The sequence below is a fragment of the Peromyscus leucopus genome, chromosome 3, assembly GCF_004664715.2.
Source record: "Peromyscus leucopus breed LL Stock chromosome 3, UCI_PerLeu_2.1, whole genome shotgun sequence".
Classification (NCBI taxonomy): Eukaryota; Metazoa; Chordata; class Mammalia; order Rodentia; family Cricetidae; genus Peromyscus; species Peromyscus leucopus.
This window is the reverse complement of record NC_051065.1, coordinates 139,345,013-139,633,370: the sequence shown is the minus strand read 5'-3', so window position 1 is coordinate 139,633,370 and position 288,358 is coordinate 139,345,013. Positions and strand designations below refer to the sequence as shown.

The following is a 288,358-nucleotide window of genomic DNA, read 5'->3' as shown; positions in this document are numbered from 1 at the left end:
CCACCTAGTGTTTGGCTGTGGGTCTCTGCATCTGCTCCAATCAGTGGCTGGATGCAGTGGTTATTCTTGCAGCACAATCATGAGGACCCATGGTAACAGGCCAGGCATCCCACAGTTATCTTTACCTGTATCTCAGAGTAAGACAGAGACAGGACGATTACTGGGACTTCAGTGTTCCAGCCTAGCTTAGAAAATGCAAACCCCTGGTTCAGGGAGAGACCCTGATTCAAAGGAGTAGGTGAAGAGCGATGCAGAACACAGGATTCCCTCCTCTGGTCTATGTGTGCATGTGTGCCCCTCACACACACAAAACCACAAATACATAAATAAATAATGAATTTTCTTCTTCTTTTATAGAAGGTCTAGAGAAATGGCTCGGAGATTAAGGGCACTTGCAGCTCTCCCAGACAACCTGAGTTCACTTCCTAGCACCCACAGGGTGCTCACAATTGCCTGTAATTCTAGCTACATGAGATCTGGCCCCCTCTTCAGGCCTCTCAGGGCATCTGCACAGGCACACACATACATACACATAAGTAAAAATAAAATAAATCTTTTTTAAAAAAAAATGAAGAGGAGAGGGGGTTTCTCAGGGCTGCCTGAGAAGTTACTAATAAAAGGAAATTAAAATGCTCGCTGAAAGAATAAACCTCCAGAAAGTAAAGGGAAAAAGAGATTCAAGATGAAACGGAAGCAAATCTACTACAATTTGGATATAAAGTGTCCCCCAAAACGGCTGAATGGTGCTGAATGGTCCCCAGCTGGTGATGTTATTGGGAAATTCTGGAAACCTCAGGAGGTAGAACCTCCTCACTGGAAGAAGTAGGTCACTAGGAACATGTCATGTCCTTGGGGTCTGTATCTTGTCCTGGGTCCCTTCCTGCCTCTCTTCTGACCACAATGAGACAACCAACTCCTATTCTTTTTTTAAAAATTCTCTCTCTCTCTCTCTCTCTCTCTCTCTCTCTCTCTCTCTCTCTCTGTATGTGTATGTGTGTCTGTGTGTGTGTGTGTCTGTGTGTGTGTGCGTGTGTGTGACACAGTGTGTGTTAGGTTATAAGACCTCCACGAGTCAATTCTCTCCTTCCACCCTGGGTTCTGGAGATTGCACTCAGGTCATCAGGCATGTATGACAAGCACTTTTACATACTCAGCCACCTCAGTCACACTAGCTTTTCTTCTTCCTCCCCCCTTTTCTTATTTTAAAGGATTTACTTTTAAACCATATGTGTGTGTGTTTGGGGGTAGGGGTCATGTGCACTTGAGTACAGGTGCCCTAGAAAGCCAGAGGCGTTGGATCCCCTGGGAGCTGGAGCTACAGGCTGCTGTAAACCACCCAGTGTAGGTTCTGGGAAGGAAATTCAGGTCATCTGAAAGAGCATTGTGCTCTTAACCAACAAGCCATCTCTCCAGCCTTCAGCCTTGCTTCTTCCTGCCTCCTTTCCAGGATGCTCAGTCTCACCATAGCTCAGCAACAATGGAGCCCCTCAGCCATAGACCAAAACCTCTGAAACCATGCACCAAAATAAATCTATCAGGTACATGATCACAGAGGGGACAGGTCTAACACAATATTCTCAAGTCTACCTGAAAATGCACGTCGTTGGTACATGGATCATTTTGAATTAATGACAAATAACAACCAGCAGAGACAGTAAAAGGTAATTGGAAGGAATGTCCTTACTGCCTAGAAATGGAGAAAATGGAGTATTAATCTCTCCTTTTAAAAGGAGATGCATACACAAGACAATGCTCCTGCAGATAACTCCTTTGGCCTTGGAGGTCCTGTGTGTAAGGTCAACCTCACTGGCCCAGGTCCTCTTCCATCTCCATCCCAGTACTGGCCTCCTTCACCCAGAGCCCTGAAGCCACTTTCCCCTTGTTTAGCTTGAGATGATGTAGAAGCCTTCATTCTCAGTGCCTCCTTCCTTCCCATGGAAGGAAACTTTGGGAAACTCTTGTAAGCACAAGGTCCATAATGAAACCATTATTCTCTCAGACTGTCTTTTGTTAGTTTAGTTTCCAGAGTCCACATTGGAGCACCTAGGAAGGAAGAGGGGGAACTGCTAGGGGACAGCTGGGACACCTTATTGCTGCAGAGGCTGAAGTTGAGCTCCAGGTCTGCAGGCCAAGGCAGCAGAAGGTACACATTCTTACTGAAGCCAGAGTCCTGGATTTCTGTCTAGAGCATCCAGGTAGGTAGGCATGCTATGTCTTTTCCCTTCCAAATATTACTCGGAGAAAAACATTTGTAAGACGTGGTTGTTTATGACTCCTAGATGTGGTGGTGAGTATTCACTGCACACTGATCCTTGGACTCCCACAAGGCCCTTGGTTTTCTTTGCTACTGTTTTCTCTGTCATACTTTAAAAAATAATAATAATAATTATCAGAATAATCATGGGATAGAGTGCAAGCATAGTCCAAAGCCTGTTCAAGCCAGCCTCACAAACTGGGGATTTCATACATAGGACCATGGCTTGTCTGTTTAGACTGTCTTTGCTGTGGGACACCAATTAAAACACACACACACACACACACACACACACACACACACACACACACACCAAGCCTAAATGAGATTTTCCTTTTATCTCTTTTGTTGTGACAGCTTGGCTCTGTGACCATCACAGTCTCTTGTAACCAGTCTAGTTTCTACTGGCTGAGAGGGCATGGGTTGTCACGCATCAGGTGGTGAGCGGGCAAGAGAGGCACCCACAGATACAGAGTGCTCAGGTAGCATTTTCTTTGTCTGACTGTGTCAGCTGTCACTGGCGTTTGCCTTAACAAGGAGCTGCAGCCCATAAGGGGCCTTTGTTGCCTTGTTTATGCTGGAAACAGTCCCATCCCAATACCAGCTACCCTGTCGTCAGTCGCTCAGATCAGTGGATCTGAAACTGAAGGCATCTCCCTCCTGAGAGAGACTGGAGTTTTCTTACTTCTGGTGGTCATAAAGGTTTTTGTTTTCAATTTTACTTTATCTTAATTAATTAATTAATTTTAAATATTTATTGATGATTTCACAGATGTATACTTCGCATACTGATCACTCTCACCTCTCACTCCCCCCCCCCCCCGACCCTGCCCACTCTCTCCCTTCCCTATAAATCTCTTGCACTCTCAAGTTTATGTTGTTTCATTTTGCTTTGTGACCCACCAAGATTAACCGGGGACATGTGTGCGACTGTGGGTTAGAGCTATGCATTGGAGCCTGGTGGGCTCCGCAGAGGGTACAAACTGAAGACAGTGATTCCCACTCTCTCAGAATCTCTCAATAGCCAATAGTTCAGAGCCCCCGCCCCTTCCTTGGCTGTTGATAGAGCTGGTCTTGTGGACCCAGTGCACGTAACCACAGTTGATAAGGGCTAATGGTTACAATAGCTGTGTTGAGTCTACAACACAAAGAATTACAATCTGTAGCCCTTCACCCTTTTGTCTAGCTTGTAAACACTTCCCACCCTCTGCTAAGATGTTCCCGGAGCCTTCTAGAGGATATAACTGACTTGCTTAAGGCTAGGCCTACAACTGCATCTTGGGAAGCCATAATCCTCTGCATTTGCCACTGTTCCTTGTAAGGGAAGGTTCTGTGGTTAAGACTGGGAACGACTTTTGTGGACGGGTACAAGCATAGCTACTTAGAAGGCTATGTGCTGCCATGTCAGTTTAGTTAGCCATGCAAACTCAGCCTCCCCAGGCCTGCCTAAGCTTCCCCACCCACAATATTCCTTTCTTTTTATCTAAGTTCTGCTATCTCACCTCCCTTAAGGGAGCCCCTCCCCCCATTCACTTCTGCCTTTCCTGGCTTGCATGGGTACTCCATGTTAAACTCAGCACCTTAAAGAGTTGAAACTAGTATCCTCACATGAGAGAGCACATGAGGCTTTTGACCTTTGGGGCCTAGGTGACGTCAATTAGAATGATTTTTTTCCAATTCTATCCACTTGTTGTTTTTGTTTGTTTTGTGACAGGGCCTGATATAGCCCAGGTTGGCCTTAAACTCTCTATGTAGCTGAGGATGACTCTGAATTCTGGTCTTCCTGCCTCCACCTCCCCAGTGCTGGAATCACAGATGTGCATCACCACATCCAACCATGGGTATTGGTTTCGCAGGCCGTCCTTGGCATTAGCTCTGGGTCTCAGGCAAAGGGAAGTTTCTTTTGTGTTCTTTTTGGGGCCATCTCTTACATCCAGGGCTGACAACAGAAAGGCTTGTCATCTTAGACTACCCTAGAAGAGGTTAAACTTCAGAAACTTGGATTTCTAAATCCCCAAGCATCTGTTTTAAACACTCTCATTTTAAAAAAAGCATTCTGTTGGTGTCTGTAACAAAATACATTTAAAGAAAAAATTAACGCTCTTTGTAAACACACTTAACAAAGGGGCTGGAGAGATGGCTCAGCAGTTAGGAGCATGGGCTGCTCTCACAGAGGACCTGGGTTCAATTCCCAGCCCCTGCAAGGTGGCTCACATTCCCAGGGGACTCACTGTTCTCTTCTGGCCTCCCCCAGGATTGCATGCATGTGATGCACATGCAGGGAAAACACACACATATATATAATTTAGACGCTGTTAAAACTAAGTGAAAATCATAAAATTCTTTTTGACAAATATTGGTAAAACATTCCAGGCATTATTGAGGGGATGACCATGTTTCATCCACCAAAAACACAATTTGGATCCAACTACTTCATATAAACCAGGGAATTTTCTGTTGTACATGATTTATATGATAATTTCTTTAATGCAGGCTATGGATTTTTACTTCAATGTGTTTACATATTTATGCATATCTATGTTTATATGACTTACGTTTTGATTTTCTTTTGTCTCTAGATGATATTTCCAAAATTCCTAAAAAGAGTTCTAGAAGCTGATTCAGACAGAAAAAAATATGTTTATGTAAATTAAGTATTCCTAAAACTCACTAAAAGAGTGGTTAACTTCCTACCCACAATATTTTGTTATGTTCATATGTTCTTTGACAATTTTTAGTAAATAAACACAATTTAGTATTGTTCTTTAAATAAACATATATACTTCAAATATAAAATTCTCTTTCACCTGAATTTACTAGTAAAATGAGCTTTTATTATGTCTGCTAGATTCTTAAAACTATAAAATGATAGTCCAATCTAAGATCAAAATGTATAATGCGAGTGAATTACTTGATGTGTGCAACAGTTTAAAAAAGAAAACACCTCAGCTTGTAGGTTCCTTGTTTCTGTCATGTTTAAAACTAATTTCCTATGCTACATGTTATCTTTAACACTGTTTAAAAAAGGTTTACTTTATTTTTACGTGTGTGTGTGTGTGTGTGTGTGTGTGTGTGTGTGTGTGTAGTTGTGAGCAATTGCCCACAGAGGCCAGAAGAGGGCATCAGAACCCCTGGAGCTAAAGCTGCAGGCAGCTGTGAGCATCCTGGTGTGGGTGCTAGGAACCAAAGTCAGTTCCTATGGAAGAGCAGTATAAAAAGAAATAAGGCCATGGTTTAGATCCCAAACACTCTGCAAAGGACCTTATGCTGTAGGCAGGCCTGTGGTGCTACCGAGGAAGTAGGAGAACCCTAGTGCAGAGCCTAGTGAGGAATACCCTAGGACTGATGTTCAGACCCCGCCCCTCTGCTTCCTGGCTACCATAGGTGAATGGCCTTCTTCTACCACACATTCCTTCCACTTGCTACCACAAGCCCAAAGAAAGAGGACCATATGACCAAGGTCTGAAACCTGAAGCCAAAAGCCAAAATGAATCTCTCCTTCCTGTAATTTAATTTGAGTATTTTGTCATTGTATCAGAAATCTTACACTTTCTTTGTTCATTATTTAATTTTGCATTACAACATATGACCTTAAAAACTGTTACTGTCATTTTGGCCAATAGATAACTAAGTATCACTATATAATGATCCATTATCTTTTCAAATCAAGCATCCAAACATTATGACATTTCTGGCAAGCTTCCTCAAATCAAATTTGAAAACTTTTAAAAAATGTAACTTATTTTTTTAGAGACAGTGTCTTATATATCCTAGGCTTGCTTCTAACTCATTGTGTACTCAAGAATGGCACTGAATTTCTAATCCTCTTGACTCTATTTCCAAGTTCTGGAATCACAAGCATGAATTTCTGTGCCCAGTTTTTGTGATGTTCAGTGCCTAACTCAGAGATTCATGAATGTTAGGCAAGCATATCTCTCTCATTTTTATTTACTAACTTATTTAACATCCCAATGACAGTTTCCCCTCCCTCCTCTCCTCCCATCCACCTTTTGTCTGCCTCCCCCCACCCCATCTACTCCTCCATTTCTGTTCAGAAAAGGACAGATCTCTCATGGATATCAACATTAGACATGGCATATCAAGTTGTAGTAAGACTAAGCTCATCTTTTACTAAGGCTGGGCAAGGCAACCCAATATGAGGAGTAGGGTCCATCCCAAAAGCCAGTAAAATAGTCAGAGACAGTCCCTGCTCCTATTGTTAGGAGTCCCACAAAAAGACCAAGCTACACAACTGTCACATATAGCAGAGGTCCTAGGTCAGTCCTATGCAAGCTCCCTGGTTGTCACTTTAGTCTCTGAGCTCCTGTGAGCCCCAGATTAGTTGATTCTGTGCATTTGCTTGTGATGTCCTTGACCCCTCTGCCTCCTACAATCCTTCCTCCTTCTTTTCCACCAGATATCCCGAGCTTGGCCTAATATTTGACCGTGGGTCTCTGCATCTCTTTCCACCAGTTTTCGGATGAAGCCTCTCTGATGACGATTGAGCTAGGCACCGATGATGAGCATAGCAAAATATTGGTAGGTATCATTACATTGACAATTTTTTTCCCCTCCAGTTGTGTTTGGTCCTATCCTAGGTCCTAGGCCATCCAGCCTCTGGGTCCTGGTGCCCCAGGCAGTGTCAGGGGTGGGCTCATCTCTTTTTTAAACTTTGAACTAATTTTGGGAGTCCCTAGAAAACAACTGAAAAATCTTAATGGGCTTGCTCTTTCACCTTGGAAAACAAATATTAAACCCATCAGGCATTTGATACACTAAATTACGAGGGATGAACTGTCAACTCAAAAGTGATGCTTACCAGGTATAGGGACACACTTCTATAATCCAAGCACCAATAAGACTGGGGCAGGAGGATAATGGATGATTTTAAGGCTGTACTAAAAGCCCTGTCTCAAGAACACCACCAGCACAACAAAAAGTGATGCTTAACTTTTCCGTTACATCTGAACAAATATACTCCATTAATACAGGTGAGCTTGAAATTAATGTCTCAATCTTTCCTACCAATGATCTGCCCTGCTGTAACATTATCACTAGTGAGTAGAGATACTATTTTAAGATGGCTTATGTCACAGAAATAACCAATTTTCCTTGTTAATTGTGCTGTAATGAACTCTCTTTGGATCTTAATTGTGGCTATTTTTAAGTCCTCCATCACTCACTGACAGATATTGTCTTACTCTGATTCCTCTCAGAAAGCTTTAGCAAGCAGCTGCAGTGAGCACTTTTTATCTTCAGTCTAATTCACAAGAAAGACTCTCACAAGTATCTCAATGTTCGTGCATCCAATGCATCATGCCACTGGAAGAAGCTTTCTAAAATCCTAATGTAGAAATGGATGGATTAATAAATCTGCCCCTGAATAAACAGATGAGGATTGTGGGGGTTTATATCAATTGACAGGCTCTAAAATCACCTGAGAGACAAATCTAGATTTGATTAATTGACAGGGGAAGATCTATCCCAAATAGGCAGTACAATTCTGAATTTGAGACAGAATGAAAAGTTGAATGTGAGCCGAGTACAGGCATTCATCACTCTCTGCTTCTGGACAGCAGGTGCAATGTGACCAGCCACCTCACACTCCAGACATCATGTCTTTGCTGCTATGGTGGATGTACCTCAAACTGTGAGCAAAATGAACACTTCCTCAAGTTGCTTTTGTGAAGCATTTAATCATAGCGATGAGAAAAGTAATTCCAAGAACAGTCCAAACTCTTAGGGCCTTTCTATTTGAACATTGCTGCCTCTTCAATCCTTCTTTCCACATCTGAGAAACCTATTTCCTCTTTTCTCTTTAGCTATCTATCATTTACAGGAAGTTGATAAACTATTCCTCCTCTTCCACCGCTGCCGCTGCTGCCTTATTAAAAGTCCCAAAGGGGCTGACTGAATGAGGAAGCTCTGTAGATAAAAGTGCTTGCTGCAATCCAACATCAGAACTCATCTCTAAGACCCACATGGTGAAAGAACAACTCCCCAAAGTTGGTTTCTTGTGGAATATCTTTACACTGTGTGATGATGTGTCACTGTGGCTGGTCTGATAAAAAGCTAAAAGGCCAATAGCTAGGCAGGAGGTATAAGCAGGAAGAAGGAAGGAGTCACCAGCCAGATGGAGAGGAAGCAGGATGAGCAATATTGAGTAAAGGTAACCAAGCCACATAAAAGAATGTAGATTAATATAAATGGCTAAATTTAAGTTGTAAGGGCTAGTTAGAAACAAGCCTAAGCTAAGGCCATGCTTTCATAATAACTCTCCATGTCAATATTTGTGAGCTGGTGGTCCTGAAGAGAAAGTTCATCTACATTGGTTTGTTTTCTAAAGTTTTTCTTTGACCTCCATATGCATATTTTGGCACATGCACTTACACATATACACATATATGCAAGTGCACTTTTTCTCTCACACACATAGATAGATAGATAGATAGATAGATAGATAGATAGATAGATAAACATTTTTAAAATCCCAAGAAACTTAAAAAGAACTTAAGTTGATGTCTCACCCCTGTAATAACAACACTTGGAAGACCGAGATAAGTGTATTGCCATGAGCTCAAGGTCAGTCAGCATGACATAGCAAGACTCTGTTTTGGAAATTAGAAACAAACCTCACCAATTTGTCAATCTTGTTTTATATTTATGTGTCAATAATCAAACCAGGCAAATACATGTAGCTAGAGTTTTTCTGGTTCTGCCTGGCCCACAGTCAGGACAAATCTCTCTCACCTGCCAGTCCCACAGCCGCTCAGACCCAACCAAGTAAACACAGAGACTTATATTGCTTACAAACTGTATGGCCATGGCAGGATTCTTGCTAACTGTTCTTTTATTTTAAATTAACCCATTTCTATTAATCTATAAATTGCCATGTGACTTGTGGCTTACCAGTATCTTAACATCTTCTCATGGTGGCAGCTGGCAGCATCTCTCTGCCTCAGCCTTCCACTTCCCAGAATTCTCCTCTCTCCTTGACCTGCTTATACTTCCTGCCTGGCTACTGACCAATCAGCATTTTATTTATACAGAGCAATATCCACAGCAAATACAGGTTTCTTGTATCTCTATTTTTCCTATTCTATATTGCTGTTTTAGTGAGGATTCCTATTGCTGTGCTAAAATACCATGACCAAAATCAACTTGTAGAGGAAAGGGTTTATTTCACCTTACAGCTTTCAGGTCACATTCTCTCATCAAAGGAAGTCAAGGCAGGAACCTGGAGGCAGGAACTGAAGCAGAGGCCATGGAGCATGCCACTTACTGACTTACTCATCATGGCTTGCTCAGCCTGCTTTCTTATAGCTTCCAGGACCACCAGCCTGGAGGTGGCACTGCCAACAATGTGCTGGGGCCTCCTACATCAGTCATCAATAAAGAAAACGCCCTACAGGCTTGCCCATGGGTCAATCTAATGGCAACGTTTTCTCAAATGAGGTTCCTTCTTCCAAATTGACTCTAGCTTGTGTCGAGTTGATGTAAAACTAGTCAGTACAGTTACCATGCAAATCAATAGCATACCTGTGTATTTGTCAAATTCAAGACGTATTTGCTTTTTATATTTATTTATTTATTTATTTATTTATTTATTTATTTATTGGTAATGGATATTTGTAATTTTTCTCTTGTCTTCCTGATTTGGCATGTCTGAGAACAAAAACCTGATTGCCTGGGTCTGCATTGGTACAATAAAAAAAAACCTGGCAAGAAGAACTGGACCCTTCTGTGCTCTGCCTGAGAAATAACCATGACAGTGACACTATCCACCATTGCCAAAGATGCTTGAGTTACAAACCAAGAAATTTGTTGGCTTGCCGCTCCCTGTCCTGGGTCCCACTTCTGAAGATCCTTTGTTCCAATGTCTAGAAATCCTCTGACTCATGCCCTCTGGACTCAAAAAACCAGATTTATAATCTGCTCTAGCCACTAACCTTGGTGTATGTGTGTGTGTGTGTGTGTGTGTGTGTGTGTGTGTGTGTGTCCATCCATGGAAATGTCTCTCATATCTTGACTGCTAGCACCATGAAGCACCCAGCAGAGGTGCCCTGCACCCACTTGGGAAACCATCTGCTGAATGAGACACTGCTGTTTAGGTGTCCAGCTGCCAGGGACTGATTCAATAAGAGGACAAGGTGCTTATATTTGACCTTTTCTACCTACTCATCTTTATTCTAACCTTTGTTCCTGCCCCTTTGATGATCTCATATCATATAACAATGAACCTAATGCTTTCTTCTTTTCTCTTTGTAAATACCAGCTCAGCTCTTTTTGTTTGTTAGTTTTGATGTTTTACTGCATTCCTTCATTTATTTGTGTACATGTGAGTGGATGCATGAATGTCACAGAGTACCACGTGGAGGAAAGGACAACTTTCAGGAACTGGTTCTCTTCTTCTACCAAGTAGGTCCAAGGATCCAACTCAAGTCATCAGTCTTGGCAGCAAACACTTTACCTAATGAGTCAACTTGCTGCCTGTTTTTGTTGTTATTGTTTCTTTTGTTTTGTCTTAAGATAAGGTCCTGTGTAGATATGTAGTGGAGGATGACCTTGAACTCCTGATCCTCCCATCTATCTTCACATCCATGTTTCTGGGACTGCATGCTTGGCTGCCATCCCAGCTCCAACTTAGCTCTTGGCATATGAAACTTTTGGAAGGGAGAGAGAAAGCATCAAGGAAAGGGATGTTAGGTAGCAGTGAAGGGTCCCAGAATATGTTATCCCAAAACATGCGTCCTTTGTATATGGATTCATTTGTGCTAAAACTAATTAAGAACTCTTAAGTGATCAGAGAACATGTCACTCTATAGCTGAACCCTGCACATGATCACCCACTCGGCCTCTCTGCCATGTTGTAGAACAGCTAGGAGAACCCATCAGGGCATCAACACTGTGCTGTCTGAACACTTTGGGCACCAGAATCACAAGGCAAATGAACCACATTACTTTATGAAGAAACCTTGAATATCTGTTATATCAATAGAAAATGGACCAAGAGGTGGGTATGAGGCATATGCCTGCAACTCCAGCACTTAGGAAGTAGAGGCAGGGATACCATGAGTTCAAGGCTATCCTGAGCTACATGACAAAGAAGAAAATGGACCAAGACAATATATAATTCTCAATCACTCTTAATAATCTGGCCACTGCCTCTTTGAATCTCTTTTTTTCATAAAGCCTTGTAAGCACATAATTAAAATATCTTTTCTTTTGTTGTCCTGATTTTTGGCAGTTTAATTTTCAGAGTTCTAAGAAAAGAACCTACGAGAGTACCCTGGCTAGTTTTATGTCTACTTGACACAAGCTAGAGTCATTTGAGGGAAGAAATTCATTTAAGAAACATGCCTCCATAAGATTGGGCTATAGGCAGACAAGCCTGTAGAGTATTTTATTAATTGGTAAATAATAATGGAGAGCCTAGATCATTGTGAATGAGGATGTCCCTGGTTTAGTGGTCCTGGGTTCTATGAGAAAGCTGGCTGAGCAAGCCATGAGGATCAAGACAGTAAGCAGCTCCCCTCCACGGCCTCTGCACCAGCTTCTGCCTCCAGGGTCCTTCTCTGCTGGAGTTCCTATCCTGACTTCCTAATAAATTATAATATGGAAGTGTAAACCAAATAAACCTTTTCCTCCCCAAATTGCTTTTGGTCATGGTGTTTATCACAGCAATAGAAACCCTAACTAAGAGAGTAAAAGGGAATTTTTTTTTTTATCATCCTTTCTACCAAACCCAAATGTAAACTGAGGAATGTCTTGAACATGTGGCTGTCTACAGCCTAAACAAGCACCTTTCTGGAAATAAAATATAGGCAGACTGTGGCCAAGCCTCTTTTTCCTGAGAAGATCTTGGGCCTGGAAGTCCAACATAACAATAAGACTGTACCCCGAGTTACTGTGTAAGTCTGCTGTCCAGATGCACCGGGGAAGAAGCAGAATGATATTTGAGATTCAGCACGGTGCCAAAAAGAACACAGAGAGAGTCCTGTAGACAGCGGGAAACTTTAAGAAAAATAATAGGACAGGTGTGCAGCTAGCACGTGAAGGTCAGAAGATGGGGTGCTTGTCTTGGCACTGGGTTGGGTTACTTTGGAACAAACACTTTGGTCCTATAAGCCTTAATTTCCTCAACAGACCTGGACTAATTCCCACAGCGTTGTCCTCAGACCCCAACCAGCAGCGTCACTGGGGAACTGATTGGCAGTGCAAACTCTGAACCCGTCCCAGACTTCTTTACTCACACATATGAGGTGGGATCTTCCATTTCTTTTTTTTTTTTCATTCTTTATTTACTTGGGTCGGGAAAGGAAAGGAAGCAGGTGCGCATGCCATCATGCCGATATGGACATCAGAGGGCAACTTGCAGGACTTGGTTCTCTCCTTCCACCAACTGGATTCTGGAGACTAAACTCAGGTGGCCAGGTTTGGCAGCAAGTACTGGTCCACCTGCCAGCCCCATCTGTGGTTTTTAACACATTTTGCTTTAGTGCCCAGATCCTCATTTACTGGGGACCAGGAAACCCTGGGAACATTGAGCAAGCCAGTAGGTGGTCTCCAAACAGTTTAATTCTGAGCTAAAGAGGAAAAGGAAGATGATTGGCCCTAGTCTTTGGCACTGAAAAAAAAAAAAGTCTGGAGAGATATTGAACAGAACAAAACATCATCTATTTGTTTTGAATGGAACCAGTGTTCAGTAGCTGCCATTCACTTTGAGGAGCTATGAGAACCTCATGAACACATTCAAGGAAGTGGCTTGAGGCAGTTAAAGCCTGAATAGTCTTGGGTCTTAAATGGCCCCAAAAGGCCCAGAAGCTAAAGGCTTGGTCACCTGCCTGTGGTGCTATTGGGAAGGTGGAGGTGAGGTTAGAAGGTGAGGTTTATAAGGAAGCCAGGTGGGCTCTTGAAGGGAATGGTGGGACTCTGACCCCTGCCTTATGCCCTCTGTTTTTGCTTCTGGACCATCAGAAAGTGAATGATCTCCTTTTCCATGTTTCCCCACTGTGAAGTTCTGCCTCTCCACGGGTAACAGTGCCATGGGCCATGGACTGAAACCCTAGACAGTGTGAGCCAGAATAAATCTCTCCTCCCTATAAGCTGCTTTTATCAGCTGTTTAATCCCAGTGTTAGACAGTTGACTAATACCAGTGGCCTCATATGTGATGGTGGTGAACCCCATTAAAGAGTGCATATGCCTTCGGGCTGCTTCAAGGTGCAGACACCAATGGAAGGAAAAATACCAAAAGAAGCTGAGGCAGGAGGATTGCCTTGAGTCCAAGGTCAGCCTGGGTTACATAGTGAGTTCCAGGCTAGGTTGGACAAAGGACTAGGAAGGAAGGGAAGAAAGATAGTTCCTTAGCCGGGCGTGGTGGCGCACGCCTTTAATCCCAGCACTCGGGAGGCAGAGCCAGGCGGATCTCTGTGAGTTTGAGGCCAGCCTGGGCTACCAAGTGAGCTCCAGGAAAGGCGCAAAGCTACACAGAGAAACCCTGTCTCGAAAAACCAAAAAAAAAAAAAGAAAGATAGTTCCTTGTCTTTCAGTGTGCCACTAGCAGCTTAGTTAATGAACCACTTTGTAATTAGCAGTTCATGTTACTATTGTTTATTTTTCTAAAAACTCTTCAAGGCTCATTGCAAATCGCAATGGCATCATAGAGCTCAAAGGATAAGTTTTGATACCAAAAAGCAAAGAAAACATACAATCCAAGAAACAATAAATAAGAATGCCAACTTGAACATCCAACTCTCTTTCCCAGGCATAGCTGATGATAAAGAAGATTGCCGCACAGGAGATTTCGCTGGCTTTGCAGAGCCTTCCCCCTGGACCTTCCCCTTTCACTTGCAGGTACCTGCTCTTGTCTTGTTCACCAGCCAGGAGTGTTTGCTAATGCATTAACCCTTTGCATATGAGAATGCAAAACAAAAAACAAAAGCCCACAATATACTGTAATCATAACAAACTTTTGACAAAGGGTTTTGGTATCTGTTTAAGTGTCATCGAATAAGTAGGGACATTTTTGAAAGAGGCAGCAGAAAACTTTGAATGAAGGTTTGACTTGGTGAGAAAAAACAGCCCATGAGCAGCCAGCGAAATGGACAGTGACTACATTGGCCTCTTTGCTAAAGAATGCTCTCCCTCAGAAAGGCAAGGCACTCTGCATCAGTTTTCAAGAACTCTGGACACATGAAAATTTGGAAATAGGAAGTTCCTCCACTACAACAGGTCAACTCTTGCTTCCTTCCTGCTTCTCAGCTCTGTCTTTCCATGTCTCAATAGAGACAGCTTCCTCTTCCTTCCCCTAGTGTAATCCATCTCTGTCCAGGGGCCAGAGCTGCCCCTGTGAGTCATGCAAGCTAGCCAGGTGGCAACCTCTCAGAGGAGTAAGTAGAGTCAGAATCCAGCCACCATCTGCCTCTAAGACCCTGCACTGGAGGAATGCCTTGTCCTCACTCAGTGAGACTCCTGGTGATATGAGCGAGCTGCAATCCTCTCATGGGCTCTGCTGCTATTTGGGAGCACCTCTGATTCTACAGTGGCTCCTTGGAAAGTCCTTCTCACAGTCTCCACATGGGTGCCTGCCTCTTCCTCCCCTCCTAGACTGGTGCATGTTTCTTCTTTCCTTCTGAAATATGCTCACAAGTGTAGAGTTGTACAGTGATTTCCCCAGAACCAAACACTCCTCCCGGAGGAAGGAGGAGAGTCCATAAGACTCAGGAAGGAAACCAACCCAGAAGGCCCAGAAATCCCCCAAAGTCCCAAGGTTTTACGAGGCCTTTCGCCAAGGTAGTAGAAGCCAAAAAGCCGAGACTCTCTGGTTGGCAGAGCTGCCTTCACTTCCCACAGAGAGCCTTAGGGACACAGCTCTCATGAGCTGTCACCAGGGCTGATGTGGGGGTTTGGTGGTGGCCGCTTTCAAGTTGTTCATGTTCCTGTAAGTAATCCAGGTACACTCGCTGGTTCACCAACCCAGCCTTGGGAGGAATCTCTTTGGACTCTTCAGTACCTTATCTGTCCACATGCCTAGGAAAAGTCACATGACAGGAGCATACTCACAAGCACAGAGGTGTGTCTACAAGCATTGTGGGTGTACACACAGTGTATGGCTCACACCCACTCATGGAAGCAGCTGGCCGGCAGCTCTCCAGCAAGCAAGACCAAAGCATCCCCACCCTGCTAGTGTGTTCTAGGTTGTTTTAATTATTAAAATTAACTCAGTGTTGAATAAAGTGAGGAATAGGATAGAAAGAGAGAAGGTTGTGGTTTCATGGAAAACTAAGGTTGATACCCTACCAAAGTGATGAGGCTGAGGGAGTCTGGAGGGAGTTGCTGATTTAGTTGTTGGAGGCTGACAAACACCTAGCATATGCAAGACCCCAGGTGTGATTTGTCAACACTAAGGAAAAGGGAGGGTGGTGAGGGGCAAAACATGTATACAAAGTCTAAAATTCTGTACTAAAATTGTGGTTTGCTCTTAAGTCATTGATTTGGTTTAAGGAAACTGAAGTTAGAAGTCATAGAGCATAGGAATTATGGGCCTAGTTTGTAAAAAGATCTATCAACTATAATCTGTAGACACACGATGGAAAGTATATATTCATTTATTTATTTATTTTGAGACAGGGTCTTATGCAACCCAGACTGGCCTCAAGCTCGCTATGTAGCTGAGCATGAACTGAACTCCTGATCCTCCTGCCTCCACTTCCCAAGTACTGGGTCTACAGGCATGTACCACCAGGTATAGTTTAAGATACTTATATTTAAAAGCTTTTACCCTACATAAAAACTTTATGTAGATGTTTCAGCAAAAATATATTTAAGATACCTGTATACTATTTTGATGTTTTGTTTGTTTGAGGCGGGTTCTCACTACACAGCATTGGATGGCCTCAAACTCCCAGCAAACTGCCAGTCTTGCCTTCTGACTGCTGAGGTTACAAGCGGCAGCACCAAGCCTGGCTAGTACTAATTTTTTTCTACTTAACTGTCAACCAATAGCCACTGCAAATCATACCCTGGGAGAGACTGTCCACAGGACATTAGTTCTTGATGGGATGGAGGGGGCAGGTTCTTCCTCTCTGTGATGCTTTCCCAGCACTTCACATACCCTGTGTTTGGCTTTGGTGACAGTACTTCTGTTCCCAAACAATGTAATGATGTATTACTCAAAAAGAGTCTTTTCCAATAATGGCCATATGATCAGATCTAAGCCAATTCAAAATATTTTGGATAACTCTTTTAAATCCAATTTGACTTTATGAAATGCACTCAGTGAAGATTAGCACAATGCACACATTCTGTCTGGCAGCCACCAAATCAATATTTGGCACTCCTGCTTGGAATTTTGAAAAAATTGATTTTTAAGCCCAAACTGAATGTCTTAGTGACTTTGTTGTTATTGTTGCTTTGATAAAATACCTACCCCAATAAAAGCAACTTAAGGGAGAAAAGACTTCTTTTGACTTACAGTTTCAGCCTACCAGGGCAGAGAAGACACAGCAACTGAAGCAGGAAGCTAGCTGGTCACATTGCACCCACACCCAGGAAGCAGAGAATGAATGGGAAGTGAGGCTAGGCTATAAGGGGTCAAGACCCATCCTCAGTGACCCACTTCATTGGGGAGGTTCCACTTTTAAAGGTTCCACCTTCCCAGACAGCTTAGAGATGGAGTATTCAATTGTCTCTAGCGGAGAGGCAATGGAGAACAGTTTACACACAAACCACAACACTGAGGAAGAAACAGGTGTTCACTTCCTTATTGATGTCTCTTCTGGAGGACCCGAGTTCAATGCCTAGTGTAACTCCAGCTTCAGAGGATCCAACATCATCTCCTGCACAAATGTGGCATATACTCATGCAGACACACATAAATAAATATTTTTAAATTAAGAATATTTAAATAATAACTGTAGGGGAAATAGCTCAGTGGATAAAGTGCTTTCTGTACAAGCATGAGTTTGTATCTCCAATACCCACACCAAAGTGAAGTGTGGGAGCATACACCTGTATCCCCACCAGGGAGGGGCAGAGACAGGCTAATCACAGAAGTTCACTGGTCAGCCAGTGTAGTCCAAACAGTGAGCTCCAGATTCAGTAAGAGAGTCTGTCTTTAAAAACCCTTTTAAATAAAACCTAAAGTGAAGTATGATAGAAGGAGAAACCCAAGATCAATTCCTGGCCTCTATGCATCCATGAATGGGCACACACATACGCACCACCCTCAACACACATACACGAAGCAACTGCAGATAAGAAACTGCAACATTAAGAAGAATTATTTGGTGTCAGATTGTTTGCTAAAGGGAGAAGAAGGAATTTTGTAAAATCATTGCTCAACTATCTGAAATACAAGAATCACATAATTTGGAAACTAAGGAAAAACTTACAAGTCAGCATCCTGTACTTTTATCCCCAAAGCAGAAATTCATATTAAATGTTCCCACTCTGCATATTACCACCCAAAATGAAGGGCTTCCCACCGTAGGAAGGCAAGAGCATTTGTTTTCTAAGGCCTTCTACCTGCTGAGTAAGCACTCTGCCAGCCACTGAGCCACAGCCTTAGCCCTTGATTTGTTCAGACAAGTCTTGATATGTAGCCCAAATTCACTTAAAAAGTGCGATCCTCCTGCCTCTGACTCTTCAATGCTGAGATTATAGGAATGAGCTACTACACCCATTCTGACTACACACCCAGTTCATTAACTTTTTGTTTCCAAGTAATTTGACTTTTAAAAGATTACAAAACTAAGACAGTGTTACAACCCCACTTCCCCAAACAGTGTCTTACTTGGTAGTAGCATAGAGTCAAACCAGAAAGCCATCTCTGAAGCCCTATTGGTAACTAACCTGCAGATCCTCACTAACTGGTAACATCACAACGGCTCTCCTTGGACCAGGCCCCCAAGGGGATGGTGTCCTCATGTCTCCTTGTCCTCTCAGGCATGTGATAGTTGCTGTGTTTAGCTCTCATGATCTTGGTGGTTTTTTTTTTTTTTTTTAATGAATACTGGCAAGTATTTTTAGAGTGTCCCTTGGGTTGGTAGGTCTGATGTTCCTCATAATTAGTTTCAGGTTACATTTTGGACAAGAAAATCCAAGAAGCAAAGCTGGGGAGCCAGCTCAGTGGATAATGCGCCTGCTGCACAGACATGAGGAACTGAATTCAAACTCCAGCTTCCACGAAAAAAGCCGGGCATGTGCAGGTCAGGCTAGGCAGACTGGTGCACTTCAGTTTAAGCAGGAGATTCTGTTTGGAAGATGTATGGTAGAGAGTAATAGAGGAAGACACTGCCATCTCCTTCCATCCTCTGCATACACCCATACACACGAGCACAACACACACACACACACACACACACACACACACACACACACACACACACACACTAAGCAAACTCCAGAATGAGGGGGAGTCCTTAGCATATGCCGAGGGCACTGGGCACTGTTGCTCCTGGCAATGATCTGATGCCATGTCACTGTGACCCCATTGTAATCACCGAGCATCCCGAGGAGAGGTTTCTTAACCAGTAAATATCCCCTTTCAGATCACATTTTACCCACTAATTTTTTTGTTCCCTGATGGTTTTTGTCTGCAACCATCACCACTGTGGCATTTGTCAAACAGCCATGCTCTGTTCTCATCTTTTCTTCTGCATTAACCACAATTAATAACAAAGAACTGCCCTTTCCCTTGCTGCCGTATTTATTCAACTTTTTTTCTCAACATGGACTTGTGAATCTTAATTGATGCTAAGAGCCATCTCCTGTCAAAATCATTATGTATTTTCATACTCAAATTGGCCTAGTGCTTCATGATTGAAAAATTCTTTTTTTTTAACAGTGTAGCAAAACTGTTCATCTAATTAAGTATACAGCAATAATTATGAAATGGGAAGGCAGAAATTTTAATTTAAATGCAGTTTGGGAGAACAAAAACAGTATGCTTATTTTGGTAACAAAAGTTCCTCTGCCTACAAGCCCCCTTGCCACCACACAGCACACTGTCCTCAAAGTGGTCGACATCCCCTCACCACATTCCACACAACACACTGTCCTCAATGTGGTCGGCACTCACCTCACCACACTCCACACAACACACTGTCCTCAACGTGGTCGGCATCACCTCACCACGCTCTCTAATTGTCTTGGTCTGACTGTTTAGTGATCTTAAACATTGCCTAGCGATGTCACCTTCAACAGTAAACTGAGACATCACTTCTAGAAGCTGCCCCAGCCTTCCCCACCAGGCTCCCTAGCTTATCATCCCAAGCTGCAAGAGCCTGTGTGCTTTCCCTTTGTCCCAAGGAGACTGTGCGGGTCTTCTCAACAGCGATCTTACCCACTTTTCAAACCGCTTTGTCCCAGAGCCTTGTGAACCGCCTGGCACATGGAGAGGCTGGGGATATGCATTGGATGGATAAATGCATGAAAGTGTGCTTGATGGGTGACTGGACGAAACCCTCTGAGGACACATCCTTGTGACTGCCCTTCCTCTCCACTGTCAGTGAGTGACAGTGCCTCAACACTTCCCCACGATGCAAATGACCAGAGACCTCGAGAGAAGAGGAGCAGGACAGCCTGTGCCATGAAGGTTGTTCATATGTGTTCTAAACACTGTGGGGAGTTTGAAGCATAAAGAAGGGGCGTGACAGCTTTATGCAGAGAATGTACCTACCCCAAAGTTCACCCATTTAAAGTGTAAAGAACAATGGCCTTCCTTTTATTCAGAGTTGAGAAATGGCCACCATGTACAATTCCTGAACATTTTAATTGCCACAAAAAGATACTCCACATTCTTTTGTTATTGTCCCCAGAAATCTCCCCAAATCTGTCCCTATGAAGTAACAGCTGATTTGTTTTATGACTCTATATGATTATTCTGGACCTTTTTATACAGGAATTCATCTAACATGATCATTTGTGTCTCACGTTTATTCAGCATGATCTCAAGATTCACCCATATTGTAACCTGCACCAGTACTTCATTCTTATTTATGTCTAAATAATATTCTAGTGAGCAGATTATCATATTTTGCTTATCCATGTGTGGTAGTTTGAACATAGTTGGCCCCCATAAGCTCATAGGGAGTAGCACTATTAGGAGGTGTGACTTTGTTGGAATAGGTATGGCCTTGTTGGAGAAAGTGTGTCATTGTGGGGGGAGGGCTTTGAGGTTTCCTTTGCTCAAGATACCACCCAGTGTCACATTCAATTTCCTGTTACCTTCTGATGGAGCCAGCACCATGACTGCCTGCATGCCACCATGATCCCCACCATGATGATAATAGACTGGATGTCTGAAACTGTAAGGGAGACACCCCACTTAAATGTTTTCAGTTATAAGAGTTGCTATGATTATCATGTCTCTTCACAGCAATAGAAACTCTAACTACAACCCCATGTATCACAAACAATAGTGTTTTAAATATTCACATATGAAGTTTTGTGTAGCCATATGTATTTACTTCTCCTGTATAAGCCCAGGAGTGGAACTCCTGGGATATACAGTAACTCTGTTTAACTCTCTGCAGAAGTATAAATCTGTGCATTTCCTCCAACACCATGTGAGCATGTCATATCTCTGCATACTTGCTAGCACCATTGTCCTGGCCCTTTAATTATTACAGTATACAATAGTAGTATGGTTTCAGTTTGCACTTCCTGGTGACTAATGGCATTGAACATCCTCTAATAAAGTGAATGTATGTGCTGGCAATGGATATTTGACATTGGTGGGTTTTTGGGGAGGGCGATTTCCCCTCTTTTATTGAAAATAGATGATTTTTATGTGCCAAGGGGATGTTCTTTTCTGGTGTTCTTGCATACTTTTTGTATTTTGATAGGTTAGGGAAATATTCTTCTTTGATTTTGTAAAAACATTTTCTATGCCTTTGACCTGAGTTTCTTTTTCCTTTATTCCTGTTTTCTTAGATTTGGTCTTTTCATAGTGTCCCAGGTTTCCTGGATATTTTGTGCCAGGAGTTTTTTTTTATAATTAACATCTTCTTGCCCTGAGGTATCTATTTCTTCTATTGTGTCTTCAATGCCTGAGATTGTCTTTTCTATCTCTTATATTTTGCTGATGTGACTTGCCTCCTGTTTGAGTTCCTAAATTTTTCATTTCCAGATTTTTTTCAGTTTGGGCTTTCTTCATTGATTCTATTTCTACTTTTAGGTCTTGAACAGTTTTATTAATTTCCTTCCATTGTTTGTTTATGTTTTCATAGAGTTCTTTAAGGGATTTATTCATTTCCTCATTTATTTATTTCCTCTTTAAGGATCTCTATCATATTCCTAAAGTCTAATTTAAGGTCTTTTTCTTGAGCTTCAACTATGTTGGAATACACAGGGCTTGTTGTGGTAGGGTTGCTGGCCTTTAATGTAGACATATTGTCCCATCTATTATTGAATGTGTTATTGTGCTAGCATCTAGGCATCTGGGATTATGAAAATTGTAAATATAGGTGCTGATTCCTGGTCTTGTCCTTGTTTGATGGGTGTTTTGATCTTTCATTTCTGTTGTCCTCTCTGGTTCTTATGAGAGTCTGGTTCTTAAGAGAGTATGGTCTTATGAGAGTTTGTATTCCCAGGGTAGGAAATTCTTCTGGGATCCTGATATGTGTGGCTGCTGTAAGTTCTGGGTAAAATGTGTTTCTAGGGAATTGAGACTTAGGAATAAGGATGGGTTCCTGGAATACTGTAATCAGGGCCTAGGATAAAGGAATGAGTTGGGGAAGAATGTTAGGAGGGGAAGATCTATGTGATCAACTGGAGACGGGGCAGGGGTTGGGGAAGAATGCAGCAGGTGTCCTGCTGCAGAGCGAGTAATAAGATTGAGGAATTGGATTTGGAGAAGCAGAGGGAGAGGTGAAGATCTGCAGTTAGCCTATTGCTTCCCTGGCTGGAGTGGCCTGTGGGTTCCCAGGGAATCATGGTAGAAAATTTCAATTTAGTGAATTCTAGTCCATTGCTTTATTATCTCCACTTTTTGATTATGGCATTTGTATATCTAGAATTCTCTCTGTGTACATGTATATGCTTTTTTATCAAACTTGCTATACAGCCAAAAATGGCCTTAAACTTCTGATCCTCTTGCTTGTACTTCTAAAATACCAGGGTTACAAGCATGTGGCACCATACCAAGTTTATGTACTTCTGTGGCTCAAACCCAAGGACTCAGGGGTGCCAGCTAATTGAGCTATATCCCCAGCCCCCATCCTTATATATTTGGAAGGAACTCAGTATATGTAACCTGGAGGGAAAAGGTGTGTGTGTGTGTCCCATCTAATGGATTGATAATTAAATCACTAAGCCACCCAGTATCATAGAAAATTACTTTAACTATTAGTTCATCATGTAAAAATTACAGAGGCTTATCCTAAATAGTAGTGAGATCAAGTGTTCCAAAAGACAATGGTGATCACACACAGGGAGGTCTTAACATGGTGTTCTTACAAGGATGTAGACTATGAGACCTCTGAAGTTCCTTCTAGAATCGTGAAAGTTGATAATGTGCTTTGGCATTTCTCATGATTATCTACTCTTTAATTCATTCTCTTCAAATACTCTTCATACACTGTACCTTTCAGATCCTTAAATTACCTAATTTAATTCAAAATTAAGTTTTAGAAACAGTAAGTGGAACACTGAAATGGAGTCCATTGGTGTTCTCCATCAGGGACTTTGACATTGCCAACAAAAACTGATATGAAGTGAATTGTTATTGAAGAGCATGAAAAACATGAATTTCCACTAAGTGACCAGAATTTATACATAGGACTAGAATGGAATTTATGAATGATACTAAAATCAATAAAAATTTATTTAAAGAAATGCAGTCAGTTGTGTCTGCACCTTTAATTTTGTCATCACTAATTTGGCAACAGGATCTACTATGATGGTAGAGGATACTTAATCATCAGTATGCATCCTCCTTTAGGATACCCACACTCTTAGCTGCTGGATTCTTTCAATATCATACACTCCCTAAGTTCGAAATAAGAAGGAAGAAATGTATTTGTCTGCTATAAATGACAAGAAAGAAGTAGGGACATCTGCATAAGAGCAAGGGATTCTGTGTCCAGCCAGTGATGTAGGAGCTTGTAAGGACCTGGTCATACAAATAAAAACAATCAGATCTAGAAAAAGACATATTTTATGCCATATTGTGCTTACAAGAAGCCATGGAAATCTCTAGGCTACCTCCTCCCAACTCTATCCTTGCTCCAGTAATAGAGTAAATAGAAATAAAAACAAACACACACTATACCAAGGGGAAAACAAAGGTGATTTTAGAAATGCAACCCTATTAAAAAAAATCAGACCAAGATGTTCCTTAGAATAGTCTACTGTATGCTGTAAAGATAAAATAGCACAAAACATTTATCTCTCACTCTTGCTGCACCATGAAACAGGGTGGATGGGAGACTGCTCCTAATCATCCATAGGACTGACAGATGGGGCCAAAGAGATGGTTCATAGAGTAAAGGCATCTGCTGCCAAGCCTGAGGACCTACCTGAGTGTGATAGTCCATGTGGTACAGGGAGAGAACCTACTCCTGAAAGTTGTTCTCTGGCCTCCACACGTGATGTACCCATACGTATCATACACAAATGCAGAAATATAATGAAATTTAAAACCAAAACAATGACAATAACAAAAAAGACTCAAAGGAGGTAAATTTTCCCATCTGACATATTGTAAGCTGTTGCATAAGGACTCCACCCCACCCTTCTCAGCTTTGAACCAGTGGTGACATATGCCACTCTCCTATCCATTGCTCAAGATTACCCACATTGCTTCACCAAAATGTAAGTGTTCTTGAAAGGCAGGGTGAGGAATATTTGTTGATCATTACCATCTGTCATAAAAGAAAAACAAAAACCAGGAAAATGTAGGACAAACGGAAACTCAAAAGTGACTTGGTAACTAAGTCCAGATAAGTGTACCGTTACATACACAAGTTATGACACTCATTAATCAAAACACAAGCCATGTCAAGATAAAGTTTTAAAAATCAGGTTATAGCATGTTCAGAAAAGACTCACCTGAAATGTTAGAACAAACAAAATTTGAATATTAAGAGACAAAAAGGGGGCTGCAATAGACAAATAAACCCAGAAGAAAGTTGATTTGTGTCTACATTTTAACAAAAATTATTGACGTTAAAATTAAAACATTAACCAGGCGGTGATGGCACACGCCTTTAATCCCAGCACTCGGGAGGCAGAGGCAGGTGGATCTCTGTGAGTTCAAGGCCAGCCTGGGCTACCAAGTGAGTTTCAGGAAAGGTGCAAAGTTACACAGCGAAACCCTGTCTTGAAAAAAAAAAACTGTAAAAATTAAACCATTAGTAGGCATAAACAGAGACTGTGCTATTCAGTACTTCATTGCTGTGACCAAATACCTGAGATATGAAACTTAAGGAGGAAACATTTGTCTTGCTTCTAGTTTCAAAGACTTCAGTCTAGGCTCGGCTGGCTCCATTGCTGTGGCACAGTAGAGAGCAGAACATCTAGGACACATGAGGGGTGGCAGAGGGGGTGACAGGCAGCAGAGAAAGACGGAAGAAGACTTATGTCCCCAAATGCCCTCCAAGGACATTCCTCCTCCACCAAGTGACTGCTTCCCCCAGCATTGCTCCACCTCCTAACAGCCCACTCAGGAATGAACTCACAGGATCCATCCTAAATGGAGTTGATGGAGTCAGCCCTCAATGGTCCAATCACCTCTCAGGAGCCCCACAAGAGGCCACACAACAACAGTGACATTTGTAATACTTTAAAAAAAAAAAAAAAAAGCTTAAATCACTGTAGCACGAATCTTAACAGGTTTCATTAATAAAAACAAACCTGGAGCCAGGTATTGGGGTGAACACTGAAAGATCAGAGAAATAGAACCAGCCACAGCTAACCTTACCTTGCCAACTTCTCAGCCGATCCTGTTTCCTTAGACTAGGAGCCTCTGAGTCCTCATCCAAATGGCTCTCAGCTGAACTGCTGCTCAAAAGCCTAAAAGCTTAACCAGGCAAAGCTTCCAGTTCCTGGTCCTCACACCTTATATACCTTTCTGCTTCTGGCCATCACTTCCTGGGATTAAAGGCTTATGTCACCATGCCTGGCTGTTTCCAGTGTGGCTTTGAACTCACAGAGATCCAGACAGATCTCTGCCTTCAGAATGCTGGGATTAAAGGTATGTGTGCCACCATTTTCTGGCCTCTATATCTAGTGGCTGTTCTGTTCTTTGACCCCAGATAAGTTTATTAGGGTGCACAAATATTTTGGGGAACACAATATCACCACAAATCACCATGAAGATAGACAAGTTTTAAGCATATAAAAATAATGTGTAGGACCAAGTTATACAAAGTAAAAATTGATACAATGTAAAGAAGATGTGGGTCGCAAAGGTTATCACACTTACTTAGTAGAATTATTAAGGCAATTCCACATAGTTAAAAGGGAGGTTGCCCCACGTTGAGCACTAGATATTGGTAGAATTATTAAGGCAACTCCACGTGTTTAAAAGGGAGGTTTATTTTGTGGAGTAACTTACAAGTGAAGGGATAGGTAACAGGGTCTGGGAAAGGTGAAGTGCAATCCAGCGGTGTTCTCTGGAGAACTCTGCTGGGTCTACCTCCAGTGTCCAGAATCCAGGAACCAAGAGAGCCAGGCCATCTGGATCTTGGGTCTTCAGGGGTCCTGTCTCGGCTTCACACCTGTAGGTGTGACAGTTACTTAAGCCTCAATGGGGATGGTACTTCCAGGTCAAAGCTGGAATGGCTACCCACTATACTTACTTCCTGGCTATTTACAAAAGGTTGTTGATCTCTGCACATAAAGATAAAATATTCTAGAAAATTTCAAAATATAGGTACCAAGCAACAGTTTCAGAAGCATAATGCAATTAAATAAGAGGCTGTCAAAATATAAATAATCCCGCATTCTTGGAAATTCAAAAGAAAACTATACTTTAAATAATTAAGGAACAAAAGAATATATAATAATAAACATTTAAAATATTGCATAATAAATGAAAGCAAAGGTATTATATATTAGAATTTGAGAGACTGTCAAAGATGGCAACAAAGGAAATATATTGAGTTTAGACATTTGGTGGGGAAAGACAGTTTGTCACCATGGAAAAATGATACATCCCTGTCTCAGTCAACATTCTATTGCTGTGAAGAGATAAGTGGCCACTCTTATAAAGGAAAACATTGTAGCTTTGTGTCTTTCCTGGAACTCACTCTGTAACCCAGGCTGGCCTCGAACTCACAGAGATCCACCTGGCTCTGCCTCCCAAGTGCTGGGATTAAAGGCGTGCACCACCACCAGGCAGGAAAACATTTAATTGGGGCTGGCTTACAGGTTTGGAGGTTTAGCCCATTATCATCATGGCAGGAAGCATAGTGGCATGCAGGCAGACAGGTTCTGGAGAGGCTGAGTTCTACATCTGGATCTGCAGGCAGCAGGAAAAGGAAGACACAATGGTCCTGGCTGAAGGATTTGAAGCTCCAAAGCCCACCACCAGTGACACACTTAATCCAACAAGGCCACACCTTCTAATAGTGCCACTCCCTGGTGACCAAGCATTCAAATCTAGGAACCTATGGGGGCCATTCCTATTCAGACCACCACAATCCCTATCAAAAGAATATAACTCCATTAAGTGTCACCAAGTAGTCAACAAAAAATCCAATAGAAATACTGTCAATAGAAATACTGGATAAGTTGAAAATTGTGAGGAAATTAAACTGTCCATTCATATCCCGTTGCCCAGGTGAGACCCCTAAAGAGGGAGTCTTGGGAAAGGCTTATGGGAGGTTGCCCCTGTGGGCTGAGTGAGGATGTGAAACTAGAACATCACAGATTGAACAGGGGCTTCTGTGTTTATCCATCACAGTAACTGACATGACAGACATCGCTAACCCAGTGCTTCACTGCTGTCTTGGAAATTCCACACATGTTCTTCCTCCCGACATCTGAAACTCAGAACCATGAGGGAAAGAACATTCTTCACGGTAGCAGAACATTGGCATAGACTTAATAAACCAACAATCCACGTGCTCTTTTAACCACTTTCAGACAACGATAGCAGCAATAATAACCATGCTTCAAACTGCAACTCAGTCTCATAGAACTGAAAAGACAACGTGTGTATCTTCCCTCCTCAAAGGATGAACAAGTGAGATCTACATTTGGATGAGATCCTTTTGACTTTTACCTGACTCTCACTTCCCCTTTGACAATGTGTGACATAAACACTAATGTGCAAAGTTAACACCTGAAAGCAAAAGATTGAGATGGAAAAACCGATGCCCATATATTTATCTGTACTTGAACATGGTCCTAGCAAATAAAACAATGTAATCATAACCTCTACCATCCTTGTGTCTGCTTGGGATCACATGAGCATAGTTGATGACTCTGATTCCCTTTCCCACCATTTACCCAGGGTCCCCTGCTGTCAGGCCGCAAACACCTCAGCTTTCCTGAAGGTTAGTCCAAACCTGTGTACTTGCAGGACCTCTACCTCTTGGAATCATGCTACATTGGGGTGGTAGTTTGAAAGAAAATGGCCCCCAAAAGGAGTGGCACTATTAGGAGGTGTGGCCTTGTTGAAGTAGGTGTGGTCTTATTGGAGGAAGTGTGTCACTGTGGCGGCAGGCTTTGAGGTCTTATATATGCTCAAGCCACACTCAATGAGACAGACCACATCCTGTTGCCTGTAAGTCAAGATGTATTAACTCTCAGCTCCTGCTCCAGCAACATGTCTGCCTACACGTTGCCATGTCCCACCATGATGATAATGGACTGGACCTCTCTCACTGAAATACATCCTCATTGCTTGTTTTTTTTGAGACAGGCCCAAATATTGAGCATTTAGCTTAGGCTGATTTGAACTTGCTATGGAACTCAGACTAGCCTCAAATTCATAATCCTCCTTTTTCCTATTAACTAAGGAGGTATATACTAACACATTTAGTCAACTCCTTTTTTTCCCTTCCAATATTAGGGATTGAACCCAGAACCTTATGTTTACCCTGCAAGCAAGCACTTTTTCATGGATATATGACTTCTCTTTTTTCTTTTTCTTCTCATGGGCACATGAAGAGGTATCTCCAGAGGCTCTGCTCAAGTCCAGAAACCCCACCTCCTATTCTTACAGTGCAGTAGAAAACTAATTTCAATCCAAGGATTAAAATCAGCAAAACTAGCTAGTGTTGTAAGCCACCTGTTTGTTTTGTTTTGTTCCCCCCCCCCCACCTCCCCCAAACCCAGAGGTTCAGGGACATGAGAAATTCAAAGTGGTCAGGTTGTAGTCTCAATTTGATGGCACTGTGGTTGTTTTGTCATTAGAGATGTCACCTGTTCTGTGGGAAGTGAGACCTCTAAATCAGCAAAGCACAAGTTGAGGGGACCATACGCCTAGGCTTTGCTAAGAGACTCTTAGTAATGAGAAGAAACAACACCATTTCCTTTTCGTTCTTCAACCCAAGATGGAAAACCATCATAGGTAGCTGCTTGGTCATAGCACAGTTCATGTCCTGGAAGACATTCTCTGTCCCTGAAAGTTGTCATCCACCTGACCACACAACTCCCCAAACTGCTGGTCCTTCAGGACAACCTCAAAGGAATGGAGCATTACAACTGCAGTTAACTCCGAGGTTATGAGCTCATTCCTACTCTTTATTTAGTGTGAATTTAGTGTCTGGCCAGAGGCAACACATTCAGGAATATTAAAAAGTGCATAAGGTACTCTCTGTGTAGAAAGGTTTTTTTGTATTTGTTCGTTTTCTCCGCATGTCATTACAGTCAGTATCTATATCCAGGTCAGTTCCTTGGCAGAATTCCCCATAGACACTGTCACTGACACCACTCCTGGGTCTGGGTGTGCTTTTAGATGGTGCTGGCATGTACTGAAAACCAACTGTAACTAGCCTTCAACTCCTCCTTCCTTAGTGAAGGACTTCTCATGAAGACAAAGATATAGTCAGAGAACAGGGAGTGGCTTCTTAGGAATCAGATCCACAGGAGCTGAGTATATCTAATACCTGTCATGTTAGCACGTGGATAGTGGAGGCAACAGGAGCAGGAGTTCAAGGTCAACCTTGGCTACAAGGCTCTAGCCCAGAGCATATGAGACTTTAAAAAATAAAAACCATAGGAATCTGAGTCAATTGCTGTAAACAGAGGCTTTTCTATGTCCCTGCCCTGTCCCAAAGCTGCTTCCAAATAATCACTGAGAGGCTTATATTAATTATAAATGCTCAGCAGTAGCTCAAGCTTATTAGTAACTAGCTCTTACATTTAAATTAACCCATTCCTATTAATGTGTTTATTGCCATGTGGTCCATGGCTTACCGGTCTTCCAGCATCCTGCTTCTTGGGCAGTCTGAGGCATCTCTCTAGACCTTGCCCCTCTTCCTCTGAGTCCTAGTTTGATTCTTCTGCCTAACCTCATCCTGTCTTTCCATAGGCCAAAACAACTTTATTATCAACCATATTTGTGCCTTTGGGGCCTGCTTAAATCCAATCTGGCATCCACAACTTCAACTCATGATGGAATACAACCATGCATGCCTACTATATGGCTTTGTGGGTCAAACTTCGTATTTACAGTGGGCAGCTTGCATAGTAACTTGGTAGTTCAAGTCAAACATTCAGTCTTTCTTTGTTGTTTGGTTTGGTTTCTTCCTTCCTTTCTTTCTTTCTTTCTTTCTTTCTTTCTTTCTTTCTTTCTCTCTTTCTTTTTTTTTTCTTTGGAGACAAAGTTTCCTGTGTAGCCCTGGCTGTTCAGAAACTCACCCTGTAGACCAGGCTGGCCTCAACTGCAAAGATTTGCCTGCTTCTGCCTCTTAAGTGCAAGGGATTAAAGGTGTGTGCCATCTCACCTGGTTTTCAGTCTTTCCTGAATCTAACAAACTAGGAACTATTTCTAAACAGGAAAATAGTTATCTTCAAAAGACGTCATAGTTTTGCTCTAAAATCCTACAGGTCAAACTTATGACTCAGCTCCAAATCCCTTGAAAAGCCTCTAGACAGCAACCCTGTCATACAGACTTAGAATGTCCCCTTGAAGCCAGGTGTGGTGGGGCACACCTTTAATCACTTGGAAGGAAGAGGGAGGCAGATCTCTGTGAGTTCATGGCCAGGCTGGTCTACACAGGGAGTTCCAGGAAAGCCAGGGCTACATAAAGGGACCCTGACTCAAAACACCAAAAATAAATAAATAAATAAATATAATGTTATCAAGAGAGGCCATGGAACAAGTCTATTTTGGGGTGTGTTACAGAACTTTCTCTGATACTAGCTCAAATTAAAAATTGGGAGCTCAGTAAATTCTGTGACTCCTTCTTTAGGTAGTAGGAGGGGCTGGATGATGCAACTTATTCTTCACCTCCAGATGTGTGTCTTCTGATTTATTTCTCTTAGTTTTTTGAGACAAGGTCTTTCTGTCTAGCCTAGGCAGCCCCCAGACTCCCAATCGTCCTGTCTTGGGCCCCTTAGTGTTAGAGTTATAGGCATGTACCACCACTATACATGGCTCAAAAGGGTTATCCTAACCATGCCCAAGAACATAGGGGGAAGCCACTGAGATGAAAGGCCCCTAGGCTTCTGTGAAATTCATTTCTCATCCTCTAGCTGTTTGCTGCTGTTTTTGTGTTCTTTCTCATCCACCTTATGAATTCTGTAGTGGCACTGGTCTCATAAATGCCCCCCACCCCTCAAGAATTCTGTATCACCTTTGATTTACCATTTGGACCAAATAAAAGACAATTCTAGAAACTTTTTTTCTGGTTCTTACTTTGTCATTTAGAAAATCAGTTTGGGAAGCCCATTGACTGAATATCCCAAATCTGCACTTCGCAGTTGGGAAAATTATGTGATGGGCTCAGATATCCACCAGGCCACTGTAAGCTGAGCTCAAGCCAAAGGCCTTGTATTCCCTGGCTTCTTAAGTCTCTGTCCCAACAGGTGCAAACCTAGCATTTGGGGGCAGAATTAACGTCACTGTAGAAGTAGTCTGCAGCAATCCCAGTATTCCAGCGATTTCCCTTCCCACTGTGCACAGTCACTCTGGGCGTGGGCAGCAGGAAGCTTTCTCATTTCCATCGATCGATGACAGTGTAGCTTTCTTCTTCAAGAAACCCAGCATCCCCTCCATGAGAAATAAGTTGAGGGTTCACAGCTGTCTGCTGGGAACTTAAGTCAGTCTTTTGTACTTTGGACTTCGGGCTGTGTGTGTGTGTGTGTGTGTGTGTGTGTGTGTGTGTGTGATATGTTTGTGTGTCACAAAACAAATCAGAATTTGGACAGCTATCAGGGTGTCTGGCCATTCCATCACCAGAGTAGGTCAGTTCCTGCCGTCTCTCGACCATTGCCAGCAGTCTTTTGCGGGGTTATCTTTGTGGATCTCCGTGGGCCTCCCTAGCTCTCTGCTTCCTCCCCTTCTCATGTGGTCTTCATTTACCATGGTCTCCTATTCCTTGTTCTCCCTCTCTTTTCTTGATCCAGCTAGGATCTCCCACTCTCTTTCCCTTGACCGTTGCCCTTCATTGCTCCCACTCATGTCCAGGCTGTTCATGTTGATCTCATCCATTTCTCCGTGTCTTTTTGGGGGTCCCGTTTTCCAGGTAGCCTCACTGGTGATGTGAGTAGCAGTCCAGTCATCCTTGTTCCACATCTAGCATCTTCCTATGAGTGAGTACATACCATATTTGTCTTTCTGAGTCTGGGTTGCCTCACTCAGGATGATTTTTTCTAGATCCATCCATTTGCCTGCAAACCGCATGATGTCATTGTTTTAAACCCCATCCAAGGACTGAGGAATCTGGATGCAGACATCCACGGCTGGGCCCCTGGTGGAGCACTGGGAGTCTAATTAGTGAGAAAGAGGAGGGTTTATATGAGCGAGAACTGTTGAAGCCAAGGTTGGATAAAGCACAGGGACAAATAACCAAATGAATGGAAGCACATGAACTATGAACCAAAGGCTGAGGGGCCCCCAACTGGATCAGGCCCTCTGAATGGGTGAGACAGTCATTTGGCTTGATCTGTTTGGGAGGCAGCTGTGCGTTGGTGCCAGGTCCTGGGCTCATTGCATGAGTCGGCTGTTTGAATCCTGGGACTTATGCAGGGACACTTGGCTCGGTCTGGGAGGGGGGAATAGACCTGCCTGGACTGAGTCTACCAGGTCGATCCCGGTCCTCGGGGGAGACCTTGATCTGGAGGAGGTGGGAATGGGGGGTGGGGTGGGGGAGGGAGAGGGGGGCGAGAGGGGGAGAACAGGGGAATCTGTGGCTATTATGTGGAACTGAATGGTGTTGTAAAATAAAAAAAAAAAAGAATTTGTAGACTGCCCATTTGTTTCAATCTCATGAAAGTATGTAAGAATCTACTAGTCAATACAAAACATTACACCATTCTGATGGTCGCTTTGTCTGTTACCCACTATGGCAACCTGTTGTCTCTGGGAGTTAAGATGGCTGAGCAATGTCACTCCAGTTTGCCACCTTCCCCAGGGAATTAGAGAAGCCTAGTTTAATGGCAGCATTAGTGGCTACTATAGAAGAGATGCTAGTTTAGATAACACATTTCTTAAAGCATTGATGAAGGGAGTGTCTTCCCTGTTCTCCCAGGTTATAATTAGTGGGTGGCTGAGCAGGTCTTGCATAATGAAGTCACTCCAGCATTCTAATACCTTATCTTTTGGATGTCTTCTATTTATAGTAATATAAGATGCATTTGCGAAAGAGGTGATTTTCAGGTTTTACTTGATAGAAAACAGTTTCATGTTTCAAGTGTTTATGTGGATCCTTGAGTAACAAAGGACAAAACTTAAAGATAGAAATGTGAGTGATAAAGAGGTTTGTGATGATTAATTTTACATGTCAACCTGCATAACCTAGGGGCGCTCAGAAGGCTGATAAAACCATTATTTCTGTACGGACCCATGAGGTTATTTCAACAAAACCTTAGTGGATTGAGTAAAGAGGCCCTAATTGCCACCAGTGAGGGCACCTCACAATCCCATGGGAGCCTGCATAGACTGACAAAATGGAGGAAGGACACATTAAATCTCTTCTTGAGCTCAGACATCCTTTGCTCTCAGGCCTTGGAACTCCAGGTTCTCAGGCATTAGATTCTGAAACTTACAAAAACAGTTTCTCTAGTTTCCACACATGCAGCCACGGGCTGAATCATATTTTAGAAGCTTGGTGGAAGAGGGACATAGCAGTAATCTACACTGGAAAGGTCTTGCTTCTAGAGATGCTTGCAGAGATCCAGAGGAACCAGAGCAGAGCTGACAGATTGGGAGACAGGCCATCTACACAGCACGCATGAAAACAGTATGTCAAAATTCATATTGAAGTTCATTCACTTGGAGGTTGGCAACATGGTGGCATGGTAAGGAACTGAGGTAGTTGTGGAAAAGCAGATGGAAGACAATGACGAATAGGTGGAAAAAGATGTGACAGAAATCCTGAAAAGTTCTAAAATTATACCTGCCAGAAAGGGGGTTGACAGAACGCTGATTAATATGTGAAATGACTGTGTAATATGACAACCTGGTGGAGGTGAACTACATTCCCAGAATTCTCTTCCATAAGCTTTGCGCTGAGGGTGAGCTTGTGTGGTCTGGAAGGTAAGAATGGGGTAGCTGTCTCACTCTCCTCATGAGAGGTATGAGGCGTGAGGCACGTGCAGCAGGATTGTCCCTCAGTACCTGCATTTCCAACATCAGGTGTGTGTGTTTACTTCCATCATAGAAGGGTTCAGCTTCTTTGGGACACCCAGGCTATCAAGATGGACATGGACCATGTTGATACTCCTGTGCTCTATTTTACCCTTTTGAATTCTAGCTTGTTCCATTTCATGCACTTTCCATCCATCGTCTCTTTTTTTGTTTGTTTGTTTGTTTTTTTTATTTTTGGGGGTTTTTTTTGTTTTGTTTTTCAAGACAGGGTTTCTCTGTAGCTTTGGAGCCTGTCCTGGACTAGCTCTGTAGACCAGGCTGGCCTTGAGTTCACAGAGATCTGCCTGCCTCTGCCTCCCAAGTGCTGGGATTAAAGGTGTGCACCACCACTGCCCGGCCCATCTTCTCTTCTTAACTGATGGCCCCTACATACCATGCATTCCCTTTACAAGAGCAATCAAAGCTTGAAGTTATCCTGGAGACACACACACACACACACACACACACACACACTTCTGCCTCCCTGATTTCAACTGTACACTAACTGTATAATAGAGCAAAGAATCTCACACACACATTTAGGGCACTGATTGTCAATAGTTTAAAATCCACGTTGAAACTGACATCTTCCTTTCTTAAAGAAGCATGCCTAGGAGAGTGTGGTGTCTCGTGTCTGTGATCCCAGTTCAGGATGATTACCACAAGTTTGAGGGCCGCTTGGACTACAGGGTGAGGGCTTGCCTCAAAAAGGAAAGACAGAGCAGGGAGAGAGAGGCAAATAAAAAAATTGAGGAATTTCTGGTTTGGCATAGGAATGTGGATCGTGTTTGTTGTTGTAGTTTATTTTGTTTGAAGTATTACTATCTTCATCTTTCAAGTACAACATTACATTACAATACAGAGTTAAAGTGTTAAACACATTCTTTAAATTTTTCCACATGTATTCATGGTGTCTCCGTAAGAGCACTTTCACACACAGACACTGTGTGTTGAACTCATTCACCCCCACACCTGTCTTCTCTCCCATTTTTCCTTTCTCCCTCCTCTTATGAGTCCTCTCTGTTCCAACAGATAGCTTCGCTTCTATCTTCATGTCATCCATACATACCTGGTTTTACATTTCCACATAGCTGCAATTTGTCCTCCTTACTGTCTGTCCTTTCCCATCTCTGTCTTGGTGGATGAAGATTGAGCAGGCTAGGTTCTTCTGGTTTGTGTGTGGAAAGTCAAAAGAGACCGTGATTTACTTCCTAACACACAGAACAAACAAGATAATCTACATAATTGTAGCCTTTAAAAAGTAACCCAAAGAGAAACAAATGCACAGTGAAACACGGTGAATTGAACTACAGAGAGCATGAGTCCTTTTGCCGGAGAGAAGATCTGCACTGGGCCTGTTCTGTGTGACTCAGACTGGGGAGAAGGAATCTCCACATGGGACGAAGGGAAACCAGCCTCATCTGAACACATTTTGACAGCAGTGTGTGCACTGACCTCACATGCTCGACTCCAGCAGTGTGGTGGTTTCAGTGAGAAACATCCCCATATTTGAACACTTGGTCCCCAGCTGGTGGCACTGCTGGGAAAGGCTATGGAACCTTTAGGAAGAAGAATCTTGATAGAGGAAGTATGTCACTAGGGGTGGGCTTTGATTTAAAAAGAAAAATAATAGTTGTACTAATTCTTTGAGGATTTTAGACATGTGTCTTGGGGTTACTATTGCCGTGATGAAATATCGCGACAGAACTAACGTGGGGAGGAAAGGTTTCTTTCACTTATGCTTTGACATCACTGTTCATAGTTGAAGGAAGTCAGAACAGAGACTCAAACAGAGCAGGAACCTGGAGGCAGAAGCGGATGCAGAGGCCATGGAGTGGTGCTGCTTATTGGCGGCTTATTGTGAGCTTTCTCACAGAACCCAGGACCACCAGCCCAGGCATGGCACCACCCACAATAGGCTGGGCCCTCACACACCAATCACTAATTAAGAAAATGTCCTACAGCAGTGGTTCTCAACCTTTCTAATGCTGCACCCCTTTAATTCAGCTCCTCATGTTGTGGTGACCCCAACTATACAATTATTTTCATTGCTACTTCATAATTGTAATTTTGCTACTGTTATGAATTGGAATGTAATATCTGGTATGCAGAATATCTGATATACAACCCCTGTGGAGGGGTTGTTTGACCCCCAGAGCAGTTGCAACCCATGGGTTTAGAACCACTGCCCTACAGATTTGCCCACAGCTCAATGTTATGGAGGCATTTTCTCAGCTGAGGCTCCCTCCTCTCCAATGACTCTAACTGTGTCAAGTTGACACAACACTAACCAGCACAACATGCACACAATGTATTTTGATCATATTCACCCCTGCTTCTCCCCCTAACTCTTTTCAGAACCATGCTTTTATCCCCTGCCAACTTCATGTCTTCTTCCTTTTCCCCTTCTTCTCCCTCCTCCTCTTCTTTTTCTTATTCTTCTCTATCCCACTGAGCCAAATTTGTGCTACCTATATATTCATAGGTGTGGGGCTATATCCACTGTAGCATGGCCAACTTATCAGGAGCCACACCCTAAAAGAAAACTGAGTCTCACCTGGAAGTTACCAACTGTCATAAATAGCTCCTCAGGTAGGGGTAGAGGCACATGAGGCCCTCCCCACTTACTGCTAGAATGTTAAATGGCTTGATCTTGCGTAGACAAGTACAGTTGCTATGAGTTCATAAGTGTATCTGTCCTGTCATTTCCAGAAGACACTGTTTCAGTCTAGTCCTCTCCAACCTCTGCCTCTTAACAGTTTTTCTACCCTTTCTTCTGAGATGATCCCTGAGCCTTGGGGAGAGCAGTGTTGTGTTCAGGGTCTGTGCTGTTGGTGTTTTATTAGGAAATGATCTCCGGTGCCAATGCGTTCAAGAGTGCTTCCTACTTTCTTTTCTATTAAGTTTAGAGTAACTGGATTTATGTTCAGGTCTTTGATCCACTTGGACTTGAGTTTTGTGCATGGTGACAGATATGGATCTATTTGTAATTTTTTTTTTACATATTGACATCCAGTTATGCCAGCACCATTTGTTGAAGATACTTTCTTTTTTCCATTGTATAGTTTTCGCTCCTTTGTCAAAAACGAGGTGTTCATATGTGCATGGATTAAAGTCAGGGTCTTCAATTCGATTCCATTGGTCTGTATGTCGGTTTTTATACCAGTACCAAGCTGTTTTTATTTATATAGCTCTATAGTAGAGTTTGAGGTCAGGGATGGTGATGCCTCCAAGGGTTGCCTTTTCATATAGGATTCTTTTAGCTATCCTGGGTCTTTTGTTTTTCCATATGAAGTTGAGTATTTTTCTTTCCAAGTGAGTGAAGAATTGTGTTGGGATTTTGATGGGGATTGCACTGAATCTGTAGATTGCTTTTGGTTAGATTGCCATTTTTACTATGTTAATCCTACCTATCCATGAGCATGGGAGATCCTTCCATTTTCTGATATCTTCTTAAATTTCTTTCCTTAGAGATTTAAAGTTCTTATCAAAAAGGTCCTTCACTTGTTTAGTTAGTGTTATCCCAAGGTATTTTATATTATTTGTGGCTATTGTAAAGGGTGATGTTTCTCTGACTTCTTTCTCAGCCCTTTTATCATTTGTATATAGGAGGGCTACTGATTTTTTTGAGTTGATCTTGTATCCTGCCACTTTACTGAAGGAGTTTATCAGCTGTAGGAGTTCGATGGTAGAGTTTTTGGGGTCACTTATGTATACTATCATATCATCTGCAAATAGTGAAAGTTTGACTTCTTCCTTGCCAATTTGTTTCCCTTTGATCTCCTTTTGTTGTCTTATTGCTCTAGCTAGAACTTCTAGTACTATATTGAATAAATATGGGGAGAGTGGACAGCCTTGTCTTGTTCCTGAATTTAGTGGTATCGCTTTGAGTTTTTCTCCATTTAATTTGATGTTTGCTGTTGACTTGCTATAAATTGCTTTTATTATGTTTAGAAATGTTCCTTGTATTCCTGATCTTTCTAAGACCTTTATCATGAAGGGGTGTTGGATTTTGTCAAAGGCTTTTTCAGCATCTAATGAGATAATCATGTGTTTTTTTTTCTTTCAGTTTGTTTATATGGTGTATTACATTGACTGATTTTCATATGTTGAACCATCCTTGCATCCCTGGGATGAATCCTACTTGGTCATGATGGATAATTGTTTTGATGTATTCTTGGATTCGGTTTGCCAATATTTTGTTGAGTATTTTTGCATCAATGTTCATGAGGGAGATTGGTCTGTAGTTCTCTTTCTTTGTTGCATCTTTGTGTGGTTTGGGTATCAGGGTAATTGTAGCCTCATAAAAAGAGTTTGGTAGTGTTCCTTCTGTTTCTATTGTGTGGAACACTTTGAAGAGTATTGGTATTAGTTCTTCTTTGAAAGTCTGGTAGAATTCTGTACTGAAACCATCTGGTCCTGGGCTTTTTTTGGTTGGGAGAGTTTTGATGACTGTTTCTATTTCTTTAGGGGTTATTGGTCTATTTAAATGGTTTATCTGGTCTTGATTTAATTTTGGTATGTGGTATTTATCCAGAAAATTGTCCATTTCTTTCTGGTTTTCCATTTTTGTGGAGTACAGGTTTTTGAAGTATGATCTGATGATTCTCTGGATTTCCTCGTTGTTTGTTGTTATGTCTCCCTTTTCATTTCTGATTTTGTGAATTTGGGTGCTCTCTCTTTGCCTTTTGGTTAATTTGGCTAGGGGTTTGTCTATCTTGTTGATTTTTTCAAAGAACCAACTCTTTGTTTCATTGATTTTTTGTATTGTTCTCTTGTTTTCTATTTCGTTGATTTCAGCCCTCAATTTGATTATTTCCTGGCGTCTATTTCTCCTGGGTGAGTTTGTTTCTTTTTGTTCTAGAGCTTTCAGTTGTGCTGTTAATTTATTGGTATGTGATTGCTCCATCTTCTTTATGTGTGCATTTAGAGCTATGAATTTTCCTCTTAGCACTGCTTTCATAGTGTCCCATAAGTTTGGGTATGTTGTACTTTCATTTTCATTGAATTCTAGGAAATCTTTAATTTATTTCTTTATTTCTTCCTTGACCCATTGATGTTTCAGGTGGGCTTATTCAGTTTCCATGAGTTTGTGGGTTTTCTATAATTTTTGTTGTTGTTGAGGTCTAACTCTAAGGCTTGGTGGTCTGATAAGATACAGGAGCTTATTCCAATTTTTTTGTATTTGTTGAGATTTGTTTTGTGTCCAAGCATGTGGTCAATTTTTGAGAAGGTTCCATGGGGTGCTGAGAAGAAGGTATATTCTTTTGTGTTAGGATGGAATGTTTTGTAGATATCTATTAAGTCCATTTGAGTCATAACATCTGTTAGGTCCTTTATTTCTTTGTTAAGTTTCAGTCTGGTAGATCTGTCTTTTGGTAAGAGTGGTGTGTTAAAATCTCCCACTACTAATGTGTGGGGTTTGATGTACATTTTAGACTTTAGTAGTGTTTCTTTTATGAATGTGGGTACTTTTGTATTTGGAGCATAAATGTTTATAATCGAGACTTCATCTTGGTGGATTTTTCCTGTGATAAATATGTATGTAATGTCCATCCTGATCTCTTTTGATTGATTTTAGTTTGAAGTCTATTTTATTAGATATTAGGATAGCTACACCAGCTTGTTTCTTAGGTCCATTTGCTTGGAAAGCCTTTTCCCAGCCCTTTACTCGGAGGTAGTGTCTGTCTTTGAAGTTAAGGTGTGTTTCTTGTATGCAGCAGATGGATGGGTCCTGTTTTCTTATCCATTTTGTTAGCCTGTGTCTTTTTATAGGTGAGTTGAGACAATTGATATTGATGGATATTAATGACCAGTGATTGTTAATTCCTGTTATTTTTTTGTGGTTGTGTTGTGTTGGCCTTCTTTGGCGTATGTTGGTGTGAGATTATCTATTGCTTGATTTTTCATAGATGTGTTTAGCTTCTTTGGGTTGGATTTTCCCTTCTAGTGCTTTCTGTAGAGCTGGGTTTGTGGACAGGTATTGATTAAATCTGGTTTTATCCTGGAATATTTTGTTTACTGCACCTATGGTGATTGAGAGTTTTGCTGGGTATAATAGTCTGGGTTGGCATCCATGGTCTCTTAGTGTCTGCATAAGATTTGTCCATGATCTTCTAGCTTTCATAGTCTTTATTGAGAAGTCTGGTGTTATTCTGATGGGTTTACCTTTATATGTTACTTGGTCTTTTTCCTTTGCGGCTCTTAATATTTTTTCTTTGTTCTGTGTGTTTAGTGTTTTGATTATTATGTGGCGAGGGGACTTTTTTTTTTTTTTTTTTTTTTTTTGGATCCAGCCTATTTGGTGTTCTGTAAGCTTCTTGTATCTTCATAGGTATTTCTTTCTTTAGGTTAGGAAAGTTTTCTTCTATGATTTTGTTGAATATATTTCCTGTGCCTTTGAGTTGGTATTCTTCTTCTTCTATCCCTATTATTCTTAGGTTTGGTCTTTTCATGGTGTCCCAAATTTCTTGGACATTTTGTGTTACAACTTTTTTTGTCTTGAGTATTTTCTTTGACTGACGAATCTATTTTCTCTATTGTGTCTTCAGTGTCAGAGATTCTCTGTTCCATCTCTTGCAATCGGTTGGTTATGCTTGTTTCTGTAGTTCCTGTTCATTTAGTCAGGATTTCTATTTCTAGCATTCCCTCGGCATGTGTTTTCTTTATTGTCTCAAATTCATTTTTCAGATCTTGGAATGTTTCTTTCATCTGTTTAATTGCTTTTTCTTGGCTTTATTTGATTTCTTCTCATTTTTTGTTCTTTTTTTCTTCCATTTCTTTAAGGGAATTTTTTATTTCCTCTTTAATGGAGTTTTTCATTTCCTCTTTAATGGAGTTTTTCATTTCCTCTTTAATGGAGTTTTTCATTTCCTCTTTAAGGGAAGTTTTTATTTCCTCTTTAATGGAGTTTTTCATTTCCTCTTTAAGGGATTTTTTTATTTCCTCTTTAAGGGAATTTTTTATTTCTTCTTTAATGGCCTCTATCATCTTCTTAAAGTCATTTTTAGGATTGATTTCTTCTGTTTCTTCTGTCTTGGTATGTTCAGGTCTTGCAGGTGTAGAATCACTAGGTTCTGATGTTGCCATATAGGTCTTTATGTTGTTGCCTGTATTTTTGCACTGGCATCTACTCATCTCTTCCTCTGTGCAGTGCAGGTGGTGTCTGTGTCTGAGAGTGCCTCTCTTGTTCTAATTTTTAGTCTTGGTTCACTAGGAGTTCTTGGTTAAATTGGTGCTATTGGGCTGTTTCTTCGGGAGCAGTTGATCTCAGTCGGTGAAGTATATACTTATGATTCTGGTGATCTGGTTTGGTGGCTGGGCAGTGCCTTCTTCTGTGTTCCCAGGTCATGTTTTGTTCATTTGTCAACTTTTCAGCTGATCTTGTTTCTTCAGACTTCAAACTGTAGGGATCTGAATCCTCTCCCGGATGGATTTCAGCTGAGCGGGGTAGTTTCTCCAACACCTCCAAGTTGTTGGGTTTTGCAGGATCAGCAGCTGGGCTCTGGGTTGTCCTCAGAGGGAGTGTTCAGATTCATTTTGGTTCCATCCCATGGGGATAGCTTCTTCCCCAGGTGTTGGGGTTAGAGGCGTCCCTGTTCCAAGCTCTTGATTAAGAGCTTGTTTTCACTAGTTCTTCAGTGGGTAATAGCTTTGTTTCTGGTCTTTATTGTGACTGTGTTTCGGCTGTTGCCTACTGGGCCTGCCTGCCTCTGTCGTGCCGGTCTACCTCTGCGCACTGCAGCCGGGCCTGTCTGTCTCTGCCGGCCGCCGCCGGGCCTGTCTCGCCTGTATGTTTTTAAGTGCATCGTGTGCATGTGAAATGCTCATGGATGTCAGAGGACAGTGTTGAACCCCCTGTAACTAGAGTTACTGATAGTTATGAGTTTGCCATGTGGGTGGTGGGAATTGAACCTATGTCCCTTTTGAGGGTAGTGAGTACTCTGTGTAGCTTTGGTGTCCGTCCTGGATCTCACCTTGTAGACCAGGTTGGCCTCGAACTCACAGAGATCCTCCTGGCTTTGCCTCCAGAGTGCTGGGATTAAAGGCGTGCGCCACCACTGCCCAGTGGTAGTGAGTACTCTTAACCTTCAAGCCATCTTTCCAGCCCCTATACAGTGGAATTTATTCAAAAAGAATGAAAAATTTTAAATAATAAAATTTCAGGTGAACTGATAGGTCTGAAAAGCACAAATATTGAAATGAGGTGACCCAAATTCAGAAAGACAAAAACTGCATGTTCTCATGTGGATCCTAGAAGTATATAAATTGATGTAAATATGTAAAACCTAAAAAAACACAGAAAGGAGACCAAGAGAGGGTTGAAAAATAGGTGGTGTGGAAGAATTGGGGGAAGACACATGCACCATGAAGGGAAAAACTAGGGTAGTATTCAAGGAAGGATCAGTGTAGTTGGGCCTGGAACAGTGAGGAAAGAGAAACACTGAAATATACTTGCTTGGGGAAAAAATTGGAGACAGGAGAAGAGCTGCGTGTTTAAATTGCCAAGAGGGGGCCTGCAGAAGTTACTCAGCAGTTGTTAGTGCTGACTGCTTTTCCAGAAGACCTAGGTTCAATTCCCAGGACCCACATGGTGACTCACAAAGGTCTCTAACTCCAGGGGATCCAATGCCCTCTTCTAGCCTCAATATGCACCACATGTACCTGGTGTACAGACTTACATACAGGCAAAACACTCACGCAGGGGCTGGAGAGATGGCTCAGCGGTTAAGAGCACTGACTGCTCTTCCAGAGGACTCGGGTTCAATTCCCAGCACCCAACTGTCTATAACTCCAAGATCTGACACTCCTCACACAGACTTACATACAGGCAAAACACCCATACACACAAAAAAGAACAGATTAAAAAACTGTAAAAAATAATTGCCAAAAGGGAAACAGATCAACCAATTTCACGTTTTTATACAGTGAAAGTATCCTTCATAAATGAATATGAAGTAAATACACCCTCGAATAGACCAAAGCTGATCTAGTTCATCACCAACAGACGCTGAAAGAAATGCTTGAGGCCAAAGGGAAGTGATATTAGGTGGACAGTCAGACAGATCTGCATGAAATAATAATGAGAAAAGCAGAAAAGAAAAATAGCTTCACAAATTAGAGACATATTTTCACAGTCATCATATACAATAGTTACACATTTCTACACATCAAAACATTACAGTGTTCAGCACATTTTGTAATAGGAGAAGCAAAATGTAAGGCTATAGTATCACAGAGAATAGGAGAGGGAAAGATGGAATTATGCGATTATTAATTTCTTGTATGTATATTATTAACAGAGTAACATTATTTTTGTTTGTTTGCTCTCTTTTGTGTTTTGAGACTGTGTCTCATGTTATTGCCCTGACTTGAAACTTTCTATGTAGATCAGGCTGGCATTGAACTCACAGAGATTGGCCTTCCTCTGTCTCCCACGTACTGGGATTAAAGCAGTGGATCTCAGCCTCCCTAACGCTGCGACCCTTTAATACAGTTCCTCATGCTGTGATGACCTCCAACCATGAAATTATTTTTGTTGCTACTTAGTAACTATAACTTTGTTATTGCTATGAATCATAATGTAAATATCTGATAGGCAGGATATCTCATATGTGACCCCCATGAAATGGTCATTTGACCCCAAAGGGGTTTTGAAGCCACAGGTTGAGAACCACTGGATTAAAGGCTGCACTGCCACACCAGGCCACGGTTATTTTGAAGGTAGGTGACGATAATTAAAGATTTAAATTGAGGGCTGGTGAGATGGCTCAGCAGGTAAAGGCACTTCCCACGAACATCTGGAGACCTGAGTTTGATGCTGGGACCTAAACAAAGTAGAAAGAGAGGACTGATTCTACACAGTTGTCTTCTGACCTCCACATGTGCACTGTATCCCGTGTGTGGCCACATTCACACACACGCACAATGATAATAAATCAAAATTTTAAAATGATGCATTGAGATTTCTAGAGCCACTATTTCGTCTAACATAAGAAAAATGTAGGAAGATAATCTAGAGGGTGAGTGGAAATATGAAAATGTCCAATGTAGACAAAAGAAGCCAAGAAACAGGGACTAGAGACATGCAGCCCATGACGTGTGGAATGGATGGATGAAGTGAGTTTCTCACATGTGCTATTCCTGGTCAATGATTGTCTTTGGAAATTTGCTTCTGGTACAGACATTATCAAATGTTTTGTCATTGAATTCAACCTAAAACTGCAAGGAAAACAGAGCTGGTAAGTAAAATGCATACTGTAGTAAAATCATTTTGATACAACTAACATTGATTACACCACAAATAATAATGAGCTGCTTCTCATGCTCCCCATACTATCAACAGTTAAAACAGGAAGCAAGGTCTCCATTCCAGTACCAGTGTGTTCTTCTGAGCTCAAACTACAGTTCCAAGAGGGATTTTTGAAAAATGTCATTGGAAGTGCAAAGGCTATTTCCACATTTAAGATCCATTTGACTGCCACTGAGGAGTATCCACTAATTTCAACTGTACTTAGCTAATTTGCAGGCTCCGGGTGAGCTGTTGTGAGAATCTATAGAGTTCTAATAGAACTTTTAAAATGTCTTTAGAGAACTGAAAGTCAAATAAAATCACACACTCATGGATTCCCATGAACATGTGGTGCCACCTATGTGGATGAAGAGGCGCTTCAAAATCAAACCTGTATATTCCCATCAAAGGGCAGCATTAAATAAGGCAGGCATGAGGTTAACCCATCACTCAGGAGATGAAGGCCATCCTCTGGCATAGATTAGAGGCCAGCCTGAGCTACAAGAATAATACTTGCTTTGAACCTCAGGTCAGTAAAAGTTATTCCCTGCAAAGAGAATTTCATTCCTTTCATTAACAGACTTGCATTGAAAATACTGTTCAAAAATATGTGGACTTTCCAGCCCTCTTATTATATAGGTATTTACACAAAGTCTTCAGTTTTGCCTCTTGGCCCACAAAGCTTAAAGTATTTACTAAAAGGCCATTTGCAGAGCCTGTCAACCGTGGGCTAAATGCAGCTTTTGCTATAGCTGCTACTGTGTTCTTTGTTTTGGAACCACAGACATTCTACCTCAGACTGCCACCTCTATGAATCACCAGGAGAAGGCCAAGACATGTCAGGAATGGAAGTTGGAAGTTAGTTCAGTTGCGAGGTTAGGCAATCATCATAGCTAACACCAATTAGCACATGTAATATAGAGTGTTTTGCTAAAGAAACTCTTTATAGAGAAGTCCCCATACCTACAGGCTGGCTTTCCCCAGCTCCAGTTACCCACAGTCAGCCACAGACATGGAAATTTTCAGACACAGTAGTATGTTTTATTAGCTTTTATTATAGTAGGATATAATTGCTCTGTTTTATTATTAATTATGGTTAGTTTCTTACTGTGTCCAATTTATAAGTGAAACTTTATTGTATATATGTATGAGTGTATATATATACATATATATGTATATGTACATATATGTGTGTAGTGTCTGGCTTTAAGTATATCCTGGGCCTCTTGGTATACATCCTCCATGGATAAGGAAAGACTACTGCTCATATCCTCTTATATTTATGAAAATCTTATTAATTAGGTTACTACTCCTTCTCATCTCATAGAAGCTGAGAAGTTATCATCGATCCCATTGATAGGTAAGTGATATAAGGGTGCACAAGACTTAACTCAGTAAAAGCCCATCAGACCTGGTGTCTGCAAACATCAGTGAGAAGAAGCAAAGGAAAAACAAGAACTGCTTAGCTGGGGATGAAGGTCAACGGTGGAGCACTATCTTAGAACGCATGAGGCCTGAGTTCAACCTCCAGGACATGAACAAATCAACCAATAAGTGGATGTTTAAGCCCTCCTTTCCCTGCAGAAAGAACAAAGGTGAGTCATGCATAGTGACCCAGGCTTGTCGTTCCAGCACCTGGAAGGCGGAGGCATTATCAAAGTCGGGAATATTCTCTGCTTCAAATCAAGGCCAACCTGGACTACAGGCTCAAGAAAATTTAAAAACTGGCTGGGTGTGGTGGTGCACGCCTTTAATCCCAGTACTTGGGAGGCAGATGGATCTGATTTCAAGGCCAGTCTGAGCTATATTGTAAGACCCTGTCTCACAACAAACAAACTCAACAGAGAAAAGCCTATTAAAATCTACAACAAAAAGCTCCAAGAGCCCAGGAGTAAAGGTAGGTATTTGTGAGGGGTAAGAATGGGTAAATGCTTGTGGATGTGTTGGGAGCTAGTGTCCATAAGGATAAGTTCTCTTGGGGAACATGACTACTAGATGACAGAACTGGTTGTGGTGCCTGGAGATTCCAAAGGGGGGGGGGATTTCCATTTTATCAGTAATGGGGTGCCTTCCCACCCCAACCCTTTTAACAATGTCATTTAGAGCATTCTGATGAATGCATGAACGGAAGTACTGTTTGTGAAAGGCTGGGAATATTTTATGATGCTGAAAAGTGTGCAAGAAAAAAAATACCAGAGGCAGAAGAGCTTACTAGTTCTAGGCCAGCCTTAGTGAGCTCCAGGCCAGTCAGGGCTACATTGGGAGACTTTGCTTCAAAATAACCCTGCCCCCCTTACCCCCCACCGCCCGCGCGCGCGCAAAGAAACCAGTGGGAATAGAGGGGTGAGTCTGGACAATCAGAGTGGTCCTCAGCAGGGGACATGAATATAATGCGTTTTTACACACATGTGTTTATGTTTAATTTACCGTCAAAAGACAAAATGGTAGTGCACTTAGTCCTACATCATATGCCCACACATTAAACCCTGTATGTACTAGCGGGGTTAGAATTTAAGCACGATCTTCTGCAGTGGGCATTTTAAGAGATTATAAATAGCAATAAAAACAGCGATCAGAACGCTGGTGCTCTAGGCGAGCGCCTCAGCCCCAGGATTCTGGCTGCTCCTCCTCTGCAGGACCCCGGGCCGTCCCCTCCGCCAATGACCGAGCCGGAGCAGCGGCCCAGGGGAGGGCTAAGATCTGCAGGAAAGCGCCCTGTCAACTTTGTAGTCCAGTCACCTACGTCGGTTGGTAGCAGCCGCTGTGGCTTTAAATGGCCGGGGGATTTCGAATTGGGGAAGGCGGGAGGTCAGGCCGAGGGGCGCCCCCCGTCGCGGGGAGCCCCCGCCCGCCGCGTCCCCGGGCCCGAGCGCGGCCGCGCGGCTTTGTCTCCGGCGTCGCGCCCCGCACTTCCCCGTGCGCAGCCTGTAACCCGAGCTCCCATTTCCTGGTGGATTCTCTTAAAGCGGCCGCGGTCGCCGCGCAGAACAAAGGCCATTGTCTCGCTTCCTCCTGCGGCGCCGCGTCCTTCCCGGAAAGTCCCTTCCTAGACCGCAGTCCCTGGGTTGCATCGGCGCCCCGGGGAGCGCACAGAAAAGCCCCTCTGTGCATGGCCCAGGTTCCCCGGAGGTGCAGCCTAGGGAGGCGGGAGCGAGATGAACCAGGCTTGAGAGTCCTAGGGCCACGCTGCGAGGTTCCCCAAAGGCATCCTCCTCGGGGCGGCCCCGTGGGCACCCCGCGCCCCTCCCCCGCACGTCTTTTGATTTCCCCGCGGCCCGCGGTAACCCGAGCTTTTATTTCCTGGTGGCTCCTTTAAGAGGCAGAGCCCGGTGCTGGGAATTCACGTCAGTTTCTGCCCTGAAACTCTCAAGATCAATGAGCAGAGAGCTTTCTCAGTTCTGCCTTTCAGTTTCTCTCTTCCAGGAAGGAAAACATTCGAGAGAGAGAGAGGAGAGACAGAGAGGGAGGGAGCGAGCTAGCGCCGCGGGGAGGGCGGGGGCGGGCGCGCCGGCCGCGGGTGGGAGGAGACACGCGAGGCCGGCCGGCTGCGCCCCGGTCGCCGCGCCGCGACCCGCACACCCCACGCCGTGCTCGCCGGCTCCCACGCCCCCGCGCCGCGCGCCCGATCCGTGCGCTCCGAAGACCCCCCCGGGGCGGCCGCCGCTGGCGATGCTGCAAGAAACTTCTTAAATGACCGCGTCCCGCTGCCCCGCCGAGCGTTTCTGGGTTGGGGAGAGGAAAGGAAAGTGGAAAAAAACTGAGAACTTCCTGATCCCTCTCGCTGTGAGACATGTCTGAGACTCCTGCTCAGTGTAGCATTAAGGTAATGATTCGGTTCCCCTCCTTCCCCTTGGGCGATCGGAACCCCCTCGCCCCGGGGCTGCTGGTGCAGTTGCTAGGCTTGCGGGGAATTATTTGGGGCGCGAGGGGAAAAGATGCAGCTCGTGGCAGTGGCTGTACCCTTTAGCATAACCTTGCTACACCCCTCTCCCGCCGAGCCCCGTCTCCGCTCCTGGGCCCCCCACCCACCCCCTTTCTTTTTGACAATGTAATGCCGGTCTCAGTTGGTAGGAGGAACCCAGTTTGTCTTCAGATCTGTAGAACACCTCCGTAATTAGTGCGCTTAAAAATAAGAAAGGAAAAAGAAAAACCCCTTCTCCTTATTCCTACGCCCAACATGTGACTGAACTGTAACTTTTGTTCCCGAGGGGTGGTCTCCCTGGGGAAAAAGTTCTAGGGGCCCCACTAGGATGGTCTCTTTCTTTCAGGACTCTGGGTTGTATCACACAAGATTTTTTTCTTTTACCCCCGCCTCACTTCTGATTGTGATTGCAAGCCCTAAGACAGCCTTGGTGTCAGCTTTTCCTGGGCATTGCATAAGGAAAAAAAAAATTAAACCAAGGTGAATAAAGTTGCTGAATAGTTATTTTACTCTAGTGCCTATAAAAGTTGAGCAATCTGAAAGTAGAAAACTCCTGTGATGCAGGGTGGAAGACAAGTGACCAGGCAAAATGACCTTCTCTGACAGTGCAGACAGGGTGTTGAAAAACTGCGGTCTCCCGGCTCCCTGGCCTGTCCTAAGTTCAGGAGGAATATTTGCAAACAGCCCTTGTCTCCCAGGTAGTCGCGTGTGCACGAATATGTACAGTCTGTCCGTATGGGCTGCGGTGCTGTAGTTGGTTGCTTTAAAAAAGTTGTTGTGAAGTTTGCCACCATTGGGAGGCAGGATGATTTGTCTGTCTCCCCCAGTTATTTCTCCCATGCTGCATTTATTGGGTGCTTTATTTCAAGGTTCCACCAGTCACCAGGAGGCATGCCTTTTCTGTTCCCTGTGCAAGGCCTGAAGTTTCTGAAGTTTGCTTCTGGCCTGCCCTATTGACTGTGTGCTCCTTAGATGAATGTTGCAGAAACAAGGAACATCTAAGCTGTTTTCTCCTGTGGGGAGTTAGGAGAATCTTTGCTGTTTTAAGAGTGTTTCACCTAGGGTCTGTGTGAGGGAAAGGAATTTTGTCCCACTGGCTTACTAGGCTTTCACAATTAGAATCAGACCTTAGTGTTTCTTCTCAGGAACGATGGCCATGGGTTTGAAGTGAGGCCAGTGGGGACTCAAAAGGTGCATTGGGTGTCTTTGTTTCTGCCTCGCAGAAGAGCCCAGAGGAACTTTTGGGCTTTTGTGTTTGTGCACATCTTGGGGAGGCTTTGGAGCAGGGCCTCACTAAAGAGTTTAGGATGCTGTGATAGTTCAAAACCAGTTCCTTTTGCAATATAAATTTTTTGTCGAAATCAGGAAAATCTTGCTGTATGGATAATGTAATTTATTTCACACTTCATAACAAAAACAGAGCTAACTAAATGATAGGGCATTATCAGTAAATTGTATCTGGCTCAATGGCAATAAACCTGACAAGAGAAAAACCTGGACCAACTAGAGCACAATGGCTTTCGATTGGAAAAAAAAAAAAAAAAAAAAAAGAAAACCACAATGCAATCTATCCTGTGACTTCTGATACCACGTCTAAAGTGACTGCATTCCTGCTGTTCTGACGGGCTGTATGCTGGATTCAGGAATGAATGCCTCTACTGAACAGCAGGCTTGTTTCTTTGCACCCCAGTAGAAAGAAGAGCTAACACACACAGGGAGCCAAGCCCCAACAAAACACGTTCTCAGATGTGATACGGAAGTTGGATGCGATTTGTGTTATCGTTATTTTTTTTCCTTATTGTCTTAGGTTGTTTATTTTCCATTTTTTTAACTTTGGTCCTGGGAGTGGAGCCCAGAACCTTGTATTATACAGGATAACTGAACTCTGCTCTTATACCGTAACCCAGCCCATCCATCCTTTCTGGGTGCCTCTTTTATTTTATTTATCAGTGTGTAATGTGCCACTCAAATATATTCTTCTTCACCACCTATGTAAGTGACATTTTTGTTTTGGATTGGGGTCGGTGGAGCTAGTCTGTGAATATTTGCCTAGGCTGTGGTGTTTTTAGGTCTGTGTGCATGAAGACGATCTCTCCATGGAGTTGCTTGAGTTTTATCATGTTCCGTAATAAAGCACGGAGATCAAGGACCAGGATTAGTTCAGGGCATCTGAAAATGTTCCAGTGATGTGTGCTTCATTTAGTCCTTGGGATGTGGTACAGTGATTGCATGAGGGAAAAAAAAATGTTTACAAGCAAGCACAGGCAAGTTGCTTGCTTCTAGGGGGCATTCCTTGAGCCCAGAAAACAACAAACTTTTCCTTGGTGTGGAGAGTGCATGTGAGTCTTGGAAGGATGAGCTGATGCTAAAGGCAGGAGGAGAAGACTCTTTGAGTGGCAAGATTTCTCTCCTCTCCTGAAACCTTCCCTATCTGCTCTCCTGCGGCACAAACAGCTGGTCAGCGGGGCAGTAAATTCCTCAGCAGCTGGTGTGATGGAGGCCACAGGAGCCTGGCCAGAGGCAGCCACAGCGGGGAAGTACTTTGTTTACTTTTGAGCCCTTGTCTCTTCTGCTAGGAAAGACCAGAGTCAGATCTGGGTGGAGTTTCCAAGGTGAAAGTTTCTGAATTGGTCAATCAGTGACACCATGTAAAGATGACTTGAGTGCAAGGTGGCTGTCGCTAGAGCTGAGAAGGCCTGTGTGTCTTCGCACTTGGGCACATCTTTCCTTTACCTAGGAAAAGAGAAGCTTCCCCTGCCAGGCCCGAGGTCATCCAGAACAGCACCAAGCCTTGTCAGTTTCCTGTAACAGCCCCTCTGTGAGGAAGGCACTCTGCTCCCTTCCTCACCAGTTGGGGTTGGTTGATCATCTCTCTAAGAAGTCACCCTCCTCCCCTAGAAGACTGAGTTAGTCACAGGACAGAGGAAGACAGGTTGGCTTTTCCACCATATGCCTTCACCTTCACGTCACCTGTTCAATTTTAAATTCAGCTAAGTTACGGCAGAAAGTGGTTGTGGCCCAGCCGACACAGGCCTTTTGCAAGGCTTGGCACAGCACTTACATTGGCTGAGGTGACCCGGGACACCAAAGACTGGTGGCCCAATGCCCTGGCCCTTCTTTTCCTGTTCTTTATCAGTTCCCATTTACGATGGGATGACATTCTCATTTAAAATAAGTGTTTTGGAGAGACATCAGGCAGAGCTGGTGTCTAGATGTCTCATACTTCTTCGGGTTAGCAAGGGTAATCTTGATGCCTTAGTTTCTCACCTGGCAGCTGGCACAGAGTCATTTCTGTCATGTTTGCCAACACCAAGTGAGGTATGGAGGAGGTGAGTGCCCCTTCCTCTCTGTCCATGTGTCACCTCAGTTAATAAGGTTACCCAAGGACCAGAACTCTGCCTGGTGTCTCTCCAAAAAAATAAAAGGATTTTGATAAACTAATAGTGTTTGATTATTTTGATAATCTCAGAAACTGCTTTGGTGTCTAAGCAAAGAACAAAAAAGGAATTGAGGTGAGACTGTTGTCCACCCCTGTAATCACTTCACTTGGGAGACTGGAAGGAGGATCAGGAGTTCAAGGTCACCCTTAAAATAAAAATTAAAAAAGGAAGAATTTAGAAAGAGAACGAAAGTCTTGAGGGATCCTTAGAGAGGCCCAGGTGGATAAGCAGGTTTGTTAGGCCCCTATCCTCTGACAGTGTCATCAGGGAATGGTGAGACATTGATCGTTAAGTTGGAGTTGAGACATCTTAGCCAGACCCTGAGCTACACATTTCTGTTTTCACAGTTGGGTTCTGAGAGCTAAGTGGTCGCTTTAGCATATGGATGACTGAACGCGGTTAGAACACAGGCCTGCAGGGTCTCAGGCCACTACATCAGATTCTCCAGGTTCATGGTGTGTCTATAAAAGGCCAAGGAAATCTGATACAATAGGCTCTGGGCTCTGGCACTTCCTAGTGTGGTCCATTTTAATCACAAGCCAGCTGGTCTGAGGGCACGGAGCTATGTGCCGTGGAAGATGATGTGTGTGGGAACACTGGGCTGCGAGGCTCTAGTCAGGTGTGAGAAGAGGAAGTGGTAGGAGGTAGGGATGAGGGAAGAAAGGCCTGCTGGATTTGGGTTTGCCCCACAGTTTGCCGAGATGTGTATGTGCTCCGACGGTGGCGTGTGAGCGTTAGGCAGTTCCACTGTTGGCTCCAGGCCGGGCTGCCTGCTCTCACATCACCCCTTGATGAATCCATGGGTGAGCCCCAGTCTTCTTCACCCAGAGTCAGCCGGACCTACTTATACCTTCACTTACGTGTAGTAAGCACTGTCTTTAAGAACAGACCTGGCAGCCGAGACAAGGTTCCTATGGAAAGGGTAGGTAAAGCAGGGGAAGTTACCCCAGCTTGAAGCAGAGGACACGGAACTAAGATGTGGTCTCAAACACACGCCACAGGGGCAGGGAGTATCTGGGAGTTACTTGTCAAGCAATTTCATTTTATTACTGGTTTTGAAAGGTTGGCCTTTGGTGCGGTTCCCCCAGCTGCGGGAGTCTATATCATAGGGAGCCCCCTTAGGGTGTGCGGCATAAGGTGGGACCCATTTTCTCTGTGAATACCAATTTAGTAAAACAGCACCAAGACTTGGTCTCAGGCAGAGTCCGTCTTTGCTGCATTATTCCAATAGACTCAAGGAAGCAGTATCTGTGTAGTTATTGAGTAGAGTGTGACTTTTCTTCAATGTTCCCACGCCAACAGGAGCCCGGCTTCAAGACTATCCGTTGCTAAACCCAGTATTTGGGGGAGAGAAAGGCTAGACTAAATTAGGGAGAAGTTAGAATTACAGCCTATTAAAAAGCAAACACATTTTATTGATTTTTCTGTACATACAGAAACCAGACTCATAAAATTTACTGGGACATCTCAGAATGAGCCCCTATGAATAGGCAACAGTGACTTGTTGTCTTCCATACCATCCATTGCGTAGGAACGGGTACAACCATGTGCTTGAAACTGGTCCTTTGGTGTTGAAATATTACCACAAATCTATCATTTGCCCTGTTAATTCTCTGGGTAACCCTTTCATCTTTGACAGTGAAAATACACAGTGTAGCCGCGTCTGGTCCCAGGGATTTGCAATCCTTCTGGCAGCCTTACCGTGTTAAGTATGGACTCCCCCATGTTGATTGAACTGACTGCATGGAGTCCTATGGGCCGTGCTTATGGAAACTGCAGAACCCTTGTGTTTTGAGAACTTTAGAAATTCTCTGTAATTAGAAGTGCTTCATTGCTCTTTCAGTGGTCATCTCTCCAGCTCAGCTTTACAGCTCTGTAGGGATTTCTCCCGCTCCTTCCTCCTCCTCTTTTGCCTGGAGGCCCCCCCCCCATCACCGGTTGCTTACTAATGCGCCTTGTCCTGCCCGGTGTGTTAAGATTAGTGACCTCATTCTCTCTTCACAGTCTCTCCTGGAGGCAGTTTCCCTCCCCATTTTACAAACATGGAAACCGAAGCCAGGAAGGAGGTTAAGGGATGGTCCGCCTCAGATCTCTCAGCCTTGTATGCCTATTGGCAGTACAAGGCTGAGACACTAATCACCGGTCTCTAGTTCCCAGTGACTATTGTCAGGTACGTCCATCTTCAGGAAGCAAATTAGGAAACCCAGAGTGGAGCCGGTGGGTCCTACCATAGCTCAGGTGACAGGCAGGAGGTGACAGGCAGGAGGTGACAGGCAGGGGTGGAGCCAGCAGAAGTCCCGTGTTCCCTCTTGGTCAATGTCAAAGGTGGGTTGTTCCTCATTACCCGTTAGGGGTAGCCAGATGGTCACTCCTAGCCAATGACCTCTGGATGAATGTCCAGATGATCCTTTTTTTTGTTGTTGTTTTTGTTTGTTTTTTTTTTTTTGTTCAAATTTTAAATACTGCTTCTGCAATCTCTGGTGATATGTTATCTTCCGTGGCTCCGTTTTTGCCCCCATGCTTCTCACTCAGAAACCTGTTCTTCCATTCTACTTTCTCTTATTTCCCCCACTGCCTAATACTTTCTTCATTAAGTGGTTGGATGTCTGAGGTGGTGTCCTCAGCCTGTCCAGTCTCTGGGGCCAGATACCCTCTTTACTGGCGTTACTCCATCCTTTCCCTTGTATAACTTTATTATTATTATTTTTAAAAGCTTTTTACTTAATCCATGAATGCCCTTTTCCCCCCATAAAGTATCCCCTGTGTAAATCATTAAAACTATGTGATTTCTGGAAATGTATTTGAAATATTTGTGGATAGTCTATGATTTTCCATGACTATCCAAGGAATATTTTTTTCTTCTTTTCTCTTTTCTGAGCCTGCCCATTCTGGCCTTGTTCTTTTTAATTTACTTGAATGATGAGAGACATTTGGCCATCTGACTTCATAAATTTCTCTATTTTTTTTTTCTTTTTTAAGATAACCCTCTCCACCCCCAACCTGGCATTAGGGATTGAATGCAGGCTTTCATAGATGCTAAGTAAGATCTCGACTTGAGACCTCTTTCTGTATTCAGACTTTTATATCCAAACAGCTTTAGTCAATAGAAGAGGAAGATTCATAGGTCCATCAGCTGAAACTTAGCAGAACTAAAGAGCCTTGCAGGAGCGTCAGGGAAGGGTGCAGAGGCAGTAGGAAGTGACGTGATGCCAGTGATACAGGGACATTATGGAGGTGTGACCCAGACTTCTCACGAGGCAGGTGAGGAAACTGAGTCTCCTCTTGCCCCAGATCCCATGGCTAATTGTAGCCAAGCCACACTCAGAATCATGTATTCTGTCCCAGCCCCTTGTCTCTCCAACGCCTTGGTGGAGTAGGAGCCATGAAAATCAAACAAGGATTCTGACAGCATTGTGTCCCTACTATGTCATTATATAGAGCTGATCTCCACCCCCACCCCAGCCCCCTGGGTGGCACCACAGGAGGCAGGTGATAGTGTGGGTCCTGGCTTCCAAGTTAAGTCCCTCAACTTAAGAAGTGAAGAGAGGATGAAATATATTTTGGAAAGATATCCAAGGAAAAAGGTTGGCATAGAAATAATGTTGATTTTTAAAAGGCCAAGCTTCCTGTATCTAGACAGATGATTTATGAGACTATTCCCAAAGGAAGATGCAAAAGAACAGGCTCCTGAGGATTTATGAACTCTGTCGGGGGATTTTCTCTTCGTATGTGGGAGTCGGACATAGGGAAACGACCTCATTTCCTGAATGACCCAAAAAGGACTCGTTGCCCTGCTGGGCTGCTGTCGGCTCTGTTGGCTAACGTGTGGAGGGAGATGTCACTGAGTCCTCCCCGTCGCCTCGGACTTGAGCTTTAGTTTTGAGTTCTGTTCTGTCCCTGTCACGATGGCTTCCCTTAGGGGCATGGCCTTGTTGGAGAGAGGGTTCTCTTGACTGTGGAGTGCTCCCAAGGAGAAGAGCAGACGCTGCAGCCCACAGACCTGTGAAACCCGGTCTTGACCCGAGCTTGTTCATGTTACTTAATCATGAACTTATTAACTCCCCTAAGGGGTGATATAACTGCGTGTTCTTACAGCTGTTGGCCAGTGTAATACGTTGCTGGTTGCAATTCCTTATGCTGTTAAGACAAGTGAGCTTCCCCTTACATCTTCCACAACATGTGACTCTAGAAAGGGCTCAAAGTGTCAATACCACCCTTTTGACCGTTGGTGCCGGAGATGTTCAGGGCGCTGTGAGATTTGTGGTGTGCTGCCTGACTTAGGGTCCAGGCCACCCTGGCTGGCTGACTCGCAGCACAGAGCTTTGGTCCCAAACCCATTGAGTTTCTCACTGGACTGAGGGGTCACTCAGCCATGGCTCAGAAAAGCTCTTTTTTTTTTTTTTTTTAATTGAGCACAAGCCTTGGCAACAGAAGAGATGAGCCAACTGCAATGACGTGACAATCCAAATGCCTTTTGTATCTTACAGCAGAGTTGTGAGGGAAATAGCTGGTGTAGTTTGGAATAAGTTTGCAGAGATGAAAGAAAACGTTAAAAAAAAAAAGCAAACGCAAACCCTCTGGAAGTCTCGTGCAGTGTCTTGAGTAGAGTTACTACCCAGCGCTTCACTGTTGGAATGGGTCTGTGGATCTGCTTGTTCATGCAGTTGCTTGGTACTTGCGACTGGGGCAAGACTTGAAAGACATCGATTCCTTCGTAGGCTTTTGCTTCCCAGGCAGTTCCTTGTCTGTGACCACAGAGCAGACACAGTGTGCTGTGGGTTCCAGCTTCATGAGTTGGGAGTAGACGACCCTCAGCAGAAGCTTAATTATACAGAGGAGTTTGAAAAAGCCACATTTATTACATTGGGGCAGGAGGGAATTTTTAGGCTTTTTAGAAAATTTGTTCCCTTTTTTTTTTTTTTTAATGGTGGTGGCCTTGCGCAAGCTTTACCCCTGAGCTACGTACCCAGACAAAACTGACCTTTAAAAAAAAAATAGATTGCATAGATTATATATTGTTTGTTTGCTTTTGTTAGCACACATTAATTATGCCTAATGGGCTTCATTATGACATTTTCATACATGTACATAATGTACTTTGGACATACCTCTCCGTACCCCTCTGCTTCTGCACATCATCAGTCCCTTCTCAACCAGTCCACTTTCTGCTTTCATTGTCTTTTTTTTTTTAATAGCCTAGTGAGTTTCATTAGGGTTGCTTACAGGAACGTGGATGAGGGTTTATTTACAGGAGCAGCAGGCACCTTACCAATGACTATGCCACTGAAGAGAATGCTGTCTTTGAGGAGTTTACCTCCCACCCTAAGAAACAATGAATGCACTGTCAAACTTGTGGAAGAAAGAGGGTTGAAGGGAAGCGCTCTCTCTGGTCCCCCCAGGAGCTACTAGTAGAAGAAGTTGGTGATTTTTCTTGTCAGCTGCCCTGTGCCGTCTGCAGTGGGCTATGGCAGACAGTGCAGTTATCAGTCATAAGAATTGTCTGTGTAGCTGGGTCAGTGACCCTTGCTTCACACATGTCTCCTGTGTATGAGGAAACTGACTCTTGAGTATTTCCTGGAAGAGATGAACTACAGATTAAAATCAGTATTGTAACTAAAAAACCAAACCAAAAAAAAAAAAAAAAAAGCCAACAACCAAACCCCAGAAAACAGCCTGTGTGTCTCTAAAGTTACCAGGTTCCCCAGAGAGTTCTCCTTGTTCCATAGTGAAAGTGTAAGTCTAGATGCAGCCCCTGAGGGTCCGACACTGTGAACAAGTGAAAAGGAGGGTCTGGGGCTGCCCACCTCACTGCCGGTGTGGCCTGAAGGTAGGTCTTGGGCCCCTGGTGACAAGGTTAAGGTCCAGAGACACCGTAGGTATAACATTTGCTCAGAGTGTGTGTGTGTGTCCGTCCGTCCGTCTGTCCGTCCGTGGCCGTCCTTGGGTTTTGATCTCCAGCACAGAAAATAATAAGTAAATAAAATAAAAGGAAGAAAACAACAACTTCACTAATATCATTGCCCACAAGCCTAATGGTTAATACAGGAAAGATCTCCAAAGGGTAGGACAAGATGAAATGCGAGTTTCATAAAATGGGATGCTAGGGTTTGATAAGCTGTTTCCTTGACTGTGTTGAGGAACTCAGATTAGGGAGAGACATTTCTACGTACTACTTATTGTACCCTTTGTCTTCCCCAATCAAATCAGATACTGCAGTATGTATGCTGGCTCACTGTGGGGTCCGGCTGATTGTTCTCATGCCTTGATTTTTTTTACCACAGATTGGGCACCCAAAGGAACAAAGGGAGGTTTCCTTGGGCCTCATCATCTATTCCTGCCTTGGGGCTGTTCTGGCTGGTTTTCAAAACAAGGGAAACCGGAAGGAATAGACTTCTGGTGCATTTGGTTGCTTCGGTCACCTTTTGATGAAGTCTGAGAGATTTAGAGATAGTCGAATTGTTTGGTACTTTGACAAACTTTTGAGATCTGAGGCTCTCCTGACTTAATAGGTCCCATTTAACCGTTGATGTAATGGCCAGTGATGCAGAGACATCAGGTCAGGGGTCACATGACACCTTTTGCTCTGTCTCGCAGCTCCATTCAGCAAAGAACTATGGTGGAGTGTGCTTTTAATCCCAGGATTTAGGAAGCAGAGGCAGGTGGTCTCCGAGTTTGCGGCTAGTGCCTATATAATTAGACCCCACCACTTGGGGGTTAAAATCTGAGAAAGTTGGGCAAATTCCCCAGTTTGGGTAAGTCTCCACTTCTCTCCAGCTTTTAAGACCCGAATGACCTGACCTGGCTGATCCACCTCCAATGCTGAGAACGGCCAACTCCTCTTGCCTTTGTGCTGTCAGGGCCTTTCCGGAGTCTCATGACTCTCATCCTTCAGCGTCAGGTGAGAGTAGATCCGGAATTGCCTGGAAAGGTCAGGTGTTCCCTCCAAGAATGGAGTTTCCCTTCTGAACTTCATATGCTGCTTTCCTGAGTTCCTGGTGCTCTGTGGTTGGGCAGGACTGTGAGATAGGAGGTGAAAGTGCACCTGTCTGCCGGCAGAAGTTGGCTGTAGGTCAGACGGCTCTGGAACTCCACGGGCTTCAGCAGGAGTCGTGGTGGGTGTTGGGAGGCTAGCAGCCTCTAATTGTCACCATTCTCTTACCCAGCCTGGCAGGGCGATGGGCAAAGGTGTTCGTTGGTAGGGCATCTCCAGTAGGGCACGTGCTAATATAGCCTTCCCATGCACCCTCATCTTTCCTGGTAAGTGTGTTTCCCTAAGCTCCTGTGTTAGTTATTTTCTCAGTGCGGTGGCAAATGCTGACAAGAAACAAAGTAAGGAAGGAAGGGTTTGCTCTGGCTCACACTGAGGGTTGAGTCCATCGCGGCAGGCAGGAATGCAGGGCAGCTGATGTCATTGTCTCAGCAGTCAGGAAGCGGAGAGTTGAATGCTGGTGGTCAGCTTTCTCTGCTTTCTCCTTTGTGTTTAGTCTGAGCCTCAGCCCTTGGGCTGGCTTCACCCACACCCAGGGTTCCCTCTTCACTTAAACCTCTCGGAAACCCACATATGTGGACACCCCCAGAGGTGTGTCTCCCAGGCGATTCTAAATCTAGTCAAGTTGATGGTGGAGATTGACCATCACAGTGACCTACCCTTAGAAAAAGAGCATGGAGAGCATGGTGCACATGCCTTTAATCCCAGGACTTGGGAGGCTGAGGCAGGTGGATCTCAGTGAGTACGAAGCGAGTGTCTACATAATGAATCCCAGGCCAACCAGGGCTATATAGTGAGACCTTTTCTCAAAAAAAACAAAAACTAAAACAAAAACAAAAAACAAAAAAACAACAACAACAAAAAACAATCAAAGACCCACTAGCATCAATAATAGCACACTTACCATCTTTGGTGTACAAGACAGTATGTTCTGTGGGGAAGATATATGAGACAAGACAAGGCCTGAGAAGGGGAGAAAAACTCCTTAAAACTACAAGGAGGCAAGGTGAAGAGCCTGGCAGTCAAGGGAAGGGCCTTGTTTCTGCAGAGGCTCCAGAGAGGTGAGTCCATTAGTGTGAGTCCCTGCGAACATTCACCAGCTCTTCTGAGAACTTGTCTGTCTTGAGAAACTTGGTAAAATGGTCAGGCAGCATTTCTCTGAGGGGAATGCCTGTGTGTGCTTTTGTGTCGCCAGTGTGTTAGGCCGTCTGATTTAAGGGAAAGATGGTCTCTGTGTTTTCCTCTCAGCTGTGGTCTTAAAAGGCTTACCATGGAGGAGGTGTGGGTGGATGAGAACATAGTCTTCTTGCCTCTTATTGGCTTAGATATAGGTTATAGGTTAATGTGAGTTCATGCATAGCCGATTTCTTTTTTAAAAATATTTAAAATTGCATTTTAAAATTCTTTATTGTGTGTGTAAACACACACTACGACATTACATTGTGGAGGTCGGAGGACAACTTTCAGGAGTTGGTTCTTTCTTTCTACCATGTAGATCCCAGGGATCAAACTCATGTCATCAGGCTTGGCATCAAGTGCCTTTACCCACTGATCCATCTTACCAGCCCCAGCCAGTTCATTGGGTGCATTTTAGGATTGTCTGCAGAACACCTTGTCTTGACGCACACATACATGGATTGCTAGGCATTGCCAGATTGTCAGAAAGAATTCATTCCGTAGCTTCTTGTCCCCAAATGGATATCTGTGATTCTTAGCATTTCATAGTAGTAGGTTTCCCACCTCATTCCTGGTTATTTTTTCTCAACTTGACACAAATTAGAGTTGTTTTGGAAGAAGGAACCTTGATTAAAGAATTACCTCCCCTAGACTGGCCTGTGGGCATGTCTATAGGGCATTTTCTTGATTCTTGATTGTGGCAGGTATCACCCCTGAGCAGGTGGTCCTGGGTTGTATAAGAAAGCCAACTGAACAAACCCTGGGGAGCAAGACAGTAAGCAGTGTTCCTCCATGGCTTCTGCTTCAGTTGCTGCTGCCAGGTTCCTGTTTTAAGTTTCTGCCCTGACTTCCCATTGTGGTAGACTGTGACCTGCAAGTAGGGACCCCCCCCACACACACCAGTTAGTTTTGATCAGTGTTTTATCACACCAACAGAGGAGCAAACTAGGAGAACCCTTTAATCTATCTTTTTGGGATGTCAAGTGTTGACAGGATGTTGGGAAAGTTCTGACTACCCACTGGGCAAGGGTGAGTCCTGGCATTTCATGTGCTTCTCTTTTACCCCTTGTGTGAAGGAGCATCTCTCAGCTGGTCCTGGGGGACAAATGCTAGCCTATGGGAGAAATGTACCATTTCAGGCTCACTCCTTGTCTGCCGCTGTGTAAGCGCTGATAGCCTCATAAAGTGCCCAGGAAGATTTCTCCACTCTCCCACATCTATAAAGCAGATCTTTCAGGTCAGGGAGAGGTCCCCAAGTGGAGCCCCGGAAAGCTCAAGCTTAAGAACCAACATTGGAGGTTAGAATTAGCATGCCCGAGGGAGAACAATGTGAAGCTAGCCGTCACAATGCCTTGGTGGGCTGTTTTTAGCTTTAATCAGGACTATATGGTATGTGTGGTTTGTGATTTCTTGGGCATCATTTTGCTTCCCCTCCCCACAAGAGTCTATTCTTGTGACTCGGTTTGCATATATGCACATGTATTGAATGTTCATAGGATCGTAAGTTATAGAAATTACAGTGTAGTCTGCTTTTTAGCAGAGAGGAAAAGATTGCACAAAATCCAGCCTTGTTGTAGCAAGGAAACCTTACGTATAGATGTAAAATATATCTCCTTGGAGGGTTGGCTTTGTGATGGGCTATAAACGGATTGTTAAACAGCAAGCTGAGGGGCTGTTAGCAAGCTGTCTCTAAGAGCATCTCCCTGGTCTAGTCTGAAAAGGTAATGTGTACATATTGCAGCTATGAAATAGTTTGCTTGTGGTGTTTGTATGTTGATAGATTTCGTGTGTGTGTGTGTGTGTGTGTGTGTGTGTGTGTGTGTGTGTGTGTTCAGTGGTGAACAGCCTGAGAAGATAATTTTAAAATATTATTTGCTCCAGTGTTACTGCTTGCATTCTAAACTGGACAGTGTTTAAATCCTATCTTGCCTTTTAAGAAGCTGGCTTAAACGAACAGGTGTTTGGTCAGCTACAGCGAATGAATCCACTCAACTTCCAAAAGCTTCGGTGTGTTTTATAACACCTTCGCATATAATAACTGCTTTAAAGATTCGTGCCGTACAATACCCGGATAACAGACAAATTGCCTCCTCGACAGGAGACAAGCATTTGAATTCCCAAGTGCAGCAAGGCAGGGTTCCCATTATGCGTCTGACCTCGAGCCTCTCCTCACACTCAGGTGACAGGGCTGAGAGGGGGACTGCGCAGGTGCCTGCTGCCGTTGGGTCTGGAGTGCAAGCGAGTTCTTGTTACTAGGATGCTTCTAGTACGATGGTAACAGCTGCTGGGTTAGGAAACAGGTGTCTCTTCTAATCCTCCGACTGGATCAGCTTGCTACCCGGGCAATGCCTTATTATTACTGTTTTTATTTATTTATTTATTTCTCCCACGTAAGCCAGCCCCTGCCAGGAGGTGCTGGTGAACAGGATGAATGCCAGAGGACATGGCAGCTTTTCTTGGGAGAGGTTTCTGTTAGAAGAATCTGCTTACCAGTCATGTCATAAAGAGATGGCTGAAAAAAAAAAATGGTTTGGACTATGAATCACAGGGGAGAAGGACAGTAAATGGGCGGTCCTGCCAGGTCACCTCTCCCTTGTTCCTCAAAGGCCAGTGTCAAAGCCAGCACTGCCTTGGAAGAATGGAGGGCATAGGCTTGTCCACTGTTGCTGTTGTTGTTGTTGTTGTTATTGTTGCTGTTTTGAGACAGGGTCTCCTTTAGTGCATTGGCTTTGAACTTGCTATGTGTATAGTCCCAGGTTGGTGTCAGGCTCATAATCCTCCTGCTTCAGCCTTCGGTGTGCTGAGATTACAGGTGTCCATGTAATTGCTGAACTGTTGCTTTGTAAGGTTTCTGGATCCGAAGCTTCAGGATGGCTGATATGCTGTGTTTTCCAGTCTGCAAGGCAATCTGGTTCTGTGTGGTATACTGTGTGTGTGGTGTACTGTGTGTGTGGTGTACTGTGTGTGTGGTGTACTGTGTGTGTGGTACACTGTGTGTGTGGTGTACTGTGTGTGTGGTGTACTGTGTGTGTGGTGTACTGTGTGTGTGGTGTACTGTGTGTGTGGTGTACTGTGTGTGTGGTGTACTGTGTGTGTGGTATACTGTGTGTGTGGTATACTGTGTGTGTGGTACACTGTGTGTGTGGTATACTGTGTGTGTGGTATACTGTGTGGTATACTGTGTGTGTGGTATACTGTCTGGTGTACTGTGGGGTATACTGTGTGTGTGGTATACTGTGTGGTGTACTGTGTGGTATACTGTGTGTGTGGTATACTGTGTGTGTGGTACACTGTGTGTGTGGTACACTGTGTGTGTGGTATACTGTGTGTGTGGTATACTGTGTGGTATACTGTGTGTGTGGTATACTGTCTGGTGTACTGTGGGGTATACTGTGTGTGTGGTATACTGTGTGGTGTACTGTGTGGTATACTGTGTGTGTGGTATACTGTGTGTGTGGTACACTGTGTGTGTGGTACACTGTGTGTGTGGTATACTGTGTGTGTGGTATACTGTGTGGTATACTGTGTGTGTGGTATACTGTCTGGTGTACTGTGGGGTATACTGTGTGTGTGGTATACTGTGGTGTACTGTGTGGTATACTGTGTGTGTGGTACACTGTGTGTGTGGTGTACTGTGTGTGTGGTGTACTGTGTGTGTGGTGTACTGTGTGATATACTGTGTGTGTGGTGTACTGTGTGGTATACTGTGTGGTGTACTGTGTGGTATACTGTGTGTGTGGTGTACTGTGTGGTATACTGTGTGTGTGGTATACTGTGTGGTGTACTGTGTGGTATACTGTGTGGTGTACTGTGTGATATACTGTGTGTGTGGTGTACTGTGTGGTATACTGTGTGGTGTACTGTGTGATATACTGTGTGTGTGGTGTACTGTGTGGTATACTGTGTGTGTGGTATACTGTGTGGTGTACTGTGTGGTATACTGTGTGGTGTACTGTGTGGTATACTGGTTCCCATCAGTCTTTGCTACCCCGCTGTTGCTGGCTTCTTTTTTCTGGTCCTGGTCCTCAGTCTCCTTTCCTCCTTTCTCCACTCTTGGGCCCCGTCATAGTTTTGGTCACTATTGTTGTGATGACACAGCATGACCAGGTAAACTTGGGGAGGAAAGGGTTTATTTGGCGTACACTTCTGCATCACTGTTCATCATGGAAGGAAATCAGGACAGGAACTCAGACAGGGCAGGAACCTGGAGGCGGGAGCTGATGATGCAGAGGCCATGAGGGGATGCTGCTTACTGGATTGCTTTTCATAGAACTCGGGACCACCAGTTTCAGGGATGGTACCACCCATGATGGACTGGACTTTTTCCCAGGAATCACTAATTAAGAAAATGCCCTACAGGCTTGCCTACAGCCCAGTCTTCTGTAGGCATTTTCTTAATTGAGGTTCCTTTCTCTCAGATGACTTTAGCTTGTGTCAAGTTGACATAAAACTATCCAGCTCAGGCCCCCTTCAGTCCAGCCTGGAGTAATTATTATTATTTTTTTTAATTAGAGGGTCTTATAGCCCCATTTGGCCTTATTTGGCCTCAAACTCACAATGTAGCCAAAGCTGGCCCCAGACTCCTGATTTTTCTGCACCCACCTCCCAGGTACTGGGATCTCAGATGGGTGTCACCGTTCCCGGCTCTGTGAGGCCCTTGACACTCTACCTTCTGTATCACCGTAACTTCCCCTTTCACCCGTACAGCCCACTCAGGCGGCAGTGCCCTGGTCCCAGACCATATGCTGAACTTTCATGTCTGCAGTTTTTCCCCCACCGTCTTTCTCCCTGGCAGCCCTTTTGCTATTCAAAGCCTGTTTTTTAAAGCCTCCTCTGTGGTTGCCAGGCACGGCATTCCCACAACTCATTGAACTTGCCTTTGTGATTGGCAATGATCCGGTTATAGATGACTGGCTTATTCTTGCTGGTCTGAAAGCCCACCCAGGACATGATTCTAATGGATTTGTTTTTAGATTTTCATTTTCCAGTATAACGCCTAAAAGAGAGACAGGGTAAGGTCTATTGAATCAAAAAAAATTTTTTTTGAGAGATAGGGTCTCATGTAGCCCAGGCTGGCCTCAAATTAGCCATATACTAAAGATGACCTTGAACTTAATGGTCCTCTTATTTCCATATGCCGAGTTCTGGGATTATAGGTGTGTGCCTCCTCACCCAGTTTGTGCCGGCTGAGGGATGAACCCAGGGCTTTGTGCATGCTAGGCAGGCCGTCTGTCAACTAAGCCGTATATCCCAGGTCTTGAGTTAGATTTTTAAAACTAGCTAGTATTTATGTAGCTTCTGTTACGTGGATGCTAGGCTCTGTGATGTGGAGCATGAAGCCTTTGTACTGTTGAAATCCCGAGGAAATTCTCCTTGAGGACAGAGGACTTGTGTTTGGAAGCCCTGTGGAAGACCACAGTGGAAGCCTAACACACATGCAGCCCCAGGGTACACAACAAACGTGTGTATCCACTCATACTTTCTCTCATGGAGCCCTGCCTTTTGGAGAGTAGCCTGAGAATCAAAAGCTTGAGAGCACCGAGGCTGCCTGCCCCAGAAGTAGCCCCAGTACCTCAGACAAATGGGTGGGTGCTGTGCTCATTCTCTGATGTGGCTTAGGCGGGCTGGGCCTGGGACCAAGAGCTAAGGGCTGCTCTTCACAGTCCTCTGCCGTCCGGCTCTCGTGGCTGAGAGGCTCTCCCCGGTGAGCTGCCACGTGTTCCCCCGGCTTCATTCACCCACTGGGGGGTCAGCAGCGATAACTTGGTAGCAGCAGGTCAGCTTCTGGACCCTTCCGTGAAGCGTGTGATTGCCTTTTGAAGTAGAGGTATGGCGGTGTCCCTGTCCCCCAGGTGGGCTCTTCTCAGCTTTCTCCAGAGTCTGTATTTCCTTCAGTGCTGACATCAGTATGGCGAGGAAAGAGTTTTGGCACTGCCTCAGGGACAAACCAGTGAGAATGACTCAGGTAGCACAGCGCTGGGAAAATGTCTCCGTCTTCTCTGTGCTGCGGCGGGCGACCTCAACATTTCTGTCTGCAAAGCGGGTATTTGCTTATAGAGCAGATTCGCTAGTGTCTTAGGGTTACTTGTCTGTGCGGCAGGATTTCATACAAGTGAAGTTGACCAAGCGGAAGCAGATCCAAGAGACTCGTTCGCTTTCCGCACAAGCCCGGAAAGACTCATCCTTTCTTTTTTCTTGTTGCCATTGATTGACTGATAGCTGGGAAACAGACCATTAAGCTGTGGGAGAAGTTCCAACTTCCTGAACCCAATCAGACCCCAGCACGGATCCGTGTATAGTTCCCGCCGCAAACAGTGCCAAGTTTTCCTGATCACATGCCAGGGACTTCTCTCCCAGACTCACTCTGCAGCTGCCTGCTGCCCTGCTGCCCTTGACCTCACCTTGGCTGCAGGTGAGTGAGTCCCCACGCTGCTTTCCTTTGTCTTTCAGGCTGCTCAGGGAGTCTGGATTCCCTTGTCTCTCTCACATGGACTCCAATGAGGGTCATGTACCCCGTCAGTGCCGAGTTTGGCTACTCTGAGAGAAGAAAATTCTGAACCCACGTGCAGATGTGAAAACGCTGCCACAGTAGAGGGTGCGTTCCTTACACCCCTCATCCTTAGCGCGGTGCCGTCAAGTTTCTTGGCACAGGTATTACTGAAAGCCTAGCCCAGTGCCTTTGCTGCCAAGGCTGTTCTCCTCTTCTGCGTCTACCCTTACCAGACACAGTGGTCAGGCAGTGCGGGGACCCAGGGCTCAGCACACGGGACCTGGCATTGGTCCCCACTGGTAAGGACGTCACACTCCCATCTTGAGACCACCTCCTTCTTAATTCTCTGACTGTTTCCCATCTTAGTTCCGGCAACACACTTTTGAACCTCTGTGATTAAGAGGAATTGGTACTGATTCACTTGAAGTTGCTTTAAAATTGATCTGCCATAGGGAAAAGTTCAGGATCCCCCTTTGTTTTAGTTAATAGGGGTTTTTTGTTTGTTTGTTTTTGTTTTTGGCTTTTTGAGACAGGGTTTCTTTGTGTAACTTTGGCACCTTTCCTGGATCTCACTCTGTAGCCCAGGCTGGCCTCAAACTCACAGAGATCCGCCTGCCTCTGCCTCCCGAGTGCTGGGATTAAAGGCATGCGCCACCACCGCCCCCGCTAGTTAATAGGTTTTATTGTGAGAATTTTTACTCATATATATCATTATACTTTGCTCTTGCTTGCATTCCCTCCCCCCGCATCCCTATGAGTTCTCCTCTCCTTTCCTTCCCAAATAGCCTCTATTCTGTTTTCGCGTATATGTAATATATATATATATATATATATATGAATGATATATGTATATATGCATTATATTTAGATTCTGCAGGTGACATCTGTTTGGTAGGACCCCTTTCTTTGGCTTGGTTGGACCCTGTTTATAATTAGCCGGTGAATATGAAGAGAATACCCAGTGTCCTGTGCCGCTATGGGAGGACTACCCACCTGTCTCCTCATTCCAGCAAGAGTTAAATCTGTATTTATGATGTGTGAAGGGCTTCTTGATTGCTTTTCTTCTTTCTCCTCCCTTCCTTCGGCCTCAGTGCCAGTAGTAACCGCGAGGCAGCCATTACCAAATTGCCACCCATGCCAAAGGGTCTTTCATGGATTTCCTCCTTTATGCTCTCTGGCTGGTGTTGAGAAGGTAGTGAGTGTGTTTGTCTTTCTTTTGCAGCAAGTTTCAGGACACTTAAGCCTCCTGCTTCAGGGCAGAATCAGATCAGAAAGTAATCGCCCCCCCCCCCCCCATCCTATCATTGCATAATAGCCCAGCCAGGTGTGCTTCCTCTGGTAGACACACACACACACACACACACACACACACACACACACACAAACACACCATGACTAGACTAACCATTTTTGCCTCAAGTGTTGGACCCTTAGACCAGTAAGTTCATTTGGCAAGTTCCCACACTGTAAAATGGCAGAAAGTCCCCTCTTGCTTCTAGGCATTGTCGTCAGATGCCTCCAGCTCCTTGCCCTCTATGGTAGATTTAAAATTGGGTATGAGTGTGCACAGACACACACACACACACACACACACACACACACACACACACACACACGATACATATCTTTTAAGATGTTTCCATACTTGCCCACCCTGCCTGGCCTTTGCGTTAGCTCCTATACCATACCAAGCTCATGCATGTCTAGAGCATCGGTGTATTTTTCACAGATACCGGGGTGATCCTCTCACCTTATGCCCTGCATTTGCCAGCCTCAGATTTGTCTTTAGAAGTGGCTGGGAAGTCTGGTCTAAAAGGAGCTGAGGGAGAAGGCAGGGACTTTTCTGTTTTGTATCAGGCCCTGGTTAAGGAGCCTCTGGTGCAGTGGGATAATTACCAGTGATTCCCAGGCCACCACAGCCTTCCTTCGCATCTATCTCCCGGGGTGCAGTACTTCCTTCTGGCTCTATTATTAGCTTTTACCATGCAGTTCCCCAACTCTCCTTGTTCCCTTCCTCCTCCCCCTTCAGACCTTGGACTTCCTACACCTCTCAGGAGCCACCTCTCATGTAGCGTGCCTGCTGCAAGCCTTTCTTTTCTTTGTTAGTACAGAGTAACTTTGTTTCTCCTTCATTGCATCATGCATTCATCCATCCTCCCCAAAGAGACACCATCAGTCTCTGTCACATCATATCTGGCCAGTCACTTTTCAAAGCATAAGGTGCCATCGTGGGTTTTTCCAACATGGGCGTCTGCAGCACTCTGGGGCCTCCAGTCTCAGCGGCCATTCACTTACTGTCCTACCATCTTCATGTCCCTCTGCACTTGGAGGGCTCTGCCTCAGTTGTACTCCTTTGGAAATGACCTCACCCCTCCTTCTGTGTTCATTTCATGCCTTCTGTTTTCTCTTTCCTGATGAACTGATGTACTCCCATAGAAGAAGGGGTACATCAGTCTTCCTGCTCATTAGAGTTTATCTTTGATTGCTAGACTTTGATAAGTGGACATAATTGGGAGCATTGTGTATCAAGTGTGCCTTTCAGAAATAGTGTAGGTTTTAGGGGCAACTTTTAATACCATAGTAACTCTAAATTTATCATAATTTAGAAAAGCTCATGTCATTTTTTTAAAATTTATTTTTGTTTTTTAGAGTTGACAGTTTGCAAGTTGCTTTTTCTTTGCAGTTGACTCTGTCACGTGACTCTTACTTGGTTTCGATGAGAAACCCAGTTTAGCTACTGTACCTGTCTTCCAAAGAATAGCCCTAGGAACTCATTGTAATGGCCAGAACTAGTCATTTCTAAGTGTTCAGATGTTGTTTTGATTTTGTCTTAAGACAAGGTGTTACCTTGTGTCCCTGGCTAGTCTGGGACTTGGCGCGGAGCTCAGCTGCATTCTTCCTGCCTCTGCCTCCCAACGGCTTTAGGATTCCAGGCACGCACCACAAATCCCTGCTCTGTATGGTTCTTTTACCTCCGGTGCTTGGGATCAAATTTTGGACCTTGAACTTGGTAGGCAGGTGTTAACCACTGAGCTTTACCACCATATTAATTAATTGAGTTAATTAGGAATTGAATGTTTATGATGCTTTACTGTATGGCATTAGGCTAATAGGAACTGTACTTTCCTCGTTTTATAACAAACGTGTGCTGGCTGGACTTTTAAGTAGTAAAACTGCATTTCTGGCAAGGGGCTTCTCTAGTCACACTTTTCCTGAGGTAGCCACGTTCTTTGACTCTTCATTACTCATTGTGAGGTTGCAGTCTGCCCTGTTCTCAGTAGATGGAAGGAGATGGAGTAAAGGTACCCCAAGTCGTCTTCTGCTGCAGCAATTCTGTCATTCCAGGAATGGAAACAGAACGGGAGAGTTAGGGAGATGGCCTTTAGGATCAGTTTTAAGACCAGGACAGATACATATGAGATCCCTGTGGTGAATGAGAAATAATCCTTGACAGACACTTTAATGAGTCGGTGAATTATCCCGTGTAGCAGGCGGCAGTTCTGTGAGCTTTACACTTTGCAATTTGCCATGTAGGGTTTTTACAACATTCCTTTCTGGACTGTACTCATTTATTACAAAGAACCACTGCTGTTTTGTTAAAACCATGAGTAGCTGTTTTTATGTATTTATTTGCTTACTTTATTTATTTATCTATGTATTTGTTTGTTTATTTATTTATGGAGGCAGGGTATCTCTATGTAGTTTTGGCTGTCCTAGAAGTCAAGATGTAAACCAGGCTGGCCTTGAACTCGCAGAGAGCCTTCTGACTGCCTCCTGAGTGCTGGGATTAAAGGCATGCACTACCAAGCCCTGCTGTATCTATTTCTTTAAATAGATATACAGATGGGCAGGGATAGAGAGGTTTTGTTGTTTTTCCTTGTCTGTCTTGCTCCTAAGAAGTGATGGAACTAACCAAAACGATAATTACATTGGAGCTTTCTCTTTCATTGGAGAGAGACATATTAAAAGGAGGTCGGGAGGGGACTGCACAGAGCAGTTTTAGCTAGCCTCTGCAGCAGCTCTGGAGCAGGGAGGACTTATCAGCCTAGACTTGGGAGACCAGAGGTAGGAAACTGGGGTTCCAGGTCAGGCCCCATCACTCAGAAGGCAGGAGTAGGCGGATGATTGTAAGCTAGAGGCCAAATCTACTCAGGTAGTTTCAGAGCAGCCAGGCATAGTGAGACCCTGTTTTGAAAGAAACTGGGGTTCCATCTTAACTGTTTCTGAAGGGCATTGCCTAGGAGTTTTTATAAGGGGACCAGTGTGGCAGCCCCCTCACTTCATCTCTGATGAGCCCCTAGGGTTTGCTGTGGAGTGCTTTGGGTTTCCTGGTGGTGAAGGATGGTCCACAAGTAGCTTCGTGACATCTGTCTAATCAGTTCTGACTGCTAAGTGTTTGTAATTGCTGGAGTAACAGGATTTAGGCATTTGCAGCTGAGTTTTGAGGAATTTCAAACCAATGCCCAAACAGCTCAGTAAATTGATGTGTGTAGGATTCCATGGCACAGTTCCCTTGTCAGAACCAGAACCCATGTTTTCTGATGTGGCCAGTTCATTGATTTGTGGTTCAGTAGTCTTTCATTGGAATTGTGATTTCAGAATTACAGATCATTTTAGACCATATCACCTTTCTTCTCCTCCTTCCTCCTTTTTTTTTTCTTTTTCTTTTTTGAGGCCCAGGCTTGCTTCAAACATTCCTGCTTCAGCTTCCCAGGTATGGAGATTATAGGTCTACAGATCATATGACTCTTCTTGGTGAACTGAATGAACATACCTGCATTTCAACTAGTGTTTATTGGTCATATAAAGGAAGTCACAGGTTTCAGTCTTTTTTTTTTAACTTAAACGATGGCAAAATAGGGACTATAGTGTTATAGTGTTTATACAGCATTCACTCCTTTACCCCGCCACTGCCCACACTGCTGTGGGCTATTCAAGGCTCATTTTAGGGTGACATCAAAGTTCTGACCTTATGACTATCCTGTTCCTTCCTCTGATAAATGTGATCATGAGGCTTTTTAGTAGTGTATTCTGACTATGGGAAGAAACCAACTTCCAACTAAACTGAATCATCTCCTCAATCCTATTAAGCAGAAAATGCCCTGAACACCAGTATATGAAAATGCTTTTCTAGGATGAGCCCAAACCATTTCATCCTCCAAATAAAATCTATCTGCTCGCATTTAGATGGTTCAAAGGCAGATGGTAAGCAATTGAAACAGAGAGGCAAGCTGGCAGAAGGAAAAATAAAGCCACAAATATCTGTACATGAAGGTGATCTACGCTCTTGCCAACCCCCCCTTCCAAGTTCGTTAGCACAACAGCGTAGCAATTAAGTAGCATGGGAACTCAGACTCATATGGCTAATACAATTGTCCTCTGTTAATGAGGTGAGACAAAGCCTGCGTATATTATACAGTGCCGTTCACCAAAATGCAGAGCTAAAGAGAGTTTAAGAGATTATTAGCAGTGGAGCCCATAAACTACGGACTCTGTCGCAGACAGATACCTTATTGAAATCTCACTGCTCCCCACTGCATGTGAATAACAGTGGGGCCACTGGTGTGAAATGCTTGCTGTTGTCCAGGTACCAAGTCTTCAAAAAAAAAAAAGAACCACACAACCGTGTGTCGCTTCTGATTTGCAGCACAGTGTCCCCAGGTTGAGAAAAGCAGTAAATAGTAAGGCAGTAAATAGTACACTGGAAAAGTCCAGAGCTATTGCGGTGTGGGAAACCCTGCACTGAATACCAGGAGCGAGAGTGATTGCCATCTGACTTTTGTGGGAAGGACGCATGATGCACAAAACCCTCAGCTTTCCCTCAGCCTTGTCACTGGATGACTCTCTAGACTCTGAAAATCTGTCACATCTCGTCTTCTTAACCTTGAACTTGAGCATTCAGTGACAGAAGGAAGAGAGAGAGAGAGAGCGGTTCAGTAGGCCTGGGTGTTTAGTTGCCATTGCTGCGGCAGGCCATCTGTGGCCCGCTGGTGCCAAACTGTGGTGTTCTGAGGGTGTGTGAATGAGGGTGTCATCCAGACTGCGGAAGGGGCAGCTCAGAGAGCAGGTGGGTGTGCTGGAGGAGGAGGGGATTTGGTGGCAGGATGTGAGATGAGTTTTTTCGGCTGGGAAACAGTCTGGGGATGTCCATGAGGAAGAAAATGAGGAGACTGCGGTGAGTGGGCTGCTGCGGGGTAGAAGTGACTGCGAGCTGGAATAGAAGAAAGGTGGGGCTTCAAAAGGCAGTCACTTTTGGGAGAGCAAACTGCTACTCCAGTGGCCGAGTGGGGGTCCTAGAAGAGAGGGGTGAGGGGCTAACTGTCCACTTGATGCAGCCTGGAGTCGCCTCTTTCAGTGAGGTATTACCGAGGTCAGGCTGAGAATGTCTCTGTCTTGATCATCATCTTACTTGATTTTTGGAAGACCCACCCTGAAAGTGGGTGGCACCCTTCCTGGGTTTTAGGCCCAGGACTGTGTAAGGGCAGAGGGAAAGCTTGCTGAGCTCTGTTCTCGACGGTGGTTGTGATGTACCAATGATCCCAAGCTCCTGTTGCCATGACTTCCGAGCATCCTGGAATTGTGAGCTAAAATAAACCCCTTCTCTCCTAAGTTGCTTTCTAACAGGGTGTTTTGTCACAGCAACGAAAAGGAAACCAAAACAAAGGGAGACTGTGGGAGAGAGAGGTTTTATATTAAAAAAGGCAATAGAATCAGGCCTACACCTTGAACTTCAAAAAGTCATTCAGAGTTCATATTTGAAGTATTCTTGGAGTAGTGACTAAAGAAAACTATGCTGTCTGGGTTGATGAATTCCTTCAGGAAACTCATCCTTCCAAATGGTATAGTTGTAAGTTCATAAACACTATTTTTTTTTTTTTTCTGTTTAAGGGGCCTTGTCTCATTGGTAACATTTTCTTGGGGGTTGGGGAGCCAGTGGCCTGTGTTTGATTTTGGCTGATGATGCTGGTGACTCATGTTAGAGTCGATGTTTTCTTTGCTTCAGTCCAGCTAAGCTCAGTCCCAGTTTGGAAACGATGTTCTAAGTGGAGTTGAAGGGACAGACTAAGACTGACAAGCCTCAGATGGGTTTGTGGAGTTGGCTCCAAGCAGGTGTCTTCTGCTAGTGTGGGTCTTAGAAGGAATGGCCTTCTCACTGCCTTTCTCTGAGGTACATAGAGTGATGCACACTTGACCTATCAGTCAGCCTATACCTTGGGGACAGGCAGACCACCCCAGCAAACACAATGCACGGAACTCAACTAACAATAAAGAGCAGCCTGTGCGCGTGGCCAGATCGCTTGCTTCCTTCCTGTTCTGCCTGGGTTGTTGAGAAGTCCTTGCTTGTGAATTCCACAAGCTGAGGGGCCCAGCAGTATAACCTGCCAGAGGATGTTCAGATGCATGTGTGGAGCAAGGGGGAAAGAGAGATCCTGAGCCGGGGAGCCTGTGGCCAGCCTGTGACCTAGGAAGGGAAGGTCTGTCTTTTAAAGTTAAAATGCAACTGCATTTCTTTTACGTACAGTTTTCATCTGGAATTCATCACCACCAAGGTGGAGAATTCTAGAAGGGATATTGAGTGTCTTCCCTCAATGGCCTACCATCCAAAGAGAACATAATGTGTTCTTGCTGTGAGGCTATGCAAAAAGACACTGAGAATAGCCTCTGCTCAGCCCAGTCATGACCCTTCCTAACTGCAGTGTGGTCAGAGCCTGGGGGATTTTGTAGGTTTGTGTTTGGTGTTTTCCCCATCGTGACCCAATTGTGCAGCCTTGCGTTTGAGAAACAGCTGTTTTCTGCCCTTCTTTTCAAGGAAAGCGTGTTCTGTGGATGAGGTGGAAGGGACCTCGAGGAGAAGAGGTGCCTGATGCTTATGAGGTTTTAGCTGTTCCTGAATCCACCAGATCCTTGCTTTCCTAATGATGGTTACACCCTCCAGTCACCATTTATTGAAGATACTTCATGTGTCGTGGTTTGGATAGGCTCCGCTGGTCCTCCATCAGCTCATGGCATCAGCTAAGCCTTTTGTGGGTACATATTTGTAAGCAGCTGTATATGCAGCAGAAACAAAGGGACTGGGCCTCATTCTTCAGCCTGTGAAAGTTTATTATCACAAGCGGCGTGAACAATAAGGCAGAGGGAGAGGTTGATTATGTAGCTTATAGGTAGGTGTGTGTGTGTGTGTGTGTGTGTGTGTGTGTGTGTGTGTCTCGGAGAGTTTCAGAGGAACACTCAGTATACTCAGTATATATACATGTGGGGACTGGGGTAAATGTGAAGTCTCTTTTTCTTTCGCTCTGCCTTTTTTTTTTTTTTTTTCCGAGACAGGGTTTCTCTGTGTAGCTTTGCGCCTTTCCTGGAACTCACTTTTTAGTCCAGGCTGGCCTTGAACTCACAGAGATCCGCCTGGCTCTGCCTCCCGAGTGCTGGGATTAAAGGTGTGCACCACCACCACCACCCGGCTTTTTTTTTTTTTTTTAAAAAAAAAAAAAAAAAACAAGGTCTCTCACTGAACTGGAGCTAGACTGTCTGGCTAGTGAGTCCATACTATCTGCCTGGCTCCCCGTCCCAGCGCTGGCTTACAGATGTGCACTACCACGCCCAGCTTTTCTTTGGGTGCTGGGGATCTGAACTCAGGTCCTCTTGCTCATGCAGTGGTCAGTTTACCCATGGGACTATTTCCCCAGTCCCGGGATTTTTTTTTTCTAAATAAGGTATTCATATGGCTCTTGAACATCTGGATCTCCCAAGTGTTTATACACTGATTTCAGAATTGCCCAGAAAGTGTTTGAAGACTTGTGGAGACACCCTTTGTCGTCCATTATAAAGTATAGGAGTAAAGGAAAGAAAAGGGGGTCCTGACAGTCCTTTAGTTGTGGTAATACACATGTGAAGAGTTGTGTGCCACTGAATGTGGGCTATCTACACATGCCAGTCCTTTTAAACTCCACGATGTATCTCTAGTTAGCTACTAGGTAGTGTCTATGTAGTATATGGCTAACAGAAGTGTTAATTTACAGAGGACCTGTAGGCACCTGGAAATAATTAAATGAAACACTACAGATAAGCACACACCACTGAAGGCAAGTTGCAGGTTCCTATCCCTCGCCTCACGTTTTCTCAGCAGTCTGTAGCCGCTGTTCACGTCACTTTCCTTGTTAGTTTGGAATGGTCTCAGCCTGGGTGACGCCTTTGGAGGTGGCAGCATACAGTTCTTGGATAGTAATGAGATGGCACATGAACCTTAGGTCTTTTTCTCAGTCTAGTCTCAACAGAGAAACACACCCTCCCTAACCCAGGGCATCCCTGCATCCCAGACTGCTTGCTGGCTGTCCTCACTCCCTTGTGCCCTCAGGTAAACGCCTGGACAAGGCTGCCAGCCTCATACACTTCTCCTCACCTCTCTGGCCCTGTTTCTCATCTCTTTCCCTTGACTGCCTTTGCCCATGCCGGCTCCATAGCATTCCAAGACGACCATGCTCTCCTGGGATGTGCCCGTGCTGCTCTGTGAAGCAGTTCTGTCCTTCCTTCTCTCAAGCTACTGTCCGTCTCTAGGTTTGATCTCCTGAGGGTCTACTCTAGAGTTCCTGCGTGAGAGGTGCCTGTCCTTCCCTCCCCCTTTTTTATGGTACTGAGAATTGAACCCAGGGCTTTGCATATGCTGAGCAAACACTCTACCACTGAGCGATATCTCTAGTCCCCTTCCGCTGTCCCTTATCACTTTTTATTTTGAGACATTATCTTGCTATGTTGCCTAATCTGGTTTCAGACTAATGCTATATCCCAGGCATGTCTTGAGCTTTTGGAGAAGCTGGGTTCATAGGTAGGGTGTCCCTGTATAGTCCAGGCTAGACATGAACTCACCATCCTTCTGACTTAGCTTCCCGAGTTCCTACTGGAATTACGAACATGCATCACTACGCCTGGCTAAGATGCCCTTCTTACATGCACCCAGTTTGAAACTTCTAGCACATTCTCTTGTTGGTACCTTACATACACTCCTTCATGTAAGCCCACCAGGACAAGATCCCTTTTGCTTTGGGGCTTATCACCACAAAATCGGACATAAAACGGATGTTTCATAAGTATTTGTTGAAAGAAGGGGTCTGTCTAAGGCAAATTATGGGGACTGGTATGATGGCTGATTGGGTAAAGGTGCAGTGATCCTCATGACCTGAGTTCAGTTCCCAGAGCCCATGTAAAGGAGGAAGGAAAAAGCCAACTCCACAGAGTTGTCCTCTGACCTCCAGATGTATGCAGTGGCACACAGCCCCACTCCTGCGCGCACGCACGCACGCACGCACGCACGCACGCACGCACGCGCACACGTGTGCACACACACATGTATACCACCCCACCCACTCAAGTAAAGTAACAGAGGATATGGACAAAAATTCTAGCTGTGTGTGGCTCTGAGGCTGAGGCTGCCTCAGGCCCTCTTCCCGGCCCACAGGCCCAGCTGTTCGTGAGGGTAAAGCCTGTCTGCAGCACAGTGCAGCTGTGTGACGCTGCAGTGACGCTGTTAGAAGTGTGCGTCTGCAGAGAAAGCAACGTGTAGCTTTACATTGTTGCTTGTGAATCCAGAATCTTGAGTTGCACATGAGAGGTAGTGATGTGGTTCTTAAACCGAGTTTCTGCTTAGTGTTACCTCCTGAGCAGGTCAGCTAGAGGAGGGTCTGTCTTACCGTTTGCTCCCCGCTGCAAGCACACTGTGGCTCCCGGCATGGTTTTGTAAGACGGAAACGGATCACAGATCAATTCTGGCTGCTGCCTCTGAAAAGGGGAGGAAGATAGATGGGTCTGGCTCCGGGCTGAACCTTTTCTCTTTTCTCTCCTCCTCTTTTGTCTTCCCTCCTCCTTGCTCCCTCTCTCTGCCTGTAATTGTAAATCTGAATAGAACCAGAACTAAAACTCTTCAGTTACTTCCTGGCTCTGAGTAGTTTGAACATATACATCTTTGGATACATACATCACTCCAAATGTACGTGTGGGCATTTATACATCCATGCTGCCTTTGGCCTATTGTGACAGCCCTACACAGAGACCTGACCTGTTTCTTAAGCAGATATATGGCTATTATTCCTAATCTTTCTTGCTTGGTGGACTAGAGTGTAGCTAAAAGAACATGGGCTGTGTAAAGTAGCCTAGTGATGCAGATGAATTGGCCAGACACTCAAGGAGTCCCTGTGATATGCTAGGTATTGAAATTACCAGCATGTGTTAGAGAGCTTCTCGTCACTGTGACAAATACTTGACATCAAGAGCTCGAGGGAAGAAGCATTTGCTTGGGCCGGGGGTTTCAGAGGTGTCAGTCTGTCATGGTAGGAATTGTATGACAGGGCAGAGCAGCATGGATTGCTGTAGCCAGGAAGCAGAGAGAGAGAAAGCTGGGCTAGCTGCTTCCATTTTCCCTTTTCATTCCATCAGGACCTGCAGCCTGTGGGATGTTGCTGCCTGTATCCAGGGTGGGTTTTCTCTTCAAGTTGATCCTTCCTAGATCACACACTCACAGATGCACCTGGAGGTGTACTTAGACCTCCTAGGTGTTTCTGATCACGGTCAGGATTAACCAGGGGAAGTGATGGGGCCTCTGATTTAAGAGGCTGGCTGTGTGACATGGTTGAGCTAGTGCCATTTGCTCTCAGATAAATCATTTAACTTCTCCAGAAGACTTCTCCTTTCTTGGAACTTCCTCTTTCTTAACTGCGAAATGAGGATGGTAGCACTAATGAGATTAGGCTAAGAACTTCCACCAAATTCTCCCTGACAGGTACCTCTGTCTACTTCAAGGCAGTTGCTTCAGCCCTACCTGACCTCCTCTGGTGAGGTAGGTGCCCCCTCCTGTGGTTTCTGCTGCAGTATTTCTCTGTTTTCTGCAGGCCTCTGTTACTTATGCCGATGTGCATTGTGTACTCGCTGTTCAGTTAACTAACAAGGATTTTGAATGGCCAAGTACTATACTTGTGACGTTACTACAAGGACTCTTACTCAAGAAAACAAACATAATAGGAAGGGTGTTTTGATGTCCTTGAGGTCAAAGGAGAGCCTGGCATACCCAATTCTAGTCTTAATATCATTGTGATGACTTTTGGTGATGGCTACTGATCAACTACCCCAGGTAATAAAATCTGTTGAGGGCAGGGAAGATGTACATGTGTTTAATCTGGAGCTCAGTACAGTAAGGGCCTGGTTTTAATAGCGACCAAAACTCCTGGGAGTTATTTTATGTCTGTTTCTGTAGTTCATATGGTGGTACCTTATTCCTGGTATTCTGTCCCCTTGTCGAGAGAATTGTTTCTCATTATCTTGGGATCGCTTTTTTTCTGTTATGACAATATCTTGTTGTTCATGTAAAAAGAATGGTATACATCATTGTTTTGGGGTTCTCCAGAGAAAGAACCAGTAGATTTTATGGATGTATTAATAAATTAATTATGGTGTATTGACTCACATGACTCTGGAGGATGATAGCAGGGAGTATGTCCTGTGATCTTCTGCTGTCTACAGGCAGAAACCCCAGGAAAACCAGTTGCATAATTCCATTATGGTCTGAAGGCCTGGTTACTAGAGTTCCTGGGGGCTGTAGCAGGTAAGATGAGGTATCCCAGCTCAAACTGGGGAGCAGGAGGGAAAAGGCCATAACTGATGAATTCTTCCTTTTTCTGCTTCATGTTTTCTAAGCCTCAAGGGACTGGTTGATGCCCATCCTCACTAGGAAGGGCATCCCTCCTGAGTCCACAGCTTCATATGCTAAGATTACCTGGAAACAGCCTCAGAGATGCATTCTAAAATAATAGGAATCTCATGATGGAGATAAGAGTATATGCAAAATTAACCATCATAGATAGATATTGTCATCTGAGTGAAAAATAATGGTCTGGCATTTGTGTATGTGTGCACATATGTGTAAGATCTTTAACACAGTCTGAGTGTGTTGGAAGGAAAGGGTCTTTTAGGAAGAGATTGAGCTTAAAGATCAATGGTTCCTTACCCAAGTCTTTGACTCTGTTGAAATAAAGGTAAGGTGGATAGTTGTGGGTAAAGATGCAGCTGTTCTGCGCAGCTGCCTAGTGTTCTCGTTAGAGTAGGTTCTTTGTACCTTATGAACGAGTAAAAGAAGGGCGAAATGAGGAGGAATGTGATTTCTTAGGCAAAGCTTGCTTTCTTCTTCCCATGGATTCTCTTTTCCTACCTAGATCCCCACACTAGGAGACAGTCATCTTTCTATCTTTCTTGACAGACTTGCTACCAAGTTCACATATAGCATGTCAAATGACCTCGATGCTTCTCCAGTCTATAAATAAGCGCTTTTTAAAATGGGGCCACCGAGGGACCTGACTGTATTTATTCTTGTCACTCTCTTTTTACTTCCCATAGGGAAATGGCACATTTAGAAAGAGTCTGTGACGTTTGATGCTTTGTGTCTTTCCCAGGCCACCCATCAGAGCAAGAGCAACAGATTGGTCTTACACCCGACCTGACTGTTGTATTGGGTGGTTTTTTTGTTTTTATTAGTTCGTTTGTGTTTTTTTGTCAACTTGACACAAGCCAGTGCCATTTGAGAAGAGAGAACCTCAACTGAGAAAATGTCCCCATTGATTGGCCTGTAGGCTGGTCTGTGGGGCATTTTCTTGGTTGATGATTGATGTAGAACAGTCCAGCTCACTGTGAGTGGTACCATTCCTAGGCACATGGTCCTGGGGTGTATAAAAAAGCCAGTAAGCGGTGCTTCTCCATGGCCTCTGTTTTAGTTTCTGCCTTTAGGTTCTTGCCCACTTGAGTCAAGTTCTGCTTTGAGTTCCTGCCTTGACTTCTCTGAATGATGGACTCAAATGATTGGACTGTAAACTTTGAGCCAAATAAACCCTTTGCTCCTCAAGTTGTTCAGTGCTTTATCACTGCAATAGAAAGCAAACTAAGGCACTTGTTCTGGGTTCCGGTGATCACACTTCTGCTAGCCTCCCTCATCCTGACATTGTTAGTGTTAATACACACCTCACTGTGACAGCCTTCTGAGCATATACATATCTTTGCATTTCTCTGGCATTATAGTGCACTGCTACTAGCATGGCTGGGAATCAAGCCTAGCTGTGCCCAAGGTTACGGTATTTCCCAGTGTCTTCTAGTTTATTGGTAAAGTTGAGAGATGAGCCGAGCTAGCTGTAAGGGCATTTGACCTCCTAAAGGATGTGGGTGAAGTTTCAATCTTTCATACCCTTCTTCCAAGGAACATTTGGGTCATCTCAATGATGATTCAAAATATCCTCTACTGCTATAGTTATTATAGAACTAAAGGACTTATGTTTTAAAAGGTAATCAATCCACTTATTCAAGCTTACCAATAATAAAACCAACTTACATACTATTTACTATTATTGGATTTTTTGTTTTTGTTTTGTTTTGAGATAGGGTCTCATGTAGCCCAAGCTGGCCTTGAACTCAGTATGTAGCTAAGGCTGACACTGAACTTCTGATTCTCTTGCCTCCACTGGCTCAGTGCTAGGATTAGGGGTGTTCACTTCCGTGCCCAGTTTATGTAGTACTATGGCTCAAGCCCAGAGCCGTACGCATTCTAGGCAAGTACTCTATGAATTAATCTACACCTTCAACCCATTTCCCTACTTTTTCTTTAGTCACATGTCTGTGTATTTGTGTGTGTACCACAACAGGTGCATATGGAATTCAGTAGCCCACTGGCCTCCATTTCATAGGAGTCTGCCTCAGCCTTCCAAATTCTGGGATTATAACCATGAACCACCACACCTGACAAGTGTTTTGTCTCCCCCTACCCGCCCTCCTTTTCTAAGCTTCTTCTGGAAGTTGAGGGGTTTTGCTTCTTTGATTGTTGGCCAAGAAGCTTTCCCTCCCTTGGTGCAGCCTCCAGCTTCATCCTCCAGGGTCCATATTACATGTTCAGTCAGGGCAGGGAGTACTCTGGGTTGATTTTCCTGCAGCCAGTGATTAATTCCCTCCATTGAGGACGTGTGTAAGGGAAGAGGCCACAGCAGCGTGCTTGTTAAAATGATAGCCCGTCTCCATCTCACCTTCCTGCAGCAAAGCGATCTGCTTGGAACCTGATTGGAGCACTTCCCCAGTGGCGTGGATTGGTCTGCTTCCCCTGTACTTTGATCACATCTGTACTCTCACACCTGTAGCAAACGGTTCTACCCGTGGATGGAACCGGCCGCAGAGGGGGCACTCGTTTCCCTTAAGGACTTAGATCTTGGCCTTGTCCCCACCAGTAGTCTCTGTTCCTTCTACTCCTTACTTGCTGTTCTTTAGCATCTTTGAGGCCTGGGGATGCAGCTGAACATTAGAACATCTGCAAGCGTTCTTGAGGCTGTGGGTTCGATCCCCAGCACTGCAGAAACACAAAGCAAACAACAGCCACCATTACTTTTGGACCCTGAGGTAGGATATATGGGAAACCAGGTGCTTTAAAGCCGCTGAGGTCTGGTCAGAGCTTCCTGGTAGTGCTGGCAAAGAGAGCCTAGCAGGATAGATACTTCCTGCATCCCGTGAAAATGAATTCCTTCCTATTAAAGATAGGGCCGGTGTCCCTACCATGTAGGTAGAGGTTGACTATGGCCGTTTATCACCATCCGGCTTCCATAGCAGCTGGAACACTCCCTAGCCTAGTGGGTGTGTTTGCTTTTTAGGGCAAGTTTTGTTGAGCTTTTTATATTGAATGGTGTACATGGTCCTACTTTCTTACTTTCTTTTTTCTCTCTTATACGAAAAAGATTTGTCTTCTGTAGCTGTTCAGCAAACATTGACAAAGTTAAAGGTAGCTATTTATACTTTCTAAAATGTCATGCTGTTTTCTTCTGGGGTTCTTGTTTTTGTGATTGTCGTTGTGTATCACAGAGTCCCGTGACCTCTGTGGGATGCTACAGAAAACCTGGAGGTAGGAATGGAACTTTCTGACCATTTTGTTCTTTTCTACCCACAGGCTAAGGACCTCAGGTCACAGGACAATGAGCAAATCTTTGCTGCATATTTTTTTGTTTACACATTCAGCGTATTGGCTAATTGTATTCTTCTAAAGTATAGTTCAACTAAGATTAAAAAGTGTGAACTCATTCTTTTTAGTAAGTGGATTTACCCAGTCTTTTTTGTGATCCCCCCCCCCAAAAAAAACCAAAACTGTGACCAGTTATAGGCAGTATGTCGATCCCACTGGATCCGTGACTTTCCCGTCAATTCGTGGCCCAAGGCTGGAAAGAGGGAGGGAACATGCCTACCTCGACTTCTTTTTAAATGTTACTCTTACTTTCTGTCCCTCTTGTATCTCAGGAAACTCAGAGCAGACTGTGGGCCCGAATTTAGAGTTTGTTTTCCTAGAAATGTCACTAGACTATAAACTCAGAAACAGTAAACTCAGAAACAGATTGCCCCAAGAAAAATTCCCTAACGAGTTGTTATCCGTTCTCTTCTGCCACCTTTTCTCTTGTAAGATTCTGTCTCAGACCGTAACTTCATAGTGTCCTCAAACTTCCTCTCTTTAAGCAGTATCTTTTGAAGTGAATTGATAATGAATTCATTGGATGCTCATTGCCACATGGATAGAGGAAAAGACAGACATCTGTCACAGACATTGCCGGCTGAGTCAGCAGCAGTTTATGGGTATCGGTATGCAGGGAGGCTTAGGAATGATGTGGCAAATTAATTTTACCTATGCTTCTGTTAATGCAAAATGACCTTGCTTATACAGCATCAGTGTAAACATCATATGTCCCTGGAGCTCTTTCAACAGCTAGAAAGTAACTACAGGTGACAACGTGGATCTTTTAGCAGCAAGATAGATTAGTTCTAACAGTCTATCTCATCTGTGGTGGTTTTTTACTTATTGCTATTTGATAGGTCAAATGAGAATCTAGTTTCATTTATTATTTCTTAATAAAAGGTTTAGGGTGTGTGTGTGTGTGTGTGTGTGTGTGTGTGTGTGTGTGTGTGTGTGTATTTTATGTGTGTGTGAGAGAGAGGGAGAGAATTAATTAATTAATTAGTGAATTTTTACCCTTGTGTGCTGTGGTTTGCTTTCGGAGGAGAGAACAAATTTCATGAACAGAACTTTCCCCTTCCACTTCAAAAGCAATTGTATTAGTAATCTCACACCCCTCCCTGCCCTCCCCACCCTCCCCTGTGCGTGCGTGCGTTCGTGCCCCCTCTCACTGTTTTTGAGGCAGGGTCTCTTACTGTTTCTGCTCCTCTGCTGCACACAAGAGCTTCCTGCTGCCTCTGCCTCTGTCTTCTCTCTCACAGTAGGGATGCTAGGACTGAGATTACACACACTCGCTACCGCATCCAGCCTTTTCTATGTGGGTACCAAGGATTAAATTCAGGTAGTCAGGATTGTATGGCATGTTGATTTTTACCACGGAGCCATCTTGCTGGCCCAAGCATGTAGTTTTAGTCCAATTTAAGATCCTTTTTTTTGGTCCCTCTGATATTTTGCTTATGAAGTTTTTCCATCTTGAGACAAATACTTTCATTTTACTATTTGGGTTTAAAATGTTTAATAGAAATTTCCACACAAATTCAAAAGCAGTAGGACTAATAGAACATTTTATCCACTCATCACTCAGCTTTGACAGTTACCAGAACATGACTAATCCTGCCCTGTGTCCTTCCACACTCCACATCCCTCCACCAACCTGTTATTTTATAGTACTATATAAGTCCCTTGTAATTTTACCTATAAACACTTAAATATGTCTTTAACATCCTTTAAAAACAAACAAAATGCCATTATTACACCTAACAAAGCTAACAGTAATTTCTTCATATTATCTAATTACTACCTAGAGTTCAAAGGTAGTATGTAGACAGCACAGAGGATTCAGCCAGTAAATATAGTCTGTGAGTTTCAACTCACACACAAAGATAAGTGAAATTAAAACAATTGGTTAACGATCAGGGCTCTCAGAGAAACACACTGGGTCGTATAAGGGGGACCCTGGACATGGATGCTGCTCTTCTACATAGTGCGGTCTGAGAGGTTCCAGGGAGGTGACCTAGGAGCAGAGGTCAGCCGAGGAGGTGGCCCTGGCCTGTACAGAGTTGGGACTGTCGTTTGTCTCAGCCAACTGTTCTCCGCATCCATGCAGAGAGGACTGCCACCCCCCGCATCGTATTCTTTGTGCTAATTTATGATTGACTTCTGTATCGATATATCAATATTTCAGAATAATAATAATAAACAACTGAAAATCCAGGAGACCCTTTGTAAGGTACCAACCCCTTAGGGCACAGCCCTCATCTGTCTGTGAGAAGAAAGCCTAGTTTCTCAAGGCAGCTTCCTTCTTGGGATTTGGGGCACTTCCTGATTCTTTCTGGGTAAAAGTGACATTTCCCCCCTTTCTCATGACTTTTAATACTTCTTCTCTGGGTGAGAACCAGGAAGTAGGAAGTGAATGTCTAAAACCAACACTGCATTTTCATACCCTTGTGAATTTATCTGTGGTAAGGAGGAAAGGAAGGGTACACAGGAAAGCTGGTCCTTATCAAATCTAATTTAAATGCAATAGCAAATCGCAGTAGATTCTTGTCTTAATCCTTTCTGAAATAAAGATGAAATGCGGTATTATGTTCATATTATTGAACGAAAGTGGATGATCCCAGCCTTTGTCTCCTCAGCACTGAAAGACGAATGTGAAAGAAAGAGCCCTTATATACACACGGAGCCTTCGCAGCCCTTCTCCAAACACAGCCAGCCACAGTCAGACTAAACATTTGCAGACTTTTCATGGAGTCCATAGTGGAACCTTTTGTTGATTGTCATAGTTTTCAATTTATAAGAAAGTCTTCAGATGTAGTGTTCATCGCTGAATTTAACCCGGAGTATAATTCGCTTGTGTTTGTTATCTGTCAGGACTCCGGGTCGTGTCATTGGTGCAGCTCTGGTTCTTCCTCATTTGTCTCTGTGCCCGGGCAGCCTCAGTGTTCTTGTGTCCATTTGCTGGGCACAGTGGGGTTTTCTTCCCGGCAGGTGGGACGGAACCTTCAAGAGGGTTCACTTTGTCTTTGTCGTCTGGGTTCCTCTGTGACCTAAGCTTGGAGGGCAGACCAGATCACTACTTCTGTCTGCCTGCCAGGAATTCACCCTGTGTCACTTGGGAACCTTTGCTACCGTCAGAGACCGTCAGAGATCGTTTTCACACCTCGATTTGTCAGAGGCAATGTGGGAATCCACAGATTGCTTATCAGCAGCTTAGTCTACCTCGATTCTCGGTGCCTCTGGTACTTATGAAAAAAATTGCATTGATTTAGTGTATGGAGGGAAGGGGGTTGGGGGATGTGTATATAGAGGTCAGAGGACGACTTGTGAGTTCTTCTTTCCAGCATGTGAGTCCTGGGGATTGAACTCAGTTTGTTAGGTGTGGCAGCAAATGCTTTTACCTGATGAGCCCAGCCACCTGGACACCCCATACTTCTTAAAATTTAAATTTGCTTGCCAATGACTTACTGAGTCATGGTCTAGTTCTGAAGTCAAGACTAGTCTAGAACTCACGTACCCCAGTCTGGCCTCCATCCTTCTGCTTTTTTACCTCTCAAATGCTAGGGTTGCAGGTGTGTGCCTGCAGACCCCGCACGACTTGAAAAATAAAAGAAAGGAAAAGAAAAGGCACACACATCCCTGAGTAATCAGAATCAGTAGCCAAGATTCTTAAGTAGAACTCATTAAATTAAGTGAATCTGAACGAGACACTTTTGGGCAAAGGAGGGCATCATTGCTATTGTGTGAGAGAGTGATCATATGTGTTCCTGCATTTAGACACTTTGAAATGTTGTAGACAAAGGAAAGCAGGCCAGTTGTAGTCCTCACCTCTAAGGAACTTGTAGCCTGGTTGAGATAAGACAGTATGTATAAGTAATAGTACAGAGCGGTGCGGGGATCAGTGTGGAAAACTGAAGCAATTTAAAAGAGGTAGAGGGTTCATCACAAGTTAGGATAGTAGTAATAGCAACAATGGCTTTTAAGAGTTTGCCAAATTCCAAGTAGTGATCACACATTCTGTGCATGCTCATTTGTTTTGTGTGGTAACATGTCAGCCATGCAAAATAGGCTTTTCCAGGACTCCTGTTTTATAGCTCTGAAACCAAACAAGGCCAATGAGCGCACCAAGGGGATGCTGGAGCCACTGTCAGGTTCTGGCTGCCTGACTCCAGAGCTCTCATCTTATCAATGCCAAAGAAGCCTAGGAAGGCTTGACGAAGGGGAGCTTTACCCAGAGAGAGCAACCACACCCTGAAGAGGCTGTTGTGTCCGGAGAGACATCAGAAGGGAAGGTTTACATCAGGGGTACATTTAAAGGGCCCCAGTGTGGCTGAGGACACCAAACTTGATCCAGTAAGTAGTTGAAGAACCAGTGAATGAACTTGGAAAGAAAATACCATGATTGCCCCAGGGGACAGATGTCACAGTGTGATGTGTGGCAGCCGCCAGGGTTAGAGCTTGAGCTTTCTAGTCATTTCCACTCTGTCCGTCCTGTTTGCTGGCCCTTTGACTTTATGTTAGCTCTTGCTCCCTTGACCCTGTAGGATCAGTTGCTCCCAGATCTCAGTGACCAAGGAAGTAGGGGCTCGTTGTCCCCCTGGTAACGGGGGCTGCCTGGTACCTAACCTTCTGGAGCTCCGGGTTCTGTTGCAGAAGCTGCCATGAGCAGCAGAGGGTGTAACAGCATAGTGTCCCTGTCGGGGGTCTCCAGATTTGATGTTTAAAAACAAAAATCCCATTTCAGGGCAACCTTAGGAATCTGGAAGGATGGTGACACATGGAGACCCTTCTAGGATAGTGGTGGCCTCAGTTGTCCTAACAGGTCCCTCTGTAGTCTCCAGGGGCTAATTAGAAGGACCTTTATCAACTAATGTTGGTAAGGACTGTGTTTAGAGAAAGGTTAGGTATGTAGCCGCCATTTTCTACTTCATGTGATTACTTCACAGTTTCACTACAAGCCTCAAATCAGTACTCCTGCAGGTATGAGAAAGACAAGGAACAAAGGTTGGTTGCTACATCGATTTCTCTTTTGAGACAAAGAAAATATGTGATGAAGAAATGTTTTGGCAAGATCTCATCAAGATTATCTGCTAGGACTCAGGCCCGGGACTCAGCCAGGCAGAGACAGTGCAAGGGTCACTGGGATTGTGAGGAGCGCCAAGTGTGCAAGTGGAGGGAAGCCTTTGTGTCCTCGAGGCAAACAGGGACAGTGTCTTGCTTCTCTAAAAGCTTTATGTTGTGAGGGAGAATCTCTATAGAAGCCAGAATCAGTAGAGGAAGGGGCTGCTTGGAGTTAGAGATCCAGGCTGAGGTGGGCAGCCATTGAATGCAAACTCCTCCTGAGGCATGTCTTGAATAGTTAAGGGAACCAGGTGGCTTTTATTGCTTTAAGAATCACTTTATTTGTTACTGTTCTGTGTCCGGTGTGTGTGTGTGTGTGTGTGTGTGTGTGTGTGTGTGTGTGTGTGTGTGTGTGTACAGTGTACATCAGAGGACATCCATCTTGAGTTGGTTTTCTCCTTCCCTGTTGTCTTTGAGGCAGGCTCTCTCTTGTTAGTGTTGTGTGTTGGGATTTCAGGTGAGCACCGCCACACTTCTGCCTCTCTTAGGTGGATCCAACTGATGTCATCAGGTTTTCATGGCAAGTGCTTTTACTGTTTTGCTGGTCCCATTTACTGCTTTTAAATTTTGTTGATAATAACGAACCAGTAGTTTCTTGACGTAAGGTCTCATTAAGTATGCCAGCCTGGCTTGCAGCTCTTGTCTTCTGGCCTCTTCCAGAGCGATAGATTGCAGCTATACACTATTGTATCTGGACTTATTTTAAGCCCTGGCTAGTTTATCTTGGGTCTCATCGGGAGAAAAACATGATTATTTGTTGCCATCCTAAGAGAAATGTTCACTGTATACTGACAAGCAAAATTACAGGCAAGGCTATAGTTTGCTTTCCTGGTTCTAACATTTCACCTTTTTCTAAGAGGAAAATGAAGTGTCATCCGCTGAACTTTCGTGTGAGGGGCTTGATTTGAAGACAGTGTTTGGAGGAACAGCAGCCTCTGGAAGGCACTGGATCCTTCTAGCACCGTCTTCCTCCTGTTCCCACCACATGGTGTGTTTTCTCCACATCATTTGCCCTCCCCCGGGACAATGGAATCTCTCCTTTCATCTCCCTGATTTTTTTTCTGACATCTGCTCACCCCTTCTCTCCAGGGCCCACTGTGTAAGCTCTGCTGTTGAATGTACCTCCCCGAGAAGGTAGAACTGATTGATTTCCACACAGGCACAAGTGCAGGGTGATGTTCTGACCAGGAGCCTCCAATATACGATGTCACAGGCTGGATTTATGATGCCATGTGGGAGGTATCAGCATATTCAGGAATGTGATTAAGGCTGGGGGCCCTGAGTGCTCTGAGATACAGAGGCAGCTGAGGTGTGTTTGGTGCCATCCTAAACTCAGGGTCCTCTGCAAGGAAGAGACAGCTCTGTGGACTGAGGGGGCTAAAGAGTTCATGGATTTAGTCCCCTTTCAACTGATCATCTTGGAACAGGCTAGTGAGTAAATTAGTTAATGATAGGATATATATATATATGGTAGGACATATTTATATAGAGAGACACCATGTTACAATATTCTTTAAATTTATTTTTAATATTGGGCTTTTCCACAAAGTATTGGATTAGTGGTAATTGTTACTTCATAGTTTTACTTGTGTAAAATATGCATTAAACACCTTTTCAGTCAGTTCCAGCTGCCCTAGCCATCATAAGTGAGGTGTCATATAGATAGCAGAATTCATTTCTCTACCTTCAGAAGGTTAGAAGTCTGGCATGATCTGTTGCCGGTCAGGGCCCTCCTCTGAGCCACAGACTGCTCCCTTAGTCCTGTGTCCTCACACTGCGAGTTGGGGAGGGCTCCCTCGTGTCTTGTTTTAGAAGAGTACGAATGCCTTCCATGAAGATTCCTCCCTCATGACTCACTCTCTAGAGGCTGTGCCTTCTAGTAACATCAAATTGGATGGCACGAACACTGTTTTGGTGGCACATAGGTCCCCCCAACCCCCAAAGCAAGTAGGCTTTTGATAATAACTTAGATCTGACCACAGGGTGCTCTTCCCACACCTTCCCTCGTCATCCTAAGGTGAACGTGTGACTCCCACACAATTCCTCTCCTCTCTTCCTACTTTCCCTCTTCTCCCCTCCCACTCATACTTTTTTCCCATTATCTATGGTCCCAAAATGGGCAATTTAAAAATATAGAATATATACATAAAAAGGCATGTATAATATATATTTAATTTTAGTTGTCCTCACATTTTATAAAAATTGCACCAGGCCATATATAATCTTCTAAACTTCACATGTTTTTTTTTTAAACTGTTAAGTTCATCTTGGTTGCTTCCCATCACTAGAGCTCCCTTTCTTATCTGTTTGCACCACTCTGTCTGTGGGCATGCTCAGTTGCTCAGTTTATTCATTCAGTTTCTTGTTAATGGGCGTTCAGCTTGGTAGTAGGTTCTCACTGCTGTAAACAGGTTTGCTATACATATATTCATATATACACGTGTGTTGATGTGTCCATGTAGGAGACCTTTTTGTTGGAAAGCAGCCATGATGCTGTACTGCAGGTGGCATTTGTGGGAAGCACAGCAAAGACAGATCTGTAGTGCCTGCTGCAGTTTGGTGTGAAGAAGCATGTGAACGTAGTGGACGAGACTCTGTCTCATGTAGTCCTGTTTCTTCTCTCCAATTCCCGACCTCTTCGGTGTTCAGAAAACAGCGGTGGGTATGCAGCCAGTGCTTATTTTAAACAGGATTTCGGTGCCGTCAACGCTCGATGTCACCTGATGTTAAAGTCCTTGAACCTAAAGCTATATTCCTTGTATGACAGATCCTTTTGGTTCCTCCTGTGAAATAGGTCAGTTCTTTGCATTATTTTACGTAGTATCTATGAAGTAGGCAGCCACCATCTTAATAAGACTAGCTTCCTGCCCTTATATGACCTAAGCTGTGCATGATGGTACATGTGTGTGATCCCAGAACTTGGCTGGCCAAGTTAGGGAGATCAGGAATTCAAAACCAGCCTGGGCTGCTTGAGACCCACACTCAACAAACAAACACTCCTTTCTTTAAAAAGATGCATGTTATTTTTAACTATGCATATATGTATGTCTCTGTGCAGGTAGTGTGCATATGGGTAGTGCAGATGCCTACAGAGTCCAGAAGAAGGTACTGGAGCCCCTAGAACTGGAGTTACAGGTGGCTCCCCTGACGTGGGTGCTGCTGAGAACCAAACTCTGGTTCTCTGGAAGAACAATGTGTATGCCTAACCATTGAGCCAGCTTTCTAGACCCAGCAAACACTCTTTGATCCGGTCAGAAGAGGGTCGGTTCCAGTGGAGAATCTGTCATGGTGTACGCTCTACCACTGGGTCATTGGGAGGGAAGACTTGCTGGGGAGAATAGGGTGTTAGTATGAGAGCTGATATTTGGAGGAGTGTGAGCTCACAGACAGATAAGGGAGGCAGTTGCGGTGGATCATTTTACAGACATAAGAGGCAGGGGAACATGGCATACCTAGGCTACAGCAGACGATTAGCTTTGAGTAGAATATACCACATGCAGTTAAGCTAATGTGATTCCGATGGCATGCTTGAGTCTGTGTCTCTTCAGTTTGGGAATAGACAGACCAAAGTCACTTTTACCCATTCCCGATGTCTATTTTATAACTTGATCTTTTAGGACTGTGCTGCTCAGGATCATCCTCACACACTTTCCTTCTGTGTCGTCCCTACTACAAGGGCAGGTCTGGTCCATGCCAGAGCAGGGGAAGATACCAGTGACTTCTGGTCCTTATCAGCCCGTTTGGACGCTGTAGGATTCAGGAATACTCGATGTTCATAGAAAAGCGTTTTTCTCCTCAGAGACTAGACTGAAATGACCCCAAGGCTAGGGTAGCAACAGTACGTGCTGGGGAGGTTCTGCTGCCCATTTCTGGAGTCTTTTAGACCCAGCACCCTTCCTTCCTTCTCTCTGTCCCCAGCTGCTTCTGTCTATTTGCTTTCTAGTGACGAAAACACTTGGGGGCCGAGGGATGGCTGCCTCACCCACATGCATCCCTGACCATCTGTTCTCGTATGTTCTCTATGGTTAGCAGAGGGAGCGATGATTTCAGGGACGAGGACTAGGGAGGCCTGATGGACAGCAGGAGTCTCTCTTTGCAGAGAAAGCAGCCAGTCCTCTGTGGCCAATTCTCCCTCTAACTAGAGAGCTTATACAGCCTCTGCAATGTGAGCGCACACTGGGGAAGATCGGATGGAGTTGTACCAAATAAAATTTTTATTGAAACGGATAATTGTAGAGAAATGCATTGTATTATGTCACAGTACACCATGGTGTTATTATTTTTTTTTTGGAGGTCTTTATTTTAGGTCTGTGTTATTTGATATCTGGTTTCTTTGTATTCTTTCACCTTCATAGACCGAGGTTAAGAACCCATGGCCCTAGAGTCTTGTAGCCCCGTACCTGGACCCCTTTCTCTGCGGTGTGTTAGCTTGTACAGTTTCCTCATTCTAAAGTGGGTCACTGATAAAACCTAGCTTTCACATTGGGTGATTAGGAAGGTCATGTGAGATGTAATGCATATTAAATATTTCAAAGTAGCTTTTTATGGAGTTGAGTTGGGGACCCAGATTTCCTATTTTAATGAAATGTTCACCCACTAAGATGTGCCACTCAGATCTGAAAACCAACAGACCGTCCTCAGTAGTGTTCTATGGATTTTTCTGCTCATGAGTTCAGAGGTTAAGTAGGAGGGGGACATGCAGCGATGGAGGGGACGCCTCTGCCTGAGCAAGGCTGTCCCTCACTCTCAGAACACCACGTGAAAGAACTCCGTCTCCACAGAACGTTCTTAGCTAACCCTCTTTGTCCACCTGGCTGCCGCCCGTGTTGGCCGCAGCCGCCCGTGTTGGCCGCATCCTGGTCTCCGCTTTTGTGTATTTAGCACTGTACATTTGTAATCGCTTATTCACACGCACAGTGTGTTTGTCCCCTCCCCCCCCAGACATGTTCCTGCTGGCACTTTGAGTGAGATGGTCTCTTCCCTCTCTGTGGAAATGCTGTTTTTCTCCCGTCTTTAAGGAGCTGGGAGATAATTGAACTCTGCACTCATTATATATCAGATTATCACTCTGCTCTGCTTTTCTTAGGTTGATGTGTGATTGAAGAAAAAAAAAAGGTTGGAACTGGTCACAGTGGTGACCTGTGTGTGTCACTTGGTGTGTGTAATCTCTGTAACTTTGGTATCAAGAGTTTTGTTCAAATCTGTGAAAAGATACTAAAGCATTTAATTTTCTGGCATTTTTGTGTATGTCAGACTTAGGATGGTGCTGGCCATCTTTTTGATGGTGTTATCAAATCCAGCTCCAACTGACAAAAAATGCTAAGAAAGTCAATTTGATTTGAACAGATTTTAAAGGAATTGAACTGGGGATGTCTCTGTCTAATGTAACTTAGCATTTTTAGAGTTCAGTAAGAAAGCAGGGGTAGGGATGGAGGTATGGGCAAGACTAGAGCCAGTGTGTAGGAAGATAGACAAGAATGAATAGGAGCAGGATCAGTGGAGGCTGTGGTGTTGGAGGAATTGGGGTTCTTCCTGCAGGCACTGGGGTTGGCCCGGGTTCTATCGAATGTCCCTGGGTCTTTTGTGTTCCAGTTGACGGAGGTTGTAAAACAGACTTACCCGACTGTGCACTTGTGGTAGGATGTGGGGTGGGGTAAACACAAGCTGGAGAAGGTGGTTCAGTTGGGGTGGCTTCTCTAGGAAAGGATGTCTTCTTAGTTTTGTCACATCTGACGGATTCTGTGACCCATGGAGGCAGATCCTCAGGCAGTTGGAGCGATCACCTTCATGACATCATCTGGCTGTCGGGTGGAATGTGTTTAAGTTCTCATGGCTCCTCTCTCTCCTCATCACTCTTCCTCCAGAGCTGGAGACCCAGGGACATCTTGAACAATTGCTTGGCGGTGGGGAGGGGGTCCCAGCCGTCCCCCTTGTGCCTCAGCACCCGACCTGTGGCTTCAGAGAGCTTTAGCGTCTCATGTTCATCAGCACCTAATGTGTTTGGCTGGCTTTTTCCGTCTTGAGGATGCCATCTTTCTTCTTCCTAGTCATCAGCTCTTGGGACGTCCAATTAGAAGACCCTTGATGTCATTGTAATCCATCATCCAACTCCTTCACTTCAGAGATGGTGACCCTGAAGGCCTGAGGGCATGAGAGTGACATGTGATAAAGTAGAAGAAAACACAATTGTTTTTTACGGCTCTTTACTGCTCATTTCAGGTTTTCCAACTAGGGGCCATGCAAGTTAGACCAACACAAGACAGATGAACCAGACAGAAAGACAGAAATTAGTTTTGTTTATTTCTTTGTTTTGAAATACAATCTCACATAGCCCAGGCTTGCTTAAAATTTACCATGTAGCTGAAGCCAACCTTGAACTTGTGATCCTCCTGTCTCCATCATATCTCCAAAGTTCTGGGATTGCATGGGCCAAGCTGAGTTTGAGAAATGGCAGACCACAGCGCGGGGAAATTCCCAGTGATGAGTGACTCAGAGGTGCAAAGGGGGTTTTTGTTTTGTTTTGGCTTTTAGTGTATATCACATGTCACCCTGACTTTGATTTAGATTTTGTTTTTTCTTAATACTCGTTTCCTATTAGTATAGAAAGTTAAAGACAAATAACCTGTGCTTTGGTTCTCTTGTGAGTAAGTAGGGACTCATAGTGCTACCTAATAAAGACTTCATCTGTCACTTGGTCTATAATCAGCCCAGCACATAGTAGATGCTCAGTAAAGATCCTCAGTCCTTGTAATTATTAAGTGTTTGGCCTCCTTACTAGACTGTAAACTTGAGAACAGTGACTATTTCTTGCATCATTGGTTCGCTTCTATTAGTAAGGTAGCTAGCACAGATTGATATTCAGTGTATGTTAGGTAGGTTGACATGAGTTAATACAGGAATTGTAGGCGCCACTGTTGCAAATGTTTGATACATTTAAGTGACCATGTTTCCATTGCTGTCTTTTCATCATCCCAGGCCTCTGCTGGTGAATGTGCAGTGAGTAATGTTGGACTCGAGGCAGAGGCAGTGGGGCCAGTGCTTTATTTTTATTACCGTGAGTCTACTGTAGGCATTGAGTACAATGGCAGAGTCTTGTTAGGGTCATGGATGTCATACCAGCAGCTAGACAGACACACAGGAGCTACTTGAGCACACTTCCATTCATAGCTGCTCCTTCTTAGAAATGCTCCCCTGGCTGAGCACCCTGAGTGCTGGCTGCAGGCAGCTGATCAGCGCAGGACAAGGTGAAAGAGAGGGACAGGGAGAGACATACTTCCTGTCAGGAAACTGCCGAAAGGCTCAGAGGCCCCACTGCGAACCTGAGCCTGTTGTTTGCCGTCAGTGAGCCTCTTAGTTTCTTCTCTGCTACGATTAGAGATAGGCTCAGAACTGCATTATCCTTTAAATTCCCAGGCTTGCTGGAACATGTTTAGAAGACCCCAGACCACTTAAGAAGAATCTCAGGGTAATGGTTTCAGTGGAGACACTCAGGTACCTGGGAAGATGTTCCCGGGAGTGCTTTGAGCAAATGGCTAAATGGTCTATTGGATCTTGTCTGTGAGAGGAGCGGGAAAATAAGACACTCAGAACATGAACTTAGAACCTACCTCTCTCTCTCTCTCTTTCTCTCTGTGTGTGTATGTGTGTGTGTGCGCGCACGCGCGCGTGCTATGCATGCTCACATGGAGGTCAGAGGTCAACTTTGTGAGTCTTCCTCTATCACTGTATACCTTATTTTTGGGCTAGACTGGCTGGCCAGTGAGCCCTGGGAATCTTCGGGGCTCCAGCCCTCAGTGCTGGGGTTACAGGTGTGTACCACTGACCTCAGTGCTGGGGTTACTAACCTCAGTGCTGGGGTTACAGGTGTGTACCACTGACCTCAGTGCTGGGGTTACAGGTGTGTACCACTAGGCCTGTCTGTCCTACCAGCCCCAGAGCCCACATGTTAACTGAAGGTGTTCCGGTCTCCTGATTTGGGTGCATGTATTTAATGTGCACCGGCTGTCCAAGCAAGGCATGAGATTTGTGAACCTTTCCCTAAGTCCCAAGTGAGTTCTTGTCATGCCTGCAAGGTAATGCAATTTGGCAAGAGAATTTGGACCTTGACCAAGTCTCTTGCCTGATTTGGCACTCAGAAAGTCCAACTTACCTAATTTGAAAAGAAGTTGAAAACAAAACAAAAACCAGAACACCTGGTTGTTGCTTGTTTGGTGACATACAGAACATCGATTATTTCTATATCCCATTAGTGAGGAAAGTATTTTTACTATCAAGTCCTGAATACCTGTCCTGAACTCCCTTTCCTGGCACACTGCTCCCGTGAGGCTAACTCTGTATCTGTCTGAATTCTGAACATCTGTACCACTGTGAGTTTTCTATTGCAGCAAAACAAGTTACCAGAAATTGGTCAAAGCAGTGTGTTTTTATTTTGGTTTCTGTGGTCCAGGAGACTGGGCATATAGTTTGCTTGGGTCATCTGTGTAGGATTTTACAAAGCTGTTAATGTGGCAGCTGGGGCTGTGGTCTCATCTGAGGCTGGACTGGCATTGGAGGAATCTAGTACCTTGTGATTTTAAGGACAGAAAATTTTATTTCTTTTTATTTCTCTGTCTGTCTGTCTCTGTCTCTCTCTCTGTGAGGTGTGTGTGTGTGTGTGTGTGTGTGTGTGTGTGTGTGTGTGTGTGTGTGAGAGAGAGAGAGAGAGAGAGAGAGAGAGAGAGAGAGAGAGAGTAAGCACATATATGTAGGAGCTCATGGAAGCCAGAGGCCATCCTCAAGTGTCGTTCCTCGTGAGCTGTCCGCTTTGTTTTTTGAGACAAGCCCCTGCTGATTAGGAACTCACCAAATAGACTAGATTGGCTGGCCAGTGAGCCCAGGTATCTTCTTGTCTCTTCCTTCCCAGCGATGGCTCACTGCCATGCCTAGCTTTTCATATTTGTGCTGGGGATCACAGTGCTGTCTTCATGCTTCTACAGGAAGTGCTTTCCTGACTGTCTCCCCTGCACTGGGCGTCATTTTTCCTTTAGCTGTTAACTGGAAGTTGCCTGAAGTTTCTTATCCATATGGACCTTCCAACATAGGCACCCTACAGTACAGGGCTGGTTCCTGCAGAATTCGGGGGAGGGGGGGAGTTGCGTCTTCTTATAGCTCAAACTTTCTTATAGACATGACCTCAACTTCCCCCCATTATCTAGTAGGGAAAGCCAAGATTCCAAACTACTAAATGAAATGTCTGATGTTGCAAAGGATCTAGTATCAGAAGAAGAATGTGAGTTGACGTCTGTAACTCAGCATCCAGAAGGCAAAGGCAGGTTTGTTCTTTGAGGCCAGCCTAAGTTATATAGAGCAAGGCTGTCTCAGAAAGCAAAACAACCACACACACACACACACACACACACACTCATACAGCTGATTGATAGCAAAAACAAACATTTTCTAAAGATTTCCAACACAAGCCAGTTGGTATTTACTCCTGTTCTCTGCATAGCCCCCGCATTAGGTATTATTACTAAGCAGATAGAGCCATTTGAGGGCTTTTCCATTATGGCCTGGTGCTTCCCAGCTTCCACATTATTCCTTTCTTTTCTCAAATACCTAAGCCACTGCAGCATTACCAATGGTTAATTCTAACAGGCTGCCCCTTTAAAAGTACGTTAGTAAAATGCAAGGCTAGCATCTGATGACATGTAAAACAAACTGGGGAAAAAAAAGTTAGACTGGGCTGGGTGTAGTGGGTATGGTTGCAATGCTAACACTTAGGAGGCTGAGACAGGGGGATGCTGGCAAGTGCCAGGCCAGCCAGGGCTACAAAGCAAGAGCCCATCTCAAAAACAATAAAGTGAAAGACCCTCCCTGAAGACGTTTGCAGCATCGACATGTGTGTTCCCCACAGTTAGTAGAATACAACTTTGGCCTCATTTAAAATATTCATTTCTTTTAATTAAGCAATAACCATCTTCTTATTTCATAAAACATGAATAATGTGGGAACGGCAGAATTTTTGTTTACTTCATTTTCCTAACCTGGAAAACCATCTGTATGTGGATCTTGAGAGACACATAAGATCTGAATGTGAGAATTTACATTTTAGAGAAAAAATGCCCCAGTTTTGTGTATATGTGTTTCTTCCGTATTTTCAGAAACCGAGAGGGCTGTGCTGCAGGATGCTTTAGAACCTGTAAGGACGGGGGACAAATAAACACAGACTAGGTTTGTTGATTGTTGAGCTCTTTCTTGAGTGGAAGGAAGGACAGCTGTAGTGTGTCAGTCCTGAGGATCAAAGATTACTCTTGTGGGTCATCTCCAGGCTAAAGTCAGGAGTACTGAGCCGAGGATAGCCTCTTTGTCATAAAATGGAGTGGACAGGGCTCTCCAGCTGGAAGGACCTCCGAGCATGAGAAGTCTACTCTCTTCATTTGCTAGTGAGGACTCAAAGGTACAGACAGGATGTTTGACTTCATCCATTTAATGATCATGAACTTGTCTTCTCAGAACTCACGCTGTTTGGTAAACCTTCTTGAACTCCATGTTATCTTTCTCCAAGTTTACACCTCTGTTTCTTTCTTTTCTATTCTTTTTTAAAATTTTTATCCTGGTGTGGTCGGACACCGGATGGCCTGGGAAGTGAACCCGGGTCCTCTGGAACATCAGTCAGTGCTCTTAACTGCTGAGCCATCTGTCTCTGTTTCTTTTTCTGAACCTCAGTCCATGCCACGTCGTCAGTGTGGTTGATTGGTATCCTTTCTGTGCCCGGTATGGGGTCTGGATCCTGAACACTCAGTACTAGTTGACTTGAGTGACTAGAAACACTTCAGTGTATTTCTCATACTCGTTTCCCTCGGTGGACAATGGACTTTCCAGTTCTTAGCTCCATAACTTCTATATCAAGGCTTCCCCATTCCCATCTAATATTTGGCGAACAAACTTAAATCCACTGTATTATTTTCTCCTGTAACCCCCTATTTCCACTTTTGTCGTTTGTTTTTGGCTGCCGACTGTTGTGTGCTTTTTTTCCTGTTCCACTAATTGTGGTAAAATGCACACAACATAAAATTGGCAACCACTTTTGAATATATAATCCAATGGCATTGGGTATAGTCACACTGTTGACAGCCATTACCACCATCTGTCTCCAGGACGTTTATGTCTTCTCCAGTGGAAGCTGTTCTCATTAGATACCAACACTCCCTCCTTCAGCTCCACGTACCTGCTTTCTGTCTTTGTGAATTGTGACTATTCCAGATACCGCCCTTAAGTGAAATCAAGAAGCATTTGACTGGCTTTTTTCACTTAATGTAATGTTGAAAGGGTTCTTCATGTTGTATCATGTGCCGGAAATCCGTTCCTCTTTAAGTCAGCCATTGTCTTAAAAAAAAGTCTGCGTACCACGTGTGTGCCTGGTGCCTGCAGAGCCAGAAGAGGGCACTGGATTGGGAGCTGCCATGTGGTACTGGAAAATGATCCCAGGTCCTCTGGAAGAGCAGCAAGTTTGCAGCCCCCAGCCATTGTCTTCTGAGATTCACGTGTTTTTCGTCTTTACAGCCAGAGTGAGTCTTTTCCTTTAGACCTGTCGGTGACCTTTTCCTTGAGTGACTCTTAAGGCATGGCCTATTTTCCTGAAGTGTGTTCTTTGTGCAGGGAGGGGACAAGTAGAGAAGCTGAGACATTGATAACACAACACAGAGCGTCCACTGTGTACCAGGGGCCCCCATGCATGACCAAGGAGTACACAATCTGAGGAAGAGATGGCCGTGAACTCTGCTAACTAGAGTACCAGGTGGTATGTGCTGAAGGAGAGCTGGAATTGGGTCCGCACGATCTCCTGAGGCTCATGGGGGTTTTTAGAGAAGTTCAAAGAAGAGGTCATATATCAAATGAGCCTGAAAGGAGAGGAGGTGTTCAGGGTGGAGAAAGATGTAAATGGCGTTCCGGGAATGGCCTGAGCTCAGACAACTGAACACACATGGTTGGCTGGAAGGGCCGCGGGGAGTGGTACTAAGTGAGCAGAAAGCAGAGATGGGCAGCAGTGGGAGGCTTCAGGTGCTTGGATTCCATGCTGAGGACCTGAGGGCATGGAGTAGATGCCGTGGCGCTGGGGTAGATGCCGTGGCGCTGCATTGATGCGCTTGGACCTCCGGGATGTAGATGGATTAGAATAGGAGGAAGTGGGACTTACCAGTGTACAAGGTGAAGGAAGGAAAGGAGCTGTGGTATTGCTTGCCACCGTTTAGACAAGAGATGCTAAGGGCCTGAACCAAGGAGTCACTGACAAGATTTCACTCACGATGCGGCTGCCGTTTTCTGTGCTGAAATTCTTACAGTTTTTATCTTCATGTAGAGTTCTGGTTTTGCAAAGCCTGTATCAGATCTTTCTGTATTATACCCCAACTGGTAAGAGCTAACTAACTTATAAAAGACAAGCTGGGCAGGTTCTTACCTTCAGGTTTACACCCAAGGATAGTTTGTAATAAGCCTCTGTGTACTGAGTGATATGGTCTCTACAGTTAGAAAGGTACAACTAAACTGTTAAGGTGTGTGTGATATAGAAGAGCTGAATATAATTAATTAGAATAAGTCAGCCGTGCTGTGTTAGAACTGCCCCCTATTTCCAGCCTTCTGTGATCTCTTGACAGCTACGGAACTTAAAACTTTCATTCGAGTATAGAAACTTTCCAATTCAAATTAGGGCAAGATGAACACCTGTAATCCTGGCACTTGGGGTAGGAGGATCAGGAATTCAAAATCAGCTTTAGCTACATAGTGAGCTCCAGGCCCACCTGGACTATGTAAGGGAACCAGTCTCAAAAAGGCAAAGGAAAATATCAGGAAAAAAAAAGCAAAAATAAAACCCCCCAGGCTTTCAAGAGTAAAGCTGAGTTAACTTCAAAAGTCACAGCTCCTAGGGCCTAGCTAATGGTCTGGAAAGAGTTTACTTGATTCCTCAAACAGTGCTGTGATAGTAAGCTAAGCAGGAACCACACACCGTTGCAGCAATTGCCCACATGCAGGGTACAGTCCCGACTGTTAAATGTCAGATTACCTCAGGACTTCAGAACAGAACAAATGGAGTGTCTCGAAAAGGTGGTACTCAGGGAAGAGCCTGTACACACCGAGAAAGGGAGAATACTACTGGGCACGGATGTCGGAAGAGTCATCACCTGACTAAGTGTTGGGTGAGGAAAGTGTTGAGACGTACAGAAAATAATGAGAAAAGTTTCAGGGAAAATAGTCTTCCCGCTCAGCCTTGCATTAGTCAGTTCCTCCTCAGAGTGATTCCACTTTAGTCACTGCTTTCAGAGATGGATACGCATAGGAGATCAAGAGATAAAAATAATTCAACGTTTGAAACGTGGGTTTTCAAAGAAAAGGTTAGAGAAATTGGGAGATTATGACTGAGTACGGCCAGCAGGGTGGCTCCGTGGCTCAGGGGCTTGCCACCAAGCCTGACAGCCTGAGTTCAAAACCCAAGACTCTCAAGGTGGAAGACAAGAACTGACTCCCACGAGTTGTCCCCCAACTTCCCACGTGCTCACCATGGCATGTGTGCCCTCCCGCACAAATAAATCAATGTAATAAAAGTGTGAATGGGCAGACTTTATATTCTTTGATACAAAATGAATCAAAAATACATATGGGCAAGCTAAATGAGAAGAGTAATACTGAGAATATGGAGCACGGCTTGACCCTGATCAGCTTCCATGTAGGGGCTAGGTTTTCACTTTGCAATTGGTTTCCCAGGAGCACTGAGGGAAAGAAAGTGCATGACTGGCTGTGGCAGATCTTTTGGATGACCCTTAGTGCCCACCAGGGCATGTCTGGAGGTGGAATTCTCAGAGGTTGACATGATAGTGCTGGACAGTTTCCTGGATGGGCCTTTGCACCGACTGACTGATGGGTTGCACAGTTATTTCAATTTAAGATTTGAGGTAGATTTTAGGAGGGATAGGTCTCTGTTTTGTGCATGTAATAATTAAATAAATGTTTCTGTGTAAACATTTGAAAAGGGAAAAGATGGAGAGAGGAGGAGGGCGGGCTAACAGGCAGGCAACTATCTTGCCAAGGCTTTTCAGGCTTTCCTTCTGAAGCTTGTGTGTCTTGGACTTTTGTTTCTTTATAGGTGTTGTTGTAGCTTGCATGTCCTTTGTCTGTGTCGCGGTTGTAAGACAAGCGCCGTGAAAGTGGAGACTGGGCCTTTTAAGGTCTTTGCTCTATTTCTTCCTCCCGTCACACATTGGGTGGACATGGTAGCATCTCAAGAAGTTATCGGCTGAATGAGTGACACCTTCTAAGAGGCCCACCAAGATCCTGTGGCTGAATGATGATCATCAGAGGGGATGGCAGCCTGGGGGAGGGAAGGAGGGAGGGAGGGAGGAGGGAGGAAGAAGGGAGGCCTTTTCCTCCTCTTTTGTTGTTCCTTCATTACACTATGAATACATCAAAAGCAGAAGATAAATGATGTCATATAAAAACAGGAAAAAGGACTCCTGTTCCAACACAGTAAATCTGGGAAGTAGCTCTTGAGGGCTTCTCATTGATTGAAGTTTGTTTGGAAGGCCAAAAGCACTCCAAAATTTGAGGTATTCCAGTTTTCTTAATCCAGGCTCTAGTTCCTTTCTTCTCTCTCTCTCTCTCTCTCTCTCTCTCTCTCTCTCTCTCTCTCTCTCTCTCTCTCTCTCTCTCTCTCTCTCTCGTATCTGGCTCCTTTACTTCTATTCTCTGCCTGCCTTAGCCTTCAGATTGTTTGGAGCAGCATTAGATTAGATTATCAGCATTGGGATGGTGGAACAGTTTTGCAGCCTGTTCTTTGGTCTGCTCACGTCTTCTCAGGCTGAGTAGCTAAAAACATGCCTTGACTTAGACCGGTTGGGCCTGCTGTCTTTGACTTAGAATACCTGAGTTTCAGAAGCCCAACTTGAAAGCCCAACTTGAAATTCTAGCATTAACAAAAGTATAAAACAGCACAGTGGAACAGCACCACTCCCCCAACCAACAAACGGTCCTCCTCAGACCCACAGGATGTCCCGTTCCAAAACTGTGAAAGGAACTCTGCAGGGAAAAACTTGCCTGGGACCACGGGGGTCCTCATAATGGGAGGGATATTTCACCAGACGATTAGAAGCCATCAGGACAGCCCACTGAGTTGCCCCACCTCTGCGCTCTCCTCATCGCCAAGGGCACCCGGACCGCGGATGAGTGTATCCGTCAGGGTTTGAAGTGCCATCGACGTCTGTGGAAGCTCAAACACGTATGAGCAGAAGCCTTGAACCTACAGGCTTATTCAGAAGATATTGTATGTCGCAGCCAGAGTCTGCCTTTGGAGTCGCCGTCTCTGCTTCAGTCATTTCGGAATGCAGAGGACCTTGGATATAAGTGGTTCACAAGTCCCCTGAACGGTTCTCTGCCAAGAGCCTCTTAGGAAGCCAGTGTCCCTCTGCTAGTGTGCATCAGTCAGCCTTGTGTCCTGGCTCTTGATGTCCCCAGGTCCAGCTTCCACCAAGTAATGAAAATAACAGAGCCTTTCATTTGGAAAGCAGCTTTTGAAAAATTTTTGAACTGTTTGCTGTGGTTATCTCATTCCTTACCGATGATAACTGTGAGAAAAACAGGGTGCCATTCCAACTGTCCTTGGATGCATGAGACTGGCTAATACCCACAGGCAGGTTAAGTTGCCCAGCTGGTGAAGGGCAGAATAGATGAGATGCCGTGTCTCTTGCCCAGCTGCACCTCATTGCAAGGCTATCTGTCACGGGGCTGTGCTGACAAGATTCCAAAAAGTAGCCTGGTATAGTGAACTTTAGCTTTCATGGCTCATTATTTGGCTCTTAGTAAAACAGCAACTTGATGTGCTCTGAGCTGCTGTGATGGGTAGGCCCCTTGACCTCCCGGATCACGCAGACCTCATCTAGATGGGACTGGGTAGGCTCCCTCCTCAACCCTCCCCTCCCCCTTTTCCCTTCCCTTTTGTGTGTGTGGGGTGGTAGTAGTGGTGGTATATATAAGTGAGCGTGCGTGTGAGTGTGTGTGTGTGTGTGTGTGTGTGTGTGTGTGTGTGTGTGTGTGTGAAGGGGTGTGTGCACACGCGCGCGCGCATTTATGTAGGGGTTCATGGCATCCTTGGGAAGGCCGGGAGAGCACACTGGGTATCCTGCTCTGTCACTCTGCCTTACTCCCTTTGAAACAGGGTCTCACTGAAGTTGGAGCTAGGCTGGCAACCCGCAGGCCCCAGAGACCCTGCTATCTCTGCTCCTCACAGCAGTGGGGTTACAGGCATGCGTGTGACAGTACCTTGCTTATTAGTGGGTGCTAAGGGTTTGAACTCTGGTCCTCATGCTTGAACAGAAAGTGCTCTGATCGATTGAACCATTGCTTAAGCTCCAGCACTGGATTTTTCTAGTGACCTCATAGGAGATACTAGAGAAGCAGTGGCGTCAGCTTGCTGCTCTTTGTGAACATGACAGATAGGTGAGGGAGCCTTCCAAGACCTGAATGCTTAAGTTTTCTCAAGTCATCGGGTGGGTTGGACAGGAGAGTCCCTGTGGGCTGCCACATTGCCCTTCCAGGCCAACGCCTGGTATTTCTAGGACAATTGCTTTCATGCCTTATCTGTGCTGTTTGGGCATCAAATTTATCTTTTCACATTCTATAAATGGAATTTGGGGCTAACATCTTGACTTTGTTGGCCATGTGACCTGCTGGTTGGTTTTTCCTGTTTGGGGAGCCCTCTGCTTCACAATGAACAGTCTGTACCCTCAGGTGGCCCTCTGTGCCAGAGCACCAGCTCCTTTGAGCTCGAAAAGGAAGACAAACCTGTATTTGGTAGAAAGGGCCTATTGTTCCCAGGCCGTGCTTGTGGCCAACTTCTTGGACTTCTTTGGCCGACTCTGAAGAAGGAATTGAAGTCAGAATGCTAATCACTGGCTTGCGTAGACATCAACAATCTAACCTCAGGGAACTCAGAAGAAAGTCAGCAGAAGTGCTGAAGTTCAGATTCTTGAAGAACAGAAGTGGACACGAGGCTAGAGAGGAAAACGATATGCTGAGAGAAAGAATTCTCATTCCCTGCTCCTCACATGGGCAGCCACAAAAATAAGTGTGTGAGTGTGAACCAGATGTGGTGCTACATTCCTGTAATCCAAGTTACTCAGGAAGCTGGGAGCAGAGGATCACACATTGGAGGCCAGTCTGGGCAACTCAGCGAGACCCTGTCTCCAAAAAAAAAGTAAAGGGATAAGAGACTGGGTATATAACTCAGTGGTAGGGTGGTTGTCTAGTATATGTGGCCCTGGGTTCCATCCCCAGTATCAGTGGGGGTGGGGAAGCCAGACCTGGTGGGATACTCCTGTAATACCAGTAACTCAGGATGCCGAAGCCAGGAGGATTTAAGTGTGAGGAATAGCAAGTTGACATCCAGTCTCTGCAGCTTAGAAATACCCCAAGAATAAGAAGTAGAAATGAAATGGGGAGCGGTTGGGAGTACAGGTCAGTGGTACTTGCCTCACTAAAAGGGAGGAAAGAGGGTGTGGGGAGAAGCAAGGAAAGAAATGAGTGAGCCGCTCTGGTGCAGGTGTGTAGTTCTAGCTTCACAGGATGCTGAGGCAGGAGGATTGCAAGTTTCTGGTCTGCCTGGGCTAGAGCTTGTTAAACACCGGCCTGGACACTTTCGTGAGACCTTGTCTCAAAGTTAAAGATTGAAAAAGAAGCTGAACGCACGCACGTGCGTGCCTACGAGTGTATTTGGTGTATGTTTAGAATTAACATTAACATTTTGATTGACATAACAAAGAAATGGGTTGCATTCTGACACATATTATTATATACTTTGTTGTTGTTTGTTTTTGAGACAAGGTCTCACCATGAAGGTCCACAAATTCACTGTGTAGATGAGGCTAGCCTTGAACTCACGTCCCAGAGACTGCCTGCCTGTGCCTGCTGAGTGCTGAGGTTAAAGGGATGTGCTGCCACACCTAGCTGCAGACTTTATTCTGCTCCCTCACCCCCAGGCTTTCATTTCCGTTCTTTCCCCTATATGACTGCCACTTGACATGAGTCCGTTCTTCTTCCCTTGGTCAGTTGTATTCGTGATTTTCTCAGCCCGACTCCAAAGTACACTGAGTAAAGAAATTGTTCCCACGAGCATTCTGTTCTTATCTCAGTTGTGAGCAGATACCAGAAACAACACTCTCCCCTTTCAGGGTAACCTTTGTTTCAAATAGGAGACAACTCCCCCCACTACACCAGCATCATGAAAGACATGGACAGCGTGAATGCCGTTAGCCAGCGTTGGCATAAGTCACAGCCAGGAGTCATGGGGCAGGTGGGGAAGCAGCTCAAGTTCAGGACCAGGGAGTCCTGATGAAGGGACTTGGCAGGCGTGTGGACTTGGGATGTGAAGATGGAGAGGCAGCCCAGCGTCACTGTGCTCTTGGGGGACTCCTTTTGTATTTCAGGATATTGACCAGACCCAGTGAGAGGCTCCCTGAAGGACCAAAAATTAGCTTGGGGTCATAGCTGGAGGAGTCTTGTTGCTATAATTTTTCCTAAGGAGACTTGGGGTCATGGTGCCCCATCCCTGGGAGATTATTGCCTTTGGCAGTTTGCAGTCTGAACATCAGAGATGGTCCAGGCTTTCCCCTGGTGTGTGTGTGTGTGTGTGTGTGTGTGTGTGTGTGTGTGTGTGTCCTCTTGTCTAACACAAGGCCCTTTGTAGTACACTGAGGAAGATGGATGTTGCTTTATTCTCGACATTTCTTTTTAAAAATGACTTGTGATCTTTCCTGGCTTCTGATCCCATGAGTCAGATTTTAGAGCTGTTTGTGTCTTTCACAAGGCTGAAATCCACTGCCACTTGAGCCTGCCCACTGGTTTATTTTCGTTATCCATGCCCGCACCCACCTTGTTTTTCAGCCATCAGCGAGCATTTGTTAAATTATGTATGCTCAGCCATACACTGAGAGAATAAAGAGATGTGTGAGGAACTACAGCAACATGAGACTTAAAGTCCATTTGAGAAGACAGGGCCCGAGCCCACAAAAAGTCACCCAGCATTGCCACCCCTTAGTAGAGTGGACAGTATGATCAAAGATTTCTCTTCAGGAATGGTCACAGAGGCTGGGCTGGCTTGGAGTTGGTAGGCTGTCTCACATGGCCTGAAAGCTCAATTTCTCTTTTACTCTTTTTTATATAGAATAGTTGACAGGAAAATGTGTGTGAGTAACAATGCAAGAGAGGAAATGAACGTTTACAAACTTAATAGCCAACTGAAGTACAGTGGTTCCTAGTTCCTGTATTTTCACTCCTGCCTGTCCACCCCAGATAGCCCTTGTCTTCATTTTATAGATTTTCTCCTTTCCCTCTTCTCGTGTGTGTGTGTGTGTGTGTGTGTGTGTGTGTGTGTGTGTGTGTGTGTGTGAGACGTGCATGTGCATGCATGGAGTCAGAGGGCAGTCTTGTGCCATCAGGAACCCTGCCCCCTCCATTTATTTGTTTGTCTATTCATTCATTCATTCATGATTTATATTGCTAAGATAGAGTTTCTCGTTGGTCTGGAGCTCACTGCTACGCCTCTGCCTCCCTAGTGCTGAGATTATAACTCCGCCATCGTGCCTGACATTTTAATGCTGGTTTGGGGGATTGAACTGCTTTCTCATGCTTGTGAGGCAAACGATTTGCCAACCAAGCTACCTCCCCAGCCTTGTTTTTCTTCTTTTTAAAAAGTTGTAAGGAGAATCCACATCGTTATTGAAGATTTCACAGTTTTCTGTAGTGTGAGATCTCAGAAGGTGAGACATCCCAGCATATGTGATGGTTGATTTCTGTCTACTTGGCTGGGCCGTGGTGCAAGCTAGATGATGAAACGTCACTGTGAGTGTTTCTGTGAAGGTATTTTTGAATGAGTCCTGTGGATTATGGTGTGGGCAGGCTTTGTTCATCAGTTGAAGGCCTGAAGAGAAGAAAACACTGAGCTCAAGTAACGAGGGTATTCTGTCACCTGATGGCCTTGGGACTTGAACTGCAGCAGCATTGGCTTTTGCTTGGGTCTCAGCCTGCTGGCCCTCACACAGGTACAGGGACCCACTCCCTGTGTTCTCAATCTCTTCCTCTCCCCATCCCCTTTCCTGTCCTCCTCCTCTCCTCCCTCCCTCCTCCACACCTACATCCCTTTGGTATGAACATGGTTACTGCATGCCCGTCCTCTGCATGCTGCATAGGTGATGCACGTCACATATTTGGTGGGCAGAATGTTCTTATGTTAGGAGGCCTGCAGTGTGTTAATTGGCTACCACAGCGGTATATGGGCAATTCTGACCTGGGCTATAGAAAAGAGATTTTGACTTTCAGTTATAACAGAAATTCTCTTTCAGGGTGCTTGTGCTTTCTTAACTGTTCTGTTCCTTCTGAAACTCCATGGGTCTTTAGGTCACTGAGATGCCTCCCCATCCCCTCTCAACACCCACGCCTGCTCTTATCTTCGTTATCTCTCACCTGTGTAAAGCCCTGGCTTTTGCTTGTCACTAAGAAAGACACAGAGCTTCCCTGAACTCCTGTCCCCTAAGGTTGAAGCAGCCATCAAGCTGTATTTATTATGTGTCAGCTTGTGACAGACACTGATCCAGGTGCTATACCTGTTTCATGTTAGTGTCACAACCACCGCAGGTGGGTGTCCCGTCATTAGTCTTGCTTTGTAGGGAGCAGAAGGCAAGAGAGTTATAGAGACATGTTTGAATTCATAGTCCCTGCTCCTGAAGCTTTAAAAGCCTGTTAGGAGCGGGAAAGGGCTCCAGATATCAGCTAATGCTGTTATTATTGTTTTATTATTAAATCTTTTCAATTATGTGTTTGTGTATCTGTGCACATGAGCACAGGTGCCTTTGGAGGCCGGAGGAAAGCATGAGATCTCCAGGAGCTGGAATTACAGGCAGTTATGAGTTGCCTGATATGGGCACTGGAAACCAAACTCAGGTTCTCTGCAACAGCAGTATATGCTCCTAATTGCTGAACCATTTTTCCAGACCAACTTTGGCTGTCCTTAAAAATGTGTCAGTTGCCTTGGGGCCCTGTGCTCTGAGGGCATTTTTAGAGGATCCAGGCTAGTGGAGGTTGCTGGTGGTCATCATAGCTCTTCTTAGAAAGTCTTAGTTATTTGAAAAATGCTTTCTGATTGGCTGGCACCCACAGTTCCTGAGCCTCAAGTAGAGGTTCTTACAGGGGGACCCCTGTAGAATGGTTGTGGGGTGGGGATATGGTCACTAGCCTCCCCTTAGGTCACAGCAAGAATCGCCCCCCAACACACACACACACACACACAGACAGACACACAGACACACACACAGACACACACAGAGACACACAGACACACACACACACACCACACACACACACACACAGACACACGACTCTTATAAGGGTCAGTGAGCTGAGAGGGTGGTAAATATTTAGCATATCCTCTTCTACCAGGACCACAGTAAATGTTAAATAGGTGTAACAGTCTTCAATGCAACCACTACTAATCAATAGTCTGGGCAAGGAGCATGAAAGGTCTTTGCCTATCCTTTGGATGATTTCGGTGTCCCCAGAGAACCAAGGCTGGCATTAAGTTTCCACTCGTCTGTCTCTTTTCATTCCCAGCCACGTTTTTCTATATTTTCAGCATAGATTTGGGCCAATATTTATTCTTGCTTCTTACGTGAACTCATTTGACTGATTCTCTGTCTGGGTAGAAGTAGATCACTACCGTGTATCTCATTCCCAGAACCACTCTGCAGGTTGCAAGATCCCTCTTCCTGCAGGCTCATCCGAGAGTCTGTTCTAGGCATGGGGCTTATTTTAGGATTGACGGACAGTCATGTAGGGTTTTCGGTGCTTCTCTGCCCATGAGGTTAGTTTTCTCTATCCCATTGCAGATGGAAAGTCACTCTGCCTCAGATACACGGGTTCCTTCATCCTGCGTCCTCACACAGTCGCTGTGTCTCTAACCCCCAACTCACTGTACCCTCATTTTCCATATACACAGCTCTGTACACTCGACTTCTGAACATTCCTCTTTAAAGCATTTTTAAATGTTAGTTAAGCAGGGGAACAATGTCCCTGGGTCCTGTGACTTAAACATGAATAATGTATGGAGAGGATTACTCCTTAGAAGTCCCAGTGCTATGCCATTTCCTTGCATCTGGATCAACACTTTTGAGGAAGACATGAATAGTGTCGCCCAACTGTTCCCCACAGCCTCTGTGGGTGGGATTGCAGTCTGATCACTTTTTGCTGTCTCCCCTCCCCCGTTTTCTGCTTATTCGTCAAGGCTCCAGCCATCTCCAGCACTCCCCCCATGTTTTGTGGCGTGACATCTGTGACTGTTAATTTCCCAGCATTATTTTCTAGCCCCACAACGAAGTCTCATGAAACAGGATTTTGTTTAGCCCTGAGGTGGAGGTTTGAGACCTGGTACTCAGATAAAGTGAAGAACATTCCTTGCTGTGCCCCAGGCCTTACTGCAGCCACCTAATCTGTTTTAAGGAATATAAGCACAGTAAGAAGCATTCCATATGTGCTCAGAATTAGTGTTTTAATCTAGTTGGAGACTTTTGATGAAATGTCAACTCCAGTGATTGGAGGTGGTCTCAGGTCATTCCACCCTACAGACATGGCCTTGACAAACCTCTCAGATTTATCATCAAATTATAGATTCTGTTTTGTTCCTCATTGTGCCCTGGAGTAGTTTGGCTTCTCCAGAGAAGCAGAACCAATAGGAGACTTATATTGAAATTGATTGATAGGTGAGTTTGTGCATTCATGCGTGTGTGCATACATGCATGTGTGTGTGTGTGTGTGCGCGCGCGCGCGCACGTGCGCGTGCTTGTGGGTATGTACATATACCTATACAGAAGGAGAAGTAGACTGACATAGAAGTTGGTTATTGAAGGATTGGTGCCATGGTAGCATTGGACACCTGGAGAGTAAGAAAAGCATGAATGTGTAACTTGAAGTTCAAAAGCAGCTAGAAGGTTGGACTTCCTGTCCCTTAGAAAACCTCAAGTCCTCACCTCTCAAGACCTTCTACTGACTGGGTTCAGCCCACCCCCATTACAGAGAGTAATGTTGCCAGTGAGGGTTGGAGTTGTATAGCTAAATTGTAGAGCACTTGCTTAGCATGTACAAGACTCTGGGTACTAGGTTTAATTCCTAGTACCACAAAACAAATCTGTTGATCCGTTGATTTTGATGTTCCTTGCACCTACAAAAGTATCTTTATAGAAGCATCTGGCTGGTGTTGGGTCAGCCAGCCATAAAGTATTTTGGCCTAACAGAGTTGACATTCCACCATCTCTTGGCTTATGCGGGCATCAGGAGCTGACCAACAATCTTCAACATGTCTACTTCTCCTCTAGCTTCCATGCCCCTCACCCCACCCCCTCCCCTTTCCTCTTGTCTTTAATGCCTGTTCTCTGCTCCTTACCACCTGATGTGGGGGCATGTGTGGAGTGTAAGGTAGAACAAGTTCATGGGTGGTTAAATGTCTTGGAGCAGATCTTGAAGTCAGTCAGATTGGACAGCATGTAGATCTGTGATCCTCGGAAGTGGTCCTGCCTTCCTGGGATCTGGTCACTCACTTTTGAAGTGGAATGGTGTTATTTATCTCTTACAATTCTTGTGACCTAACATATATGTACACATTTGATTTGATTCTATGTTTGGTAATTACCCATGTTAGGATTTTTTATTTCTTAAGTCATTGTGCTAAACTCCTTCAGGCTTGTTTAAATTTTTTTTTTTTTTATTGTTTGAGACAAGGTCTCACTCGGTAGCCCAGGCCTGGACTTGGATCTTCCTGTCTCTGGCTCTCCAATGTTCTTCAGATTTTGTGTCCCTAGATTTTCCGTTGAGACTAGATAACTTATTTTTACATAATTGTAAGCCTCTGTTTCCATGGACATCTACTAGTTGTACCTGCGTGTTAATCCCTTCTACTGTTTCATGCCAAGTACACTCTGGTCTCAGGGCCCCTGCAAGCTCTAGTTTGTAGAGCTAAAATAACTACCTGCCTGGTTGTTGAATTTTGTTTCAGGCATCTGTTCAAATGGTACCCCCTCAGAAGGGCATTCTTCAACCTCCTTATACAAAGTCATACATACTCTGGCTCTCTCCTGTGCTTTCCTTACCCCGTTTCTCTGCCGAGTACTTACTGGATGGAATATTTTTTATTTTTCTGTCTGCTCTCCTAGTAGGATAGTGGTTGTCAACCTCAGGTATTCATTGGATTGACTTGGAGAACTCTTAAATCTTGATGCCACACTACCCTGCAGAAATTAAACTAGAGACTCTGGGGGAAGAGGTCCAGGCATTAGCGTTTTCTAAAACTCTAGATGACCCTGTGTGCAGCCAACGTTTGGAGCCAGTGCTCTTGGCTGGAACCTTCTCGTGGTGAAGAGAATGTGGAGTGCCATGTTCTCAGCATCGGCATCAGTGGGGAGTGGATTTGAAAGGCAGTTTCTCAGTCCCTCCCCTGACCTACCAAAAGCTACTTCTGCTTTGGGCAAGATCCCCGGGTGATTCATTAGACAGAGGCTGAGATGCCCTGAACTAGAATGTAAGTCAGGGACTTCATTTGGCTTGCTGCTGTATTTTGAGTCAGAAAAGTACCTAACACACCATATTTGTTGAGCAAGTGAATGAATAAATAAGAGTTAGTGATGAGAGCAAGCAGGTGGTAAAGGAGAGAGGTCAGAGAAGACAGGGCAAGGAACCAGGTGGACCGGGGTTGCTTTCCCTGTTCTCGGCTCCGGTTTGCGCCCACCAGTCTTGGGCATCTCTTCAGCTTACCTTCAGCTTGCTGGGCTTTCCAGAGTGACAGCTGACTAATCAAAGATATTGTGATAATGAATTGCCTAATGACCCGGTCCTGCTTCTTCTCTCCAAGCATATATTTGATTAGAGGCCTGCTGAAACCAATTAACCAATTAAGTAAATAATTCAGTAAGACTTTCTGGACTGCCTACTGCATGTGTGGTTTAACTCAGGCCCAAGAGACAAGAGGCTAAGGACTTAAAGGCCGAGAGGATGCAACTCACAGCCCAGCTGTAGAGACAGCCATGTAGGCAAGTTGTTACAATTTGAAGGGAAACGAAAACACAGTGCTTTAACACACTTGTGGATGTGTAGTTAGATTGCCACACGAGGTCAAGAGTAAGTGATTGACTTACTGAGAGGGACCAGAGTAGACCTGTTGGTGGAATGGGAAGGGGACATTTGAACTGGGCATGTGAGAGGTTGGAACAATAGGCAGTAATACATGCCTATGAGTTGATTGTCACGAGTGCTGTTAGTTAGAAGGCAGTGAACATATTGAAGACAGTTCCGTGTATAAAGAAGTTGACTGTGACCTATGGGAGGTGGATTGTAGATGGGAGACTGGACCCATCTGACCCAGTTTGAAGATGATTAAATAGAGTATCCCAGATAGGTGATGAGGCCATGACCTTGTGCAATGCCAGTAGGAATTCTTGGAGGGACATGAAATTCTATTAGATGATTTTATAAGCATATGGACTGGAAATGGCAGTGTTGTGTGATTGTAGGTCATTTCTCTTTCCTTGGCTGTCTGGTCAGCAGGACTATGGAGTCGAGCCTTCTCATTTTCTTAGGGCTTTGAGTCCAGAGTGTGATTACTTTCAGAATGAAGAGAAGTCTAAGATACAAAATGATCACCACGAATGGATCAATTACTGATATAAAGTGGTTATCCTTTCCCTGGGGACTGTGTCCCAAGACCCCCAGTGGGTGCCTGTAGCCAGCAATTGTATCAGATATGTGCTTGGCAACAGAGTATGTTCTGAGAAAGGAGCTTTGGGCAATTAGATTGTTGTTATGTGAACATCATGAAATGTACTTAAACAAAGATTACTTTGATATCACTGGACCATATAATATTATAGAATCCCTTTCAGCTCTGCCATCTGTAGTTAGTTCACTGAAATGAAAATGACCATTTTTTTTCCTGTCAACATACCTGTATATATTTTTAATCTGTAAATGAGGTAAAAGATTAATGAATAATAAAATAATTGTAGCAACTTATGAAGGTTACTTAAAACTTGTGAATTGCTGAGTGCTGGGATTGTTCCATTTGACATTTTTGGGCAGCAGTTGTCCAAAACTGAGGAGAGGCACCCTGCGAATAAGTGTGGGGACTGCTGTTTGCTGTCAGGAGGTTTATAGACACAGTGTCACCTGTGGTCCTCACCGCAGTCCTGTGAGGTAGGAGATGAAGTAATTTGATTTTTTAAAGATGAGAAAAACCAAAACTCAGATCAGATAATTTACCCAAAGTCACTTAACTGACAAGTGGTCTTCCTGGGCCTGGAACCCAGCTCTTCCCTCCCTCCACTGTGCTCACTCCACTGTGCTCACTCCGCTGTGCTCCCTCCACTGTGCTCTGTGTGCCTGTGCTCCCTCAGCTGTGCTCCCTCGGCTGTGCTCCCTTGTGTGCCTGTGCTCCCTGGGCTGTCCTCCCTCGGCTGTCCTCCCTCGGCTGTCCTCCTTGGGCCGTGCTCCCTCGGCCGTGCTCCCTTGTGTGCCTGTGCTCCCTTGGCTGTGCTCCCTCGGCTGTGCTCCCTTGTGTGCCTGTGCTCCCTCAGCTGTCCTCCCTCGGCTGTCCTCCCTCGGCTGTGCTCCCTTGTGTGCCTGTGCTCCCTTGGCTGTGCTCCCTCGGCTGTGCTCCCTTGTGTGCCTGTGCTCCCTCAGCTGTCCTCCCTCGGCTGTCCTCCCTCGGCTGTGCTCCCTTGGCTGTCCTCCCTTGGCTGTCCTCCCTCGGCTGTGCTCCCTCGGCTGTGCTCCCTCGGCTGTCCTCCCTTGGCTGTCCTCCCTCGGCCGTGCTACCTCAACTGTCCTCCCTCGGCTGTGCTCCCTGGGCTGTGCTCCCGTGTGCCAGTGCTCTGCCTCTTTGATCCTGCCCTCACGCTCACTGCAGAAAGTGAGTCAGCCTAACAAGGCCAGGCATGATTTTTCTTATTTTGGGATGAAGTTGGGTTTTGTGGTCAGGAGTTGAAGGTTTCTGACAGCTGATTTCTTTCTATAGCTTTGATCACAGTTTCACAGCGTGATACTGATATTTGAAAGTAAAGACATTAGGTTCTTTGAAAAAATACCTATATTTGGAGATAGTCTGGAGAGAAACTAAACCAAATGGGAGAATTTCCTTTTTATAATTTTTTTTATTAAAAACTTTTAATATTCATGATCGACAGATATGTGGAGGTAAGAGGGTCGACTTTGTGGAGTTGGTTCTTTCCTTCCAAATCCTATGGGACCCAGAGATTGACCTCACAGGCAGTCAGGCTTGGCGGCAGATGTCCTAACCCGCTGAGCCGTCCCAAATGGAGCATTTCTATCAGACTACTGAATCGGGATTCTTAGAGTGATCACTAAGGACTCCTTAGTTCCTTGCCCTCACGAGCAGGAGAGAGCTGGAGAGAACTGCATCCTTCAGGGTGCTGAGCCTGGAGGTGAGAGGGGAGTAGCTAGGCTCTCTGGATCTGTTACTGACAAGCTGAAGAAGACTACATCTTCTTATTATCCTGTGTTTAAAGATGATTTGGAACCAAATATGTGGTGATCAGGGCTGTACTGTGATGAAGCAGGAGGGCATTTATTTATTTATTTATTTATTTATTTATGTATGTATGTATGTATATATGTATTTATTTATTTATTTATTTATTTATTTTTATTGGGCCTCAGTAAGAGCAGCTGACCAGGTCAGGTCCTTTACATTGCTTTCACGTCTTCAGTAGTGTTTTGTATCAGTATTTGCTAGAAACTGGCTTATTTTAGGAAAGCGGTGGACATGGGCAGTACGGAACTGGTTCCTTTCTGGTTCTAGGAATACACTGAGCATGCTGTTGAGAGTAGTCCCTGGGTGCCTGAACCATCCCCGTTGCTCTGTCTGTGATACACACTTCCCTACGGGGATCACTTCCTCCATCTCTGACACTCAAGCTTTTCTTTTGTACTGAGTGAAATGGCCACTGGAGCTGCTGTATGGTCAGGCTTATTGCGTGATTCGACGCCGTTTTCCAGTCATCCGGTACCATGAACCTTAGTGCCCTCAAAGCAGTTATACTCAGTTCATACACTGCCCAGCCATTTATCCCAGTCTTCTGAGTAGGCAGAGATGCCTTGTATCTGAAAATAACTCGGGGATTTTGATTGGGTCTGGGCCAGGGCCAGTTTGGGAAGCAGCAACTCTCATTTGAGCAAGCGTCTCAGAAGACAGGTTGAGGGTGCTTGGGACCATCTGTGGACACAGGCACATCCCCCCAGCTCAGAGAAGCCTTCGTTTTGCCTGTTGATACCCTTTCCGTCCACCGTATGCTAGCATTGCTCTTGCATGACAGGAGGTCTGCTAGGCTACATCTTCTTCCTTTTACTAGGAATCAAGCAACTGACTTTGCTTTCCCAAGAGCGGCCAGACCAGCAACCAAACCAGCCATATCTTCAGCTTTGATGGTGATTGCTTCAGCCCCCTTATTTCATCACCGATTAGGATGCGCAGGCGGCACTAAGTGACACATAGCCCATAAAACATATCTGCTTCCTGCTGATTTCAGGGTTCTGGAGGAGAGGCCATGAGCAGGGATTAAGATAGTCTGAAGTAACGAGCAGGAAGAAGCAGGTCACTGTGGAATATTTATGTCTACTAAATACATAGATCATTGCTTTTTTGATAGCTGCTTTGCCCTATTATAATACAGTATGTTGTAGTGTGTGTGTGTGTGTGTGTGTGTGTGTGTGTCTGTCTGTCTGTCTGATGAGTAAGGAGCATCCATCCATTTCTATTTGTCATGTCTGAGAATATTAATAGGGGTTTTGATCCCATGTGCCTACAGAACCATTATGGAAGCGTTCAAAGAAACAGTGTCATGTGGGAAATGGCTCAGTGGTAAACTCTTGGTATGCAGCATGGGGGTCTGCATTTGTATTGATAAAGCCAGCTGGTGCAGCTGCACAGTGGGCCTCAGGTTAAGTGGGGGACCCTATCTCAAAAAGTAAGGTTGAAAGTGACTGAGAAAGACAGCCAGTTTCAACCCCTACACACACACACACACACACACACACACACACGCACGCACGCACGCACGCACGCACGCACCCGCGCACCTAGCAAACCTAATCATAAAAAATAAACCACCTCTTTGTTTACTGACTTCTTTTGACAAATACTTGGAAAGCTTTCCTGAGATTGCTTCTTAGGGGCTATCCTAGGAGTTTGTGTCCACATTCTAGTCTGTGAGGGGCCCCAGACAGTCCCAGCTTCTGGTTCTGACATTCTGAAGGGTTGTCACAGAGCTTGAACTCCTTGGAGGCTGCAGCCAGTAGGCTGAAGCACTTGGACCTCTAGGAAAGCCTGGAAGTAGAGATCTACCAGCTCTTTAGCTCAAGCTGAACAGATCAACCAAACAGAATGCCACCCTACAGTCATGCCCTGTGAAGGGGGTAAGCCACGTTTTAGAGATGGGGGAATATGAAATTGAGCAGAGCCCATAATTAAGGATTTTAGAAAGATTCTGGGAGTTTTCTGAGAAGTGGTACCTCAGGGTATCTCCTAAGAGGGCATTCTAGTTCTCCATCAGTCCTGGGCAGGCTGCTACATTCCATGCACCCAGTGGTACCCACTCGCTACCCCATGCCAGCCAGCTCTCTCACCTCAGCCCTCAGTTTTGCAGCAGGCTTGACCACACCACACCCTGTTCCTTCTGGCACAGCTTCCCAAACTTGCTAGATGTTTCAAAGTGGCTGGCCAGCTGCATACCTAGTAGCACCCAAGCAAAATGCAAATGCAAGCCTCTCTGTGTAAAATCACGAAGAATTTCTGGACAGCCACAACAGAACATTAAGAAAAGCACAGACAAGTGCAGGGCCCCAGGATGGCTGCGTGGGCCCTCCCCACAAAGCTGCTGTGGTGCTCAGACCTGTGTCCTGCAATAGCAGGAATTGGTTTTGGGTTTTTGTGACTCTCGGCCCAAGTCATTGTGAGGGCCTCGGCCACACCTCTGACCTGTGATTCAGGAAGTCGTTCCCACAGGAATTACCAGGGGTTCTGAGGCTATGGAAGCTGTATGGAGTCTTAGTGTTTCTTGTTTGGGGAGTCTGTGGAGGCCATCAGTATGATTTCCCTGGCAACCAACCAGGAGCAAAAAACCAGATTAAATCAAACAAATTGAAAGAGTACACGGAACAGGTTGGTGTTATCTTAAGGGCTGTTACCGGAGTCTGCAGGTGTCTAGCACATGAAGCTGTCCTGTAAAGGATGATGCCCCTTGCTCTGATTTATAACCTTTGAGCAACGAGGTGCATATTAGACATGGCGATGAACTCCAGACCCGTGGAAGATACTGGCCTTTTAGCTTCAGAATGTGATAGAGACAAGAAGTGCTGTGGTGCATAGAGACACGAAGAAACATTCTTGCCTCAAATCAGCACAAATTCCTCTAGTGTTTTCTAGCATGGAGCCAGAGCCACACTGATTTGTTTTTCCCTCACAAACCAACAGTAATGAAGCAAGTTGGCCTGCAGTTTGACAAGGCCCTAAATAAAGACACATCTGTGGACGACAGTGAGAGGCGTTTGTGTTTTCTTACAGTGGCAAGCATACACATTGTGGCTTTGGGTAGTGTTTTGGGGACTATCTAGACTGGATGAGAAGGGCAAGGCCAGGCTGTAAATGCAATGAGGTGGTGGAGCTGAGGCAGAGCCCAGGAGAAGCAACGGGGAACGGAAGAAGGCGTAGAAGGTTCATCTCTGGCTTTCTCCCCTCTTCTCATGCTGGGCTATTGGCTACTTCCCTCCCTGAAGTAGGAAGGTCACGGGCTCCTGCCACATGAGCACTGTATGCCTGTTGGCCTTAAGCCATCGGGAAGTGAGGGCGTTTCTCAGGCTGGGGTCTCGGCTTCCACCATGCAGGAAATACTGGTCTGGTAATCACTAATCAAAAGCATAAACGGGACAGTGTCCGTGTGTACAGATTTGGCAGAGAGGCAAAAACTGGCAGTTATTTGTATTAGTGATTACCAAAACGGGAAGAGTTGATACCTGAAGATATTATTAGCAGGTTCAGGCATAGTCCCAAAGAGCCGGCGGCACAGTGGCCCCTAAAGTCAACCTTGGGAGCAGTGTTAGAGACAGTTCCGAGTGGAGGTAAGAACTGTTGTCTGTGAGGCTGAGTGCTTGGTGTAAGGGGAATTGTGTTCAGAAGCGTAAAAAGGCAATTCTGTGTTCAGATCTTATGTTTGGCATTTAAGAAAACCTGGGACTTAAAATTCTCTAAGTCTCAAGTTTCCCTATCTGTAAAACCAAGACAAAAAACACACCTTGCACAAATTGTTTAGAAGATATACCTCTGAGGGCCTAGCACCCCAGCATATGGCTGGCACGTATCCTAAGGAGCCACAGCTTTCCTGTCTTCTTTTTTGAGAATGAAGATGCAGTCATTCCTTTGGGGTAGAGACATGTGGACTGGTGTGTTCAGATGAGATCACTCCTCTGAGCCTTTTTGTAGGTCGTCAGAATTGCCTTTGACGTTGACAGTTGTGAGGGCTATAATTGAGGGAAGAAGCTAGCGTGGGTTACATCGGGAGTTTCTAGAATTTGAGCATTCTGCTTCTGTTTGCTCAAAGACAGGGCAAGGCAGGCTTAGCTGAGTCTGGTCATCAGAGACAGGGACTGCATGGGAACATGAAGCCCACACTTCCTCCTTCTTGTCCAGCCGAGTGTTTGCCAGACTGCTAACAAGGAAAGAAATCGACAGGTTGGCTTCCTCGCCTTCCATTCTCCCCTGCTTGTCCTCGGGAAAGGGGCTAGTGAGCAGCACGATAGCCTTCGCTAGGCGCCCTGAAGAAGAGAAGGGGAGGCCCTGTCATGCATGTGTGGATAATTGAATTCTCCATAGTGAACAAACAGACACATTCACCCTCCAGGCATTGTCAGAGGCTCAGGTAACACATTAGAAGCAATGCTTTCCCTCTTAGGTTTTGTTTTCTAATCGGTAGGTGGACATTTTGGAAGAATACAGCCCACTCCGTGCACCCACTGATGTTTGCATGTTAGGAAGGAGTTAACCCCTTCTAGGACGAGCCAAGACCTTACTCCTCCTCACTAGCCTGTCTGCAGTATACAATCATGTAACTCGGCTACTTTCTCTGCAAACAGCAAGAATTGAGACTTTCTCTTCCAGGAATCAATCCTTGGCCACTCCCTAAAGGAAGAAAAATGGATGGTTCTTGTGTTCTGACCTTTGCCCATTGCTAGGCAAGGCCCATTCCTGTGGGGGCTGGGGGCACAGCATTTTATACTCTCTCTGCCTAATGTAGCCACTGTTCGAGGCAACACTTGATGTAATTAATACTGTGGGACCCACACTCTGATGTCCATCAGAGGCATGCCAGTGGCGTTATACAAATGTTTGTTGAGCCCTTGCCTTGTAGCTTTAGTTTGGTGGCCCTGGGGTGGGAATCTGAGAAGTCCCCAAGTTCCAGAGACTTCACCTTAGGACTGTGGGTATAATAGAGGTGATTGAATGAACCCAGAAAGCAGACTGCCTGGCTTAAATCTGTTATTGGATGATCATGTGGTAGGGTAGTTTGCAGTTAGCATCACCTTCCTTACTTGTAAAGTGGGAATGCTGGTGTCTCAGGGTTGTGGTTATGACGTGAGAGTCCTTCAGATACTGCCCTGTGCCGGCTGTTCAATAGCATAGGCCCATTACAGGCTCCCTGTGTGTCATTAGTCTTTAAGCTCTTAAGACCTGCCAAAGACTACCCTCCCTTCTCCCTGCCTTCATCTTTCCTCTTTCTTTCTCTACCCCTACTTGCCTCCCATTCTTTCTTGCCTTTGGGAAACAGTATAAGAAGGCAATAAATAAAGGCCTAAATTTAAAAGTGATGTATGCATTTATTGTCCTAAACTGTGACCTTTGTACATATCAGCTCTGAGGACAGCCCACCTCTTCGTGCATCTTGTCCACGAGTGGGTAGTAAGCACATTATTAGCATCTGTGGGTATTTTTGCATATCAGCATCCCTACAGGTGAAGTTGGATTTCTCCATCAGAGCCCCTTGTGGTCCTGTGTCCCATCTCTCCTTCCTTGGCCCTCACTTTTGTACATTTGGCTTTTTTCTTTGCCCAGCTGCAGGGTCACACACACTAGGATAAGGTGGCGTTGCCAACCATATAAGATGTTTTCATTGTACTCATTGACTGCTGCCTGGACCACTCTGTGCAGCTGAGGATGATCCTAAATCCTGATCCTCCTGCCTCTACCTGTCAGGTGCTGGGATAACAGGGCCATACCACCATGCCTGTCTTCTTCAGCATCTTCGAAACAACTGGTATTCCTTGGGACAAGGTCCAGAGTCCTTGAGAATGGCCAGGAAGAACAAGGGCCCTGGGAGGGTGAACTCATATTCCTGCGAGTTTCTCTGGGGAGAGAAGACCCTCTGGGTCCTCTGACCCAGTAGGCTTGGCAAAGGCTTCCACCCCACCTCTCAGCCTGGGGATTGCTATGTGTTGGCTCTCCATATAGGGAAGTGGGTTGCCACACTGCCTAGCTCTACTGTAGGTACTTGAGCTGTTAAGCAGGTCAGTTTACCCAAGTCTCCAGTTACTCCTGAAGCTCAGGTCTTCCCTGATGGGTCTTAACAGGGGCTGCCTTTCACAGTGAAGATGGCTAGGGCTTGCAGTAAAGGATTGGGAGCTCTGCAAGGAGCCTTCTTGACCGACAGCTCCCAGCAAGAGTGTGTCTTAGGGTTTGGAAGGAAGTTGTAGGGCATGGCTGTGAATCTTTAGTATTTGGAGTTAGTCATGTAGCGTGGGCCTGTGACTCTCAGCCCTGGGGGAATTTATATCCAGGCTTGAGTCCGTAAACCATGTGGGGTTTCCAGAGCCCATTTCCCCTTGGTTTCTCTTTGCTTGCCCTGCGGCTGAGCATGAAGTAAACATTGATTGAAGATCTACTGTGATCCAGTAGGTATCAGGAAGTCCTTATTACTCTTCTGTGAGTTGGTAGAGGATTGAGTTGGTGGTGGGGCAGAAAAATAATACACCTTACAGAAACATGCACAAATGTTAACTTGGAAAGTCATAGGAACTGTCTGCGGGTGTCTAGTGGGGTTGTGTATACACAAGACTCTTGGAAGCTTCCACACTTGCGTGTGTGTGTGTGTGTGTGTGTGTGTGTGTGTGTGTGTGTGTGTATCTGTGTGATATGCTTTGGTGCACTCATGCCACAGTGTGAATGTGGTCAGGGGACAGTTCTGTGGAGTTGGTTCGCCCCTTCCACTTTTATGTGGGTTCTGGGGATCGGGTCTTCAGACTTGCATGACAAGAGCTTTATTCGCTGAGTCAGCTCAGCAGCCTCCAAAACTTATCGACCAAGTGGCTTGTATTAATACGAGACCTTCCTTAATGTATCATATCAAGGAGTTTAGTAGAGGCCCCTCCAGTATCCATATCCACACACATACGTCTTATCCTCCTGCCCTGGGGTTCTCCAACTTCTCATTGGAGTTTCACAGCCATGGTTGGTAGTCCATTTGTGTCATAACAAAATGATAAAGAAAAGAGGTTTTATCTGGTCACCGTTCTGTCAGCTGACAAGTCCAGACAGCCCAGTGTCTAGTGAGCACCCATTCGTTCCTCACTAGCTGCTGTCTTTCCACAAGCACACAAGTGGAAAGGGCTTCTTCGTTCAGAAGGAACCAGATGTGGAGTGGCCTGACTTTCTGTCAGCCTCCTCGGGCAGACAGCACTGACCCAGTCAGGAGGGTAGAGCCACCAGGACCCGACTTGAGGGCCTTCCACAAGCTCTGCCTTGTAAGGTTTTACTTCCTCAGCTTCAATATGCTGGAGATCAAGCTTCTAACGCTTGAACCTTCAGGAAACAAACTATATCCCAAACAGCACTATATGTTTCTTCTCTAGTAAACTGTTTTGTCACCTGCTGCTGCCCATTCTCTCAGTCACAGTCACTGGGAGTCACTACATCTTCCCTTGAAGGACCTGTTCCCTGCCAGAAAGTGCCCCTACCCTAACATCTAGTCTAGTGTTAAGTACTTCCATGTATGTATCAATGGATCAGTCAGTTAGAATTCCAAGTTCAAGTTGTAATGTGTTTTGTTTAGAATTGTGCATGGTTAAAATGAGATACCAGTGACCAATACTTGGCAATCCTGAGGTTTTTTTTGGAATGATGCTTGCTTTATTGAGTTTTAACCTGTTTTGTAAGAGATGGCATTTCCCCTTTACCTACTTTCACAATGAAGTTAGGTGCATGTAAAATTTCTCTCAAAGACAGTGTCTTCACAAGCTGATTTATGACTCCTCTTTGTCCCATAGGAGTGGTATGTGCTCTACTGTGAGCATTCATTCCTTAGGGGCTCTTACCTTCCCAGATGACTGCTTCTTATGGCCTCAAGGGGAGGCGAGACTTTTCTTATCTACTTTTGTGTTCAGTCACATACCCATTCTACCTCTTACATTTAATACGTAGTATGTGCTCAAGAAATGCTTGCGGACTTGAAATGTGATCAACAGATGATCAAGAGAATGGATAACTTGCTTCAAGAGCATCCTTAGGGCATCTGAAATGACAAGAGATATGTTTGAAAGAGACAAACCTGGCCTTGAAGCTTCCTGGAGACTCTCCTTCACGTTTAGATTCATGGGTCATACACACTTAGCATTAAGAGAAACCACTTGAGTTTATTATTTATTAAATATTTGGATCACTTAATTTTTTTTCATAGTAACCTAGCCTTCATTTCTCCAAATGACCACATAGTGATTCCATAATCAATGTTTATTAACAATTTGTTTGTTTGTTTGTTTGTTTTGTGTGTGTGTGTTGCATGTATGTGTTGCATGTATGTGTGCATGTGGTGTTCATGCATATGTTCGTGCATGTGTTTAGAAGCCAGAAGTTAATGTCCTGTGTCTTCCTCAGTTGCTCAATACTTTTGAGACAGGATCTCTTTCTCCGTTACCTGGAGCTTGGTTGGCTAGACTGGCTGGCCAGTGAGCTCTGGGGATGAATGAGCCTGTCTCTACCTCCCCGGTGCTGGGGTTATAGACACACACTGTTGTATCTAGCTTTGTATGCACTTGTTGGAGGTCCAAACTCATGTTCTTGAGCTGTGCAGAAAGCACATCACATATGAGGCCATTTCCCCAGCCCTTTATATTCCAGTTTTGGTGTTTTTTAATAGCAAAAGGTCATATAATATTATATGCTGGGCTTTCTAGCTTTTAAAATACGTGGACATGCATTTTCCTCTGTTTTTGATGGCTCTGTGTATGACACACTGCATTTGAACCGTTTAAGGCTCTGTTGCCATCTTGGCCTCTGTGCAAGTGCCTGGGTAGGCACCGTGTCCTCCTCGTCACTGCTTCCTGCTCAGGCAGGTAAAATTTGCCGAAGGGAGGAGTGGCCACGTGGCCAGGTGTGCCGGTTCACAGCCTGGAATGGGCAGCTGTCAAGTGAACTTTGTCCGTGTTTTCAGAATTTTATCTCCTCACGCTCCTGAGTGTGCTCCTGTGGGTGGGAGCCCTGAGATCAAAGGCTTGTTTTCAGGCTTTGCACCTTTCCCTGAAGACACTCTCCAAAGGTCCCTGGAGCTGCTAAGCAGCTGTCTTGGTAGAGATTGGGTAGCCATGTGGTACCAGGTGTATGCTTATGCCGGGTAGATAAATGGGCTATACTAGCACCCGAGAAGGTTGGTCCCTAGGTAACTGACTTTACTGTGAGTGGGAAAGGAAATGTGACAGAAATGGCTAGGATCCTTGTTTCTTTTATTGTGTGTGAATGCTGACAGTTTGGGGATTCTCTTTCTAACTTGGAAGCCATATTAATACGACTACTGATTCATGCTATGGGGATGAGAGTGGCCTTTGAACTCTTGGGTCAGTACAGTCTTGACCTTGGTTAGATACTATGTGTGTGTGTGTGTGTGTGTGTGTGTGTGTGTGTGTACATGTCCATGTGTGTTGGTTCATGTATGTGTGCAGGTGAGCATGCACATACATGTGGAGGTCTGAAGACAACTTCAGGTTTTACCCTTGGGAGCTTTCTGTGTTTTTTGTTTTTGTTTGTTTGCTTGTTTGTTGGTTTTTGAGACAAGGGCCCTGATTTGCCTGGAATTGTCCCAAGTAAGGTAGGCTGTCTGGCCAGGGAGCCTCAAGAATTGTTCATCGCTGCCACAAGAGCATGCCACCACACTCTATGTTTTCTTGAAATTGGGTCCTCACACTTGTGCAGTAAGTGCTTTACCACCTGAGCTATCGTCCCAGGCACTCCCCACCCCCACCCCAGGAACCACACTGACCTTTGTGAAACACTGTACCTCGCTTCTTGATTGACTGTTTCATTCATTATTTTTGTTGTTTTTGAGACGGAGTCTTTCCATATAACCCTGGCTGTCCTGGAACTCACTGTGTAGACCAGGCTGGCTTTGAACTCGCAGAGATCCTCTTGCCTCTGCCTCCTGAGTGCTGGGATGTCACCACACCCAGTTTTATGCATTTTTTTCTCCACAAGATAATTTTCAGGACTGCAGTAAGAACCTGTCACTCACATAATGAAATAACCCTCTTCCTCGTGCTATGCTGGGTGTATGTGGGTTGACACTGGCTTTCTTGGGTTCTTTCATTGTTTTTTAGATGTGCAAACAGAAGAGGAATCCATGACCATCTTTGTGCTATTGGGGAGTTTTTCCTGTGCAAGCAAAAATTATTATTGAACTTGCTACCAGCTTCAAGAACTGTATTTGACTCCCTCCAGAAAAGGGGATGTTTGATTTTGACCTTACTTTTGACATTTCTTCCCATATAGTTCTTAAAAACATACCCTAATGTTTAGGGCTTTAGCCACGGACCTTCAGCAAAGCCTGTGGCCTGTGTAGACCATTATAGGCCTTTGGAGGTGGTGGTGAGAAATCCCATTCCATTTCTTGTTCCCTTTTACCTTGGTATTTTAGAGATATCTGGAAAGCAACGTGGCAGAAAGCAGTATAACCTGTCTGGTAAGTCCTGTCTAAACAGAGGAAGGCCAGTAAGGCCTTGGCCAGGCCTTGCCAGGCTCAAAGGAGCCAATTGTATGCACAAAGGTGCAAGTCACCCGGACTCTTGGGGAGAGCTCTGTTGGTCACAGTCCAGGGGAGAGCTGAGTTCAGTAGCTCAGGGACTGGACTCTGATGAGGTGGGCCTGTTGCTGTCTGGACAACTGACAGTTGTCCCTGCTCTCTTAACCTATGACCTTCTCATCTGGATTCTTTTGACTTCCTCCTGCAGGTGCAGACAATAGTGCTGGCAACCCTTCAGTGCAGAATGTGGGTGGTTTTCGGTTTTCCCCTTTGGCTTTGAAGGATGCAGCCATGTATAGCCGTACAAGGAAAGAAAGCTTTTCCGTGGCCTGGCGTGCGGCACCTCAGTGGGCTGCCATTTGCTCTTTCCTCGGAAAATTACTTTTCAGTGCTGTGGTTACGTAGCTCCTGGCACGCTGAAAGAGGGGCCGTGCCTTCCCCAAAAGTGTGTACAAGGCAGCTTTGCTCTGCTCTGTGAGTGAGCATGCTCCTGAGCGGAGGCCCTTCTTAGCTTCATGTCCCTTCTGTCCCCTTTTAGATCTGGCTCCTAGTGTCCTTGGGACCCACTAATGGGGAGAATGGAGTCGCTGCCCTCTGCAGTACTGCTCTTTGTAAAAGGGAAGTGCTGCTGGGGAGAAGTGATTTTAAGTGTGGGTTTTTCTGTAGGGGTATGTCCCCATTACAATAAAAAAAAATCACAAATAAATCCAAAGAGGCCGGTTTTGATCTTTTTAGAAAGCAGTAATGTCTAAAATAAATATGAATATATCAACACCTTAAATAGCATTTAATAGAAAAAAAAAGATTAAAAATAGAACTAAGAGCTGGGAATATAATTCCATTGGTAGAGTGCTTGCCTAACGTGTACAGAGCCTTGAGTTCAGTCCTCAGCACTGCATAAAACTAGTATGGTGACACACGCCTGTAATCCCAGCACTCTTGATGTGCAGACAGTAGGGCCAGACGTTCAAGGTCATCCTTTGCTACCTAGCAGCTTCAAGGCCAGCTGACCTGTGTGAGATCCTGTCGGGGAGAGGGAGCGAGAACAGGAGTGAGGGTGCTCAGGGTGAAAACCGAATGTTGCCCCTTTTCCATGGCGTTCTGCATGAAAGCAGGAATATAGTACGCGAATAGTCTTCGGCAATTTTGGATTTCTCACTGTTATTCTTAAGAGAAAAAAACCAAAAAACAAAAAAACCCTCCCCCTTGCCTGGCCTATAAGGAAAAGCAGATTTCGGGAAAAGCATGGGATGGAACAGGAAGCTTTAGTCCCACCGAAGTCCCACTGCCTTCTCCTACTGTTTTGTTTATGGACTTAATACTTCCTTCTTTGAGAACACCTCCCTCCCCAAGGGCCTAAAATGCTTTATAGTTATCAATCTTTGTTTTGCCTGTCTTCTGAGAATGTTAACTACCACTTAACTGGTGTCACGAGCTAAAACTTCCAGATGAAAATACTCTGTCTGGGGCCATTAGCTCGGTTGAGAGCATGGCCCCACTGAAGGCGGTTAAGATCGCCAACCTGTCTTTCATGACCTGAGACTTTCATGGTTTTAGCATCCACAGCCCCACATCCTAGCAATGCTTTTAGTCCCAGGCAAACCAGGATGGTTGGTCATTTTGACTCAGGCGGCTCTTCATGAAATAAGACCATTCCACCTTAAACCTAGCTGCCTTCTTCCAGTTGACCTAGATAATGGTAGGAGTGGTTCGGTGCCTGTCTTTAATGCCTCTTTGTAGAAGACCCAAAGCACACAGTCATGGGATGAGGGAAGCTGGAAATAAGTGGGGCATTGCATAGTAGAATTTCTGGTTTCACGCTTGCCTACTGTTTCTCTTTTTAGTACAGTATATGGTAAATACTGAAAAGAAGAACTGATGACTACCTGGGTCCCGAAAGAAGAAGTGTTTTTCAAGATACTTCTGTTGCTCTGTTTTTTTTCTTTTTTAAATCTGGAAAATGAGGATGCTGGTCTCACATTCTAAGCCCTCTTCCTGTCCAAACTTACCATGGGGGAAGAAGCAGGAAGTAGAAAGCAGGGAGGTCAAAGGAAAATGGATGCTGGGCAAAGCAGCACGCACCAATCGTCCCAGCTTTCAGGAGACTGAGGGGGGAGGATGATGAGTTCGAGGCCAGTCTGAGCTACATAATAAGACTTCATCTCAAAAACCTAAAAGAAGGAAGGAAGGAAAGGAAGAGAGAACAGGAGAAGACATAGTGATGGGGGAGGAAGGGTAGAGGGAAGGACAGGAACTCTGTTCCTTCAGTAAGCTCTGCCCAGGGAGAGGGCATTTTTCTTCAAGTACAAACCTTTTTAAAATACTTAGGTCATGCAACGTTTCTTCTCCACCCCAGCCTTTCGTGCCGTCATGTGCTGTTGTTACCCCTTTTCAGTCCTGGGGCCTTCATGGTGCTTTGTCCTGGCTGTGCTGGACAGACATCCCTTCTTGCTGCTCTGCTTAGAGAGGGCCCAGGCTAGAATGTATTGTGCCGTTTAAACGACCTGTCACTTGGTTTAGTGTGACCTTAGATGTCAGAGTATACTTTCTTCTGTCTAAACTGCCTAGTTTCAGTTCTGTAATCATGGTAATCACCAGAACTTTCTTAATACATTCTCTTCCATCTTCACCAAGCCCAGGGGGCCATTTTTACTTGGCCTTCTGAGTTTGAGGACAAATGTAGAAACACCACAGCTTTGGAATCCGGCCTACTTTGCTTCAAATTCTAGCATTACTTGTACAACATTGGAAGGCAAACTCTAAAGTTTTTACAGTATTTTATGTGTATGGGTGTTTTGTCTGCATGTGTTGTTTTTTTGTGCTACCTGTGTGCCTGGTGCCTGTGATGGCACTGGATGTCCTGGACTGGGGTTTTCGATGGTTACAAACTGCCTTGTGGGTGCTGGGAATTGAACCTGGATCCTCCGGAAGTGCAGGCAGTACTCTCAACCCCTGAGCTATCTCTCCAGCTAGGAAGACAAGTCCTTTAATCTCATCACGACTCACTTCTCCCTTTGTAAAACAGATAGGGTGTCTTCAATGCCTGGCCCATGGAAGGTGCACTGTGTGTTCACCTCTTCATTTTCTCCCAACCTGCTGCTCAGTGTGTCATCTTGTTTCTGGTCTCGATCCTCTTTGCCCTCACAGGTTGCAGGAAAATGTGTAGGTGAGCGATGGAAGGGAGCACAGCAAGGGAGGTGGGGAGCGCCTGGAGAGCTGCCGGGTTTCCCTCCTCACATCTCTTACTAGGCCACGGTAGATGGAATCAGCTGGGACATAAACATTGGTAGCAGAGATCCATCACCCTCCATGTAGGCAATGAAATTGTGTTTACTATTGGTGCAATGCAGGCCCCTTCCCCCACACCAGCTCCATGCTTAGTGACACTGAAGAGTTGAGCCATATGATCTCTATCAACTGCGTAGTTGATCTGTGTAGGCGAAGCTGGCCCTGACAGATGGCTGCTGTACTGATGGTTGTAGCAGACATCAGGAAACCCCCAGTCTTGCAGACCACCTGATGCTTTGTCTGTAGCCACTAGCATGTTAATCAAAAGAAGCAAATGCACGTTTTCTGTTTGTGCAGAACATGGGTAATGGTGTTTCAGAAATTACCTGGAATTATCCCTTCTTGGGTATCTACCCAGTTCACATAGATGGTTAGCTCATCACACCGGGACACTCGGAGCCAGCAGCAGCTGCTTCTCTTATTGCTGCTCTATGGGAACTGGATCTTTTGACTGCCATTTTTACTCCCCCACCCCAGCAATGCTTAGAAACGATTTTTTTTTTTGAGGGCTTAAAAGTGATTTAAGCTCTGCAACAGATAATAGTCTCACGTGAGCGTTGTTCCTCATAGTCGTGCGCTGCCCCATGCAGTTATGCAGTATCTGGAGCCACTGAGACATTAGGAGTGACCATGTCAGAATCCTGCAGTAAGTTCCAGAGCAAGACTTTATAATAATGCCAGGGTGTTTCCAAGGCATTGAAATAAAATTTGAAAGGTGCCATTCTTCTGTGTAAGAATTAATGACAAAACCAAAAAGAATCAATGAGCAAAATGTCTTGCTAACTTATGGCCCCTGTCCCCAAAGTGGCAAGGTGGCATTGTTCAGTGACACCAGCTTCTGCATCCAAGCCTTCTCGTTTCTTCACATTTGTGTTGTACCAGGGCTATTTATTGCTTGAACCTCCAGCCAGCCTTCGTGGATGTCTGCAGGCCACCAGCATCCAGCAGCAGCCTCTGCTTCAGTCTAGTCTCCCCAGCGTCCTCACAGTAGATCATGGACCTCTAAATGAATATTTTGCTTCCTGATGTCCGCAGGAGCTAGGACTCTGGGAGTTGGTATTGGGGAGAACTTTAAGGCTTTATCGGGAGTGAGATCAGTTACCTAAAGTGGCTTTGTGAGTAGTATGGGATGAGGCCAAAATACCTCCTTCAGAGTTTCAGAAGGTGTCACCTTAAGAAGCCATTTCATTATCTACTTGCTATCTGGTTGCTCGGTGTAAGCAAAGGCCCCGGACTTTACTGTCACTGAACTCTAGGTTCCAAGGCTAGCTTGTCACCTGTTTACACCACACAAACTATATAGCCTTTAAAGTGGTGATGAAAATGTCACACTCAGCTCAGAGTGGTGGTGGCACAGGTTAGACCTGTCACCTAACCACTTGGGAGGTGGAGACGGGAGAATCAGGAGTTCAAGACCAGCTTTGGCTTCTTAGCAAGTTAGAGGCCAGCCTGGACTACATGAAATCCTGTCTCCAAAGAACAAACTCCTTTTGCCCTTCCACCAAATCATACTTAACTGATAAATTATTTGTATTTGTCACATAAAAGCTGATTGCTGATGATAGTTTCTTTATTCTTTACTTTAAAAAATTCTTTACTGTATCCTCCTTAAACAAGATTGAGAATTTGTTTTTGTTTTTTGTTTTTTTTTGGTCTATTCTCATAGTCTCAGCACATAGTGGGGCCAGGTGCATATTCATTGAATCAAAGAAACATCATTTATCAGGGTCTTCAATTCATTTTCTCACTCACTGGCCCAATGATTATGAATTATCTGCAGCCTGTCAGGCACCGTGCTTGGGGACTGTAGTCAGTACAGTCATGCTCGGTGCCTCCACATTGTTTATTAGCTGATCTGGGAAAGGAAGATTACATAGAAAAGGAGAATCATGATTCATTTTGATCCTTGAGGTGGGATTTTAAACTTTAGAAATGCCTGTTATCATTTAATGTCAAATCTGACCAGCCAGACTTGGTACCATTTCAGGGCAGGCAGAAATACGGCAATAACTATTATGCATCACTGTTTGGGGCTCTGGGAGATGCTCAGTTGGTAGAACGCTCACTCTGCAAGCATGAGGATCTGAATTTGATCTCAGAAACCAACGTAAAAGCCAGGCTCGGCAGTAGTACTCGTAAGCCCGGTGCTGGGGAGATTGAGGAAAGAGGATCCCTGGAACTTGCTAGCTAGCCAGTTTAGCCAAATTGGTGCCCCCTCCAAAAAAGGTGGAGGAACAGTTGTGGGGGAGGGTCCTCAGCGTCAGCTTCTGGCCTCCATTTTTGTGTGCAGTCACATGTGCGCACACACAGATGCATGCATGCACGTGCACACACACATGTCTATAACTTTAAAAAAGATTTTTATTCTTTGAGAATTTCAGTGTGTGTATTTTTATCATATTCACTCTCATTCCTTTCTCCTCTCAGATGTGCCACCAACCTTGGTCCCCCAACCTGGTGTCCTATTGGTGCTACTCCTGGGTTTGAGGTCGTCCACTGGACACAGCGACCTAACGGAGGCCACATTTGCTTAAAACACAAACAAAAACCCCAGAACTGACTTTCCCTCCTCCAGAAGGCATCGACTGCGCATAGCTCCTCAGTTAGGGGTGGAGCCTCATAAAGCCCTCTCTCTTCCATTCGAGAGTGTGACTGGATTGATCTTGTGCAGGTCTGGTGCTGGCGACCACAGCTGATGTGAGTGCATGAGCACAGCTGTCTCATCTTGTCATGTCCAGAAGACACTGCTTTGCTCTGATCCTTCTTGAACTCTGGCCTTTCCAAGATGACTCCCGAGATGGCTAGTGTGTGCGTCATATCGATGCCCCATCTGAGGCTCACAACTTCATTGACACATAACTGTTTTTCAAAGTTTCAAAGAGGTGTTACTCCTAAAGTCCTGTGGAGGCATGGCAGTATTAGCAGGGGCCTTTTAAACACACCTGTTTTGAGAAGAAACAGATGTGCTTGGGTGGTAAGATGCTCCAGGAACTTGAAATAGACTCCTGTAAGGCTTCAGAACTAAAGAACCTGGTCATCGGGCAGAGAATGCACCTCCTGGAGAGGAGAAAAAGAGGAGATGAGCATAAGGGGTGGTTTGTAGCAAGACTGTGTGTGTGGTTGGCAGTTGGACTCAAAATTTTGTTAATAAGTCACTAGTGGCCCTAGGTGGAAACAGGACAAAACATGAGCTTGTGTTAGCTTGGAGGAACATTTTGACTGACATTGTCTAATGAGGCTCATTCATTTCATAAAAGATGGGCCCTGTTCCTAGGCGTAAGGGGCTTGGTGGTGAACAGAATAGGCAAAGTTCCTGCTTAGTGCAGTTTTCATTTCTTGATAATGAAATCCCCCTCTAGGGTGGGTGAGAGAGCTTGGGCCGCCTGTGCGGTCTGGAGTTCTGAGTGGCAGTTGGAGGTAAGGTTGGCCCACAGCTGTGGATGTGGACCCAGGAAAATCAAATTCCAAACTCCAGCAAACCATCGACCCATAACCAAGGAGTTGTGGAATAAGACTTAGATCCAGACTAAAGGGCAGAGTCTACTTGAGGTCTAGCAAGCATGGGCTGGGAAGCTGAGTCCAGGGCATTACAGAGACAGAAGGGGGAGCTAGGAATGGGGATATGGGCTGAGTGAGAGATGGGGAGACCTTCCTAAGCAAAGCCTGGTGTCCATAGGCTTAACACCCCACAGTCAGCTAGAAGAAGTTCCTGGTCACTTTTATTGAACTTGAAAATGATTATCAACAGTGGTTCAAATCAGTGGGATTTTTGTTTAGGTTATAGAATACTCAGGGTCATGCCCAGGGATGTCCAGTCTCAGCATCCGCCTGTAGTCTAGATGTGACACCCAAGACCAGTCTCTGAAATTTGGCTGATTGATTTTTTCCCCCCAGTCTGAAGAGAAAAAAGCAGTGCTGTCCGGCCTTGCTACCTAATGGATGTAAAATGTAATACAGCGCCGTTCATTTTTCCTAAGCGTTTGGCAAAAGAGGGGACAAAAGGAGCGGCTTTTGTCTTTGACCCCAAGTCTGAAAGGAATGGAAACTGTTGCATAAGAACGCCACGTCATGGCTGGCATCGACATTTCCACCGTTTTAACTCCATTTACTCAAAATGCCTCCTCATCCGTCAGCACCGTTGTCTGGGTTCCACAATGAGCCGAGAAACTGAGGCGCGGTTCTTGTCGTGTCCTTGGGAAGAGTCAGTGTGGAGGAAATAGCGAGTGTGTTTGTTCAGGTTATACTTTTGTTGTTTTTAGCATTGTGAGTAGAGGAAGGAAAACAGATAGGGGAGGCTGGGATTGGCAGGGTCAGGTGCAAGGCTGGGCGTGGTGCTGTGCACCTGTAATCTCAGCGCTTGGGAAGCTGGGGCAGGAAGAACATGAATTTGAGGCTAGCCTGGGCTACATCGTAAGACCCAGTCTCAAAGAGGGTGATTGGGGGTGGGAAGAAACTGCAAAGCACACTAAATGTGTACGGGTTGGGGACTCATGGCCCCTTGGGTAGAGGTGTTTGCTGCCAAGCCTAAAGACCTGAGTTCAACCCTTGGCACCCACGTGGTAAAAGGAGAAAACTGCCTCTCTAAGGCTTTCCTCTGAACCTCCATACTTACACACAATAGGGAAATAAATACAGTTTAATAAAAATGGTTTTAAGCTGTTAGGTTAATTTTAATAAACAGTTGAGAGGGTGGCTCATCCAGGATTTTTATTTCTTTTCCCTTAAAGAAGGGGCTCTGAGAGGGATCTTCAGTCCTAGCCAGAGAAGCCAGGCAGGAAAGATGGCCTGTGAGACCCCGGCAATGCTCTTAAGGAAGTTAGTGTCGTGTGTTTTAACTCTGTATGGAGCTTACATTTTACTTCTCTTTTCTCCTAATTAGACCCACACCTTTCCTCTGAGCAGTGAAGGTTATCGCTCAGAAAAGTTTAAACCTCTTTTATACTTCAAACTTTAGATAGCAGAACGTAAACAGTATTGAACAGGGTGCCCTGAGCGTTACCACTTGCTGGGCTCTGGTATTTCTAGGGATATAGCGGAAATATTGTGGCCAAGTTTAAGAGTGATGCACAAGGGAAGGGACACAGGACACAACAGTAATGTGTGTTGTGGGGGGAGAGCGGAAGCCTTCCAAAGCAGCATCCTGACAGTACTGGGATTGGACTCCTTAAGTAGCTTAGAGGCTTGTTGGGCATAGGAGGGGCTTGAGGTCTCGAGGGCGAAAGCATTCCCATCATCCCTCTCTGTGAATGGCTTCCGGGTTAGAGGACTACAGTGAGCTTTGGAGAAAGGAAGAGCGGGCAGAGGGTTCGTGTGCAGTGTCTAATGTTTCTGAAAGAATGGGCACAACTCGGCAGCTTGGTTCCCCCACGTACCCTTGGCTGGGCGGTGCCCCTGAATATAGCCTTCAGCATACAGTATGGTAGCCATTTGTCTCTGGAAAGGGGCCACATAGTTGTGGAACTGAGTCTTTACGTCATTTTAAATAAATGCAGTATAAAAACACTTGACTCAGGTGTTAGAAGGTGTTTCAAGAATATTGAAACTACTTGGATATATAAACTTACTCTTCCAACAGGAAGTTTTATTTTATTTTATTTTTTGGAGAGAAGCTCACCCTTGGTAGTCCAGGCTGACCTGGAACTGTGTGGCATAAGCAGACCTTGAACTCTTGACAATCCTCCTGCATTAGCCTCTTAAGTGCTGGGATTATAGGCATATGCCTAATGGTTCTCCAACTGTAAATTTTATGGTATCTAAATACAGATAAAAACTTTCTAGGGAAAATTTAGTGTCTCCTTGGTGATGTGCTGTATTGGAAGCTAGAGACCAGATTTCAAAGACTTGGTATTAAAAAAAAAAAAAAAAAAAAAAAAAAAAAAAAAAGGTAAGATATAGTAGTATATTTAAATTAAGAATTATGTATTGATTATATGTGGAAATAATCTTTTGGCTGCATTGAGCTAAGTGTATGTTATATACTGTACAGACATACATATTATATATATAATTTAGGCTAATTTTATTTGCCTATTTTTCTTACTGTAGTAACCAGGGAATCTTAGATTGTACCAATGACTTACCGTAGTTGTCTGGGACAGTGTTAGGGGAGTCAGTCCCATGTGGGGTCTGTCAGAGAACACTGGAACTTTCTAGGGAAGTTTACCGGACTTCAGATGCTGGGAGCTGATTTCCCCCCATTCAGTTAACATACTCTTTGATGTGGATGGGTTTGTGGCGACTGGGGGTTGGAAAATGGGGTTTAATGAGAGCAAGTTAATGGAGACGATAGCTTGGCTTGTGTGTAATCACAGTGATTTTCAAGTGCGTTTTCACCCCCTCACAAACCACGGATTCTCCCGGAACAAAGAAGCGACCGCATCAGCACTTCTGTCTTTTGTGTTGGTTCGGCATTTCTCCCAGCAGAACCTTGGTGACAGTCAGCGTGGATTTGGCTTGCTGGTAGAGGGGAATTCCATTGCTTAGAAGGAAATATGAGCCCCTTCTCGGGTCCCATTTCAACCACCAGCTCCAAGCGACTTTAAGAGCCCCTCTGATGTTATTTCGTCGAATGTGCCAGACCTTCCTCTTCTGTAGTTGGCAATAATCGGAGCCTAGAGTTGGAAATGGTGGTAGGGCTTGACTAGTGTTCTGTAGCCCGGTTGGTTTGCAGATTGGTTTCTGAAAAATTCAGAGAGAATTTCAACTTATTTTCTCCAGCTGCGAGACCAGGTGAAATGCAGATGTTTGAGCCAGGTCCTGCCACAGAGAACAGCGTGTTGCCTGAAACAAAAAGAGAAAATGCGCGTAATACGAGGATGCCTAAGTGTTGTTGAAAAGTTTAACTTCCAGGAAGAACTTAAGTGTTCAATGGCTTTTTCCTTGGTAGAGTTTTCAGCTTAACAATGAGCAAATAAGTCCGAAATTCTTGAGTAAACCTCTCTTGCCCTGTAGGGCTACTTTGTAGAGACTCTTATTTACCAAGAGCTTAAACATGGTTGTAGGTAGGTGTACTCTAGATGTGGGGGATAGGAATGTTTGCTTTCTCCAGAACAGTGTGGGTCATTCAAGGGGGGGAGGGGTTGATCGGTACTTCACATCCACTTGGACCTGTGCCAGGTTGGTTCTGTGCTGGTTTTGGTGACCTGACTCCTGAGTGTTAGGAAGACGCGATGGAAGGAGTTCCAGCTTGGTGACGAACCCTGGCAGGTGCAAGGTTCCTAGTAGTTTAAAGGTTTTGTTGGTCTTGTGCTGGGGATTGAACCCAGGGCTTTGCACATGCTGGCTCAGTGCTCTATGGATCATCCATGTCTCCAGCCCCTGGATTCTGAGATTTTATTGAAAAGTCAGCTGTGGGGCTGGAGCTGCTTCAGTCCTTAAGAGCACATTGGTCTTTCAGAGGCCCTCAGGTCAGCCCCCAGTACCTGCATTGGGCTGTTCTGAGGCACCTGCAGTTTCAGCTCCAGGGTTTCCAGTGTCCTCCCCTGACCTGCACAGGCATTTGCACAGCCACTCATATGTATACCCACAGACAGACAGACAGACAGACAGACTCACACACACCAAAAACAGACAAACAAAAAAACCATAAATCTTAAAAAAACAAGGGTGTTTCCTCAGACTTCTTATCATCAGCCAATGGTTCAATGTGGAGAATGTGGACCTAGTCACCAGTTGCAAGGTTACTTTGGTCAGAAATGTATCCCAGCGGTCACCCTAGGTAGAGTACCAACAGCAGACTAAAGAAATTTGTCTACCAAGGTCTATCTTAGCCAACCTATAAGTTAACTGGTGTTATAGATGAGTGAGAGGTGACTTACGGGAACATAGGTGACTAAAATGTAAGTCGTGTCAGTCTAAGACACCCCCCAACATGGGTGACACCTCACAAGAGCGGCTTTCTGGAGCTCTCTGTAACTGTGGTCAGTCAGCTACAGCGTACATCTCCTGCCTCCCAGCACTCACTAATGGAAATTTAACTTTTGAGGGGGGCTTGTGCATCCTGGTAAATGTCAGGAGCTGCTGGAGCCCTGTAAGTCGTAAGAGCCTCCTTCCTCACTAGAGGAGGCTGTGTTTGAATTCAAAGAAAATAGCCAAACAGCACATAGGCACAACTATCTGAGCCCTGACAGCCATCTTGGGGACCATTCCCTCTGAAGACTAAACAGTCAGTGGCTTTCTAGGCTCTAAGCTCCACGTCCAGTCTCTAGCACAGTGGTTCTCAACCTTCCTGATGCGGTGACCCTTTAATACAGGTCCTCATGTTGTGGTGACCCTCAACCATGTCCTTATATATACTTCATAGCTGTAATTTTGCTACTGTTATGAATTGTAATGTAGAAGTCTGTGTTTTCCGATGGTTTTAGGTGACCTCCCCCCCCCAATGGGGCTGTGACCCATAGGTTGAGAACTGCTTCTAGGAGACATCTGAAGCCTGAGGGAGGACAGACCAAAGGAGAGTAAGCGCCCTTTCTACCTGCTTCTCTGTTAACCTTGCCATGCACCTGTCCATATACCTCAAGGACAGAGAATGAGGTTCTGCACCAAACTTTAGAACCTGAGGCTGGGCAGGTTTCTTGGGTGGCCACTGGGGAAACAGGGACAGTGAGGAAAGAGAGGAACTTGTGTGGAGCAGTTGTTCATGTATAGATGGGGTGGTATGTCCCAGACACTCCCTGTATTGCACTGGTCACCTGTTTTAATAAGGTGAAAGACAGGAAAGACAGGACAGTGGTAATTCACTCAGGAGAGAGGACAGTTAGCGCACAGATTAATAAGCCTTCTAAAATCTGTTGTGAAACAAAATCATTTACCATATGTCTTCATTAATTTTACTTGTTTCTGTCTTGATTTCAGACTGCAGTTCTCAGCCTTAACTGCACATATCAGAATCAGAATCTAGGAGTGATAATATTAATATCTGGATCGCACCCTCACAGACTCTGATTTGTTTTGATACTGGGGTTTATTTGTTTAAGTAATTCTGATATGTAGCCAAGATTGAGAGTACCCAATCAAAAATGTGTGTTTCCTAAATTGTTAACTGATCCTGAATCCCCAAGGTACATGTGAATCTAAGCATATTTTTCGTATGCCATTGAATAATAACAGTTTTAATGAAGACGTGGGATCTCATATAAAATAGTTAATTGGTCTTTAAAAAGCTATAAGAATGTAGTACGTGAGTTTCCTTATCATTTTAAGCTGTTAATATTCTGCTAATTGGTGTTATCACACATGTACTTTTATATTTCATTTTCATTTCAATTGCTCATTGTTCAGAATGGTATTAATGCCAGTATCATCTCTGTAGTAATATTCACTTATCAGCAAGACTTGTTTCAATAATAAATCACCAGAAATCCAAACTCCCCGGATCTCTCTAACCATGACCACGATGAGGAAGGTGCTGGCTGCCTCTTCTAATTGTGAATCTTTGTGTCTAAGAGTCGGGAAATTCTGTAAATTTTGTTTGTTTCTGACATGTACAGATGGAGAATTTTTTTCCTGAAAGTAGAAACACAAGCATGCCATACTCATGATTGGTTGTAAGGTAGTTTATGTTACCGTGGGTGGGTGGGTGGGGGGCTACTCTAGATCCTTGTGTGTAGTGGGGGAGGGGAGTCGTCACAGGATTCTGCCTCCTCAGTTGGTACCTGCACATCAAATACCAGTGATTTCCCATTTGCAACACCAGGTTTAATTTTTTTTTTTTTTTTTTTTTTTGGTTTTTCAAGACAGGGTTTCACTGTGTAGTTTTGGTGCCTGTCCTGGATCTTGCTCTGTAGACCAGGTTGGCCTCGAACTCACAGAGATCTGTCTGGCTCTGCCTCCTGAGTGCTGGGATTAAAGGTGTGTGCTACCGCTGCCCGGCAGGTTTAATTCTTCAAGTTTGCAGTAAGTGGAACTTTCTGTCACTTGTCATAACTAGACTTTGTATGTACTAAGATTCTTTGATTGAAAAAGCCCAGAAATGCTGTATAAGGTTCATTTCTCTCTCTCTCTCTCTCTCTCTCTCTCTCTCTCTCTCTCTCTCTCTCTCTCTCTCTCTCTTTTCTTTAGTAGCATGATGTAGCAGTAAAGGCTGGATATTATTAGTCTGGTGTCTCAGGAACACTGGGATGTGGACTCACTATTTCTTTATTGCTTTTAAACTGTTCATTGGTTGCATTGCAAATTGTTTTGATGGTAAACATTTTCTAGAGACGGAAATCTTTTCTGACTTAATTTATGCTCATTTCTCTAGATGCAGCTTTCAGGGCTGCCCCCACCCCGCTTCATTTCATTTCATATCTCAGCCCAAGGCAACCTAGGAATCACCTGTTAGGTACAGAATATGAGAGTTCTCCCTTTTGACCTGCGTAGCACTTGTGGTCTGCTGGGGTTAGGGGATCAGCTAAGACCCCAGCTTCCCTGGGGCTGCCTAGCCTGGGCCAGCAGCACCGCTCTACAAAATACGGGCTCTCGCTTAGTGTGGCTGACATTGGGATTAGAATGTAGACCTGTCCTCGCTCTGCTGCCTTATTTTGAAAACCTTAAGTTTCTTGCTGGCTGTAAGTAGCCCACTCAAGCTGTGGGTGTGTTACAAAGAGATGTCACAGGAATGAAAGTCTTTTTGGTTTTAAAAGAGGTCTAAGGTGCTGCCCCCGCTCCAGCCTTTGCTGCCAACTTGCTGCTGGCATTGTGGGCTTGACTTCCAGGATATTGCCATTAAAGGAAGGAGAAGGAACAGGGCTGCCAGTGGTGAATGGTGGGGTGTAACAGGGAAGAAAGCTACGGGAGGAGGAGGTGAGAGTTCAGGAAGCCGCACGAAGCAGGCAGTGGGATGCATAGTTACTGCACTGGTGTCTAAGCGGTCTGCAAGCGGCTGACCTTGGACTTACCTCAGCCCAGGTTTCCGATGCCGTGAGTCCCAGGGTAGCGCCCACACCAGTGGCACAGTGAGTGATTCGCAGGGGCTATCGTGTGGCAGTGGCACATGCCTGGAAGGTCTTTTCTCATTTGTGGGACGAAATTGAGAAGCCTCTCTAATGGCGCCCCCGATACAAGTAAATAGCAACTCTCTCAGTTCATTACTTGTTAGCCCCAGGCAGGGACTGTGCAGATTGGCTAATTGTAATAGCCAAACCATTAAAGGCAATAGCATTAATGGAGGAGAAAGCAGCTAATATGGTAGCTGAACTTGGCCACTGTGTTGTACCCAGGGTACAGGCTGCTGCTAACTTAAGTACCTGTTCGTTCTGCGTCTGGAAGTAGCAGGGAAGAAAGAATTTAGTGACCTTCTTTGAAACGGTGGGTCCAAAGCTCAGGGGCATCTCTGGGTAACTCCAACATCGAAACTTAATTTTTCCCTGAGGTAGCACTCAGTGGTTCTATGTAAGTGAAAATACTCACCTTTCCTACACTGAACAGTGCTGCTGGCACACTCTGAGCACACACACATTTTTATGGCATTTCCAGCAGCCATGCAACGAACTGCCAATCTCTTCTGTTCTCAGCTGCAAGCAATCATGGCATCGTAGCTGGGACTAGGGTGCAGTCTAGGGCTGGGGATGGCATGAATTTAATTTTCCTGTCCAGGTCTGAAGCTTGTAACCTTGCTTGCATGTGCATGACGCTGGGACCTGGCCAAATGAGCTAGCCATCCGTGCATCCAGAGAGCTGGGCTGGCTCCATAGTCCTCCCTGGAAACCACAACCTGGCATTAAAAGGAATCCCAGCTTTAGCTGCTGCTTGCTTCATGTCAGAAATATCTAAGAAATTCAGAAAAGTAAAAAAAAGAAAGAAAGAAAAGAAAGAAAGAATTTCATGCCATCTCAGGAGTGGAAAGTATCTTTATTAAAATATTTTAAAATTAGAACAATAAAGAAATGTATTTGAGGTTTCTTTGTTTGGTTTTGGTTTTTTGACTTTGGTACCCTACTCTAGAAGTTCCTGCTTTTAAACATTGTATCCAGCACATCCTCAGGGTCTAATTGATAGACAAGTGGATATAATTAATGTTCATGTTGTATTTGGGGCTGCTTTTACCTACCCTGTTGTTAACAAGCTTTGACTTACCAGAGAGTCTCAGATTGTATCAAAACAGTATCTTGGAATTATAAAGCACTTGTGTGAGCCCCCAGTGCCTGGGGAAGGCTGTTTTAGAAAACCTCCCTGTCTCAGCTTCAGTCAGCTTTAGAGGAAGCAATCCCACACACGTGGGTACTGGAGCTGTTGGCAGGTCCTTTCTCCCTAGTGCTCAGGTCTGTGTTACGGGATCTACCTCCTAAGTATACAGTTGCTATTGTTTCAGTTTGAAGAAGTATCTTTCAAGGGCTTGGCCCCAGAGTGGCACTACTGGGAGGTAAAACGCCCCTTTTAAGCAGTGGGGACATAGGGACTGGAGAGATGCCTCTGTGGTTAAGAGCAGCGGCTGTTCTGGAGGACCTGGGTTTGATTCTCAGCACACACATGGTGGCTTACAACCATCTGTATGTAATTCCAGTTCTGTGGGATCTGATGCCCTCCACTGGCCTCTGTGCGCACCAGACGTGCACATGAGGTAGAACACTCTCACAAAAAAATAAAAATAAACAAATCTTTTTAGAGAGGGAGAGGGAGGGAGGAAAGGAGAAAAGAAAGAGAAGGAGAGATTGGACCCAGAGCCGGACCAACAGACAAGGCCTGTTGATCACAGGCTGGAGCCTCTCAAACTGAGGGCCAAGACAAGCCTTTCCTCTTCCTTTTCATACATCAGCTGCCTCCAGTACTTGGTACAGTGATGGAATGCTGACGGATACACTAGGAATCCTCCATTCCGTCTTATACTCACCCTCTGATACCGAAAGATCCCCTAAGACTTAAAGGGTCGGCCAGCCACTGACCACGCATGTCCTTGCTGACTTGCCTTCTCATTCAGCAGTGTCCATCTCCAGGCCCTTGAAGGAGTCTCCTTCTCTGGACAATGTCCACCGTGATTTCTGAGGGCAGACTTACCTCCTCCTGGCATAAGATTTTCCTGTTGTACCAAGACAGTGTTAATAGGGTCCTTTCCTCACTTTTTTTAAAAAAATCTCATCTGCATATTTACACTTGCTGTTCTTGAAGAATTGGAAAGAATTGAGTAAGAGAAATGGTTTCTTGTTGTTAAAGAAAACGGTAGAGATAAAGAGTAAGATATTTTTGCCCGGCAGTAGCCAAGATGAGATTTCTATACAGCATAAAGCAATTAAACACACAAGCAATCTGTAGATGCTTCGCTGGCCCTACTGATTGTCTCAAAGTAAACACACACCCCTGTATGAATTCTAATAGCTGCTCCTGTGCAGAGGCCATATGGGGACAAACAGACATGCATACTCTGTGTTAGCCAAATTCATTTACTTACTGCTCATAAGACACATTGCAGGCCTAGGAAGGTGGGTACCTAGGCTTTGACAGTTGTGTCGTATGAGCCACTGGTGTCGCCTGAGAACAGAGGACAGGCGCAAAGCAAGGAGCCACCCCAAGGACACTGCACTTGGTACAGCCGCAGCTTACCTCTCAGGGCTGCTCTTCAGCTACAAAGCCGTTGTTATTCATTGGGCGATGGCACTTAAGTGCAGTTTCTCGGAGTTCCTCTTCGTTAGAAGCAGCTCGGTGGAGTGGAGTAAGACCAGCCTCACCCACATCCCCAGCTCTGCCATCTCCCAAGTTGGTGACTGAACAGGATGCTTAGTTAAGCCTTACAATCTTCAGATCAGGTCCCCCACTGTGGATTGGAGATCAGGATACCTCCCTGGCAGCCTTCTTGTGGGGTTGAAGTGAAACAACCCCATGAGGAGCACACAGCTTCCCTTAATGGTTCCTGGATTTTTGAAGTGTCTGTATCTTCCAGCTATATTTATATTCTGAGATGTATGTGTATAAGTGTTCATATGTTTTTATGGGCAGATTGATACGGCATTGTTTTTCTTTTTATTGTTGTTTTCCTTTGTTGCTGTTGTTGATGATGGTTTGCGGCGCTGGGGCTTGAACCCAGGACCTTGTATGTGTCAGGTAAACTCTACCACAGAGCTACACCCTTAGCCCCACCATGGAATATAAATTCTAGAAACCCAAGAACTTAGGAGTTGCTTAATTCATAATGCCAAGTATCAGCCTAGACTCACTGAACACTGAAGTACTTCTTAATGTTAGAGAGAGAACCATCTCAGTGACGCTTTAGTGCAAGGCTTGGTTACAGGGCTCAGTACTAATATACTTTCCCCCTTTCCTTTATAACCCCACTGTGCAGAGACGATAAGTGTGTGTAAAAGGAAGGTTGAGGGAGATGTGATTTAACTGATCTGTTTGACAGATGCAGTGCATTGTCTTCTGATTTTAGGATGAAACTTGTGGGGGGGGGGCAAGGAGCCACCTGTTTTGTCCCTCTTCATAGACTTCCAGAGAAAACGGCTCTCCTTCAGACTGGCAGAGCCTAGTTCCTGGGAAGAGCCCTGCTAGTTAGCTGAGTGTGTGGCTGTCCGGCGCACCCTCTTCCTGGGGCAGCCTGGGCCATCAGGGTAGCTTGGGGAGGAAACTTCAGAGACCAGGAATGTGGTTCCCACCCACGTTACTTTCCACAGGGAACTCCCATTTGTCTTCCCCGAGACACTGATATGTATCCTGCAAGCGAGTGTTAAAAACCAGACACGACTTGGGTTGTCAGATGACCGTCCGTCCGTCCGGATAGATGTTTCTCATGGGAAGGGCCTGGGTACCAAGAAGCACTTGGGCTCTTGGTTTTAGAAGTCTCCTGAACCCTTTCTGGGAGGAGAAGAAATCACCTTAACTTCACTTCTTCGTGTGCTTTTCAGCTTTACTACTCATGTGTATCTGGATATCTATGATGATCTCCTCTAAGCCCAGACTCTGGGGCATATAGTTTCTTTCTGGGGGCAGTCCAAAAATAATATCCATCGCTGCATGTGCTTATTTCTCAAGTTCTTTGAGTTTATCACACTGATTTTTGGGTTGGACAAAATAATGAATTTTTTTTATATTTTTAGCAAGTGAAGAAATAGATGTTTGGGGAATATGTTAGTTTAGGTTTTTATTGCCTATGTAATGCCAAATGCTTAGAGAATGGTGCAGGTAGATTTTTATTTAGCTGTTTTTAAAAAAATAATGTGCTGGGTGGTGGTGGTGCACGCCTTTAATCCCAGCACTCCGGAGGCAGAGGCAGGTGGATCTCTGTGAGTTTGAGGCCAGCCTGGGCTACAGAGTGAGTTCCAGGACAGGTTCCAAAGCTACACAGAGAAACCCTGTCTCGAAAAACAAACAAACAAACAAACAAAACACCAAAAAACAAAAACAAAACAAATAATGTATAGATAATGGCTTGTTAATAGAAGCATGCTTATGAAAAGTGTATTTAGTGAAAGCCAATACTACCAATCTTGAATTTTGCAGCCAGGATAAAATACCCTGACAGAAAAGCAGCTTAACAAAGGTTGTTTTGCTTCACAGTTTGGTTCACAGTTCCATGGAGAGTCCATCATGACAGGGAGATCATGGCAGCAGGAGGGTGAGGCAGCTGGTTCCGTTGCATCCACGGTGTGAAAAGAGTGTGTCCGTGTGCTTATTCTACTTTCTCCTTTTTGTTTAGTCCAAGATCACAACCCAGGGAATGGTGCCACCCACAGTAGGCTGGTCTTCCCACCTCAGTTGCCCTAGTTACCTAGTTACCTACGGGCTCATCTCCCAGTTGACTCTAGAGCTCATTGAGTTGGCATTTGAGATGCCATTAACCATCACATTGAATATTCCTGCTTGTTTAGTAATCAGGGAGCATAGCTTGTCAGAGGAGGGATTTGTTCTGTGCAATCTGTTGATGTTGGTTACAGGACAAGCATTAGCGTTCCCCCTAACTTTGAGAGACCTTATACATCTTATCTGTGTTGCAGTGTTCATTGTTGTGGTGGGACAGTAACAAGCAGGAGATGAGAGGTGCCTGTGGTGGAATTCTTACCATAACTCCACGAAACAGTCACCCTTCAGTCCCAGGACACTCCTCAGGACTTTCCACGAAGTCTTCAGAAACCAAATTGGAAATGCATCTTGGCATTTATAATGTTGTAGAAGCAGTCTCTAGAAAGAATTCCTCAATCAAGGACATCTAAGCTTTTTGAAATAACTCGTTAACCATCTTTGCACAAGAACACTGGCTTTATCTGTTGTCCTTCATTCACAAAATGCTTTGTCTAACTCCGGGTGGCAGTGGCAGTGGTTAATACCAGCACTCAGGAGGCAGAGCCAGGCGGATCTCTGAGTTTGAGGCCAGTCTGGTCTACAGAGTGAGATCCAGGATAGGCACCAAAACTACACAGAGAAACCTTGTCTTGAAAAACCAAATAAATAAATAAAAAATAAAAGAATGCTTTGTTTATATTTCCAGAAGGTATTTGACTAATAGTAGGCTCTAACCCAGCCCTTCCACCTTCCCCAATCATGGTGTAAGGACAAGTATGTGAATAGACCAGAGGGGTCCTCATAATTTACAGAGCTCTATGTTGAATAATTCAGAAGAGGGAAGATGCTCATGGTGTTAATAATTCTGTGCTTTTGACCCTTCTAGAAAATGTGGCCTGAGGGCAGGGCAGTGGACGTGAAGATGTCATTTTTCCTGTGCAGGATGAGTGAGCTCTTATACATGGACGTTTCAAGTTCCCAGGTTAAAAATAAGCAGAATAAAATTGGTACCTTTCATTAGCCCTTCATGCTTTGGATTGCATTAAAGGGAGATGTAAATAATTTCAAATTCAGTAAGTTGTTCTTATGGGAACATCCATTTTAAAAAGCTTTCTATAATGGTTAGTGAAATTTACATTTCAGCCCCTGCCTTCAGCCGTTTCCACTTTTCTTTGCCTTACGGAGTTCTTTGTACCTTCTTCTTCAGTCCTCATGGATATTACAGTTCCCATCAGAAATCACAGCACTTCCCTTTTGTCCAACTTGGCGTGGTAGGTTGTGTCTGCAAATTTGAGAGCAGCATCCCTCCCACTCCCAGCATCTAAGCAGTAGCGCACCCACATCACAGCATGTTTAATCACAGCGTTGACTTCCATCCGTGGCTTATTCTTTACAATACCTGAATGCATTAATATTACTGTCTATACAATTTAATTTAATTAGGGCCATGTTTACAGTCCTCTTGGGAAAAATCCTTAGTGCTCCCGGTATTATAGTGCCTTTGGTTTTCACCTGGCTGGCAGTTTTCTTTAGAGGTGAATGAGCCAACAGTTACTGCTCTAGACACCTTTTCTTTTGATAAACAAGAGGAATAGCAGGGGTGAGAATAAAAGGAGCTACTTGATTTAGAATGTTGGGTGTGAGTCCCCTTTAAGCCCCTCTGTCTAGATGTCTCTAACTGAGATAGTCATGCCTATTTTTTTCTAGTGGCTGGTAGCTGCTGGTGGGCCAGGATAGATATTGAGTGCATCAGGCTAGAAGTTAGACAGAGTACATTAAGTCTTCAGTGTGGTGTTCCCAGATGTTTGTTCTGTTTTTCTCAGAAAAGAGCCCACATACCAGGTAACAGTCTCCCAGGGTCTCCGAAGGCCACTAAACCCAGGGGTCCATTGCTGCCCATGGGTTGCTCAAGGCCCTGAAAAGCACAGCCGGCCTTTTCCCCTTGTGGTCAAAGTAGCAATTCCCCTGTGGTGGATGGGTGTGTTCACTGAACCTTTCACAAAGTGTTTCCTGACCTTAGCTTACAGCTTCCCAGTCACGTTCTACAACCACTCAGGCTCTAGCTTGTTGCTGGTAGATCTCATCATGTAAGAGTATGTCTCCGTCTAACCCTATGGACAGGGATTGTTGCTCGTAGTCCCAGGACCAGCACTGAAGCATGCTCCATCAGTATAGTTGGGAGGCCAGAAACTTTGTAGAAATGGCCACTTACAAAGCAACCACAGTACGCCAAAGGCACAGTGCAATGATGAAATAGTCAGGAATATATGCACTATGAAGGTGACACCCAGCCAGACCCTGTTTGTGGGCTGATGTTAAATCTCCCACAATGCAAAGGAGAAACTTGCGTGGTAGGAGACTGGAATGAAGTGGTCTCCTCTCTTAACAGACAAGCGTGAGGTTCTTGTGAGTCTTTGCTTTGACACAGAAGTCATTATATTATGAAACACCATTTCTTTTTTTTTTTTTCCCCTCATCCTCGTGACATTCCATCTGAAGATCCGTCGACTGTACCAGGCTTCTCCATCAGTAGTCTCACTTATGTAAAAAACACAACAAAACAAAGCTATTTCTGGGAATGACGCTAACCATTGATATGTAGATGTGATTAGACTGGGGGCTTATTCGAGGAGTATAGAGAATTTATTAGATGACGTCATGATAGTGTGCTTGAAATGCTCAAAAACTTATTTGCACCTGGGATGGGGGAACCCTCTCCAGATTTAAGATGTGCTTCTCATATACGCAATTCTTGCCTCTCTTACCCCACATGGCCCCAAAGCAAACATGCAAACACCAAAAAGAGTAACTTATCTGTATGTTAGAATTGCTTGAAATATTCAGTGTCCCGGGTTTTTGTTTTGTTTTGTTTTTTTAAAAAGGGAAATTGGATGTTTTGTATCTTGAGACATCTTGGTTGATGTAGAAATCCAGTTTAGGTCTGTGGACCTGCCTTGGATTGAGAACTTACCAGGATCGTTCAGTGATGCATGTTTAAACAGATACTCTTTTAGATGCCTTAGGCAAGGTATGGTGATTCCATCTGGAAACTATAATATGTGTATTTTCATTTAAAATGGAAATCTACCATCCCCACCACCAAACTTTCTAGGCTCTGGGCAGAAGAAAAGCTTGACTTTGGCTACAGGGCCAAGGGGACTCCTGTCTTTCCCTTCCTTTTCTTACCTATTTGATGAAATATACAGTATTAAAGACCTGTCTTTCCAAAATGTAAGGACCCTCTTTTTATTTTATTTTTTTTAAGGCAGTCTTATATAGCCCAGGCTGGCCTTTCTGAACTTCTTATATCTTCCTTTCAAGTACTGGATTACAAGTATGCATACCTGGCCAAGCACTCTTTGCCTCACCTTAATCTAGAATTTGCTATTGCTCCTGAACTGTATTTTCATAGCGACTTACTGATTTTTCCTCCAAGCTTATTTTTGGCCCTTGTATTTCTCACTTTTGTTTGTCCAGCTAAATCACAGGCACCACTGGAAGTTAGATTTCGAGGTGGACTGCAAGTCAGGCTGATTATTGGTATGGAGATTGGAGCTGCTCTTGCTGAACACAGTAGTTGTTTTCAAGTTACTGTTATAACAACACTTCTCCGGTCACTCGGTTGGCTTCAATTGATCTAGCAAATACTGACTGTTTGAAGTTGAAGGGTGGATCTATTGTAGCCCCACACATCATCTCTTTGTCGGTTGACAAGTATCTTTAGTTATTGTCAAATAGTTTTTAAAAGACCCCTGGACTACTTCAAAGAGAAAGGAAATAATTGCTTGTGATAGGGAGGAGGAAGGAGCAAGGGGATGCTTGCTCATGTAGATTTGGAAGGAAAGACTTTTCAACATTGGCTGTTTGGGGCTGTGGTTTTGGTACAGTGAGATAGTGATAGAAAATGTGATTACATCATCTGGGGCTATAGCTCAGTTGGCGAAGCAGTTGATGAGCATGTGTGAAGCTCTGGGTTCAGTCCCTAGCACTGAAAAACCAGCCATGGTGACACATGTATGTAATTTTAGCACTCAGAAGATGGAAGCAGAAGTATTAGGATTTGGAGGCCAGCCTGGGCTACATAGTGAGTTGGAGGCCAGCATGGGCTATAGGAGACCATTTCTCAGAAAAGCAGACCAAAAACAAATCTAGATCTTAGTCTTTGGACTTAGAAATCATCATCTTCCCACTTACTGGGATAGCTCACTCTTGCTGGATTCGAGTATAGAATCATACTCTGACTAGAAGCTGGGGACGTTGCCAGAGACAAGGAAGCATGGTTTGAATGCATTGGTGACATTCAGTTTGTGACTTGGGAAAATAATGTTGGAGAGTTGCTTTGAAAAACGACTCTTAGACCTCTTCTTTTCACTTGCTCACCCTGCCCCTCCTTATTCTGGGGACAAACCGCTGGTGTGGCACCTGTTGACCTGAGTCCAAAAGCCCAGTTTTTAACCTTTACGGTGTTTTTTTGTTTGCTTGTTTTATTTTTAAAATAAAAAATAGAAGGTATTTAAAAGGTGGTATTACTGGAGAGCTTTGTCTAATCTGATGCCAGTGGGCTGCATATATCCCAGGGTAACTGTGTGTGGCTCAACACAGTCGCGGATGACAGGGCCATGTTGTGACTTCAGAAGGTTGGACACCTCTGGTAGGGATCTCTGGGCAGGCTGACGTCCCACATGCCCCTCCTGCCTTTTGCTCAGAGTTTCACACCTCCATTGCAACATTTGATTTTCTCTTTTCCCTCCCCTTTTCCTAACAGCAGGAACGAATTTCATACACGCCTCCGGAGAGTCCAGTGGCAAGCTACGGTTCCTCCACTCCACTTCATGTTCCAGTGCCTCGAGCGCTCAGGATGGAGGAAGACTCGATCCACCTGCCAGCGCACCTGCGTGAGTGTTTGCCTTCCAGGTGATGGGAGTTGGGAAGGGGAAGAACTGACAGAATGCTGAGCCCGGTGGATCCCAAGGAGAAGCTCTGGGCCTGAGATGGTGTTCATGGGACTTGGCCAGCTGTCCTGGAGTCTTTGACCCTCACCTCATAATGGCTTTGAGAAGTTTGAGATTCTTGTCCCTAATTTCTGAATATTTTCATTCGTATCTGATAAGGACATTGCAGGGGAAAAAAGCTAGAAATACCTAACATATGACAGAGTTAATGTAATCTAGGAGGTCAAATGAGTTGTTTTTTTTTTCCCCTCGAAGTTTTTATCTCTAAATTCATACTTACTCCAGCTTCATATTTTCTTTTATCCAGTTGTAGATTCAGACTCATTGCTTTTAAAAGTTATTTGTGTGTGTAGAGGGGAAGCATTGTGTCGGGGTGTGTGCCAAGGTACATATGTGGAGATCGGAGGGCATCTTTGGGGAGCTGGCTCTCTTCTTCCACCGTTGGTTCCGAGGAGGCGTGAACTCAGGCTTAGGCTTGCCTGGCAAAGCACCTTTACTTGCCACGCCACCCTCCTCCAGTGACCCCCACTTCGTTTCTAAGCCACAGCCTTCCCTTCTCTAGGGTCCCTCTCCCCTCCGTTTCTCCGTACCCTGGCTGCTTTTCTTCCCCTCACTTCTATGTACCGTCACATGTCTTTCCTTTGTCTTCGCTCATCTACTCCCCCCTCTCTCCCTTCTCTTGGCCATACTTTGCCTCAATGGCTTCAACCTTCTCCCCCAGGTCACCCCTGTTTTTGCTTCCATCCCCTTCCATCTCAGTCTTCAACTGCGTCTCTCGGCAGAGCATTGGAACCAACATGCCTGTGTGACCAGTGTCAGTCTCCAAAGCACTGAGCCCTGCTGTGTCCTTTTTGGCTGCTCCTCATCTGCTGGTACCTAGCCCAGGGGATAAAATGTGACTGGAGCATCCAGAGAAAACGAGTCACCTGATTCCCACCCTCATCACTGTGTCCAAGAAAATGCCAGTTTTTCTGCCTTGAATGTTGTCTGAAGGGCACATGCCCAAGTTCTAAAGAGCACTGGGGTTGCATTAGGCCTTTGCAAAGCCTAGGTACCCCAGGTACAGAGATGCAGGAAGCAGAATTTCCTGCTTCTACAGAGCTTAAAATGACTCGAATGTCAAATAGTCATGCTTACTGTCCCTTGGCATAATAGCGGTCCCCAGGTTGTCCTACTTTCTTTATCTGTCCCTCCTCAGAAGATGGCTTGTTGAGAGTAGGGGACAACTGGGGACAGGGGATGCATGATTCGCGTTGGGGGGTGGGGTGGATCTCGGACAGTACTGCTGGGTCATCCCTTCTGCTTACAGTAAGGATGATTACTGGCATCCCTCTGGGGCTTTGAGAGCACTGGAATCCTCCCTTCCTCCGCCAGTGTTTAGAAAGTGTGGCCTCCTGTGATGCAGACAGCCCTGCCTCATATCTTGAGCAGGGAGGTAAAAGGCACAGCTTCATCTTCCATTGCACCCTGCATGGTGATCTTGCAAAGCAGAGGCTGTGTCTGCAGAGCTGCAGGCAGGGTCATTCTGACGAAATGGGAGTGTTGCGGCACCAGCAAAGCAGACAGAACCGGAAAAGAAAGAGCGAGCAATAGCAAATTTGCCTCCAGACGTCGTCTGTGAGCAGGATATTTACTTCAGGACTGTTCACCTCGGGTAGAGCATACTCATGCCATGCAGACAGAACACCTCTACCAAATCTCACTTACTTATTTTGCCAGTCATTCCTGGCAGCCTGTGCTCTGCCAGGTACTGTTCTAAGTACCCCAAGTACAGAGATGCAGAAAGCAGAATCCCCTGCTTCCACGGAGCTTAAAAATTACAGTTATCCCAAACAGGGTGACTTTTCCTCATACCATTTCTGTTCTTATATTTATACCCCCGGGAGGGATCCTAACCCCTTGATAAGCCTCTGGCCACCTTTGAACATACGTGAGCTCCTTGCTGTAGAAATTACCATAGAAAAACAAAGAGCCTAGCAAGCTAACAAGCAGACTGAACTGGCAATTGGATCTTCATTCTGAGCTTGCTCTGCCATTTAGCTGTGAGCTGGTCATTTATTTCAATTTTTCTTTCCTTCATGTTTGGTTTTGGAAATGAGAGCACTTTTAAAAGTTCTTATTTCTTTAAAGATGGCAGATCTCATCTTCGCCACCATCATCCTTACCTAGAACTGTCTTTTCTTATCAATACAGTCTCTCTTTGAGAAGGCAGAAAAGGAGTTTCCTCATTGAGCTACCTCTCCTGCTTCCCAGCATATCACCAACTGCAGCACACTATCAGAATAACTAGTAATAAGCTGGGCGCAGTGGCTCATGCCTTTAATCCCAGCACCAAGAGGCAAAAGCAGGTGAATCTCTGTTACTTCAAGACCAGCCTAGTTTACAAATTGAGTTCCTGGACAGACAGGGCTCATAGAGAGACCCTATCTCAAAACAAACAAACAAAATTAATAATGCCTACTAATTATTGTGGCACTATATGAAGTCTTGTATATATAGATTATTTATTTCAGTTTTACTTTAATATTTGTAAAGATAGATTTTTCTGCTTCTTTCCATACCATACATAAAGGCTGTCTCCATGTTACACATAAAGGCTTACAGATTTTTATTTTATTTTTTTGACAATGCTGGGGATCAAATCCAGGACCTTGCACATGTTAGTCGGGCACACAACCACAGAGCTCTATCCCTAGCTCAAAGCTTCAAGAATTTAAGTAATTTTTCAGTGTTGGTCACAGAACTAGTAGGATGGCAGGGTCAAGATTCACATTCAGTCTAGTCTAATCCTGCATCTTAGATTCTTAATCTTTATGCCCATATATTTCACCTGAATGAGTAAATTTAGGGTTGCTGCTTGGCCAGTTGCACTGATGTGGCCCCAGAATGGGTTTGTGACTGGAACCCATTCTCTGAACTATTGTTCTGTTGCTGAAGAACTCATGTGTCACCCCTGGATGGATGGATGGATGGATGGATGGATGGATGGATGGACGGACGGACAGATGGTTGGATGGTTGGATGGTTGGATGGATGCTCACCAAGATAATTACCCACTGTGGAGTTGTAGCACATTACTGCTGGCCTGGGGGATAATCAGTAAATTATGGATTCATGCTAGGGCAGTCAGTGGTTTTGCCTGAATGTCTCAGCTGTGGCAGTCCAGCTTAAGTGATAGCTCTCCTGTGGTAGTCTGCAGGAGCCCTGCTGTGTCATGGTTGGTTTCAACATCTGGAATGAATCCTCTAGAAGTAGAGGTTCCCAGGCTCCTGCTGTCTGCCCTCTGCCGGGGCTTTCCAGGCGAGCTAGCCCAGTTTCCCTCCTCCTCCTCCTTCTAGGCCAGGATTGCCTACCCTTTACTGTATTTGAGGAACTCAGTGGTCTCTGACTCTGTGAAGTTGGGCCGTACACTTGAAGATGCATCCCAGCTGAGTTTCCGAACCTTAAAAAAAATAGCAAGGGAATTAAGTTACTGCTGTTTTGATCTGGGATTCCAGACAATTCCCAGTAGAATGTGCGTGGAAAGTACGGGGAAGAATATGAGAGCCGGGACAGCAGCAGGACATTTATGGTATTGCGAGGTTGGGAGCATTCTCAGAGGCCTGTTTCAAAAGAAGTACCAGGCTAGTATTGCTCCCAGTAGCTTCTTCTTGCTGTTTATCTTGATCTCCAGCTAAACCTCGCTCTTAACTCTCTTTTCTTCTCTCATTCTTAAATTAAAGTAAGATTTGGAAACGGGGAGGGCGGGAATCTGTCTCATAGCTGGGATTCTCACAGAGCCTCACCACCTTCACAAACACAGGTCTAAACTGAAGCCCCAGCCTGGAGAGGTAAAAAGAGGGGCTTTGCCTTATGTTTGCAGATGTGATAAAAGCGAAGCGGTAAATGATGCAAGTGTTAAGTGATGGTTCGGAGGCCCTGAAAGGAGATGCAGGGGCCATACAGGCCTTGGCGGGAGAGTCCCTGTCACCTTGGTCCTCAGTGCCCACAACTGCATGCTGTTTAGTAGTCTCGCTGCTGACCTCCCTGTTTACTGGAGGACGGATAATGTTTGTGCAGAGGATAGAAAGGGCATGCTTGCCCTCCTCCTCGTCTCCTTCCTTCTTCCATAAAGCGTGCTGAACTGTTTATAAGCCCGAGGGTGAGAGGACTGGAGAATAGTCATAGCAGGCCATGAACAACAAGTGACCTGCTTTGTCCTGAGCACCATCCTTCCTAGATGGGAGAACCCTTGAGGGACCCCAGGGGTGCTGGGTCAGGTTCACAGTTGGTCCTCATCATTGTCTGGAAAAGGAAAGTCTTTTCCCTGTTCTCCTGGGGGGGGGGGCTTACCCTGTGAAGGAGGGACTTAGTCTGCTGGAAAGCTACCTTCTGTCACCTTGCTAGGAAGTGAGGCACTGCAAGGTGCTACTACTGTACTCCCAGGAGAGGCTGCTCTGTGGGATTTGCATCCCTATGACCAGATGTCTGAGCAAATAGAAGGTTGAAAATGTTATTTTGGTTCATGCTTATGCAGTCTGTAATCTGTGGCCACCGACTGCTTTGTTCTGGGCCCACGGCAAGGCAGAACACCATGATAAGGTAATGGCTTCCAAGAAGCAAAGACAGAGACAGGGAGCGGGAAAGGGAAGGATCCGGGGTCCCATAGCCCCTTCCAGTCATTAGCTTCTTTCTGTTAGGCCCCACCTTCTAATAATATCATAGGCTGGTGTCCAAGTTTCTGGTATATGACTCTCTAGAGATCTAAAGATCCAAACCTTAACAGATTCACAGCATGTTCATAGGAGCCCTTCAAGTACCAGGCCTCAAACACTGAAGTCCAGGCTGGGCTGTACAGTAGAAAGATGAATGGGTTTCAGATGTGTAGAGCAGAATCTAAACAGTTAAGTGCCTTCTTTTAAACCTCTATTAAACATGATCATTTCATGTTTAGTTGATTTAATCACATTTAATCATAGGTCGACATTAATGCCATTTGCCTGAAGACTTTGCATCTTACTCTGTCTGTTTGGCCTTGCTCAGTCCCAATGAGTTGATAGTAAAACATCTGGACCCCGGATTCATTCGTCATATTTAATAGGGCTTTGGTTTATGATGTTGTGGGTTAATAAATAGCCATAATAACTGCCCTGTGTTTTCTAGAGTCAGGACACCAGAAACAGTCCCCTGGCTCTCCTTCCTTTCCTTGTGAATCTTTAAAATTCTTACATTACTCCTGCTTGTGCGTTTTTAATAATTTAATTGTCTGCCTTCCTGTGGGAGCCTCGCTGCCCACCCTCTCTGTGCTGCTTTGCATCTTCAGCAGGGAGACTGGGTTTCAGACAGTTGCATGGCAAGTGAACTCCACCAGAACCTGCACACAGCAAAGGGTGTGGTGCCTCTGTTTTAATTGGCTGGAACCACAGTTCTATACACTTTGAAGTTATACTTGTTCTCAAAAGCAGAGACAGCCATGAGAGCTAAATAAAATCATGGTTAATATTTTATGGTGTTATAAAGAAAATAGATGCATATGTACATATTACTTAATCATATGATGGTAAGCAAGTGTTCTTGATCTGGCCTCAAGCCAATGGACTTGTCCAGGTTCACAAGGGACAGAAAGGGTCTAGCGTGATTTCTGCTTCACAAGGTATCTTTTAGCCTTCTTAGCAGGAAGCATACAGACTGGAAAATTAAGTAATCTGCAAATGGATGGACAGTGATGGACGGAGGGCCCAGTGGCGGATGGAGGGTCCAGTGGCAGGCATGGCTCTAGAGATGCCACTTGGCCATTGACAGGTGCTCAGCCTTCATCAGGCTAGCATCTCCCTTTCAGAAGGAGGAGGGAAATGTGTCAGGCAGTCCCATTACAAGGACTCTTTCTGTTTCTGTCCAGATGCTGTGCTGGCCATTTTTCTTCATTTCCTTGTGCTATCAGGTTGAAATTCAGTGTATCTCAGCAGCCAAATGACAGGGTTGGAGGTAAAGGTTTTAAAGGACCAGCTCTTAGAGTGAGACACAACCAGTGATTCATATTGAGCAGTGTTTTACCGAGATAACCTGGCTACTGGGGCCATCACTGCCTCCTGGGATTTCCCGTTGAAAAAATAAAAATCATGGTTATAGGATTAGTCTGAATGGGCTTCAGTCTCAGCACAGTGTCTTCCAAGTAGAGGATTCAGCTTCTCCAAGACTAACTTTCTAATAACGTGTGCCAATGAGAGGTTCTTGTAAATGTCAGAGTTTGTATGTGTAACACTGGCATAATATCTGATAACGGGGAGGGGAAGTACCTCATGAGTGGTCTGCTGTGGGTACCTCTGCAACTTAACAGGCAGCTTCCTCCCTTTCAAACTCGGTGGGAAGGACACACGTTGCTGGATGTTGCTCTCATGAGGGAAAAGACCCTGAGCTTGCCGACTTAGTACTGAGGATGATTGTCTTGACTCACAGTAGAAGCAGGATTTGTTTTCTGGCAGCCCCCATGATTGACAAACTCCCTCAGTCTGGAACCGTAGTCTCTTTCCCTGGCCTTCCCCTCTCATCTTCTTAGATCTGTCAGGTCTTGCTGGGTCCTTGGCCCTCATCAGTGATCCAGAGGTGGCCTCTCCTTACAACTGCTTGTGACATGTGTTGACATCACCACCAGAGTTGAGGCAAGGGCATGGGGAAGAGCCGGTTCCCAGCCAGTGCCTTAAAGCAGCACTGACTTCTGGCAAAGTTGGTCAAGCTGCTGACATTTTCATTTTATCTTTATTTCTCTTTAAACCTTCCTTTGGGTACCTCCACGTTGTGCATCCAAATGCTCACAGACCCAGTTTTCCTTGCAGCACATGGGACAACGCAAGGGTCCAGTTTAGATGCTTCAGATAACTCAAAGAGAAAAATAAATAAATAAGTACAACAGTCCACAGCAGAACAGCCAGGATGCTTTGGAAGGGAAATTTCCTTTTTGGGTGTGCTGTCTGAAAGAATTTCCGATGCAGGCAGACGTTAATTCCTAGCTCCATGCTTCCTGATAAGGAAGCAGCTTCAATAAATGCAGCTATTTATAGATGTCTCTCGCTCTCTCTCTCTCTTTTTAAACATATAACCAGAGGTTTATTGACCTTTTCTTTCACTTCACATTTCATGCAGTGAGGCCTGTGTACATTTAAGGCAGTTCCTCCTGCATGAGCTTCCACAGAGTTGCTCTGGCTCTTGGGGATGGGATCCAGAGGGCAAGCACAGCCACCTCTTGTGTATCAGGTTTGCCCGGAGTTCTGAACTAGGCACTTAGAGGACACTGGCAGCTGGTTGTCCCTGCCTGGTGCTTTGGGGGTAAATATGCATGTCACCCAGGCTTTGGTGCTGCTCTGACCAGCTACCTGATGGTTGAAACAGTTTAAAGAAGGAACAGTGTGTTTCAGTTCACGGTTTCGGGTCTCTGGCCCTGTTTCTGGGCCCGTTATGAAGTGGAACATGATGGCAGCGAGAGCCTGTGAAGGAGGAATTTCCTCATGGGGGAAGGGAGGAAGCAGAGAAAAAGGCACAGAGAAGAGGCCAGGGCAAGATGCGGTCCCAAGGGATTGTCCCCAGTCACCTGTCCCTGTCCTGTAGGCTCCACCTTCTGTTTCTCCCCATCTTCCAGTAATGCCATCGTATTAAGAATCTGTCAAGGGATTCATCCAGCCATTAGATCAGAGCCCTGATGATGCAATCGTGTCTAGAAATGTCCCCCAGATGCATTCAGAGGTGTGCCTCATGAGTCCCCTAAGAATTTTTTTTCTATTTCAACTATATTTTAATTAATTTCTTGAGAATTCCATACAATGTGTTTTGATCCAGTACACCCCGACTTCCTCCCTTCCAACTTCATCACATCTCTCGCCTAACTTCAGGCCCTTTAAACAGTTCTCAATACAGTCAACAGTCATAATTAACCATCATAGTATGTGAACCCAGAGATGTCTGATTTATTCCGGACTCCACATTGAAGGGTTATGGCAAACAGAAGCGTTGAAAGATGGAAGAGACGTTGAGAGTCAGTTTTATGAAGAGACTTGGTCAACGGAAGATGACCTCGTTTCCACTCTGTTTCTCTCTGCCGTCTCCCTTCCGGTTTTTCTAATCCTGAGGAATTCTCTGGCCTTCTCTTGACAGGCTAAGGCCCTGCAGATTGAAGAGTCCTACCCATATAACTGTAGGCAGGCTCACATCCACGTCTGTTGGCCCCCCTGGCAGGTGTGGTAATGATCCTGTGTGATGTCAGCTTGTCCTATGGTCTCCTGGCCTCCCCACTTTCCTCTTCGTTCTCAGAAAAAAAATAGTGAACTGACTTTATACAAATACGGTAAAATTCCTGTTCTCAAGCAGCATGTGTTTTCTCCCATTTTGCTCTGTGCTTGAAGTGAACCTGCCTCTGTAACTCACTCTTGAGATTCCTGGTGGGAATGCCTGGGACAGTTGTGTCCTTCCAGAAGCAGACTTTAGCAGAAAGCTCCTGGTGTTGTTGCTGGTGTCCCTGCTGTCCTAGGCGAACTTAGATTCTCAGTTGCTTGTGCCGAGTATGAGTGCTTTGGGATTCTTTTACACATCTCGTCTGAAGCAAGGTAGCAAGATTGGGGATTTAAACTGGTCCTGACTCTGACCGAACCGCCAAGTGTAGACTCCCAGCACTGTCAGCCACCTCCACCTCGCATCCCCGCTTCCAGCCTGGGAGGGTAGAATAAGTCCCTTTCTTTTGAAATTGGTCTCCGTTCTGCTTCCTCCAGATCATGGATGCTAATAGCTGTTAGCTGGCATTACTGCATTCCAATAATAGAACTAGATACTGCAGATACTGACGGTGGGTACCGCTGACCAAGAGCTGTGATACTGCTAAAGAGCTGTGGATGCAAGATAGATGCAGGGAGGACCCCGGGGAGGAAAACACATGCTGGGGGTTCTTGGCCTCACCAGAAGTTAATTCTCAACCTGTGATGTTGGAATACTGACTAATGCTGTTTGCTGAGGAGGGTGAAGGTTTATAAGGAGAAATTTAACAATTGTTTTGTTTTTTAAAATGCTTGTGGAACAAGTATTGAGGGGTATTAAACCATACTTTGGTTTTTTGGAAGAGGGTCTTCTGTAGCATAGGCCGACCTTGAACTCGTGTAGCTGAGGATGACTTTGAACTTAGAATCTTCCTCCCTCTGCCCACCAAGTACTGGGATTACAGGCAAATGCCATTATGCCTAGATCTCAAGTACCATTTTAAATTTTTGTTTGTTTGTTGTTTCATTTTGTTTTGTCATGATAACCAAACTGGCAGCGTACTGAAGCGGTGCTTCATCCCAGGAGCCATTCCAAGGTCACCCGTATTGAAGTCCTCACACTCGTCCAGGGGGCTGTGTGGCAGTGCTGTGTGCAGGCAGGACTAATAGCCGTTGCTATATGTAGAGCACTTCCGTGTGCCAGGAACCTCTAAGTTAGTCTGAATAATCACACCTGCGTTTGCAGCCCAAATGTGGCACATTGTGTCCCCAAGGACACAGAGAAGATAGAGAAGTCATGACCTGACTCTACATCTTGTCCCAAGACCAGACTTTCCCCACTTCATCATCCCAATTCTCAAATGTGTTAGGAACTAATTAGTTATTTCATTCTAGCTGTTGGTTAGAAGGAGAAAAATCAAAGCTCTCCTTGTTTCTCTTTTTGAAGGGGAAAAAAAATGAAGCAAGATTGGTATAAACAACTGACAAGAAAACCCTGGGGGATAAAATCAGAGATACAAACCAAATAATCTCTTGAACTTAGAAGCAGATAAATTTGAAGATCCAATCCTGTGGGTATACTGTTATCTGCCACACATTTTTTTTCAAGTATAAATTTTAGAATGTTAGAAACAAAAATTTAATGAAGCCAACAGAGGTTCTCATTGCACGAGTTTGCCACCTGTTAAAAAGAAACCACTCCGCTTCACGTTACTGCTGAGCACCTGTAAAGGTGAGGTGTGTGAATTCTGATTGTAACACTGAATTTACAAACCACGACACCGAACTTTCTCGTAGTCCGTGTTCGGCTGACATGCTTCAGAACATTACCTGGTGTGCTGGTGCCTCAGTTTCTCCATGTGGCATTTGTTCCAGGACGTTGTACGCTGACTCCTAGGGCTGCTGCTCTCCCAGTCAGTTCTCTGGGCTTCTGGCCTCATTTGGCTATGGTGCAAGATCATTCCTGACACAGTTTCTTCTTCTGGGAAATAGTTTATCTGTAAAATGAAGGAGGTTGAGCCCGTGATTCCCAAGTTTCTTCCTGACTCACACATCTTATATTATTCTGACTTCAGAGAAGCACAGAGCTTCTCAACTGCCAAGCATTATCTACAGACACCACGTATGGTGTTCATTCATTGGATTTCCAGTGCTCTGCCTCCAATTTTGGTGCAGATGGTAGTATTTCGATGATGCAGGAGATTGTCCTCTGCTTGTGCTGTGACTGCTGTGTGAGGATGCTCTCCTGCAAGGAAATATGGAAATCTAGAGTCTGGCTCTGCTGGATGTTTCTCTGGGATGCCTGTGATTGAGACAAGGTAATGTTTGATGGGATGGAAATTGGTGCCCACTCGGGTGCCTTGCAGGGATTCTCCACTGCCTCTGCTGGGCTTCCTTATGCCAGTCCAGGACGATGCAGCCCAGTCTCAGGCCTGCTCCTCTGTTCTCTCATCCCCCACCCGAGCCCGCCTTATGACCTGAGAATTGCCTGTGAGCTGGCCCTTTGCCCAGTGCATTACATGCAGGTGCAGCTTCTGGTAACTGCTTGATCCCAACTGTGCGATTTGTGGGAATCCCCTTATGACTCAGGGCGTGTTCATTTTTGTTGTGGTCTGTGTCTTCCTCCCTCTGGATGCTGTCCGCTTGGGTTTGGGCTTTACAGAGCCAGTGACCAACACAGAACCCTCATGATCCTCCTGATTCAGCCAGCCTCATAACACATGCACAATTAATACTGCATTAATTAATTATGGTGAAAAAAGGCCGAGCTGGCAAAGGGTTGAAGGCTCTCAGCTTCTAAAGTGAAGGCTTTGATGCCGAGCTTTAAAGTACATTTCCATCTGCCTCCTCTGCAGAGAATCTGTGACACTCAGACCGTCCCCTGGGCATGAAAACTCACACCTGAGAAACTATTTCTAAACGGCGGATCTGAACCAGTTCCTTGAATCATCCCAGAGTTGCCACGGGCTGTCCAAGGGGGATATAAGATTAGGAAGAAAGAGATTGCCCAGAGCACTGTGATTTGTGAACAAAACTGATAAGAGGATTTTGTTCTGTCTTCCTTTGTAGCTAGTGAGTCACCAGCACCAGACACTCCAGGAAGGAAGTACAGATGAACGTAGGACTTGGTGCTGACCCTCTTGAGATAGAATCTCTGTCCCGCTCCCAGTGAATCTTATTTCAGACGGGGCACTGAATTTACATATCCATTTCTCTGGAGGATTGGGGCGTTCATCTGGCTGTGGGGGCATTTTCCTGCTGGGTGTAGACAGAGTGGGGAGAAAACCCTGCCCTCTTTTTCCTGTGGAAGTGCTGAGATCCCACCTAGAATTCCATTTGCTCTTCATGCAAGCTGGTGGGGAGGCCACCACACAGACTCCCCAAGATGCATTCTGTGTGAGCTTCTCACTGACCTTGAACCTTGGCTGTGGTATAAATACTCATTCATCCAAGTATTTGGAGTTTCATTTAGAGGAATTTTTAAGATCACAAAAGTAGAAATCCCCTGAGATGTTCTCCTCACTTGAGACTTGGGCTTATGGATGTTCTTTTCACACTATATCTGGGAGCTGGGAGTGTAGCTCAGTTGGAAAGTGCTTGCTTAGTGTGCATGCAGCCCCGAGTTCCATCCCTTACACTAGATGAACCAGGCATGGTCATGCATGCCCCTCATCCCAGCACTCAGGAGGTAGGCAGCAGGATCAGACCATCAAACTACTGGAATGCTCTGATCATATGCTGACTGGAACTTGAGACCAACAAAAATTAAACAGATTTTTGTATTTTTGGACCTTATAAAAGAAGATTTTCTTTTGATTCCTAGGCAGAGAACATTTTTACCTCAGATAAACTTGCATGCATGTGCATGCTTGTGTATGTGGTGTGTCTTTGGGATTATGTCAGTGGTTACTCCTGATATCTACGTCTCAAAAACCCCTGCCATGATTTATACTGGCCACATGTTATGAGGAAGGAACATGAAGGATACAGGGGAGTATTGTGACCCTGACACTGTACCTACAGCTCTGTCACTGTCTGCTTATTGGCATCTTTGTTTGCTGAAGAAATGTTCTGATTCACAAGTGCCTGACGTGGCACCGAGGACAGAGGGCTTGTAGTTATCTGTGAACGGGGCCAGTGTTCTACCAAAGCAGGGAATGTGGTCACCCAGTTGAAATGATTTAGAGTGCCTTGGGTATAAATATCTGGCCATGATGAACTAGTGCCTGCATTTCCACCTTTGGAAGACATTTCTTCTGTGCCAGGTTTCCACCTGGTTCCATTAAAGCACTTTTTTTTTTAAGATTTATTCCTTTAATTTTATGTATATCAGTACTTTTCTTGCATGGATGTACATATGTGCATCACATACATGCCTAGGGATGGTTGAGTGCCACCATGTGGGTGCTGCAAACTAAATGTCACTTGGGCGCTGGGGGACGACTGTAAGAACAGAAAGTGTTCTAACTGCTGAGCAATCCTTCTAGCCCCATTTTTTTTTTTGTGGTCTGATTGTTCTTTATTTTATATCTAGAATCCACCTATGAGTGAGTACATACCATAACTGTCTTTCTGGGTTTGTGTTACCTCACTCAGGATGATTTTTTCTAGTTCCATCCATTTGCCTGCAAATTTCATGCTTTCATTGTTTTTCTCTGCTGAGTAGTACTCCATTGTGTATATGTACCACATTTTTTTCATCCATTCTTCCGTTGATGGGCATCTAGGTTGTTTCCAGGTTCTGGCTATTACAAATAGTGCTGCTATGAACATAGCTGAGCATGTATCTTTATGGTATGAATCAGCATTCCTTGGGTATATGCCCAAGAGTGGGATGGCTGGGTCTTGAGGTAGTTCAATTCCTAATTTTCTGAGAAACCGCCATACTGATTTCCACAGTGGTTGTACAAGTTTACATTCCCACCAACAGTGGAGGAGTGTTTCCTTTGCTCCACATCCTCTCCAACATTGGTTGTCATTGGTGTTTTTGATCGTAACCATTCTGTCAGGTGTAAGGTGGTATCTCAGAGTCGTTTTGATTTGCATTTCTCTGATGATTAAGGATGTTGAGCATTTCTTTAAATGTCTTTCAGCCATTTGTAGTTCTTGTTTTGTGAATTCTCCCTTTAGCTCTTTAGCCCATTTTTTAATTGTACTGTTCAGTACTTTGATGTCTAGTTTCTTGAGTTCTTTATATATTGTGGAGATCAATCCTCTGTCAGATGTGGGGTTGGTGAAGATCTTTTCCCATTCTGTTGGCTGTCTTTTTGTCTTATTGACTGTGTCTTTTGCCCTGCAAAAGCTTCTCAGTTTCGAGAGGTCCCATTTATTAATTGTTGTGCTTAGGGTCTGTGCTGTTGGTGTTTTATTTAGGAAATGGTCTCTGGTGCCAATGCATTCAAGAGTGCTTCCTATTTTCTTTTCTATTAAGTTTAGTGTAACTGGATTTATGTTTAGGTCTTTGATCCACTTGGACTTGAGTTTTGTGCATGGTGACAGATATGGATCTATTTGTAATCTTTTACATATTGACATCCAGTTATGCCAGCACCATTTGTTGAAGATACTTTCTTTTTTCCATTGTATAGTTTTGGCTCCTTTGTCAAAAACCAGGTGTTCATATGTGCATGGATTAATGTCAGGGTCTTCAATTCGATTCCATTGGTTCGTATGTCGGTTTTTATACCAGTACCAAGCTGTTTTTATTACTATAGCTCTATAGTAGAGTTTGAGGTCAGGGATGGTGATGCCTCCAAGGGTTGCTTTATCGTATAGGATTCTTTTAGCTATCCTGGGTCTAGCCCCATTTTTAAAAGGGATGTAGACAGTGCCTTGGGTGGACGTGGCGAGTAAGTCAAGTCCCAGCTTCGTGGAAATTAGTTTATTAAATCTCTCAATTCTCTTGCATCAGAGGTATCCATAGCTAACACGGAAGGAAGGCCAAGGGAGGTGATTAAGTTGGAAATAACCTGTAATTTTACTCAGACTGCTTTTCTCCATGGAGGAGACAAACATATGAAGAAACAGAAAATCCAGGTCCCTTGATTGATTAAGACAAAAATATTGTAACCCCGAAGCCCTGGGGCTAAGAAGAATAGTCAGTCTGCTGCTGACCATGCACAGGTGTTACCTCTAGATACTGCCAGCCTTGATCTAAGCCAGACAAGTTGAGCATCCTGAAGGCACGTCATCTTGGGAATTCTAGCCCTTTGTGGTTCTTTGACAGAAGTAGCGAGTCTGCCAGTATAAATTCTCACAAGTGAATTCAAATCTCAGTGAAGGGGTTAGGGAAACCCTAACCTTACCAGGGTAACTGTGTAATGAGGATTCAGGATGTGGAATTTGGGGGAACAATCCTCTATAACACTTCACATTGACTAAGGACTTCTACTTACCGAGTGCTTACTGTAGACACTTTGAACATGGATTATGTATCACTGAGTCCTTTTGACAGCCCCGTGAGCTGATTTCCATTATCCTCATTTTACTGATGAAACGTCCAGTTTAAAGAGGTTAAGGAATTCGGCCAAAGTCACTCGCAGAGCTGGTAGGCAGTCCAGTCGGCCCCTCAGACTCTTTATATCTTTCTTCCCATTGTAAACCAAAGCCCTGTTTTCTAGATGAAAGGAATGAAAAACAATGTCACATTCCCCTCAGAGACTCAACTGTGGTTAAGACTTCATAAATTTTAGAAAAATAGGATAACTCACCAAAGTAAACATTTTAAAACCACCCCACAGCAAACATCTACCACAAGTCCAAACCTCAAGCTTCATATATTGAGATTTTAGTGAGCTTTATGATTCTCTTCAGTCTCTTAAATACTGCTCTGTTTCCTGGTAAATAATATCCCTTCAGAGCCCTGGCACATGAATGGTGTAATAAGATCAGCCCTGAGCATGCTGCCGCTCTAGTACCCTCTAATTGCAGGGTGAAAATCCAGGGCTGCCTTAACTCCTCATCTGTCCACGCCTCTCTGGCCACTGCCTGATACACAGGTTGAGTTCAACGCTGTCTCTTCCTTCCTTGCTTTAGATAGATCAGTCATTTGCACAGCTTTTCTTTTCTTTTTTTTTTTTTAAATAAAGTGATTTGAAATGGAAAATTAAAAACTTAAATGCAAGTTTGGCAGCTTCTCTGCTCAGAAGCTTCATAAAATTCACTGTAGCACAGCTGCTCTGGATTCTCACCACTTAGCTATTCTCAAGATGTCTGAGAGATTAATTCTTATAGGGCTGTGGTTGGAAAGACTTCCCCCCTCCATGTTTCACTTAGAATCCTCACTGGGAAAAGTTGTGTGGAAAATCCCATCACCCGGAGCAGAGGGTTCTTGGGTAATAGACATGGTGGAGGGTCTGTCCCTTGCTGGTTTGTTTTTGTGTGCCACAGTCAGTTGAAATCCTGTTCTCTTTCTGGCAGAAATCGAAAGTCTTATGTGTGAGCCATAAGTGATTGTGCTGATACTACCTTGGGATGCCTGGATGTGATGTGATGTGGTGTGTGTGTGTGTGTGTGTGTGTGTGTGTGTGTGTGTGGTCGTCTATCTGTCATATATATGGATGTGGATGGCAGGTACTACAGTCTCTGCTGGCAGATTTAAGCTCTTCATGTCTCATAGGCAGCACTAGAGGACGAGGGGACAGAGAATGGGAGCTTTGGTGGGGTCCCCACCCACTGGCCCGGGGATCAACTGTTTATCCCTGGGTCCCGGCAGCAGCAGAAAGCCAGGGGTGTTTTGGGGACTCGGCTGCCAAAGTTTCTTGAAACAGCCCTGTTCAAAGGCATATGCTGGGCTCACTTCGGAGGGAAATTTCCTTTTTGGGGAAGTTGAAGCAAAGGAATTTCCTGTGTGGGCAGACAGAGCTTCCTGACTTGAAGGCTTCTTGGAAGGGAAACAGTTTCATAATGAAATGACAAATTAAAGACATACCAGCCGGGTTCACTTCAAAACAGCTATTGAGAGTGCAGGCAAAGCCCTATTATACTCCCTCACAGAACAAAAATAAATCCCATCCTGACAGGTTTCTATATGCTACGTTATATCTGCCCCCCCACACCTTCCTTCACAGCCTCCCACACACTCCCGTCCTCCCCCCTTCCCCCCCTCCACTAGCTACCACCATCTCTGTCTTTAACAGGCTTGGAGCAGCCTCAGGGAGGCCCAGGGCATCCTTCCTGCCTCCTGTCACCTTTCCTTATGGTTTCACCCATCCTTGGTGTTCTTGGAGCCTCCTTGTAGGTTATGGTGCAACCCCGGGCTGCCCAGACTTTGAAATGGCCTCTATCCTTCTCTTGACATAAGCAATGATGGAGGATGGCTTCAGCCATTTCCTCTGGCTGGCCCTTAAAAATCTTGTAGGCAGTACATGTAACTGCTATTCTTATTTCAGAGCTGGCTGAAGCAGGCTTTGTTCAAGAAAATAGAGCTCTCTCTGCACTGGGCAGATGATGATCTTGTGCTGAGCATGTAATTTTCTGCAGTTCAGTCAGCCAGTGTAGTGGGGTTTTGTTTTTTGTTTTGTACATTGACATGAAGATACCCTTGGTTGCAGTTGCTTATGTTTTTGAGACAGGGTCTGGATGTATAGTCCTGGCTCTGCCATAGACCAGGCCTCTTATTTGATGTAATCCTCCTGCCGCTGCCTCCTGAGTGCTAGGGCGAAAGGTGTGCACCACCATACTTAGTAAGGTGTCTCATGGACACAGTTTCTCCCCCCTTCCTGTTTTGTTAAGGGTGGGGTGTGCATCCTGGGCAAGTACTCTTCCACTGTACTACACCCAGCATCCTATGTTTATTCTCTCTCTCTTTCTCTTTTTCTCTCCCTTCTTTCCTTCTCTTCCTCCTCTTTCTCCTAATACAACAAATAGCAGCCATTATTAACTAGACTTGGGTCAATAGGATCAAATAGGTACAGGCTTTGAAAATCAACTACTAGATTGTCAGTTCTGGCACTATTTAGTCAGCGCTGTGTAACCAAGTCCCTTAACTTCCGGGTCTCAGATCCCTTATCCCTGCAATGAGTGCAGTGATAGCTTTTCTTCATTCTTACATAGAAATCAGGCTCTGATGTCAAACATACTTTGTAAACATCTCTAACTCCAGTTTTTTTCATTAGTCCACCAGTGAGCTCTTTTGTGGTTGAGACACAATATTAGGCTGAGATAGTAGAATTATATTTACAGATCAACTTGGAGAATATTTTTTTAGAGATTTTCTTTCTATACAGCCCAGCTGGGCCTGGTGGAGAAGAATAACCAAGTTAGACATTTCGGATGGCTGTGTGGTGTAGCACGGAAAGCATTGGACTTGGGGACAGAAGGCTGGAGTCCAATCCTGGCTGCCACTCAGTTTTATTCAGCCATGTGAGCCTCCGTTGCTCATCTCCAGTACCAGAGGATGTTAGACTCTGAACCTAAGCCACCTCTTTGTAACGCTCACAGAGTATAATCCCTTTTGAGGGGTCCTGCTTTTTAACAAAGACTTAACTCTGTGTGTGTGTGTGTGTGTGTGTGTGTGTGTGTGTGTGTGTGTGTAACATGTCCAAATCCTCCTAGAGCTGGCATTAAAGGCAGCCACCTAATGTGGGTATGGGCTGTTTGATGTGGGTGCTGAGCTCAGATCCTCTGCTAGATCAGTAAGGACTCTTAACCACTAGCCATCTCTCTAGCCACAGGCCCTGCCTTTTGCACTTGTTTATAATTTCTATTCTAAGGAGTCAGGAAGACATGTGCCCTGTATAACAATAGCATCTCAGATGGAGAAACTTGCCTCAAAAAGCAAGACAGATTTTGTTAGTATGTGTGAGATAAGCAGGAAAATGTGCTTTGCAGACATATCAGCTATAGTGATTTTTTTTCTGGGGGTTCTGATGGTATTGACATGGAAATAATGGGGACCATGGTTGAACTTGGTAGTTTTCCTCAAGAGGACTTATCTCCCCCCCCCCACTCCCACTCCCCAAGACAGGGTTTCTCTGTGTAGCTTTGGAGCCTGTCCTGGAACTCACTCTGTAGCCCAGGCTGGCCTCAAACTCACAGAGATCTGCCTGCCTCTGCCTCCAAGTGTTGGGATTAAAGTCATGCACCACCCCCGCCTGAGGACTTATCTTGAGGCCCTGGTTTTTCTCACAGGACATTGGGACATTTATTTCTAAATGGTTGTTCATTTAAAGCTGCCCTTCATGGATACTCTTGTTCAAAGGAACTTGAAAGATAGGATCCAGTATTGATGGTCAGCCCATTTGATTTTATGTTGTATAACACTCGGGCTGCTATACCATCCTGCCTTCCATATTCTGTCTATTTTAAGGAAGAATGTTAACTAATATTGCCTCGAAATCTTCTGAGCCCTCATTTTAACCTAAGGAAATTGAGATGCCAGAGAGTTTGATTTTGTGTATAAAGATGGGGGTTACAGGGTGTAGTGTGTGTTAACCAGAGCTGTAATGAGGTGCCTCAGTTTTACTCTCAACAAGCCTGATGGATATGTGACCCTGTCATCACTTCACAGACACAGACATGGGAAGTTAGTTGAGTCAATCATGTGTTTGCCACACAAGCATCAGGACTTGATTTTTGTCTGCAGATTACACATGAAAAAGCCGGGATTGGCGGTGCATGCCTGTAATCCCAGTGCTGGAGGTAGAGACAGACAGGTTCCTGGGGCTCAGTACCATCCATCCTTACTTACTTTATCAGCAAATGCCAGGCCAGTGAGAGCTGCATGTTGAAAAAAGAAGGTGGATGGCCCCTGAGGAATGATACTTGAGGTTGACCTTTGGCCTCCACATATGTGCATGTAAACCCACATGAGTGCATGGGTTCCGGTGCATGCACACACAAAGTCCTTAATACTGAGCTTATGGTGACACACAGTACTTGGAACTGTGGCCCCACGTGGAGCCAGGAACTGATGATGCTAGAGGCAGAAATGGAAAGTGTCTGTTTTCTCCGAAGACTTTATCCCTTGAGGGCATCTCATCTGTATTGTTCCTGTTATTGTCGAGCCACGTGCTCAATGCTAAGGCTAGAGGCATCTGAGAAAGCAAAAACAGAGATAATGTGCACTGAGCACCTCCTGCGTGCAGGAGAGTGGCAATTACAGAAAATGCACTTTTATTTTCCCATAAAACATCAGACTTATTAATTAAGTAAATGTGTATTTTTATTTTTCTGTGAAACATCAGACTTATTAATTAAATAGCAATACTTCAATGTTACCCCTGTACATTTGTTGTTTTTGAAACGAGGTCTCATTGTGTATGCTGATCTCAAACCCAACAGCGGTTCTCCTGCCTGAGTCTCCCAGGAGCCACGACCCCTGGCTCTGGACATTTGTTCTCCATCCTGTGTTTGATTTTATTCACTGTTCTCTATATAAATAAGCTTTTTGTCTATGTTGGTATCTTTCTAATATTTTATAACTTGCTGCTTACACACTCTGAATTAATTTTTCCTCTTTGTTCTCATTGCTAATTCTCCCTTGGGAGATATATATTTTCCAAACTATTTTTCAATCAAGAACAGTTTTTCTTTCTAAGTCACTTATGTGGGTGACATCCAGGAGAAAGTCTGAGGGGAAAAGCATGAACTTCAGTGGCATGTGACTATGAAAGATTCACGTCGGTGTTAGTGTGTGGCCTGTGTAGTGAGGTACTATGTAGGTATCATTGTGAGTTCATAGGAAGGGGAGAAATGCTGCCATTTCTTCTCCTCAGAAATTTAATTTCTCACTTTAATTTTTCATAGGCCTTTTAGCAGCCAATAGGGTCTTATAAAAAATTCCTCTCCCTCATTATGGTATATTCCCCATTTGGTCCTAAGAATGGGGTGGGGTGATGTCAGTGAAATTCTATAACTAATCTACATGCTAATTTGCTGCTTTGCTCCCCTGGTGAGGAAGTAGCTGGGGGGGAGGGGTTTAGAGGAGATTGTTTATTTTGTTTGGGGGTGAGAAGGGAAGTGGCAGAGCCTTGTGGAGAAGTGGGGACTGTTTTCCTGAACCCCAGTTATTGGATTGCAGGGATACTTTTCCTAGCTGGTGCTCTGAGGCAGGAGAGGAAATGTTAGGAGGACTGTGGTACCAGGAGTCCCAGAAGAGCTGCTAAAGGGAGCAAGGTGACTGGCAGGTGAATGGAACTCAGTAGCCTTTCCTTTCGATAAAGAAGGAAGGGAAGAGGAAGAAAGCAGGGAAATTGCCGGTTAGTGAGTCTGCGTTATGTCTGGTGGTCCCTGCTCTCCCAACACTAGTGCTAGGGAGCTGACTTGTCAGCTGTGAGCTAGCAGCCTCTCACCTGGGCCTTGTGCTCCCCAGGCAGACGACCAAGCCTTGGAAACCAGAGTTGACCATGCCTTCCCTTTTGTCTCACAGTTTCTTTGCACCCTTCAGACCCCAGATGGCCCAGATGTAGGAAGTGGCCTGCGTTTCATGTTTGGGAGTTCAACATAGGAAGTTTCGCCCTCTTTGTTCACCTCAAGCCCTGTATGCTGGAGTTGTCTGTACCCATCCTTTATAAAGGAAGCCAGAGAACATTATAGTTTTGTGTAGTGTAGGCCCATCCTGAAGCCTGGGCATTCAGAACCTAACCCTGTCAGCTCCAGCCTTCCCTTCATGACTCAGAATGCCCAACAGGAGGCCCTTGCTAGTTCCACCAACCCAGTGACACACGTCTTCCAGACAGTAGCCCTTCCTGCTTCTCCTCCTCTACTTATCTTTAATAACCTCAAGGCTTAAGGGAAATTAACGTAGATCTTCCAGCAAGGCATCAAGGTCCTGTGTAAAATGTAGCTTTATTTGATGCTCCTGATTTGTTTTGAGCTAGTTCCTTAGTAAGTTGCCTGTCCTGACCATAAACTCTTCATCTAGCCCACTCTGGCCTCCAAACCTGTGATCCTATAGCCTCTGTTTCCCAGAAGAACACCCGTGCAGTGTCATAAATCAAGAATAACTAAGTGCTGTGTTTCACCTTCATGGATGAACCAGTGAGCTTGCCTAAGACCCGGGGTGGTCCTGACAAGCTGTAGTCACGACCAGCTTTAACACCTCCATTTGGGTCTTCTTTACAGACTGACTAGACAGCATTGCCACGTGTAGGAATTCCCGTTTCTGGAAACGTGGGGACTTCGTAGAGATTAACATGAGTAATGCTTTAACATTTCACAGCGAACAGTCATGGGCCGGATGCTGTGCAGGCACTGTGTTTCAGATGATCAGTAAGTAGTAAGCTGTACTGCCATGCCACCCCACTGCATGTTTTACTTTTGGCTCTTCGTCCAGTGATTCCATAACCTAGTCCATAACTCAAGGGGATAATTGTCATATGCGGAATTCATTGCTTTAAAATCTTGAGGTGCCTTTCGGCACCCCCGTCTTTGTCTCTGAGTCCTCAGACTTTTAATGACATTTAAAAGCCAAACTCCAAACATTGTGAAGCAAAGTCCCAGCAGAAATGAACTTTAAACTGGTGAGAGTGGGGGCCAAGAAATCCTTCTGGGAGTCAGAGTGAGGCACTTGATTGTCGGGACTAGTGGAAGGTTTGTGTGTTACCAGAGTGATCTCCATGGTAACAGATCAACATGGCTCCAGTGACAGCTTTATGCCCAGAGCTTCAGGTTCCCATGAGAAGGGGGATTCTCACAGCAAATGGAGAAGAAGAAATCAAGAGAGGTCGATGAACACTCCCTTGCTTTGTAGAATTCTAGCCATGAAGTGTTATTCCATACAACCACCACATGTCCAATTCAACTACTTTGTCCCTCTTAGTAAACCAATGGTCTTCAGAGAGCGTACAGTGTTCTCTTGGATTTTAGCTCATCTCAGGCAAGGTTTAAACAGCTTTACAGCAGAATCAGAAGGGAACTTGGGGTCAGGAAGTTCTGACACTGATGGGGGGAAACTACCTGACAGGTTCTTGTTTTCCAGAGTCTGAAATTGCCTTCAATAGTTAATTGATCAATTATATTGAAAGCCTCTGGTGCGATACATTAGTAGTAAAAAGGCAACTGACATAATACAGAATGCCCTTCTACCATCAAAGAGGAGATGATGATGATGATGATGATGATGATGATGATGATATTGATATTGTGTGTATGGCAACGACAACATCTAAAAAATAGAAAGTGGTCTCTGCCTCTCTTATAAATTATCTCTATTTCTGAATGATATAACCCCAACATGGAGGTTGGAAAACTAACTGAGGAGTTAATTTTCCTGGAGCCTTGGTTACAAAAGGTAATTCATTTGCAGGAAGAATCGCCAAACGCTAGTTTATCTTAAACCACAAAAGAACATTTGGGACTTGGGAAGAACAATTATGTAATTTGGTAATTTAAAGAACCTCTTCCCTAGGGAGTCTTATGACTCAACAGCCAAAGGTGTCAGAATGGTGAAGCCACTTCAGCAGGCAGGCTTGGGCCTTGACTGGTTGGAGTGATCGTTTTTACTGTGTCCATGCAAGGGGATCAGTTTTTAGTTTTGGTTTTTTTGTTTTTTTAATAATGATAATTTCTTTGGTAATACAGTTCATTCTAGGGATGTGGGGAGTTAAAACCACAGTGACTCAGGGAAAGGAACTATTTCCTGTAAAAGGTAGCTGGATTTGGGATTGTCTACACCAAACCATAACTCCTTCCAGCAGTCTAGCCTTTAGCTACCATGCTGCATAGTTACAGGAACTAACTAAGAAGGGAGTTCTCCATTTAAGTTTCTCGTGTGATTCTCAGGACTATCTTGAACAACCAAAAGCCTAACCATTTTGTTTTAAAAATCATTCCGACTCCAAGAATTGTCTCTGAATGATCCAAGTTCAGGATTTAAGCATGAGAAATCTTGACTGTTTCCATTATTTCCTTTGTCATGACTTTAAGTTTACTTTGTTGGCATCAAAGAATCCTTAATTCAATAAAATCTAAATATACACACTTTCTCTTTCTCTCTCCCCGCTCCCCCACCCTTTCTTAAAAGTGAAGTATTTCCAAATCTCAACTGTTTGAGACTTGAATTGAAAATGGGAAGTTCTTGGGGTGAATTCTAAATAACCAAGACGAAGAAAGAGGTTTTTAGGGCCATTTCCCTACTAAGCAGTTCTAGTCCCAGAACACCAGCTTTACCCGGTTCAGATGTAAAGATACATTATTTTATTGTTATAAGGTAGTTTAAGTTGTTTATTCTGTGTGTGTAAGGAAAAGATCATTTTGGTAGTTCAGAGTCTGTGGAACGGAGGAGATTCTGTGCTTTGTTTAATCTCGCTAAGCAGGGGTGTGAAGCACTTTTCTTTAGGCTCTGGGTGGAAGGGGTCCCAGGAACAAAGGCTGTGTATCTGTGTGGGGCAGTGGGAGGCTAGTGCTGGCTCTGGAAGGTGGCGGGTGCCCAGCTGCCTGCTCTGGGTTGGCCATCTGTCTTACATCTCTCAACAAACATTTATCCTCCTCTCCTGGAAGGCTGTCTGCCCTTCATCCTCTAGAGGACATCTCCCCTTCATCCCCTGGACCAGTGATTGCCCTCCATCCCCGCTGGGTGCTGTCACACACAAGTGAGAGGTGGTATGCAGAGGGCAGGGACTAGCTATTGCCTCACGTACTAAAGACAACTTGGAGTCTGGGTGGCTGCTGTGGAGAAAGACTTTTAGGATCAGAGCCTAACCACCAGGTCAGTGGAAGAGGAAGTTGACAGATCTTAGAAAAGGAGAAGTGTCTGTTTGGTTAGTTGCTTTTTAATGAAAGAAAGAGGGTGAGTCCGAAGACTGATGAACATTTTGAGGTCCAGGGTGGAGTTGTCTTCATCACTCAGCCAATTGCCTAGACTTCATTTTGACCGGAAAATGGCCCAGTGTCCCGAGCGATCACAAACAGACCCTGCTTTTTAAACCACTCACGAGGGCTCCCACTGGAGACACTGAGGGCTTCCACAGATAGAACTCAGAACGTCAAGGGCTGTACTGGGGGAAAAAACAATAGACTGTCTTCTTCCACTTGCTTGTCCTGCTTCCCACAGGAATCTAATGGATGACATGTGTCTTACATGATCCAAAACGTTGTTGGTGCCTGCAATACACTTTTGTCCCTGGAAGAGAAAAAAAATGTGAATAAGTGGTATCTAGTTGTCTATTAAGCCTGCCAACACCTGGGAAGCTCACAAGATGTCTGAAATATAGTACTGGTAGACCTTATTCAGTGAGCTATCTTTTCAAGTATAATTAATCTGGTAAAATACAGGGGGCCCTTTATGTATAAAGTTGTATTTATTTATTTGTATCTGGCACATCTATAGGCCCGAGGACAATCCATGGGAATCTGTCTTTCCTTCTACCTTCTGGGGATGGAACTTATGTTCTCAGGCGTGGCAGCAAGTGCCTGTACCCACTAAATCATCTCACTGACCCCAGTGGCCCTTTAGACTCATGAGTTCCATCCACACCCATGGGCTTAACCAACTGCAGATTAAAAATGTTTAGAAAGAAGTTTCATCTGTAGTGATCATGTACAGATGTTTCTTGTCATCATTCCCAAAGAAATACAGTCTAACCACTGTTAACATGGCATTTATATTGTGTTATGAGTAATGTAGACATGATTTAAAATACTCAGGAAAGTGTGTGTAGATTCTATGCAATTACTGTACCATTTTATACAGGGGACTTGAGAAGCCTCAGATTTTAATATCCACAAAACCCTCTAATCAGTCTTGTAGAAACCAAGGACTAAAACTGCTTTGAAAAGAAATCAAAGTGAATGCAGAAGTTACTCCAACTGTGGTATGAGGGATACCTGTGGACTGCCACTCTGACCCTTGAAGGACCTGGGGAAAATTAACAAGTAGTAACTTGTTAACAGTATCAGAATGAGGGTGGTGTTACTTTAGACAGCCCCCAGGAATTCTCAGCTTTACCAACACGGACCTAGAGATTCAAGAAGACAGACTCAGACCTCCCTTCTTCTGGATAGCTCAGATTTGGACATAGCTAGATGCCATCCTTGTGTGGTGGGTCTGTAATTCCCTGACTACAGATGGGTCATGACCCCGGCAGAAGCCTTGTATTAGAGAGCAATTTGTACAGTTTTCTGAGGTTGAAACCATGATTTGAGCCTTTTGCTTGTAATGATTAGAAGAGAAAGAGTTGGGATCTGAGAACTGGAGAGACGACTCAGCAGTTAAGAGCATGCCCTGCTCTTGCAGGGGAATAAAGTTTGGTTCCCAGCACCCTCTTCAAATGGCTCAAAACTACCTGTATTGTAGCTCCAGGAAATCCAAAACCTTTGGCTTCCTTGGACACCTGCACTTGAGTAATATCCTCCCACTTATACACATAATTAAAAATAGTAAAAATTAATTGTAAAAAGAGTTGGGATCTAGAGGGATGATTTTAAGAGTGTGACCTGAGGAAGGCACCTGGATGGTCACAGCAGATCAGACATCAGACGCCAGGAAGGGAAGGTACCAGTTTGCGGCCTCTTTCACACCGGTTGTAGGCCTGGAAAGCTGACTGTAGAAGAAACCTTGGCCGTTCCCAGCAAGTGCTTTCAAATTCATAGTGTGGTAGGTGCCTTGCTGAGTGCTGGGGTTAATTTGTGAAACAGATGCAGGCATAGCTGTCTTTCCGATTCACAAAAAGATGCCATTACTTACATATTTTATTACATAATCGGCAGTATTCATTGAATACCTCATATTCCGGGTAGCTGCTACACACTTGATTCCACAATGAGTAAGAAAAGACAGTTTTCTGTGTTAATTCATGGTTTTCAATTTTGGGGAGAGCCTGTCCACCCGTCAGATGCCCAGATGCCTTAACTGCCCTAGCTGTGTGCCTTTCCTTGCTCCAGTCACTCCTTCTGAGTCCACATTTATGGCTTATCGCCTTGTTGTGTGAGCTGCTCAAGAACCTGGTGAACCAGATAAACTGCACCAACTCCAGCATCCCAGCAATGATTTCTGAACAGTCTGTGGAGCAGCAAGCTCTGCCCTGAACATTGTACTCTTACCGATGCCTGCACATCAATACTTTATTGATCGCTTCTCCGTGCCAACCTGTTTTGTTTCATGCAGTCCTTCAGGTCTGTCCAGGCTCGCATTACCTGTCTTGGACTAGCATTTCTAAAGACCAGTTGGGGGGCCCGTGTCGTCTCCTTCCTGTCATGTCTGCTGCGGCATCAGGCCCGAGTGCTCACCGTGTGTGCGGCTGTCGATAGAGCTGATTATTAACAGTGCTGAGTTTGCAAACTGTGTCACAGTTGATGACGTTTTCATAGCTCACCTGAGAGTTCACCGTCAAAGGACAGAGGAACTTCAGACACGGAGGCTGTGAGGTGATGGAAATTGATTTCCTATGTTAAAACGAGGCCCCAGGGGAGTCACCGTAACCATGCCAGGAAAAAGTCGTCACTAGCATCACAACAGCAGTAATGCCCAATAGGAGTACCAGCTCTCTACCCTAGGTTGAACCTTAATTAAACTGAGTAATTCACCAAAGCATAAAGAACAGTAGACATGAAAAAAAGCAGACTGTTAGAATAATAAAATCATGAACTGGCCGAGTTTGGGGTTGTTTGTTTGTTTGTTTGTTCTTTTAACATGAATTGCCAAGAGAGGTGCAGCTGTAGGGAGATAGGCATTTGTGTTTATACCTGGCGTGGCCTGGCCACCTCAGACTTCCAGAAGTTCTTACAGTGGAAATGAGACCAACAGCACTGACTGAGCTTAATTATTTAACCCACTGATGGGCTAGAGGATGTAACTTAGTTGACAGCAGGCCTGCCCAGTGGTCACAAAGCCCTGGGTCCCGTCTCTGCGACCACATGAACCAGACATGGTGTCTTATGCCTGTCACCCCAGCACTGTAGAGCTAGATGCAGGAGGATCAGAAGTTCATGTAACAAGTTTGAGGCCAGCCTTGACTACATGAGACTCTATCCAAACACAAAACAAAGATATAACTCATGACTAGTACCATTGTAGAAATATCATGGCAATGTGAATAAAGAGCATTTCATCCATTGATTCAGCTATTCTCCCATAATTTGCCATGAGGAAATAACTTGAGGTGCTGACAGACATCCTTGCATGCACATGTGACACACAGTAGAGTTCAGTAACCCAGGACTAAGTTAAGTATTATTGAAAACTATGCTTTTTAAAATACTTGTCTCAAATCACTGAATACGTAGACTACAGATGTCACCTCAGAATAATCCATCTTTTTCCTTCTCTTGGTGGGGGTTGGTTTTTCAAGACAGGGTTTCTCTATGTAGCCCTGGTCATCCTGGAGCTCACTCTGTAGGCCAGGCTAGCCTCAAACTCAGAGATTCACCTGCCTCTGCCTCCCGAGTACTGGGATTAAAGGTATGCACTGCCACTCCCTGAAATTTTTTCCCCTTTTTAAATATAACTTTTCAAAACATTTATGTGGGGGGTGTGTGCATGTGCATGCACATGTACAAGCTTGCATGTATGCACATGCATGCCATGATGTGATGGTCCAAGGACAATTTTACAGGAATGGGTCCTGGGGCTCAAACTCAGGCTGTCCAGATGGGTGCCAAGCACCTTTAACCACTGAGTCATCTCTCCCCCTGTAGTGGTAAGTTTCTTCAGTCCCACCCAGCCTGGCAGTCCTGTGGCTGCTATAAAATAATCACTCAGAGGCTTAATATTATTTACAAATTGTATGGCCTATGGCAGGCTTCTTGCTAGCTAGCTCTTTCTTCTTTTTTTTTTTTTTTTTTTTGTTTTTTTTTTGTTTGTTTGTTTGTTTTTTGTTTTTTGTTTTTCGAGACAGGGTTTCTCTGTGTAGCTTTGCGCCTTTCCTGGGACTCACTTGGTAGTCCAGGCTGGCCTCGAACTCACAGAGATCCACCTGGCTCTGCCTCCCGAGTGCTGGGATTAAAGGCGTGCGCCACCACCGCCCGGCTAGCTCTTTCTTCTTAAATTAACTCATTTCTATTAATCTATGTCTTGCCACGTGGCCATGGCGTTACCTGTCTGCTGGCGTCTTGCTGCTCTTTGGGCAGCGGCTAGACCTCTCGCCCTACTCTTTTTCCTTCTCTCTGTGTCTCTACTTGGATTTCCCACCTGCCTCTAAGCTGCCTTGCCATAGGCCAAAACAGCTTTATTAGCTAATGGGAGCCACACATATTCACAGCATATAGAAAGACACCCTGCAGCAACCCTCCAGACCATATATAAATATATATATATATATTCCATAAAAATTAATGACAGAACTGCAGGGGACTAGATACTGCTTTTATCTCTGACTGAATGGTTTTCTTTACTGTCAGAGATTATTTTTGTTCACAGGGGCCTGAGGAGCGGTCCATGTCTGTACGTAGCAGTGTGTACTTGGATTGAGTCTGTCAGAATGTAAATCTGAGCCCGAGATTTCTATGATTCTCTTCTCACCCTTCCTGCCTCTCGATGCTTGGGATACGTGCCCTATTCTGAGAAGTCCTACTCCCCCTGTCCTCTGTCCACAACCTCATTTTGAGCCCTCACCTCAGGAGCCCTTTGCATTTCTTGAATCAGTCACAAGTCAGGTTCTTCCTCATCTTCCTTGAGGTGGGAGCATTCTTCTCCCGCTCCTCCACAAACAAGATGTCGGCAGAATCCAACCTCATCCCATAGGCCTCCGCTTAGAGCACTGACTGCCACCATGCTTTATGGAAGATTCACCCTCTGTGAGCTTCCCATGTCCTTAGCTTCTTCTCTTGTCTCCATCTGCCCCTCCCATTAGGCTGCATGTTCTCCAAGGCCTGGGACTGGGTGAGGGCCAGGATGATCACCACAGCACCCCACCCCGGGTGCAGCCCAGGGCTCTGCCCACCAGCATGGTTCTGAAGTAGTTACACGTGGGCGAAAGGTTCAGTGCCTAGAAATGCATAAATCAGGCCCGCTGATAGACATCCTAAGGCAGGAGGATCAGAAGTTCAAGGTCATCCCTTGGCTGCAGAGTAAGTTAGAGGCCAGCCTAGGAAACATGAGACTCTCTTTTAAAACAACAGAAATTTAAAAAGAGAAAGAAAATGCTGTTCTTCAGAGTCTTTCCCCCAAAGGTTTAGATTTATTGTTCATCATATGTATGTGTATATGCCACATATGTGTTGTGTGTGTATCCTGTGTACCCTGGAGCTGCAGTTAAAGGTACTTGTGAGCTGCATAATGTGGGTGTTAGGAATTGAACTTGGGTCCTCTGGAAGAGCAATATTCACACTTAACTGCTGAGCTGTTTCTGCTGCCTCATGCTTTGGAGTCTTGACTGAGACCTGGATGCCTGTCTTCTGCCACTGGTACAAGGTTGCATGAGTGACTATTATGACTTGTATAGCTTGGCATTAGGTACATAGCAGTTGCCAGTTAGAGGTGATTTCACTCCGGGCAGTCTGGTGCCCACCACCCTACCTGGCTCTTTCCTGTGTTCGTGTATGGCCTTATCTGCTGTGAGTCACTGCCGAAAGCCTCCCCAGAAGTACTGTTTTCCCCAGAAACTGAGTTCCAGTTAGTCCCATCATGGGTTTCCAGAGGTAGGGTTTATCTTAACCATCTGAGTTTTCTGGGACCCAGCATGACACTGGGTGCTCCATGCTTGTATGTGTAGTTGACCTAGAAGCTCACTCAAACACTGGGTTAAAAAGCCTGTATTTAGATCCTGCTACCTTTTCCTTGGGGAAGCCTGATCATCCAAAGTCTACCTATGGTTATTTAACTTGATGCCTGGTGAAAATAGATGAGCCAGAGAACTGATTTTTCACATACACAGTTCTCTTTGGCTAGCCATGCAATCCAGGACTTGGAAGCTAGAGGCAAGAGGATCAAGACTTCAAGATAATCTTTAGCTACATAGTGAGTTTGAGGCCGGCCTGAACTATGTGAAAGACCCTGTCTGAAAAGCCCAAAAAAGTCACTTTCATTTCAAATGCTTTGAGCTGACCCAGGTGTGCACAGTTGGTGTATTGCACATTATAAAGAAAACATGCTTTTTCTTCAAGAGTAAAGCTCACTATGTGAATGACTCCAGCATAAAATGTCTCAGAGTTTCAAACATCACTCTCTTACACAACAGACTGTTCAGCCAACCAGCCCTCCCTCATCGCTTCCCTGATTGTCGCTTAACGTCATCCAACTCTTCAGACTTGAGCTGGTTGTTATTTTATCTCCCAAACAGCCAACCAGACTTGAGATAAGAAAATGGCTCTTGTCCTTCCTACATCCAGCCCCTGGATCCTTCAGAGCCTCATTAAATACTATGCTCTATCCTTCCATAAGAGCAGGGCTTCCACCAAACATGACCATTGTGTATCACTTCCCCCTTGTGTAAAATGCAAGGGTATCTCAGTAGATATTTATGTGTGCCTTCCCGATAAGAGCTCCTTTAACACTAAGTCTTCATTGTTCAGAAGTGTTTTACAGCTTGTGCTTCTGATGGCTTTTAGTGGATCCCTGCAGCAAATACATTTGACGGAACAGTGATCTAACGGGTGTGCTCCCCAAGAGCGCTAGGCACTGAACTTGTTGAGTTCCTGTCCTAAAACGCTGGAATTCCTTTGACTTCTCTGCTGATGTACTCCTGTGTGATCTGTGACTGTAGCTGAATGCTAGACCCGGTGATCGTTGAATGGATTGCTCAAAAAAAGAAGTCAGATGCTAAAAATAGCTCCCATACGAAGGCCACTTAACTTTTGTACCTGGGGGATCAGGACAAAAACATTTCCAGGGTGGAAATGACATAGTTCAAGTGATGTAAGCACTTGGCTGCTTGCTAGTTTCCCTTTTTTCTGCCAGAAGGAAAACATCACATCATGTAGAAAAATTCCCCTAAGTTGTTAAATAATCACCGAATGATGTAACCTTGGGTACTTAGTAGGACTCCCTGGCCAATGTGGCCCTCTCCAACATTTCATTTCTAGGGGTTTCCAGATAGTTGCTGTTTTCATTCAAAAACAGATTGGTGTGGACAGCTCCAACTGTGGTGGTTCAGGGCCTTGTTTTTCACAGAGGTGAAAGGTGTGAAGAGAATCACTGAGATGTGACCAATTATCACCTTGCTCACCGACCCACTGTGCCATATAATTCAATGAATGCATACAGTCTATAAGTTCAGTGCAATATCAAATAAATAACATGACTTTTATAATAGTTTTGCCCATAATATTTTTTTTTCCTGTCTACAGAACCATTGCCAATGTTCTGCCTTTGTCATTCCTTGATTTTACATGGATTGGGAAAAACAAACAAAAAACCACTGAAAAACTAAAAACACAAAACAGAAAAAGAAACGGATTAGGCTGGGACTGTAGGTGGAAGAGTGTTTGCTTAGCATGTTCAAGGGTATGGATTGGATTCCCTACCACCACCAAAGGCAAAGAAAGTGGGTTAATTAGGAATAATTCATTTTCTCTCCTCCTGGCAGACATTTTTATAAGTATTTGCTGAGTTAATGAATCAGTCTATAAATTGTATTTTATTGTGAAGTTCATTCATGGATATATAATTATCTCCTAGTTTAACAGATGCACTGCTTTTTTTTAAAAAAAAAATATTTATTGGAGTGTGAGTGAGTGTGTGTGTGTGTGTGTGTGTGTGTGAGTGTGTGTGTGTGTGAGTGTGTGTGTGTGAGTGTGTGTGTTTGTGTGTGTGTGTGTTTGTGTGTGTGTGTGAGTGTGTGTGTGTGTGTGTGAGTGAGTGTGTGTGTGTGTGAGTGTGTGTGTGAGTGTGTGTGTGTGTGTTTGTGTGTGTGTGTTTGTGTGTGTGTGTGTGAGTGTGTGTGTGTGTGAGTGTGTGTGTGTGTGTGTTTGTGTGTGTGTGTGAGTGTGTGTGTGTGTGTGTGTGAGTGTGTGTGTGAGTGTGTATGTGAGTGTGTGTGTGTGTGTGTGTCACTGCTTAGGGAGGTTATGGAACCTTTAGGGTGTTCAGCCTTCTAGGTCATTAGAAGCAGGCTTGAAGGGCATAGCCTCATCCTACTTCAGCCCAGCCCACCCCAACTCCTCACCAACCCACCCATCCCACCACCACCACTACCACCACCCACCGCCACTTCCTGTGTGCACACAGAAACGAGATCGGCCAGCTTCCTGGTTTTGCCCCGTGCCCTGCCCTTCCTGCCATGGAGGCCTGCGTTCCACCGGAACCGTAAACCAAAATCAGCTCTTTCTTCCTTAAGTTGCTCTTGGCCATGGTGTTTCGTCACAGCACGAGAAGGTAGCTGATACGAGCCTATGGTGGGTATCCTCTTTCTTCACCTGAGCTTGGTGGCTCTTTGTTCTTTGGTTCCCATTTTACCACATGGAAAAAACCAGAAGGGACATGGTTTTTCTACATCTGTTCTAGAGACACATGGGCGCTTGGAATCAGATAGAGATGTGGATGGCAGTTCTGCTGTGTAACCTGCCTCAGTACTTGTTGAATATATACATATAGAATAGAAATAATGATTTTTATTGATGTTAACACTTTAGATTGCAGTATCTGTATTATACTACTGATTATTTTTGCTTGGGCTACAGCCAAAAAATCATCATTCTTTCTCCTTATTCTTTGATCCCTATCCGTGTGCCGCCCCTCGCCCCTTGCCCTGTTAACAGTCAACCTGTTAAGTTCTGTAAAAGGTGACTAAGTTGATTTCTGACCTTACGGCTGCCATTTCACTTTGTGTTTTTGTTTGAAGACAGGTCTCACTGTGCTACCCAGAACTTACCACATGCTAGGTCTACAGCTGTGCACACCACCTTTTAAAAACCCTTCTTTCTTTCTTCTTATGATCCAGATTAGATGGGTATTCCCTTTGTATGTCTATTTTTTTGTATATTTATGTATGTATAATTTTGTGGAAGGAAAAGAGTGAGATAGGATCCGTGCAAGAGCCTGGAGGCATACCAGTAGAAACTGCCTTCCAGGTAGGCATGGGCTGGCCTTCATGATTGATGTTTTTATGTTGTATGCCGTATAGATCTCCCATGCTGTGTATGCTGTAAATGACAAATTTTCACTATTGCACAGTGGTTCTGCATTTCAGTTTAACCTATAAGAAACTGTCAATACAGACTGACAAATTATTTGCTGAAATCTAAATGTACTGCTTGGCTCTCCTCAAAACCTGTACCAAGTGCCCTCTTTTGCTTCAGCAATCTGTTCGCAGTGAACCTGAAGCCTTCTGGTTAGTCTTACACAAGAGTTGTTCTTGGGTCAGTGTAAACAGATGGTTGATCAATGGTCTACTCACAGTGCTTTCAAGAGAAGAAAAAAATCATCATTTTGTCTAAGAAGAGTTCAGCCTGACCATTCAGCTGGAACATGTCTTCTGTGTATTGGGTAGGGTATGCCTTGTATTTCTGCTCATGATAGGCAGTGCATGTACATATCTGTGTTTTTCTCCTACTTGTGATAAAGGGCTTTTACATTTTGTCTCTCATTTTAAAGTGGACTCTGTGTGGTGGAATGTTCACTGGTGCCGTAGACAGACAGGGACTTGGGGACGACTGGGAAATGTGGCACCACTCTGTTACATAGGCAGATTTTCTCTTTGAGACTGGGTCTCATGTAGTACAGGCTAGCCTCAAACTCATTGTGTAGCCTAGAATGATTTTGAATCCCCGATCCTCCTGATTTCACCTCCTAAATTATGGGGATCCTGGTGTGTGCCACCACTCTTGGTTTATGGGATAGCATTTCTTGGTTCTCTCTAGTTTAGATCTCCTCAGGAAAGTTACAAGACACCTATCCCCTCTCTCCTTCTATCCCTGTCATACTTTCTCTCTCTCCTCCTTCCCTGCCACCTCCTCTCTCCCCACCCCTCCCTCTTTGCCTCTCTTCTTGCTAGAGATTGAACCTAGGGTCTCATGCATGCCTGGGAACTACATCTCCATCCTCTAGATGTGTGTGAATTCTCACGAAATAACTTAGAGCCATAGTATCCAAAGAACGTGCTATGTTGGTTTGTGTTTAAATAAGATAGCCTCAAGTACTTTGATGTAATGAGGGCAACTAAGTTATCACATGTGTAAGAACAACACAGGAGATACACATTTGTGTAGAGTAATAACTGTTCCCCTGCCAGCTGTGGAAGCAGTAGGAGCTAGGTTTTGAAGGGCCTAGAGCATTCCACACTAACGAGTTTAGATCTCCTCAGGAAAGTTATAAGACACCATAGAAGAAATTTAAGTAGCAATGAGAAGTATGTTTAGAAATCTTTTCAATAGCGACAACACAGTGGACGCACTGAGTTAAAAAGCTCTCTTCAGTAATTCAGCTGAGAGAAAAAAAGACACTTGCCAAATAAGACCATTCCTACTGGATGAATGAAATGGAACTACCCAAGGGATATTAGTAGATGTGTGAGAGAGACTGTCACTGTGACAAATCCTTGTGAGAAATGGTTTAAAGGAGAAAAAAATTATTTTGGTTCTTGGCTTCAATCTGGTGTTCTTGGTCTTACTGCTTTGGGCATAAGATGATGAGCATCATGGCAGAGAGCCTGTGGGCAGAGCGAGATACACCCCTCAAAGATGGACCTAGCCAAGTCCCACCTCCTAATAGCCCATTGATGAAGTCTCCATCCTCATCCAAGCACCTTTCAGTGGAGGGATGGAAACCTTTGACAGATGATCCTCTGCCGGATGCTTCACATCCAAACTCTAACTAACAGAAGGGGAAACTACTGCTTAGATGAGGAAGTGCAGGAGGGAGAGCAGGAGAGATATCTCCCTGTAGAGTGAGGAAAGGTCTGTAAAGGAGATACAGGAACATCCTTGAAAAGACCAAGGAAGGACAATTGGAAGACACCGTGGATCATCCTGTCCAACCTAGCAGTGAGACAAGGGCCTAAGGTATCTGTAGCTTTCCTGAGTAAGGAAGTCACACATGACCCAGGCGATGATGTCTTTGGTTAGTTCCCACTTCCCTCCACCCCTTTCCCCAGGATGTCACATAGGCTGGGCTGGCCCTGATGTAGTTGAAGATAACCTTGATTTTCTGTTCCTCCTTTCTTCCCGACCTAAATGTTGGGATCGCACGTGTTCATCACCAGCCTAGTCTGTATGGCATTGGGGATTAAACTCAGAGCTTTGTGCATGCTAGAGAGCACCCTAATGATTTACCATGTCCCCAGCCCACAGGGGACAATTTCTGTAGCAGCAATGATTACTGTGGGTTGACACATAGAAGATAGTGCTTGTGGAAGGTTCTCGTGGACAAGCTATACACTAGGAGCTGGGGAGCAACAGTGAGTGGAGGAAGAACTTACTTGTTTGTTTCGTCTGTTTTAAGATCTGCCAGTGCAGAATTTCTGATAAGATCAGAGCATTGAAAATTTAGGAAGGATAAGGGGTGATTTGTGGGAAATGGATTTCTCACGGAAGTGGGGAAAACATGAGAAGTCAAGTCAGAATGGAATGATTTTTCATTTTTGATAGCAGGATGGACACTTGGTACATGTAATTAGGGGAAGTATTTACACACATGAGATTTTGTTTATGTGAGGTAGGCTTAATATTTTTAATTCCCACTTTATTGCCTTCGTCCCACCCCACCCCCACCCGACCTGTTCCTAAGCCCAAGACAGAGAAAGCTGCAGTGAGAGGAGAGTGCTGGGTATCACAGGAACACTGCTAGGTGGGTGGGGCCAGGCCTTGCCTCCCCATGTTCATCTGTCTGTATAGACTGTACAAAGCAGAGCTGTACTGTCCTGAGGCTGGCTGGGTTAAGGAACTGCAGGCATAGAGAACAATTAAAAGCCTCAACTCAAGTACATGGTTGCCAGGTTAAAAGGACCAGATAGGAAGGGAGCGTGTCTCAGGTGACTGATGGGAAGAGCATTGAGTTTGAAAGGCAAGGGAGGTAGGGGATGTATACACCATTGTAAAGACTTTGGCATTTAATTTTTCAATGAGAATTTTAAGCAGGGGGCTGATGTGATCTGAGTGCAATTTGAGAGAATTCCTGTAAAGTGGAGAAAAAGAGAAGGGAAGAAGGAGAGTAAAAGCATACAGGATTTGGGGAGCCTGTTAACAGTAAGTCCATTAAAACATGATGGCAATGTTGGACTAAGCAGCTCCTTACCTGCCATACTTCCACCCTGGCCTTTGCACTTCTGTACAGATGGGATATTGTTTCCAGTATCCCCCTAACCTACTCTTTGTCTTCCCTTAGAAAGGCGCACAAACGTGAGGCCCACCCTATTGCTGCCAGTACCCCACCCCACCCCACCCCACCCCCACAGACACCTGACACAAGCAGCTTAGGGGAAGAAGGATTTATTTTGGTTCACGGTTTCAGCGGGTCTCAGTTCATCGTGGTGAGGAAAGCCTGCTTGCTAGCAGGAGCTGCCCAGTCTGTAGCAGTGGGAGCTTGTGGCAGGCCACGGTTCACATGGTACTCGTGAGGAGGCAGACACGTGTGCTGGAACTAGAAGATGTAACCTTCTTAGGTCGGCATCCTGTTTCTGCCAGTCAGGCCCACCTCCTAAAGAGCTTTAGCCTCCCAAAACAATGCCACCAACTCCAAATCAAGTGTTCAAATCCGTGGGCTGTGAGGTGAATGAGGGACATTGCGTATTCAAACTATAACACCCTCTGTGACATGTCATCACCATTTGACGAAGTTTTGGTTTTACCTGCTTATTTGTTTGTTTCTTTATCCATCGCCTGTACCTCTAGTACCTAGCAGAATGCCTGCCCCTGAGGAGTTGCTTACTAAGTATTTGCCTAATCGATTATGGAGTGAAGTTCATCTCTCTGCAGTCACCAGTTTTATCACCATTATCATGAGTAACAGTCGTGACAGGACTAATGTTTTTTCCTCACCATATGTCCCTTTTTGGAAAGGCTTGATGCATCAAGCTTCCCGTGTCTTCTGTGCAGTGTAGAAGTGTGTCACTAAGCCACTGAGCCGCTTCCTTGGCTCCCAGTGCGTCGAGCAGCCTTGCATTCGGTTTGCATTAGGCTCTGTTTCTTTTTTTAGTTGGGTCGCTCATTCTTCACAGCCCTCCAGCTTAAACTCTTGAGTAACTCTGGACGTTGGAGTTTTCTGAGAACTTGAGAACGAGATGAATGAGGCTGCCAATAGCATGCCTTCTGTGCCTGGCATCTAATTTTGGCACTTGCTTTAGCAGGCACCGTTGCATAATTATAGCCATTGGCTACAAAAGGTGACCACATAGCCTGCAAGAGAGAATTGGAGGCCGTGCTAGTGAGCATTAACTGTCACCGTGAAGCAGCCGAGAATCACTTGAAAAGGCTCAATGAAGTGACTTTCTTTATCTGTTTGGTCTGTGGGCATGTCTGTGGGGAATTTTCTCCATTGTTAATTGATAGAGGAGGGCCCAGCCCACTATGGGCAGTCCCATTCCCTGGGCAAGTGGCTCTGGGCTGTATTTAGCTGAGTACGAGCCTTAGTGAGCCATGAAGCAAGCCAACAAGCAGTGTTCCTACTTGGTTTGTGTCCCACGTTCCCGCTTCAGTGCCTTCCCTGGCTTCCCTCAGTGATGGACTGAGACCTGGAAGTGTAAGTCAGATAAACCCTTCCTCCCCCTGGTTCTGTCCATCCTAACAACAGAAAGCAAACTAGAACAGAGGCACAACAGGGAAGCAATTCTAGGGATGTGAGGACAGGCTGGGTTTCTGGTGTTTTTAAAGGAGACCTGCAGTTTTGTTAACCTTCGTATTATCCCAGACCTTATGCTTTGGTCAGAACCAAGTGTGGCTTCCTTAGGCGAAGATAATACGAGGCTGTCATTTCTGGTCTTTTTTATACCATGTCCCTGTTTACATGCCTGAATCCCATGTTTTGCAGCGTTTTCTTTACTGAAAAAAATCTATATTAATTAAATAGAACTTAATTTGTTTTTCCATATTTGCCTAATGAAATACTTACAAAGTACTAAGTTTATCAGAACTCCTGTTAATGAAATAGTTGAAAACTAGCACAGATTGCTGCCTTAATTCTAAAATTCTAAAAGCCAGGGTATTTAGAGATTTAGCCTCATTGGGAGAAAGATTCTTTATAGGTACTGTGAATTGAACTCAAGGCTCACACATGCTGGACAAGCACTCTACCATTGGGGCGGTGTCCCCAGCCATTTCCTGCTATATTTAAGAACACTAATAGAATACCTTTTAGAGAGCCTCAGTGCTTGTGTAGAGGGTCTTGACATTTTGTTGGATTTTTCTTGTTATTTTATTCTTTTGAGATAGTCTAGTTGTGTAGCCCTGGCTGACCCTGGCACTCGCTGTGTAGACCAGGCAGGCTTTGAACTCTACCTTCCTACCTCAACCTCCCTCGTGCTGGGATTCTAGGTGTGTGCCACCACACCTGTCTTGCTGGTGATCTAAAATGTGTCTGTGCATCCAGAGGTAGGACAGTGGCTTCACTCCAGCACAGAGCCAGCTGGAAGAGGAAGTGAAGAGCCCTGGGCCTATGATTGCTCGAGACTCTTCTGGAATATAAATGCAGGGATTCCTTGCCTGTGTCCAGGACTGCTGCAGCTTCTCTCTGCAATCTTCTGGGTTGGAGAGAAGGGTGATCTCAGAGGAGAGTGGCTCACGTTGGAAGAGCAGGTGCCAGCCCTTCTAGAACTCTCCCTGTTTGGATGACCCCATTCCGAGCATCTCCTTCTTTGATGTGTACCTGCCTTGACTGACACTGATGCCAGGCATCACGTGCTACAGTGGCCAAATGATATAGATGAATGAGGCCATAAGGTGTTACGGGACTGAAGTAGGAAGGAGAGTGAAGCCAGAAGCCAGTCTGTCTACTCCAGATGTCCCGGGGTAACTCTGGACTTTAGGACAGTATTGTAAGGTTAAGCCAGCTGATAAAACATGAGGTGTCTCTGCTCATGGCTGGAGTGACAGATACGAGAATAAAACGGCTGCTAGTTGCTGCTGTAAAATGAGCCTTGTCTCTCAGAGACAGAAATGAAGCTGTGCTCTCCACTACAGGGTCACTGACGACAGCACTTAACATGGGGCTAATAATCTTCACTGAGCTCCACTGTGAGGATAATTTAGCCACAGTTCCCCTAAACCCTGACATTAAAACTAAAACAAGTCAACTGATTGTGGTGATCCATGCCTTTAATCCCAGCACTGGGAAGCAGAAGGAGGTGGATGTCTGTGAGTTTGAGGACAGCCTCGTCTACAGAGTGGGTTCAAGGACAGCCACAGCAACATGGTGAGTCCCTGTCTTGAAAAAACTAAAACTAAATTTAAAAAAAAAAATCATCAATAACTTCATATTGATTTTATATTTAAGTGATACAAATTTCAATATTTGGGGTTAAGCAGGATGTTTTATTAAAAGTACTATCAACTTTGTTCCTCTCCACTTTTTATTCTGGAGATAAAAATCATTAAAACTACATTATATGGTTCACATTATATTTCTGATGGAAGCATTAGCCTAAAGTAAGAATTTTGGAGACCAGAGAGATGGCACTGTGGATAAGAACATGGACTACTCTTACAGAGAATCCAAATTTGATTCTCACATCAGGCTGCTCACAACTGCATGTAACTCCTGGTCCAGGATATCAGATGCCCTCTTCTGGCCTCCAGGGTCACCTGCGTGCGCACGCGCATACACACACAAACACACACACACACACACACACACACACACACACACACACACACACACACGCATACATATATTAAAAAATAAAAATAAATCTTTGAAAAATTACAGGTTTTTTAAGGTGGCTCAGTAGGTTAAGGCAATTTCTACACAAGACTAAAGACCTGAGTTTGGTCTCTAGAATCCACATAGAAATGGAAGTGATCTGAGGCCCCTTAGTTGTCCTCAGAGTTCCACATGTGTGCTGGGGTATGGACCTTCCCACATCAAAAACACAATAATCACAATAAGTAAATGTTGTCAAGTAGGATTTCTAGGTATTAAAGAGGCTGGGACTCACTCTTCCTTTTACAAAAGAGAAAGGTGAGATCAGAGAGTTGAGTTGACTTGGTCAAAACCACAGTGAGCCAGAGGACAGCCCCGGCGCATTTTGTTGAAAATTTGCTTTACTTGAAGTCCATGAAACAGTTGCTTTGGTACAAGCGAGACAACCAAAGCTTAGGTTCCGGTTTGTTTCGGGACACTGTCAACTTTAACCTATGTCGTGGCGGAGCCTGTAGCTCGGTGGTGGAGAACATGTTCAGCGTGCAAAGGGCCCTGGATTCAGTTCTCAGCATCAGGGGGAATTATTTTTTTCCCTACAATCCAACCAAAAATATAATGAATTGAAAAGAAAGAGGTCCTGGTGAGTTCTCCCGTTTGTGTTCGTGAATGGATTTCTTTTACCTTGTTGCTCTGGGGGTGGAGCCTTCACTGCTGTAGAAAAAGCGCAATAAGAAAACATTTCCATGCTTGCTTTATACACAAACCTCTCTCTTCAACAAACACTCTTAAGAGATTAAGGCTGGCTGGAAGTAAATTGCCACCCAGTTCATTTGTCATCATTTCCAGGAGGCTGAGACTCTGGCCATCTGTGCTTAGCATGGGGCTGTACTAATACCACGAAGCCTACGCTAAAAAGTTCTAAAATGGACTGTTTAAAAAGATCTTGACCTAATAAGATCTGAGTGTGGATAGTCATCATAACATTCGGCTCTTTTGGGGTCTTTTATTTTGCCTCAACAATGTGTAACCGAAGCTTAGCAATCCTGCCTTAAAAAAAGTAAACACCTGTAAAAAGTGGTCTTGGAAGCATCGTGCTGTGACGGTGCACTCGAGGAGCGGCCTAAATGAAAGGACAGACATGTAGCATCATGTGTCCTTGGTATTTCATGGCCCTCTTTCCTCTGGGCCATTGTTCCCCCAGGGACAGCTTTATGAGGATTATTACTATGTATGCTGTCAAGAATGTAATAGTTCCACCACGCCCCAGTCCGACGGGTATCCTTTTGGTCTTTGTTAAAGGTGAATCCTTTCGCGTCTTCCCACTGATTCTTTCTTAGATTTATGTGTTTTTATTTTATGTGCACAAGTGTTTTGCCTGCATGTATGTCTGTGTACCTTGTGTGTGCAGGGTTCCCAGGGGACCAGACGTGGTTCTCATTGTAGTCAGTGTCACAGACCTTGAAGCCGGATCTCCCGGAACTGCCCACCTGCTGGGGCCACCTTGGTACCAGCTGCCCCCTTGGACCGTCGTCCTGCACTCGGCCTGTCCCTTGCTGCCTCGCCTTCCTCTTCCCTAGTTTAGCCTCTTGATTCAATGGAGGAAAACTGCTAACAGCTTCCTGAGAGGTGGGAAGAGGAGAGTACATATTTTTTCCCCAGCTCTTGTGTGTCTGAAAAATACCTTTCCAGTCTCCCCCTGCCTGGTTGATAATTTAACTTAGTTGGGTTTGGACCAGACCTGGTTTCCCACAGGACTTTGAAGGTGTTGCTCTATTGTGTGACCACAACATTTATAGCCTTAAGTCTTGGTGTGAGTTAATTTCTCGGTTTTGCCCTCTGTGAACATTCAGTCCCCAAAGTTGTGTGTTGTCAGAGTCCTGTGCCTCAATCTGGAATGTCCCCTTCAACTCGCAGATTCATTTCCTTCCATCCGAGGACATTTGCCATTTCGTGTTTGTGGGGTGGTTTTGGGTTTTTTTATTATTTTTTTCCTTCAGAAATGGTTATTATTAGAAGGTTGGTTGGTGCTATCATTTTCTTATCTTTGCCTTTTTAACGTTCCTATTTGGGAAACTTCCCACACCTTTCCTTCTAACACTTTTACTGAGTTTTATTTTGGTGGATTTTGTGTGTCTTTGTCATTGACTTTTTCTCTTCCGTTTTCATGTTTGCGTGTGTGTACACACTCACATGCACAGTGATCACTTATTTGTGGGCACACATGCATACAGGTACCTGTGTCTGTGTGTGCATGTGAGTAGAGGGCAGAGTTGGACTTCAATATCTTCCTTGCTCTCCACTTTTATTTACTGAGGCAGAGTCTCTAGCTGAACCCAGAGCTGACAGATTCACCGTGTCTAGCTAGTCAGCTTGTCCCAGAATCCCTTATGTTATAATTTGGGTTTTGTTGTTCTGCTAAAAGACTATGACTAAAAGCAGCTTGCGGGGAGGGAAGGGTTTATTTGTCTAACAATTCCACATCATTGCCCATCTCTAGGGAAATCAAGTCAGGAGCTCAAGGCAGGAACCTGGAGGCAGGAATTGAAGCAGAGACCATGGAGGAAAGCAGCTTACAGGCTTTTTTCCCATAGCCCCCTAAGTTTGCTGTATCATATAACTCAGGACTGCCTGCCCACAGTGAACTGTGCCCTCCCCATAAATCATTAATCAAGAAAATGTCCCACAGTCTTGTCTACAGGCCAACTTGATAGAAGCATTTTTCAGTTGAAGTTCTTTCTTCCCAGTTCAAGTCAAATTGACATAGATAGATAGATAGATAGATAGATAGATAGATAGATAGATAGATAGACAAACAAAAACAAGCAAACTACCAGCATACCCTGTCTCTGACCCAGAGTGCTGGGATTATAGGCCGTCTAACATGACTATTCGCATGACTATTCGTTGTGTGTGTGTGTGTGTGTGTGTGTGTGTGTGTGTGTGTGTGTGCGCGCACGCACGCGCATCTAAGCTCTGGCCCCTGTTTTAGTACAGCAAATACTTTGCCAACTGAGCCATCTCCCCAGCCTTTAGTGATTTTATTATTGTTGTTGTTTTTCAAGACAGGATGTCCTGGGACTCACTCTGTAGACCAGACTGGCCTCGAACTCACCTGCCTCTGCCTCCTGAGTGCTGGGATTAAAGGTAAGCACCACCACTGCCCAGTTTGTTGATATTTTTAATGTGACACTTTTAATAACTCTTTGAGAATTCCATATAGTATTTCTTGCTCATATTCACTCCCTACTCCTCCCAGATCCATCAATCCAATGAGCAATAATTGTTTACCTGTATAACACTTGTTGACATTATTGCACCCATAGGCCTGTCTTGCCCACGGGGTTCACAGCTGGGTATGACTGTTAAAGACCCTTCCCACCCACAGCAGCCTACGTAGCACCTTCTAGTACTATGAAAATCTCACCAGCAAGAACCGTCCTGCTTAGTACCAACTTGATTTCTCCATGTCTTTGACCAGACTCTGGTGTCTTTAGCAGTAGGGTCTTCCATCAACATGTGGTAGGCAGCTAAGAGCAGTGGCAGCAGCCTGTGTTGTTTGAGGACTTTCCAGGAGACCCCTGACAACTTGTGGGGAAGTGTCCCACAGCTGGCGCTGGACCGACGGCTTCTAAGAAGAGCATTATCCCCCATGCAGGATGACCCCAATTAAACTCTTTTATATGAATAGTATAAAACAGTAGATTCCTAAATGGCATTTTCAATTGTCCCTAGTTATCCCTCACTCCACCCACTCCTGTCCCTCTCCCCACATAAACCTTCCTCTCCTTGTTGATATTTTTTGAGACAAGGTTTCACTGTGTAACCCAGGCTGGCCTTGAACTTGGATTCCCCCTCCCTCAGCTCCCCCAAGTGCTGGGATTTTGGACGCACCGAAATCTGCTCTTGTTACTCAAATACCTGGTGATCTGTGCTCTTCTGTCCCCATTTCATGTTAACAGAGCCTAAGGCACTAGTTGGAAATCCTGCATCATCTTTGGGCTTCCCCAGGAGAAGGTGACCCACATGTGCATATTATTGGGACACCGTTAGGTAAACATCAGCAGTTCTTTTGGCTTGGCTCTGCAGATTCCCCAGAGATGGCTGTGTAAGTCTGTCACCTTCCTGGGAGAGCAGTGGGAGAACAGAAATGGGAGGTCAGCATGCATGTGGTCTTTCCGTCTCTGTGTGTAAACTTCCAGTTAATCCCACCCAGTCATTCTGGCATTGGCTCCCTCTGGTTGTGCTAAAACCAGAGCATACTCTGTAACCTGCCTTGATAGGGAAGGGACAGAGACTCCTAATGTGACTGATGCCACCAAATCCCCACCCTTTTAAGATCTTGCCATGTGAGCTTGCAATTACCTCACTGTGCTCATTACTGGGCGGTTGGCATTCCACTTTCTGGTGTCCGTTGAGTGGATCACCATTAACTGATGCATCTTCTTCCACGTGTCTGGTTTGTGTTTCTTTCTTCTTCTCCACCAGCCTGGTAGCGTTGTGTTGTTTTTGTCCTTGTGGATTTCTGTTACTTTACAGGAGTTTGGGAAAGAGAACAGAGCTGAAATTAACTTGGTCCCTTGAGGAATTCTGACAGTCTCTCTGCCATAGGGAGAGTGTCCAAAATATGTTTGTTCTTATGTATATCAAACTAGAATTCCTCAGGCAGGGACCCGCCCTCCATGAATTACCGTTACCATTGGTGACCACCATGGATGATCACTTCCTTCGATGCCTTCAGCTCCTGTCACTTGTTACATGGAGTTCTCCTACGGTGTGGCTTAAGGGGCAGGTCCTTATCACTCTTTGTTGGTGTCCTTGGTTAAAAGAAATCAAGTGGAAAATCAGAATTAAATCCAGCCAGTTGTTCACTTTTGCACTACATTCCTGTGTTTGAATGACACATTCTTGTGTGAATTATTAAGTAGTTAGCGTATATAAAGCATTCAAGTCTGTGACTGACACGTAGTACTCAGTATCATTGCTGCTGTTGTCTACTGTGTTCTGTTGATGATGATGTTTTTATAATGCCTTAAGGTAGGGTCTTAGCCTCACACTCTCTTGTGAAGTTGAGGATGACCTTGAACTCCTGACACTCCCCAATCCCAGCCTCCACCTCCCAAATACTGTGATTATAGAAGTGTGTCACCACACCCACTTATGACATGACAAACCCACCTGGTGATCTTTAACAGACATCCTGTAGTTCCCCACACCCCCCCCAAATCCTCTACCCCACGTCAGCCATAGTTAATCACTGTCTTTTGGATTTAGTTCTAATATCAAGGCAAAGTAGAGCTTTATTTAGTTTTTTTAGGAAACAAGTAGGCAAGGCATGTGGGTAACCACTGGGATGGGAGCATCGCTGATAGAGTTTAACATGTGCTGAAATTGGTGTGGGAAAGCGGCGTCATTAATGAAGGAAAGAGCCAACTCTGAGAGCCGTGCCTGGAAGCAGAGCATCTGTACACAGCAAGCAAATAAAACATTATCTATCTGTCTATCTGTCCGTCCGTCCGTCTGTCCGTCCACCCCCCACACACACACACACACACCACACGGTATAAAACCTGGACACCGAGGCCCTGCTGGCCCAGCACAGAGCAGTTGGCAGCCCACTGCCCCCTTCTTTCAGATGTTTTCCCCTCTGTTTAACCAGCTCCCACCTGATGAAGGGAAACTGCAGAAGAGGGCCCTGTGGGTGTGCACGCCTGCTCTCCCGCAGCCAGGCAGTCAAGCGTTAGCCAGAGTCAGCTAGGCTGTTACTAACACTGAGTGGGACCCTCCTCATTCGGAGATGAATGACTCCTGAGTCAATCCTTGTTTCAGAATCAGGTCTCATCTGCTAATGGAGCTCGATTTTCATCCATCTGCTGGAAAACCGAACTGAGTTGCTGAGCTAAGGGAAGTGGGGCGGTGGAGCAGAAAGTTTTATTTGTATGTGACTTAGAAGGTTCACAGTGGCTATTTTATTTCATGATTAATAGCAGCTTTTTGCTTAAGACGGTGTTGGTGGAGTATTTTGATACAAATCATGCCAGGGGGCTGAGGGAAAAGATGGAAAATGCAAATTACAGAATTGCCAAATTCCTGTGAGAGTTACCTTTTAAAAATTCTAGCTGGTGTGGTGGTACACACCTGGAATCCCCACACTTGGGAAGGATCAGGAATTGAAGGTCAGCTTTGGTTACGTAGTGAGTGAGTAGATGGGCACCCTGGGCTACCCAAGACCCTTTTTCCAAAAAACAGAAGCAAATTCTAATGCTTCTGTCAGGTATGGTGGCACACACCTGTTATCCCAGAGCTTGAGCGGATGAAATAGGACCTTGAGTTTGAGGTCACCTTGCTAGTTCACGAGGCAAGTTTAAGGCCATCCTGAGATTTGTGGCCAGACTGTCTAAAAGGAGAAAACGGGCAGGGAAGGACGGACTGAGAGATGGAAAACATGCTGGGAGAAGCTGATGCTTCAGTCTCAGGAATTACTCTTTATAATTTTTAAAAAATTTTATTTCAAATTCTGTCTATATTGTGGGAATTGGAGTTAGACTTTGCTTTCCCACCAATTCACAAAAAGCTACACAGAGACTTATTATTAATTATGAAATCTTGGCCTTGGCTTAGGCGTTTTTCTAACTAGCTCTTATAACTTAAATGAACCCATTTCTATTAATCTACATGCTGTTGCATGGCTCATGGCTTTTCCCTCCCCTCCTGCATGTCCTGCTCCCTCTGTGTTCCTCTGGCGACTCCCAGAGTCCTCTTCTTCCCAGACTTCTCTCTGTCCAGAAGTCCTGGCTATACCTCCCACATAGCTATTGGCCGTTTAGCTCTTTATTAAACCAGTCACAGTGACACATCTTCACTCGGTGTAAAGGAATATTCCGCAACAGGGAGAAGTGAAGAATGATACTGGGAGTTTGAGTTGATGACTCAAAGGTCCTGGGGACCATGTGCTAGGTCCTGTCCTAAGCACTTGGGACCTGGTAACTCATTCGGCCATTACACGTGTCCTTTGAGAAGACTCTAGAATAATCTCCAGACTTAAACCAGGTTTACTGAGGCACAGATGTCCATCGTGCTCACATGTACTTTTATCCAACTTGTAGCACAGCTTGCTCGGTCACCATAGGGATGGGGCTTAGAGCACTTCATGGTCCAGGGTGGGGAGGGCCAGGGAAGGAATACACATCAAATGACTTTATTAGGGAGCTCTTTGAGATGAGACTCAAGAACTGAGATTCACCCCCACAATTGGACAGTGCCACTGCCTTCAGCTAGGATTCAACCCAGGTCAGAATCTGAACCCAGACAATGCTTTCTGTCTCTTGAATATCCCTTACCAAAAATACTTGGGGAAAGAGATGTTTCAGAGTTTGAGTTTTTTCCAGATTTTTGAAAATATTTAATATGGGGAGTAGACACAAGTCTTAAACAGGAGATCCACTTAATGTTTCATATACACATGGCCTGATTGCTATTATATACATTATCATGGTGCCCGGCATCTGGACTGCAGGCTTTCACGTGAGGTCAGCTGTGGAATTTCCCATCTATGGCATCACGTCAGCTCTGCATTAGTTACTTTTCTCATTCTTAGGACAAAATACCTGAATCTCAAAGAAGGAAAGCTTTATTGTGGCTCACAGGTGGAGGGGATACAGGCCATTGTGTGTGACAGCTGGTCACAGTGTCCTCAGGCAGGAAGCAGCGAGAGGTGGATGTTGATGCTTAGCTCCATTCCTTACTATTCAGTCTGATACAGTGCTGCCCACATTTAGGGTTGGTCTCCTGTTGGTCTGGAAACATCCTCACAGACACTCTCAGAGGTGTGCCTTCTGGGTGATCTTAAATCGTGTCTAGTTGACAGTGGAGACTAACTACCCCAGGGTTCTCAAAAAGTTGTAGGTGTGGTGACGTTTTGCATCATGGAGTATGTGGAACTGGGATTTCTGGAGTAGGCGTGATTATCCTGCTTTGACTTTGTTTTGCCACTGAGGAGGCTGTGAAGCAGGACCAGGGAAGAGGACTAAGCCTCTTCCCCGATACCTTGTGTAGCACTGTGCTAGGCCTGTGCCCCCGGCCTGGGTGGCATGGGAGAAAATAGCAGAGTACCGCATGGGCAGCAGGGAACCGTGTCCACCTACTCTGCTTGTCTGCCTCCCCGTTTGTCTTTCTTTCCCTTTCTTCAAAAAGACGTGGATGCTGAGATCATCCCAGAGAAATCTAAAATAAACGCCATGAGAAAACGGCCCCTCTGGAAAGCGCCTTGTTCTCCTGCTGTTTGTAAATGTGAACCGCTCAGCAACTGGGCAGCTGCGTGGGTATAAATATAGCCACAGCACTGACGCCGCCGGCTGAATCCTGCTTTCTTAGAAGCTCGCTGGGAACACACGGAAGTCAGGGAGCGAGCAGTAAAGCTCCGTGAATCCGTCAGCCGCCTCGCTCTCTGTTTCTCCCTCCATCCTGGACCTCAGTGTGGGTGTGAGGACAGAAGTAGCTCCAAGAGCATGCTGGAAATAGCCCTTGGCACTAGATGCTGGAGAAGCTCAAAGACAGGGAAGATGCTTCCTATATAGCTGACCCCTGCCTGACCCTTAGACCTGGGCTATTTTGGCCATTCTGTGATCTCAAGAGCATGCTCTCAACCCAGCTGCTTGGGCACAAGCAGGTTTTCCAGCATGAGCTCCGTCCGGGCGCTTGGCGCCTCTCCACTGCCTTTGCACTCAGATATCTTATTCTGACTGGACTCAGCTGTCTAGAGCCTGGGGTTTAAAAATAGCTCTTGGTGCTTGGTGCAGAATTGAGGGAGAGAGAGATGTCCTGGGCACAGGGAGCTCAGTAGCACCTGAAGTACCTCTCCTCATACCTGTAGGCTCCATTGGGCTTGAGTGTTTTTATTTCTTCGGGTTGACGTCTAGACTGAGGCCATTTCACATGGCTGCCCAAGAAAGAACAGGCCTCTTGATGTTTGTGGGCTTCGACACTATTAGGGGCCTAGGTTTTGGCCGAAGAAAGTCATTATTTTCCTTGGTGGTTCCCAGAAACAAACAGTGTCTAGTTATCTTTCCATGCAGACAGCAGAGTCATTTAGTGTTACATTTATTTGTTTTCTCTTTCCTGTTTGGTGGCAAATGCGTAAGGAAGAGAACCATGTGCTTTCATTGTGCCTACCCACAAAACTTCAATAAATCATTTTATACAACTTAATATGCTTTGTGACCATTGAACTGACCACAACAACATTCTTTTAGTGCCCGTGGCATTCCATTAGCAAATGGTGTGAAGACTACGTTGTTCACATCATTCATTGTGTAGGGGTGGTGTCCTGCAGCAGCCCGAGAGTATTCTGTGCATACAGCACTGTGTGTGTGTTTAATGGTTTCAGCAGAACGGAGCTATGTCTATGCATTTTTTAAAAAATTTTTCTAAGGTTTTTTTTTCTTCTTCAAACTGAGCCTCTGAGCACATTTGTTAAAAACACAAAAGAAAGATCAGTTATTCAGTTCATCAGAAAGAATACATTGAAAATACTCCATCTAAGCCTTGATTCATGAGGGAAGATCTTGAAGTTCAAGGGCTTGGTTCTGTCTGTGCCCTGGTGTTGGGATTGCCTCAGGGCACTGTGAAACTTCTTGTCCCCAGTCCTCATACTTGGAACTGAGGCCCAGTTAGAAGAGCACTAGCTGCTCTGGCCTTGGTGATGAAGTATGGTGGAAGGGGCACTTTCCAAGGAAATCGGGGCAAAAGAGTTGTGTAAACATCTTGGGCCACAGTTAGGGGCTCTGGCACACTGAACAAAGATTTCCTGACATACCCTAAATCATCTCCAGCCATGGATAGCACAGGCCAGACCCACCCATGTGCTAGAGAACAAACAGAAACTTCCATAGTCTACTACAAAGGGTAATGTGCATAATCCCACTTCACAGGGTTGTCTAAGTCAAAACATGGAGAGTGTAAATGGAAAACAGTGCAGGGTTAGGCCGTGAGTAAGGACTCAGTAAATGCTGCCTGGTTGGGAAGGGAAGGGCAAAATCACGAGGTGCATTTGATCTGTGTGGCCACAGCAAGTTCATTCCCTCACCTGAAGACGCTCGGATTACCCAGGCCACATTCTTCAGATTGCTTCTCTGAATGAAATAACAGTTTTACAGAGATGACAGACAGCCCTCTGGCCTCCAGTTCATCCACCTGTAGGGAACATGGGAGGGTGCACTGTGAATGAGACCAGAAGACAGTCTACTACATGTCATGACACACACCAGAAAGGAAAGGGAAGAGGCATCGTGTTCCTTCTGGTCCTCGGCTAGTGCCCACATTCACCTGCTCCGTGTGCATTCCTGTCTCAGGGCTAAGTTCTTACTACCTCTATCCTTCCACCCAGCCCTCACAGCAGCTCACAGCTGGGTAATGCTGCCCACAGTTTGCAGGTGGGGAAACAGTCTGTGGGAAGTGAGGCTGAGATGTGACACTGAGATCCAGGGTCATCAAGCTAGTAAGTGGCTAAGGGAGGATCTGAGCCCAAAACTTTCTGATTCCCAACCAAGTAAGGTGTGAATCAAGCAGTGGAAACAGCCATTCACACACCCCAACAGCACCGTTGGACACAGAAGGCAACTGTGTAGTCTTAAATAGGGCCACCACTCTTCCACATCATTCTCTCCTGAAAGCAGTGCTCACGCAGCAAGCAAGGACACACCAAGGCTGTGCACTGACGGCTTTGGTATCTGCAAACTTTCTTTCATTTTCATAAACTGAATAGCTCCAAGGAGTAATTTCATGACAGAGCTATATCTGTTTTCTTTGGGGATAGGGGTGTTGAGACAGAGTCTCCCTATATAGCCCTGACTGCTCTTGAACTTGCTCTGTGGACTAAGTAAGCCCAATTGGAAAGGTTATAGGGCCACAGGGGCCGACAAGCAAGCATCTCACAACAGCTGTAGCTCACATCTGGCCGTGAGTTGAAGAAAGAGCTTTAGTTTCTGTGGGTCTTACAGGCTGATACTAGATTACAAGAATGCTCGGGATACGAGCTCATTTTATGTGATCTGTTTGTGGATTTGATAGTAGAAAGAAAAGAAAATTCCTTGGTTTTTATTACCATACAAGGACAAAATTTTGAGATTGTCTTTCCAGGCATTACTTATCCACTAGCTATTATTTGGCATGCACGGTCCTTTGTACAGGGATTGCAGAGACAAAAAAAAAAAAAAAGTAGTTCTTGCCCTCAAGGGACTTGCTCTCCCTTGGGGAAGACAGATCAGTAACCCATAAATTAGGATATAAAGCAGTTGGGTGTGATTTTATGTCTGTGGCCCCTAGGAGAGAGCAATTGAATTGGAGGAGAAAGTGTTTAAGGCGACTAAGGAAAATGGAAATACAGGCAGATCTGAGGACAGCAAAGAGAAGAGAGGAGGCATGATTTGTTTGGACCCCCAGCCAAAGCTGGTAGATGGAGTTGAGGAAAGGAAAACTTAAAGCCCTACGGGTCTGATTTGCTGAGATAAAGAAGTCAGAGGGGAGCCATGGAAGGGTTTTTAAAAGGCAAGGATTGTAAACAGGAGCAGAGGGAAGGGATGGAGAGAAGGCCTAGTAGTACTTGGATCTTTCTCTCAGTACCACCCACTGTAACTCTAGGTTAGAGAGAAGCTACTGGGATGCAAACTGAGCCCCCGGGGCAGTTCTTGCCTCTTCAGGAAAGGGCGTGATGGTGCCTAGAGGTGGAGATCGAAATGCTAACTCCAAAGGCACAAGTTAAATCCTGGCATCATATGTAAAGAAATTGCAGAAAAATTTAAAATCTTGTTCACTTCAAGCCATATTTATAAAATCCAACATTTATGCAACTATTTCTAAATGCTTTGAAATGGGCCTCTTTAAAAAAAAAATAATAACCTACATACCTCCATTCTGTATCACAAATAAAATTCAAATGTTGCATTTCAGTGCTGTGGTATATATGTTCTCACACTTGTCACATCGCTTGAGCCCATTTTCCTAGTATTTGTTTTCCTTCGAGATAGGAGTTAATTTTGTCACAGTTTCTTCCCCTGACAATAACTGCAATTTTTTTTCCTGAAGTAGCTTTCCCTCCAACCGTTTCTTGTTGTTCTTACCCAAGACTCAGTATCTGCCAAAACAAATGCAAGAGAGTGATAAACGCTGAGAGGAATGTCTGTTGGACCACAGGAAATTTCCTGTTCAGGAAGAGATCTTGGGAACTTCCTGTGGAGGAGTGCATTATGGGACTTTTGGCTGCCCGCCCTTGACCACAGCTGCAATTAACTAAAGGCGAAGGGGGTAGGGAGAGGAAGAAGAGGAGACAGCTGCCCACAGACGTTGATTCCACATAGCCCGAGGAGAGAATGGGCTAATGTGGGTTCAGCGCAAACCAGTTGGTTCATCGTAGTAGGTCCCTCTGTCCCCTTCGTGGCCTCCCGTCTTTCATAGCCTTCCAGATCCAGTCTCAGGGGTGTGGAAACCAACACTCCAGTTGTGTTAGCCATGTTTGCCCTCCTGTGCCCCAAACCTGGGTGAGCCTTCTGGAAGAAGCCTCATGCTCTTGAACCCCACCGATCTGGAAACTAGTGCGTAGTCTATGAACTACCAGAGGCTCGCATTAGGGCCTGAGTTCATGATGTTTTTCCTCCTCCCTATCCCAAAGGAGGCATGGAAGAGGAAAGGGGCATGCTTTGGCTCTCTGGCATGCCCTCCTTTGTCTCTGACTGCATTAAGGAAGTGTTGAAGGGTTATAAAGGAAAACTAAAGCACAACTAAGTCACAACCAGTAGAGCATTCCTGTTCCTCGGTGCTGCTCACCAGGAGATCTCTGACCAATGCCTCAGGCCTTCACTTCCCTCTTGATCCCCAAGCTGGGTACTTCTGCTGTTCACCCAAGTGCCTTTATGGATATCCTTGCCACCTTGTTTTTGTGGAGTCCATCTCTGAAGAGTTTCGGGATCCAAGCTCCACTTGGTGGCAGGTTATATTTCAACCTTTCTGAGACCTTGGGGATTTCTGGCATTGGGAAGAGGGCTGCCCATGTTAGGGTTGAAAATAACCCAATGTATGTTCTGGTCCATGCCTGAGTGACCTGAGCTTCTGTCCTGGGCCCCTTATATCATCCCTCTGCTGTGCCATCCCCGTCTCTGCTAGGATACACATCCCCTGTTCAGAGCTGTGCCTCCTCAGTGAATTGCTGCGTTACAGTCCGTTGTGTGTTTTTAGCATCAGATGGCAGGACGTCCTTAGGAAGAGCCTTCTTGCCTTGTGCTGTATGACTAATAAATTTCAGTGAACTTCAGTCCCATTAATTTTAGCAGGGAGGTTCCAGGGATGTCTTTAAAATGGGACTTAAAGAACCTGGTGATATTACTGTGCGTATGATGCCCACAATGATTAGGTTGTCTGTTCTCTGTTATTAGTGAAAATGAGTGGTGTGGGTGTGAGGGAGGGGCTGTCCCCCTCCCCCTCAGCTGGCTGGCATGTTGCAGGACTGCATTTTTGAGTTTCACTCTCATGACTCCCATTTTCTTAAGCAATTGAACCCCCCCCCCCCCGTCTCTTTTTCTGGTTCTCTTCTTTTCTGCTGCAGACACTTGAATTCGAGTCTATTTTTGTCACAGTCCCCTTGAACACAGACCTGTTTTTGTGACCGTTCTGTAAACAAAAAAAGCAGTGGCGTTGACCCCTGGTGTGAACCCCCAGAGTTCTATTGGAAAATGGGCTTCGGTTTTTTAATTTTAAATTTTCATTATCTTTGATGGACAAATAAAAATCGTTGGTATTTATACCTTGTGTGTGTTGTGTGGAAGACTGGAAAAGTTAATGTGTCTATTAACTCATGATTGTGTGTGCTGAGGACATTGAAAATTCTAAGGAATTTGCATGTATGCAACACATCATTACTAACTGTAGTCATCATATTGGTACAGGAGATTGCTGGCCTTCTTGCCCCTGTCTCCCCCACCCTGCTCTTCCACCCCTGACCCGTCTCTTGCGTTGTAGCCCAGGCTGGCCTAGGACTGAAATCATCCTGCCCCTCGGGCTCTTGAGGCCTGAGACTTAAGGTATGAGCAGAATTTTGAGACCTTCCACCGGTATCTCCCCAGCCCCTCTCCTCATAGCGCCACTCTGCTTCCATGAGTGTCAGGATGTTAGATTCCTCGTGTGCGTGAGATCATGCAGCAGGTGTCTCTCCCATCCTGGCTTGCTTCACTCAGCGTAAGGCTCGCCAGGTTTGTCTATCATGTTGTCACAGATAGGGGTCCAATCCTGGACATGATGGCTGGGGCCTATAACCCTAGCTCCTGGGATGTGGAGGCAGGAGGATCAAGTGTTGAAAGCCAGTCCCAGCTACGTAGGGAGTCTGAGACCAGCCTGAGCTACAGGAGACTCTGTAATGAATGCAAACAGAAAAAAAATGGGGGAGAGAGAATCAAAATATTCATGGGAAATCATTTGAAAAAAAAAAACAGCTATTTTTATAGCTGATAATTTCTGGATTATGACTTAGTTCAGCCTATCCCCTGGTGTTATAATTGTATCATAATTTTGAAAAATGAAAGCAGAAATGCAGATGAAGCACACAGTGACTGTCCTTGCTGCCGCTCCGTGCAGTTCTGCTTTATGTTCTTCTGAGGAGGCTGCCAGCGTCCGAGTGTCACCCACTTAGGCTCAGAGAGAAACATAAAGTAACTGACTGGAAGGGAACACATTGGACCTCAGATCTGACCATGTTTTTTTTTTTTTAACCCTGACTTTGGCCTTTAGAAAAAAAAGAAAAACCTGTCCGATCTAGTTCAAGCGGCAACTCTCAGCTCTAGCTTATAGGAATTAGGCTTGTTTCTTATATTTTAAAAATGATTCCTGTATTTGGCAAAATGAATTCTTGGCTTCGGGCTTTTGATGTTGTTGTTGTTGTTGTTTGAAACAAGGACTCTGTGTTACTCAGGCTTGCCTGGAACACCTAGGGTTGGTGGCTAGTTCTGCCTAAGACTCCTGATTGCTGGGACCATAGGTGAACACTTGGCCCAAATCTTTTAAAATTTAATCTTGATGTAACCCAAACCCTCCATTTCCTTAGCTTCCTCATGGGTCAACGTTCAGTTGTGCATTCATTCAGTGTGGCTTTTTCTTTGGACACTTAGACATGGAATAATTCCCCCTTGGGGCATGCCTGACCACAGTGGGGATAATGCACTAGCGTGCTAGCATTTGCTTTAATGAAAATGCAATGATTTAGTCAGTAGGAGCTTATATTGTGGAATACCTTAATGTTTACCAGTATCAATGTAGTGTGGTAACCTATCTCACTTAATCGTAAAAATGCTGCTCGGTGTATGGCAGAGGAGACAGGCCAAAAGGTGAGGGCTGGGGTTGACAGCGGCAGAGCCTGTACCAGTTAGGCCTCTCCTGTCCACAGTTAGTTATCCTGGCCTGGGGAGAAGCCGCTGGCCCAGAGATGAAAGCTGACATGTGCCGGTGAATAAGCAACTTTCTGACGAATCCAAGGCCAAAGGAAGCAGAATGCCTCATTGTTCCCCTCCTTTCCCCTCTGCTGCCCAGCCCTCCTACCCCTGGCGCCTTCTCCGGTTCACACCCACCTCCTCTGCCCACTCAGCTTCGGCCAGCTTACAAGTGTCTGTCCAGGGGTGGGGTGCTCTCTATCATGAACTTCCTCCCAGGAAATTTCCTGTGGTGGAAACTCTGGGGAAACTTCCTGTTGAGTAGGTTACTGCCCAGGCCTGATAACAGGAACTGCTTAAAACCCACAGCCACAGCTGCTGAAAGGGGGGCATGGTTCTTCTCTTTCCTCACAGTGTTGGGGGAACAAGAAAGGGCGGCTGTGCAAGGACTCTGGAGTCTCCCTGGGTAGTGTTTTCTGGCAGCTGAAAGCTCTGCTTGCAATCAGCACGTTCTCTTAGTGAACTGGTCCTCATGGTGAAATGCGCTCTTTGTATCTGCAGGGACGCACGGTTTGATGGAGCTCTGCAAACCATCTCAGAGACCCAGGTCTGAACCCTTCAGTGTCATTTCCAAACCTTCCTATTACCCTTCAGTGCCACACATCTGTGAGGCCTGTGTGTTTTCAGCTATCACTAGTGTATAGGGAATTGTAATTAATCCTCCTCATTTGCAGATACAGTTGACAATGTGTACAGCGTGGTTCACATAACACCAATGTGTGAATCTTCTGAGGTTTGTTCTCCATGACAGCCTTTAGCCTAGCACAGAATTCTCAATAGGCTTTATGATCCTGTGGCCCAGCCTGGACTTGTGGTGGATTATTCTGTTGTTTGCCAGCCCTTGGGCAAATGTAATTATCCCTAAATTATCCCATAGGGTTAAGGTCAGTTCTGAATATTTTCAGTTTGAGGAATTGTATAGTTACCTTTAGCAGTTTCTCCCACCTAGCCATAGTGTAAAAGTTTGGTCCCCTAATTAGCCTGAATTCTCCCTAGTGACCTGTAAGTCCGTTACTACTTGTCCTGCTCTTATTATATAATAAAAATAATTGACCCCGTGCCCTCTGTCTGATCCTATATAGACAGTGCCATGAATGGAGTATTTTATTGCTTTGTTTGCCCGAAGCCTATTTCTCTACAAGTGTTTAAGAGGTATTTTTTTTCTTCCTGGTTCAGGGATTAACATAGAATTCCTTTCTAAAATGCACTTAGATTTAAAGAAAGTTTCTACCAGCCACATCTATCCAAACTTCTACCATGGTATGGTTTCTTTCTTGGTTATGAGAAATGAAGATTTGGGCCTCAGAATAAATCAGTGAACTAAACACGCTTTGGGTAAGGGTTGTGGTTATATGCCTGACCCACACTGCAGACTGAGGAGCCATGAAAGAAATTACAGTGAACCAGGAAGAACTCAACTGGCTGATAAGGAGTCAGCCCGTTAGTCTTCTTAAAGACAAAGACCATTATTCATCTTTGTTCACATCCACGATAGTTTATAATGTTTTGGTACATAGTCTTGCCACCATGTTTGCTGAATAAATGAGTCCTAAGAGTTAGAGAGAGAGAGAGACAGAGACAGAGAGAGAGAGAGAGCTTGTTATTGGACATTAGTTCTATCTAGAACATATTTTTTTAAAAAAACTGTGTTTTCCATCTTATTTATAAGAACAAGCTGTACTCATGAATTGAGTATTGATCCTCAAAATGGCAAGATACTGATGATGAACATACATGCAAAGGCTGAGAATAACCTCTGTGTTAAAAAATAAAGACTTGTATTAAGCTTTACACAGGGTTGCAAAACAGTGATTTAATGTGGGACACTTACACGATGACTAGGAGACTGTAAGTGGTTTGCAGTATGATTACTTTTGGTTTGAGATCTGATTTTATATTATAAAAAAAGATTAACTGGAATATGTTGTAAACACAGAAGACTGTCCTTATAAAGACACCATTCATGTACTTAAGAATAATAGCCGTTTCTACCATTTCCAAAGCAATCTTGCTCTAAAAGAAACTACAATGATGCCATAGTGTTTGTAGACCAAGCCAACATGCATGCTGTCGTCGTCACCACCACCATTATCTCAGAGTCCTTATCAAGCTGTAGTAAGTACTTCAGGGCCTTGCTGTGTGCTGTGATTATTTTTGGAAGTCTAGTTAGTGTAGTAGAAGGACAAGGCTTTTGAACTCTGTAAACTGATGTCTAGATCTATTTTTGCTGTTGTATATATGCCTGCTCACATGTGTACGGGCACATGTGTGTTAGCATGTGCATGTAGTGGCCACAAGTCAGTGAATGTCTTCCTCAATTGCTGCTCATTGTATTTATAGAAACAGGGTCCCTTATTGAGTCCAGAACTCACCAATTTTGCCTAACTTCCCCAGAGATTCCATGTCTCTACCTTCCAAGTGCTGGAATTACAGGGGCCCAACATACCTGCCCAGCTTATATGTGGGTGCTGGGAGTCTGAACTTGGGTCTTCATGTACGTAGGATAAATGCTTTATCTATGGAGCCATCTCCCCAGCCTATATTTATTAAATTCCTTTGACATGTATTTCTTGAATGACTACTATGTGCCATGAAATGTCAGTGAACAAACCAGAAATGACCCCTGCCTTCATGGGATGAACGCCAGCATATTCCCTGCCCAACTAGAGACATTCCTGTAAAATGTAAATCAGGTTATATTATTTTCCGATTCCCAAACTTCCAACTGGCTTCCATTCTGACCTCGCTGTGACCTGTAAGAGTTGGGCCCTGTGATTTCTATAACCCTCTATCTCCATTCTCAATACATTTTGTTCTGCTCCTTCCTCTTCGGCCGTACTGGTTGGGACATGCCGGCTGCCGTGCTTGGAACATTCCAGATGTGTTCCTACCACGGTACTTGGCCCTTGCTCTTCCGTCTGTAAAGCTGTTCCTCCAGAGAAGCCCATGCCATAATCCTTCACCTGAACCTAGGCTTTGCTCAAGTATCCCCATGGAGATTTTCTTAGTAGCTCTTTCTAGAATGTCATTTTTCTTCACTCTTCATCCCCTCCACCCTGTACTGTCTTCCTTCTTTCGCAGTTTTCACACTTGATATGGCTTTTTATTAAACTTCATGGTGACCCTTGGGCATCTGTTTGGAATGACAGCTCTGTGTATAGAGATAGGCTCAGTACTAGAAGGGTCAACTCTAGGCCAACTGGATTGGCTTCAGACTATCTCAGGGAATAGGGTGTACCACAGTCTTTTTTTGTTTATGTTTGTTTGTTTTTTTCTTTTGTTTTGTTTGAGACAGTGTTTCTCCGTGTAGTTTTGTTGCCTATCTTGGATCTCGCTCTGTAGACCAGACTGGCCTCAAACTCACAGATATCCGCCTGGCTCTACCTCCACCGCCCGGCTTCCGCAGTCTTTTCTTTAGAGTAGATGAACTTGCCCTCTACTTGAAAGAAGCTCCCATCCTTTATCCTATAGACTTCAATGTAAAGTCCCCACATCCCAGAGTTCCTTGCCTGTGTTCTCTTTAAACCTCATGCTTTCTGAATGAGCCTGATTGCAGCAAGCCAGTATGCAGTCATGTGTGGGAGGCTCCATCACTGGACTGAAGGTGGGGCACAGACATGTCTCAGATCCTTTCGTTGATGGCCTCCCCTGTTTCCTTCCCATTCCTAAGGGTATTTTCCCCCCAGTTTATGTCCAGAAATACAACATGAGTCATGGTGTCACCCTTGCATGCAGATAAACGTCGGCTTCCCACTGTTAGGTCAGACACCACTTGGCTGTCTCCTATTCTCCAAAAGTTTGTGCACCTCTCTGGGATGCCATGGCCAGCTCTCCCACTCTGGTTCTTATGGGTTTGTACAGTGATTATTCCTCTGTGGTTTAGGGGGACCTTGGACAAGAGCAGGAACAGGCATAGATATGTGCCATTTACTTTGTTATGCATGGTGCCAAGTCCTCACGGGTCAGTACTCAGGGCTTTGGAAGCATGAGGTGGTAGCCTCTGGCCTCTTCTATGGCAAATATTTAAGAGGAGGATTAAAAGTTTAGCACGCTAGGCTTGGGGGTGTCACTCAGTCGGCAGAGTGCTTGCCTAGCCTGCAGGAAGTCCCGTGGGTCATCTCTCTGTCCCAGGCACTGTGTAAATCAGGTCTGGTGGAAGGTGCTCGTCATTCCAGCACTCAGGAGCTAGATGGAAGAAGGTCAGAAATTCAAAGCCATTCTCTGTTAGGTAGCTAGTTAGAGGCCACCCTGGGATAGTTGAGACCCTGCTAAATAAGCGAACTTATTGGCAAATCAGGTAAAGAGCACACAGGGTTATGTCCTGAAGAAAAACTGGATATGCATGTGTAGAAGGGAGAGGGATGTTCTAACGACCCTGAGGCTAGATTTGTTCTTCAGTAAAGAAAGACCAGGCTGGACAGCATTTCCTGAATTTGCTGTGGAAAATCAAGAGTGCTGCATTATAGACATACAAGTGGCAAAGATAAAGAGTTAGAAGAAGACGGCCACGTTAAGTATTTGGGCTTTTACCGTGAGCCTCGGGCAGCTGCAGCTGAGTTATCTGCTAGCCCCACATCTCAGGAACTCGAGCTCTTTAGGGATCAGGACCGTGATTTCTACCTGGTAGTTGTGAGCATTAGATAATCTCGTACATGTTTTGTCCACTTAAACCTGGCACATTCACTTGTGGATTTCAGTCTTCTCTGACAGTGACACATTGCTATAGCCCCTCAGGAGAACTATGTAATCGATGTGTCAGGGTGAGAGGTAATCTTTTCAGTCAAGTAAATGAGAAGGTATAAAGAAAGAGACAGGCAGGAGACATTGTTCTGGATCCAGAGTGGAGTAACAGGGGAGTTTCAGTTGTCTACACCTGGGGTCAGGTGGATTATGAGGGAGCATGAAAGGAAAGAGTGTGATAAGGCTCTAGCTCTGTGTAGGACAGCCTGACCAAGGATGATTGAGTGGGAACTAACCAAGCAGTTATAGAGGAAGCAGGCAGCAAGGACCATGGCGTGGTTCTGCACACTTTTATGTCTGGCAATATAAGCTCATGTGCATCTCTATAAGCTCTCATGTTTAAAATAATAATTTTCCACTCAAGAATCAGAGGCAGGAGGATTGCCTCAAGTTTGGGCCAACCTGGTTTACATAGCAAGTCCAAGCCAGCCAGGTCTACCTAGCAAGACCATGTCTCAAAACAAGCTAGTGAGCAGACACAGGTTGACTGAGGCATTGGGGTGTGGCCTGAAGTAGAGCTTATGTTTACTCTTCACGGGCTCCTTCCCCACCAGGGAAACACAAAGGGGGGGGGGCGGGCGGGGAGAGTGTGCTAGGGATGAGAGGCTCAGCTGTTAAGAGCCCCTGTTCTTGCACAGGACCCAGGTTCAGTTCCCACATATACGGGGTGGCTCACAACCATCTGTTACTCGAGCTCTAGAGGGATCCAGCACCCTCTCTGGCCTCTACCAGCACCAGGCATGCACATGGTCACATACGTACATAACGTGCAAGCAAACACTCATACACATAAAGTAAATCTTAAACAATTCTTAGAATGTGCAAAACGCATGGATAATGTGCAGTAACTTGTGCAGATATCTAAGAATGTGCTAAATACATAGATGATGTACAATGAGTTATTGAAGAGGTGGTTCTTGTCTTCAAAGAACTCTCCACCACAGTTAGTGGCCCGCTAGCCTAGCACTGCACCAAGGCCTGGGCTCAGCCTTACAAAGCCCCATGGATGTGGAAGTCAGCCCCACCACTCCAGCCCTGCTGCCCCTCTGCTAAAGGAAATCACAGGCATCACAGGTCTCAGCTGATGCCCACCCCGCCCCCAACGTGTTAATCAAACAAAATGGTCACAGTGGATCATTTCTGGGCCTTCCAGAATCTACTGTAGGTTCTCAAGGTGCAGACATACTCAGAGGCTCCCAAATTTCTAGTTGCCGGATATGTTCAGACTGTGAAGTTACCCACAAAAAGGAGTGCAGTTCAGGCAATATTGATGTGCTCTAAGGTAATTGTATTATTATTTTTTTTTACAGCTCTCTAGAAGCTTGGGGTAATAAATTGTAGAAGCTGGCATCTGCCTAAATTTTTTTTAAAAAATTGCATTTATTTAATTTATTTAGCGTGTGTGTGTGTGTGTGTGTGTGTGTGTGTGTGTGTGTGAACACAGCTTGCATGTGGAGGTCAGGAAACAACTTGTGGGAGCTTCTCTCCTTCCACCACGTGAGTCTTGAGGGTTAAACTCGGGTCTTCAGGTTCTCGTCTGCTGAATTTTGATCTTCAAGAATTTCAAAGAGAATATACACTTTAGAGAGGTAGTGTATTTTAATAAAGTATTTCAACATTGTTAATACACAGATGTGTAGTGGTGGAGAGAAATGGGCCAAGGGCCTGGAAACTGAGACCGAGATATAGTGGCTCTCCTTGAATAATTCCGTGGCCTAGCTCCCAGGTGGGAACCAGCGACTCCGGGCAGAGACCATTCCGTGTCAGGGCTCATTAGGCAGTGAGCAGGTAGTCACAAGACTATGAGCCTGACAACCGTGTCCTGAAAACTCACTGAAAGCTTTTCATTTTTATTGCTGACCCATTCAAAAGATGGTGGAGGAAATGGAAAAAGGCAATCATAATAAAATAATATGTAAAAGCTAACCAAATAACACTGGTAGTCGGCAACAGACAGTATTTAAAGCCAGGAAGCTTCCAAATGGGTCTGTGTAAATTAACCTCATGGAAACATGCACCTGTCTAGACCTGCCTGTGTCACTACGGCAATGGATATTTGATGGGACTGAAATTTTCTATTTCCTTTTTGGTAGAAAATTATACGGGCTTGGCTGAGAATGTAACTCGGTTGGCAAAGTGCTTATCTAGTGCGCAGATACGCCTGGGTTGCACTCACAGTACCACATAAACTGGGTATGGTGGTCTGTAATCCCAACACTGAGGAGGCTGGAGCCAGAGAATTGGGAGTTAATGGTCATCCTCAGCTACGTAGCAAGTTTGAGCCCAGCCTGGGATACATGACAAGATATATATCAAAGACATAAAGACAGCTGTGTATAGAAATCAAGTATCAGATCCTGTTTATCTTGCCCCAAGAAGTTTGAAAAACAGGAGTTAATTCCTGAACTTGAGAGACCAGTTATTTGACCTATTTTTTTAAATATATATCTTATTTGGCACCTCCTTCTAAAGCAGTAGGAGAATGTGTTTCTTCCCTTCATACCCTGATACCCTGAAGTCCCTTTCCTCAGTCGGTGTCAGCAACACACCCACCCACAAGTCAATGGTGGCATCATTGAAATGACACAGAGTTCCCTTGAACATGAAGGCCTGCAAGGCATTCCTGGAGTTTTCAACAGATTGGGGGGAGGGGGCAGTAAAAGCAATTGCTCTCAAATGTTTGGTAACATGAGTAGAACACAGTTCATTCCACAATCTTAGCTGGGTGTAGGGGAGATGAGTGAAACTGGACCATAGGAACGGTGGTTGCCAGATGAACCGCTCCAGTTTTTATGTGCGTTTCTTATCCCCCCCCCCATTTTAGCCATCACCAGCTCGCCCCATCTATTGCCTATGTCCCTCCTGGGATACAATAAGAAGAAAGAAATCCTGAACAACTTCAATAGAAAGCAACATAGAACTGCACCAAGAAGGGTGGGAGCAGGCAGGCAGATAACAGCAAAAAGAAAGGGAGAGGCCAGGCGGTGGTGGCGCGTGTCTTTAATTCCAGCACTCGGGAGGCAGAGGCAGGTGGATCTCTGTGAGTTCGAGGCCAGCCTGGGCTACCAAGTGAATTCCAGGAAAGGCGCAAAGCTACACAGAGAAACCCTGTCTCGAAAAACCAAAAAAAAAGGGAGAGATCGAAAAAGGAAGGCTAGAGGAGAGCCTGCCGGGGAGGCCCGGGCCAGGGGAGGATTCACAGACGGCTGCAGGTGAAATGTACGGGAAAGGGGAAGGAAAGAAACTAGTGAATGAGGGAAAGAAGCTCAAGAGGTTGTGAGAGGAAAGGGAGAAGATCAGGAAGATGGGAGTCCATCCAGCTTTAAAGTGCTCCACCTGAGCTGTGAACGTGGGTCTGATGAAGACGGAATGCCGGGGGTCATCTAATGTGATGTCTTATCTGTTTGTCCTGAGGTCATCACCTTCAGCTGTAAATGTCTTCATTCTTATTAATAAGACAGTGAAGCCTGGTGCACACATGGCTCAGCAGAGCCAACTCTGTCCCTTAGTTCAGCTGCTTCTTGTCCCTCTCCCCCTTGTGCTGGGCAGGAGTGATACCTGCAGGTGTCCGTTCTGCTGTGCCTTATGTCTGCAGACCCTCCCAGTCTCCCCTGCCAACCTGAAAGCTCTAGTTTCTGCTCTTGCTTGAAATAAGCAATGGACAAGCATAGTTAAAGCTCTGGCGAGATGGTCCTGGGTATAGTAGTCAGCACCAACCCTGCTTTTATAATTCCTTCTGGACCCTAGTACCTAGAGTAAGAATCAACAGAGGTTGAAATTGGCATAGTAGCTTTTGGGGGTTATGTTTTTATGGACCCAGAAAGAAAACCACATCTTTAAGATTTTGTTTGTTTATTTGCGTGTGCGTGTGCGTGTGGGGGGGGGGGCATAAGCACAAAGTCAGAAGACAGCTTTTAGGAGGAGTCTCTCCTTCTACCATGGGTTCTGAGGACTGAACTCAGATTGTGGGGCCAGCTCACAAACCACATTTTTAGAAAAACAAGAAGGGCAGTTGTGTTGATGCATTTCTGAGGATCCTGATGGACGCAGGGGTGGCTTGGGTATGTCAGGGATGGAGGGTGCGTGTGTGAATATCAGTTGGTGTCAGTGGCTCTACAATCCCGAATAGCATCAGTGTGTCGAGACCCATGCTTCCTAAATGGCAACAGGGAGAAAGAACGTTGAGTATGTTGGCACACCTCATACTCCAGACATCAAAGAGCTAGAGCCCAGAGGATCAGGAAGGAGTTCAAAGCCAGTCTCTACTATGTAGTAAGTTTGAGGCCAGCCTGGGCTACATGGTACCCTCTCAAAACAAAAATAAAAGCAACAGAAAAGTAAGCATGAAAAAAAGCTTAAGAGAACCCACCCCACTTAAAAAGTAAAATACCCGTGGTGTCCCGGGAGTCCAGCTCAGAAGAGCCAATCTGAGAATGTGTTGAGACGGTCACAGTTAGTGGGATAGCACCCATGTCGGATTGTCTTCTCTGTCTCAAAGGCTTTGGGGCACATCTTTGAGAGCAGACTCCAACCTCTGAAGATTTGAAGTTACCTTTTCTTCTTTGCTGCTGCTTTCATAGACCTACAGTAGAATTGAAACCCTGGACCTTCCTGGGTCTCTTCCTCCGTGGCTTCTTACAGCTTGGATCGTTTCCCGGAAATTTGTTTTTGACAGATGCTCAACCTTATCTCCTTCATACTCTATATGATGGGACGTATTTAGGATCCAGCTAAAAAACAAGAAATACTCTTGTTTACATAAATAGAAAGCTTGGTGATCAATGAGGGAAAGAAAGGCCCTTCAGCCTCAGCCAGTGATAATCCCAAGAAACTGTGCATTTTGGAACATCCTATCATGGTGCCCCTACTATCCAAGCAATTTGCTTATCTGTCTGGCTTCAGAGTTTCCGTAGAAGACCTGCTGCCTTCAGAATATTCCCCAGCCCTTACTTTGATGCCTGCATTTCTACCAGAAGAAGTTCGTTATTGAACATGAGTTTTATTGAAGGGGTAGGGGCTGGGAGGTGACTCACTCAGTCAGGTGCTTGCCTTATAAGCCCAAGGACCTCAGTTCTTCCACCAGACCCCAAATACAAAACTAAGAAACAAAAAACACTGGGCAGGTTATTGCATACCTCTCTGCATAGGGATGGCAGACAGGTGGATCCCTGGGCTTCACTGGCCAGCTGGCCTGGCCTACTCTGAACTCAAGCCAGTGAGAAGATACTGTTTCAAAGAACAAGGTAGATGGAACCTGAGGAACAGTACCCAAGTTTGATCTCCTGGTACACATCTCATGCTCGAGTACGTTTTACACACACTTACACACACACACACACACACACACACGCACACGCACACGCACACGCACGCGCACGCGCGCAGCATGGGCCAAGGAGATGGCTTATTAAGCTATTGGTAGTCATTGCATTAATCATTTTTAGATCCATTCCTGGAAGTTCATTTGAATGGATACTGGTGGAGAGGAGAAATGGGGCTCTGTAGATCAGGAGGACTCCTTGGGCGCTGGGGAGGGAAAAGGACCACTGGGCAGGAGAGAAGAAAAGAAAGAGCATTTCTGAGTGCCAGGTAGGAGCAGCATGCACAGTGTGATTTCTCACCACAACCCTGTGAGTTCAGGTGTTTTTACATATGAAGACAGAAGACAGAGTGACCTGACCAGATCATGGGGCAGGAGGGGGGTGGGGGCTGGCAGGACACGGCTGGGATTTAAACCAGAGCTGCCTAATCCAGACTTTCATTCCAAAGATACCAGGTGCTGTCCTTGAGAAAAGGGTAGAGAACTGGAAAGCCGAGCCGCAATTGCCTCCTTCAGAATTTTGCAGACGGCTGACCCTGTCTGAAAGTAACATTTTGCAATCACCCATGTAGAGCAAGAAAAATCTTCTAATGCTAACTCATCTTGAGTGTGGCTTTCTTCTTACATAAAATTTATGTAACATCACAAACTAGTTTACATGTAATAAGATACTTGTTTATAAAGAGCCACTTGTTCAGAATATTTTTAGTGTCCCCCTCTCCTCATTGTTATGGATACTTTCCTGCTGTCTAGAGAAAATGGGCTGTGGCCATACTCTCTTCAGAGACTTGCATGATGCTCACATGAAAGCCGGTGATGTCGTTTCTGACTTCTGAGCCCTCCCGCTCTTATGGCTCTGAGATACCACCCTAAGTCAGGATAAGCACAGGTCCACTTAAGGAATGATAAAGGAAAAATTCTTAGGTTTTTTTCCCCCAAATAAGTCACATGAGCCTACTTGGCAACGCCATTTTACCCCTTCCTCCCCGCTCAGTGCCTTCTTGGGGTTGTTTTCTGCCTCTCACTCTCGATGCTTTGGGGGGAACAGGCAGAGTGGAGGGGTAGCTTTGTAAAGGTGGGTCTCCTCCCTCCTTCGCCTGCGTGTTCTTTCCCAGCTACCACAAAACCACACTTTCTCTACTAAGCACACATTCCTAGGACTCAAACAAAAGGCTTCTGTGAGCCGAAAAGCAAGCGGCGGGCAGGGTGCAGCAGAGGCCTGAAGATTTAGAGGGTTTCATTTCTTCCTTGCTGGGGGCTGTATTGTATTTGGATGCAGTTTGGAATCTGCTTCACCGCCACAGGGGGGAACTGAAATGTGCCCTAAAGCTTCCCAGAGACCTGTCTGATCTTTATCCTCCTAACACAGTGACTTTTTGCCTCTGGAATTCTCAGAGCCACCGCCCCCCATACTCAGCAGACCCCAGGAAACGAGCTCTGAGGCCTCAGACCAAGGAAGGGAACCCTGTTAGTGAGGTTCTGCCATCTGAGCCTCAGTTTACCTCGATAGCCTTTGCTTTGCTGAGTGTCTCCTTGGTCAGGCCTGTTCATGCCAGCAGCGCCAACAGCCATGGGAACCTGCCCTCAAAGGACAGTACACTTCATTGTTATAGGGGAGAATGAGGAAATGGGAATTTTCCATCCTTCCTATTGGGGAGAATTGGATTCCACAAGAGAAAGTCGCAGCTTTAAAAAGAAACGCGCACACCCAGGTCCCTCTGTACCGAGTTGGCAAGCCTTCTCCCCTGCCTGGTAGTTCCAGACACTGTGAACCAGGGGTTGGCCATGCTGCTGAGCTCCTGCGTTTTCAGTAGCAAGTTAATGTGGCCATGACTCAGAATTACAGGACCCCAGACACCAAGGAAGTGAACTAACTTCTCTTCGGCTCACAGTGGACTCATAGGCAGCAAAATAGTTTTCGTGTTCTAATGAAGCAGTGTAGAAAGCCCGTCCTCGGTGGCTCCCACACTGTGCGATGTCTGCCTCTGCCCACTTCACTGCTTGCCGGCTCATTCTTTCAACCCATCCTCCCTCAGAACCGAGAACCTGAAATCCAGCTCAAGTTGTTGCAAACACCATTCCTGAACTTAACCTTGAACAGACTTGCTGTGATAAGCTTGTCCGGGGTGCATATTGTGTCTTGAGCTTGGAGATGGCTGGGAAAACCTTTCAGTCCTTTTAAGGAGAGCCTGGATGGTTAGTGGGCGGGGCCTTGAGCACAGAATTAACAACAATAATACAAAGAAATACACATAGAAAGTGCAAACTTGATCTTGAAGAACAGCTTGCGATTATTACATAACACCTTCCTTCCAAGGACTACCAAGAACTTCCCTGTAAATTTTGCCCAGTTCTCACAGAGCATGAATTATTTCCCAGAAATGATTTAGGCTCTTTTGGAAAATGCATTGATTCTTTTAACCGTCATGATCCCACTTACAGTAAAACCACTATTATCTGATTTTCTGTGAGTTGTAAAGCTATTATTAACGGGCACATTATATATTTTACCAGTACAATGACAGCTGATGTGTATAATGGTGACCCCACAGTTTCTTAAGACCCTGAATTGCCCACTCAAGAATCAAAGGAAGATTGACTGTGTATTCAGTCGAGTTTTTCATGTTAAGAGTCTTATTATATTCAAGTTCTCTTTAGAGGAATCCAAGTGTGTGCCCGCCGTGATTTTCTGTGGCTGCACCAATTCAAAACCTATCCATTCTTGCTTGGTCATGTGATTGAACTCTTTATTTTTAAGAAAAGTATACCTTTTCAGTAGTAGGGTCTAAGTTACAAATGATATGACCTCATATTTGAAAGGAACCAGTTTACTTTGATTTTTAGCTTTATTTTTTAGGTGCGTGTGTGCGTGCGTGCGTATACACCTGAATGTATGTATGTGCACCACGTCCATTGTCAATTGTAGGTACTCATAGAGGCCAGAAGAGGAGGGTCAGATCCTGGATCTGGAGTTAAAAATGGCTGTGAGCTGCCAGTGTGGATGATGGGAACCAAACCTGAGTCCTCTGCAAAGGCGGCAGGTGCTCCTAACCACTGAGCCATCTCTCCAGCCTCCAAAGTTTACCCTTTAAAGTGTTGCTGCAGACATAAGTGTCGTAAACATATTTACCAAAGTACGAGACAGATCACTGCACACAGTCACCACCCTTACCCTTTCAGATCTTAGTTCAGCAGTGCTTGTACTGAGTCGTGCCTGGCTTTGACACTGTCTGTCTCTCAAAAGCAGTTTAGCATCTGCCTGTCACTCAGAGCCTGCTGTGGTTTGGGGTCCTCATCGTGAGTGGCTCAGATTAATGTGCTTTTGTTGTGGTCAGTCTCTCTCCCTCCCCCCCCCCTCCCCTTATATAATTGCCTAAGGGCTTAAGTCAAAAGCAGGTCAAAGGGGAGTGATGTGAGCAGAGGATACCTCTCCGGCGCCGCCTGGGTCTTGTATCACGCCTTCATAAGGAACCTCAAATAAGACTTCCATCCAAGGTAGCTGTGGCTCAGTTGTGCAGACCCGGGATGGCTTCTGTATACTGGGCTCAGGAAACCAAGATCTTGAGCCAACAGGAGCCTACAGAAGAAGGAAGCAGAGACCTAGAGCAACAGAAACGGGCGTGCCTTCCTCTCTCCTGGTTCATCAGTTTACACAGCTGCCTGGAGAAGTCAAGCCACTGCCACAAACCAGGATATCTGCCTATCGCTTACTGGTTATAGTGATTTCAAAGAATCATCATGTTCCTTACCTCAGTGGATGCAAGGCTTCTAATTCTGTATCCAATATTCCCAAGAAGAGGGGACTTCCTTTTTAGATGGATGGTTCCCGGGGTCTAGTTGTAAACAGGATAATTGCTCCTGGAGCATCTTCTTGAAGGGCACAGACCCATGGTGTCACCTCTGGCTTGGGAGTCCAGTGTATTTGCTGAGTTCTGGACTAAGAGCTGGCCCAACCTCTTAGTGGTTCGGTGACTTTAAAGGACACCACTTAGCTCCTTCCCTTCATGTTACTCAGCAGGAAATAAGAACAATCATGCCCATTCCACTTCCTCTCCTGGCTAATGTGATGCCAAGTGAGATCAGGTGTGTAAATGCTCTCTCCACCCAAGTGCTGCGCCATTCTTGGGATTTGAATCTAAGGAGGACATCAGGAGAAGGGTCTGGTATCTATAGGGATTTGTGTGTGACAACTCTGTAAACTAATTTCTGCTGATAATCTGACGTCTAGCCGATTAGTAAGACAGATTTCTAGAAAAAACGCATGGCAGGTGTAAGGTGTGTCCAGTTTTAATATTCAAACTGAGCTGATGAGACCACTCAGCAGGTGAAGACACTTGCCCCAAGCCTGATGGCCTGGGTCTAGGCCTGAGTCGAGTCCCTGGGACTTACATGGTAGAAGGAGAGAACTGACTTGTAATCCTCCTACGTCTGCCTCCCGGGTAGCTGATTACAAGCCTGCATATGGCCAGCATACTTGGTTACTTGAAAGGTTCTCTGACACTTTTTAGTGGCTACACTAGTCCCAGCCAGCCACATGGCCAACTCCAAGTGCCCAGGCCCTTACTAAGATCCATTCCTTGGTCTTGGTTATGTCTCTCTTGCTGTGATAAAACACCATGACCCAAAGCAACTTGAGGAGGAGAGGGTTTATTTGGCTTAGAGGCTGCAGTCCATCATCAGGGGAGGCTAAGGCAGGAACTTGAGGCAGAAACCTGGAGGCAGGAACTGGAGCGAGACCATGGTGGAACAAGCTTACTTACTGGCTTGCTCGGCCTGCTTTCGCATACCGCCCAGGACCACCTGCCCAGTAGCGGGCTGGATTCTCCCACATCAAACATGAATCGAGAAAATGGCCTACAGGTTTGCCTGTAGGCACTCACTCTCAATAGTGGTTTCTCTTCCCTGATGACTCTGGCTTGTGTCAGATGGACAAAAATCCAACAAGGACAAGGGCCTACACAGCCTTATATTTGAAGTTTGTTGCCTAGTCGGATACATCAGTAACACCCTGACAGCTTTAGCACGTTGTTCTAGAAATTACGCGTGTCTGCCAAGTGCTCTGGAAACAAGACGGGAAGAAAGACGCTAAGGCATCTTAGAGGTGACTTCAGGTACAGGCTTCAAAAGAGAGAGGTGAGGGCTGGGCGAGGTGGCTCAGCGTCAGGAGTGCCTGGGGTACAAGCGTGAGGACCTGCGTTCAGACCCCCGGGAGCACGTAAAAGGGCTGGACATGGCCACGGGACCATAACCCCAGAGCCCATGGCCTCTGCACATACTCACACAGGCAAGTGCATGCACGCATCGACACATTGACACACCCCCACACGCCACGTTGAAGGGATATGTTTCAGCAGGCAAAAATGTAGAAGAAGCTGGGCGGAGCGGACGTGAGAGCAGAGGCAGACTGAGGAGAGGCCTTGGACAGTCAGGCGTGATAGACAGCTGGGGGAAAGCCTAGAAAGGTGTCTATGGGGGTTAGGTTAGAATGTTGCATGACTTTCAGCCAAGCATGTGGCATAGGCCTGTGATTCTAGGTCCTTGAGAGGAGGATCACAAGTTCTAGGCCAGCCCGGGCAGCTTATTAAAACTGCCTCAAAATAAAATTTTAGACAGAGTCAGGAGTGTAGCTCAGTAGTAAAACTCTTGCCTGGCATGCATAAGGTCCTGGGTTCAATCCTCAGCACTACAAATAATAAAGATTTAAAGGTATACACTTAGGTAAGAGCCATGAAGTTTTTTTGATAAAAAAGAATAACAGGTTTGATTCCGAAAGACTGTTCAAGACCACACTGTGTGTTCTCTCTGAATATTTGGCGTGGGTTTAGTTTTATACCAACTACAGCATGGTGTCTCCAGGTCTAAAAGGTCACTTCCACAAAAGAGTAGAATTGTTGGACAGAATGAAACTGAGAAGATGCTTCCCTCAAGTGGGTCCTGGGAGTACTTCTTCAAGGCTTAGGGTTCCCCAAGAAGTTTCCCCCTCTCCCTGCAGGCACCCCGTTTTCTAGCCCGGCGGTCCCACCAGGTTCTCTGCACATTCCAGCTAGCCTCGCTGCCTGGCTGTGGTCAAGCAGCTCCCCTCCACTCCCCACTCAGCCCATCTTACTGCCTCCTCTGGCTCGGTGGAAATGGGCGTCTCTTCCTGAACACAGAGGCCTTTTTCCTGAGTTCTGGCTCTTCCACAGCGGCCTCGCCTGCTGCCTACCCCCCCCCCCCCCCCCCCCGTTCTCCCTCCGTGATCAGCCTGCTTGGCTTTCGCCCCTCATCTTCAAAGGAATCTGTCTAGGTTCTGCAGTGCCCTTCACGGTCACTCACAGTCACGTGTTTCTGCATTCCCCACCTCCCACTTACTCCTCCAGTGGTCGTCGTGGTCCTCTGCTCTGACTCCCATCACTAGACACGCACACCCAGTTTCTCCTGACTCTCCCCTTACTTGTTCCCTGCTGCCTCATTCTTCCGGAATACACCTCTTATAAATAGTTCACTCCTTAAATGTTTTCTTGGGGAAATCCATCTATGATCATGGCCTCAGCGAGCAGTATGATGGAGACAACAAAATTTGAATGTATGTATGACTCAAGTCCTTCTCCACAAGTGCATATACTGATACAGCTACCTTCTTTACTGGATGTCCATAATCAACAAAATTGACCCATCTTTCCACATCCTCCCCTTTGGCCTGGCCTGGTCTGGTAAAATTCAGGAGCCCAGGTTCTGCCGTTGACTGTTTCCTTCACACTGAGTTCCTCTTCCTGTTCATCTGTCCTTCCGCTGTAGTATCTGGAATCCGCCCTTTCTTCAGTCCTTCTGTTTTAGTTCATGTTAACAGTGTCTGTCATCTGTTTCTGCAGGAGCCTCTTAGCTGGTCACCTCGTCTTGCCCTGACGTGATTCATTCTCCCCTGCACAGCTGGAACGATCCTCTGAAACAATATCTGATTATGTTACTCCCTCCTTTAACATCCGTCAATGACTCCGTGTAGCCTGAGGAGAAAAGTCTAAACTCAGTGTGGCAGACAAGGCTCTGGCTAATAATGACCATTATTTCTCAAGTGCTCAGTCTATGCCAGGTTCTCTTCTGCTCTGAGAGCTTTCTACCTATCCCATCCCACTTAGTGCTCACAGCCCCCTGATGAAGGTCAGTCCTCGTCCCAGTTTTATGATTGAGGAAGCTGAAACATGGATGAATGTGTACCTTGCCAGAGGTCACGCAGCCTAGCTAGCAAGTTGAAGTGCCAAGATTTAACCCCCAGGATGCCTGGTCCCAGGGCCTCTCTCCTGACCACTGTGCTACACCGCTTTCTTCGTAGAGGATAGTTTCTCATTCATTCAGAAATACTTGTTGAGTTCCCATCGTGAACTGGAAACTGAGGCGTTGGAGGTATAGCAGGAGTAAAGCAAAAGTCTGCTTATATTCTAATGGAGAATAATAAACAAACAAAAAAAAGGCTCGGGCAATGGCTCAGCGGGGAAAGTACTTGCTGTAGAGCAGCTGTGAGGACATGAGGATCTGAGTTCGTATCCCCAGCCCCCATGTGTGCGTGGGGGGGGAGATGAAGGCAGAGATAGGCGCATCCCAGGAGCTCACCAGTCGGTCAGGTTTGCTGAGTCAGTGAGCTCCGGGTTCAGGAGAGACCTTGTCTCTAAGTAAGGTGGAGAGTGATAGTGAAGAACACACACCACACACACACACACACACACACACACACACACACACACACACACGCCACATATACACAATAAATAAGTAAACGACAAGTAGTGGAACTGTTAGAAGTGAGGCAACAGGAAAAGAAGAAGTCAGAGAATAGAGACTAGCTGTTTTGGATGGAAAGTCCAGGGAGAGCTTAAAGGAAGTGAGATGGCTCCCAGTCTCAGAGCAGGCTGGGAGATGTCTTCAATTGAAGGAGCAGCCAGTGCAAAGGCCCTGCGGTAGGGCTGTGTCCGGTGTGTGGGTATCAGTATAGCCAGAGCAGGAAGAAGCAGGATTGGGGGATGTGAGGAAGTAGATTCTGAGCATGTCAGGCTCCAGTCATCTTAAGGACTTTGACATGAACTCCGAATGACTAGCGCATCATTACCTATGCAAGTCTGTTGAGAACAGACCATATGATGGAAGCTGGGGGACCAGTTTGGGACCATGAGAGCCAGCAGCGGCTGGGACTAATGTGGAATCGGCAGAAGTGGAGGAAGCAGTTGGATTTGGATGCCGAGGAAAGGCAGAGCCAACAGCATCCACCAGCAGACTGGAGGGGCACCTAGCAGGGAGCAGAAAGGGTTCCTGCAAGGCGTGGGGCCCTTGGCCACTGACAGCATGATGGTGGTCTTCTCTGAGACTGGGAGACATAGGAGAGAGTGAGTACTGCCCAGAGTCCGTTTGAGATAGATTAAGTCCAATGCATTTTAGCATCACAGTGGAGACATCACCTCCCACCCCACCCTCCCTATCACCTCCTGTGATTGCTGTGTCAGACTGCTCAGTTTCCAAAGCTGGCCGTGCCTGCCAGGCTGTCACCCCTTCCTTCCTCTGAGAGTCTACCCTGGCCTGGTTCTGATGCAGACTGGGAAGTATCTCTCCGCACGCCCGGTTTCCCAACCGGACTGTCCGGCATCGTTCCCCTTGACACCCCAGCCTTAACCCGAGGCTCAGCACCGTGGTAGATATTAGATGGATGGGGCAGGGAACCAGTGAGGGGAGCGATGGGCAGAGGAAGGCTGTGCAGTTAGACCACACTGTGTTCAGCTGGTGAGGATGGGAATTCCCCTGGACCGTGGCCAGGTAGAATGAACACTCAGCTGAACTGAAAGGAACAGCAGATGTCAGGAGTCTGTGTGCTCACCGTGCCCTGTGCGTTGGAACAACCATTGCCTGAGTCCCCGCTCCTGAGTGCTGGTCCCCCACCTTCCCACCCCAGCCCTGGCTCCTGCTCTGGTTAATCTCTGGCGTCAGTAAGCATGCTCTTTCCCCTTTGCACATCCAGGTCTGTAGGGGAAATTTTGATTATAAAACCGGAAGAGTGTTTAACCTAATGACGCGCTGCAAGCTTGCTTTCCACAGGCCCCTGGGTCTGCCAAACCGATCAGGCCTCATTATTTAGGAAGCTGCCTCAGCCAGGCATTACTAATTTGGGCATTACTAATTCGGATGCCTATTCGGGCAAATGAGCAATGAATCGTAAAGTGCTTTTGTCAGTGAATTCAAGTGAAGGGGTGGGGTCAGGGGAGAGCGGCAGAATGTTTGGCTTTTGCTTCATTTCCAGAAAGGACGGACATTGCTTCCTGGAAGCCGCACTTGGCAGCAGGCGTGGGGAATGGGAAAGATTTATTTCCTTCTGCCAAAGCTCAATAATTCAGCTTGAGTATCTCAAATCAATACATTTCTTGCAAAGTTTCCAAGGACCACGTTTAAAAAAAAAAAAAGACATTAAAAAAATTATCAGTACAACACAGCTCTGTAGTGATGAGACTGGAAGGTCAGGGGTGAGTCTGGCCTTCCAAAGAGACAGAAGCCTAATGAGAAAGCAGAGGTGAATGGGGAGAGCCGGGTCGGGAAGTGGGAGAGCAGGGTTGGGGCTGACAAGGCTGTAGGACACCTGCAGGCCCTGCTGTTAATGCCTCACTGGTTTTGTGGGACTGCGTCTGGGAGAGCTGCTGGTTGGTGCCTCTGAAGGGCTGTGTGCAAAGCTGATGACTGAAACTCCCTGTATCTCGGGGCTGTGATTTGTCACTGTTCTTGGGGAAGAATCACATGCTGAGGTCTTCACCATTACTTAGGACCGGTGAGGTGTGCGGCCCACGGGCTGAGTGAGTCAGAGTCTTGTGAAATTTTCAGATGACCACAGTGCCGTCAAGGAGGGAGGGCGGCAGGGTCTGCTGGGCCCTGTAAATGGGAGAGGTTCCCTCTGATGGGAGACTTTGTGTTCACTGAAACCAGTCCTTAGTTCCACCATGCAAGAAGCCCTGTACCCTGGGTTTCTAGCGCAGAGGGAGCCTCGGGGCCCAGTTGCTTGGTTTGTGTTCCCTCCCGGGCCTACCTGTCCCTCCTGTCTGTTCCTCAGGTGGTGCTTCCTTTGCTCTGGGCCGCATAGGTGTGTCCGGAAACCCCTCAGATTATTATTACTTTTCTTTCACTGTCACAGAATCCAGCAGTGGTTTACCAAAACTTGGCATTTATCTTACAAGTCTGCACTGTCCTTTCATGTAGGAAATATTATGGGACACTCTGGGAGGATGACACATGGAACAGCAGCAGAATTCTCTCAAGCTCCTATAAGAACATAGCAATTTGGTAGCAAAAACCAAGGACAATACTTTCAGCTAGGTCACAAGGTGTCCCCAAGGGTTTTGATAAGCCTTGGGACAAGAAAAACCCCAAATAACCAAGAAGTCTAATGGCTCATTTCACCAGTAGTGTGAGTGACCTCTGGGGCTCTCCAAGATGTAGGATTCTCTGGTACCTGCTAACTCTGGGGCAGCCTAGCACCTTCTCCATCTACAGCAGCAGAGAAGGAGAGATTGGGCAAGAACTCCCCAGGGAAAACAGAACCAAGCAATTTCGGAATGCTAGCTGCTGCCTTTGAACAGAAGAGTGAGCTAGGTAAAGCTGAAAGTAAGTTCATTCCTAAAAACCCAGGAAGATTAACTTTGTTTTAAAGAAGAAAAAAAAAATGAGCAGTAGGAAAGTAGTGAAACCAAAACACACTTTTTAAAATAGAGGAAAGTTGGGAGCAGGCTAGCACCCCCCAGGACAGCGTGCGTGCATTCCAAGGTAACACCAACAGTTCACAGCATCCACGTCCTTCCTTGTGAGCACAGACATTAGGAAAATGACAGAAAGCATGAGAGGGGATAGTGGAGACAGTGTTAAGTCAGAAGTGGAAAAACTCAGAAATGAATTAGCAGCACTCGGGAAAGAATCAGCAGGAAAATCACTTGAGAAATGAAGCGTAAGCTAGTAAGAATGCACGGTGGGTCCAAAAGGCAGAGTCTTTAAGAGTCATGGAAGATGCAAACAAAAGAATTTTTATAATAAAATAAGAAAACAACAAAAATAATCACTCAGCAGAAAGTGGCAAATATTGAATAAAGGCAGAGATTTCACCGTGTGGGAAATGGGATCCTGTGAGAAGAAACCCAAAGGAAACCCAGGCCTACAGAACACTGAAGTCTGCATGTGGCCACTGCACAGTCCATGTGACCTCATCCCAAGATCCTTAAGCTAAGTCTGAAAAGATGTTTCTCATAAAAGGTCTCACCCACAGTCTTCGGGGGTGATAGTATGAGGATATCTTTGGGGACCATTCAACCTTTGACAGCCTCTGTGTTAATAAATCACGGAAACAGGATGGAAGTGGAATTGGCATTTCCTTTTGAAAGTTGGCTAAAGGCAGTTTCTAGTGTTTTTCTACCATGTTAGGAATACTTGTTAAGAAGTCAGAGTAGACAGTGTGCTTTGATAAACAGTGGTAACAGTGCTGAGAGACCTCATCAGAGCAGAGGCCCGCCCAGCCACAAGAAAGGGCTTGTGTAAAGTGTAAAATGTGAATGAATGTTGCTTGCACCACCAGTGACACACCACTCATTCTCTTGATAGTTTTCATGGGTTTTCAAGCTCAAAAGCACAGGGACTCTCATCCATATCCTCATCTGAACCAGGCATAGCGGTTCATGCCTATAACCCCGGCACTTGGGAGGTGGAGGCAGGAGGGTCAGGTATTCAAGGTCATCCTCTCCTGTAATGAGTTCATGAGCTCCAAGAGAGGAATGACCAACTCCATGTGACAATAGGCAAGAATTGGATCCAGGTCTCTTCCTTTTGGTGTCTCGCAGCTGCTCAGAGTGTACCCCAGCCCCTGGCTATAAGGGAGTCCACCTTGACACTCTGTGTCTGCCTGTATGCCTCTGACTCTTCTTACTACCTGACAAAGCTGAGGATGAATGGATTGTATTGACATCTGGTGTTACCTTTATCAGCTTCCTCTTCCACAGACAGGATTCCACCTGCCCTTATCACAAGCTATAAATGATGTAAAATTCCAGATTGGGTGGGTGAGCCAAGCAAGAAAGGTGTTCTGCATAAGGCAGGGCCTCCTGGTTCCCTTCTGGCCACTGAGCCCCAAGGGAAATGGGTCTTGTCTTTGTACTTTCCTACCACTGTGTACAAACCCTCAGCCAAGGGAATCAGCAGTCCTCACAGCTCTCATGCTGAAGAATGGAACTGGGGAGAGAGGAGATTTTTTTCTCTCCTGTGGCTAGATCCACAAAGGCCATTTCTCTGTAAATAAAGATGGAAGGGGTCGGGGGCAGAGAAGTTAGTCTCCTGGGCACATTCAAGAAAGTACAACAGGATTGTCTTTAAATAGAAGTTGCTGGTCCAAATGTGATTTTTTTTCATGAGGCATCCGCGTCAGCAATGCCGTTAAAATTACTCCATCCTGCTCATGATGTCAGTCATGCAGCCCTCAGATGCTGAGTTAGCACTGGCTGCCTGGCCTTTCAGAGGACACTCAGTTCCACGGCAAAGGGCAGCCAGCCTTCGAAAACGCTTGGAGTCACTGTCACTGGAGTCAGGCATGACAAGGTGGAATGGAATTCTTCTTCCAAAAAGACACTCCAGAAGAGCCTTGAAGAGTTTTAGGTTCCTTTGGCCCCTTGGTCCAGTCTGAGGTCCATGGAGTGCCTGTTGAAAGTTAAACACTCTTTCCTTCTCCTGGCCCTCACCTTCCCAATACACACCGTTCTTGTCCCTCCCACACCACCACCTCTGGATTCCATGATGGCAAGCACTGGCTCCATCGTGAAAAAAATGGCACCTTGCCTTCTCAAAAGTTCCACAGGATAAAGAACAACCCAGGAGGGAAGTGCAAGGGGGCAGCTGGGCCACACAAAGGCGAGCCTCTTTCCCACCTCAGTGATTGGATCTCTCCCATCCCATCCAGAATGGGAATAAGGGTCACTCTGGTTACACTCTGTAAAGGAATATCTGTAGATCCTTGGCTCCGGCCAGACAAGAGATCATCTGTGTGTGGCTTAAAAGAGCAGAAGGGAAAGAAAAGCTGTTCCTTTTCTTCTATTCAGGCAGCCCTTGTCAATCATAGGATGCAGATCCCACACATCCAGCCAGATCTTTATGCTCAGGCACCCATTATATGCACTCATTACATCTATTTGAGACACACACTGACTTTTAATAGCTAGTTTTCTTATTTTTCCTTTCTGCCTTACAGTTGGACTTCTTGTTGGCATAAGCATTGGTAAAGTTGATAAATAAAATATATCTTTCTGCTCCCAAATGGAGGAAAGTCTGTCCTTTTTGAGTCTTGGCCTTTGAATCTCTTCTCTCTGTGGTGTCTTTTTGTTCCTGGTCATACCAATTCACTGTTCATAGACTAAGATAATTGATTGATGATGAACCTTTCCTAGGGTACATACCGAGTTTCAGCATGTTAGCAAGGACTTCTAACATTCCCTGAGAGGGGACACTCCCCCATACGGTCTGCTGCCAAGTAACTCTCACCATTTTATCTTGCTCTGATGTCTATGTGAGAAGTGAGCACCCTCTCTGATTCTGTACTCTGTTTTCTTCCCCATAATTTGGGGTAATGTGTGTATTTCACTTCCAAACCTAATTTGCTGTTGCATTATATCACAAGTCAGCAATTAGATTCATTGGTATACAAGATACTGAAAAGCACTAAACTGATTTTCCAGTGATCCGCCTATCGATTCCATGGTCCACAAACATTGACATGGCAGGCAGATTTCCCTGTGTGTATCTCTCAAAGGAAGGAGAATGGCTATCTGCAAACTCACGGAGATCCTTGCCTCCAAAAGCTGAGTGGTACTGTGCAAGTGAGTTCCCATTTTCCAAGGTTATCGTGGAACCTCTTCATCATGGCTCTTTTTGGGGAATGACTTGAAGCATTGATGTTAGTTCATCAGAAATCATGCATTCCAGGACCCATACTGACACCCAACTGAGACTCTCAAGTGCCTTTTGTAATGGGATACTATTTGCCTGTAGCCTAAATTCTGACATATACTTTAAATCATTAGATTGCTTACAAAACCCAAGGCTGTGAACAATCTTAGATTTCTTACATCATTACCCAGTATGGTTTAGAGAATAAAGACATGATGAATTGTAAAGGTTCAGTAAGTTAATGGTCTTGGTTTGCTGTTATTTGGGGTGGTTTATATATTAAACTATATGTATAATCAACCCCCAGTTAATTGAACTGCACATGTGGAGTCCATTGGTATCCATTGTACTGAACTCTTAATTTAATTACTGAGTTTTTAAAAGGTGCCCTTTATGTTTCACACCTGAAGCAGACACCGCCTTCCTTGCTGGCCTTCATCCTTCCTTCCCTTGCCGCTCCTGACAGTCCCAGTATCTTCAGGGCTGCTACTTTCCCAGCCTGTACCCTGGCTCTGCCAGGGTTTTTTGTTTAGGTGCTATCGTGGCTTCAGAGCTCCACCGGGCCATCTCATAGCTTACAGAGCTGTTGTTCTGACTTCCTGGCCTCTAGTGAGCTGCTGAATGCATTTCCATTTCCTAAAGATGCACGGCAGAGCTCAGGCACCAAGCTCTCTGGTCTCTGTCCTGCAAGACCACCTCAAATGCATGGAGCACATCTTACATACAGGAACTATTGCATGTCAGACTTAAATTTGCCTTAGGAAGTAGAATGGCTCTTTTAAAATATAATTTTATTAATTTTTAGAGAATTTTACACATGCATACATTACATTTTGATATTTTCACTACCTATTCCTCCCCCAACTCCTCTAAGATCCACCCTTTCCTGCCATAGCTTCCTGTTCTTTTGGTTCTAGGCTCATTGTAACCCTGGGAAAGTCCCTTAGCCTCTCTGAGCTTCAAATACAGATGTGTCCAGTGTAGCTTCACAGAGCAGTTGTTGAGACGACAGGAACACAGGAATATTTGCCGATGTACTAACCTTACAAGTTTGAAGCACCCCGACTCCTCACACCACGGCAGGAGCATGATAGGAATGGTGCCTGCACAGGAAGAGGGTGTGCTGTGTGACTTTAACTGGGAAGACACCATGCAAACATCTCCACCTTAGACTGGGAATTGGCCACAGGCTGTAATAGTCTACTAGAGTCCAGTTTTGTCAACAGACGAGTTTGGGGGGGATAACAGGTATATGGGCGTCCTAGCTTCATTTCTATTTCAGTGATAACACACCCTGACCAAAAGCAGCTTAGAGGAGGAAAGGGTTTCTTTTACTCACAAAAGGATTAAGTTACAGGCCATCCTTTTGGAGAAGTCAGAGCAAGAACTCAAATCAAGCAGCCAGTTACATCGCAGTAATAGGCAAGACCACAGAAAAAGTGCACACACCCTTGCTTGCTCTTCGCTAGCTTTCTCCTGTCTTACTCTCATCAGGACTCTCTGCTTAGGAAATGGTGCTGCCACAATGACTGGATCTTCCCTACCTCAGTTAACAGTCCAGACAGATCCCTAGAGACATGCCCACAAGTCAACCTGATCTAGATAATCCCTCCTTAGGACTGTCTTTCAGGTGACTCTAGATTATGTCAAGATGACAGTTAAACCAGCACGATGGGTAAGGAGTTACTAATTGGAACAGGGATGACTAAATAGCTGTCATGGAAGAGCCCACCCCAGTTTAACTAATAGCTCACCAAAGCTGCATCCCTAGAGTTCCATGTGTGACTTTCAGGCAGTGCAGCTACTCAGGGAATCTCCTTCCTCACCAGTAGTTTAGTGCAGCTATAGCTTGTAGAAGGGGACTTATGAGTCTTGCTAGTTTCAGGAACTTCCTGAAACTGAGTTGTTTATTTCCCGAGGCTCTTGGCCCTCCTCCCTCATTTCTAGAGGGAATGTTTCAATCTGAAGCTGCCACACAACGGGGTGGCAGGTACAGAGGTGGGTCACCTAGCAGTAGGCTCTTCAGCTGCATCCAAGGGCCCTACTGAAGGTGTGTCCTGAGTGCCGCGTGTACGTCACCGAGAAGCCACCTCCAGGTACGTGCATGCACATTTTACTCTTAGCACATGTACCTAATCACTGGCGATTTTTATCTGTCCAAAGGTGGAAGAGACAAGGAGAGGCTCTGCCCTTTGACCCAAGTCTGACAGAGAGATTGACTGGCAAAGTAGAAGTGTTGGGGACTTCTGATGACGATGAAAACATTAACTTAGAATCAAGGAAGGGAAATAAGACAGACTAGAGGTGTTTTCTTGACTTAATTAGAAAGCAAATTTTTAAACATCAGAGGGAAACTACCTATGATCCCATGAACCAAAATGCTACAATACTACTCAGAAGAGTTGGTGTATTCTCAAAAATGGGATTCTCACTTAGAAATTGCACATGACATAAAAATAAAAATGGAAGAAACAACCAAAATCATCAGATACAGGTCTATAGAGGATAGTCTCTAGTGAGCTCCATTTTTCTTTTTCTTTTTTTTTTTTTTTTTTTTTTTTTTTTGAGACAGGATCACATATAACCCACGCTAGCCTTGCCCTCCTCCTGATTCTTCTGTCTCTACCTCCCACATACTGGGATCTCAGGACTGTACCACCTCAACTAGTGGCTCAACGTTTACAAAGACATCATTACTCAGGAGGCTGAAGCAGGTAGATCTTGAGTTCTAGGCCAGCCTGAGCAATTTAGCAAGACTGTGCCCTATCCCAGAGAATGATACATATTAATACAGAAAATTGGGAAATAAAAATAAGTAAAAGAGACAGTGTCACCTATAATTCTACTATTGAGTGACGGTTGCTATTAATATTTTATGTTCTATAAAACATCTGTGCATTGTTTGAGATTCTGTTAGTATACACACTATTTTGATTTTCAGTATGAATATTCATTCTTTCTAAAAACTGTTATCAATTGCATCACTTTCTATCATAGATGTTGTCAGTAACTGCTCTCTTTTTTATGTTCTGTTTTCCACTATTAAAAATAACACTTGATTTTTTTAAAAAATGCGCATCTTTGTGCATGAAGGATTTTTCTACATACAAAGTTATTTCTCTAAGGTAGATCCTCAGAAGTTGACATTCACCAAGCTCTTAAAATATCACAAAATCATTTGCCAGCATGGTGTGCCAGCTTCTCATCCTACAATCTTGTATAAGTCTAATGAGCTCTCTCTTTTAAAAAGCTGTGTGTAGTGAGTGATTTAAAAAAAGTTACTGAAAAGAGAAATGATAAAGGAGAACCCTCTTAGGTCTAGAATATTAAGACAAGAGGAGCTGCGGATAACTTCAGACTACAGTGAACAAAATTTGGGATGCTTTAAGGAAAAGCCTATTATTGGCCTGCTGTGGCTTATGTGGGGTAACATCAACACATGCAAAGAGAAAAGAGCACTATTCACCTTCTGACTCTTTCCTGTCATTCATCAAGGAGAATGACCACCAGACAGAGCACTGGAGATGGGTAGACTTTTTGGGAGAGCAAAACCTGAGCTCTTCTATGTGGCCCAGACTCATGTCATGCCAAGCCAGAGAACACTCCAGAAACATCAGGCATCCCAGGGTACCCCTTGGGGTAGCAGGAAGAGGAAAAGGTGCTAGTCGTGTTGACCTGATGTGAGGAATAGATAGGGAGGGGAAGTGAGCACACAGATCAAAACAGGGAGGCTGATGGAACCCTGAGAACCATTCAGGATGGATTTTCAGACCTGTGTGTGTGAGCACAGAGAAGAAGTTATCCCTGTGGGGCCAGACATTGGTCCCTCTCCACCTCTGCATCCTCAGTAAAGTTGCTGAAAGTGTTATACTTGCTATATTCCCGAGCTTCAGAAAAGTATTCCATCTTATTGATGAGTGTGTAGAGGGTTGATAGATAGGAAATTGATTGGTACCCATCAAAAGAGAGGGCTAGTCTGTCACCAGCATGCTCACGTCTTAGACCTTACCTGGTCAGCACTTTTACTGACCCATGGGGATGACAAATGCCTATCAAAGCTTCGATGATATAACTGAAGTTCTCTGTACTTTGGTGATTGTTGTCTTAGGGGGCAAAGGGAATTAGGTGAATGGCATATATAAAGCATCCCCTGACCCACAATCAGTGCTTGTGTTGGCTGTTACTATCAGTCTATTTGAAAATGACCATGGCGGAAGTAAATCGCGAGGCTGAGGAGCCAACAACCCCAGCACTGCCTCTTCCAGTTTTGTGGGCTGTTGTGGTCTCACCTGTGAAGGCCATCATTTTGATTTGGTTTGGTTTAAGAATTCAGTGTCTTTGAATTCTGCATCATCATTGAACTGTATTGTCCAGGCAGAGAAAGACTGTAGTCAGACTCCTGTGTTGTCTTAGGAGTTAGGGGAACACAGGTGTGCAACCTCTGAAAACTGTAGTTCTGGGCTGTTTATTATAAGACAAGATGACCAAGCAAGGATGGAATTAGTCACTGGACGTGACTGGGTCAAGGGTCATAATGTTGCTGTCATCGAGTCAAGTGCTTGGGTCACATGGATCCCTGGGGTTGGTTGACCAGGAATGGTATGATTAGCTTTTCCAGGCCTTGGTTTCCTAATCAGTCATGGAGACCAGGGTTGATTGAGTCAGTGCATCTCTGTGGCATCTCCATCCCTCATATTCTCAACTTCTGGCCAGCAGTGCATGGACTCCATAGCAAACACGTGTAATATGGAGAGTTTGACATGAAAGGATGTTTTTGCCAAGGGCTATAGTGGTGAAAGGCCTTGAGCTGGGAACTGGGGTGTGGCTCAGCAGTAGAACAATTGCTGAACATGTATGAGGCCCTAGGTTCCATTGCAAACACGCACATGCACACACACAAACACACACACACACACACACACACACACACACACACACACACACACACAACTCTAAGCTCTCTATTTCCTCATCTGTTAAACTGAAATGAGAACCCAGCCAATTGCATGACTCCTGTGAGTTAGGGGCGGTGACATGTAGGAAGCACCAGCCAATTGCAGGGCTCCTGTGAGTTAGGGGCAGTGACAGGTGGGAAGCACCTATGGATTTCAAAGGGGCAAGCTATTATGTTTATCATTGCCATGCTGACTGACAGCTTTGCAAAGGATTAGAACATGCAGCACACTCTTCGGCACTAATCTGCCTTCCATGACTCAGAAGAGCTTTTGAGAAGTTACAAAGGTCATGATCGTGAACGTAGAGCAGTTTTGTGGGCAAACAAACATCCTGGCTGGCTGAGTTGCTTTGTGTTTAAGGTTCCAATTCAGTAGGTACACACTCGCTGTATTAAACTCTTCAGGAACTTGTTGGTCTCATACATACCCTAACCTCCATATTTTTACAGATGAAACCATTGAGCCACAGAGAAATGAAGCAAACGCACTTTCTAGAATTGCATGCTCATTAGCAGCAGATGTGGGAATGGAATCCCAGCTCTTGATTCCCAGTCAGCTTTACATCATTTGTTTAAGCATAACTCAGAAAGTTGAGCATGAGCTGAGGATGTCCTGATGGGGGTGGTGGCCATCTTTGAACATGAAATTGAAGAGATCAAGAGTCTGGATGTATCACTGAAGGGTGTGAGTCCATGAACTTGACTGGACCTCCATAAGAAAGAAGGCCAGTGGGAGTCTCAGTCATTTTCTCATTCATAGCAATTCAGTCCCTCCATACAAAATTCTCACCAAGTGCTCTCTGAAATTAATTGGTGTGATAAGACTGCTGGTCATGGTTAAATGGCTCTTTGTGGCACATTGATATTAGTATTAGTGTAATGTCTAAGAGGGTGTCTCTCTCTAGTCTGTCTGCCTGTCTCGCTCTTTCTCTCTCCCTCCCTCCCTCCTTCCTAATCATTAACGGATATATTCTTTATTTGTTGAGCCAAATTGCCAGAACTGACTATGAAACAAATCCTACACATCCCTCCCTTCTCAGGCAGCCTTGGTCCCACCCACCGCTGGGAGCTGGGCAAAAAGTCTGGAGCAAGTGTCAGTGCTGAGCAGCCTGTGAAAACAGCGCTTTCTGCCCAGACACATTCGAAGTGGCATTCCGCCTGCCCCTCCCTCCTCTTCCTAGCCATAAATCTGTCTCCCTGGGATCTGTACATTTTTTTTTTCTATCTTCAATCTGCTGATAACTTGCCTCAGCCAAGGATCTCAGCGTTGGGTGGGAGGGAGTCGATTTCCTCAGTCTTTTGGAAAGCCAGTCCTGGTTCTGAGTGTGGATGGAAAATGCCTGGGTGAGAAAACAGACTCAAGTCTGAGTGCTTGGATTCAGACCTCAGCTCCACTTGTTGCTAGAACCATTCAAGCCTGGGGTGAATCCCTTAAATGCATCGGCCTCCTCCGTTTCGTAGTTTGCACAAGCATGCCGTTAAATGGACTGATATTTCTGAAGTGCTTTCAACAGTGCTAGGTGCAGAGACGTGCTTCGTAAACGACCGTTTAGTAAGTCTTCATCACACCAGAGTTTCCTCCAGGTACCAGCGCTATTCCATTAGACACTTCAGCATACAGGCTTTAGGGCCCTTGAAGGGAGTGGCTTCTTTTTTCTCCATTAAAATTACAAAGCATATGCTATATCCTAGCCTTTTTATACCGTTGAATGAGAAAAAAAATGGCAGAGGGACTTGACTTGCTGCATGGCGAGCCTGTCTGGCTCAGTGAGCTGTCCGCCGTCTCCTGACGCTAATGGAAGTGCAGTGAAGCTGATCGATCTCCTGAGTGTCCTCCGTCCAGCAGGTTGCTGGCAGCATGGGGTCACTGTTGTTTAGCCGCCAAGTGCTCTGTAACCTGCTGTCCAGCTGTGCATGTGCCCAGAGCCTCCGTGGGGGCTCCTGAGGAGGGGGTTTCCACAGCACTGGGGCCTTGGTTGCTTCAAGGCTGAGCTGTGGGAGAGATTAATGGGAAGTGAGAAGAGAAACTGTTATTCTTACCCAGCAGTGTTGTTGGGAGTGTGTGACTCTTCTTGTATTTAGGGAAAAGATTACTCATGAGGATTTTCTTCCATAGAACATAAAGAACCTCAAATTACTGCTTGTGGCCCCCGCCCCCTTCTCACCCACCTCTCTGTTTCAGTTTGTCCTGGGTAGAACCGTCAGCGTTTTATTTTCATTTCCCCTCCTAGGCAGGCTTTGGTTCTGTATTTACTTTGACATCCCAACAAGCTGCCCCAGACCCATTTCCCTGCATCATCTAAAAAGCCCTCTGGCCACTAGGTGCTTTCCTGTGACCAGCCTGATGGGAACCTCCGCCCATCCCCTGATGGCGTTACCCTCCCATTTACCAGTAACGTCTGAAGTCACAAATTGGCATGTTGTTCTTGTTCCAAGTGGACACTGTTGACAGTAGCAGTTGAAGGTTTTCCCAGGATAGCCTGGCTAACATTCACACTCTACTAGGAAGAGGTGGACACTTGGATGTCCATAAACCATTTTCAATAGGCATTGCTTTCTGACCAGTCAAGAGCCAAACAACAAAACCTCAGATCTTTTGGTGGCTCTGTTTCCTTCTAAAAGTCATAAAGTAGTCACATTTTACAGTAGCTACCTCATAATGCTACTTGTTTCATCCATGTGAAAAACATTACCATAAAATTTAAAAGCCAAGAAAACACACTCAAAGTCTTGGGGTTTTGGGTTGGATTGGTGGTTTTGATTTTAGGGTAGTAGGGATTGAACTTTGGGTCTCACGCATGCTGCCACTGAACAGTAACCCCAGCCCTCTCTTGACCTGAGACAAGGTCTCACTGAGTTGCCAGGTTGGCCTTGAACTCACTCTGTAGCCCAGGCAGCCATGCATAGCCTTGCATTGCTTTCCAAATAGCTGTGTTACCAGGCCTGGCCAACTGACTGGTTATAAGGAGTCTTCCGGGGACTTAGAAGAAACTGACGGCTGTTCTTCAAAAGCACCTACTTCTGAGGAGCCTCTTAGGAGGCAGAGCCAGCAATCACAGTCGGAGCCTGGAATGTTCTCCCTGAGAACTGAGTCCTGTGTTCCCCTCTTCTCAGCAGAAGTTTAGGGCGAAAACTGGTCCGTTGTAGGATTGAGCTAAAGGTCACGTTTATGAGACACAAACCACATCTTGCACAAGCGCTGGTCCCACTGAGCTCTCTTTGACTCTTGATTCTGAGACTTCGGAGGGTGAAGGCCTGCAGACTTGTGCTGTCAGGATTCAAGTTGTGAATAATTATCAAAGACTGTTCTCCCCAACTCTCCACTCCCCCCAACCCCCCACACAAGAGCTTTTGCTCATAGGACTTATAGCAACATTTACCATATTGTAAACTACTTTCTAAAGTTTTCACTAACTTATTGACCAACAAACTAGGCATATATCAATATATATTTAAAGTATATTTTCAAAAGATATGTGCAAACAACAGTAGTGTTATATGCTTTTACAAACTTCTCCAATGTCTAGGTTAATAGAAGATACCAGGATTCACATTTCTGTATTCAACCTGTTGTGACGGATAGCAGGTCATGTAGCTCCTAGAACATTCCATGTGTGCTCATGAAAGAATAATGTTAATTTGTTCTGAAAAGAGTTTTTTCTGTATAGACACTGTGCAAGGGTCTTGGGAACCCTCTGGGTTCCCAAGGATCACACTTTGAGAACTATTGTTCTAATCACTTGAAGGGTGGTGTATCAGAGTTTCCCATAGCAGCAAAGAGAAATAAAACTACATACAGACTCTCTGCCTCCCAGAGATACAACCTGAACCACCCTGTTGGTGACATCTGACCCACTTCCAGTCCATCAGCAAGACAAATAATAAAGCAAAGGACCTTCTGTGTTACTCTGGCTTTGCATTTGCCAGAGGCTAGCCTGGCTCTTCCCAGAGGCTGAGTAAATGACTCTTCCTGGAAAAAGTTTCAGGGGATGCTTCATTATTTGGCAGCTCTGGGGGGGGGGTCAAGACCAGCCCTGGAACACTCCCATTTCAAAGGACTCTGGGCTACAATCACATGAGCTCTGAGTCTAAGGTCTCCTGCTAAACACACTGAGATTTGTCATAATTCCAGTCCTCCTAGGGTGCCCCCAGGCCGCGTTAGAGCCAAGCTGACCTTAGTACAGCCCTGGGGCAGGGCTCTAAGACCTATCATCCCTGAGACACATGGAAAGGGGGTTCCCCTCATTTTGCCTCTAAGAAAAAAAACTAATGTGACCCACACTTAAGCACTTACAAACCTGGGCCTTGGAACTCAACCCGAAGGCTCTTGAGACAGACAGTCTCAGTTCTGTTAATTATCCCAAGACCTTTCCCCCTTTGTCCCAACTGTATGACTGACCAGATCTTTTCTCTCTGCCTTGTGCTCTCCAACAGGCTTGCAGCCGATTTACTGGAGCAGAGATGACGTAGCCCAGTGGCTCAAGTGGGCGGAAAACGAGTTTTCTTTAAGGCCCATTGAGAGCAACACGTTCGAAATGAACGGCAAGGCGCTCCTGCTGCTGACCAAAGAGGATTTCCGCTACCGATCTCCTCATTCAGGTGAGAGTCTGGTTCTCGCGTAGGCTCAGCATGGAAAATATGGCCGGTGGTTGGTCTTTGCCATACTCATCCTGAGGCAGTACTCTCCACAGAAGATCTCATGGGCACAAACATAATGACAGCTTACAAAAAGGAAGATCTACTGGCATTGGCCAGTGTGTGGGGAAGAGGAGGGTTCCAGATCAAAGAGACTATTAGGCTAGAAGTAATTCACCTATGAGCAGACACAGGAACTTTAAGGGGTCTAGTGTCCCATCAAATAGCGAAGGAAAATTCCATTCTTCGTCTTCTATCTGCCTTACCCATGATCCTAAAGACTTTAGAAGAGACGGCTAAGAGTACATATGCTGTGAACCGCTCAGTTAAAAACACAGGAGACCCAGGCATGGTGGTGCACACCTGCAATCCCACCACCCAGGAGGTTAAGGCAGGAGGGTCATGAATTCAAAGCCAGCCTGGGCTGCATAAAAAGACCCTCTATCTAAAATTACAACAGCCGAGTAAGAAAGGGAAGGGTTAGGCATTGCTGATACCTTGACAGATAATCGTGTTATCCAGCCCTTGAGCTCTCAAATAGTGGCCCCATTAAATGGATCTGGGTGATTAAAATGCAGAGACATGTGTGATCACTGGACTCAGAAAGACCCAATTAATAAAGAGAACAGACAAGTTTCACTTGGTGTTCCCTCTTATTTAGAGTTATTGCACATATAGCATTCAGGTAGAATAGATTTATGTGTCCGTTGTTTTATATGAACAAAATCACTCAAGTCATTATCGACTTAATTCATATTATGCTCTCTATCCCTGTTTAAAAAATAAAAAGAAATCCACTCACTTTCAAGGTCCCTTTAATTCAGTTAAAAAAAAATTGGCAAACTAGGCATCTTGGTGTAAACCTATAATCCTAGCACACAGAAGCCTGAGGCAGGGGGATCGTGAGTAGGAGGCCAGCCTGAAATACATATTGAGACCCTATCTCCAAGACTGTGTGTGGTGTGTGTGTGTGTGTGTGTGTGTGTGTGTGTGTGTGTGTTGATCTTTTTGATGTGGCAGTGTAAGACTCGTGTGTGTGTGTGTGTGTGTGTGTGTGTGTGTGTGTGTGTGTGTGTGTTGGTCTTTTTGATGTGGCGGTGTGGCTTTGTAAATATTTTTTACTCTTTCCAAACCACCAGTGTCCTTATCTTTAGAAACACACTTTGCTTACATTCTTCCAATACAGAAAAGTCCCATTTCAAAGTTGAACTGAAAGTGTTCGTTATTATCTACACGCAATTCCTTGGACCAACCATCTAAGTAGAAGGTGGCTCACTAGATTGAACAGCTGTGTTTTAGATTTAAGTCAGAGAATCCTAGAATACAAATCACAGAGAGCAGTTGCCAGAGATTGGGGGGCGACTGCATGGCCTTGACTGAAGGCACACGTAGTTGGCTCTCTCTTGCCTTGCTGTGTCTTTGAACGAGGAGTAAAACTGTGTAGCACATGTCAGAGAGATGCTTAGGGAGGTCACTCCTGGGAAGGTCATCTAAGACGCTAGCTGCCCAGCCCATGTATGAAGGTTGTGGTGGCAGCAGATGTGTGGTGGTGTGTGGTGCAGTTGTTTGATGCTTTCTTTAATAAACTACATACACACTTAATAGTATTTTTATTTTCTCACAAGTTTATTGCTTACCTTACTTTTTATTCTGCATTCAGCTGAAAGTAATTATCTTACAATATATGTTTTCTGATTTGTTCTTAAATATAGTATGTCTACAGACTGCCTCCCTTCTCTCAGGATCTCTGTCTTGAAGTTGTAAATAGGAAGCTAAAGGCCACTTACTTGGTTTTCAGTAAAAGAATATTCTTGTTTTATTATTTTAAAATTCAGATGGGGGAATCTTTTGACTTCATTTTCACCTTCCACCACATGGTACAGATATCAGCACAGATATGGGTGTGTTGGGAAGTGGGGAACACTTTAGAAGGTGGAGCCCAGTTGGATGGGGTAGATCACTGAAATACCTGAACTGAAATGGGTTACCTTTCTCCATAATAAATGAGAAGTTTGTAATTCAGTTTAGGTACCAAAATAGACTAAATAGAATGCTTAGGACCCAGAACCAATCAAATTAAAAACTCACATTGTCCCATCACAATATTGAGGCCGGGCGGTGGTGGCGCATGCCTTTAATCCCAGCACTCGGGAGGCAGAGCCAGGAGGATCTCTGTGAGTTCATGGCTAGCCTGGTCTACAGAGTGAAATCTAGGACAGGCACCAAAACTACACAGAGAAACCCTGTCTCGAAAACCAAAAAAATAAAAAAAATTTTTAAAAAACCACAATATTGGGCATTTGGGGGGTCCCCAACCCCCAAGCGTGTGGCCATATGGTTTTCACTGCGGAATTCACCATGGAACTCCGAGGGTGAGCTGCAGGCTCCATTCTTAACTCATCTGCAGGCAGAAAGGACCCAGCCTCTCACACCAGGCATGCTTTTCCTTCCTTCATTTGCTCTATTTTGTAATTGGTCAAAGGAAACCAAAATTCCTGAGTCAAAGCGAAATAGAAGAGAGAACTATTTGCAAACTGTGGCGTGTGTTGCTTGAGATGATCATCTGCTTGTGAAGGTTGTGTGCACAGCAAATTATCACCTGAAAAGTGCACACTTAATGATGTGAGGGTTCCACTGTCAGCCACTAACCCAGAGAAGTGAGAAGCTCAGGAGCCACGGGAGAGACTCTCAAGTAGCAGATGGCATTTAAGCAGTGGCCCTCTGGCCTCAGCCTTTTGAGCACCAGCAGCATATAATGAGAGCTTTAGAGCTAATCACAGCCTTTCACCGGCAGTTCCATTCCTAAGAAAATATCCCAAGGAAATTATCCAGTAGTGGACAAAGAAAATGTCCTTAGCCAGTCTATTTATAACAGTATAAACTGGAAATACCCCAACCTCCCCCAATATGAGACTAGCTAGGCAAACTCGGAAATGATCAATGCAACAGGATACTCCATAGCTCAGCAACTAACTGTTCATTTTGTTTATTATTCCTTCATCACATCATTCAGGGTCTTGCATATCCTATTCAGGATCTGAAGCAGAGGGTTGGCAAGGAACAGATGTGCAGTGTGGAGGTGGGGCCGTCTGGCTGGAGTCTTGAAGCAGTGGTGAATGGTGAAAGCAACTCTTGAACCAAGGCGGGGCCAGCAGAGAAGGGAACGATCCCACGAGTCCCCAGACTTGATGACTGATTCGATGTTGGATGAAAGAGGGGGAGAAGGGGGGCGACTGGAGGACTAACCCCAAATTTCTGACCTGATTGGACAACAGCATTTACCGAACTAGGGAGCCCTTTCTGGTTTATAAAGATTCCTGTTTTGGACACATGGTCCATAAATCAAGAGATAAGTAAATGTGGTCCTGGTAGTCAGAAAGGCATTGTGACGGGAACAGATCAGGACGAAGACAAGCGGAGTAAAGTTATGGGGACAGATGCAGTTGTCCACGAGGAGCTGGTGAGGGTGCCGGCAAACGCAATATTGAAGGGCTGGAGGAAGAAGAGCTGGGAGGTGGGAGGAAAGCCAGAGCAGCCATCTTGGCAGGCAGGAAGCATCCTAGGAGGGGGCAGGTGAAGAGTCCTGGCAATGAATGCTGCCAAGGTGGGGCTGTTCCCTAAGGACCACAACTGCCCTTTGATTTAACACCAGAGAGGTGACCTCAGCTAGAGCAGTTTGGGAAAGGCTTCGCTTGGAGGGGAAACCAGAGTGAAGAAGTAGAGATATCGGAAGTGACAGCTCCTGGGGAGGGTTGACTGCCAGGTGAGGAAGGGGCTGCGTCATGACTGGAAGGGAAGAGAAGAACCACAGGAGGAGGAAGGGATTCCGGAAAACCTTGAAACTGCCTATGTACTAATGGACAGAAACCCGCAGATTTTGAGATGATTCTGCATGGAGGGGAGGGTTTTAGAGAGGCCCGACTATAAACTAGAAATGTCTGTGTGGAATTATGAAAACAGAAGGAAAAAGAAATTTCCGCACACAAAAGTAACATAATGAAACTTATGTATGTGCTTTAATGCAGAAGTATTGAAGCTGAGAGACTATGGCATGTCAGTTTATGAAAGCCACGCCCACAAGAGATGCCATCTAGTAAATGTGTATTCTGTGAGGCCAGTGTTTCGTACCTGTCTCCTTTATCTTCCAGGTCTGTGGTGTTATTCTCATTTTGCACAAAAGCACAGGCAAGTTTAACTAAGCTGTAAACTAAGAATCAGAGAAATATCAGGAAATAATTTGCCTGAGAACAGGTAGCTGACGACAGGAACCAGGCTTCAGACTTGGACTGACCTCCCTAGAGCCCAAATTCTGTTCCCTAAAAGTAAAATAAATAACTTTCAGCAGCCTCTTCCCTTCTAGTAGCATCTCTGAGCTCTTGATCTTCAAACACTGACAAGACTAACAGGCAACTTGCCTTGTGTTTTTTATTTTGTTTTAAACAGCCACCCCATCCCCCACTAAGAAATTTCAGAGAGTAACATTTGGGGCTGGAGAGCTAGCTCAGTGGGTGTTGTGTAAGCACGAGAATCCGAATTCAAATCCTCAGCACTCACATAAAAAGTTGGGTATGGTCATGTATGTCTGAAAGTTCAGCCCTGAGAGTGTGGCAGGCATGTCCTAAGAATTCGCCGGCCACCTGACATATCAAAATGGTGGGTTTCCAGTTCACTGAGAGACCCTGGCCAAGACAGCAAGGCAGAGATGATGGAGGAAGACACCAAAGTCCCTTCTGGCTTCTTACGCAGTCAGGTGCATACACCCCGACACCGCTCCCCTCAACCCTCCCTCACACACACACCAAGAGGGGGAAAAAGTAGAATTTAAGATTTCAGAATAGGTTGCCTGGCTTTCAAAATGCATGCCAAAATACACGTGTTGAAGCTGTTTGTGTTTCAGTGTGTATGTATGACCCAGGATAATGTATCAGTATTAGGACATAAAGCTGGAGAGTTCTCTCCTAGGGAAGGTGTCAGTGAAGCTCCCCATATCATGGTAAATCCGCCTCTGTGGACATGTGTATGCCTAGGTCGTATACATGTGCATACAGATATGCAGACAAACCAGCTGTTGGCTCTGCATCCAGAGATCTGGGTTCCAATGCCTTGTACTCCAGAGGCACTTGTTGGGACCAATTATTCCACTGCTGAGAATATGGAGATTTGCTAAGTTAGGCACACAGCACTATGGCTCAAGCTTTGCTCTCAGTGGGCAAATACACAACTTATTCCAAATACCTTCTGTATTCCAGCTTTCATGTTAGCTTTGTTTTTATGAAGCAACGTTGAAGGTACTTTAATACAAGCTTCCTCACAGGGGTTAAGAGAGATGTTTGGGAGAAAGTAAGACACGATGTGGGCTTCTCAAAGAAGAATCACAAAAAGCAAAACATACTCAAGTGTGTGCAGACTCTTGAAGGGAGAGTCACCAATTTCACCTTCTAAATATGGTGTCCTGGGCCGGCATGATGGCTCAGCAAGGAAAGATGCTTGCCTCCAAGTTTGGTGATCTGGGTTTGAACCTAGACACACATGGTGGAAGGAGGGAACTGAGTCCCACGGGTTGTCCTCTGAACACCACGTGTGCTTTGTTGTGTGTTTCTGCACACACACACACACACACACACACACACACACACACACACTAATACTAATAGTTAAGAAAAATAAATGAGTTTATCTGCACAGTTAAGGATCTGAAGAATATATCCACAGAAGAGGTGGATAGAGAAGCCAAAGGGAGTGGGCATGGAGGCAGGTGCAGGGCCATCTTCGTTTATTTAGGAAGTGGTAGGCAAGACATGTTTTGAACACCCTAGAAGCCAAGACTGAGATATAGGAATTTCAAGAAAGCCAGATTCCATCGCAACAGAACTTTTTTTACCAACTAGAACCATCAAAAAAAAAAATGGTTTTCTTATGCCAGGGCTGACTGCTGATCATAGACTTACTCCGCCAATGCCATTTCTTGGCAGGGGAAGGTGAGCGAGGGGAGTCCTAGAGAGCAGAAGTTTGAGCCAATCTAAGACATTTCTAGAGTCTTTAAGACCTAATATTCCAAGTTGTTGCAGACACATTGTGTTACTGAGTGTTACACACAGTGCATGTCCAATGCACTGTCTCCTCCATAGCGCTGAGCCAGCCGCTTCTCTGGGCAGGCTCCTGGTTGCTGAGGAGCCATGTCTGGTCCAGCTGTACCCACATAAAAAGTTAAGTTTTCCTGACAAGAGCTAGGACTCAGGCTTCCCTAAGTATAAGCCATCCCCATGAAACGCATTTGCATGGTCGTCTTACTGCTCCTTACTGCTCTTCAGGTAAGCAGCTGGTAGAGACTGCTTGGTGCATCCCCTCCCTCTGCTTCCTTCTGTGGGAAAGCCTCTCTCTGCACAGCCCCCTCCCTACCAGCTGTTGGATGAGAAGCTAAAACATCATGAAGGCAGAGCGCATGTCAGCAACACTGGGTTTAGCCCAGTGTGGCAGGGTGAATTGCTGGGAGAGAGAGGCCTTGGTTCACCTTCTTTGCCCTTTTCTCAAAGGGGAATATAGAACTCAGACCTTCCTCCTCCGGTCTCCATGTGAGACCTGACTGTCCTCGGCCACTTGGATGATCTCAGTAGTCAGGATGGTCATGTGATAGTGGAGCTGGTGCCCGCAGTAGCCAGTGCCGAGGAACTCTTACTGTTCAGCCTCTGCTCCTCTCCTTATGGGGATCACCTCAAAAGATCCTCAGGACCCTACAGGGTTACTGGAGTCTAGATGAGGAAACCCAGGCCTGAGGCAATGAAAGGACATGTTTAAGGAGGTTCAGATCCCAAGGCATCAGCTAGCCATTCTCCTGTAGAGAAATGTACTTCCAGGGACCAGTAAGATGGTTCATCGGATAAGTGTGTTTACCGTGCAAGCCTGGAGACCTGAGTTTGACCCCTAGGACCCAAGTGGAGGTGGAAGGACAGACCTACTCTACAAGGTTGCCCTCTGACCGCTACACCTGCACTGTGACATTCAACACATGAACATGCACACGCAATAACAGTAAATAAGGTGGGGTTTTTTTTGTTTTTTAAGAAGTAAGAACTCAGAAAAGAAAGTGGCCTCCTACTCCTGGCCCTTGTTTTAGATCCCCTCACCAACTTGAGGAGGTGTGGGCATACCAGCTCTGTTCCAGGACCTTCTCTACATTACTGTCATTGAATCTTTATGATGAGCAAGGGAGGCAGGTGCGACAGTGTGCATTTTGCAGAGACACCCGGGGACTTGCTCAAGGTGACCTGGTACCCAGGCTGGCTAAGGCTGCAGACTGTGCCCCTCGCTGAGGGAATAGACACTAAATTTATATTTCCTGGCCTCCCCTTCCAAAATGGATACACTAATTGCAGACTTTTTTTTTTAATAGTAATCATCAAGAACACATTTCTTTAATGTTTGCGTTTTCTATTCTGCATAATGCCAAAATAAAACATTGATCAAATCCACAAGCTCAAGCCCAGTATGGCCATATAAATTAGGAAGGGTTAGGAAGACATTACACTAAACGGAAAGAAAAAAGTGTTGATTAGGGACTTATTTTTGTATGAGATTAAAATGTGAATCGTTAAAATAGGACTGTATTTTGGGTTCTGCATTCCCTTCTCGTCAGAGCCATAGCAATGGCTCCTGGATTGGAGCACTGAAATCCTTCCCAGCTCTGAAACCTGGTACCCAGTGCAGGTTCTACTTTCCGACAGCATTTCCTAAAGTGTGGGCAGAGCTCCTCTGTGTACGCTGCCTGTCCTATCTTAAGAAAATCCCCTCCAGACTGGTGTCTTAGTCTTCATTTAATCCTAATTGTAAATGGCAGCAGTTAGCTGCACCACCAATAACCAAAATTCAGAGATGGGGGATAGAATGAGTAGCATGGAGCTAGGGAAGTTCCTTGGTGCGTGGGGGGTGGATACTTGGGAAAGAGTAGCCACCTACAGAACTTGATTTGGTACAGGGGGCGGTAGTAGATACATTTGCACTCATGGGGTATTTTTGCAGTTCATGCTCAGTTTGGAAGAAAAAAATAGCAATATCTACAGCCCAAAATGCACAGTTAAATTAAGTTGTTAATTAAAGTGTCTTTAAAAATGGCTAAGATCAGAGACAAAGGCCCATTGTTTGGTACAGTTGTTGACTGCATGTCTCTGTATAAGGTAGGATGTGGGGAGGACAGGGAGGCCTATGGTGTTTTTAAAAATTAATCACCCATCCTTACAGAGTTCTGAAGCACCCCCCTGCATTGTGAACTTGGATCAAAGCCAGAGAGGGGTGGAACCAGTTCGTGATAGGATTTTTTTTTTTTAAACTAATGACCTACTCAGTAGACACTTCAAATATCAAGTGTACAGCACCCACCATTCTCCCCAAGCACTGACTTGTCCGAGATAATTTTGTGGAGCTTGTATGACCTTGGAGTGATGCCTAGATATATTTTTAAAGAAGAGGTGACCCCATACTGTCCCAGTTCTTTATAGAGAGTGGCCACTTCTAACCAACATCAACGAAGCTTGTTATTCTTAACACTACCAGCCCCAGCCTGGGCTCTGAGTGAGAGAGATGTGTTCTCCCCCCTACGAGAAGTTTTCATTGTTGTTGTATGAGATAGGATCTTGCTATGTAGCCCAGGCTGGCTCAGCCTCCTACCACAACATGTAGCTGCTAGGAGAAATTTCTGTCAAGAATCTGTGAGCCATTTTGCACATTTAAAATGTAGCTACCGAAGGATGTCATTTTCTTTGAATAATTCTGAAGTGCAAGCAGAGAGAGATGTTAAAAGGATATTTTCACAAAAATAGGAAGACGTTGAGACAGTTTAAATTTCCCCTGGCTCTGGGATCATCCTCTGATGGGCTCTCATCATCCAACAGCAGTTCACTACAGTATCATTTCAGTAACCTAAAACGTCAGTACCGTGGGGGCATCTTCAAAACCTAATGTAGTTGTGGACCCTTTGCTTGTACCAAACTGATCCATGAGTCCCCCTCGGGGGGATCTATAGTGTTATCCCATCTGTTGTTTAGATGTTTTTATGTAGACTGGGTATGTGTGGCATTAAACAATATATTGTTTAGAGGGGAATGGGCAAGGAAGATGGCTCACTGGGTGAAAGTATGTGTCACACAAGCCTGACAGCTTGCTTGAGTTTCATTCCAGGGACACACGTAAAGTAGAAGAAAAACCCGACTTCACAAAGTTGCCCTCTGACCCCCACACACTACACACATATGCATACACACATTTTGTCTTCGGTGTATTGAGTGTTTTGCCTGAGTGTATGTGTGTGCAGTACATGTGTGCATAGTGGCCACAGAAGTCAAAAGAGGATGCCAGATCTCCTGGAACTGGAGTTACAGATGGTTGTGAGCCGCCATGTGGATGCTGGGAACAGAACCCGGGTCCTCTCTCTACAAGAGCAACAAGTACTCTTAACTACTGACCATCTCTCCAGTCTGAAACTTTTTTTAGTATATTACTCTTCTTTTTTACGTTTACTTTTGTTGTTGTTGTTGTTGTTGTTGTTGTTTGAGACAGGGTAGCCCAGGCTGTCCTCAGGATGGCCTGGGCCACCTGCAGCTCCTGCCTCTACCTCCCAAGTCCTGGGATCAAACATGTGCACCACAATGACCTGCTCTTGTTTTTAGCATTTAGAAACAACTTTGTAGAGATCTGACAAACCTACAAGAGCTATATAAAGTATATAATTTGATCAGTTTGAAGATAACTATATATCCATGAGATCATCACCATAATAAATGTAATGTCCATATCCACCACCTCAAATTTTCTCTTATCATCTTTATTATTATTATTATTATTATTATTATTATTATTAGTTCAGTTACAAGAACATTTTCCCCAACATCTTTCCACTTAGCAAACTGTAAGTGTACCATGCAGCATCGCTTACTTGACAGCACCCTCTGCTGGCCTCTTCAGGACCCACATGCACATGGCGCAGACACATACACATAAATCAAACAAACTAAATCATATAATAATAATCTTTAAAAACCACACAACCCTGATATGTTGTGCCTCGTCCCTGTCATGGGTCAACAATCTGTTCTGTAAATTATTTCCTTCCTCTGTGGCTGTCACAGCTCCGCAGCTCCTTCTGTAGCTATTAACTAAAACATCCCATCTCTGTGTTTCTTGTTCCATTTTCCCTCCAGGCGATGTGCTCTATGAACTCCTTCAGCATATTCTGAAGCAGAGGAAACCTCGAATTCTCTTCTCGCCATTCTTCCACCCTGGGAACTCTATCCACACGAAGCCAGAAGTCCTACTGCATCAGAACCATGAAGAAGGTACTGGGAGACACTTCTCTTTGCTTGCCTGTGGCTTAGACACACGAAGGGGTTGAATAGTTAGCTGATAAGCTGTTTCTACTGCTGTAAATTTGTTCTTCATTCAGGAAGCATGGGTTGAGTGCCTACAGTGTGCATACACTGGGGGAGTTGCCTGGATGAGTAAGGCATAATCCCATTAGCTCTCTGGAGAGTGTAAGCACTGGTTACAATAATATACACAGGGGGTGTAGCATAAGGGGAGATGACACCCGGGTACAGCTGGCAAGTTCACCTTTATAAAAGGAGGAGTCTAGTCACTTTCAAGATCCTATTCCTTAGGAAATTTTGTTGACTAGTGAATCATTCCCAAACACAGGACTGCTACTCTTCTTTTGCAGTCAAACAGTTAAAAACTTACGGTTGGTATTCTCTTAATTAGCACTTTACAAAAAAGAGCCTGACTCCAGGTGGGGGCGGGGGGGCTTGTCTCTCAGCAGGTCCTCTCCAGCGTATGAGATAGAGAATAATGCCAGCATTTCTGGCATGCTCCCACTTCCATCTTCTCCTCTCCTCCAGTAACCCAGGCTAAATTTAGCAACTGTCCCTTCCCCTCAATTCGGATTTGATGTTCCTCTGCTCTTCTGGCCTTTCTCATTTCCGGTTTGCATAATAACCAAGAGCCACTCCAGAGAAGAGGAGGTGGGCTCACTGAAGCCTGACAGTAAGACGGGCATTGTGTTATCAGCCTGGCTCTTCAGACGCACAGTGTATGGGATGGGCCCCCCTCCTTCTTTCTCTTGCTATTTAAAATTATTATTTTTCATTTGGAATTTCTGTCCCCATTTTCTTCTTAAATGTGGTTGAAGGCATGTGGTTCCTTCCTACTTTCTCAGAAGTAGGTGTGTGTGTGTGTTGTTGTTGTTGTTGTTGTTGTTGTTGTTGTTCTGTGCAGGGGCTAATCTCTCCTAGAGAAAGCTGGCTGACTCTGAAACTTACCCTCAAACCAAGTAAGTGGAGGTGTGTCCCATCATGCAACCTGATGAGCTGTGCGTGCATGCTCTGTGATGTCAGTGGTGAACTCAACCACTAAGAGAACAGAGCTAATGAGGCCGAGGTCAAGGGTTTCATAACCCTGCAGATCATGCAGATACACTTCAGAATCAGCTCTTAAAAGTATCAAGGGCATCCACAGAGACCATTCCTTGATGCTATTGGTCAGGAGGCAAGATCTGAGGGGCTCTTCCCTACCGCATTGTCTGTTTAGACACCCTGCCAGTCTTAGATGGACAGGCGACACCATCTCTACCAGGTGGTGTCAACGGAAGGAGCCGTGTGAGACACAGGGGTGACAGGAAGAAGCTACCTCCTGTTTCATACTTCCAGAATAGTGGCTTGCCCTCCCCACCTCCAGCCTCTTTCATTCCTTCTCAAAAAGAAAAGAAAAAACCAAACCAAGTTCAGCACACAGTGTCTCAAGAATTAAAACAGTGCTATTTGTGAAGGCACTAGATCAGCTGATGGCAGGTGAGGATATAGCAATATGTGCTGAAATATGGAGAGACCTGGCCCCAAAGAAAAATCTCTGTAAGATGAAATTACACACACCAAATTTTAAACGCAGTTAAGGATACACAGAATTATGTTGGCCCAAGACTACTTACGTTTGCTACTGACTTGGCTTGAGTGTGTGTTTGTAGGTAAAAGCTGAGTATTACTTACCAAAATGTTTGGAATCAGAAGTGGTTTGCATTTCAGGTTTTATAATATTTACATAAATATATGATATCTCAGGATGGGACCCAAGGCTATTCATGAAATTCATTTGTTTTGTGTATCTTATATGCATGGTTTAAAGATGATTTTTTTTTTTTTTTTTTTTTTTTTTTTTTTGGTTTTTCAAGACAGGGTTTCTCTGTGTGGCTTTGTGCCTTTCCTGGAACTCACTTGGTAGCCCAGGCTGGCCTCGAACTCACAGAGATCCGCCTGGCTCTGCCTCCCGAGTGCTGGGATTAAAGGCGTGCGCCACCACCGCCCGGCAAAGATGATTTTTATGGAATTTTTAAAGTTTTAATTTTCTACAAATTAGCAACATGCCTGTTTTGAATGTGACCAGCCACCCAAGGTCAAGCGTGGGGGTTGACACACGTGACATCATGTGGACATTTGAGGTTTCAGACCTTAAGCAATTCAGAGCTCAGATCTTGGGTTAGAGATGCTCCATGTGTGTGTGTGAATGGCAGGCCAGAAAGAGGCGAGGCACTCTCGCAGTGTCTGCTTCAGCGAGAGCCCCTCTGAGGCTGAGCATCCTGATACAGAGTGTGCAGAGAGACACAAGCACAAGGCTGCCTTCACCCTGTGACCTCCCTTCACCCCAGCCCCCTGCTTAGCCACCTCAGATAGCGATCATTTCACAATGGGAATTGATATCGCAGAACAAACAAACGTGTCTCATTTGATCTATGGATGGCTTCCCCACAAGTGTCCCCTGGGGTCCTTTTCACTGAGGCCTCACCTTCCCCTCTAGCTACTGTATGTGCCAGCCGTGAGGAGCCTGGAATTGGCTTAGGGCTTCCCCCTCCTGCTCTGGACAGGACGGTGGCCACACAGATGCAAACAGTCTCCACCTTCTGAAATCCTGTCAGGACTTGCGCAGAGCACTCATCCAGAACACTGTTTCCACTCTTTGTTTATTAGTTATGGAAGAAGAAGGTGAAATATTACAGGTTAACTATGCAGTGTCTCTTTCGTTATTGGGATACTTAGGGTCAACACTCACTAATGAGTAAGGCAAGGCAACAGGCATAAACCAGAACCATTCCAGGCGCGTGCGTGCGTGCGTGCGTGCGTGCGTGCGTGCGTGCGTGCGTGCGTGTGTGTGTGTGTGTGTGTATGTGTTTAAAGAACAGGACCTGGAATTGAAGAAAGGAGGCTCTGACCCCCAGTCCTGCCAGAACAAAACTGGTCAAGTTTCTCATTTCTCAGACCCTCCGTTTCCCCTGTTGTGAGAAGGGAGGTTAGATTAGATGGTGCTAAAGGTCCCTCACAGCTTTCAGATCCTAACATCGTCAGGCACTGGGGAGATGAACAAGACACAGACGTCACCCTCAGGGTCTTAGGCAGTTAGGACACAGGAAGCCAGGACAGAGTCCCACTGGTGCTGCCCAGGAACAGAAAACCCCGGTCAAGGTTGTATCACCTCATCCAGAAGGTCTGTCAGCATGGTCCTTCTCGGCATCAGACAGTAACCTCATTCACTTGAAGTGAGAAGTGCAGTTTCAGAAGATTCCTTTGCTGACTGTCATGACTCATTGTACCTGTAGCGCATGAATTCGGTAGTAGGTAGGCGGTGGTGTAGCAGGGAGACAGCATAATCGATGCTGCTGCCACTTGCACAAGAACCAGCAGGCAGAAGGCATCTTCAGACGATTTGGACTAGCAGATGACCATAAAATAAATCGGTCATGTTACATTCAATTGTGATATTTTAAGGCTGTAGTTTCCAAAATCAGCTGCTCTAATATCCCATGGAACTGAAAGTAACAGATTGCTACTCTTTCCAAAGAAAGGCTCTGTCCCCAATGTGTACATGCAATTGACACTGGTCCCCTAAAAGCTCCTTAAGTCATATTAAAATAAGCTGCCAGTCTGGGCTGAAATCCAAGTGGGGTTAGCTCTGCCGAGTGACCCCTTTAGAACTGGTCAACACAGTCTGTAGGGAGAAGGAAAAAGATCTGTTTCTCTAATGTTCTTTCTCCATCTCCCTGCCCCCTCTTATCATTTAAACTCTAAAGTTTTATTCCTTAGATAGTGAGAGGTAGGGATAGGTTTTAATCACACCATTTGAGCACAACCCCCCCACTCAACACACTCGAGCTCGCACACCTGCACACACACACACACACACACACACACACACACACACACACACTGCTGATGGTTTCTGTGCTGGTGAGGGAAGTATTAAGGGAAGGATGCTCTCATGTCAGCCTTTTGTTGCAAGGTGCATGTAGAATTCTCAAGTCCTGCTGAGAATTTCCACACATCAAAACACTGTCTCATTTTCCCTAGCAGCTAGCACATGAGAACAGCCCAGAACTTGGAGGACAATCATCTCTTTTTGGGGGGACAAGAGGGTGGCGTGCATTCTGATTTGGCCCACTGAAGTTCCATTTGTGTGGTCTCTTTCTTGAGGGGAATATTTCTCCTCCCATCAGTACCAAACCCAGGTGCCCAAGGCCTGCTTTGGAATCATACACAGCTTCAGTGAGATAATTAAAGATGAGGCTCAGGACAATTTTTATTGAGTCCTACTACATGTCAGCCCTCCTAAGCACTTAAATGTTCAAATCATCTACTCTTCACAGACATCCTAAAAACAAGTGGTATTATCCTAAATTTGTAGATGAGGAAATAGAGACCAAGAGCAGCTAAGTAATATGCTCCCAGACCAAGTGGCAAAATGGAGATTTGCATCCATGGATGCCTGTGTTTTGTGCATGGATGCATGCATGTGTGTATGCACATTCAGGTTTGTGCAGGTGTGTGTGTGTGTGTGTGTGTGTGTGTGTGTGTGTGTGTGTGTGAGAGAGAGAGAGAGAGAGAGAGAGAGAGAGAGAGAGAGAGAGAGAGAGAGAGAGGGAGGGAGGAGGCCAGTGGTTGATGTCTGCTCTCTTCTTTAATCACTGTAGCTTAGATATGAGGCAGAATCTCTCACTTGAACCCAGAGCTCGCCAATTCCACTAGCTTGCTTCAGGGATCCCTGCACAGAAAGGATCCCCTATCTCTGCCTCCCATTGCTGGGATTACAGGTAGTCTACCACCCTCACCCAGCATTTCTGTGGGTGCTACAGGTATGAACTCTGGTCCTCACACTTCTATGGCAAGTGTATTTTACCCGCTGGGCCTTCTCTCCTGCCACACAAAGCTAAGATTTAAATCCAGGTGAGGTTTACAACAGACCAGAATGTTCTCGTGTTTTTTCTAAGTTTTCAGTGTTCATGAAGCTGAAAAGGGGGGAAATGGTTGAAAAATGAGCCATTTTCATAGAGAATAAGATACTAAGGCAATTTCTGAACCCATCTAGGATACAGTGGATCAGGTAACCCTTTGCTTGCACTATAAAATGTAAACAACAAAAATGGTCAAAGAGAATTACAAAGGCCCCCAAATAGGTGTTTTAGTTTACGACCTATTTTACTTTCCTGAATCAGGGTCTATGTGCCCTAGGCTGGCCTCTAGACCCACTGTGTAGTCAAGTATGACATTGAACTTGTGGTTCTCCTGCCTCTTCCTCCCCAGTGCTGGAATGATAGGACACTACTGTGGGGGGTTTTATGTGGTACTGGAGGATGGAGCCCAGGGCCTCATGCCTGCCGGGCAAGGGCTCTGCCAACTGAGCTACATCCCAACCCTAGTTCATGATTTCAGAGAACGTACTCAAAATTGGATGGAATAAGCCTTCTGGATGGTTGGTTTTCTCAGGATGAGTAAACTCGGCATGAGTCAAACCTCCCAGCCTGTGTGATGGACAGGCTCTGAATCAGACAGGGGGCATTGATCTCGGAAGCCAGCCTCTCTGTGCAGCCCCCCGAAGCCAGTCCTTCCTTCCAGTTAGCTGCACAGGCACCACAGATGGGAAGCTCTTGTCTGCCGAGGCCATGGCCTCTTACCGATTGTAAAAAGCTCACCCCGATTTTCTACTCCTACTGGAAGGGTGTTGATAAATGAAGCGTCAGAGAGGCCCCCAGCTAGGATATGACATCTTTGTTATTTATTTTTACTGTGTGATACATGAAGGAGCCGGAGAGCATCGTGGACATGTGTCAGGCCACCTAGGTTCAAGGACATTCTATCTCCCCGGTTTGCCTGCTCTGTGTCTCAGGACGAGTTAGTTCCTCCACATGTCAGAGAAGGAAAACAGCAGTGCCTGCCTCGTGCGATGTCAGAAGTAAATTTATTGGAGTGAGAACTGCCCTTGGAAAAGCCCCTGTCTGCAGGCCCAGTAAATGCCATTCATTGTCTTTATTTGGTGGATCTTCCTTTTTTTTTTTTTTTTTTTTTTTTTTTTTTTTTTTTTTGGTTGGGGGTTGTTTCAAGATAGGGTTGTTGTTGTTTGTTTTCGTTTTTGTTTTCTCTTTTTTGGGGGGCCCCGCCACCCAGCTCCCCAATAAATCACACACAAAGGCTTATTCTTATTTATGAATGCCCAGCCTTAGCTTGGCTCAGTTTCTTGCCTGCTTCTCTTAACGTCAACCATTTGCCTCTGGGCTTTTCCTTTTCTATTTCTGTAAACCTTGCTTTGTCTTTTCGCTCTGTGTGGCTTGCTTTGTGGCTGGGTGGCTGGCCCCCGGAGTCCTCCCCTTTCTGTGGCTCCTTCTTCCTTCACTCCTCCATTTCTTTTTTTTTCTCTCCTCCCAGATTTCTCCATCTGAATACTCTCTCTGCCCGTCTATCCTTTCTCCTGCCTTGCTATTGGCTGTTCAGTTCTTTATCAGACCATCATGCGTTTTAGACAGGCACAGTAACACAGCTTTACAGAGTTAAACAAATGCAACATAAACAAAAGTAACACACCTTAAAATAATATTCGGCAACATGGGGGTTCTCTGTGTAGCAGCCCTGGCTGCCTGGCTGTCCTGGAACTTGATTTGTAGACCAGGCTGGCCTCAAACTCACAGAGATCGCCTGCCTATGCCTCCCAAGAATTTTCTGGTAAATTCTTTCTTTAATGATTTATTTAGCTTTATTTTATGTGCATTGGTGTGAAGGTATCAGATCCCCTGGAACTGGAGTTGCAGACAGTTGGGAGCTGCCAAGTGGGTGCTGGGAATTGAACCCAGGTCCTTTGGAAGAGCAGCCAGTGCTTTTAATTACTGAGGCATCTCTCCAGCCCCCTCTTGTAAATTCTTAATTGTGATAAAATGAATATAAGCCTTGCAGCCTGGCCCAAGTTTAAGCACACTTGAATGGGGTTGGGTACCTCCACATCAGTGGAAAAGGTCCTTTTTGGTTTTGTTTTCTTCCCTCCCAGTTCCAGGTTTCTTAAGCATCATCTTTAGGAAGGGACTCTGAGTGCTTGGTTTGGGTGTCAGATCCATGCATCCCATGCCTAGTAAAGACCTAGCCCCTTCCCTGCAGCACCTTCTGGGCTAACTGGGCGCCATCTCCATCAGAATTGCTATGGGGACAGCATCAGTGTTCATTGTTTGTACAGCACGACCCATCTGGCCGTGGTCACTTGTGTTGCCTCCTGGAACATGGGGCTTGCTCCACCCTCCCATCCAGAACCCTTCTGTGAGTCTTCTGGCTGTCTCCTCTCACGGTTAAGCACGAGATTAACCTTCTCAGCCCTCTCCATGCTGTGATTCTAAGAACTGGCAGCAGGTCATGAGAGGTCCCAGGGGACTAAGAGCAGGCCCAGCTCTTCACTTCCTGTTCTCACCTAAAAGAAGAGGAAATGGAGGCAAAGGCCCTTCCTTCCCGTTTCAGGGTGAGGGTCAACGTGTCCTTGTTCTTTCTGACCTCCATCCCCTCCTCGGCATGTGTTTGCCACAGCAGAGGAAGGCACTGGACAGTACAGATGGTCTCTGGCATCTCCCACCAGCCTTCAGTTTTCTTCCTCTGTCTGCTGTGGTTTGGAGACTGCTTTTAGCTCTAGGACGAGTCTCTTCAGCCAAGAGTGTGTTGGGAGGGAGATTCCTATGTACGTGAGTAACCCTAGAGATAGGCAGGAAGTCTCCAAGAAACTCAGAGAAAGACTAGCCAGTCCCTTGGAGATCAGGAACTGGGGTCAGTGGATTGTCATCTCTAAAGAAGGAAGTTTTCTCCCGAAGGGCTACTGATGGGCTGTCCCCCACTCCAAGGCTCTTCTCTGTCTTTGTGCTGCTCTGACTTCAGTCTCTGTTGGTCATCAGAGGCACAGGCTTACCCCTGCAGGTCTACTTGGCTCATTTCAAATTTTATCCATAGATTCTTTTTATTTTTTTTCTTAAGACAGCATCTCATGCAGCCCACGCTGACCTCAAACTTGCCATGTAGCTAAGAATTGCCTTAAATATAGGTATGCATCTCCATACCTAGTTTATGTAATGTTGGGGATCAAGTCCAGAGCTATGTGCATGTTGGGCAAGCACTCTACTGACTAAACTACATCCGAGTCCCCCTTGATTTTTTTGAAGATGTATTTTTATTTTATGTGTATATGTGTTTTGTTGGCATGTATGCATATACATGAACCCAGTACCTGTAGAGATTCCCTCAGAACTGGAGTTACAAATGGTTGTGAACCACCCTGTGGGTGCTGGGAACTGAACACTGGTCCTCGACAAAAGTAGCAAGTGCTCTTAACCTCTGAACCATCTCTCCAGCTGTCACCCCACTCCCGCACCCTAATTTCTGAAATCACTTCTTTTGGCTGCTATGTTGAAACTGAGAGGTCTCGCTCCTCTGTCACAGGCTGTGTCTACAGATGTATAGATGCTCTGGGCCGTCCCCCTGGAGGAAATAATCCACTTGTGGGTAGCATCTGCCTTCCTGAGGCAAGGAAGAGGAATGAACCATTCGTTTCCTTCAGCCCATTGTATCAAATGCTTATACAGTTGTAGGGTTTGTTGTTTATTTAATTATACATTCCACCCGATCTACTCCTTAGGCCCCAAAAGGGAATTCAGTTGAGATGGCCAGGCAAAAGGTCAGTAGATGGTCTCCTGACAAGCAGAAGTTGAGCCTTAAAGAAAAGGAATAGGGGACAGAGAGGGGTAGCATTTTGCTAGACTGCCATAATGAACACCACAAACTAGACAGCTGCTGCAGAGTTGTCCTATTCCAGAACGTGGGTTCAGGGTGGGTCTCCTGGAAGACTGAGAGGAAGGACACGGTCCAAGACTCGGTCTTAGCTACAGAAGGCTGGTCGGCAGTTAATCAATAGTGGTGCTTGTCTTGGAGGTCCTGCCTTGCTCTTTATGTAACATTATTCGTGTGTGTGTGTGTGTGTGTGTGTGTGTGTGTGTGTGTGTGTGTGTGTGTGTGTCTCCGTCCGTCCATGCCCACAATCTCCTTTTTATAAGGGCATCAGATATATTGACTGAAAAAGTATTCTGGTTTCCCCTCTATTACTGTGACAAGCACCATGACCAAAAAACTCTAGGACTAGAGGGATGCCTCAGGGATTAAGAACAGCATTTGCAGCCACATGTGATGGCACGTGGTTTTAATCCCAGCTCTTGGGATGCAGAGGCAGGAGGACCTCTGTGAGTTTGAAGCCAGCCTCTTCTACAATGTGAGTTCAAGGCTATTAACAGAGAAACCCTGTCTACAAAAACAAAACAAAATGAAGAAGAAAAAGAGCACTTGCTGTTCTTCCAGAGGACCCAGGTTCAGTTCCCAGCATCCACATGGCAGGCAACAACTGTCTGTAACTCCAGTTACCAAGGATCCGATTCCCCCTTCCGGCCTCCGTTGGCACTGCAGGCGCATGGTTCACAGACATACATGCAGGCAGAACCCTCATACATCTAATAAAAGTTTTAACTAAATAAATGTAAAGCCAAGCTAAAATAACCACTGAGGGGGAAGGACTTGTTCCAGCTCACAGATTACATTCCCATCACTGAAGGAAGCCAGAGCCGGAACTTGATGCAGAAATCATGGCAGGACAGTCGCTTGTAGCCTCTTCCGCCAGACAGCACTGTGGAGCCTCTAACATGCCGCTTGCCAACTTTTCAGAGTTAGGACTCGGAAGAACGTAACTTTTTCTTTCACTTTTCTGTATTCTGTTTTGGTTACTGACCCAGGGCTGTGCATGTTTTCCTGGCATTCTGAACTTTCTCACTCTGTCTGAAGCCCCCTCTTCTTTGGCCACGTGACTGCTTGTTGACCTCCCTTGCAAATGGCAGCTTTTCCTTCTCCTCTCCATTCCCTTTCTCCTGGCAGCTGCCAAGATTTACAGCTAGCCTGCCCTGTTGTTTTTCCTAAACTTTGTCCCCATGCTTCCTTTCACAAAAGGAAGAAGAAACGGTGGAGGAATGTGTTCTTGCTGGCTGTCTCCCAGGGTTATTCCCAGGATAATACTCAGCTAGCTTTCTAACATGGCCCAGAATCACCTTCCTAGGGAATGGTGCTGCCCACAGTGGGCAGGGCCCTCCTATCCAGTACCAGTCAAGATAATCCTCCACAAACATGCCCGTAACTAATGTGATCTTTGCCACCCCTCCATTGAGACTTTTCTCAGGTGACTCTGGGTTTTGTCAAGTTCACTGGGATGTAAAATAGCTTCCTCTTAACTAATTATGTCTTCAAGGATCTTCTTTCCAAATAAGACCACATTGTGAGATCCTGCAAGTTAGAACATAGGAATTTTGGGGTGTGAGGGCAGAGTTCAACAACCCAGTAATAGGACCAAGAGAATATGAGGTTATGTGTAAGATATACTTTAAATTCCATCTCAGGGGCCTTTAACTAGACTCTTTAACTTTTGTTTAGCTCTGTATCACTCATAGTTCCTGGTAATCTTTTACAAACTGCTGAGGTGTGGTCCCCTCTGGAACACTGGGAAACACAAGTGGCCTGAGGCTGATGACTCCCTACTCACTTCTCTGAGCCTGGGGATAACACGGGGTGACATGTGATGCTGACAGGTGGTAGATGGACATGAGATACGTGCCATAACCTTTTTAGACTTACTCATTGTTTATAATGTGACTGAATTGGGGCATTTGGATGAATTGAAATAGAGATGATAGAACCAAAGGATCAGGAATTTAAGGTCATTGTTACCTATGTGGCGAGTTCAAGGCCAGCCTGATCTACACGAGATTCTATAGTAGTTACTTTTCTCGTTGCAAAAAAGATACCAAACAAAAACAAGGTAAATGGAAAGTCAGTTTGGGCTCACAGTTTGAAGGCACAGTTCATCATTGTGGGCAAAGCATATTGGCAGGAGGGTGGAGCAGCCAATCCCATTGTGTCCACAATCAGGGAGCGGGGAGACATGAATGCTTGGCTTGCTTCCCCACTTCAGTAAGTCTGTAATCCTAGCCGTAGGATGGAGCCACCCACATTCAGGGTCTTCCCACTTCACTTAAACTTTTCTGAGAACACCCTGAATCACACCCAGAGGTAGGTTTCCATGGTGATTCCAAATCCTATCAAGTTGACAATCAAGACTAGCCATCAAAGACCCTGTCTCAAACACACATGGGGGAGGGGGCGCTTTTCTAATAAGTGATATGAAAGAAAATAAGACAGACCTCATATTTTCATCCAAAGTCCTGATTTATTAGTTTGGTTGAAAGAATGGGATCCTCTGTGTCTAAAGACATTTATAAAGACAAAGCTCGCCGGGCGGTGGTGGTGCACGCCTTTAATCCCAGCACTCAGGAGGCAGAGGCAGGTGTATCTCTGTGAGTTCGAGGCCAGCCTGGTCTACAGAGTGAGTTCCAGGACAGGCACCAAAGATACACAGAGAAACCCTGTCTCAAAAAACCAAAAAAAAAAAAAAAAAAGACAAAGCTCTGGGCTCAGAAAGCACACTGTCAGCTAGAATGAATATGCCTTACCAGGCTTTGGGCTTTTTCCTCCCAAGCCTCAGTGCCTATACTCATTATGTGTGGTGTGGCTCTCCCTCCCTTTTCCTTATGTGTTTCCCTCCCCTATCAAGACCTTCAGAATCAGGGTGGTGTGGACAGTTTCCCAGTTTTCCAGTTGAGCAACTTACCAAGCACAAACCCAGACATCAAGGCCAAACCAAAAAAAAAAAAAAAAAGCCTTAGACAGAAGACTCCTACATCTGAGGGATTTCATGCACCCACTGTCCGAGCAGCACATTTCCTGTGTCCGGAGCTCCTCTGCCTGCCGGCTCTGGTCTCTTAAGTTTCCATGCTCGGCTGCCAACTTATAATAACAGAGCAACAGGCAGCAGGGCAGGAACACCAGAGCCCACTCCATCCGTGGGTGCAAGCTTTGTACACTGAAACAAAGCTTGGAAGGTCTTGTTGCGGGCTTTTCAGCCTTCACGGTGGTTATGCCCAGACCACTAGGAGCCTGGAATTAAATACCCTGAGATCCACTTGTCTACCATTAATGTTATCAGCTTCATCAAGTGCTTCCTCTTTCAGTAGTGTCTGCAGAGAAATAAATAAATAAAGCTCCTCCACGTCTTGTTCCTGCCCAGGATCCTGAGTCTGAAGTCCAAGCTGAGTTGAATTATCTGGAGCCCTGTCTCCCTCCTTCATTGTTCTCCGAGATCTGGGCAGGAACAGAGAGTGAAATCTTTCCAGGACATTACATCAGTTCCCCCTTTCCCCTTGGCATGAAAGTGCTTCCACTCACAGCCCTCCCTGACTTCCTAAGGCTTGCCCCCACGGTACACCCACACCCCAGCCTTGAAGCCCGGACATCAAAGAGAACCTGCAGGTAACCAGATTATTGGCCAATGCCTGTGTCTCTTTTGTTATTTAGAAGACGGGAAATGGATTCCGGAAATGGGGGAGTTTTTCCTAGTACATGGCCTCCATGATCCTTGAGTCTTGTTAAACCTTAATATCTCTTAAGTAAAGAGAGACGTCTTTTCAGCAAAAAGAGATATTTAGAAACTATTTGAAGCTCTGAATGAAGCTGTCTTAAGTAGTTACTCTCCAGTAATCACACTCTGAAAAATGCAAAGGAACCACGATAAATTTGTCTTTGTGGAGGGCAGAGTTTTAAAAAGAGTATTTGCCTTGTCACCAAAAGGTCACTTCTGTCATAAGATTATTAAATTTTAGACGTTAAGACTTAATTAGACATAAGATAACACCATTCAGTCAGTACTCTGAAATAAAATGAGGCGAAGGGCATGTGCCATTCCAACCTAGAGCTGGCAAGATTTGTCAGGACTTCGTAGTAGCTCGTGCCTATAATCCTAGCACTTGGGAGGCTGAGGCAAGGGGATTGCTTTGAGTTTGGACTGCTACAGTATGAGACCCTGTCTGTTAAGAAAGAGCCAGGCGATGGTGACACACACATTTAATCCCAGCACTCCAGAAGCAGAAGCAGGTGGATATCTGTGAGTTCAAGGCCAGCCTGGTCTACAGAGGGAGTTTCAGGCTAGCTAGGGCTGCACAAAGAAACCCTGTCTCAAAAAAAGGAAGGGAGGAAGGAAAGAAAAGAACACTTTTATAATAGAAACTATCAAACCCCACAAGTACTGTCAAGCATTAGTCACCACCAGACTGTTTACACCGTACTTCACCTGGCTTTTCTTTGCCTCCCAGTATCATCCCATCCATAATTAGTTCTGGATAGGCCTAGAAGGATAAAGGCCATTTGTAAAAGCAGAAGCCCAGAGCCGGAGCTTCAGCTCAACCCCAGGAGGTCCTCTGCACATCCTTTCCGTGATCACCAGCTGGAAATGCTGTATACAGTGTGAAGCCTAAGAAAGGGCCTCAAGATTACAAGTGTTGGTGGATCTCCCCAAGCCCTCTTTAAAGCAGGTAGTCACAACGGAACAACCACATAATGCCTGTTGGCTGCCTTTGACTGGCCTTTATAAGAGGCTTGGATCCCAAGTTTAGATTTGGGTTGTTTTTTTTGTTTGGTTGGGTTTTGTTTGTTTGTTTGTTTTTTCTGGATTTTGGACAGGTTGGTGACAGGACCCAAGTCTAAACATGAACTTTATACATACACCACACATGTAGCCTGAAGGAAATTTGATAGAATAGTTTTCAACTGTTTTGTTGATGAAACAAAAGTCAATGATGGGGCATTTTCTGTGGGGGGGGGGGCAGGCATTTTGTAGACACACTCAGCAAGTTTCAGATTCTGGAGGGGTTTAGATGAAGAGTTCTTGTGCTTATTCTGATAATAAGCCACCCGTACTACCCCCCCACACACACACCACCACGGATTTTCACTAGCAGTCCTCCTGCCCTGACCTCCCAAGTGCTAAGATGACATGCATACACCTCCACACCCAGCACAGCCTGACTGTCCCTTTTCTTATGGCTTTCAGTTGCTTCGCTGTCAAGTGCCTGGGTGTGATTTCCATTGTGTGGAACCAGTGTGGGGTTGCTGGGCTTCTGGAACTTTCTAATTTGTTGTTGACATTGTGGCTCTCATCCCTTGAATTTGGCCATTATTCCTTCCCCTCTCCCTCCCATCCATTTTCTTCTATACTCCAGGTGTATTTGGTGTTTGATTTTATTACATTTCTAACCCTTTCATCTCCAGTGTGCTATTGAGTCTGTCCAGTCTGCTCTTACATTTCATGGAGTGTACTTTTTGGTTCTAGAACCTTCATTTTTGTTTCCTAAGTTTCCACTTTCTGTTTTGACAGTTCCTGTATGTCATTACTCATTGTGACTGTGATGTCCCTGAAATACTTATAGCTACCTTAAATTCCTTTAAACTCTCTTTAGCTAATCCCATCAGAGTCGCAGAATCTGTTTCTGTTGGTGGCTTTTTGATAGTAGATCACATCTTCTATGTCTAGAAAAATTGTACTGATATTGAACTTTACAGATAACTCGTTGTAGAGACTGGGTTTCGTTATATTCCTTTGAAGAGAATTGACTCATTCTTGCAGTCAGTTAATCTGTTAGCCAGTCCTTTCTAGTGTGTGGAGGCTAATTTACATTTCACTTCGGCAAATCTGCCTCAGTTTTGCCTTTAGCCCTCAGCAAGATCCCTCTGCACTGTAACACGGGATTTACTGCACTAACACGTGGCCATGCCAGGGTAATGGGCAGCCTGGGGTGTTGACAGGGCCTTTTAATTTAATGAGACTCAAACTCTGACCTGCTTCTCCACTCCAGTGGCCAGGAGCTGAGACTTCTCCTAACTTTCAGCCATACAACCACTGCTTTTGAATCTCCCCTGTGTATGTATTGTTCAGGTGTCAGACAAGAATTTGAGAGAACATGCTGTTTAGTAGATCATCTTGACCTGATACTCTACCCTTGATGAGGCTTCCACAAGTTTCTGCCCTTTGGGCATCCACTTGTGTCCCGGCAGCTCATGTGACTTTCCGTTCATCAGCAGACTTCCGCGTGCTGCACTGATGAAGATATTCTTGGGGGAAAACTGTAAATAATGTCTTGCTCTGTGAAGGTCCCGTCTTTTAAGAATAAAGTCCCTCGTGTTTTTATCTACGTGGGGTCACTGTCCAGCGTCTTTACATGGCTTTTTTGGGTGTATCATATCCAGTGTCTATAAGGTCTGTGTGTAGAAGCTTTTTTGGGTGTATCATATCCAGTGTCTATAAGGTCTGTGTGTAGGAGCTTTTTTGGGTGTATCATATCCAGTGTCTATAAGGTCTGTGTGTAGGAGGTTTTTTGGGTGTATTATATCCAGTGTCTATAAGGTCTATGTGTAGGAGCTTTTTTGGGTATATTATATCCAGTGTCTATAAGGTCTGTGTGTAGGAGGTTTTTTGGGTGTATTATATCCAGTGTCTATAAGGTCTATGTGTAGGAGCTTTTTTGGGTATATTATATCCAGTGTCTATAAGGTCTGTGTGTAGGAGGTTTTTTGGGTGTATTATATCCAGTGTCTATAAGGTCTATGTGTAGGAGCTTTTTTGGGTGTATTATATCCAGTGTCTATAAGGTCTATGTGTAGGAGCTTTTTTGGATGTATTATATCCAGTGTCTATAAGGTCTATGTGTAGGAGCTTTTTTGGGTGTATCATATCCAGTGTCTATAAGGTCTGTGTGTAGAAGGTTTTTTGGGTGTATTATATCCAGTGTCTATAAGGTCTATGTGTAGGAGGTTTTTTGGGTGTATTATATCCAGTGTCTATAAGATCTATGTGTAGGAGGTTTGGTCTGAGGGAGCCACTGCCATTATTGCAACTGGAACTCCTCTTTCTCTCGCCAGATGAATGGCGGCAGTTTTGAATCCTTTACTGTCCCTTTCCTATCTGGCCATATCGCCTGCATGCTGGCCCTCAGCAAAATTTTGAGATAGCTCTCATTCCTTTTCCCAGTTGATTAGTACTCTATTATTTAGTAATCTAGATTATTAAACAAGTATCCTATGATATTTGTCCCAATAAAGAAGGGTTTTTTGAATTTATGACAACAGATAATGCAATAGTCATGAAACAGATACTTTCCCTTCCTGTGAGTCTCAAATGCCGTGTTCAGCATTCCTTTTGTTCACCGCCTCATGTGATCAGGGAGATGTAGTGGAATTTTTAAAATTTAAAAAAAAAAAAAAAAAAACCTCCCTTTTCATGCTAACCCAGTATAAACCTTAGGGAACCCCACCTCTTTCTCTGACTACTAACCCTGGTAGAGGCCCATTTCCCCTTTTCGGGTTCTACATATAGACAAGGGTATTATCTTTGGCATTGTTTTGACGCTTAGAACTACAGGTAAGTCTGTGACCAGAATAGGGATCAGCTGAAGTGCTCATTCTTCTGCTGAGACTACCCCTGGAACACACATGGCTAGAGTACCCCATAAAGGTAGATGTGAGCTCACATGTTTTTATGGGCAGATACCTGGACTGAACTTTCAAAGGGAATCCAGATCACCCGTGAGCTGGTCCAGCCTCAGCTCGGCCCCACAGCTACTTCAGTTCTGGAGCTGTCTACACTTCCAGGGTTGCCCTCAGCTGCATGTGAATTCAAGTTCAGTGGGGAGCATGTGTTGTTGGGGTACCCATGCACCTTCCCTTCCTCTACTTGCCTCTACTAACTCTGAGCCTGTGTAAGATCCATGCACTCAAGGGCAAGCTTCTAAAAGCTCTCTCAAGTATAAAAATCACCATTCTATCAAATCAACAGCTGTTGCTGTTGAAAGCAGGTTTCTGTTTGATTTTATACCCTGGGGGTCTGTGTGATACAAATTGCTGGATATGTGTAGATTTTAGAATCTGATTCTAATCCTTTATCCATTGGTCACATGGGGTGAGTTGCCTGTGACTCCATTTTATCATCTGTGAAGCAGGAATAATAGTGTATCTCCTTAAGAGTATTCCGTTTTAAAGAGTTAAACCCAGTACCTAGAATAGAGTCATCAGCGATCGTCATTGTTATCAGTGGTAACAACCCCTGGAGACGGAGAAAATGAAGATGGAAGCTCACCAGAGCTTCTGGAGAGGATCCTAAGAACCCTCCACCTCTGGAACCTGCAGAGGAGAGTCCAGCGAGGACAAGATAAAGACGGGAATTGGGTTCCTTGTGTTTATCAGGCACCGACGTATCCTGGGTGGAATGTCAATGGGCATTCCCAGCTTGTCTGGGGTCGGAAAGCGATTTCAGGTGTGTTTTGTTTTGAGAAAAGGGACAGACATGGGGCTCTGGGTTAGAGAGGCTCCGTGCCCCAGTACAGCTGCCTACAGAGCAGTTGTGAGGTCACAGGGCTGCACATTTGCCGGGATCTGTGATCGTCTTTCCTTTTGCCCACAGATAACTGTGTCCAGAGGACGCCCAGGCCACCTGCAGAGAGTGTGCACCACAACCCTCCCACCATTGAACTCTTACATCGCCCTAGGTCACCCATCACCACAAACCACAGGCCTTCTCCTGACCCCGAGCAGCGGCCCCTGCGGTCCCCTCTGGACAACATGATCCGCCGCCTCTCACCAGCTGAGAGGGCGCAGGGACCCAGGCTTCAGCAGGAAAACAACCACCAGGAATCCTACCCCCTGTCAGTGTCTCCTATGGAGAATAATCACTGCCCACCATCCTCGGAGTCCAACCCGAAGCCCTCCAGCCCCTGGCAGGAGAGCCCGCGAGTGATCCAGCTGATGCCCAGCCCCATCATGCACCCTTTGATCCTGAACCCCCGGCACTCAGTAGATTTCAAACAGTCGCGGCTCTCTGAAGACGGGCTGCATAGGGAAGGGAAGCCCATGAACCTGTCTCACCGGGAGGACCTGGCTTACATGAACCACATCATGGTCTCCGTGTCCCCACCTGAAGAGCACGCCATGCCCATTGGGAGAATAGCAGGTGAGTGAGCTCAGCCCTCTCGCAGCCTGTAACCACCACGCAGCAGAAGCCATGCAGCTAGATCCACACACTCCCAGTGTAAGGTGCCTGCAGAGGTGTGGGGAGGGCGAGGGAAGCTTCTGTCTACATGAGACAGAGTCCCTAATGGCCTGGTTAATGAGCCACTGGGAAGGGAGGAGTTAATGAGCCTCAGAAATGTTAAGGAACGAATGTCCTCCATCCAGCTCACAAGGAGAGTCACCTCAGAAGCACCGCCAAGCGAAAACATTTAAAATCAAAGGTTTATGAGTACTCTAATGGCCCCATCCTGAAGTTTCCAGGTGCTAATTAATGACCAAACACAGCATAAAGAACCTTTGTCTCAGATTCACGCCTGTAATTCTGTCCTGTGGGCAGCGACTTGGTGGAGGCGAAATTGAGATTGGGGTGTTAGGTGTTGCTAGTCATTTAGACAGAGAAAACCCACTCCCAGATTCTTTTTGGGTTATGTTGGGAAACCCAAACAGCTCTCCTAACAAGAAACCAAGGAGGGTGGGTAAGAATCTACCAATTAGAATTTTGCTAGCCTGCCTGCAGTTTACATGGAATTTCCAAAAGGCCTGTGCAAGTTTGGCAAGGTGAAGTCTTTTCCTAGAGGATGTCTCTCCCTTTGTGAGACATTATGGGGTACCTATGATGTACAGATAAACGCATCCAATGGACCATACACAACACTGATTTAGCACACAGCATCCTCCCCAGTAGAATTGAGAGTTTAGTGGGAAAGCACATGTAAATACCATGAAGATACAGGACAGAAGGATGGAAGTTTTACTTGTTATCCATGCAGTGTACAGGCGTTCGTTGGGCGCCTTCTGTCTGGCAGAGTAATGAAGTGGTGAGGAAGAGGAGAAGCTCTGTTCGGACTGGAGGAGCCAGGAGGCTTCACAGGGATGGAGGGACTGTGAAACGAGTGGCTGTGTTTCCCTTAGTGGAAAGAGACCTGGAGTTAGGACAGAGACCTGTTCAGGTGGTAGGAATAAATGGCCCTTCTCCCCAGCTGATACTGTTGCTGCCTACCTGTGTGGGACAGTTCCCAACGAGAGGCCTGCTTCACCGCTGCCTTGACTTTTGTCTCTCTTTGTTGTTGTTGAAATCATTTGTTTCTACATTTTTTTTTCTGGCCCCGAGTACACCTCTACTATTGCCTCAGTTTTATTGCTAACGATGTTGAATTAAGAAAGTAAAGCGGAGAGTCTGGGGAGATAGCTCCGTCAGGAGAGTGCTCTGTCGTCTGCTGACCCCTGGCACTGGCTGACCAAGGAGCCTAGCCTCCTTGGTCAGCTCCAGACCAGGGAGAGAAAGACCCTGTCTCAAAAGACAAAAAAGGCGGCACCTGAGGAACGGCACCCGAGATTGTTCATTGGCCTCCACATATACACAGATGCTCAAGCGCGTACACACACACACACACACACACACACACACACACACACACACACACACACGGGGAGAGAGAGAGAGAGAGAGAGAGAGAGAGAGAGAGAGAGAGAGAGAGAGAGAGAGAGAGAACAAAAGGAAGTGTGGCTCAGTGGTAGAATGCCTGTCCGGCATGCAGAAAGCCCCAAGGTTGGATCGTCAGAGCCACAGCCACACAGTAAAACAACAACTATCTATGATTTGCTCGTTTAAAAAAAAAAACAACTCTGAAACTTGGAGTGTGCTTGGGATTGAATTAAAATAGTCCTGAAGGTTTAGTGATAGGGAGGTGTGGGGTGTGCGGTAAAATGGGGTTAGCCATGAGGTTTTTGGTGGTTATGTGGGTGAGTGGAGGCAGAGCGGTTCGTATCATTGTTCTGCTTATATGTGAGATTTGCTTTAATAATGAAGAAACTGCAGGGCCGGCGGTGAGGGGGCAAAAGAAAGAAATCTTTCGGAACCGTGAATTTTCTCAGACAGCTGGAGGCGAGAAGTGCTGAGTGATGGAAACAGCCTTAGCTGCATACTGCCTTGGCTTTTCCCTGCCCAGTGTCCTCAGAGCCCCTAGCTTGTGTGTAATTCTCAGGACAGCCCCTGAGCTTGAGTCCCTTTGATGTACACGGGTCGTTTGTACAGGGAACCACAAAGACGATCCGGTGAGACCAAGGCTGTCCTCAAGGTCAGATGAGGTTGGGTGGCCTTGCTGTGCCTTGGCTGTTGTCTGCAGTAATGTCCTTGTGGGCCTGGCTGCCTTGTCAAGGTCTTCCACATCTGCCTTCATCTCACCACAGACCTCTTGAGAATCTTAAGATAGGCATAGAAGTCCAGAAGGACAACGTCCATGAGAGAGGAAGGGAGGGATGAAGGAATTGTTCAGACATACAGACTGTCTTCCCCTTGTAAGTTGCACATCTGTTTTGTTGAATTCTACCACTATTTTTAGAAGCTTATACTCAGACATCAGTGACGTGATGGACATGGGCTCATCAGTTAAGATGCAACTGGAGATAGCCATATTGAGTGATTTTAGTCTCACAAAGGCAAAGTATCACATTTATCTCTTACTTGTGGGTCTTTGATTTCATATAGATACTGAAACTCATATAGGTACAGGTATGAAAATATAAGAAACTACGTAGGATAACAAAGGAAATGAGCAAGGTGCTGGGGACAAAGGGTGGGGAGTGGGCAGCGGGTGGTCATGGGTATGGGTGGGCTGTGCTCAAGTACATTACATACTTGCATGAGAGTGACCTTATGCTACCTGGTGTAATAGGAATAAAGGAAGCCTCGTGAAATATTCAGTCAAGTGATGAACCTTGGTATCCATAGATGCCTTGTCTTGAAAACATTTAGAAAGAGCTGGTCTCTGCTTTTCCTTGGCTCTAGGAAACAGAATGTTCTAGATGATCGTAGATAATCTAAGATAATCTTAGGGCTAGATCTTCCAGGGGCAATGCATTCTCTCTATAGGATGATTGAGTCCCATACAAATATATATTCATGTTCTTACGATCTTTGTAAGTGTTGTATACGTTACCTACTGTACCCAGGTTCCAGGTGAGCCATCTTAACTGACAGACATTGCTTTTTGCAGGGGTGAAATGCCGGGGTCAGGTTGGGAGGTCACTGAGGTCCCTCCCTGCCCTGCAAGTCCACAATCTGACAGTTAGTCTTGATTCTACAGCTGTCTGAGAGGTGACTGACAGCCCCACACTCCTTTGCCCCTTTGGAGGATCTCCCTACCTGTGTCCCCCAACCCTCTGTCTTCCTGGGCTCCTAAGATCTTAGTAAAAGTGATTCTGTTTATTGAAGGTCAAATTCTGTGAGTCACGGCTGTGTGTACTGTAAGGTTCTGTCTACTGAGCAGCCATAGACGCCTTTAGATCTCTGCAAAGCTGCTGTTAGAGGAGAAAACTTAGTTCCTTGAAGCCCTTTAATTGAGCACAGCACAGGAAGAAAGGAAAGTGCCGCCAAATGTCACACTGATGAGTAACTTAGCTGCAGGGTGTAGACAGAAACACTACTTAGCAATGTGGAGCAAACGCAAGCCCAGATTCTTACCATTCAGATGGGATTGGCTTGGGTAGGGGAGGATTTAGGCATTCAGACACCTAAGAGTGCTCTGGACCATAGTCTTGCCGGCTTAAGTTTTTTATATAACATTGGACTTCTTTCCTTCCATATTTTCCACTGTCTAGCTATCTTCCTTCCATATTTTCCACTATCTATCTTCGGGAAGGGTTTAGGGAGGGTAGTGGGAAGCATCTGCTAATCTCTTCCAACTTTTTCCCACATGTAGAAGAAGGCTTATGGTCTGCTTCCCACCAGTGAGTTCCAGAGGCATTGAGTGCACTGGTCATGATACTGAGCTATGCGCTGATGAACTGACATCGCGTGGTGCTGGGGGATAAGTTCCCAGGATGTACAGTAGCCCCCACCCTTTAGCTGCAATTTAAGTTACAGTAAATGGAAAATTCCGGAAATTACCTATTTTAAATAACTCACTGTGAAGTGTCATTACAATGTAATATTTTATTACTGATTACTTTGTCAGTCTCCTATATGTAATTTATAAATCATACACCATCATAAGCATGCATAGATAGGAAAAAATAACACTGTATGTTGAGTGTGTATTGACCGAGTCAGAGCCATGGTTTCAGGTATACACTGCAGGCCTTGGAAAATGTCCTCTGTGGATAAGCATCATGCTGTTTTTGTTGGAGTCCCTTCTTAGACTAGATGAGTTCACTAGAAGTGACTTTCTAGGTAAAAGACTATAAAGACTGAGATTAGTAATACAGCCTCAAATCTGGGTCCCTAACCTACCCCAAATACCGTTTCCTTCTACCCAGAGATTCCCCAACAAGGATTGGAAGCTAACACCTGATTTTGTAAATGAGTTTATTGGGGAAAGCTACCCTTTTATTAAATGATTGGCTCTGTGTGCTTTCAAGCCATAACCCAAGCATGAATACAGTTGAGTTGCTCCAGAGAGCCTGTGACCACAAAGTCTTAAATGTTGACCAATTGGCCTAGACATAAAAAGTGAGGTGCCCCATGTTCCCCATCACTGTGCCCGTGAACAGCCGGTATGCTGAGAACTTCAGACGTAACGTAGGCTGAGGAAGCAGTCTTGCTGGCAAGGAAATACTTGAGCCCTTTAGGTGCTGAGGCATGTCGGAGGCACGTGAAAAGAACAATAACAAATGATGTAAGAGAGCAGACAAGTGAAGACTGAAGGCTGTGCTTGGAGAACAATACAGAACAATTACAATAGCACCATTAACATAACATACGCTACAGCTCACTAACAGATTCTTTGCATATTTGAATTTGTAGTCACACATTTGGTCATTTATTCAAAAACGATCCTGTATTTTCTGTGTCCGAGACCTAATTCTAGGTGAAAGACACAGGGCTGCCTTGAACTCCTGATCCTCCTGCCTCAACCTCCTGAGAGCTGGGATTACCAGTGCACACCATCACACTGGGCTTAGACAGATCTTTTTAAAGGACTAAAGTGGGGCCTTTAGTCAGAGCCCATGGCCCACAGTGGCAGATGCTTTCCTGCCCTGTGCGAGTCTCGAATCTTTTGCTGCCGTCTCCCAGTCTCATCAAACTGGAACTTCTTTCAGGATGCCATTGGTCAGTTGGCTCATTGATCCACAGCTGATAAGATTTAGAATCCCTTCACTCCCAACTGTCACTGACAGACTTCGTGTCAGTCTTCCAGATCCTTAGATCTTGTGGGGGTGGGGCTTGAAGAAATGCTTCCCTGCAAGAGTCCATCTGACTAGAGAGACACAAGCCTCCTATCATGTTGTCACGGGCCCAAACGACATCCTCTCATGATTTGGCTTATTTACTGGAGGAGTTTTTTGTTCACAGAAACTCAACTCAGAAAGCCTCCAGAGGGAAGAAGCGGGGAATACAGGAGAGACCCCTAAAATTACAAGACATTTTGGGGGGATAGTATAGAAACCTAATCAGTAGAAGTGTCCTAAAATACATACACATGTGATGGCTATCCAAATGAAATTACCAAGTAATGGGGGAGACAGAGTTCCAATGGACCACCTTGTCACCAAGCGAAGGACTGGGTTAGATCTAATTGAGTTGTTGGCAAAAGGAGTTCCGTGGCAATCCCCAAACAGTCCAGGCTGTTGCCAAAACTACAGGTTGTTCTCCATAAACTGACAGCAAGGCCACATTGCCGAAGACGGCACACGACTCACTGAGCAGGAAGACGTCGAGCTGGCCCCTCATAGAGCCCTCGCCTCTGTGTGCTAGTGTCTTTAGTACAGGCAGGTACTCTGCAGGCTACCAAAGGAGACCAAAGTCAGCCACAAACCCAGGACAGTGGTGTCCTGCCTGTAAGATATGCTGGGGCAGTGGTGGCCCCAAGCCTGTGGAAGTAACAGCCAACACGTGATTTGACGGAAGGTCTACTCCACACGATGGAACCAGTACCTGGTACTGCTTGGGTAACCAAGAATCCGAGACTAGCTAACCCACGGACCTGCGATAAAACCAAATACTACTGGTCTTTTAAAAAAAAAAAAATGCGCAGGTCTGCAGCAGGTCCTCTGCAGGTATATTATGTCATCCAGTTCAGTGCTTTTGTGGGATTCCTGAGTGTGTGTGAATGAGTGGGCCCCTGAGTTTTGTACCTTCTCTTGGTCCCTTTCACTTCTATTTGTTTGTTTTGTGCGATTCCAATGTGATAGCTTATGTTTTATCTTATTTTATTATTATCTCTTAGATGCCTGCTTGTTTTCTCATGAGAGGCAGAAAAGGAATGGATCTGGATGGGAGGAGAGGTGAGAGAAATGGAGTAGAGAGAGAGGAAAGTGTGATCAGGATTTATGTGAGAAAAAAAATCTATTTCCAATAAAAGGGGGGAAGAAAATAAAACTCAGGGACAGTGGTGGGAGGCTTGGCCTCAGAGATCCTGGGGCAGTGGAGGACACACACTGTACTCCAGCCTCCCACTTGCCTTCTCTATTTCCGTCCCAGAAATTTGGAGTGTGAGTAACTTCAAATGAAACTTTTGGATACCCCCACCCCTTTGTAAATGAGCCTCAGGAGTAGCCTTCAGGAGCAAAAATAAAGAAAATAAAAAGTCACAAAAAATGAGGGGACAAATCACTCCTAAGCTTGACTGATAAGAGGTGAAGGTCTCATGTGAGTTCAGAGGACAGAGTTGTGGGATGTCTCCATCAGGATCCTGTAGTTGTTTTGCACACACTGAAAGTGCAGCAGCCCTCTCCTGCCCCATCTCAGCAACTGAGCCTCTGGAGCGCTCAGGCCAGAGCCCTTTCTTGGTAAGGTCTAGTGTAGAGAGCCAGGGCATCCCCAGGAAAGCAGGGTGGACCTGTGCGTTCACCCAGACTTTGCAGTCAGCAGGATGGAAGGCAGTTCTTGGGTACCAGAGAAGGGTTTAATACTCCAGCCTTGTCTCCTTTCTTATCTGTAACACTGAGACAATGGGGCACTTTGATTGACAGTGAAAGAACCGGGGAGCACACCACACAAGTGGATTAGTGCCCCCAGGTCAGAACCCTTCTCTACACTGTAGCTTCACTACAGAGCTGCCACGCTGTGGGTGGAAGGGATTAGAGGAGCAGCCGGGTACAGCCAGCTCAGGGGTCCATCCTGAGCTGGCACCAGCACTGGCAGGGGACAAGGTCTGTTTCGAGTGATGCTAACCCACAGAGTGAGCCCCTCCGAATCCTCTCCCCAGCTTCCTTCAGGATTTGCATCTGTGTCCTCTGTCCCCTACGCTTTGCCTGGTGACCCTTTTAGAGGAGGTGGTTAAGATAAAGGTGAGCCCTAGGAAGGGGAGACCGTCCACTCCATCTGGAATGTTCTGAGTGGTTCTCACATTCTGGCTGAGGCACTGTTCTCTGTTTTCAGTGTGAAATCGAAGAGTTCTAAAGAGAAGGAATGCTGAGGGTGGTGGGGGTTTTTTGTTTGTTTGTTTGTTTGTTTTTGGTTTTCTTTTTGTTTTTTAATAGAACAGCAACAACACTGTGGGGAGACTGGAAATTTCCATTTATTTAAGTCTCGGGGTACTGTGACCCCATTGTCCCCACCTGCTGTCCCTGGATGCAAATCCAGAGGCTGCAGCCACCTGTAGCAAAGCAGAGATGAGGTACTGCTAGGCTCCTGCTGCCAGCTGTGTCTCTCTGGCGTGTGTCCCCCTTCCTCCTGCTACCTAACTAACCAAACTGGGGAAGGGCCAGCTTGTTGGCAGCCACACGAAGCCGGGAAGCACCAAGGTGGTTCCTGTTGTCCGTCCCACTGTCCCCCTCCCCAGCATGCCGCTGTGCACTCACGGTTTCTGTTTTCCTGGGCCACAGCGAAAACGCAAGCGATTGTCCCTTGTAAACACATGTCTGCACAGCAACACACCGTTGACAGACAGTGCTGGGTTTACTACTGTACTTACGGGCGATAGCTGACGGAGGAGGGAAGAGTGCCTGGATGGCAGATGGTGGTCCCCTTAATGCCCCGAACCTGTGTTCCTGTAAGCAGTGCACCCCAACTTCCGTACTCTTGATATTGAGGCCAAAGAATGCTTTGTCGTGGGAACTTGTCCTGTGCAGCCTTAGCCAAAAGCACCTCCATCCACCCCAGCTGTAACAACTGGAAGTGTCTCCAGACCTTGTCAGACTCCCCCTAGGATGGAAAAATCGCCCCGCCGCAGCTCAGAACAGTGGCTGTCACAAGTCAACTGTCACTTATTTTATTTTATCTGACTGTTCCTGCCCTGGTGCTGAACTTTCAATAAACTTAGCAGTTTTGAGATCATCAGTTTTTGAAACTTAACTAGAGATACTCAGCTTTGTCCCACGGGTAATGTATGCTTAAATCCGTGATACTGACAGGGCTCATAGACTGTCACTTAAAATGATACTTGAGCCAGTAAAACAACATAAAATAACCTTCTTAGGAACTTTCTGGTAAGTTAGATTATTCTCCATCATTACACATTCCCTTTGTCTATAATTTGACCTGCCTACTCAAAATTTTTAAACATTGGTTTTTATCTAACAGGGATTTTATTTTATTTTTTTAGAAGCCGTATTGGTTATGTGTGAATTGCCCATCTTTTTACAGTCTCTGTTCTGTGAGTTTATACAATAAGTCTCTAGTAAGAGACAGACGTGGGAGTAAAAATATTTCTCCCTAACCACAGGAAGGGATTTTTACAATGCTTCTTAGAGGCGGATAGCCGGGTACCTCACCCATCAGGAAACAGGGAACTGTTCCTGCAGTTGGAAAGCAGCTTTATCTGAGATAATCCACTCCATAAACTTCCTCTTACAGAAGAGATGATCCAACTGATGGGCATTTCTTTAAAATACCCAGATGTCCTTATATGGAAAAAAGACTCTTGGGTGAATTTCTTTTCCCTTTGCTCTGAAAAAAAAAAAAAATACTGTGACAGAAGCGATGTGGAAAGAGAAAGGGCCTGTTCTGGCTCACGGTTGAAGGCACAGCGCGGTGGTGGGGAAGTGAAGGCTGTGGGGGCTCGGAGCAGCTGGCTGCATCACATCTACGGTCAGAAAGCAGAGGGACACGAAAGCCTTTTGCTGCTCAGCTCTCTCTCTCTAGGAGCCCACTTAGGGAATAGCACCACCCACAGTGGGCAGGTCTTCCCATCTCAGTTAACTCAATCAAGATAATCCTCATACACATGCCCAGGGGCCCATCTACCAAGTGATTCCATATTTTGTCAAGCTGACAGTTAACACTCGCATCATCTTTTTAAGAGAAACACACTTAAAATTAGTAAACAACTGTGTTTGAAAAATAACATACATCATGTTCAGTATCTAAAAGGATGGACTTCTGTTTTTAGAATTTGGTGCATTTTATTTATCACATTACACCATTTTTACTGTTGATCCAAGGGCATCTGTACAAACAGGGAGTCGGACAAACCTAGAAAATCCCAGGTGGTCTCTGATAATAGTATCCAGAAGATCTAGAGAACAGAAGGATGTGCCTTTTACTTAAGAAATGCTGAAGAGAAAAATAACGCAGACACCTTGTACTTCGGTAGTAAATAAGAGAGGACATGGCTGTGCGGTCAGACAGTTATTTTTATCATCGGCGTAATTTTTTTTAAAGAAACAGAAATCAATAGTGTTAAAAAGCCACTTACACTCTGAGCTTGAAGCAGATGCTTTATGCCATGAAATTCCCCTTGCTGCTTCCGTTAGTGGCTGAGTAATTCAGTGTGTCTTGAATGTCAACGTTTTTATTACGCAGCTAATGTTGGCTTTGCTGGATTAAATGTCATTTAAAGTGATCAATTGGAAGCTTGTTTGGGGTTACTTTCAAATTCATGAAAGGGAAAAGAAGTTGCAATATACAAATGTTCTTGAAGCTTACAAGTCAAGTCTGTTCTCTGGCAAGCCCTGCCCTGTGTTTGCCATCCACTGGGCACATCATGCAGTCACATCCTGGAACCCAGTTTGATGCCTCTGAAAAGACTGGCCTGAAACCCCAGGGCTGGGTAAGCCTTTAACTGAAGGAGTAATCCGAGCGACTGTATAGTTGTATAAGTTGTGTGATACCAGGAATGTGCCATGGTAGCAAAAAGAGAAGGTGCAGTGGGATGGAGGTCAGGAGAGCTGTCCACTCTGCATTTGAACTCTGCAGGAGGCCTGAAGCCCAGAGGACTGTAGTTGTTGCCTTATGTTAACCTTGTTAAGGTGAACACACTAGATCCAGGCTTGGAGGTGCACACCTGTAATCCTGTTGCTGGGTAAGTGAAGGCAGGAGGATTCTGGAACGTACTGGCCGGTCAGTCTACTAATGAAAGACCATGTCTCAAAAAATATAGTGGGTAGCAATTGACAATGCAACGTTGATTTCTCACCTCCACATGTACATGTGCTTGCACTTATGTGCGTGTGCACACAGCTGATGCCACTGAGGCGTGCAGAACGGGGGCTGTGTGCACACCTGGGCTTCTCCTCGCTGCATGGCATTTTATGTGAAAGTGTTTGGTTTAGGGAGATGTTTTCCAGTTAGGTGAGACTATAGAAAACTCAGATGTGCCTGCCATTTGCCATTTGTGGTACCAAAGCTGGACAAGGAAGCCACAGCTCTGTTCTGGTCTTCGTCTGTTCTGGCTGCGGAAGCAGAGACAGTAGGGATTAGGTGAATGAGGAGCCGCACTTCTGTCAGGTCAGTCTTGGAGGGTTAAGACAGGAAGGTTACTACGAGTTTGAGGCCAGCCCGGGCTATGTACTGAAACTCTATCTCCAAAAAAGCAGGAAATAACGGAGAAGAGTGAGGAAAAGAACGGAGAAAGGAAATGTCTCACAGACTTGTAGAGGCTGCCGTGCTGAAGGGCAGAGCACCAGCAGATATGAGGCCTGATGATGAGTGTGCTTTCTCTTCCACAGATAGCGTCTTCTTGCTGTGTCTCTGTCCTCACAGGTAGATATGGTAGGGATCTTTTATAGATACCTTTTATAAAGGCACTAATAGGGCTGGAGGGCTGGCTAGGAGCACATGCTCTGCTTGCAAAGACCCCAGGTTCAGTTCCCAGCACCCACATGGCAGCTCACAGCAATCTGTAATTCCTTTTCTAGGAGATCCAGTGCCCTCTTCTGACCTCCATGGGATCCCGCATGCATGTATTGCACATTTACTCAAACAAATGTAGACACGTACATATAAATAAATAACATATACATTCAGTCATTGGCCTTCTGTTACCAGCCGTCTGGCTAACCCTCTGGAACCATACAGTAAGCAGCTAGAAAAGGCACCTCTACTCTTAGCCCAGGGCCAATCCAACATCAGCAGTACCCAGGAGATGCACATCTGTCTCTACTTATCCTGTTGAGCTGAGCTGGAGAGTGGACCAGGTACCTTTACAGCATAGACCCAGAAAGCCAGGGCTCCACAGCCAAGACCCTGGGCTGAGCACAGTGCAGAGCCACACTCAATCATCTGATGGATGTTTGCTGCCTGGCCACATAATCGGATATCAATTCTGCACATGAGAAATGGTTTTCTTGCACCAAGTTCCTTTCCACCATGATTCCATTATGATAAAGCAACTTGAAAGACCTCCAAAGGATGGTCTAATGAGAATATCTGTATTTCTTTTTAAAATGCTAGCCACAGTCCCCACAGCCAATGTCACCAAGCCACATAGTTTTTAATTTCCCATCGTTTTTCATGTATTGCTTTCTTTGTAGCCTGTCTTCCTCTATCCGTTTAGCATCTCCTGCCAACTACAGGATAATCTGTAAACTCTAATCTTTTAACTTTTTATCGTCTTGTTCTCATTAAACCTCAAGTGTTTCTTTCTGGTCTCAGGATATGGGTCAATCGGTTAAATGTTCACCACATAAGCATGGAGAATGGATAGTGACCCCCAGCGCTCGCATTAAAAGCCAGATACGGCAGTGCATATCTGTAAACCCAGCTTCTGGGGAGACCGAGACAGGAGGATCGGAGTTCGAGGACCAGCCAGTCTAGATTCCTGTTCAGTGAGAGACCTTGTCTCAAAAGTAAATAAGTAGATAAAAAGTGGATGAAGGGGCTGGAGAGGGAGCTCCGTGGGTAAGCGTTGGCTCTGCAAGCAAGAAGACCTGAGTTAGAATCCCTAGCACCATGTAAAAGTCAGCCATAGCCATGCATGGTGGTAACCCCAGAACTGGGGGAGGGTGGTGGACATTGATGGACCCTTAGAGCTTGCTGGCCAGCCAGCCTAACCAAAATGGTGAGCTCCAGGTTCCATGAGACCCTGGCTCAAGACTGGAAGGTGGATAATGACAGGGGAAGACACCCAGTGTCTCCTTGCTTCCTAGTGTGTACATGTATGCCACACACTCTGGCTTTCTAGTGTGTACACATAGGCCCACACACCACACACACTCACACAGAAGAAGTTTGAAAGGTAGTAAGATGGAGAGCTATTGAGGAAGACACTTGTGTCAGCCTGTGGTCCCCACAGACGGACAACACACACACACACACACACACACACACACACACACCCCGACTCTTGCCGCCATGTGTCCTAACTGTTTTGGAGCCCTCTGTCAAAGCCTGTCTGTTCATTTGCAGGTGTACCTTGGTGCCTCATCCTTCAGACGGGCTGCTTCAGCCTCTCAGCCTTTGCCATGACTTTGAAAAAGTCTTTTCCTCCTCCTCAGTCCTCATATAGAGGTCATGGCCTCGGTCAGTGCCGAGCTCCCTGGGTCAGAGGTCAACAGGATCTCACAGGCTCTCTCTGGACCCATTTCATCTGTGAAATGAGGAAATAAGACAGTCAGTCAAATCCAGGCCCAAGCTGTGATTACAAACCCTGTTTCTGAGTCTTGTGACTGCCTTGACAGGAATCCTTCTCAACGGCACTCTCGCTTTTCCTCTGTAGACTGTAGACTGCTTTGGGATTACGTCTATCAGTTGCTCTCCGACAGCCGGTACGAAAACTTCATCAGATGGGAAGACAAGGAATCCAAAATATTCCGGATAGTGGATCCCAATGGATTGGCTCGCCTGTGGGGAAACCATAAGGTAAAAAAGCCAAATATTTGTTGGGAAAGCTGGTGTAAAATAGTCTTCATCCTTGAGTTGGGAGGATGGTTGTCTTTTTGCCTTCCTCCCAAGTCTGCCCGTGATTATTTGGTTTGTTCCTCCCTGGACAAACAATTAGGTAGTTGTGAAGGAAGGAAATGATTAAAGATGCTTTTTTTCCATGTGTTACCTCTGTCTGGGGCCCATTAACTCAGAGCTCAGTTCCGTAGACTGATTGTAAGTGCTGCCCCCCCCTCCCGGCCACTCCCCTTGACCTGGACCTGCCACCCTGTTGTCCTTATGGGGAATAGGGAAGTAGTGAGAGCTGTATGACTCACAAGGGACCTTTGGGAAGTGTCACTTCTGTCCCCATCAGTTGGAAACTCCCCTTCTCACAAAAGTCCATTTCTGCATGGAAAATACGTTGTGATTATAAAATACCCCCTTTACAAGCAAGAGGCGCAGAAAGCCTGCCCCCACAGTTTTCCAAAGTCGGAAGAGGAAGTGGGATCCAAAACAGTCCTTTATAGTGTGGAAGACAGCTCAGATGTGCAGATATGAAAAGGAGCTAACTGTGGCCAGGCCAGTGGACATAGAAGGAGATCTAGGACCAGGCTGTGGGGGGATACTGAGGTGGTACAGCTGAGCCTCAGGCCTCCTAAGAAGGCAGCCTGATCCCTTTCCCAGCCGAGGAAGACCAGCCGAGGGCCGTGGACAAATATGCTGAGGACCCATAAACAGACTTTTAAGTGTTTGAGTCACTGAGGGACCTTCTGTGCACTGCCTGGAGACAGACCGGAGACAAGTGTGAAAAAGTCATTGCAACAAAAAAAGATATGTTACGTGATCCAGGACACGAAGGACGGACCACCTGTCTCCCACCCGAGATAGAGGAAGCCGGGAACCATCTCAAGAGAAGGAGACAGGGCTGCAGGGGGCTGTGCTGGGTTAGTTAGCACTTGTCCGGGGCAGTTCAGTCTGGAGGGGCCCTGGCCACAGTGACTGTGAGGGCAGGCGGCAGGACGAGGGGCCCGAGAAGGCCGCAGACGAGCAGGTGGTGAGGCCATGTGGAGCAACTGCACAGCCTTTATTTTAGTAGCTGCCTGGTGCCTTTTCTGTGGTTCATTTCATTGTGTCTTTGTGCTTTTTTTTCTCTCTCCCTTCCTCCTTTGAACAAACAGAACAGAACAAACATGACCTATGAGAAAATGTCCAGAGCCCTGCGCCACTACTACAAACTAAACATTATCAGGAAGGAGCCCGGACAAAGGCTTTTGTTCAGGTAGCACTTCCTCCTTTTCCTTTCCTTCTTTTGGGAGGATATGATTTTCTTTACAGAAGAGGGAGGAGGGAGACGGTTAGGAACTCTGGCATGCCTAGCTGAGACCAAAGCCATCATTACCAACACTGTTGGTTGGAAACTGGGTAGTGGTTTGTTAGGATTTAAGGTTTAAAAAAAAAAAATCGCCTCTTTTTTTTTTTTTTTTTCTTTTGCTTAAGTCTGTCCTGTATGAAAAGTGAAATCTGACTCACCTCTAAAATAACATAGTGACCAAATAGCATTATCAGACATTGAAGTCTGGTGGAATAAAAGGGAGTAATCAGAAGAACCATTGTCAATAGCAAAGTGAAGGATTAAGCTGGAACTTCCAGGTCACCAAACCTGGAAGCTGCTTTGTCACGCTTCAGGTCATGACCCATGGTGAGTCACCGAGTGGGTGTCAGCCACAGCCATTTTTTTAATGAAATAGAGGATACAATATGGTAGAGTTGGAAATACCAAATTATAGCTCATCAAATAAGAGTGACCGTTAAGTCATGAAGATTTTGTTTATGTGTGTGTATTCGTATGTGTGCACACGCATGTGGAGGTCAGAGGTCAACCTCTGGTGTCATTTCTCAGGCCCTATCCACCCTGATTTTTGAGATGAGGCCTCACTGGCTTGGGCTGGCTAAGGAGCTCAGGGATCTGCCTGTCCCCATCTCCCCAGCAGCTGGGATTACTAAGCATATGTCACTGTGTCCCCTTTTGTGTGGGTGGGGACTGAACTCACCTTTGCATGGCAAGTGCGTTACCCACTGAGCCCCCCAAATTGTACATCTTACAAGTGCATCATGGTTAGAGAAGTGTGAAGGCCTCTGAAGCAGGCAGCCCTCCCCCTTCCCGATTCCCCATAGCTAATGGTTTCCAGCGGTTCCGATTACCGTGGAGACTGTGAGTCCCAGAAGTAGAATGGAAGGAAGAGTCTAGGGGCCACTGAGTTTGGCATGGGTGGACCCCTGACACCCGTGGTCACTGATGTGGTGGGAGGAAGCAGGAAGGGCAAGTAGGGACCTTGGGTTATAGGTTTTGGCAAATTAGACAAAAAGAGCAACAGATGGGGCTGGAGATTTCCCACTTGTCCACGTCCAGGTAGGAAAACGTCACTGTGTATGAGCCGCTGTGCGGACAAGGATGAAAGTATTCATTAGGTCGGCAGATAAGCCCGGCATGAGCACTGAGGTGGGGTGGCCATGGGGGAACAGTAGCGATCACATTCATCTTTAAAGAACAGGAAGAGCCGTTGAAGAAGCTGCAGCAGAAAAGAATAAGTACAGAAGTGCCCTCCCTGCCTCCCGCTCAGTTCACGCCCTCTCTTCGTCCTTCACCCCGAATTTTCAGCTCCCCATTCTTTCATCCTAGATGACTGGATCCCACTACATCCAACTTTATTTGTCATCCCAGTCATTAGTCAGAAACCTAGCTCTGAACCCTCCTGGAATTTCAGAGACTCCTGTGTGATGTGCCCACTAAGACCATAGTAGTACCCCAGACATGGTTTCTGCAAGGCAGGCATCACGCACGGCTGAGGAATTCCACCCAGAATGCTCTGGTCTCATCAGCTGGCCACCGCTGTGTGAAGTCGTCTTGAAGCTGGAGCCGTCTTGGATGCTTCCCACATCCAAGTCAGCTGCTGAGCTGCCCTGTCGCCTGGTTCTGCAGCACTGTCCCTGTCCAGTTCTGTGTTGAGGGCCTGAAGCCTGGCAGCTGCATTTCCCAGGGTTTGCAGCCAGCCTGCCTCAGGTTGAAGTCTGTGACAAGCACATTCCTGAGGTGTCTGATGGAAAGGGAACAGCATTCCAGTTCCTCTGCCAGGCCTGTTTATCCTCTTAAGTTTTCACATACACACACCTCCAAGGCTGCCTCATGTTGACTGTCCTTTTCAGGGCCCTCTGCAGCTGCTCAGTCACACATAGATGTCCGCTTCCCCCATCTCTGAGTTCCCTTTGTCCTTAGGCACACCATGAGGTTCTTTTTTTTTTTTTTTTTTTTTTTTTTGGTTTTTCAAGACAGGGTTTCTCTGTGTAGCTTTGCACCTTTCCTGGAACTCACTCTGTAGACCGGACTGGCCTTGAACTCACAGAGATCCGCCTGGCCCTACCTCCCGAGTGCTGGGATTAAAGGTGTGCGCCACCACCGCCCGGCTTAGGTTCATTTTTAATAGTTTGTATGGCCCTGGAAAGATGGCTCAGCAGCTAAGAGTAATTGCTGCTTTTGCAAAAGACCCAGGTTCAGTTCCCAACACCCATGTGATGGCTCAAAACCACTTGTAACTCCAGTACAAGGGTATCTCATGCCCTGTTCTGGCCTCTTCAGGCTCCTGCATGCACATGGCACACATAAACTCAGGCAGGGCATATAATGTATATAAAAATAAGTCTTTAAAACATCTTTAGGAATTGTGAATAGTATAGTTTAATAATATGTGTGCTGAAGAAATGGTTCAGTGGTTAAGAGCACTGACTGTTCTTCCAGAGGACCCAAGTTCAGTTCCCAGCACCCACATGGCAGCTTACAACTGTCTGTAACTCCAGTTCCAGGGGATCCAACACCTTCACACAGACACACATGCAGGCAAAACACCATCGCATCTAAAATTGAAAATAGTCTTTTTAAAAAATAATATGTGGGAAAGCTTCCTCACCATAACTAAACCATAAGCTCCTAGGAGACAGAGTCTTCTGATTTATTTAACTTTGTGTGTACATTAGTGAGAGTTTCAGTAAACGTTGGTATGAAATATCAAAAGCTTACCACGGCACAGTAGCCTGAAGAAAGGGCAGTTTTGAAGGCCGAACACGGTGTATCTATAAAGTTGGCCTGGGAGGATCTTTAGCTTCTTCAGATGCTGAGGGAGACGTTTTAGCGAGAATGTGAAAGCAGAAGACAGGCAGCCCCTGTGACGTGGGCTGCTCGGGGAGGTTAGCAGGCTCGAGCAGAAGGGAATGGCAGGAGGTGTGGAAGGTGCTCCAGGGTCCACTGAGAGGCTTTGGGCATGAGAAACGAAGAGGAAGAGAGGAGCCTTTCCCGAGGAGAGCGTGGTGGAGGCCAAACTGTACAAAACGATGCCTTATTGCTATGTGACTCTGTGTAACAGAGGGAAGTGGGGTGTGGCAGGTGTGCTTCAGGGTGGGTAGGTAGACCGCAGGGTGGACTCACAACCAGTAAGCACCTCTGGAAGGAGTCCAGGAAGTTCCAGATCAGAACCATCCTGAAAATGTGCAAAAAGACGTGAGCCGTAGTTCCTGTCAGGACTGGCAGACAGGGATGGCGGCTTGACGGAAGTGAACAGTAGAAAAGTGTTTCTTCGGGGGCAACGGCAGATGGGTCAGAGACTGCATCTCTGACTTGGCGGAGTGTTGATAGGGAAAGTGTGTTTGAAGGTAGCTCACAGGTGCAGGGCAGAGCATAGGTCAAGGGAAAAGAGCAGACACCGTGGAGGCTGAGGAAAGCCTCGTTCCCCCCCCCATCCCACCCACCCGCAGGGAAGGACAGGACGTTTGCAACCAGGCTTCCTCCTCCCTGCGCTGTGCAGACCGTAGTCAGACCATGACACTGGTGCTATTCCAAGTGACACACAGTGACCTAACATGTGAGGCTTGCTGTACTCTCCAGCTACAGAGGAAGGGGGCATGCTGAAGGGAAGTCATTTCTGGCCTTTCGGATAGATAGATGGTGGGGGGTAAAAAGGATTCTTCTTGCTTTTCTAATTTCCAGAAGCTTCCTTCCCTAAGCTGCCCGTTGATCAAAAGTATCCAGTAACACCCAATAGCATCCTTTGAGTTAAATTCAAGTTTTGAATACTATTCCCCGGGCTCTCAGTCTGGAGTGGAAGTAGATGTAGGACTCTTGTGGGTCTTTGTAAACGTCTCTCTAGGGTTGAAGAGAAGGCTCCACTGGGCAAGAGTGCTTGCTTGCACAAGCATGAGGAATGAGGACCGGAGTTCAAATCTCCAGGACTCACATACAAAGCCGAGTGAGGCTGTGCACACCCCTGTAACCCCAGCTCTGTGGAGAGCAGAGACGGGTGGGTCACTGGGGCTTGCTGACCACCAGCCTGGCTCCAGGAGCTGTCTCATAGGACTTAGGCAGAAAGTGGCATGCATAGTGGTATGCATGATGTCCTCTCGGTCCCCTGCAGGGACGCATCCACACATGTGTACATAACCACACACACACAATCTTTAAAACTATGAAACAGACAAGTGAGCAATACCCAGGTCCCTTTGTGCAATCCAGCAATAAGACACTTCTAGCACCAAAAGGCACTGTCTTCTCATAGTCCCCTCATCTTGTCATGTCATTTTGTCACCTTTCAGTTAGGTAAGAAAGGAACCTTTCCCTAATCCGTGCTGAGGTAGCACCAGTGTCTAGGTTCAGTGGGTCCCCAGCTCCGGGCACGTTGCTCTAAGGGTTGGAGTAGAGAGGGAGGACATCTTTGGGAATACAGACTCTTTTATTTCCTGCTTAAAGGTTCATGAAAACCCCGGACGAAATCATGAGTGGCCGGACAGACCGTCTAGAGCACCTTGAGTCTCAGGAGCTGGATGAACAAGCGTACCAAGAGGACGAATGCTAAGGGGGCCCACCACGGCCGCACCGGCTGGCCAAGAGGAAACCTGCCCACAGGGACCGCTGGAGGCGTGATGGAGCAGGCGAGCTGGGGGTGGCTAAGAGAGAAGAGGCCCAGGAATGGCAGGAATGCTTTTCCTCCACACCGAGAGGGACCCAGAGCACCTTAGACAAACCACCCAGCAATGGCGGGGCTGGAATTCTGGCGGAGGGCACAAGCCTGAGACTCATACGTCACATTTGCTTCTCCTTCGGACCTCTTGTCTGTAACGCCTCACCCTCACCCTGCACCTGTCGTTAGTCTCATGATGTTTCTGTTTTTGTTTTTCTGGTTTTTTTTTTTTTTAAAGAACATGCAGTTTGATTATTCATCGTTCATACAGGGGAAGACATCACATGTTGCTTTCCTATCCTATGGAAATATATCTATTATATATATTAATTTTTTTTTTTTTTTTTTTTTTTTTTTTTTTTTTTTTTTTTTTTTTTTTTTTTTTTTTTTTTTTTTTGCAAATCTCACAAAGTACGGCCAGCTCAGCTGGTCAGGAAAGAGACTTGCAGAAGGGATCAGGCTCCTCTTTTTCCTGTCGCATGGATCAGGTTTGTCCTGTTGCAGTCAGGCCTTGGATGAGAAGAAAAAAAAAAGAGAGAGAGAGAAACTTTCAAAAATGAGAGAGTTCTCTCTGTCTCTCTCCTGCCTCCCTTCTCTCACTCACCCTGTCCCTTTCTTTCCTCCTCCTCTGCCCACTGTTCTGCGTCACATGCCTTTTAGCAGCCCTGGCCTCCCTGGCACCTAAACTAAGCAGTGACCCAGCTCTTCTGTGGCCGTCATCACACAGCCAGACCCCTTGGGCACCCACGGGAGGAAGGGCAGACACCTCACAAATGCTGCTGTATTCCAGAAAGATCAGTGGGAGGTCCAGCCATAAGATGGGCCAGAGGTTGGCCAAATGATTTCGAAGGCCCTGGCGGCTTGGGACTCTCCTGAAAAGGCTGCAGAGTAGGAAAATCCGAGAGGCTCACCCAGGTCCAGTGGTCCAGGAACGAGGCAGAGCTGCCCTGCAGTGAGGAACAGGCTGACGAGAAAGCAAAGCTCTCGGTTCCATTCCCAAGGCATCTTGCCCCTGTGGGATTGCGGCCACCCTTGCTCCAAGTCCTAGCCTTTTTTGTTGTTTTTCTGATCCTTACTGGTCCTCACTGAGCATAGAACACATACAAGGGAGGACCCCGGAGTGCAGACTCGGCCCAGCCGGTGTTTGCACAACCGGCAGAGACAGGAAATTCCTCAGATTCATTCTTTTCTCCTCCTGTCATTGCTGTGTTTCGAGAAAACATATTTGTGGCTTTTTTTTTCACCTCGACATAAGGTCGGTAGTATCTTCCAAGATGAGGGTAATGCTATGCCTTAGGACTTTTGATAGCAGAGATTTTTAGACAGCAGTTTTAGTGGGGGGGTTGGGTTTTGTTGTTTTGTTTTGTTGGTTTTTCAAGACAGGGTTTCACTGTGTAGCCCTGGCTGTCCTGGAACTTGCTTTATAGGCCAGGCTGGCTTTGAACTCAAAGATCTGTCTGCCTCTGCCTCCCAAGTGCTGGGATTGAAGGTGTGCACCATCATGCCCGGCTTTCCCCCGCCCTTTTTTTAGCCATCTACATGAACTCTTTGAACTACAGTGTTTTTAAACCCAGGTGATGAGGTCTGCCTTATAAACCACCCTTGTCTTTTCCCTGTCTCTTCCACACCATCAAGTGAGCATCTCCCAGCCCTCCTGGGTGTGTGTGTACTTGACCAGAAGCAGTACACAGGTGAAGCTGAGAGACCAGAGCTGCCCTAAGCGGATCACATAGAGGCGAGGAGTACCCAGGCATGTCTCTCTGGGCCTAACTCAGCAGATATCAGCGCACAGACGTGTAGACAGACTGTGGTTCAGACACTGGAATTGAGTTGATCAGGCTCCTTTAGTCTTTCTGTGACTCCCGAGTCCCACCCCATCTACCTTCCAAGAGGTCAGTGACCTTCTGGGTGAGGGCTTGGGCTTAGTATTCATAGGTGGTGATGAGAGTCACATGCTATGTTTCTTGAAAGCAGGGGATACTTTTTTTTTTCTTGGCCTCTAAAATGACTGGTACCTTATCTCAAGTGGGGAGATTAAGCCAAATTCTTACATTGTTTGAGCCCCTGGGTTGAGCTAGAGAGAAAGGGTGGGTTATTTGGTTTTTGTTTTGACTGAGGTCCTGTGTATGACTATGAAATGAGAGACTAAGACACCTCATTCTGGCCACTTTGCCCACATGTAGAACCTAGTCTCTAACTGTCCAAAGGATCTTCCGGATGAACTGTAGAAAGAAATTCCTTTGTTTTCTAAGGAGCCCTGGATTAAAAACCTGTGAAAGTATGTGAGGCTCAGGATGACAGTCTCAGCCACTTACATTAGAAATGCCCACTGTGGCGACATCTTTGTTCCTCACGCAGTGTTCACAGTACGGATTTACTCTGCTTCTCTTAACTGCAAACATCCTCATTTGGTTTTTGGTTGGAGAGAAGACATGGCTGGTATTGTCACCCGGGTGCAGTGCTCTCAGGCTGGAGACCCAGAGGGTTCAGATTTAGTCGATCACACCTTGGAGGGAACACCACTACAGGAGCTTTTTGGGTTTTTTGGTTTTCCTTTTTTTTTCCCCCATCCACCATGATCTTCTAGCTCAACATTAAGTTCAAGAGGTGATGGAACCAAACTAAAAATCTCATGTGTCAGATAAATAGGTGGCCTTTCTCTGTGGCTCTCATGGGTTGGGTCAGAAAAGGAATTTGTAAGAAAGCATCGCTGTGTGAAGGGTGGGCGTTGTCACTTAGGTCCTGGAATTCTCTGTCCTGTG

At 45.3% G+C, this 288,358-nt stretch overlaps 1 protein-coding gene and 1 long non-coding RNA gene across 2 annotated transcripts; one reads left to right on the top strand and one right to left on the bottom strand.

The window, feature by feature from the left end:
- Positions 1-47,812: 47,812 nt before the first annotated feature.
- Etv6 (ETS variant transcription factor 6) lies at positions 47,813-285,951 on the top strand. Its single transcript, XM_028894477.2, has 8 exons — positions 47,813-48,116; positions 149,291-149,420; positions 238,129-238,293; positions 248,520-248,654; positions 266,026-266,571; positions 279,449-279,591; positions 280,773-280,873; positions 285,386-285,951. Exons 1-8 carry the CDS (start codon positions 48,084-48,086, stop codon positions 285,489-285,491), a joined length of 1,359 nt encoding a protein of 452 aa, XP_028750310.1. The 5' UTR covers positions 47,813-48,083; the 3' UTR covers positions 285,492-285,951.
- On the bottom strand, positions 213,409-218,815 carry LOC119087655. The gene is made up of 3 exons (XR_005091163.1): positions 218,570-218,815; positions 218,248-218,397; positions 213,409-214,230 (listed from the first exon to the last, which is right to left on the bottom strand). It is a non-coding gene; the product is annotated as an uncharacterized LOC119087655 (long non-coding RNA).
- Positions 285,952-288,358: the final 2,407 nt, after the last annotated feature.

What these genes read in the sequence shown, in the direction of transcription:
- Etv6 (XM_028894477.2), top strand. Translation starts at nt 48,084, where the DNA reads ATGTCTGAGACTCCTGCTCAGTGTAGCATTAAG. An exon ending in GCATCAGAACCATGAAGAAG is followed by an intron (nt 248,655 to 266,025) that starts GTACTGGGAGAC and finishes TTTTGCCCACAG; the next exon opens with ATAACTGTGTCCAGAGGACG. An exon ending in GCCTGTGGGGAAACCATAAG is followed by an intron (nt 279,592 to 280,772) that starts GTAAAAAAGCCA and finishes TTGAACAAACAG; the next exon opens with AACAGAACAAACATGACCTA.